Below are 215089 nucleotides of genomic sequence, written 5' to 3'. Positions count from 1 at the left end.
GGAAGGGAGGGATAGAGTGGCTTGGTGGGCACCTGGCATCCAGCCAAGGTCAAACCATCATTTTGTCCATGTTTCCATATCATGAAAACAAACTGTGTGAAACTGAATTTCTTCTATCTACCCTCTAATTGCAAATAACAAGAAATCAGGCCAGGAGCTCTGACTTTCCCCAGCAGGTGGCTCCCCGGGGCGGCAGGCAGCAGTTGCTGAGCCCTGATGCCCAAAACACGGTCCCTCCCACGGGGGAGTCCACGGAAGGCAACCTGGCAGGGTGAAACACTCCTAAGAGCAGAAATGAAGGTGTCAGGTGTCCTGACTGTTGCTGGTGCGAGCAATGCGATTAATAATATTGATCTGCATAATGGTTTTAAGATCATAAAAACAAAGAATATTTGGTAATTGTTCTTTTCATCTTCCAGACTAAAGTGAGCAGCAGCTTTCAGTGCCATTTACTGTGATGGCACCTCTTTATTATGTGCATGTAACTGGTGTAAGACCTTGCTCGTGCGTAGTTTGACCTCACGTTTTAGTGCCTGGGTCAGTATCAAGCTGCATCTTCCACTGACTGATCTGCTTTGACATTCCTCCTCCTCTCTCGACTCACCCTAACTGTGTGCCATGGCAGCCCTTGCTACTCCCAGTTCAGGAAACCATGGGGGAAGGTGTACTTCAGGCAGCTGCCACTCTTGTCCCATTTTCAAAAAGAAACGTAATCACAGAAGGTGAGATGGACGGTGCTGACAAGCAGTACCGCTGCCCGCGGCTTCCCGGTAGGTGGGAGTGTAGAATTGGGTTGCAGGCGCAGCCATCCCTTTGCTGAGGGAGAGAATCCTCCGGTTTCGGGGAATGGACATCGTGGAGACTCCTTGACACTTTGCTTTAGCCTCTTACTTAGTCCAGGAGAGTGTGTTGTAACTTGAAATGAACGATTCTCTGTCGTAATCCTTTGCAACTCTCTTTTAAGTGTTAGTCCAGGTGAGAAAGCGGGAGAGAGTGCAAATTTAAGAAAAGAAGGAAAAAGGTCATAGATAAGGAAACGGAGGTTTACTCTGAAAAGTGACAAGGGAGGAGAGAGGGACTGGTGGCAGAAGCCCATCAGAGGAGGGGCGGGGGGCAGTACGAGCAGGTGGGGAGGGAGAAGGCTCCGGCTGCCTCCGCTGAGAGCCCCCGCCTGCACCTGGCAGGGCAGGCCAACAGCGAATCCAAATTTTGTAGCGGGAGTTCCTTAGCCCCGTGGCAGCGCGGTACCGCGGCTGCTCCACAGGGCGGGGGGCGGCTGCGGACGCTCCGTAGCGCTCCCCTGACTCCGGGGCTTCCCCTGAGTCTCACGCCGGTACCTCACGCTCTGGCAAACGACTACATTTCCCAGCACTTCTCTCTTCCGAGCGGGCTCTGCGGGGAGCCTCCCTGACTCTCGCCATCTCCTTCCCTCGCAGGGGGCTCGGCGCGGCGGCGGCGGGGCGGAGCTCGGCAGCCCCGGCCCCGCGGCAGCCGCGGCCCCGCAGCCCCCCCGTGCAGGCGCGGAGCCGGCGGCGCACGGCGGCGGAAGACGGGGCGGCACACGGTGGCGAGCGGGGCGGCGGGCAGCGCCATGCGGGCTGCCGCCTGCCTCCTCTCCCTGGCGCTCTGCGCCCTGCCCGCTGCCCCAGGTGAGTTGCGGCCGCGGGGCAGCGCCGCCGCGCTCGGGGCAGGGGCGGCGGTGGGGACGCGGGAGGGATGTTCCGCCGAAGGCCGCTGCGGAGCCCCGTGGAAACGGAGCCCCCGCTCCAGCTTGCGCGTCGGGGGCGAGGGCGCAGTCGGGTGACGGGTGCCTCTCCCCTGCCCAGGACCGGCGACAGCGACAGCGGGGCGGCGGGGCGAGAGCCGCTTCGCGGAGCGGGAGAGCATCAGGCCCCTGCGGCTGGTCTCCGGCGGCGGCGAGGGCGGCGGCGGGGCGCGGCGGCCGGCGCTGAGCACGCGGGTGCGGAGCGGCGCGGAGCGGACACAGGTAGGCGGCGGGCGGGGGGAGCCGCGGGCAGCCCGGCACCTGCCGCCGCGGCCTGGCAGGCCCGGAGGCCAGGGGGACGCGGGGTCCCCTGCCCAAACGCAGCGGAGCCGGCGGTGCGGTGTCTCACCCGCACCCCTCCCCCAAGCGTGTTTTTACTGCTAACGGATAACGTTTCTTTAAAGCGTTGCTCGGTGAGAGGCGCGGCTGGTTTTCCCATTGGTAATGCCAGTCCTCCTGCAGCAGCGTCCAAATTAGTTAAAATGGTCCCCGCTCCTGTGAATTCCCTCCCCCGGCCGTCGGCGGGGGCTCGGGGCAGGCAGAGCCGCTGCCTGCGGCTGCCGGGGGCTCGGAGAGCCACAAAATGAAAGTTGCGGTGCCTTTGCGACAGCTGGAGTTGAAGCGCTGCAGCTTAATTTCGGTTTCTGGCTGAGTGTGGGCAGGGTGGGTTTGTGTTCTGGGGATTCGAAAATTAGAAATCAGAAGGGAATTGCTTGAAATGTAACGTGAACTTAACGTTGCAATTTAACTTACATATTATTACTCAAACTGGGATATGTTTTCAGATTCCTGTTATATGAAGACCAATCCCTATGACTTTTAACAAATACCTACCCCAATTTATATTAAAATACAGTGATTTTAATTTTGATGACTAAGCATCGCATTTGAAGTGGTACATGACTGTTACATCTAAAGGGAAAAAAACATTGAGTCTATGCAATTATAGACGAAGGACATAAAAAATTTGTACATTTCAGGTAACTGCTGATGTCCAAGATGAGTTGCAGGCCTCTGTTTCCTCCTTTTCCGGTTGACTACTGTCTTTTTAACAAAATAGAAAACAAAAAAAGTCTCAGATTTCTTTATAATCTATAAAGTGTAAGCACTGACAACTTGCATTTTTTTGTGTGTAGTTAAATAATAAACAGTCTCTTCATAGTGTATGTATTTACCTCTGAATGTAACTTATTCTATGTAAATATTTTTGAGATGTGAAGGCCGTATTTACAATACAATGAAACAGGATTATAAAGCTTCCAAAATGTGTGCTTTGCTTAAAAATGAAAAACAAATCATCTCAGGATTTTATGGTTGTTTGAAGACCCTTGGCCACTCACAAGTTCAAACGTTTTGTGACATATCTGTTTAAAAAGTAGTAATGGTTGCATTTGGATCTTGTATTAATGATTCAAGTAGTGGTCTTACAGAACAGACCATTAATTAATGAGTTTTGTTTTTCTGAATGTCTGAACTTTTATTCACCAAATCTTATGCTCATAAAATTTTCAAGTCATCCTCATTTAGTTAAGTTGTTAGTATTTCCAGACAGAAAGGAAGTAACACTAGTGGGATAAAAGGGTTAAATGCCTTTCTTTCACAATAGTCTCCATGCTAAACTGAGCTTACATGTGTAGAGCTTTGCGTGCAAGAACTTTTCCTCCTGATCAAGAAGTTTCCCTCTGCTGCTTAAAATACCCACAGCCTCTTCTATAGTGTCTGATGGTTGTTACCCCCTGAAGGATGCAGTAGCTGGCAGTGATTTGGAGGAAGAAAATAATGGAGTGAAAGCAGGCCAAATCGAGTGGAGCAGTACCAATTTTTTGTGCTTCTTGCACAGGGCATGGTTACATCCTAAATGCAAGATACTGTGTCCCTCCTCTGGAGGTCTGAGTCAGCTCAGTAGCAAGGGGCCAGCAACACCAGTGCCTTTGCTTAGCTGAAGTTTTGTAGAGGCTGCATTTAGGAAGTTATATTTGCAGTAATAGCGTTAACTGTTGCAGTCAAGTAATTTAATATCCTGACTCTTAAAGTCTAGCATCCCATAACAAAAATGGCACCCTTATCTCTGCCAGAATGCTTATCAAAGTTACGGACTGAGTTAACTTTTATGGTTGCTTTTGGGTGGCTGGTAAAAGTCACATGATATAAAGCTACTGAGTGCTGGATTCTGCTCACACATGAAGACACCCATACCTGCCCTGAAGAGTTAAGAGTCTAAGATCAGTGGCATAGAAAGGGTGGGAGAACACAGGTGCATTCTCCATCAATAATATTTTCATATGATGTATTAGTTTGTTTCCATGCCCTATTCTATCAATTGCTAGTAGTCTTTGGACAGCTATGATCCAGAGTTAGAAAAACTAGTCTTGAGATTTCAAACCAAAGCTAATGGCCGTGTGGATTAGTTAAGGAGGATGCTTCTTGGATGAGGTTGAAGCATTCAAGAAAAATTTCTGATGGCTGAAGGACAAGTAGCCGTGTCCAGAAAAGCAAAGAAACCTGAATGGGATGGTGCAGTCAGAGGACTAGGCAACGAGGCTGTGGCTGTTGAATTAATGTCAAACAATATAATTGTGTTTTGAATTGGATAAAGATAAAAGGAGAGAGAGAGAGATAAACTGGAGAGAAGGAAGTCACATTAAATTGGATCAGATTCCTTTAATTCCTGGATGAAAGCTTTAGCTGTAGAAAGGGCAGAAGTCATACAAGAGGGCTGCAAGCCTGAGTTTGGCATTGCACAAAGGGAAATGAAGATGATCTTTCAGGGGGAAGCAGAAGCAAAGCATGGCCTTTGCAGATCAGGAATTTCAGAACAGTCTTATGATGGATTTGAGCCAGCGGAGTGTAGTATGAGAAGAGGAGGTGAATGAGGGAAATTGAAGGCAGAAGTGACTGGGAAGTGATGGTTGGTAGATTTCTAAAAATCTTTTTTTTTTTTTTTTTTAACATGTGTTGAGGTTTTTTCTCTAGCAACATCCTTTGATTTGTTTAGTTGGTTTTGTGTTTTTGGGTCCTTGCCATTGCCATAACTATTGAGTGACTTCTCTACATGCATACTTTACTATTAAGTAGTAAAGGATATAGTCTGTGTACTCATTCTAGAAACCCAGAATTTAAATGCTTAAGAAATCCTTGTGTTCACAGTTGTAGTTGTCCAATATTGCTGGACTCCAGAGCACAGCACGAAGGAAATACTGTAGGCTATTATGTATGTTCATGTTGTTAATGTTCTAATGTACAGTATGTAGTGGACATTGTAGAACTCACATGACTTTGAGTTTCTGCTTTTAATTCCACCACAGAATAGAGTCACTACCAGTATCTATGACATTCCTGTATTTCAATTTCTCTGTTCCCCGAAGGAGGCCTATTAGCAGCTGCATAGCAGTTAACCTAAAGAGTAATCATGATAAGATGTATCTGAGAACATACTAATATTAAAATTATCATTAATGCAATCCAGGATCTTAGCAATGGGCACTTAATTTACTGTTGCATAAATAAACCTATTAGAAGTTGAATGTCGTCTATGGCAGGCGCATTCAGTGAAGGCTAAGCTAATGTTTTTTGTGTTTAAAAAAGAAGTTAGTTCCTACTGTGGACGTTTATAAGGAACCTTTTAACTCCATGGCTTGAGCCATATTTTGACATTGTAAGAAAAACATGGGAAATCACAAGTTTCTTAATATTTTCCTTTAGTCAATACTGTGCAGGCCTGTTCTTCATTTAAATATGGGAATGTGTAAGAGTTCCTCCCCACTGTCTGTGTTTGTTTTTCAACCTGAGAAGGAGAGCAAAACGAAACACGAACTGGAGTTTGTACTCTATGTCAGTACCTCATCTGGAGGACCTTTTTCTTAGCAATTTTCAGTGGATCAGATGTTCTGGTTGTGAAGATGAGATTCGTTTCCCAGCTGGAGATCACAGTACTAGACCTTTACATGCCTTCTCCCAACGGATGCCTCCCCTCAACCCTGAGAGTAACTTAGCAGTGATCTTGCTCTCAGCTGGAGACTGCCACTCAGTGCCAGCAGAGGAGTCCAATTCTCCTTGAGGCCAGCACTTTTTGTCTGAGGGACAACTTTGTTCCTTTTGTTGCTTTTATTGCATTTTCCATTTTCGATATATCTGGGTGTTGATATGGAAATTTGGGTGATTTGCTATAATTTTCAGTGGAAACAAGGTCCTGAGTCAATGACCTGCTATGGGCATGGATTCACTCATCTCTGCTGGTTGTACAAGATATTCATAGCATAGCAACTTCTGTTTCTCAATGTGTTTTTCGTTTGCTTGTTGCCAATTGCCATGAAGGTATGCTGAATTCCTTCCGAGTGAGTAAAAGGGCTGATCTGGGTGTAGGGAACCTGGCCTGAAGGGCTCCAGGACTGAACTGTGTCTGGAGATAGAAGTGCATGTTGTTTGTAGTCCAGAATGACTCAGTAGTTTTCAGCAAAGTATTTATTTGTCTTCCGCAGTCTGCATTTCTGAATTGTTTGTGACCAAATGGTACAATTCCCCACATAGATTTGGAAGGATAGCTTACAGATTCCTTAGATAGCTTCTTATTGCTAATAGTCAATTGCAGAGAAGCTCTGCTCTGTCATGCTGAACTCACGTACCTCTGCTTGTACCTGGAGTGAAATCTTCATTATTTATTCAGGTGTTGCCTAGTCTTTGCTATTGGATTCTCTGACTTCTTGGCCCGTTGCTCTGGTCTTCGAACAGAATATTCCTATCCCTTGGAGATGCTTGTGAAACTGCTGACTTTGTCTAAAACAGTCTCACTTTCTGTTCTGATACTGTCATCTTCTGTTGGTATTATAAGTTCCTGTGTTGGGTAGCTCAAACAATTAGTAATTTTCTTGGTTAAAAAATAAGTTCTGACTGTTGAGGGGATTATAAAACAGCTCTAGAGTTTGTGACTGATGGATGATTGTTGAAAAGAGAGCTTTCATGAGAAATTGTCCAATTTAAAAAGTTCTTTTCTGCCCACTTAATCAAATGAGTGCTATCTCTTGGAAAAACTTAGGCACAATTTTTGATCAGCTATCACAAAACCAAAGGGGGAGGAGGCTAAACTGGGACTGAAGCTGTAGTGAGTACTACATGCATTTGGTTTACTGCCAGATTTTATATTTTCCTGCCTTGTTGCCTCTTCTCCCTCTTTCCTTAAGGTTTATAAGGTGTTAGGCAAAATGTGTGTGATCCTTTACTGGGTGTTCAATGTGTACAGGATAAGATACTTCATGAACCTAGCAATATTTTATGAATATGTGAATGACAGTTAAAATATCAATACTCTTGGTGCAAGCCCTGCCTTCTTGAAGAGGAAAAAAAGTGGTGAAAGCCAAACTTTGCTGTAGATTGCCTCATGATGCAAGGGCATTGAGAGTGCCCCTTGATCTCTGATGTAGTAGGGACTTTCAGATACACCTTTTTATAAAATATGTATATTCAGTGTGTGTTTTTGTATTTTACAGTCAAAGAATATTTCTAATTTATCCTTCTTTGGAAGCCCATTTCAGGGAAAGCCTTTCCCTACTTGATAATGAGATTTATTATGATAATAAATGGATATGTCCAAAAAATCATCCAGCAAAAAACCTCTGGTAGCTGCTGCTTCAAAGTTCATGTTGCAGAAATATTGTATCAGGACTCAGATTTTGAGGGGTGGTTGAAGACATAGGTATCTTTGAAAATCTTAGTTCCGGGTAACAGGGCTGCACAGGAGATCTTTATATTGTGATATCATCTCTTGCTTAGAGCATAGCAGAGCTGAAAAGAAAGATATTCCAGAAGCTATGGCTTAATCTCATAAAACATGCTTTTATACAGTCATGAAGGATCTTAAAGGCTCAGATGTAAGAGTCCTTATAGAAAGTATTTTTTCCAACATTCGCCTGTTGTCATGAGCAGTGTAGTGACTACAAAGTCTGACGAAGAAGTCCTTTCTAGCTCCGATAATCAATATATCTGTATTCACTCCTGATCTGTGTTGGTGCTGCTGAGTGTAGGACCAAACTGAACATTCTTTCTGCCTCTGTTTCACTGAAGATACCTGTTTTGGGACCCTTGTTATGGCTAATGATCTACTGTAACACATTCATCATACAGCAGCGTGTTGCATTCCAAGTAGTGTCATGATATATTTCACTGAGATTTACCCAAATTGTGCAGGAACTACATATGAAGTTAACATTCACTTTAAAATGTTTGCCACAAGACCATTATGGATGTATAGGTTACCCTGTCGTGGCAGATCTGGTATTATATTATTTTTCTGGTACTGCAGGTCCCTTTTGTAATCTTCTCAATAATCATACCAGTCTTTAAGTGACTCAAGTCTAACAACTTTTCTTAGGGCTCTTCAATTATCCTGTCAAACACTGCTTAAAGGTCAGTTGAACTGCTTAAAACCTTCAAAAGCCTGATAAGGTTCAGCTCTCTACATTGTGGGTGCTTCTGGCTAGTGCTATCTCAGCATTTTTCCCTCTCAGATCAGCTGTGTTTGTGTCCTTCCACTTACTGTGGCCACCTCATGCCAGGTTTCTCTCTCTTGCGAGGATGGGGATCCTTGTTTTTGGCTCACGTGGGTTTGAGCAAAAGCTACTTCTTCTCCTGAGTAGGTGGCCCTTCTGCTTCAGAGGAAGTAGCTCACTGGGCTGTTGTCAGATGATTTGGTTGCCAACCTAGGCCCATGTCTATTCTCTGAGTCTGGATAACTATGGATATGAAGGATAAGTCCAGTACTCTCAGAGGATCGAGCCCACCACTCTTGGACACAGGATTGTGGTGTCTTCTTATGCCGAATCTCTTTCTCATTCGTTTACTGATATGGTTCAGTTTTCTGATTCCTAAATAATCTTTTTTTTAAAGTATTGTATTTTCCACAAACAGTGTAATTACATGTTAACCAAAACCGCTCTATTTAACATCTCCAGAAATCACTGTGACTCCCATCTTGTCTCTCTTCTCTGTAGTTTTCACTTATTTAGTTTATTTAAAAATACATCAAATTTGCTATGATTGTCTGTAGAAACCTTTTAGACAAGAAAGCCTTCTGAGGTCTTCTAGTCATCTTCTTCCCTTTGGCTTGCGAGTGGCCTCCTGGGTAAAGTATGGATATGCTGTTCTGAGGAGATGCCTTTTGGAGTGTGTAAAGGATCGCAGAAACTTGTCAGATGAAGTTTGGCTTTTCATAGCCACAGGTGTTCCCTGATAGTACTCCTTGCAAGCTATTGCAATATTTGCATTAATTTAAGGAGGAGAAGTCATTGCTGCGGGGATGAACCGTGCAGCCGCAGCTGTGCTGAGCCACAGCTAAGCACGGAACAACATGTCTCTACTCAGATGGAGGCATGTTCAGTGCAGAGAAGAACTTTGTGCACAGAAAATTACACCTGTGCAAACTTTTTAATACTTTGGTGGGATGACTGTGTGAGTGAAGGCTCGTATTTTTTCTCAGAAACTTAATTGTTTGAATGTTGAGCAGCAAAGATGGCTGAGGAGCCGCATGGCAGTGCTGAGCGTGTGGACAGGCTGTGACGTGCACTTGCACAGTGGGGGTTAGCTGATTGGGTATGTTCAAGTGGAAAGCCAATGTCACCTGAAGTTAAAGACATGATTATGTAGAAATCAAAGAAAATGACAAATGATGTAGAGTTGTTTAACTGTTGAGTCAGTAGGAGTCCAACTTGAAAATTTGATTCAGATAAAGAAAGAAGCTCGGCATTGGGCATTGCTGCTGGCATTTGCCATCAGACAGTGAAATGTGGTGATTCCTCTGGCAATTTGATGAGCTCTGATTTGTCTACCTGCACCAAATTCACTCTACAATCTCTTTTATTTTTTAAATTTTTCTCTAAATGAAGTAAATGTTACCAGATCAGAAAACTGTAGCAAGTGACCATGCTTTAGAAAAAGCATACCCCAGAATGTAATATTAGGTCAAGGTTTAGAAAAAGTTGTGTGGGTAAATGCCTTTCAATGGTGCCTTGATTCTGAAAGTGTGATGTATGTGAGTGTGGAGGCTACAGCCCAAACTTAGAGCTCAAAAATTGCTCAGAAGAATAGCAGTATGTGGGAACATGATCTGTTCCAGAAATGTCTCCTTAGAGTATTTCAGCCCCTGAAATTTTGTGGGAATGAAAAGAAATCCTTCAGCTGTTTCAGAAAATATATACTGTGAAAATGTTGATTCATTTTGATGTCCTAGGCTGTATCAAGAGGAAAAGGAGTTTTGAGCTTTGCTTTTCTCACACTTTTAAACTTTAAATAGGACTTTGATACTTGAATGCAGAGGGCAAGTCATATTTATAAATTATTATCTGTGGAGTTGATTGAGCAATGTATTGGCATGCCTAAGGCTGCAGGTTTTGTCAAGCTCTTTCTAGCCCATGTGACTGACAAAATGTTAGTAAACTTCCTGCTGTTGCCTGAGAACCGTTTATGGGAAAAATTATGCATGTTGTTTGACTCTAGGTGTCAAAGAATGCTTGTTACTTTTAGTGGGAAGAGCTAGTATTTTGGTAAGCTGTCTTCTGTATACAAACTAAATGTAAGACCAGTTGAAAGTGTTTGGAATATGTCACTGTGTTGCTAAAAAATGTTTTGGTCATTGATGCTTGTATAAAGGAGCAAATTTAGCGTACACTCTTTTTATTATGTTTGAATACTTTATTTGTAATGTAAAGGCAGTGTTAATGGAGAGTTTTTGCGGATTCCTCTGGTAGTGAAACTCTGTTCTTTTGTTTCTGAAGCCTACAAGAGATGCTGAAAAAGGGACCCTTCTCTAAATGTTATTGATTCCCTTCAGAGCTTGGAAAACACACAGCTAAAAATGACATCAAGGCGCCATCTGCTTCAGTGAGGCAAATGCCTTCACTCCTCTTAACTGTTAGATCTGTTGAGCTTTCCTTCCTGCCTAAGTGGTGTCCTTGAGACAATAGTGCTTTCTACAGCTGAGTGACACAGTGATCCAGATGGGTTCATCCTCGAGTGCTGCCCTTGTTGGGTGTTCTCTGTCCCTGCAGACACATTGTGCCTTGGTTGTTTGCCTCATGCTGCAGCTGCACAAGAGTGACATCTCCTTTGGGTTCTGCCCCCTTGAAATCAGCAGTGGTTCTTTCCTTGGAGAGAGATTATCCTTGTTGGAGTCCTTTCCCTCTCACCTCATGCTTCTTCACAAGGAAGAAGGTTCACCGGCTGGTTGCACGATCAAGCCCTGTATTATCTAGTGGGGCAGATGGAACGCATTGCCCTACACCTGTTGTATAGAATCTAGTGTTGCTCTTTGTGTTATATCTGACCTTTTGAAATCTACAGTTGCTGTTGGGGGGCAATGGAAACTGCTGTGTCCCTGTGTCGCAGGGGGGTCTGTACTCCCTGTCTTGGTTTTAGAAGTGTGGTCTTCAACAGTCATCAAAGCTTTTTGTATGAATTATGGCAGGAAAACATTTTGAAGTTTACAAGTTTTCATTCTTGACTTTCCTTTGTTTCCTATTTGTAACCCAGTGCTTTATTAATTACCCTTAAAATAACGTATTTTATCATACTTTTCCTAGCCATTAGTCTCTGACAAAGAATCTCATCAAATGCATTTTAAAAACACAGGACTGAGCTGTCGCCAAGTTTTCTGGTTTTGTCCCAGTAGTGATATTTTTAAGACCTCTCGCATATTAGTTAAATGTGACCTTTTACACATGAGTCTTTGCTGCTTCCCTTTCAGAAGAAGTTCGTCCTTTCACTGGGATATGAAGACTTTCACAACAACAGCAGTTGCAGTAATTAGTCTCATAGGAAACCAAGTTATAAATGAAATTTTCTTTAAGTCAAATGAGTGTTATCCTCTATACATAAAAACACGACGAGTATAAGATCTGATACCATGGGGGTTTTCTGGTGCTGAAAACAAGTGTTTGATTGCCTCTTGGGAAGCAACATCTTGCCCATTCAGTTACTTAAATTTGTCCTCTTAGATCTGTAAGATCAAATGGTCGTTCATGCTAAATTTGCTAGCAGTGACAGCCCAATAGTTTTCCCGTCTTTGTTGCTCCATTTAACCTTGAGTGAATTTTTTGAGAAAGATGAAGTGGAGGTGAGAAATGTGAGCAAGAAGAGAAGTTTTCAGGGGAAAATAAGAATTATTTTTTCTTAGTCAGTTTGCTGCAACTGTTCAAAAGATACTCATGATTTTGGAGTGCTGAGTGCAAGTCTAGGATGAGATGTGTGAGCAGATACAGCCAAGTCCATCAGAGCTCAGCATCACACCCCTGTGGGATGTCAGGAGGATCCCTGCTGCTACCCAGGGGCTGCATGTGCAGCAGTGGCGACTGCGTAATATATTGCATCGTTTTGTGCTCAGGACTGCTTTGTCCTGGTGCTGTTCCCCACATCCATATTTCTGGGGATCTCTTTTACTTTACCATATTGAGTAAATTCAAACAGTTGCTGATTTCAAACCCACACAATAAAAGGTTTGTTTTTGTTTTTGTTTGTTTTTTTTTTTAATTTACTATTGAGAGGAATGATAACTGCCATTTTAGGGGTACAAGTTGTCCTTGCTTCTGGCTCTGATTTCATTGATACTATGATGTTTATGCGGAGAAAAGCTATTTCAGGTCATGTTTATGACTTTGTCAAGACCTACATCTGCTGAGAGCTGGCAAAACCCCACCAAAGTGAACTGGGCCATTGCACTGCACTCCGGCGGATGGTGTTTGACTCTCCCTCTGCCTCAGCCTCATTTGGCATGGAGAACAGAAATGTGATCCAGGATTCAAAAATGAACATGGACCTCTTAAAAATCTTTTCTTATTTCTATATTTTCCTCAGAATAAATGACTTGTGTACTAAATGTACCCCAAAGAGGCAGCTGTAAAAGCCTTTTCATCAAACCATGATTCTGTTCTGCAGTTTTTTCATGAAGTATCCTTTTCTTTTTTTTTTTTTTTTGGTTTTCCAGAAAAAGCCCCATAGATACTTAGATTTGTACAATGGATAAAAAGAGAAAGCTTGCATAAAGAACGACAAATAATGATGATTAATATAGTAAATGAGTGCCCATGGATATTTTGAGAATGCTAGAGAAAGTAAAAAACAGACTTTGCAGTTCTTTAATGTTCTGTGAGATGTGAATCCAGTTCAGTGTCACTGAACTTTCGATTAAAGTTAGATATTTGCAAATGGCAATAGAGAGGGCCTGAGGAAATCATGTTGCATTTATATTTTATTGTGTTTTTTAAAAAGAAGGTTTTTTGGCTTGGAGATATTTGTTTTATTATTAGACCTAAGCTTATTCCTGAATTTTGTCCCTGAGGAAATTTTTTTTTTCCCAATACAACTAGAAAAGTAAGTTTTCAAACAGATTTCTTATTTTACGTACAGCGACAATATACTGGATTTACTATTAATACAATTTACTCAGGATTTTTCACAACATAACTGAGGCTGAAACCTCTCCTATTATAATGTGTACATCTGCTAGTTAGCACTGTATTCCTATAGTGTAGCATAAATTTATGTGTAATGATGATTTTAAAAACGATAGTTAAAATTATTTTTAGGTAAATCTACATAAAATGTTTAGTATATTTTTCATTTAATTTCACTGATGTATGTATTTTGATTTCCCATGGACTTACCTTTGTCCTTAATGAACTTAAGAAACAATCATTTCGTACACACTTAAAGGATTGTTAACAAGCTGAAGGTTCTATTCTACTATTAAATAGAGAGGGGAGGAAAATTAAATTAATATCTAAAGGATCTACTCTTCTATAAACTTGACTGACTCCCAGAATGTCTGCTATAAAATGTCATTGTTCTTAAAAAGCTCTGAAGCACAGCTTTTAACTTCTCTTGCTATAACATTCTGTATTGTTTTCTCTCTTCATTCTCTTGATGCTTTTTTCAAGTCTACAAATTTGATCAAAATCTTTTCATTAGAAAGCACAATGTTGTATGTAGTAGTAAATATAAAATTATTTACATCACAGATCGAGCTTATGAATAGGATTTTATCATTTTTTAAGACATTCTTCTCTTTTGAAAGAAATTGTTATCTCTTCCAGCAAAAGTTACTACAAAGCATCTAAGTGCTTTATGAAGGGTAGTTCAGAAGTAAGAAACATATTATGAGGAATTGCATGTTATATCATACTATATTTTTAATTATCTATTTATCTGTTATTAATACTACTATATTTTTAATATATTTTTTCTTATTTTTATTAGTCATCATGTTACTATGCTGCTTTCAGCCCACTATGCTGCTTTCAACACCCACCATACACAATGTGAGGAAAATGTCTAAAATATTTCCTTTCAAAATTCTTGCTAGTTTGATTATTCAAGAAAGTGTATAACTTGTAAATGTTTTACTGGTAGTTAAAATATTTGACCTATTGGAAATGAAAATCTTCCAAACATTACCTGCAGGCCAGTGGAATGAGGCTCAGCATTGATGTGCAGTGATACACGTTGGTTGCAGTTTATGTGCATTTCCTTTGCAGGTGCTCATTCTTCAGGGCCAGTTTCTGGAGAAAACCAATCCCCAGCAGGGGTACTGAAGGGACTGTATCAGAAATCATAATTATTCTGTTGTGTTTCTTTGCAATAATGAAAAGTCATGCTTGGTACTGATTGCCCATTTCCTCTGTTACTGCAGTTATCCCCACGGCATGGAGCAGGTGAATTAAAATAATTGGAATCACATCCCTCTTGGTTTGGCAGGAAGGTTTGCCTACCGCTTTTGTTTTTTATAGGATTCAAGCTTTCAATATTTGTTTTAGATACAATATCTTTATACTTAGTGATTTGAAGTAATCCTTTTCACTTCATTTATTTTTGATTCCTTCCAGACATTCACTGAGATGCCTAAACTTTACAGTCTTGAACAGAAATTCTCTCTCAAGTAATTGAATTAGATGCATGTAATGCTTAGTATTTTCTATAGGGGGGCTTGCAGGGTAGTACACTTCATGTGCCACTAGAAATTGCATCTGAAAGTACTGCAACTAATTTCAGAGTTGTTACTGGTATTTTCCCTCTTCAGTTGCATGACATTAATATTTCAGAACATTTTGTGTCGGAGGTACAGCACTGCGCTCTTCCATTAAGTTGTTAGATTCTCCTTTCCTGGGTCTTGCTCATACTCTGCATTGAGTGCATCTCTCCTGGTCTCCAAGAACTCCCCATTTATGACTCAGTTGTCATCTCTCAATGTGTCATGCTTATGCCTGTTAAAAAAGCGTCAAATTTTCTGAGAAAGTTACTGAATGGCATAATTGATTGTCTTGCTTCAGTGGTTTAGAGGAGCCTTTGCAGGTGTCTTTCTTGTTACTTCTGCTTGAATGAGGTGGTATAGATGGAATAAAAGTTCTTATTTCCTTTCTTTGGGTTCTTTTATTGACGTATATCTATGAGTGTAAGCCTCCTTTGCAGCTGACCGTTTTACCTATTCACTGAGCAGGCAGGTAGATGTGCTCAACATAATGTAGCGCCAAGACTTTCTGAAATCCCTTTCTTTATTTTGTGGTTCTTGACTAGATATTCAGAAGAATTATTATCCTAAAAATGTACTGGCTGGCAGTCTTAAGGTACAGTTTTTTGTTACGCTGAATGAGATCTGTTAGCTGTCATTGAAAGAGAAATCTGTCTTCCTCTTCATTCTCTCATGTATGTCCCCTCCAGCTTCTTTCCATCGCATCTACTAATGGTGTGACTATATAGTTTATTTGGATCAGCCTATCTGTCTGACAGAAAACGGATCCACTCCAAGTAATGATTAATTTTCCGATGCTGGTCTGACTTTCTGGGTAGTCACACGAGCCGACAAGGGAGAGCAGATGGAAACATGTGGCCAGGATGGAGCAGAACTGTCCATTTTTGGCAGCAGCCCACAGCACACAGTGTTGCAGTGTTTTACAACCACATATCAGGGTTAAAGGAAGGGCTGCAATTTCTGGAAAGGGCTGAGTTTGTCTGGCTATCCAAAACATGCATCCTGATATCTCAGATGTGCTTGATTGCACTTGAGCTTAAACTTAATGGTGAGCTTCCTGGGTTTGCACCACTTGTCTTGGGGGTGGTTACTCCGTGTAATGTTTTTCATCTTCATTTGTTAATAGGCATTTTCTCCCTTAAATCCACATTAGCAGCTTCTGTCAGGGAATAACTGTGATCCAGGGTCACCTCAGAAATACATTAGCCTTGTAATTGTTTGTCTTAGAGACATGTTCAAGGGAGGAAATTTCCCAGACCAAATCAATATGATGCAATATACCTAGCAGTTAAAAAGAAAACCAAGCCAAAAAACCCTGGTCATTTTTGCTCTTACAGTGAATGAGGTGAATACATTTTGATATACATGTCAGTATATGTACATTTAGAAATGTAACTTAGGCTTTTTATATTCATCCTTAGTGATGAATTCTCTTTTGGTACCAGCATATGGTCATATAGGAGGCTTAGTTATAATGCGTACAGAGCTAAATGATGACATGTATAGCTATGTTGTTAGCAAACAGAAATAATGAAGTGCTGTACAGTGTTCTTTACGTTTAATAATGTAATGATGAAAAGCAAACAGAGGGGCTGCCGTTACTCCTTTGATCAGAAAGTGGTGGTAGTGGTGCAGGTAGGTAAATGAAGGTTAGTTAAGGTTAACAAATGTGCTGCAGTGGGAATGGCAAAATGAGCATGGCCCCTAGTACCTTCTCGGTTCTTGACTGTCACATCCTCTTTATGAGAAGCAGCCTAAAAATTCACATCTAGCAAGAGAAGAGAGATTTTAAAAATCATTCAAAGCAAACTCTGCTGCCTGAGGGTTGGAAGAGAAATGCAAATGCTACCATGATAATTTGTTGATGCTTGGTTTTGCTCTGTTTAGGATGTGATAGCTGCTGCAAGCCAGAAACAGCTAAATGGTGGTCCTAGGTGTGGGTGGCTATACATGCTACGGGTGTCTGTACATGCTGTGGGTGTCCACTGTTGCTTTGCAGGTACCAGCTGGCTGTGTCATGGGTTATTTGGGGCAAGCTTGAATCCCTTAATTTCAAAAGGGATCAAAATGGGTGATGTGAGGAAATTACTGCCTTTTTTTTTTTTTTTTTTCCCCTAAGCTTTGTTGGATAGAAAGTAGGATTTTAATATTGATGGTAATTTGTCATGGAAATCATTTACCCAGATAAGGCAAAATACATGTTATATTCAGTTAGTTGGTCAAAGATTATATGTTTGTTCAACAGAGATGCTCTTTAATCATCCAGGAATTACAAGAACCACTTAGTGAAGACCTGTGACCTGTTTTACAGAGCAGGTTATATGTAATGGTGATAGCTGAAAGGATATCTGACTCTGAACTGAATCTATTGAGGGGTCTTCTAATAAGCTTTCCAGTTAATACTGGATCCCTCTAAAGAGTAATTTAAATATCTGAAATTTCTCATCACGCAATTTTGCGTGCACAGTCACTGCAGTGGCACAGCTGGGCATTTTTACAGAGAGCTCTCAGCCTGACCATCCTCTAATAAGAGAAGCTGTCTTGACTTTTTTTTTTTAAAGGAATCAACTGTTTGTAAATATTTGTTAATGGTTAGGGTTTATTTATTAGTAGTAATGCTTATATGTATAGACAAAAAAAGAGAGAAACCATTCCATTTGAAGGGCAACTCAGAAAAGCAATAAACAAACAAGTTGTGATTCCTTTAACTTCCCGTTTCTTTGATCCTGTTCTTTTCCAGGGAAACTGGTGCTCTCATCTCTTCTGGATTTAATGCCTATTGAAAGCCTGCCAGTAGTTTTAGAGAGAGTGAATTTGATGATTCACATTATCCCATCCTCTCCTGATTTTCCCAGAGTTTTCAATAAATCATTTGTTACAGCTGTACTGTCCTGTATTGGATTTATTTAGAATAGTGTAGTTTAGAGTTGTAAGTGGTTCTTCGTTGTTTCTTCTTAGATTCCTCTGTCTACATGCTTCAAATCTTAATGTGCAGATTTCAATGGAAAGAAAATAAGAACAAAGTTGAAACTGCTCCAAAATGTCTGAAAGTAGCTTTTCTTATTAATTAGCTAAATGACATGGCTGTTCCCTTTCTTGGGAGTTTTCAGGTCTAGAAACAACTGTTGCTTTTCCATGGGATAGCTGAATACTTTCTTCCCCTATGGCTAGAATAAATGTTCTTTTTCTGGCACGTAATGAGTTACAAAGTATTTCCATATTTATTCTCTATAGGACTGAATGAAAGCAATTAATTCAGGGAAGATATATGGCAAAGAGAAAGAGATGTTACTCTGGCACCCATTTTTTTTTTGGTTGAAGTTTTGGGAGCCTTTTGGAAGAGATGGGTTACAGAGTGGAGTGTCAGAGATTTACAGAAAATGCAACTAATTAGATTTTACTCATTGCTATCACCTCATTGCATGGACTTAAATAAGAGTCTGTCTGTCTGAACAGTTTATTTCAGGTAACGTCAGTGAGATTTGTGAGTGTATCCTGATCTGACCAAACCAGTAACATCTCAGCTGTTCTTCACCAGCCTATATCCAGAGTCAGACTATGGAACAAGGAACAAAGTGGTGAGGGGAAGGCTTCCCCTTTCCTCTGCTCAGGGTTTTGCCCAGGATGGAAGTTCAAAGAGAACAGCCAGTGGATGGGTTAAGATGAGGGTTACTAAGGCAGAACCTCCCAGTCACAGGTCGTGTTCTTGGGAATTCTTGAATAAGCCCCACAGATTCAGAGAATAGGTATCTTTTATTCATTATCATAGACTGCTTTGTCTGTTTCAATGAAATTTTGTTTGGTTAATGACATATTGTTACTTACTAAATATGTTTACTTTCTGCATTCAGAAAGCTGTATGATAGTCTTTGTTGTGGCTGAATACTAATTCCAGTCTTTTCAATGTTGCAGTCTACCCACATTGCTCGAGCCAGCTTCCAGGTTGATGCTTTTGGATCATCTTTCATCCTAGATGTCACGCTAAACCAGTAAGTAATGGCTGGATCTCACTTTATATTTGTTCAAGACCCAGTGCCAATGAAACGTCATTTTTCAATGGAGATTTTAGAGGCTGTATTACAGCACAAGTGCTATTGCTAGGTAGTGAGTTCATCTGTAGTAGTATATTTTAAGTTCTTTTGTTATTTTCCCAAGTACCATTGTAGGCTTTGATATTCTTATTGTTACTACATAGTAGCTATTGCAGTGTAACTAACATTTTAGTGTTATAATTTCATTTGCCGTCTTTCAGTTTACCATAAAGGCAAATTACTCTACTCATGCAGAGCCTCTCTGGATATTAAAAGATGGAGTTGCTGAAAACTAGTAGCTGTTAGCATTTTAATAGCTGAATGTGAAGTACTGGAGATACAGCAATTGCACTACATTTAATCCTCAAAAAAGAATGAGATGGATAGTTGGGAATGAAGTTTCTCTGGATGTGTTGACAGTCTTTTGGGAACATTATAAGGTAGTAGCACACTGTGAACTTCAGCTGATGAGGGAAGATTTAACAATAGTTCAACTTAAAGTGAAATCTGGTAATGAGTTTTTGAAGTAGCCTTTTTTGCACAGCTGTTTTTAAATAGTTTTTTGCTTTTCTTCTGTGAATTGAAAAGAGAATAAATAATATAGTAAATAGAAATGCTTTGTTAAGTAATTCAGCTCCTATTAATTGAACATGATGTTGCTTGGTTCAGGGTAAGAGCTTGTGCTCAATTGCTACATGTTTTTCTGCTATAAAGATGAACCACTCAGGCGGCAGTGGGAGCCACTCAAATTTCATTTTTTTTCACTTGTAAACACATTTTAAACAGTGGCAATTTCTACATATGCAGTGACATGAGTTAAAAACCACATGTGAATCCTGCTGGTTACAGATGGCAGAGACACTGTTGGAAGGAGAGCAAAAGAGGCTGGTTTAGAACTATGATTTTATAACAAATGCATTTTAAAAGAATTCTACAGGACACGGCATTGACGTGTTTGTTGGAAATAGTTTTGTATACATATTTGTACCTTACTGAGAGTAGGCTGCTGAAACTTGTTTTTGTTTTGGTGGGTGGATTAATGGTGTAGTCACAGTTTCTGAAAGGTCAAGATTTACCTGGCAGTATGAATTTCAGGTCATCTTAATAAAAATAAATTCATTTACTAATGGTATATGAAAATACAAGTTAAGGATGCGATATTACGAACGGCAACAGTTCTCTGTAGGTGGACTTTTTGTGCATATGTATATATGCACATAAACACACACAAACACATAGATTTAAAATTTGATTTGAGCTGGATCCTATTTTTACGTCATTGTTTTGTTGTCTTTAATTATATTACACCAGTATTTGTATGGGTTACACTGTCAAAATGTGTTCTTATTACTCCTATGAGTGTCAGAATCCAACTTAAATATGAACTTTTCCTAAGGACCTATGCTCTCTAGAATGTGATAAAAGTCCTGTCACAAATTGTGCAAAAACAAGGAGGCTGCAAGGAAATTAAGATGTTTGGCTTCTATCATGATATTTAAATCAACATTTCAACTTCTTCTGAAATAGCATTTACAGATCACCAAATAAAAAAAGGGCTCAAGTACATTTAAAATGTATTCTTACTTGCTATTCCTGTGAACAAATACATTCTGTTCATAAGGCTCTCTATATTTTTCTTCTCTTGCCATTCTTACTCTCTATAGTATATTCTATAAGTATTTTCTGAGGGTCCTGAGAGAAAAGCACTAATTTTTTAAGGAGCGGGTTGCAAATGTGACCCATAGTAGCTGCAAGTAACTGAAAAGTAGTTGAATACTTGAAAGGAGCAAGATTCAAGATTTTAGTTTTTCACTGGAAAAAGTATCAGCTCACTATTTATAACTGAACTTCTGCTAATATCAAAAGCATGCTGAAGCAGGCCTCTGTGGTAAAATTATCTTTTATGAATAATATACATTTGAGGAATGTTAAAGGAAGTATGGGGGGCAGAGAGGGGAAAAAACATTTAAAATACATAGGTTGTCAGAAAGGAATCTCCCTGCCTTTGTCAGTTTTTTTCTTACAGTATGCCTATTTAAAGGTTGATGTGTATGACTCGTATATCTCAGCGTCACCTTTAGTTACAATACCAGTGATGGACATCCACAGTGAAAGTTTTCATTCTTCTTTATGGTTCCCCAATTTATGGAGAAAAAAAAAATATAGTAGCAAACAGGGTGCTTTAAAAAATTAGAAACTAAAATACACCCCTACTCTCTAATTTCTGTCTGCAAAGAGATTTTCATCATTGGCTGCTTTCTTTGTAGACATTATTTTCTGTCTTCTTCAAACCCATCTTTTTATCTGACAATCAGTTTCTCAGTTTCCTCTGCTGCATTTGCCTGTGCTTTGTTATACATCCCTCTGTTAGGTACCCTTTCGTATTTTGTATCCAGTTATGTTTGTATATTTTCCATCTCTGTTCTTAGTCACTTCTCTGAAGAAGACATGTTTCTTTCTCTTCATTTTCCACCAGGAATGATTGTCGCTTCTGCCCTTGTCTGAGATGCCACACAACTTTCTTGTTTTTCTTGCAGCCTTTTTCTTGACAACTTTTTGAACACTGACAGTTGAGGCTGGCAGACATGTTTATAGTCTCCTGTGTGTGTCTCTTCTGTTGCCTGATACCCTCTGTTTTATCTCTTCACCAAGGGAGATGCTACTAGTGAATCTGGGTGTTAGCTGAAGCAACTTTCCTTTCCTGGTCCCTTCATCTGCCACCTCTTACAACAGTGGCCTGTCCCCAGAGGCTCATCTGCAGTGAAACAAGCTGGGAAGATACAGGAGGTGGACAGGGAAATTAAAAAACAGAGGTTATGCTGACATTTCAGACATGAGGAGAACTGAGACCCAGGGTGGGATGTTCTGCCAGTTCTGGATGCAAGTGAGAGCAAGGAAAAATAATTTTCTAGCTGGCATTTCCGTGTGGCAGTTTAATTTAACATTGAAATCTGCTTGCTTGCTTCTTGCTCATTTTGGATCTCAACCAGTTTTGAATGTGGTCTTCACATTAAATGCAGATGTGAGGTACACAGAAATATTGCCTTGAATGGTAATTAGAAAAAAAAAAAGCTAATATACTTACAATGTATATTTTCCAGTGGTAGTATTTTTTTCCCCCTGAGTTGCCACAGTGTCTCTACAATAAGCTTTTTTTTTTTAAAGATACAATGTTTCTTATTTATGTATTCTTTTGGTTATTTTTAACAAGTTCAAAAGGCTGAAGTATTTACAAAGGAGCTTTCAGATCGAATCAGCTATATTTTTAAAAGGTTCAGCCCCTTAGGCAAAGGTTAGGGATACAGTAGCTGCATTGGTGTGTTTATGAATCGCTTCCTTCAGTGTCCTGATGTGTTCAGAACTGTATCCAATGGGAGCTCTTTTCTGTGGCCATTTTCATTAATGCCACCTTTGGCATTAGCAAAGCTGTGGCCCGGCTGCTGCCCTGCGCGAGCAGGTGCTGCTCACAACCTCCCCTCCTTCAGCCAGTGCCCAGCTCTGGCCACCAGCCCACAGCTGTGCAAGTTGCATAGCAGTCAAGTGTGCTTATTTGTGTTTTTTTTAATTTCCTTCCCCTTGAAGTTTTTAATACTGTGGTGGCATCTGTGGCTCAGCAAATGGCTGTTTCTTTTTCCATGCAGAATATTTCTTCTTACATGTAGCCACACAACCATTTACACTCTCACGTTGTGTTGTGATTACACGATTAAACAGCAGAGCTCACCAGAAAATGGGGCATGTTTCCAAAGGCCTCTTTGAGGCTCTTTTGGTTTTGTGGACCGTGTGGATCTATCTGAGGAGACCTGGGCCAGGGCATATCCCACCTGCTTGTAAAGTAAAAGAGGTATAATGGTAGAATGGGCCATAGCAAACTGTGATCATAAGGTTGGACTGGGAAAGAGCACACTGCAAGTTTGTTACAGAAAAACTGCAGTATTTGTGCTTGTCTGGAGTGGCACAGGGTGACCACCCCACTTTCCCTTTGTAGCAACTATGATGGGCAAGAAAGATAATCATGGTTCTTCCTTGCTGCATCATACAAGGGGTCTGGTGTCTACTGTCATGCAGAAGAGCAGAGGGTGTTCCTAGAGCCCGAGTCTGAGTTGTGGTCACTTATGAGGTACACTGTGCACACCAGTTGCTCTGCCAAGGGGACTCATGGCCTTCAGAAGGGTCCCTGGATCATCTGACCACCTGAAAGACATGTCCAGAAACCCTGTCCTCTTTAGGAAGCCCACACATCTGTTCCCATCGAGCGCATGACTGTGTCCCAGAGGAATACCAGCAGTGTAGAAATCAGTGGTTATGATGATCAACGACGTTCAGAATACTGGGAGATCTCAAATAAGAAAATTTTATAAACTCTGTAGTCACTCTATTTTTTATGTGGAAAATGAAAGCCCTTTTCTCTTAGTTTATCAAAAGGTAGGCAAAACCAGAAGCTTCTTTGGAAAATATTGATAGGTATTTTGTATATTTCAGTCTTAATTGAAATCGTTTCTGGTTAGTGATACTGGAAGATTCCTGGCACTCCAGGACTTAATTATTTTATTTTGCCACTGAGTGGTTTTTGCAGCTGCTGCTGAGAAGGATACAGACATTCCTCATGCCTTGTGGGGAATGCTTATTAGGAATGTCTTTTAACTAGAGTTTTGTAAACTGTTCAGAATCAGATCATAAACTTCATCAAGAAATCCTGAAAACAGAAGCAAAATAAAAGGCAGCTTGACAGACAAGTGCCAGCTTTTTCATGAGACAAACTGCTGAAACCTTGCCTGTAATTTCTCTTGGCAAATCGTCTCCAACACTAATATCGATGTGTCATGTAAGCTGTAAATGAAAAACATATTCCTAAATTTGCTCTAAATCATAAACATTTGACTGTGTGGAATTCAAAAGGATTAGCTTCCTGACATCATTTAAAAAATGCAGTTACACCGTTCCTGACTATTATAGTGTCTGGCTGGTCTTTCTCCTGCGTTGCCTCCGTGAGTTTTGCGCTGCTCCTGGTCACCCGTGGGCCAGGTGTGCGGTTGAGGACCTGCATGCGACGTGACGTGATGTGACCCGCTGGGTTGTGCTGACAGGTGCGAGAGGACCTGTCTGCCGTTCGTGCTGCAAAAGTACTCTGTGCTTTATTATCTCCATTACTCATGTAATGACTCCCGGTAACTGTTTGGATAACTGGATGGGGTAAGTGATGGTCAGATCAAGCCTAAGGAGGAGCAGCTCTTCCTTTAAGCAGTTTTGGACCTCCTGAAAGTCCAACTCAATCCCTTATTAGTTATTTTAATGAATGCCTTGGCTGCACACAGTCCCAATTGTTCTCATTAGCAGCTGGAATTTATTCGGATCGAGGGAATTCAAGGCCCGTTCACTTTTCTTACTCATGCCCTGTGCACGCAGGCCGAAGAGCCCCACTTGGGTACAATCACGTTTTTGTAATTGATTCTTACTTAATGCCTTTCTTCTTGTACCCTATGAGAGTGCTCTGAAAATTTAATTGTAATATTTAGTACCGATTTACAGGTAGAATGATATAGACTGTGTTCAGATCTCCTGAATGAGGTACTGAATTATGTTCTGCACTATTTCAAAATTATTTTTTAAGTGATGCTTATCATGTGTTCTGTCATCAGAACCCCAGCTGACCCAATAGAACCCCATTTTGCAAAGTTATTCTTTCCAGCTCCCAGTCTGTGATGGAAAAATTACTATGGTCATAATTGCAAACCAGACTTAATAAACACTGTTTCTCTAATATTGATTGCTGCTTAATTTCAGAGGTTGGTTTTGTTCTCTGGGAGGCACCTCTGTGTTAGCATGCTTTGCTAACACCTATTTTGTCTGTATGGCTTGTAGGTTTTTTTATCTTTAATGAAAAATGTCAGTTCTACGGAGATCTCTGCCAACTAATTCTTTTAAGTCCTTTAATAACTTCTGTGCCTTTTCACCAGCCTCCTCAGTTTAGCAGTATACTTACTAAATTGTAGACTTGGTACTGCCTTTTGTCAGTGTGACATATAAATGTACCACAACTTAACCATTTCTAGTTGAGATACTTCTTTATGTAGTTTCCAAGATTTTCCCAAGTTTTTTTTTCTTTAATTTTTCATTTATTTAAAAAAAATTCCTTCTTCCAAACTCAGAACTGACTGTTTAGTAAAGGTAAACTCTGTCTTTTTAATCTTATTACATCATCCCTATTACTATTATTGAATTTTTAATCCTGTACAAGAAAAATATCAGGTTACTTTGACAAGAAAAATTTTCCGTAAACCTATGTTAGTTATAAGTAAGTTTATTATGTTCCTTTAAATTTATTGTATAATCTTCTGTTATACTTAAGACTTCTTTTGGAAAGGGCAAATTGCTTTTGATAACTCCATGACATTTTATTATTAATATTATAATTTAGTTTTAGATTAACATATTTCTGTTATTATTAGTCCTCTATCATTGTCAATTAATTTTTTTGTTGATTTAGTACCAGCTACTGGCAAAGACTGTTGAAATCAACAGAAGTTTGCTACTGAATTTGATTGGATGGGGATGTGAAAAGTTTAAGTGATGTCTGTGAAGCACTTGCAAGTGCTTACTTGGCATTCTGGTTAAAATGAGTACAAAAATGTGTAATTTATTTCATTCGTGTAATATTTCCAAGTGTGTCACTGTAAGGTAGTTTCAGTCACCTGTGAGAGAATTCCCCTGATGTTTCTGAAACACTACTTGAAGCTCGATGCTTTGTGATTTCTAGGAAAAATAGCATTTGAAAACATATGTGTATACAAAATCTGTGCATACCCTTTTCAGATAATTTCCTAGCCTATTAAAAAGGGTTTCTGAAAAGTTCAGTCCTTTGTTTTCCTCTCAAGGGGTGTGATAAAGAGTATTTTACTGCTTTTAGGTAATTGCTTTCACTGGAACAAATATTTGTTGGTTTATAGTACAGTAATTAAAACATATGGGATTATCAGTACTGAGTAAATTGCCTTTCCGTGATCTGAATTTTTCTGACACAAAAATAATTATAGAAAATTTATTACTGTGTGTTTGTGAGTGTGTGTGTAGGAAGAAAATGATTAATTATTCTGGAGAGATATTATCATTCTATTACTATAATGTTTTTCTTTCTTGATGATATTCCTTAGATTACCAAATCACTTAAGAGCTATATATCTTATGCAGACATATACAGAGTTGTCTCATATGTACAGATCAATCATGTGCTATATTTAGCATCCTCTTTAAAGTAAAATGGCTTAAACTATGGAAAGAATCAAATTGCTTAGCATGTTTCAGTGCCTATGAATTTATCTTTGAAGTTCTTAGTGTCTCCAAGTGGCAGTAACTTTAACAATCCATCAAGAATGACTTTAAAAGAAAAAATAATTGTATTTTTGATTTAGCCTTTACAAAGTGACTGTGCTACTCAAAGTGCAGTTTCTGGATTTACTGTTGGAATGGAATTATATCCTCATATGCTAACATTTGTTTGGGCACCAGAGTTTTTACTTCAATGTCTGGATCGTATATACGTTGCTGCCACTTCTGTAAATAGCATAAAACAAACCGCTGACCTTTCCAACTATTTTTATATTTGGTTATTGTTTAACAGCTAGAACAGGATTTGTTTTTACAAAAGCAAGCAACAACCATACAAGTTGGTCAAATGAAAGCTATTATCTTTTACTTTCTGTCACTTAGATTCTCAGACCACTGTGGTTACAACACTACTACTGTCCTATGAATTGTTACATATAAATACTAGTCAGAGTAAGACATATGAAGAAGGTAGTAAACAAGAAGATGCATGAAGTGGAATGTAAAGAGCAGGTGTTTTCTGTGCTGTCATTTACAGTGCATCTCCTCCAGGAGCCAGCAGCCTTACTGCTGATACAGTTCCCCTCATACGCTCTCCCTGTGTTGTACAGCTGCTCTGCCCTGTTTTTTACTTTATCCTTGAGAACTCCTTCGGCATTATGACCTTCTGTATGCGTGCATTAAAAATAGCACTTGGAGAAACAAAGGAAGTGCTGCGGGCCTTTTAGCTTGGGGCTCAAATCCTTTCCTCAGTTAAGCAGTGAAATTAATTGGAATCCCCTTTTCCAGACAAGGAGCTGAGTAATGCATGAAGCTAGAATGAAGATATGGAGAATGAAAATAGTAGAAATTATTAGGCTTTCCATGGGGAACTGGAGGACCTAGTGGATGTCTGAATAACCATCAGCATACAAACTCACAGTCTTTCAAAATTACACAAGATCTTTACATGAGGAATAGGATATTCAACCCTCTTCTACTCAGGATAGTAGTTCTACATCAGAAATCTTTTCAGTCCAGAGACTGAATCAACAGGCAGTATTAAAACAATATGTTGTTAACATATGGAACATCTTACCTGACAAATAACAGTGTTAGGCCTGGGCACACAAACTGTTGCATCCAAGCAATGGACTTGTTTGCTTTCTTTGCAGAGACAAGGTGCTACCTATGAAACCTACAGCCGTTTGTTTCTGTGGTTGTTTGAGATGTATGTAGCATTTTTTAAATGAGTTTTGCTAGTAAGATTCAAGACGGGTGTGCTCACATTCCCTTAGTCAGTGTCTGAAAAGTGGCTTCTTTCAACAGACTTTCTGTACACTGTGTAGCCTTTAATGTAATAGTTATCATTTGTTTGGGGCCTGCTGATGGGTAAAACTCTATTTAGAGACAGTGTGTCAGTTAGTGGAGAGAGTTTGTTTCCTTGAGGAAAACCACACACAAAACAAATTCTGCACTTTTGTTTGAAATGCTTCACACATGTTGCTCTGATTCTCTTCCTGGTCTTATCAGCATAATAATTGCACCCAGTGTAATGACCCCCACTCTGTGGGGAGTCTTCTTTCCTCTTCCAAAACGTACAGAAATCAAGTTGCCAAATCCTGAAACATCAATTAGCAAATTAAAATCTGGTAGGAAACTACTGATCCTGCCCGTGATCCACTTTCCCTTTTGTCAGGGGTGTTGTGACCAAAGTCAGAGGTGCTGCCTACCTGCTGGGGTTTGTGTCCTGTCCTGCTGGTACCACAGCACCCCCCAGCACCCTGGGCTAAGTTGGGCTCATTGCCTTTTGTCAGAGGTGTCCCCCAGGGAGGATCCTTCTGAATTGTAGACAGGCATGTTGAAATATTTTTGACAGACAAGTATCCTACTGGTAAACCTTCCACTTCTTGCATATAACCCAAAGATACCCTTACCCTATTGACGTACTGCAGGTCAGGGTTGGCTTTGGCTGTAGCCTGATCCTGTCTGACCCAGTTCAGATGGCTGGGATCTTTTTGATACTTTTCAGGTCTTTGAACTTTGCAGTCTGTGATTCAGTGTTACTGTGATGCTTCTGTAATGCCTCACCTCATTTCCTGTTGGTGTGGGGTTTTTTTTTTTTTCAATTAGATGACAATCAGGTTTTCCTTTTAAATGATCTTCTGATTTGAACAGAACTCAATATGTCTTTAAAATTCTTCAAATACCTAATTGCTTCGTATTTAGTTTTAGTTCTTCATTGTCCAAGTTCCGTTATGAAACAGTAGTAGATGAATCAAGCAATGAAAGATACCTTATTTATACTGTTCATCAAACAGGGCATTAAAATCTGTGTTTTATGGAAATACGGAATGATTTACATTGCGTGAATATATTAAGAAGTTGTTTAATGAAATGTACCATCAGATAACCCTAACAAAATCATTGAGACATGTTTTATTGTACGTTATTGAGAATAACTCTCTTTTGTTTTTAAAAAAAAACCACATTTCTGTTTCAAGTGTTTTAACCAAGAAGTAAGAATCTGTTTGCATTAACATAAAACACAGATGAATTCATGTAGGCCAGAAAATATCCTTTTACCAATTAACTGTAGGATTGGTTGTATGATAATAGTTTTCTTCTTTAAAAAAGTAAATGACAAAACTATGTTAGAGAGTATTTATCAAGTGTCCTCATTCTGTTCCATTTACTTTATTTTTCCCATCCCAAAGGAAATAAAATGCTGTCATTTGGTGTGATACACAGTGAGATGAAGGAGAAGAATCATCTTGTACTTTTATTAAAGATGACCTACAAAGAGATGTTTTGTCTAAATCGGGCTTCTACCCTTTTTGAGATGTAAAAGGTCAATTAAAAAAAATTGTTGTTCTTGGTCTTTCATTCCTCCTTTCCCCAAAGAAATAAAACCACTTTAAATCCAGCTTTTTAATAATCAAATTTATTTTTATTTACCCTTGTTTACCTCATATCCGATCTCCTTGTTCTTCCTGAAGAATCTATTGGGATGGTTATAAGTGTACAGGAAGAGTTACAAATGCACAGGATGTACTCATCCCCTAAAGTAAAACCCCTCCTGACAGCATATTGAAGATTGGCCTAAGTATGAACCATGCGAGATTTGCTTCAGAAGAACAAAATGAAAGCATTCATGTCCAAAGGGTATGACAGCTTTTAAGCCTCTGGTTACATTATCAAGTATACCATAGTGACAGTTCTGAGATTCTAAATCATTGTAGTATGTATTGTACTTAATATATCATTTTAAAAGAAAAAGAAAATCACCCTGTCCTTTTGGAGATTGACAATTTTTGGTATCTTTTGGCTCTGCCTATGCTGGCCAGCTGAAAAAAGCAATTCTTAAAGATTTTCCCTCTGCAGAGCAGTTCAGTTAGAGCTAAACTGTGCCTTTTCTCACTGTAAATGTGGTACTCTTTGTGGCACGCATTTAACCTTCCTTTCACAGAGACAGCCTTGGTGGTGACAGTGAAATTATGATTGTCTCTTTGCTTATTATTGCTCTTATAATGAATAACACTTTCCATCTGGTTTGTCAAATTTTGATAAGAGTCAATAAAGTTATGCTGAGAGAAAAGGAGAAAATGTGAGCTTGACATGATGTTTCTGTAATGGAGTTACACAAGTTTTCAGAGCAAAGAAGCAAGGAAATTCAGATGTACCTCCACTTCCTTAAGCGACAGCTATTTCTAAGTATCAATGAAGAGACAAAAAGCCTTTTATTATGTGTTTTAGCATCACCTCTGTTTTTACTTAATTATAAGAAGTAAAGGAGTTCTCCAAGTGACTTTAGAGACAACGATCCATCCAAAGGTGCTGGATTATCAGTGCATTTCTGCCTATGTCAAGTGGCCAATTTGATTACAGAGGAAACTTCCTAGAAATTAGCCAAGGAATTAATTTGGTTTATTGTACTTTACTCCAGTAAGTTGCTCATCAGTAAGTGGAAATCACAAAATGTGAAGCTGTAAAGAAACAGCAAGATCAAGCTGCATATGATACTGTAAAGAAGCTGCCAAGTCTAGTTAAGAGATTAATACAAATGCATTTTCAATGTTAATGAAAAATGATGGCTGGAGCTTTTAATTTATGTATGTCCAGCCTTTGCTTTGGTACAAAGTTAGAGGGTTTCTTTTGTCTTTCTCTTTTTGCAAGAATTATTAAATCTTATGTTACAATGCATTTTCTGGGTGACCTTACTGATCTTTAGCCTATACTTATCCCTAATAATTCTTTGGTCTTAATTTCTTTTTTGCTATAAGAGGATGTATTTCTCTTTAGTGGTTTGCCAGAACATCACTGCTAATGGATTTCTGGTGTGCTAGAAATTTTACAGTAGGAACAGATAAAATAATGTTCTGAAGCCCTGCAAATATGTGATGTGTTGCCACTTGAATTAGGCAGCTATGCTGTACTCATACTTTGCTCTTCCGTTTGCCTGTCTCCTTAGGTAGACTGTGGGAATTAAAAAAATGCAGATCATCGCTTCTTATTGAATATGTTTATTTTCTGTATTTGGTGGTGTGACTGGAATAATTTTGCAACTGGGAATCTGAAAGAGTAGGAGCTGATACTAAGGAATTTCTGCCATTCCCTCTATGACTAGGTTCTGCATATGTTTTTGCAGATTTTGAGCTGTGCAAGTCATTTGAGTCCACCTTCATTTTAGTCCTGTTCTGTCTGGACAGCAGAAATGAGGCACTTTAGGCCCAAACATACAGGTTTGCTGGCTGATGCCGTTTCTTCCCTTCCCATCAAAGTCTGATTTAGGTTAGCCTGGAAGGGTCTTAACCACATTAGAATATAGACCTTCAGATAGTGAGTGTGGGATTTCTCATGGTTAGTTGCTTCTTGTCACTAATAATTCCTGCTTCATTTATCTCACACATTCACAGTTCGTAGGTCTCCATTGAAGACTTCAAGTAATTCTTGGATGGCTCCTCTTCCTAACAGCAGTGCAGAAAAAACTGCTATTTACAATAGAATTGTCTAGACATTGTCTGGATGTGCAGACAATAGAGCAATGTAAGTAATGCAGATTCTGGGCTTGGCCTCTCATGTGAGAGATGTACTTGAACACCTTCTTAGCCTCTAGCAGGATTCTTTAAAATTTTCTGCTTTCTTTTTCTGTCCCATCCTCCACCCCAAATGAACAGATTGAACAAGAGGCACTTTGACATGTCAGAGGAGTGAAATCTTTACTACTTCTATTTCTTTTGCAGATAGATTCTAAAGGGTGGTTGCTTTACTTGGAACCAAATACTCCGCTTTTATTTTTGTTTCAGTTCTTGCACCTAGATAATCATGCAGATAATTCCCTAGAGCAACTAACATTTCTCACAAAATGAACATAAGAAAAACAAGGCAATTGCTGCTTGGTCCTTGCATAATAAAGGATGTGGCTTTAACTAAATTGGTTTAGGACACTATGACTGAGATTTTTTTTTTTTTTGTATTCTCTCTCCATCTCTTTCTGTCATGGAGAAATTAAAGCAGCAACATGCTGACACTTTACTGTGCCAGCAAGAGTAAGAAAAGTGTTCAAGCTGCCCTTCAATGAGAAAAAAACTCAGACATTTTCCATGTTTTCAGTATATTGAAAGCAGCCTTAAAGTGTTTTCAGAATCATCTGCAGGTCACTGTATATCACTGTGGACATAATTCCTTCACCCCGTGTTTCTGATAACTGAGTTCCTTCCTGCTCACACCGAGAGAAGGGAGACCACCATGGTGTTAACTAATTAACAATAAAGGACTCAGGGGAATGGCTGGGGAATGAGCAAGTAATGAGTTGTTCTCTATACTGTTGGCCCACTAGTCCTTCAGTATTTCTAGGCAGAAACCTGCCTGTGAATTCAGACAGCTTAAAGACGTATTAATACTCTTGTGCTGTGTCAGCCCCGTCATCTCAGCAGAAAAAGGAGAAGATGCTAATGGAACTGCACACAGACTATGGCAAACTAAATTATGCTCCTTCACTTGGACAACTGCTGCCTTTCAGTTCGGCTTTATCCAAACCTAATAGCCAGTTTTCAGTTATGCATTTCATACTTACCCTATTTAGATTTGTGTATAGCATGAAATAAATGTTATATGTCAAATTTTGCCCTTGGATGAACATAAGTAGTTCTGGTTGACTTCAACAGGAGCTGCAGGCAAATATCCTAAAAAAAGAACTTGGCCTTGGATCTAAAATCCCTTTTGCTGCATCCTGTATTCCAGGAATATCTATCTCCCTGTTTTCAAAGTACAGCAGTTACCAGCACCGTTAGCAGTTCTCTTTCAGTTGCCCTTGGAAGGCCAAGCAGAAGGAGCTAAATCCTATATGGGAGTAAGAGACCAAGGTTTGAGCGAGCACCTTAGAGATCCTAGACCCTGACATCAGCTGCCATCTAACCAAAGCATTTAGGATTTTCTAAGTGTGCATGGACAATTAACACCCTAACCAGAGCAGAATGATCTTGAATCTTATTCAACACCAGACATCTGTAGAAACTGCTATAGATATGCTTACTGGGATAGTATAAGTGTTTTGGATAATTTTTAAACTGCATTTTTATGCCTTGCTAATATATTGTAACTATGTAGTCATATTTTCCCTGGGGTTTGTGACTGTTGCTAAAAACCTCAGCTATGGGTTACTGTTGTTACTTAAGGGAAGATGCAGAATACTGAGATGGGGGAGACACGTCTCAGCTGTCAGCAGTGGAGTTGTTAGGGGAGCTTATCAGAAATCAAGAATCCTTTCCCCTTCTCTTAGACCATATGGCAACCAAAATCTTCCATTTCACTACAAAGGAGCCATGAGACAAAGGAATTTAAATTGCCAGTCAAAAGGTACGCCAGAGGAAGGAATAATCAATACACAGAGAAACCACCTGGAGAAGCTAAAAGGCTGAAGGTACTGATAATAATTTCATGCTGTTGTAAATGGGTAAAGCAGGATTGCCTCCTTCCTGATAAACTGGATATACTGTGGTCAGTAAACTGAAGCTGGAGTAAGAAATGTTTCTGTGCCTTTACAAGTTTCCCAATTTAACAGGAAGGAGAATTCCCAGTACCTGATGTAGGAGTTGGAACAAATTTACTGTCTTAGTTGGGGGCCCAGAGGAGTTGGCTACAGAATTTGCCTTTCAGGCATGATGGCCGTTTAGTATGTATAGCAGATCAAAAGCTTTCCAAAAGTTCTGTGTGTAGAGCATGGTTATGGGATGTGAGAAACCTGATTTGAGGTTTCTTCTGCAGTCAGCCTAAGAAGGGATTATTAAAACAGGTCTGCTAGCCTTGTTTCCTTAGGCATCTGTTCTTGTGTGAGGGTTGATACTGGGTGGATGCTGAACTGAGACAGAAATGCTTCTGTAATCTGTGGCAGCTGTTTGGGGATAAGGCTGGCGTCAGTGTCAGTCTAAAGACCAACAAGGATTTGCTGGTATAGTAACTAATAAAGGAGGGCGTGAACAGGTAAACTCCTGTTTATGAATTACTGTATTTTTCTTTCTTTGATTTTCCTTAGAGATGCTTCGGATATGTTGAAATAACTGTTATTATTCAAACTGTGATCCTGTTCAGTAAGTTGTAGATACGTGGTCATATTGCCGGTTTGTGTAATCAATGAGGTTATTTTAATATAATACCAAGGTTAATTTTAGTGATGTGCATGAATGCAACAGTTTGTACTTTTATTTACGCCTGGTATAATTATCAAGGAGGTGTTAACGATTGTCTCAGAACAATTTGTCTGTTAACAAGTGTTTCCAAATACAGTTTGTTGTTCTATTAAGGGTCCATAGAAGCCCCTTCTCTTTAAGGCACGACTGAGTGGTCCTGTTTGGTCCCCTTTGCATGAAGGTAGTTTTCTCCCTTAGTACAAATTTAACATCTTCAGAGTTTTGGTTTTTTTTTTTTTTTAACTGCAAAATTTTTTTTTTACAAGCTTAAAAAAGCTTTTTTTAAAGATAAAAGTTATTTTAAACACAAAATTTAGATATTAAAAAAACAGCATTAAAATAATGCTGACACCCCAAAGCATCAGGCTAGCCATACAGTAAGAAACCAGGAAAGTTATAACCACTTTTGAAAAATGTAATTTTTTTTTCAGCCAGTGCCCACTTCTGAATGAACAGGATAATTTTCGGCTGACTCTTCCCTTGTCCTTTAAAGGAAGTTTGGTTGCCAAAATATCACACAACTTTTGATTTCCTTCAGCATCAGTGCACTTGTGCTACAGAGGAGGCAGCTGATGCTGCTGTGTTGATATTGTCCTCTTCCTTCTCACACTGGTGTTGCTAGATCTCACAAAGCTTAAAAAAATGTTTGCTTGCTTTTTTTCTGTCCTGCTGTAGGTTGGTGCAAGCACTTAACCTGTCGCCATTGTTGCTTCTTCCGTTGCATTCATTGTATCTGGCATGTCTGGTGGGCAATTGCAGTTGGAGGAAGAGCAAACATGATCCAGTAGCTCAAACACCCCTGGGTCTGGGAAGTCCCTTGCTCTGCCATGTGTTTCACTGACAGTCTTGGGCAAATCACTTTGTCCCACTGTAACTCAGCTCCTGTCTCTCAAGCAAGATAATAGACAATCTGTAACTTGAAAGGGTATTGTGGGCTTTAACATATTGGAGAGTGTAAGGTGTGCACATAAGAGGTGAACTAGATCATGGGTGTTGAATGCAGAACTTCCAAACCCAAAGGCTGTAACTATATATATCCCAGGACCTATAGTGGTAGTAATTTGATGTCTGAGTGAAGCACGGAGTCTGGTAATGTGCACCCTGAGGAATGAGCTAGCCTCGGATACTTTGATGGTGAAGTTGGGTGGGCATATGTCAAAGACAGCTACTAAATTGAAATGAAAACGGGAGAAGGCTGTGATGTCTTGCATGCTGAAACAATCTGTGAGAAGCGCTGTGGCTTTCAGCTCACTGCTTTTCCCATTTTCCCTTGGCGGGTTAGAGCTATTTTTAAACTCAGTATCTTTTAAATAATGCATAAGTTAACAATAGAGACTTATAGTACTGGAAGACACGAATGAGCTTAAAAAAACCCGGAAAATCCTACCCAGACTGCTTCCAAGGGGAACAGAGCACATTTGTCTGTTCAGTTTCCAGACGTCTTTTGCAAAATTCCTTTTTTTAGAACAAATCTCCCGTCTTTGAGCTGAGATTTTTCATTTACAAAGTGCCTTCCCAATCAAAACAACTGAATAAACACTGTGCAGAAACGTACATCACCTTGCGGGCTGTATGTTTTGACATAGCACAGCCCAGTCCGGCTGTGCGACTACCTTAGCACCTTTGCATGTCAGGAGGAGTGTCAGCAAAACCCTTCCCCTTGGGTAACAGCATGCATGAATAGTTCAGCTGAGCTGTGCAACTGCAGCTGATCTTGTTTTTCCAAGCAGTTCCAGACCTGTGCTCCATGGCTGTCCTGTGCACATGCAGCCAAGCCACCGCAGCTCGTGTGTGTGCGTGAACATGTAAGACCTGACGCACTAACTGGCTGCCCCAGGAAAGATGGTTAGTGGGAGTGGTTGTGTCCAAATGGCTTTTGCAGCTTGTTTTCAGTGGCCACACTTTGCCTCTGTAGCTGGCACATGTCCATGGAGACGGATCAAGGGAAAGTGGTGGCTGGGAATGTTGTCACCACCAGACCAATTTATCTGGCTCTGACTGCTCTGAGAAAAAAACAGGGTACAGGGACTGAACCGCTGGGCAGATTGATAATCCTGGCAGCTTGGAGATTTGTAACCTTTGCGGTCATGAGGACAGTGTGAGCCTCAGAAGTCTGCACTTACATGTTAAGTGCCAGCAGGCAGAAACTGCAGAGCTGATTTTGGTTCTTCTTACCTGTTAACCTCCAAGTGTTGCAGGGCCTGAGCTGGGGGACAGTAGCCACTCTGCTCCCCTCAGCAGTGGCACAGACAGCAGATAAAGAGATGGAGCAGGACTGTGAAATTAAGAATGTACTCGGGGATTTGGGTCTGCTGCATTTTTTATGTCATCTATATCTGCTTTTGCTAATGGGTCCTCTAGCTGAGGGAAAGGAAAGATGTCTGTTTTCAGTAATCTCTGTTTGCCTTTACTTCCTAAAAGGTGAACTCTAATGATCTTAAGGGGAAGAGACAGAGGAGCACAGAGTATTTATGGATCCAGTATCAATCATGTAATTTTATTCCCTTTCACCTGTGTCAAATGCTTTTATGCCATCCTGTAGACAGTAATAAATATTCATGTGGGTGGAAAGGTAGCATTTTGTGGTGTGTGTGCGTTTGTTGTTTTTTTTTTTTGTTTTTTTTTTTTTTTTATTCCACAAGTATGTTTGGAAATAATTTGCACTCTAGTTGTTTGAAAAATTAGAGTTCTGTGCTGTTTTTCAGACACATTATCTTAATACTTTGTGAGATGTTTTGGGTGAAAAGGTTAGCTAATTAGAACTCTTTAATTGTAAGAAACCTGTTTTCTCTCTTTCTTTACATTTCTAAGAATTTGTAATATAGAAGATGCTTACTGTTGATTTGCTTTGGAAGAGAAAGCTTATTAATGAATGGCTGTTATTGAGACATTAATGTGTTACAGTGTTTAAAGAAACAAAAACTGTACCAGCATGGTAGCTATAGTCCAATAACTGACACAAGAGATAAAAATAATCATCAACCTGATATCAACACAAGAAATGCTTTTAAGAATACTTTTTGTAATGCATTTTTTTTGACACTGCATTGAAATTTTAACTGGATTTTTGTGTTGTTGATTGGCAGCAGTGAAAATTTGTGATATCTGCTTAATTTACAAAAGTTGAAGTGATGTGTGTAGTACCTGTAGTTTTTCAGGATTATTGCTCATGGTTTAGTGTCAAAGGAAGAACTGTGAGAGTTTAAGGATGGGTCCAGGTGGAGAGTCAGAGAACGTATTCTTTGGTTTACATATTAAAAATGAGGAACAAGGGGTCTAGTTAAAAATCAGTGTATCGATAACTGTACACTTCGCAAAGCTTGTGAAGAAGGGATTGATTTGACTTCATCTTGCAAAATATGTAGTACTCTGCTTTTGTAGTATTGCACATATATGGCTCCTATGAGTATTTACCCATAAATACTACTCTGTGTGTTATGGTGCACTTCAGACAGTCAGTGTAGATGGGTTTTGCCTTTTACAGTCTCAGAGGGTGCATGTGTGTCTTGCCTTTCCTCATGTTGCAGGCCTAAGGACATAAAAGGTGATGCATGCTTCCCACTGTGCCTCTCATCCAGCTTTGGCAGAGGACCACATTTTAGGATGCCCATATGGTCTGCAGCTGTTACTAGAACCTCCATGTTTCCTCCCCCTCCCCTGCTTCTTTTCTTGGTTGTTGGAATCTCTCAGAGTTGCCCTGTCCCTTTCTCCATCTTCAAGCTTGTTGCTACAGGTGAGGTGATACACAATGGTCTTCTGGCCTCTGCCGTACGGCCTGTACACAGAAGTGACTCTCCAATTTGGCTTTTCCAGGTTGCCTGGCTTCAAGTGGAACACTAAAGGTTGTTTAGGTGAACCACATCTCCAGGTCTTATGTTATTAGTAAGATTTTATTCATTTTGTGTTCTAGAAAGGTGCTTTATACCAAACTCACATATTTGGTCTGAGGAGAAATCCTTGCCCTCAGTCTCTAGTTCCAGAGTGAAGGATTGTGTACGAAAACTAGAAGAGCGTGGATCCCTTCATGTTTGGAGAGGTCTTTGTGGAGATGTTCCCAAAGAACAAAAACTGTCCCCAGGTTCTTTGGGAAAGCAGCAGTGTCCATTTTCAGGAAGCTTCACCCTCAGGGCATGGTATATGGAACAAAACTGTGTATCTGAGCAGACACCACTGTGGATAATATGTCCGTGCTCGAGCCTATGCCACAGCCTTTCCTATTCTGCTGGGAGAGACTTAATGTGGGACCTCACACCTACTGCTTCTGGCTTCTTCAGTGGTGCTGCCCTATAATGACTTCAGAAGCTGCGGGGATTTCTTTTACACTCCCTTTCTGTATATATAAAGACTATCTCATGTAACCATTCCTTTTGTATTAATGACATGTGGTTAAGAAAGTTAGTTAATAAAAAATAAAATCTGCTGTTGGTTTATTTATTTTCTAATTTGAAAGCATTCTGGTCCTTGAAGATCTCAGAATTGCAGATCCACTTTAGAGTCCTGGCCAGCTCTGGTCAGGTCATGGTAGAAATCTCCCGTCTGTAAGACAAATGTTTAAAAGTCTCAGCAATTTCCGTTGAAATTCTATCTAATAGGTTTTTGGAGTTCTGTGATTTTCTAAAGTAGGCTTGCCAGAGATAGCCTGTGTTCTCATTAAAACCAAAATAAATAATTGCTGTAAAGATAAGATGGTTTTCTATTAGAAAAATAATGTGTATGTTTGCCAAAATCTTATTTATCAGCTTTTCTGACAAAACAGCAAAAAAGAAATCTGGGAATTTTTTTGGCAGTAGGTTTTTGTTTCTTCTTGATGGATGAGAAACAGTAACAGAGGGAGGAAAGGAAAACAAAAACATTCTTTCAAAATATTACAAAAGCTTTTGAGGGCTTGGCTTAAAAAAACATGTAGTTTAGAGCATTTCAGACATTTTTATCAAATTTTGATTTAACAAACAGGTGTACATTTGTGCTTCTTATTCTTTTGGTTGTATTCTTTTCCTGCAAGCTTTCCTCTTTCTACCTGGATGAAATATTGCACTCTGTGTTTGATACGTTCTCTGTTGTGTTGCTATTATATTATCCAGTCACTGACTTTTCTTCAGTTATAGTGTAGGGTTCTTTGCTTCACAGCTCTGAAAAACTTGAATTTGAGACAAGAGTGTTATTGTGCTTTTGCAAATTATATTTTGCAAGTCTGGGCTTATAACTCTTGTTTTTTTCCATGTCCTTTTATAAACCCATGTCAATAGTACTGCTAAAATACGTATTTGTATCCTGGGTAAATTGCTGGGGCTCAAGTGGCCAAGTAGGAACAAATAGTTGCTTATTTTGAATTGTTTTCTGATGCTTTACAAGTTGCTCATTCAGAAAAGATGAATAAGATTCTATTTTGATGTGTTTCTCTTATTTAAGTATCTTTGAAGATTGAAAAAGGAATTGCTTGGAGGAGAAAACCTATTTTGGAAAAAAATATTAATACACTCTTTCTCATTAGACCAAGGGGTCTGGTGTCTGTGTGTGGAATTACTATTAGTGAATGGAAACTGTCCTGATGAAAGTGTAAAGCATGTGTGCTATTTATCATCCTTCATGGCATGACAAAGATGGTAAAAAGTAGAACTTTCTGAGCTTTCACTGTATCATATTTTCTGTGTTTTAAAATACGTTGGGAAATGAAAGGATTTCAGGGTTACAACAAAATTATGATGCTTAGAAATACAGCCTAAACAGAAATGTAGCAACATACTGTGGGCCAGAGCCTTTAAACACTTGAACTGTGTTTAGCTGGGTGGAGGGAGAATGCTGGTCAGATAGCCCAGGGGGCTTCCTTCGGCTTCAGGCCATGCCTGGGTCAGGGTGGTGGTTGGACGAGCTCGGAATGGAGTGACTTCTGGGACACTGAACAGGTTTGCCCTCTGTTCCTCTCTTTTGCAATTTTAATCTGTGATTTTACACCTCTTGTCACCTTTCTAAGGTAATGATCTGGTAGTATAAATAACGCATAGTTCTTTCATTGTCATTTCTGTTGAGTGTGAGGCTGGGGCTCTGCCTTGCTGCTGAAGGAGCAATTCCCGTGCTCTGCTGCACACCAGTGCTTTTGAGTAGCAAATCTAAGTCTACATTTTCTGAATAAATGTCACCTTCCATTTCATTTTCTGTGAATGAATCTAAAGCACATACATGAATTCAGGCATGCATACCCTTCTATGCTTATAGAACCATTCTTATTATGAAATTAAGCTGGCAAGAGTGGTGTCTCTTCTCAGAGGCCTTAGTTCCTTCAGGGGCTGAACGTTCTTGACTCCCACTCATTTAAGTGGGAACTGGGCACCTTCACTGTGTGCGTGCTCACATTGTGATGACCAAAGTATGAACTTGATGTCTCAGAATAGTGTCATCGTCCCATATATAAAGACAATTTCTCTAGCAGCTCACTATATCTGAAATAGCACTTCTTCAGTTCCTGCTTTTTGGTTACCTCATTCTAAGTTGAAAACGTTTCCTCTCTTCACCTTGTCCTTAATGTGTGCCTCCTGCTGATATTATATATTAATTCTGCAAATGCATTATTTAACTCTGAAGAGCATTATAGGCTGCAAGCTGTTAAAAAGTGAAATAGCCTATGAAAGGATGGTTGAGCTAATGGAGAACAGATCTACTCTATTTTTAATATATCTAAATAAATGTTAATTTATCTAAATAAATGTTAATTTAGTACTATTTGTATATATGGATTAAGACTTTGTAGAGAATGTATAATTGCATTTCAGGAGTTTGATAGTGTTTCTGATGTTAAATTGAGTTCTTTTTAAGGAGATTTTTAAACTCAAATATTTTGATACAAAACACAAAAAGTATATTTGCATAGTTTCTGCGTTATTTTTCATGCCTTCCACAATGAAAAGCTGCAGGGTATATTGTACCAAAATGAAATGAGCTTTGCAAATGCTGGAATTCTCAGTTAGAAATTTGCCTGTATCCCAGAGATTGTGCACCTTAATGGAGAGAAAACCAGTTGTACATAGAAAAGCGTTCTGCTCTGTTAAATTTAGTTTCCCTTTGCAATATTTCATAAGAAAATATAAGATAGATCAGTAGATTTTAACGATGGCAGACACTTCTTGGAATGCAGAAGTGGTAGCAAAAGCATGAACTCTGTGTAAGGTGATGATACAGATGTTGGAAGAGTAGGATCCACCCATTCTGCAGTGCATCACCCGTCCACCATTTGGGTTTAGCCATGTTTTCCCACTAAGTTTCTGTGAAACTTGAGCATCTCTCTAGAATTCCCTTCAACGTACTTATTCTCTTGTTCTGAATATTTTAATGCTTACGTATTTTTGGCCAAATATATCAATCTCAAATGCTTGATCCGTATTCTATTGCTTAAATAAAAATGGACTGGTTTTCAAAAGTGTAGCCTATTAATACCCTCTGCTTTGTTAATGGATGTAATGAATGCTCAGCAGCTCAAAATATCTCATGTATAGGTTCTTGAGAGAAAATGTTCATTTGGAAACAAAGAGGGAAGAGAACTCACAGTAGGTCCAGGAGATTTAAAGCAAAGCCTGTTATATCTCAGATTTACAGGCATTTTCCAGTTAGTGTTGTCTCTGATTTCTTTGATCCAGTGGCTCCCTTGTGTGGCACAAAGTGGGAACGATGCCAGCGGTCTGAAGAGCAATGATTACGGTATGCATCATGTTATAGATACTCCAGTTACGCTGCTTGATCTGAATCAAGCAAATCAGGGCTCTGAATGTGAGGATGCAGGGTTGTGCAGGTCTTTGGCTACATGGAGATGTGTTTTGGAAAAAAAATATGTGTTTAAACTGTTACCGTTTTTCGGAAAATTTGGAGGATTTCTTTTTTGGTGAAAAGGCATTTGTTAGAAATTCCTGACCAGCACTAGGTACAAACATGTTTTCAGGACATCTGAGGTGTCTCAGATTTAGGCTCTAATTTGCTAACTACTATGGAATATAATCTGTAAACAAAACAAATGTAAATGGAAAATGCATTTATTCCTGTTAAGGCATTCCTTAAACTTAGGCACTTTATTCTTAGATTATCTTTTCTGTAAGTGTATATTTATTTCTGATGATGGCAATCAGTGTTGGAGATGACATCACTTCTCCCCAAACACTGATAGCTATATGCAGAATCAATTAGCTTGTAAGAGAATATAAAACTATGTCTATGTCTTTGTCATTTCAGAAACAGCTATATTTATTTTTGTAACTTTCAGTTTAATGCTCATCTCCAAATATTGACTGCTGCAGATATCAGTCATACTGGCAGTGTTTAGCAGATGTGCTGAAACTTGCTGTGAAAAAAAATTACAGGATTGATTAAGTGGTAGTATAATTCTAAATACATCTGTCTCTGGGAAAAAAATGTGGGTTATATATATATATATATATATGTACTAAAAAAACCCAAACATATATGTATCTGTATCTACATAGCCCCGTAAGTCTTCTAACTTAAAACCCATTAGCATCCTTGGAGGTTGGTTAGCTTTAATGTATAGTTTAGCTCAACATTAAATTCTATGATATCGTGTGGAGCTTTTGGAAGGCTTTTGCTTGTTCTGCAAGCCACGTCAGCCTCCCTGATGGTTGCTCGTCAGTGCATTGCACTGTAGAACTGAGGTCTGAAATGCATTTTTTATTATAAGTAACACATGACATGTGAGAAGGGTTATTTTTAGAAACATAAATAATTTAAAGATTCTAGAAATATGTAGTAATAAGGATATCCTTATAAGTTTTTGTGCCGAAGAGGAGAATAGAATCTTCAATGTGTGCTTGTCACTATGTGCTGTAGTTATAAACAGTGTTATAAACAGTATATTAATGTTTACAGAGCTACACATGATATTCCTTAAGAACTGATGAGCACTGTTGTGAGAGGCTCTCAAACCCTCCATGGAGGTGCTGGTTTTCATTCCTGGGGGTGTTTCCCCTGCCTGATTTTCAGGCATGAGGAACAGAGGCACCTAAATGAGGAGGGTGATCTCCCAGGGTCTGTGTTGCCAGCAGGGAGAGGGTGGTCAGGCAGGAGGCTGGCGGGAGGGTGATGTCTTGCCTGCTGGAACAACTGCTTGCCCTCCACTGACTGTGCAGAGGGGGCTCCCATGGGGACCAGCCTCTCGGCAGGGTGTACCATTTCCCCATGGCTCAGCAGAGTGAAGGAGGAGGGTGGTTTGCTTGTCTCTTTAACATGTCCTTCTATATCTTTGCTCAGCTGCAGAGGTTCCTCCAGGACACCAGGTTTGCTCAGGGTGAGGACAAGTGAGGAGCTGGATCAATTCTCTTGTTAAAAGAGTGTTAGCGTATCAAAGGTGACAGGAGATTTGAAAGTGGGTTTCTTGTCAAATTCAAATACATCATTTACTGAATGGAAGTTTTAATTAGAGGCAACTCCACACTCAGATGCAGATCCCAGATAGAGTCATCTGCATGTGACCATGTCCCTGGCTGATGGGATGGCTTTACAGGCACTGGGTGAGCTCCCAGCCTCAGACTCTGTCAGCTTGCTAGGTTTCACATCTCAGATCTCGATGTGCAAGTGTGCCCTTGGGTGGGCAAAAGGACAGGAGTGCAAGAGGGATGGTGGCACTTAAAAACGACACTGAGCTCTCTATTCCCTGTCCCTTTGTCTAGCAACAGCGGCACTTTTGGCTATTTGGAGGCCTTATGATGAAGTGCTGTGTGGAAGGAGCCATTCAGGATAACCGAGTCAAAGGCTCTGAGAGGGACTGTGTTATACTGTGTGCTCTTTAAGGCATTTCTTTTGTTCTGTTGAGGCTTTCTGTCACACTGCTGTATAGAATTTTAAAGGATCTGCAGCTTTAGACATTATTTTTTTTATGAACAAACATCTGGCTATGCAATTGCTTTGTGGAAGTGAACTCTGAACAGACTTATCTTTTTGTATCAGTTACATTCAGCTATTCAGAGAGACAATGACTTGGAGCCCTTTGGAGGAAAAACAAGGCATATGCCAGAATGGCAGAATATGTTCCTGCTCACTTCTGTATCTGCTGGAGTTACTTTCGTACTTGAATATTTTAGCTCCTCCTGCAAGATGCACTTTGCACTGTCACTCTAATGCTTTGCTTTGCCACGTTCAAAACGTAACTGTTTGATGCCAGATAGTTGCAAAGAATACCATTCTTTGAGTCCTACAGAGCTGAGATGGCAGGTGCTCAGCATGATCTACAGAAATTATGACAGTCCTGGAAAAAACAAACAAACAAACAAACCTGAAACTGATAAGTAACATCTGAATGAAGAGGTTAGTCCTTTGAAAAATGATAGCTGGAGCTGGGGCACTCCAGTATGAAGATCCCTTGTCATTCCGAAGATAATACTTCAGGATAAAAATAGATAAGATTAATAGATAATGATAAATAAGATACTTCTTAGAAATCTGTTCTGATTTCATAAATGGGTATGTAATGTTTCTATCTATAGGCATATCATGGATGAAAAATTAGAGGCTACAGAAAAAGACAAAATAGTCATAAAGATTTGCATTATGACAAAGAGAAAATTTTGAGTCTTTGCTGGCACCGCAAGCCCACTTCAGAGAAATCAGTGTGACAAGCATTCTGGAGATGTAAAGAGATGGTGATTAAGATTTAAGACCCTATGGAAAGAATGTAATATACTTGGGTCTGATTTGACTCCACCAGTTTTTCCATTCTGAGATTACGTATCTTCTCAAATTTAAACCATTACTCAGGTGGCATCATGAGAAGTTGCAGGTGGTTTGTTTTGAGCAGAGCTGCATAAACTATGTACAATTCTGAAAATGTCTCTTAGCACATTAGACACATCAGTAGGCATGCAAGATAAATCATTTTGGTTTGTATTCTGAGTGAAGAGAGAGAACATATAGTCTGCTATTTTCTGATGATAAGAATTTTGAGCTAGAATTCTTCAAACAGACCATTCTGCAAATAAGGCAGTGGATTGGCTCTGATTTAAGGGAGGATGGACATGAAAGATGAGAATAAATGGATAGAAAATGGTGTCATGAAGGAGCAAGAGAAGATAAATGAGCAAATTGTATATGTGATGCATAGTGTATTGCTGACAGATGCCTCCCAGGGATGTAAAATATATCCTATATAAATGTATATATAGCATATAGGAGATTTGTGTGTATAGATGGTATATGTGTACTAAGAAATGGATAGTAGCAGCAGAGCATCAGTCAGATGAGAACTTCTACCAATGCTACATGAGTGAACCAACTACAAAGCTCAAGATTTTGTTTATAACTTTTTTTACTAATCACTGCAACAAATTAGATGGATAGAAGAATGCCACGGATTTCATCCTGTGCCCTTTTTTACTGCTTAAAAACCAGCCATAGTTATGTCACTTAGAGATGAAAGTGGTCTTGACACAGAGTTCGTTTGTCTTTGAGAAGGAGTGTGAAGATGAGAAGTTTTGTATATAGAGGAGTGAAGTTAAGTGTTTGGGTAGGAGAGATGTGATGCCTATGATAAGAAAAGGAGGAAATTTTTGAACTCTGCAAGTGTTTTCCTGTAGTATTGTCAGTATGAGTTGAATCAGAGTCTTGTCCATGCAGCAGGAGATGGAAAGCGGTCAAAGCTGTGTTTTCAGAAATGGTTCTGCAGTTACAGCTGCAAAGCAGCCTCTGCAATGGGTGCAGCTAGCAGGATGCTGCTCACTGCTGTTGCTCAGTACAGCTATTGTAGCTTATATTATGTGGATGTGAACCATGTATTTAAAATTAGTCCTGTGCTGACATGTGGAAAATAATTTGCATCCTGGAAGCACAAATATATTTTCTCTCAGAGGTTCAAGAAATGATTTTGGATAGGGAGGTAATTTTAAAATATGGAAGAACTGTATTCATTTTATTCTAGGGAGCAGTGACAGCGATTAAATACAAAATAAATGAAACTGTGTCATACCGGTGGTCCATCTGTCCTGGGATTGACAATGGGAGATGCTGTGTAAGAACACGTGGGCTGGGCCACTGTCAGGGTCCATTTCACGTAGTCCCTGCAATATTCATGGCTGTTTGATTATAGGTACCTTGTGTATGCCTTTAAGTATCTGTTCATGAAGCCATTGTTCATGACTTTAATCCCTGTCTGGGTTGCCTTCTGATACTGTCTGCCTGCACAGCTTTCTGTGGCAACATGTTGCAGAGAGTCACAACTTGTTGTGTGACATAGTGCTTGCTTTGATGTGTTTTACATTGCTCTTCTAATTTTTTCAAATACTTCCTTATTTTAGTAATGTGGAATTACGTGAAAACAGCTTTGCATTAATTCTGCCTATGGCCCTGCATGATATTGTAAACCGCTGTCATATTCCCCCACCCTCACCCTATCTTTTCTTCTCCAAATTGAAAAGCCTTTTGAGTTTAGAGAGGATGATTTACTGGTAGGTAACACCAAGGCGAAGTAACCTGCTGGGTCATCAGCAATGCCAGAGCCGCCTGGTAAGCCAGACAAATAAGGCTTGGAACAGCATTAGGAAGTGGATTTTTTTTGTCTCTCTCCCAAGCTAGCTGTTCTCTTGCAGTTGTGTATGCTAAATGAAGATTGATGATTGTAAGTTTGGGGAGCTGTGATAATTCCTTGGACTGCAGTTAAGTGATTAGTGTTGTCTCAGAATCTGGCTCCTGAGGATTCGGTGGTTAAGGGACTCTTGTCTTCCCACTCTTAATTCATTTTTAAGATGATCCATGGATTTTAATTCCCAAAGCTTTGTGTCATTTGTCATATGTGGATGTTCTGTGAGATGTTCCCAGTAATGCAGACTGCTTCTTCAAGAGACTTTGTTCCTTGTCTCCCTTAACTATACATTTGGATTTCTTTTTGTGGGTTTCAGACTAAAAGCCTGGCTCATGCACAAATGCAGTGTGAGACCTTTGACTCCCGATCCACACAATGTTCTATACTATTAAAAGGAGTGTGCTTTGTAAGATGAGAGAGATTACAGTGCTGCAGCAGGTGCTTGTAATTTCAGTTTCTTGCTCTTTAATTTGTCTGGCATTGTAGATATTTTTCATGTAATGACTCATTTTTCATTAGCCTCTCTACCAGTGTCTTTTGTCAATGTCTTTGTAGTTTCAAGACCATTTCTATCTTGAAATTCTAGCAGATTGTCCCTTCAGAATAGTTTCTAGAAACAAGTTAGTTCCTACATTTAAGTTTTGTTATCTTTTGAATTAAAGCTATTTTCAGGTACACCCTTTTCTAAAGTTTGCATGTTTCATGAACAAAAGTAAAAGTAGTGGTAACCATTTTTTCTCATCTCATTGCTGAAACATCTCAGGTACTTGGAGAGTTAGTGCATTCATTAAATTAACAATAAAAACAAGCTTCTCCATAATTTTCTATCCATATATGCTTATACTCTTTAATTATGGAAAAATGCACTCTGTTTAGCAGAAATTATTCTTCTGCGTGGTTACTACATAAAAATTCTTGGCACATGAGCAACACTTCAAATTTCAATACAAAATGCAAGTTCTAACAGCAAGTAACCATCAGTGTAAGGGGGTGATTGTCCTAAATGCATATAAAAGAAATGACAGCACAGCAGGGAAAAGCTTTGCTGTCATTAAGGATGCACATTTTAGGATGGATGTTAGTGCCAAACTGTAAATGTAACCCTGAAGAGATACTGACTCCTTTGCTGCTCTTTCTTGGCATCATGCAGAAGCAGGAAGCAGTGGCATGGAAATGCAGGTTGGTAAGGAAGGGTGATGGGCTGGGAAGTAGAGAAGGAATAGGAATGTAGCCAGGGAAGGGGACCTGAGGACAGGGGAAGTGGGTACGGCAATGGAGTGTTTGGAAGGAGATGATAAACTAGGTAGGAGCTGGGGCAGAGCATAATTTACATCCTTTGTATTCCTATTTTATGGAGCTTTTTTTTAAAAAAAAAAAAAAAAAAAGTATAATCAGATGCTATTTGTTGCCAAAGTTGTCTGGGAGTGAAACAAAGCTATGCTGGCAGTGAGGCAGTTTGCTGGGCAGTCCCAGTTTACCCGTTACCAGGTTGGGAAATGGGTATGTGCAAAGCAAGTGGAGATGCCTGGTTCCGCTGACAGGGATTTCCTGCATGGCTCTGGACAAGCATCTCCCGACGTGGTGCCTTCACCATTTGCTTCAGTGACTGTTGTTCTTTAGGCATCCATGACCAGAACACTTGGAATCAACTCTGAAGAGCTCCAAATGCTCCTGAGTTGTCCTGACTGCAACACGGGGCAGGACACATCTGAAATGTGTTATGATGTAAAAGATGTTGTATTTCTAAAATAGATGGCTTTGTGACATTTGAAAATGGGCATCCAAAACAAAAAAGATACTTCACAGCTTTCAAGTATTGAGAAAAATGCCAACACCTGTTCTCCAGAGAGGGCAGTATGTAGAGGACTCAGTATTTGTGTTTTGCAAATACTTTTGAGAGAGCATCATGGACATGCCCGTGAGTAAAGGAATAATTTGTATATTTGGTCCAGAGCAAAATTATGTATACAGTAGCTAAAATTTAGAAGGCAAATCTTGAAAGAAGCTACCAAATAATAATATTTATTCATTAAATGATACAGGTGTCCTGTACAAATTGTGTGTGTATGTATTAAATTGTATAAAGCCATGTTGGGGCCACATTGAGGTGGCTGATATAAAATTTCATGACACTTAAGTATTTAATTTTGCAGTTTTTCCCTTTTAATGTAGTGTTTGTGGGCAATACACAAATGTGAATTAAGAGTTGAAATGTGCTTGAAATCACAAGTGGGTTTACTTGGGAAGTGATTTTCCATATAGTATAAGCCAGCTTGACTGTATGAAGAGGCATATTAAACCTAGGATTAGACCACATCTAGTAGATTTGTGCAGGAAAACGTGTAGCCTGTGCCTCTTGTGGGCATGCCTCTTCCCTTTATTATTAATTTACTATCTTCTCAAATACTAGAATTAGCTATGTTTATCCTGACTTTAAAGTAACAAGCATACAAACACAATGGCATTGAGGAAACTCCTCTGTAGTAGTGGTATGAACAAGGATTTTAATAGGATTACTTCTGAAAGGAAGTAGGAAAAAAAAAAAATGTAATTGCCTTTAGATATGCTGGTGTAAATTATTCATTAGCCTAAGTGGACAGAAGTTCTTTTGACACTTGTATTTCCACTGATACTGTAAGGAAAACTAGATAAGGAGCAGAGTAAGTGAACTTTGCTCAGCCTGCTTTCACCTCTGGCTGTGAAAACAGAAGTTTAGAGCTAGAAAAATTCGATTTTATCTTTCTGCCTGACAGGAGTCTTGCAAACAGCTGCTGTCTACTTTTCATGCTTGTGAAAATCTCTAGTTTAGCATTGTGGCATCTTGAGTAGCAGTATCTCCACTTGGAGACTGGGAAGAATCTCTTTGTGTCAGGGTGCAGCTTCCTTGTTAGGGCAGTAGATTAGATATCCTTGTCTGAAAGAGAAGACTGTAATCACCTTCCCTCCATCACCAGCAGGATGAATTAACTGCTGCATTGAATTTGTGCCTTTTGCAGTGTTTGTACCACAAAATGTTTTAAAACGCTTAATTGAAAAAAATCATTATATATCAGATGTTATTTATCAATTTCAATATTTAGATCAAGAAATGTTAATATTGAGGAAAGAAATATTAACAATAATTTGACTATATTTAAGTTGCAATAAAAAATAGAATCTGAAATTGTTATTTCAGAGCTACTTTAGTTTTGTCTTAGTTTGTGGAGTAGGGAGCCATATTCAGATTTCATTAAAACATACTGAGAAGAGTAGTGATAGGAGTCAGTAAATGATTAGTTTGTGTCTCTCTTTCTAGCTGGAGAACTTTTATATAAACTTTTTTTTTTCCCCTGGAAAACGCAAGCACTATCTGTTCATCATTACGTGCCACGTTTATAGTAATTTCTCATAGATTTGCCTATATGTGGGCCATTTAGGTAGAGAAGATCAGACTAAATTGCAAAAGTCGATGGCTAGTAACTGTAGGTGGACAGTGACACCAGAGGATGCTGCTGGCAGCAGGAGCTGGATGTACTTCAGGTGCAGCTCACGTGCACGAGGCACGTCCAGCATCAGGATATGGCCACACCAGCCTCAGCATTGAAACTACTGCTGCTGCTTTACAGGTTTTCCTTACAGCTTTTATTGTGGGCTCTCTCCATTTTTATGCGAGTAATAGGAACCATGTGCGTAATAGAAGTTTAGTGAAACTACGTCAGAATGTTTTCAACTTGCTTAAACCTTTTCCCATCAAGAAATGAAGCCAATCCAGTAAATCAAACACATGCTCTTTGTAAGCCAGACCTGTAAGACTTTATCAGGTGGAGGCCTGGCCCAGGGCGGCAGACTTGCGCTGGGGTTTGATGTCTGCATCAGGGTGCAGGGCAGTAACCATTGCGTCCCACAGGCAAATCAACTATTAAGGGATAAAGGGACTAACTGCATTTTCAAATCAGATAGTATTAGGGATCTAAGAGGGAAGTTCTGGAGAAGAAAAAAATGTAACATATGTTACTATTTGGAAGAAAATCCATTAGAGATTCAAGTTGTGTATCATTGTCTGTTACTGAAATGTGAAAGGACTGGGATTGTGTACAACTCAGCATTTGTGTATAATCTCTTGAGGACTCAACCCAGTTGTAAATCCCTAATTTCTTTTTTGGAGAAAGTGTTAAAGAGTAGGAGTAGAAACATTAAGACGTTACTTTCTCCTTTCTCCTGTTCATATTAGCAGCAGAGTAAGAATATTTTTAAAAAGGGAGAAACTTAAATTTGTGCAGACAAGAACCAGTATTGTTTTTCTCAGTTGTTTTTTCCTTCCTCCCTCTCACAGGTGCTGTGAAAAAAGGCTGCCGTGTCTAGGAGAAGCTACCTAATTTTGATTGATTAGTCCATTTGGCTAACTTAACAGATGCAGTAATTAAATTAACTATCCACATAAAAAGAAATTCAGCAAATCTTCTGAGGGGAAGGAGGGGATGAAAGTTTAAGAGCTGTGGCTTCGTGGAGTATGGAGATAACTAATCCCGCCAGAAGTGCAAGGAAAGATCATGTGTGAGCAGGGAGGTGTTTGAGGATAAAAGAGATAGGGATAGGCATGAGGATAAAGGAGAATTAAAGTGTCCTAGCTAGTCAGATACAGAAATCTACCAGCAAAGTGTCTCTTTTTTTTTTTTTTTGAGTTTATCTTGCTGTATTTTTCATTTAGCTCATGGCTGATACTGAGAATGTTTTAAGACCATAGTGTAATGCAAGGTAATGCTAGTTGTCCCTTGTACTCTTACTGACTGAGAGATAGAAACATCCTTTCTGTTCCCTCTTATCTAGTTTTCACTTTCTTGGTCATTGTTTCATAATAACAATCAACTTGCCTTCTCTTCCCTGGTGTACAAGGTGGGCTGTTCTGAAAAGTTACCTCCCCTAGTCACTCCTTCCATATCTATTAGTCCTGTTAATAAAAGGGTTCTTTTGGCGCTTTTCTCAAAGCAACATGCTGGTAGTTTCCCATCTTCTACAATAATCTCCTATATTAATCTGATTCCCTCCCTTTTCTGTTCTCGTGAGAAGGGTAACTTCCCTTATATAATTGAGTTATAATTCTGACCTTTCTGGGTTATTTGGTAGGGGATGTATACCATTGGGGGAAAATCTTTCACTTGATGGGAAGTTTTGTCATCCTCATGTGCTTGGTGCCCAAACAGTGCCCATTCCTTTTACCGCAGCCAGCTCAAGTGGATGTTGCAGGAAGCTCTCTTCTCATATCTTGCTTCTGCAACGTGAATTAGCATGAATTGTGCAGTTGATACGGCATCTTTCTCTTATCACTGTTTTCATCATTTCCCTGAACCTGTTGTTTTCTCTTGAATGTCTCCATATGTCTGTTGACAATTTCCTACTGGCATTCGACCCATCCAGGCCTTTCTGCTGATTTCAGCTAAAACTTTGTCTTCCTTTCAGTGGTGCATCCCAGCTCAGATCTCTCATTTGATGTCCTTGTCTGCTACCATATTTGATCTGAATTTTCAGGTATACCTAATGGAGAGTTGTGGAGACACAAATAGGGGTGAACAGACAGAGAAATTATGGAGAATTCCCACATTGTCCAAGGAGACAAAGCAATGATATCAGGTATCATGAAGCAAGTCATTTATCTCATTTATAACACTGATTGCCAACAAAGATGCATTTTAGTACTATGATTATGAACTCCCTTTATTTTTACATTTCTTAAGTTTTTATTTCTTCCTATGGCCTCTAAAAGAAGTCCCTATTGTTTCTGCTCTTTTTCTTCCATAACTTTTAGGCATCCTGTCTTGACAGTCTCTTAAAGCCAGTGTTAGTTTTTGTTCAGAAGCTGGTGATGGGCATTTCTTTTCTTGAAAATGCAAGTTTCCATTTCATTTCCAGGGATAATTCCTGGTTTGTTATCCATTTCATATTCAAATGTAAACCTGTTCCTTTCTCAAAAATCTCTAATGGCTTTTTTTTTCTTTCAAGTGAAAATCATTTATAATCTTCTGTTTTTTTCTTTCTGTTTCTTTCAACGCTTGGCCTGTTCTGTTCTCTTTTCTCTTACCACCTCATTTTTCCCCCTCCTGTGTTTTTTTTTTTTTTTTTATTTCCTGGAACAGTCTCTTTCTGTTGGGGAACCTGTCTATTTCCGAAGCTCATCTGTTTTTCTGGGTTCCCAATCCCAGCTCCAGTTTGGTAAACTGCAAATGCTACAGTTAATTAAGGTAGAATTTAAGTGCGTATACATGCATGATCTTGGATAAGGATAATTTTCTTAGTTGGGGCCCTCTTCTGTAAGAAAATGTGCTCAGCCACCTCCTACTCTGTACTATTGTTTTGACTGTTTGGGAGAGTTGGAAGAGCAGAGAGGAGCTTGCTCATTTTTTTGTTCTGGCACTTATGCTGTCGGATCCGTATGGGATGAGCTCATATGGTTTTGACTTAAGATAATGCTCCAAAAAATGATGCTGCTGTAAACAAAACTACACTACTTGATTTGTGTACATTTTTAAAATGACAGGCCTCTGAAAACAGAATTACTATTATTAACCTAACTGGTTTTGCCTTGGAAAAGCCACAGATCACATGTGCTTCTTTCCTGTGAAATATTTTATTTTTAGGTCTTAACATATACAGGTTTTTGCCATGCCTTTTCAAACAATTTTGAAAATGCCTCAGTGAGTGTTTCTAAAAATCTTGTTCTGCGGTATTGTCTTCTACAGTGTAGATGTATTTTTTTCACTGTAATTTTCTACATCCCTCATGTTTTTAAGATTTTTTTTCCACAATCTGTGCTTTTTCTTTTTCCCCATATGCAGATTTTCTTTATAATTAATACCAAAACTGCTACTTAAACTGACAAAGATGGCTTTTAGGCTAGATTGGCAGGCAAGGTAAATTATTCCTATTTCATCTCTACCATAGGAAACAGTTGTATGATTTATGTTGAAATGTATATTTTTTTAATGCTTATTGCTCAGTGTCTTATATTGCTTAAATAATTTTCATTGTGTTTCACAAGTGTTTCACTATAGCTTTTTGTTTGATTTAAAATAATGACTTTTAACAAAATTACGCATTTATGTACCTCACTGTTACTGAAGACAAAACATTACTCCACCTATGAGGTGATTTCATGAGAAAAATATAGCTTTTGGCATAAGTTTCTAAGACTGTGTCTGACTGTTAGGTTGTAGCTTAATTTGTGTGTAGCACTGATTGCATTACTGGATCTGCAAGAGTGTTGTGTTTTTTTATGACATTTTCTGTGCAGTGAGTCATAATAACAACAAAGCGTAACATGGCATCTTTTGTGGCTTTTTCTGCTTGATAAAATATTCCTGGACATATCCTGCTTGCCATATTGCTTAGGCTAGGCTTTAAAAACGTCTTTAAATTTCAGACTTGTCATCTGTTTGTAAGCTCTGGGCTTTGTCCCCAGGAGGGACTGGTGACCCCATGGCATCTCCCTTCCAGCCAGTCTCATTTTGGGAACTGAGGCACTGCGACAGACCTTGAGAGCTGGTGGAATGCCAGCAGCTCCCCAGCTGTTTCCAGCCTTTTTGTCCTGAAAACAGGGACTGAGCAGGAGTGTGATATGGATGGACATGCTTAAGAATTGTTCTCCTGGCCTACTTTGAGAGTAAACACAACTTGGACAACCTAGGTATGCCAGTCAGAGGGGTTGCAGGGGGACAAGAGCAACTGTCTGACCACTAGCAACCCCACCAGCTGGATGCTGGGGGACCCTACGTAACCCCCAGGAGAAAGGGGATCCTGCCATGGTGCAGGCAGAGCAGCCCAGGTCAGGTCAGAGGGGCACTTGGTCAACTGTCCTGTCCCAGTGGCCCGAGGGAGAAGCAGAAGAGCAGAGCGACCATGTATGTGGCTTACCCAGAGTCCTTTTGCAAGACTGCAAGATTTCTTAGTCAAGTATGATTTCTGTATGTTTGGTAGCCCTTAGTTAGGCCCATTAACTTGTCCATTCCCAGCTTGAATTAGTACAGACCTTGAGTACCCATGTTTTCCTGTGGCAAGAAGTTCCACATTGTAACCACCAGCCGTGCCAGAAAAGGTCTCTTTTTCTTAGTTTTGAGCTTATTGGCCTCTTCTGTTACCTCCTCCATTTCTTGCATTGTACAAGGCAGAGAATGATCAATCTCTTTGTTTTCTCATGCCAGATACAATTTCCAGATCTTTGAGGACATAACATATGATCTTCCAGAACATGAAAACATTAACAGCAATAATTTTGTCAGACCCACATGAGAAGACCCCGTGCTTCTCCTTGTCATCCCTCCAAATACAACTGTAAACTCTCTCTGAGTTGGGTCATTCTGTTCACTCTCTGTCTTTTATACTATATGCTTACTTTAATTTCTAGCTTTTTATGATCTTTTTCATCTTCCTTGGCACAAAACCCTCAGGTAAGGAGGACAACCTCACTTTAACTAAGTCTTCCAGAAACAGCTAAGAGTAAAAGCCCTGAGCTGTAGAGGCAGCTTTAGTAAATCCATGGAAGCATAGACTGTGCCTGAAAGAAAGTGCAATGAATGCTGAGAAACTATGTATCTAACTTCATCAGGCTAAACTAAGTACATTTGAAGGGAGCATATGTCTACATTTTTAAGTCTGGAAAAGGCATACAAACCTTACACAAATCTTTGAGCTTCCCCAAGGTGGATGAATATCATAAATATTTAATATTTAGTTCTAAAAGGATTTAGAGGATTGTAATCAGTGACTCAAACTACAGCATCTCTTTTAGGCGTTCCTCAATAATAGGTCACTCACAGGCTGCTATGTAAAGCATTAATATGAGCCTAATCAGAATTAAGGGCATTCTAGAAGGGGAATCTAGGGGCAGCTGATCACATTGGCTCTGCAGTGGCTGAAGGAGTTGTTCACTCTTTCTTCCTCCCCTACTGACAGCTGCTCAGTTACTTTCCCTCCCTGCATCAGCTCTGGACCATATCGTACCTCTTCACAAGGGACTTCAGTTACCTAATGCAGCAACAACATGGGGTTGTTGAACCCTTCCAAGTATACATTGACAAGTGCCAGTACTGACACCACGAGTAGTTTGATGAGCGTTAGTTCTGACACCAAGAATATTTTGATGAGTGCTTGTGCTGACAGAAGTTAGGTTCAACACTTCTGCTGAGGAAGCACCGAGACCTCCTGCTTTCAGCAGCAGCCATCTGTGAACTCACTGTGACTGAAGGGACCTCACCTCCATGGATAGTTGTCCCATGTTTGCTCTCATTCAGAAATTTATTAGCATCCCTCTTTTTTTGTTGCCTCTGTTGCTTGCACTTAGATACGAAGTTTGTTTTTTTTTTTTTTTTAACATCAGTTTCCATTGACTCATTGACAGTCTGTGTACATTTGAGGTTCTGCTAGAATCTTCTATAGCTTAATTAGCTACTTTTACATTTTGGTGTATAAACACTAGTGCATTCAGATCCCTTCACAACTCTTTTTTTTTGCTAGACTTCAAGAGCTTTCAATTCCCTGGTTATCTCAGAAGCCTCTCTGTGCTTCCAGGTAATTGAACTCTCATAGCAAAGCTGTCCAGTACCTGTCCACAGTATTTGAAAAGAGGTCTCCTTTGGACAGTGGTATTAACCTTACCTTAGTTTGACTGGAAATACATCTTCTTTGATGACAGTTGTGTTTTTCAGGAAGACACCTTATTGATCTGGCAAATCATTTTGCCAGAAACAAGTGCAGTCGTGTCTCCCTTATAAGCCAGGCCCTCCAAAACAGCATAATAGAAATTCCCTCCAGCCCTTAAGTGCATAGATTTGCTGTTTGTACAACTGAATTGGATCCTATTTCTAATATCCAGTCCTGAAGGCCATCCAGCTCTTTCCTCTGGGAGGTTTTTCAGTCTTCTTTATTCCCCATGCTTTCCAATTTAGCGTTATCAGCATATTTAATTAGAATGCTCCTGGTTTTTGTGCCTGGGTTATTAAAGCAAATACCAAGCTAGCAGTTTGTAGGGCTAATATGAAAGGACCCATACTACCAACTATGTCCTGCTTGATGCTTGCTCTGGGCTCTCACCAATGCCTACGGGAGCCCTGCTGCCTGTTTAGCCAGGGCGAAGCTCTGGAAAGTCAAGTGGCCGCTGCCCTGGGTGCCGCTCTGCTGTCCTTGCCCTCCCACAGCAGGTCAGGTCGCTTGTACCCTGGGTGTTTTGCTGTTTGAAGGAGAAACATTCAATTTTACCTCTTCTACCATGAAGGTCTGTGCTTATTGCCTCCTGTCCCATCAATCAGTGTGACCATTGTCACGTGTTTTTTTTTTTTTGTTACTGATTCTTCATCATTTGCAGTTTAATTGCCTCTTCAGTGGGGCAGTATCAAATCAGTATACAGATTTAATCTCATTAAAATTTTGCAATCTGAAAATGTTTAGTGGAATTTCTCATGTAGATGATTTGCTTGCCTAGAAGATCATTTATGACAGAGAGGATTTAGCTGGTTTAGCATTGAAGTGTCTTAGTATAATAAATACAGTGTGCATTTAACTTCTCTGTGTTCGCCTCAGGTCTAATTGTTTTTCTCCTCCGTGTTTGTTCCAGAGCCTTGTGTACTTTCGAGGCTGAGTTTGCTGCTGCCCAGAGCATTTTCCTCTGACGTTGCTGAAGCCACAGGGCTCCCATGGAGAGCAAGTGCGAGGAACGGGCCCGTTGGCAGCTGCCCGGGGCAGCATGGCGCCCGCTGCCACCTCAGTGCCCGGGCCCACTGGAGCTGGCTGTCAGCCGGCCGTGTGGGGTGGCTCCTGTGGCTAGTGGCTTTGCCTACCCAGGCAGCGTGAAGTGTGATCCTGGGCTCACCATATTGGCATTACAAGGTCTTTTAATCATTGTGTCCCTAGGAGTCTGCGGGAGGCCGCTGCCTTATTCCCTAAGATACTGCTTGCTTCAGGAGTGACTCCAACTGGTTTCTCATCCTTCTGCTTTTGTCTTTTTTTTCCTTTCTTTTTTTTTTTTTTTTTTTAAGTTCATCTAACTTCTTTATTGTTCACTCTTAGCAGGAAATAGAAAAGTCTCTTGAATTAAAATCATTATCAGTGGCTGTTTTGAACCTTCTGTGAGAAAACCCCCCATGGTTTTCCTTGTCCTGCCTTCTGGTATTAAAAATCGATGTATCCCATATACTGTGTAACTTCGTTGCAGGTGGTTGTTTCAGTGATTTTTATGAACATTTTAGGAAAAGTACCCTGCAGATTTTGCACTTTTCAAATGTAAATATTTAATCAGTGCTTGCTGAGAAGGAGTGCAAGAACCCGTGCGCTGCAAGTCTTATGGTTCTTTTTTTCTTCTTCTTGCAGTGACCTGCTGTCTTCTGAATATCTGGAGAGGCATATTGAGCAAGGCGGGAAGACAGTGGAAGTTAAAGTAAGAATTTCATTTTTATGCTTTGCTTTTTTAATTACCTTGCTTTCAACGTAAATACAAACTCTTTTCTTGATGAGAGAGGTCTGATTCTTTAGGTGTTTTGTTTTGCTCTTCTGGGGCAAGCATGTTTCGTGTCCTCTAACTTTTCAGCTTTTTAAATAAGACAAATAAACTTTATTGGCAAATGTAGTACGTTAATGTTCCTATGGAAGTTGTATCCATGAAAGATGTATGCATGGTAGTTCTTTTTACTAGTAAATGTAATTTACTTTTGATGCCTATTGAAGAAAATCTTTCTGGTTTGGTAGCTAGCATTTCCTCATTGTACTAAACCCCAAGATTGTTGCCTTTAATGAGCTGCTTTGTAAGTTTGAGAATAACTAGATTTATTGTATAATATTTCCAAATATCTAATCACTGTCTCACACTGTGGGTTGCTTTCTCTGATGGCTACAAGTTCCTGTTTGTTGCAGTTGTCTTCTGCGAAATGTCCCACTGCATTTGCAGGAGTGTTTTGTTATTTGCATGCAACATGGGCAAATTTTTTTGAGGACCTTCTGTTTGTTAGGACAATATTTTGTAGTCATCGGGTATAAAATTGCTGTAAATACATAAGATGCGCATGCATGTAATATATGCTGTGCATAATGGAAACTCTTTAAATTTGTCTATCAGGTCAAATTTTGTTCAAAGTTTACATTTTATAAAAAAAGCTCCAAAGCTCTTTTTACTAAATCTGAGATCACCTAAATACCTTGAAACAAATGCATTAACCTCTCCAATGTGAAAGTAGAAGTGGAAATGGACAAAACAGTCCTTTAGCCACTGAGAAGCTGAATCCTTTGGCCACTGAAGATATACTGAAGATATGTGTTTCCTTTGCTTTATCCCTTTCTAGCATTTGCAAAATTGAAATCTGCTATATTTTTACTCTCTGATAATAGTCTGCGTACATTATCAGACATCATACGTGTTCCATTAAATTGTAAAGACTAATTTCTCAGTCAGCTGTCCTCTGCAGTCAGGAAGTCTTGTCTCAGATTCAGAATATGAGTCAAAGCAGAAATAAAGATAATAGCTAACATTAATAAGAACAAAACAATCCATTTTTCTGTGTCAAGGTATATATGCAAGCTAGCTAAATTAATCTATCTGAGTCCCATCACTGAATTAGGACAAATCTGGTTCTGATGAGTAAGCCTTAATCAAGCAAGGAAATGTTTGAAATCAGTGACTCTTCTGCTCTAAGTACTGTTTAATCACATGGGGAAGAAATAGGAGGATCGCGTCTTCCACAGAAAGGGCTGTAAAGTGTTTTCTGGGCAAAACATCTCCCAGTCTCCAGCTCTCCAGTGATTATTTCCCCTTCAGTTAGCTGCCGTGCGAGTTGTGGTATGCCTTCAGGGATGGCTATCACTGCCTCACTTAGTGCTCTCAAATCTGCTTTAAGTAGAGAACCAGCATTGCTATGTTGACCTTGATGCTCGAGATGAACCAAATTGGGAGTGAAACGGTCAGGAGGTTGCACTGCGAGGAAGGGAGTTGTTGCTTGGGGGCTGTGTTTCCCTCCCCACGCTGCCTTGCACCTCGCGCACCTGCTCCGGGAGTTCAGATGGCAGCATTCTTGTGGGAGTATGCCACAAGGAGGATGTATATTTTTTGCTTGTTCTGCTGCATCTGGGTGCCTGGGATCAGAGGAGAGGGAAGCAGCTGCTGTGACAAAATGTCCAGGAGAACCCATTGGGCGGTCATGGGCACGTTATCAGAAAAGTTCAGATATCAAAGAATTTTTGGAACAGTGCAGGCAGCCGAGTGCATTTTGATGCCAGATGCTGAATTAGGTTAATTTCAGTACCCAGTAGCTTTTTAAAAATAAAACTGGTTCCCTCTGACCAGCCAGTATTTTTTGGAGAATCTGTAAGTGCCCTGGAGAGCCCTGTTCATTTGTCAAACAATTTCTGAGAAACCTGCAGTGATGGTTTTTATTTGAGAAACTGAACTCTGGTTTTACATCAAATATTTTGAAAATTTTACTGCAACTACAAGGATTTTTCATTATGGTAATTTAGTACCTTCAATTTCTGTGGAAACTATTTACCATAACGGGTAAAAACACTTTTAAATTAGAACTTACAGTATGCACCAGGCAAAACATAAATATTATACTAGATTTTTGGGATTGTGCAGATTTCTTAGATAATGATTTTAAAATAGCTAGTAAAAGGGTGCAACTTCTAAATAAATCACAAAATATGAACTCTGCTACACAGCATATTCTTAAGCAGAAGCAGAAGAGGTATTTCAGAAAGGAGCCAGGTTTCTATCAGTTGCTTCAATGCGCTGCTCTTCACCCACCTCTGCGCTGTTTGTCTTTGGCTGTAGGCAGAAAATGGAGGTGGCCTGGCAATATCTCTCTTGCTGCTTTGGTGATAGAAACAGTGACAGAAAGAAAATGCCCATCTGCCATCCACTGCCACCTGCAGGCTTTGAGCAGGCCTGTTTATACAGCAAAAGAGCCTTCTCTGCGCTTGGCCCTCTTAGTGACATAAGGAGAGGTGTATTTTAAAATACGTATGTATTTCCCCCTTGCATTTCTCAGCATGGGAATACTGTACAAACACATCGTCAGTGGTGTTGTGGTGCCATCAGCAATATGGGAGAAGAAGGGAGCTTTGAATCTCTGTGGGAAGGCAGCGGTATGAGCACTCAGCAGTTTGGGAATGTTACAGGCATGAATGTGTCTGGGTAGTATGTGCCTGCCTTGGCTCATACACAATGTGGAGTTGATAAGTACTTTTTCCACTCCTCCCCCTCTCCCACAGTAAGACTTCCTGTGCAGTAAAATACATATGGATCTTCTGCCAGCACTTAGGATGCTTCAGAGAGAAGAGGGGAACAGAGAGAGGGAGAAACATTCAGAAGTTTAAAAATGGCACTTTGAAGGAGCAAATTTTTTATAGGGAGGAGTGTCCTAGGATTAAGACACCTTTTTATTATAGGAGAAAGTTGAATTACATTTGTTTACTGCATAATTCATTAATACGTTGGACCATTGTCAAGGTGGAACATATTACACATGTTTTTTTGCAGGGTGCCAGCGTATAGCAGCTGCAGACTAGAGGCTTCTCTGTGAAATGTTCTTGTTGATTTGGCACATTTAGGCAGCACCTAAGACGTTCTTATTAAACCAGCAGCAATATGCAGTGCTTAAGTAAAACAAAAGGAGGCAGATCTTTGAATTATTTCAGTTTTTCCCCTTACACCCTCTTTTACTTTAGATCATGTCTCTAACTGCTGGGAAAGCAGCAGTATCGACCTAAATTTCCTCTGGTAGCAAAGAGAATAATCAATTAATAAGAGAAAAACCCTTCATGCGTTGCCTTTTCCTGATTGCGTCAGTCCAGATCATCCTATGCTCGTAGCACATAAATGCTTGACTTGTGTATGCTTAATGTTGCTGCAGTATATCTCTGTGTCCTTTTATCTCTCTTTCTCTCTCTGTTTTGAGTTATCATTTTGTCACTGATGCTGTCAGTGAGATGAAAGGCAAAAACCAGCTACAGTGCTGTGTAATTCACATTGCTGGATTTTCTCCCTGAGAAGTAACAACTGATATCTATTCAGTGACATTTTCCCATATGAAATGTTTTGGTTTTCTCTCTGTGGAGGGTGTAGAAATAAATATTTCTGCCTGTATTCCCCCCAAACACTGAACAATTCTATGAAATCTTAGGAAGCAGTTTTCTGAAAAAAAAATAAGCAACAAAAATAATTCAGATCCCAATTAGAGAACCTGCACAGGTAGAGCTGTGGTGGATAAGTGCCGTGAATTTTTAATGGCATGTTTAAATATAACTAGAAGGAACTATATTTCATAGGCAATCCTAATATTTGTAAATGTGGTGGTATAAACACTGTATGTGTATTATGGGCACAGAATTTCAGGAAGAGTGCTTACAGCATACATATACTTCACAGCATGTTCATAATCATGATAGTGTTGAACAGCATGAATGGAGTAATCTTAAATGCTATGGGTTTTTAAAAATGTTTCTCTCCATTGTAGTGTTGACCCAGCCTCAGCCTGCGCAGCGCCCGCTGCCTTCCTGCCAACCACCGGCTCCAGCCAAGCTGCCCCAGCACGGCCTTACGCCCTGCGGTGGCTCTAGCAGAGGTGTTGTCATTGCAGGTCGGGGAATGAGAGTCATGAGGCAAATGCAGCACAGCAAAGCAGAGCCCTTAGTCTGCAAAAATAGCCATTATTTCTTGTTGTTATGTGTGGTGTTTGGCTATTGGTGTGCACAAAATGCCTGTTACTGTAGATTACAGCTATTTTAATGCCTGTTTACAAGAGAGGAAGATTATTGTTCTTCGTTGCCTTGCTATGATTAAAGTCTCGTCTTGTGTGCCATGACATGTATTTGAAGGGCACTTTACATGTGGTTTTTAGGAAAGTAATATAGAAGAGAGAAAAATATCACAATCTTGAAAGGCCAGAGAGGGCTGGACACCTTTGACATGATGGGTATTGTTTTTTCTGTTAAACTTCCTTCTTCAAATGGGATAAGAGGAAATGGCTTCAAGTTGCTACAGGACAGGTTTAGATTGGATATCAGGAAAAATTTCTTCACTGAGAGGATTGTCAAGCACTGGAACAGGCTGCCCAGGGAAGTGGTGAAGTCACCATCCATGGAAGTGTTCAAGAGACGTGTGGTGCTTAGGGACATGATTTGGTGGTGGACTTGACAGTGTTAAAGGTTGGACTTGATGATCTTGAAGACCTTTTGCAACCTAAATGATTCTATGACTCATGTCTGGTCTGCTCAAGGAGTTGTTGAGGACCCTTTAATGAGGGTAGTGTATTTGTCTGTCAGGTCTTATTGCCTGTGTTTGAGACCTTATCCTAGGTAGCATTCCAACATTTTGCTGTAGGTACAAATGATCATAAGGCTACAGTAATTTGTGGTGCAGCCAGAACAAACACACAGTCCGTGAGCAGGTAATTTTTGTAATTGACTGGTATGTCTCCAGCCTTATAGCAAGGTGCTTCCACCAGCGTCTTCCAGTTCTAAGGGCATTCACTGTCTGAGCTCCATACAACAATCTCTTAATTTTTCTTTAGCTTTTGATAACTCACAGTTTTGTAACCAAAGAGGAGGGCATTTCAACTTGCCAGAGAAGCATGTATGCTGAACAGGCTTTTCTGTGAGGTGTTACATTTTCTTCCTCAAAACCAGAGTGCCAATTTGGCTGTCGGGAGGGCATGAGAGGGGAGCACGGGGAGGCTCTGCCCCAGGAGGCTGGAGCCTGAGACTGATGGGGAGCTGTGCGTGCATGTACCCAAAGCTTACACAACCAGGTGATGAGCTCCTGGGGGAGAAAAGAAACTGAAAAGGAACAAATCATAAATAATGCAGGAGTTATATATGCCTGTTTCTGGCAGGGCTTTTTCAGCTGTGTCTGGAGACTAGAGAAGCTGTTAATACCAGAAAAATCACTCTCTGGCTTGTTTGAGAGAAGATTTTGAATAAGAGTTCCTGTAATGTCATCAGAGCTCCTCTCTCCTACTACCTCGATAGAGCTCTGCTTACCTCATGGCAAATTAGTAATAAATCTAGGCCGTAGTCTACTTTGTAGTGATAGCAATAAATTAGCCAAAGAAGAGCTGACAGTCTGTAAGTCTGACACAGTTTAGAAGGGGATTCCTGCAAGGTTGATCTTCAGACTGCTCTCGTGAAATATTTTCATTAGTGACTTAGGTAAGAAAGAAAAGTGTGTATATTAATGAAATTTGCTAGCAGTAGAAAATGGGGAAGCATTACAGTCCACAGAAGGATAAGGTGGAGAACTGGCTGTCTTTGACCAATGAAATACAATGGAAGTTCATAGACTGAAAGTGCCACAAGAAGAAGATCAGAGTGTAGTAGAGCAGGGAATGTCTGTACGGTTCATACCTTACAGGATGCTGCCATCACAAAGGGAACTGTGGTGTCAGAGTATACTGGTCAAATTACTTCCTGTAGATTTTGGCTAGAATGAATGTTAATATATGTGTCCTGATGAGGAGTTGACAAAATTTTAAAATTTCTGCATGTTTTCAGCTACTCTGGACATTTTTTTTTTTTCCAGCAGTGTCATTCTGCCATGCTGAGTCAATAAGCATTGATTGTTTTTGCATTGTTTGAATTATGAAGGAAATTCCTTTGGGTTTTAGTAAAATGTGTCGTACCAGGGCAAGAAAAACAGCTATCATATATAATGCATATGCCTGACCTGATGGTCCAGCAGGCTGACACTTTTAATGTACGTTTACATTAACATTTTTTTAATATATGTTTATCTCCCTGCTATTACTAGCTTGCTTTCTACATACACCCTGCTACTGAGAAGGAGGAAATTGAAAGTGGCAGCTTTCAGTATTAGGAGTCCTTCCCAGACCATGTTTTTCAATATACTACACTAGAATGAATCTCAGATTGTGACTCATGTAGGATCTTGCAGGTTTAATTATCTTGTCTTCCTTTTCTTTACGACATTAAAAAAAAACCAAAACAGTGTTTTTAGCTATTCCTTGAAAGAAAAAAAAAATGTCAGAAAGTGGAAGCCATCAAGGGCTTAAAGAGTACATCCTGTTGCAGACGTGGGCCTCGGTGATGAAGTCCTAATTCTGCTGGAGTGAGAAGTTGGGTGACTTTGTGACTGTTAGGAGTCACACCTTGAGTGCTCTTGGCTGCCATTTACACATGCCCCAGAGGGAAGGCAGCAGTCCAGTGCTTGAATTTGCAGAAAAGTCCTACCAGAAAAAAAAACAAACTCATGAGTTGTTTTCTATGTGCTACAACATGCAGCATACATAGGGAGAAAGTGGCATCAACCAAGTGCTCTGTAAACTCAAACTCTGCAGAGACTGAGTACAGCTAAGAGAAATTATCTACTGTTGTAACATTAAAGAACATTAAATCTCTTTGTAGATGCTTTTATTAAAAAATAAAAATATCTTTTTGGGTTTAATTTAATCCCTCTGAGGGGGTATTAAGATAAGCAAACTGAAGCTGCTGTACTGTTGAAAGACTGTTTCCGTGCAAGACTTTAGTGTGCTTTAGCTTGACATCTTTACTTACTCGATCTTGACTTCTGTAAATAGCTTTGCCTAGACACTTCTCTGTTTCCTTTTGGATACCAAACTGGCACTGTATTATATACAGTAGGTTAATGTTTCTAAGACACAGTCTCAAGCTCTGTGAATTTCCACTTAAAAAGAAGTTTCTGTAATTCAGAAATAATGAGCCAATAAGGAAATCTAATTAGTATTTTTCTCCATTTTACTCAGAATTTTATCTTCTTCTGACTGGTTGGTATCCACGTAGGTGTGTGCCAACATCTCATTTTCTTTGTTGTGTTTATAGTAATCTTGTACATCACATGCTTGTAACTTGGCTTCAGACTCGAGTAGGCTGATGAACTGATGTGACAGATTAGTATGGGTAGGTTATAAAGAATTTTCATATAGTCCTTTTAAATGTTTGCTCCCTTATCCCTTACGTATAGGCATGCAGGAACACATCAAAATGACTGTCATTAAAATGACTTGAATGCCATGACTCAGAGACACTAGGCACTGCTGCAAGATTTGACTTAAAGACAGTGGAGTAGGCAGGAAAAGGTAACCAACTCCTCTGCCTCATCTTTATCCGGCAGCTGATAATTAAAATAATTTTCTGTAACACCAAGGTAAGACAAGGCAAGTCAAGAGGCTGTTTCCCAAGCAGATGCCAAGGCAGCTCCCAGGCCAGATGGCGTTGTGCTGGCATGAGCTCTCTATCCACACCCTGCAGCTACATTCATGGAGCATCTTCTCTCATAGCTACTGGGCAGTAAACACAAACCTCATTTGGCCTCCGAGCCGGGAATCTGGGCTGATAGCACACACCATCTGCTGAAAGCGCCTACCATGAGTCACCAATGGCAGTCAAAGTGAGTTGCCTGTGTTCAGGATCCTGTCACATACACGTGTGTCTATGTTTTTTAAGAGTGCTGCCAACAATCTTTAAACCTAGGTATTTTGTGGAGAAGCCTTAGAAGTGGTGATGCTGTATCCTAACTTTGCAATCCGTATTTCTGATTTCAGAATCTGAAGTAGCGTTATAAGCTAATGTCACTACAGCATGTCAACTCTGAGTTGCATGAGTACATGTGATAGCTGTCTTCCTAAGAAGGGAGGGAACGTTCACATTTTTAAAACAGTTGGCTTTCAGGGGTCTACAGTACAGCGTAGTGTAAGTCCGGAGACCTGCTCTGCAAAGAAGTGATGCCGGGGTCTCTGGAGCTGTGTAAGGGCTGAACCCAGGGCTCTGCTGCCAGACAGCACAGCCCCACTGGCCAGGCCCCCACCTTTGCTGAAGCCAGTGTCAATTACAAGAGATTTGTTTTCTCAATGCATTTACACAGGTCAAAGTGGCATTTTGACTTTTCTATTTACAAGCAGAAATCCATCTATAACAAGTCATTTTCTGCTGTAGGTGTCAGCAAGAGGGTGTGCAATTTCTTCTCCTGCTGCTCTTTCTCATGCAGTCTTAGTTATCACTGGGTCAAAACTTGTGCAAGCATCAATAATTTTTAAATAGATCTAAGTGATTACTAAGGAAGCAATTTTAAAGCTAGTGACCCCACAATGGGTAGCTCTTTAAAAAGCTAATAGTTGTCTGGCATTTCACAGAATGGTGGCCTGGTTGTTAGCTGGCCTTTTGGGAGCTTTCTGCTGCAAGAAAGGAGAGAGCTGTGTTACTAGGATCTGAACTAGACCAGCAATCTACTTACCTTTGGATTAATGAGTGTTAAAATAGGAATATGTTGCTGCTGGAAGAAGGAAGTTATTAATTTTAGGGTCAGTGCCTGAGTATAGCATGAGCTTTAATGGCCAGAACCTGTCCGCATTGCAGAAAATTGCTTACTTGAAGATCTGATGTAGAGTGTTATTTGAAAGCAGATGAATGTGCATCGTTAATTTTCCTCCCTGGGGAAGGTCATAGTGTCTTTGAGGTGAATAACTAACCCTACCAGTGTATGGTCAGCAGATGTGTTCTTCACTCTGAGACTGCAGAGTGAACCGCCACCATCACTGACTGTCTTGGCTGTGCTTTTGCTTTACTTATTTTCTCACTTCATTATGAATGTTGGTTAATGTGTTTTTTGTCTCTTTCGTGTTTACTTAGCAGCTGGTGCCTCTCTGGACAGGACGAACTATCTTAAAGGATACAAATGGGGACAGATTTTACTTGCATTGCTAACATCTCTGCTTTCCCATTTTTTAGTATCTTTGCCACACTCCCTACCCAGACAGGCTGCAGGGAAACTCTGACTGACTCTGGTCAACAAGGAGCTTTAGCGGCTGTAATTATCTAACTTAAGCATCAAGATTAAGTCATGAACTGACCACTATCATAATGATTTATTTGTTTTAATTGACCCTGGTGTGATTCTGACTTAGTTGTTTGGGTTTTTTTTTTTTTTTTTTTTTTTTTAGGGGATGTTATGCATTTTTAGCTCCCCAAATCAATAGACTTCTTATTAAATATCTATATATTCTGTCTTGCTCTTGGAAGTCACTGGTAACGCAGAGATTTTTCATGAAGGAGTGGGAATTTACTGAACCGAGGAAACAGACAACCCTGTGCCACGGGCATAGGCAGAAAATTTGCCTTGTGCCATGCTGACCACAGCGTGAATGGTGGCTGTGTGCCTTGTGGAGGCAAAAATGTTGACCTGTCTGCTCTAGCATTTGATTGCCTTTGGACACGGTGTGTGTGCATATGTATTGCAGGCCTGTCACAGGCATTGTCACTGGGCTGACCTTGTCTCATGGGAGATGATATTAAGCCGAATTTTTTCCCAGATTTTACACTGGCCAGGTTCATTTTTAGAGCTAAAAGGGGTAAATGTGTTGTTCACACTGATGGGTGGCATATGTTAGAAGACCAGTCTTATTTCCTCTTCATCTTAATGATAAACCATTCCCCAGCAACTGGAAAAGGCCAGTGCGGAGGTTTGATTTGCTGAGATGGGTGATTATTGTCCACTTTTGAGAGACCCGAGAGGGCATCTGGTAGCTACAGGAGGCCAATAGCTCTTCACAAAATACGCTTGATGCTCTGGAATTAACTGGTTTTGGTAATGGTGCTAATTTCAGCTTTTGGGGGAAGACTTAGTTTTCATATGGGGCCAGAATAGGTTTTAGGAAAAAACAAAGATTTTTTTCCAGCTCCTGTCTCACTGAGAGACAACCCCAGTCCTTCAGTGAGTGTTTCCAAGAGCAGAGTAAAAGAAGATAGATGTGATGGTTATGTTTAGTCTTTTGGTGGTCTTAGATCTCCCATATATTGTGATGCTTCCTGTAGTACAGTGTGTTTCATTACAGCACCTGCTATAAAGAAGCTTTAAGTGCTTCTCTCTTCACAGGTTTTATGAACTGTTGAAATCGAGTCTCCCAAAAGTACAATGTACAATATACAATTTGCACCCTCCAAACCATGTGCCACATGTTACTGGTATGTTTTATCCACTTAAGACAATGTTAAGGAGTGCTAAGCAATCACTCTTCCCAGAGCTATCCAGTGCTAGTGCCATCTGCTTTCACTGCATCACCTCTTATTTCCTTGCTGAGATTATAACAATCCTCCGATCTTCATTTAGGAGTATCCCGACAGCAGGATTTCTTACACTGAAGAATTCTCTTCTAAAAAACCACACATACCACTAGTGCATCAAGTATTTGAAAAAAAGCTATCTTCATTTAAACCGTTTAAATTTTATTAACTGCTTTGGGGTGATTTAGATTATGTTTATAGGAACATAAGTCCATGTGTAAAAAATATCCCCCAGTTGTTAGCATACGTAAAGAAATGTTTCATAGTGGTAAGAATTGATCCCCAAGACTTAGAAGATCAGTGTTATATTTCTGTCTCCACCAGAGTTACTGTGAACTTCCGTAGATTAATGAGTTTGACTCATTTGGTTAGATAGAACACAATTTGTCTGTCTGAGCTGTGTTTTTCCAAGGCAAGAATTTAGACCTGTTTTTCTTATATTTTTCTTTTCTAGATCTGTATACATAAAAATTTTCTTATGGATTTATGATGGAATAAATTAATTTGGAGGTACTATCATGGGGCATTTATTTGATTCTCATTAAGAAGATCAAAACACACTTTTAAGCCACAGACTTGGATTCTTAGCATAGAAAAGGATGTTCCTCCTGGCTACAAAGACATGGTTTTGCAAACTAATGGAGCCTGAGATTCCACTTCTGGTACATATTAACTACATTTTCTGAGAAGAAACCGATTTGTCTAATTACTCCAAATTCCTTCCACGGCTAGAACTTTGTATAACTCCCTACTAATATTCCTTTCAGTATTATTCCCATATTCATGTACTTACGCCAGTTATGTCTTTTACAGGAATAGTACTGCAAGAGTTCTGTTTAGAGAATATTTTATTACTTGTAAAGTTTTAGCTCATCCATGTAGTTTGATTGTTAGTTTTGTGTTTAGCTTACTGGAGTCTCTCGTTGTTTACTTTTTATTCATATATTCTGAAAAGACCTGAAAGCCTTAAGCAGTCCTGTGATACTGCAGTGGGGGACAGTGCTGATCCTGCAGACTGAAAGAAAGATCCCAAATGAGAAAGCTTAAAGTGCCTAAAGATATAGGAAGTATGTAGAATATGGAGAATAAAGTAGACAAAATGAGCCAGGGTTTCAGGAAAAACAAAGTAAGATGTAGTCTGTCTAAAATCTCGTGTAGCTTAAAAGCGTGTGAGTGCAAAGCAGAAGCTCAGCCCATCTCCTTTTCACTTGTACTGTGGGTCCCAAATGCGTGATGGTCCTGAGAAGTGCAGGTCCAAGGGTGATGCATCATGCATCTTCCGGCAGACACCCCGCTGCAGCTTGGTGTGCAGGGTCAGCCACAGAGCTTCTCATGGACATGAGCCAGATAAACATCAGCATGGCATCTGCATGGCACCAGGAGTGTTTGCCCACGGACATCTTAGTAGAGAGGTGTCCATGGTGGGTTGTGTGGTGGTGACTCTGCAGGTCAGTTTGGTGGAGGTGTTCTATATCTGTACCAGATATGCAAAGAAGAATATGCTGAGGTGGATAGGCAGTGGAGATGGCTGCTGTCACTGCAGCAAGTGGAAGGAAGAAGTGGTATGTAGAAGAGAGGAAATAACGAGATTGAAAGAAATTGGGGGAAAAAAAAAAAAGCATAGCACAGTTAACAGAAGTATGCCACGGGGATTCTCCTCGCTGAGTGAAGCAACAAGCCTGCCAAATAGTGTCAGACTCATAGTCTGTAGGATCAGGTGTTGCATTCTCTGTATCCCTGCTCTTGCTGGTGATGGCAACTGAGAGCTGCCCAAGGCGTCCTGCACTGAGTGCTTTGGGGTCATACAGCAGCACAGGGTGCATGGATGCTCCAGAGAAGATTTTGAGGACTAACTAATGATTTCCAGTGACCAGGTTGAGATCAGGTCTCTTTCCCTGCAAGCAGCCATGCTCTGACAAACCGGCTCTTACACTCTTTTAAGGAGACCACCTCAAACCAGAGGTACCCTTACTTTGTAGTTGCTTTCAAAAATAGTTTGCATGCCTTGTAGAAAACAGAACATCATTTCCTGATCAGAACACAAACTCACATATATATTGTATGTGTTTTCTTGCCTTTTGCCTGATTGTGATTTTTTTTTTTTTCATATTAGAAAAATAAAATCCAAGAGTATTTAATGTCAAATGTCTAAAATCTCTGTGCTATACATCATGCAAGAGACTACTGGCTTCTGAAAAAGCAGTCATTGTAATACCTTTCCTTCCCTGCAGTAAATAGATGTAAATATTCACATGGCTGGGTACATTAGGCTCAGTAGATTATTCATAACATTTTCTGGTACGTAATAGAAATAGTAAAGTGTTGCTATTTAAAAACAACCAGCAAACCAAAACACAACATGAAAATCTTCTTCATACTCCTCTAACCAACAGTAGTGCAGTAATATAATGTAGATGAATTTGGCAAGGCACTAATAGCTAAGTTCCTCTGCAGGGTAGAGTTGCGGTGAGAATTTAAGGGGCATTTGAATTATTTTTCTAATTTTGCCTACAAATATTGATGTTGTGTAATGCTGAATACATTTGATGCATATGCAGTAGGGCTTACTTCTCTATCAGTGTGACTTCTGTGATACTAAGAGTGTGATTTTTTGAGTAATATCTGCTGGATTTGATTTGAAAGGTGTAGGTGTATATTTTATCCGCAGAGGAGACAAATACTTATTTCCCTTGTATTCCTTTACTGCTTGGTTATACTTAAAATTTCGATTATTTTTGAAGCACTATTGAGCACTTTTTATTTGTTCTCTTTTTTTGGTCAGGTATTATTATTTTATAAGCATACCTTTCTTCTCAGAAGTAGGAAACTGTCTTACCGTCAGAGCAGAGTTCATCTTGTCCCATGCAGCCATGTGCAGACCAGGTGTTGAGTCTAAGCCCTCTATCTCCAGCTCTTTTTGTAGTCAGTGAAGAAAGATGGGCACTTCTGGAGTCATTTGTCTCTGGAATGTCTTGGGATGTGAGAGGTTTCACACTGAAAATATCTCCATTCGGTGTGGAGTTTCAAAATGATTATGTTTGTCTACATACCAAACTGTGGCTAAAAGGAGATGAGATGAACATCCTTGTGAGTGACAGTCAATTCTTGGTACCATGTCAATGGGTTGGCAACGTGCTTATGAAAAGGCAGTGTTTGACAGGATGAAGTGTGATACTGTGTGACATTCCGTCGATTTACGGTCTCAATTTCCAATTTCAGGGAGGAGAACATTGCTATTATCAGGGAGAAATTCGAGGAAATCCTGTATCATTTGTTGCCTTGTCAACATGCCATGGATTACAGTAAGTCTGCTGTTCTGTTTTACTGTCCGTGCTTATTAGTCTTTAAGCGAAACAAAGCTGTTTATAGTAAAATAAGTGCTACTTATTTTTTTACTAGTTTGTCACTAACATTATGTACTCGACGGTCTTTAGAAAAAATAGGTTTAATTAAAAAAAATCACTGACAAATCATGCAAGTTCCTTTTCTTCTTTTTTTTTAAACTGAAGATGTGTGACAGTGGCCAGGTATTGTTTTAAGAGAATTTATTATAGAAATAGAAAAGTAAAAATAGCTGAAAACATCCTATTCTACAAGAATAAAAAACACTGCCAGTGTTGACATGAACAATTTGGAAATTGTGTTCTTTTCTTGTTGCTACAATGATGTATTTAGTCTTTATTTTCTACTCTCTTTACAAAGGAAAGTGTTAGTTTAGAGGTTTTTTTTTCCTATCCATTTTCTTCACAGAGTTGCTGGCCTTAAGCTGTGTGTATGGGATGATACCTTTGATATAGTAAAATCTTGGAAAATCTGGAAGAATGGATATAAAATCATGCAATAATATTTTTTTTATTAAATTACATCATTTTAAGGATAATATAATTAAAGTGTCTGTCATCTAAAGGTTACATGGAGCTGTGTGTGGATTTTAAAGTTTGGACCTGTCTACTTTTGTCACTATTGAAAGATCCCAGTCAGGTTTTCAGAGCAACCAAGTAACTTCAGTGTCTGTTGAATATGGGAGTTAGAGGATCTGAGCACTTCTGATACTGAGTTAGCTTGAAAAGTCATGGCAGCAAGTCAGCCTGTGTGGAGATTACCTGAGCTTTGCCTTTTTCTGTGGATGCAGGGCTTAGCTGATGGAAATCTTCAGCTTATTTTCTATCTCCAACTATTCTGTAGTTTTAATTTCGGCCATATAAGTACAGATATTTAAGTAGTGTCTTTTATATTTGTATATTCCTTGTTAGGAAGGGGGAAGAATGCATGCAGAAGGCTTATCATCCTTACGCTTGTCTGATTTACAGCTGTGTTTCTCTCTTTTATGATCAAGGTTGAGCAGCTCAGGAAACCTGAGCCCAGTTTCAATATGGACAGTGAACCTAAAAATAGTAGCATCCTAATGCATCCTGAGCCACTGCATGGCTTCCATTAGCAGCGATCCATTAGGTCTTGGCCCCTGCTAACTCCTAGGATAAAAAGCAGAAAGGAAGGAGAGTCTGGAAATGTCCTTTCCTGCCCTCCTTTTGTGGGTTAGTTCTTAAGACTGACCCTCCTCCTACTCTGCGTTATTAAATTGCCTGATATTCAAGACTGGTTCCTTCTAATACTGTTCCATAATGAAAGATGCATTTTTCCCCTGTATAATTTAGTTCTTCCTTGACAGGCTTGTTGTTGTTTTATTATTTTTTATTTCTCCTTTTCCTGATACAATGAAGTTTCAATAGAGTTATCCTTCACACAAGATGCAATATGAAGCTTCCTGTGGTAGGCTGGTAATTCTGGCATCTAGTATGAGAAAGTAATGTTTTCCTGAGCTGTATTAAACTAATATTTTCTGATGCTGCATTTCCATCATTACAACTAGCTCCTCCACAGTCAATTTGAAAGGCTAAATAATTACTAGAAACTCACACGAGCAATCAGAACTCCTAAGCTCCAGCCACAGTTTGAAGCACCTCACTGAAATAAGTGAAGCTGGGGAGAGTTATCTTCTAATAAGGTCTGCAGGACAGGAGCTTTGCTTTCATGAAGTTTAGGAAGCCCATAAGACAGAACAGATGCCTTTGATAGGATAACAAGCTTCATATTCCCAAAATTCATGGTAACCTCCTCTCTCAGCAATTAGTACCCCAAGATCTTGGCCTATAACAGCATAATTTTTCATACACATGAGAAAATGTTTTTTTAATAATAAATTATGAGTTCTTCTGTTGGCAGTGTTTGTATTGTAGTCTTCCTTTTATTAGTTAAATTAATCAGATGACTAGCTGCAGAATAGTTAAAAATATTTATTTCTTATCTTCTTAATGCTAGTGAATTATATCTGTTCAACTTAAACTCCGAGCGAGCCATTTTGTTTGGATTTTTAATTTGTTTTCTGTGGAGTATGCAGTAACCACAGTTTCCTATGAGTTAACACAAACAACTCTGAATGCAAAACATGCTGGTTGCTGGGATATAAATAAGCTATAGTCAGGCACGGCTTGCAGTCCCGTGTTTGAAGTCAGGTTGCACAGACACCAGGTTGGTCTATGATTTTGCTGCCCACTGGTGGTGGATGTAAAAGCTGCTGTTATTACTGCCAATTAGACTTTCATGACTACAAATCTATTTGTTTGAAGAATATACCTAATCAAAATTCAAGGTTTTGAAATGGCCTGTGTTTTGCTATTGCTTTCTCTCTAACACACCCGTGAGCATGTTGATATGGTGCTGGGCTATTGAAATCAGTTGGAAAAGAGCCCTGAACACTTTGGGTGGGCAAGTCAGATCTGTGGGTCAGCTGTGACTGTTGCTGTTGTCACTGTTGAGTCACTTCATCCGAGGTCAGTGCTGCTGGGTGCAACATTTGCATGAGAAGCTGTTTCCTGATAGCGCTTCATCTTGTAGACTGTGCTTAAGTAAAATTGCAATTAAAGGGAAAGGTTTTCCTGATGAAAAGCTTCAGCATGTTCCCAGATCTCACCTTACTCCCAGGCAAAGAAGCTTCAGCACATGCTGGAATATTTATCTTGAGTGGCGTAGAGAGTATTTATTTCTAAAAAATAGGCACAGGTATTTTGAAAGGTGAAACAGCTTTAAATTGTAGATACGATCACACTTGATGTATGTTGTACAATCCAGCTACTTCTATGAATGCTACATGTTAAGATTGTGAGTGATATTAACAGAAGAACGTTCATCAATAGCTGCAATGGTTTACAAGCTTAACATTTATATTTCTTAATAGTTTATATTTCTTAATAGTCAGGAGAATGACAGTATTTTCCTGACTGCATCTGGTCCTGTGCAGAACCAAAACCAGTTTTGCTGATTAAAGAAACAAAGCAGCATAAAAAAAAAAAAAAAAAAAAGGTAAAGTATCTGGTTTATAATTCTGGTGGGGCTTTTTGATGCCTAAACTTCTGCTAAAGAGCAATCTAAATAAATAAATAATCTTGCTTTCATGCTGCTGTTGTGTACTCTGTGCCAAGTTTGAACTTGCAGCTCATATTTATGGCCAAGCTTAAAGTCTTTAGCAGTGGCACTTTGAAAGGGACATGCTGATACAGCCTTATCCCAACCATGCATGTATGGCACTGCAGTAAAGGCAAAATTATTTTAAAAAATGCTGATTTGGTTGAAGATCTGAATGGTAGCAGTATAAGAAATTCCCTTTGGTTTTGTGCTCTTACAGAGTAATGTTTGTATCAACACTTTCTTTTAAGGTGTGGTTCAACCACACTTATGCATCCTGCATTACGTTAAATACTAAACCTTAGTACACTCTTTACCTAAGTAAATATCTCTTAATAGAATATCTCTTGCAGGAATGGAACTTACCTTTGCTGTACATTTGAGTGGTAATGCAAAAGCATCTGGTGTTCCTGTCACCAATTATCTTTAGCCATTTAGAGAGCCTTAACACATCAGTTTGTTTTCTGTTTAGAATGGAACTGTGTGTTGGAATTTAATACGGAAAACTGGTGAATATGTGTGGGGAAGCCAAGTGACGGATTGTCTGAGATACATAGCAGTGTGCTTGTCATGAATGACCATCAGATTTCCGTGGCTGGAAGATTTTATGCCATTAAGAAAGAAACCATGACTACTTTGCCAGAACCATGGGTATGGCAGAAGGCTTGGTGCTTTATTTCTTTTCACCAATACCCATTGAGAGCCTCTCTGATGGTGTTTCCTATCTCCTGATCATGAAAATCATATGATGTCCATAGTGATATGATAATCCATATAGTCATTAATGTTTCCTAGAAATATAAACTTTAACTCAATTTAAAAAACAAAAAAAGTCTGTTATAATTATTATTGCTGAAATGTCCAAAAGAGCTCTCTAGAATAGCCCATTATGCCCTTTGTACTTGGTATTGTATGAAATTACTGAGGAAAAAGTTAATAAAAACCATTAAAACCTAAAGATCAATTTAATTTATCTATTGCAGGTAGATCTCTCTTGCATGGCAGTGAGCTGGATATTCAGTTGGCTAAATGAGCCAATTTTTATGGTGTTTGTATTAATATGTGTTGTAGAGAAGCTTTGGGGAAGAAAGAAGAGCCTATGTCACCAGGGAGAGAATATCTTTCCTTCTGAAACAAAAAAAACAAAAGGTGGACTCAGAATTATGCTCAGTTTCTGAAACCATTTTTAACTGCTTCCTTTTCTAAATATTTAAGTTTTAAAAATATATGAACTTCTTAAAGTTACTTCTATGTTGCGTTATTTTTTTATTAAATCAGTATTTACATTTCTTGCTCTTGACAGTGGGATGTTCTATGATGGAAATCATACTTACCTTATTGAACCAGATGAAAACTACACTTCAGATGTAAGTAGAACTTACAGTAGTCCTGCTGTATTGTTTTTTGAATACAGACATACATTTGTACAGGGTAGGCATAAGGCCCTGGGACTGAAGGGTCGTCCCCTCATTCCCAACTCATTTACTTTGTATGTGAGTCACCATATTCACAGACGAAAGTAGACCCCCAAAAATGAGGTGGTGTTATGTGTGTATCTCTGTACTCTGTAACACTTGGACGTAGAGCAGTGCAGCACCAGTGGGTGAGCAGAGTGCCTTGGAAGCAGCAGGAGAAGCCTGTGAGTGCCCTGTCCCCTTCTCTGGCACCTCCTGCTCTGGATTTGTTACCTCCCTGGTTCAGCCATGACTCCAGTTCAGCAGCTCCTGAGACTCCCCTTGATGTTCCCTGGGCAGCTCTCCTAAGACTAGCTCTAACCATGCTCAGCTGCTCCATTTTATGTACTCAGATGTTTTAAATAAAAAGATTATTAACTGTGGCATTAGGATCACATCACAGTTTGGAAAAGGAGAAGAGTATAGAGTAATGGTGCCTTGCAACTTGCATGTTCACCAGTGTAGGTGTTGGGTAACAAGGACCTTCGGAACTGTTTATTTAATGCTCATGAGACTGATTAGTTCATTCAGGTTTAATACATGCAGTTATTTACTATTTCAGGATGACTTCCAGTTCCACTCTGTTTACAAATCCAAGTTGTTTGAGTTCCCTTCGGATGACCTGCCATCTGGTATGATTTTTTTAATATTCATGACTTATTGACTTGTTTTAGTCTAAGGCCAAATTTGTTAATCATATTTGGCAGATAATCTTCTGTTAATATATTGCTTATTTGTATATATCTTCTTTTTCCTGATTAAATAAAAAACACTAAAAAAAAGAGTCTGAAACGTTGAAAGCACTGGAAAAGAACCTGAAGCACCGAAAAAACCCTGAATCCAATGAATCACACCTCTCCTAGACCTTCATGTTGTGATGTATGTTTCTTTTGAAAAGTCGTGCAGTTTATGGACTGTGTTATATGCTAGGAGTTGTAGAAAGGAAAGGACTAAGGTAGCCTATAGATTATGAAAATAATCTCCAAATTGCCAGTGCTTCATGGATTTTTCCTGCTCTGAGATACCGAGTGAGTACCATGGTGTGAGCCTGGGAGACAAGAACTTGCCAAATACTGTTGCTGTTCAGGACTCTTCATCTTTGTCCATTCTACATGTTTCACAGTACTGGCTGTAGTGTGAATCGTATATTTGAGTACAAATGAATTTGGAGACAGAAAAGGTTTCAAGTGCTTGTAATGGTGAATCCCCACAGTTTATATTGTGTGGAGGGAGAAGAAGTTTTATAAAAAAATGAATTTTCATCTGAGAAGTTGGTGTGTTAATTGAAGTAAAAATTACGGTATTTATGGCATATCTCCATTCTGTCAAGGATTTGCCAGTTTTACAGATGCATTTTCCTATTCTACAAAATACATCCCAGATTAATAAAAATTGCCCTTCATAGACACTGTCATTTAAGTAGAAACCACTTCTAGACTAATCCAGATCTGCTTGTACAGTTTTGATTTTACTGTAGGCAACAATTAAACAGTTGCTGACTTTGCTGTACAAAGCCCCGGCATGTGACATAATGGAAGATGTTGCCATTAGATTGAATTAGAATCACAAGATTGTAGAAAAGATTTAAAAGGAGATTTAACTGTGGAGTGCTAGTGGTCTTAATTGTACAAATATTTGTAATGTGGGTAAGAGGTATGAGGTGCTGATCTTCTATCGCTGTATGTTTAGGATTGCATATATGGAGAAATAAACTCAGAGTCTGCTCTCCTACATGTCCATAATAGTTTTTGTAACACTGTTTGGAAAGATGTTTCTGAGGTTTGAAGTGAAAGTTTCAGCAGGTGTTCTCATTAGGAATCCCACCATTTTTCTTTTGTCTGTGATTATTCGATGTATCTCTGTCTTTCAATCATCCTCCATGCACAGCCACAGCTCCTAGGATGAGAGCAGCCGCACCACCTTCTGCTTCCCTCACACTTTTCCCTGTGCCCATGGGAGCTCTGTTGTTCATCCCCATCCGCTGCACACCTGCCACACCTTCTCCTGCCCTCCTTCCACCTGCTGCCCTACCAGTGTCTCTGCTTGGCACTGGCTCTTCCCTGCCAGCCTGGAGAGGGCTCACTGTTCACTTGACTTTTATTTATTCTGTTTTCTTTAAACTGTATTTGCAATTAAGTGCTAATAGTATTGTTGTGATTTATTTTTTTTAACTGCTACAGCAGAATCATTATTATTAGTAGCAAGCCCTGTGCTAGGTTATGTCATGAGTATTTCTTATATTCTTTATTACTCTCATAATTTATTCATTTGCCCAGCGTAAGGAGATCCTCCTTGATGTCAAGATTTTCTTCTTATCTTTAAAAGAGTCTTTGTGTAAGCTAAGATTTCCGCTCAGAGTTGCATTGGGAATGGATTAGATGTATCATCGGCTTATATATTGATGTTAGAAGGGAAAAAAAAAAATCAAGTAATAGGTATTACTAAATATCAGTGGTAGTAAAAACACACACTATGATACCACAGTAAAGTAGCAACAAATTCTGACTTTCTTTTTCTCCTGGTGGGGGGGTGGGGGGGAAAAAAACCAAAACAAAACAGTTACTGCGTAAATAATCTATTGTACTGTACTTTTCAATGGTCTGAGGAGGTAATGATGTCTTCAAATAAGGAAAACTTGGGTGGATGACTTGGCATACTCAGAGCATTTGACTTTGTAATTTGGTAGACTATATTTTTTCTCACAGTCTGTATTAAGACATATAGTGCGCTGGCGTAGTTTTACACAACACTGTTATTGAAGCAGTTGTTTTTCAATAATGCGTGACAGTTTTCCTTTTCTTTGGAGGTTGCTTGAAAGGCATGTAGATGTAGCACTTAGGGACATGGTTTAGTTTTCGTTGGACCGATGATCCTAAAGGTCTTTTCCAACCTAAATGATTCTCTGATTCTATGCTTCTATGAATCCTCGTGAAACTTTTTCAAGGTAATATGTTCCCATCAAAATTTCTGCTGGGCTTTCTCAGCAGTCTGCGTTTCCTGTGATTTTGCTGCTTATGTGCTTTTGCCTGATGGTCCCTAGCTGGAAATATACCCTGCGTGAATTCCTCTGGCTTGTGAATTATAGCGCAGTGTTAATGTGTGTTAATGTGTTAACATTAATGGCTGCATCATTCCCCTCTAGAGATGACTGACTTCCGACAGTGGGTAAAACGATCGCATTTGCTGGTAAAGTTATCTGAGACCCTATATACGTATTGTAAATTATTATTTTATTGATTGAAAAGTTGTATTTTTACCAGTTTCATTAATTATTATATAAAACCTAAAATGACAGGTCAGGAGCCAGTTCTGTGGCACTAGAACACAGACTAAATTAATCAACATATGTAAAGCATAGTGAACAAATTTGTGAAAAAAAATTCAAGAGTAAGTTACTCATCCATGTGAGTTCTGAGGACTTTTTGTAAAGAAAATCCTCAAGTGCAGTGGTGTAACCATGAAAACATTTTTAAGCAAAGGGCCTATGATTGTCAAGGCCCCTCCATAGAAAGATATCTGCAAACGCACCAAAATGACAGTATGATCTCCAAGATTTAATCAAGACAATACCAGTTAGTCATGCTTTGCTTTCCTGGTTTGTTTTATCAGTAACTAGCCACTCCTGGTTAAGGTCAGCACTTAGCCTGGTAACATTTTGTCAGATGGACAATTTAGCCTCATGGCTTAAGGTTTTGTTGATATGGCAGCCCTGTCAAATTCCAGTCAGCATTGGTTTTAATCCTGTTATTTGAACCTCATGCAGAAACTGCACAGTTAATGTACAGTGCAGGGGGAGGTGAAGCTGTGAGGAACTTTCCTGTGCCACCAGCGAAACTGAACTGTTTGGGATTTTGTAACACCACCAAAAGTTGTGTGCAAGGCTATGTGAAGTGGAAGTCCCTTAATTTACACAGCTCCTATAGTACTGCCTGCTTCTCTGCAGGATTGGTAAAATCACTGTGGAATAGTGAAAGCAGTTTTCAGTCCCTGGTGACTGGAAGCTGGAGAAAGTACAAAGGAAGGGATAAAGGAAAAAGATATATTGCAAAATAAGCAACTGCAAACATTTAATTTATGTGTCTCAAATTAAGGTCTTCTTGGGGTTATGTGAATACAAAATATGTTTATACAAGATAAGGAAAGGAATTTTTATTGTATAGAGAAAAGTGAGGCAAGGGCTATGAATCTTAAAGATTGAAAAATACATCTTGGACATTTAAAAGGGTGAGAGCAAGTATTGTCTTCTGCTTAGTATATAATGCATGCCTTTCCATGAGCAGCTAGTAATAAATTTGGTGAAAGGGATTTGGCAAAAGAATAAACTACTTGGTGCTTATGATTAGAGGTTTAAGAAATTAAAGACACAGTGGGATTAGCAGGCAGGAATATTGTATTGATACTGAGCATTGCCAAAATCTCATAAGGTTTCTACCAACTCTAACATATTTTACTTTGTGAATATAATCTTCTTAAAGCATTAATTCTGCCTTCGATGCTCTTCTTATTAATTTAGGTAGCTATTGTGAGAGCTCTATGAATGTCTGCTGAATTCCCGAAAATGCAGTTCACTCCATGGAAGCACTGTACTAATAATATTACATGCCCAGTGTTGGTGAAGTTTTGGCATAGAACATCTGCTGTGCTTTCTGAAGCTTGACACCCACAGATCATCTGTTTCAGCAGACCCAGATTATCACTAGTAGAATTTTTAATACGAACCCTATTACTGAGAAGCATCTCGCATTGCCTCCTTTCTAGCTGGAAAGTTGAAAAAAAAGGAGTTGTTACTGCCTCTGACATGCGGAAGAATACCATACTACTGTCATGTAGCATCAGGGTCGCTAATTGTTGTGATATATTCTTGTAAACATTCAATGTATTTGCCTGTGTTTTCTGCTTAGAGTTCTGGCAAATGAACACTACATCGCAGAAGTTTGTTGTAAAGCCAAGACACAAAAGAAGTGAAAGGCAGGTATGTGCCACTATGCTTGTCTATAAGTAATATGCCATCAAGTTTGTTTTGTGTCTGCTGAATTAATTTGTCCAGATGGGTTCCTGCTGCTGCTGGTTTGGGATGAGGTCTTTGTATCAACACAGCTATTAGAAAAACACTGACAAAAGGTTGTTCGGTTCTCTTGAACATTGCCTACCTGTAGAGTTAGAAAATTGTTAAACACTGTTGAATTACAAATAAAAAAGTAGCCAAAGTATTTTTTCATTTTGATTATAGAGTTTTATCAGAAACTCCCAATTAATGAAACATTTACAAGTATTTTTTATGTTGCAATGGTGACAAGTAGCTACTTTATCTCATTTGACCTAGATTTAATATAGTTTAAACTGAGGTTCATTACCTGTTTATTAAAGTGGGGAAGCTGATAAGTGCAGATGTTTGCATTTTAGGAATGGAGTTCAAATAATGGTACAGCTCAAAACAGAGATGGGTCGAGGGAACTGAACAGTGCAGGCAAAAACGAGACACTGAGAGCGGTGGGAGAGGAAGATGACTTTAACATCTCTAACTAATGCAAGCCCCTCAGAGGCGAAAGAAAAGTGAGAAATACATTGGAGAAATTCCAGAAGACATTCTTGAGGGTCTTACTTTATGTCAGCTGGTTTACTACCTTTCTATAAACTAGCTATTATTCTGCGTTTTTAAATCATAATGATGAAATAACTCAGCTGGAGAACCAAGGAAACAAGGACAGCATGAAGAAGCACAGTCATAAATGTTTCTAAATGCAAAGTAAGCATAACACAGAGGTGAGTACTGCACTCACTGTGTGAATTGACCAGTGTGCAAATAGAATTGTTAGAGATTTTCCATGAAGAATGCAGGATGGATCCCTTTCTCTGTGGAAAACAAAACAAAACAAAACAAAACAACAAACATTCATACCTGATGCAAACCATTTTTAGAGATACAGGCCCCACTGAGGATTTTCTTTAAAGAAACGTAAACTTTGAATTAGGTTAAAAGGCTTGATTTCATTGTTTAAGGTCATCTAAATGTCCTGGCAGACGTGAATTTTTTAAAATGATGCAACTAGGCACCAGAAGTTTCGTTGATATCTAAAGGCAGAATTAAGACAATAGAAGAAATGTATGTGTAAGAAGTTTTGTTTCTGAAGCCATTTCTAGTTACTAGCTACCCTCTCTGTACCCTCTTAGATCTCTTACAGTTCTACTGTCTCCGTAGGTTCGTCAGATTCCACGTAAAGTTGAAGAGGAAACAAAATACATTGAGTTAATGATTGTAAATGATCATCTAATGGTAAGACTGACACATTTCAACATCTTACAGTTATTAACATCAAATTGTCTTAATTGATCCATAAAAGATAACAATAAAGTACAATATATAGCCAGAATAAATTCAGTATGCCCTGAAGAGAAGAGGTGATGGTCTCATTAACCATTGATGAAGTTGCTTCTGAAGTATGGCAAGGTAATTTCCACCAAGAATGCAACCAGGCCTAAGTAGCAGAAGGAAGGGTAATAAATCAAAGCCTTATGTCATATAGTAACTAATGTCAGTGTGATGGTTTTCTTTCTAGCTTTCTTGACCACTTATCTTAGTTATAGCCACTCGGCAATCAATAATGTAATTATTGCAATTATGCAGCAGCTGTTGACAATAGGGATGTTAATAGTATCTGGGTTTTTTTGATATGTCGAAATCAATATAGAGAAAATCATTTTGTTAATCTTGTATACTTTCTCTGGGAGAACATAAATAAGCTTTTTAATGTAGTGGAAAGAGACATAATAAAGATTAGTGTATTAAAGAAAAAACAAGCTCATTCAAGTGGGAAAAGGCACAGATTTATGTCAATGAAGATTATTAATAATTAATGAAAAGAATATAAGAGGAAATGGTGAATTCTTCACCACTTGCCGTCTTCAAATCCAGACAGTGTATTTCTGGAAGGTGTGGTGGTGTTAAACGCAGACAATAAAATTCGGTCTTGAAGTAACTGGATAAAGTTCAGAGACTGGTGGTGCCCCTCTGATTGGTGACATTAGTTGATTTTATGGTCCTTTATGGCTTTAAAATCAAAATGTATCTATACATTTTACCTACCCTTTCTGTAATGTACAGCTTCTCTCAAGCATTAGGCAAACTGGCAAAAATACACATCGGAGTGTAGAAGGAATGTTCCACTGTCTTTGTACAATGTACTTCTCCATCAGCTCAGTTTGGTGAGCATAGCAATAAATTACTGGATTAAAGTGGACAATACTGGATGCAGAATTCCCTACACTGGTGTCATTGTGTTTGATCCTGAAGACCTGAAGCCACAATTTCCCTTTGGGACCTTATCTGTCTGGGCTCACTCCCCCCAGGGACAATGTTTCCTAATTTTATTTAGTTACAGCTACTGTGAGAGTCAGTCCATTTCAGAGTTTATTCTCAGAAGCAAATACCAGTGAACATCCGTGATCGAAGAAGCCAAATAATTTCCTCCCAGGAGAAGGAAGTGTTGTGTATTCTGAGGTCCTCCCTTTCCCCTCACTCTGGGCTAGCTCGTCTCTGTATTTGGATTACTCTGGATGGGCACAGTAGATTCGACACTCTAGGGGTGACACCCTGCAGAGTCAGAGCTGTTTTCACCGTTTGCTCTCCGCAGGCACTCCCCCATGGAGCGATGAAGCTCCCGCTTCTTCCTCTGGTCCACGGAGCCGCATCCTGCCAGCCCCTGGGCCGCTCGCTGCTGCCAGGCTGCGGTGTCCTCCTGTCTCTCCCTTGACTGGTCATCCAACCATTGCTTCCATTCCAGGAATAAAGCTTTTAAAACTCAGATGTGGAAATAGGCTTATAAATTACTATACTGAAAACATTTCCGTATGATGCTTAGAGAAGCTGAAGGCCTAAATTTTGAGGTTTTATTTGAAAATAGACACTTGAGTAGTATACTTATTTCCCTTAATTCCCGTGCTTCATTTTCCATTTATTTTGTAGCTTTTTCATTTATTCTTGCTAGCATTTTTACTTTCACAGTCCTGTCCTTCTGTGTTGGTGGTGTTTTGTTTTGTTTTTTGTAAGTGTAACTTCCTCAAATTTGGTGGTTTTCCCTCCCATTCCTGTTTGAAAGCATGCCTTTCCTACCTCCTAGCTGCTGGGCACTTCTTGCCCATCCTAACATCCTAACTTCCAGAAAAATATGAAAACTTTCATTTCCAAATCAAGCGTCATGGGGCACAAGATGGATAAACATTTCTGAAAATCTTGTACCTTTTGTCTTAAGTTCCCCTAAGATACTTGTGACTTTCATACCCACGATGCTCATTTATATGTGTTTTTTCTCCAGACAGGAGTACATAGAGTAGCTATCTTCAGTATCATCTTCATAGCACTGTATTACAGATTACAATAAAGGTGCTATTGTGGTCTGATTGCTAAAGTGATTCGAACCAGTTACTGTGGCATTATGGAGTGTGAAATTGTACATGAAGAAATCCAGAAGACAGCTTAAGAGAGAGAACTGGAAAAAAAATGAAGTCTGATAGATTAAAAAACATGGATGCAGGCACTCTTGGGGTAACACCCCTGAAAAAGTCTCAACTACAGAAATTGTGTTGCTAATTTCTATATTGGCATTTGGAATTAACTTCAAAATTGCCAATAATAAAGATAATGAAGAGAGTAACAATATGTTCCTGTTCCTATAGCATTTTTCAGTTAAGATCTTAAAGTACTTTGCAAAGAGAAATGAATAAATCCTCACCACAGCTGTTGTAAAGTATATCAGTAATGTGCTTTTCTGAGTAATTTTCTACTGTCACTTATTAGCATTACATTTCAGAATAGGAGACCAAACCTTGCACAGGGATTTTGCTGTTGATGTAATTACTTTTTACTTCATAATTTTTGGAAATAGAGCTTATTTTTCTGAAGTGTGTCTGTGTAACTTGTCTGTGTTTGTTTCACAGTGTAAAAAGCACCGCTTGTCAGTTGGCCATACAAACAGCTATGCTAAATCCGTTGTGAACATGGCAGATTTAGTAAGTATCACTCAACTAAACGTTCTTTTGCGTGTGAGATGAGTCACATGATTCTCCTACTGATAGATGCAGTTGTCAGTTCATGGTATACCTTAAAATAACATATCTGAAAATCACAAATTTTCACCTAGAACCAGAGTCAGCCACCTTTGTCTCACATAAAGCATTAGAGATCTTTTGTGACTTCAGACATTTAAGTATCCTGCTTTATCAATCCCTTGAGCCTGAGTTTTAAAGAGCATTTTAGATATGACAGTTTTTAACACAGGGTCCCTGTGTTGGCAGTCTGAAACACAGAAGACAATCTGAGATTAGAATGCACTAAAATTACTTTAGAAAAAGCGCATTTAGGTAAATGAGTTACAATAGGGACATACAGGTGAACCATGTGGATTATATTTCTGGTGCTAAAATCAGATGAGCTGCTGACTCTTGCACCTGACCTCAGAAGAGTATTACTAGTAAAAGAAAAATGTGGTTCCCATTCTTGAAAGTATTTGATGTGGAGTATTAACCCCCAGCATTGAAAGGATGGCCATTTTCATGATTCAGCCAACATAAGGTTAAATACTCCCGTAGATCTGTATAATGGTGAAAACTGGTTTTATAGACCACTGTTTGGTGTAAGAGACTCCTTGTATGTCACTGAGGTGAGCTGGACTTTATAAAAGACCCATTAATTCCAAATCTTTGAACTATTTGGAATAGTTCTGTAGTAACTTTTCAAAAATCCAATCTCCCTTCTATGTACCTCTGCCTGTGTAGGACCCGCAAAGGATCTTTTTGCAGGCTCAGAGTGCCAATTGAAGAATTAGGCCTAATATTTATTTGGTTTCATGTATGTTTGTTGGTTTTAAGGGAGATAAAATCACCTGGGAGAATCTAAAGTGTGCTGCAACAAGCTATTTAGTTATGTAAAAATGCAAACTATTACAAAAAAGGGGTAAAGCTCACCTTTATTCTATTTGACGTAATATATTTGTTCATTCTGTTAATGTACTAGATATATAAAGAACAACTTAACACCAGGATAGTATTGGTTGCCATGGAAACCTGGGCTACTGATAACAAGTTCACCATATCTGAAAACCCCTTGGTGACCCTACGTGAGTTTATGAAATATAGGAGGGATTTTATCAGAGAGAAAAGTGACGCAGTTCACCTTTTTTCGTACGTAACCTCGTGTGATGTTTTATTACTGGGTTTTTAATTTCCTTGGGGGTTGCTTATCACAAGTGGCTGATGCATCTCCTTTCTGTTGTGTGTGTAATCTACAATAATTCAGAAAATAATGTTTCTGATGGGGAGGTGGGAAAAGGTTAATGCACAAACTGACTGCCAGTGCAACTAGAGGTTTGACTCTCAGTTTTAACATACTAAGCCTGAGCTGCATGTGTTGTAATCCTTAATTATTCTATGCAATTACCTACTGTGCAAGCGCAGCTGCTTGGAAGGTGATGCATGGTTCCACCTCAGAGGTTGGCTTCTTCGGCAGTAAAGCATGGACAGCCCTGCTGTATTATTTAAAAGCAGAACATTGGTTTTGAAACCAGTGCAGTTTCCTGCTTAAAAAGCACTATGGCCTGCTTTACTTCATTCAGTGACCTGCATGCTGCAGGGTTACTGAAGTGTTTCAGTTCCTTGTTCTCCAGAGAGATATGTGCTATAAGAAGAATAAGCTGGGAGGAATGTTATTTTCTCTAAACCTCTTAATTGTTTTGAAAATAAGATTGATATAACAAAATATATCTACAAAAATAGAGGAGAGATTAATGGCTGAGATTTTTGATCAATATGGCACAGGCCAGATGAATTGCCCTTATCCCTCCCTGCTAACTGTTGTAGGAGCCTATATGAATAAACCTAACCTAAACACCTCACTTTCACATGACTTTGGTAGGGTGCCAGGATACCCAACACCAGCAGCCACCCTCTCAGAATTTTTGCACATGCTTAATTCTTGTCATTGATTTCTGCCTTGAAGAGAGCTAGTAAGATCTGCAAGCGGTCCTTGCAGATTTTTTGTTCTCTGTGTCTCAGTGCTTCATCTGTAAAATGGGAATCAGGTTTTCTCACATCCTTCATGTATCTTCTTTGGTGATATTATAAGGTCTTTGAGGGAAGTCTTGTTCTTCTGAATGCTTGTGGATTGGCTAGGACAAAGAGGACACTGTCTACCCTGACTGGGACAATGTGTACCACCACTGTGATGCAAATTCCAGTGCTGTCTGTAACACTGCCACTGAAATGGGAGGTCTTGCATTCATAGACTGCTTAGAAATATCAGTTTCTGAAATTGTGTCTGTGAGTGAGACACGGCCAAGTTGGGAGGTGAGGTTGACTGGTGTGATGGTACACTGGTTACAAATGAATTTCCACCTTCAGCACAGTTAGCCCATTGTATTGTTCCTTGTTGCTTTTCAGTTTGACTTTGAAAAAACAATTTGGTGGAGCTCAGGTGGGTCAGTACTCTGAAGTGGAACATATTATATTTTGTCTCCAGTAACTGGCAGTCACTTGTGCTGACATGGTCAGCACCGAAGAGGTGATTAGATTTAGCCTTAGAGTGCATCTGTCCCCTGGACGAGATCAGCTGCAGTTCCAGGGAGTTTTCACCTACCTGTGCCTCAGGGAGCCACTGACGCATCTCCATTTGAGTTTTCCACAGCAGCATTGCCCAACCAGACACGTGTCTTTTTACTAGTCCCTTACGCACTGCCAGCGTGCTGACTTCTCCTGTGCTGTCTGGAGCATGTGCCAGCGGAGGTCACTTACTGCAGCAGTGTGTCAACGAACAAAAGGCTGGTAAAAAATGGCAAAATAGTCCCCATCTTCTTATGCTTTCTTATATTAGGTAGTCTGAGAAGGAGGAGGGAAGATGGTATAACTTTTCTGGAGACGGTTTGTCATGTGAGGTTTGTGAGTGGTTATCTGTTTTCCCCATTTTGTTTTTGCATAGTTTGCAGTGTAGAGGTGGCAACCAGGATTTGCAAATGACAGTTTCTCATTTGGAAATCAGAAGGGTGAATACTGGGGTTAATAGGTACAAAACTCATGGGCTGAGCAGGGTAAACTTTATTTTCCTTTTTTTTTCTTCCTGTCAAAGGGGGAGTCGATTTCAGAGCAGTCGGAGTGGTGTAGCCCACACTGGTGGAATCTGCTCCTTGCTTAAAGGCGGAGGTGTGAATGAGGTAGGTGGGATATGAGCAAAAAGCAGTGGAAATTTATCTGCACAGAATTTATCAGCACAGACACGTTCCTCAAATATCTTGCTGCTGCTTTGCTGATCCAGGGTTTTAGTGCAGCTCTACAGAAGGGATGTCTCAATGGAGAGTGATGAGTGAATAAAGTCAGATATGGATTCAAATACACTTTTCAGCAGATTCTGCAATACTCCGTCATTCATACTTGCAACAACAATGGCAAGAAAGAAACAGGCTTTCTCTTACTTAACTTATCCATAAGCCAGTGTTTAGTTTTCCTTCTTGATTTTGCCTTTTATTGCTTTGAAATGAGAAAAGCTTCACTTGTATCTGAGGTACCTGTACACAACTGATTACTCTTTCTACCTTGCTTGTTTCTTTCAGTTTGGAAAGCCAGACCTAATGGCAGTTACCCTGGCACAGACCTTGGCCCAAAACATTGGCATTTTCTCAGACAGAAGAAAACTTCTCAGTGGTAAGGTTGTTTGTTTTTCACTCTCTCTCAAGAGAAAATCTTAAATGGTGGCGGATCTTATCAGTGTCTCTCTGATAGGTATTTTTTGCCCATGTTTCTAACAATGTTGGAATATTTTAATTTTCCACTTCCGTATTATATGAAATCCCAGGACATGGAGAACAATAGGTGATTAAAATAATAATATAGTTTTGAAGTTTGCTGATGACACCAAGCTAGGAGGAATGGCTGACACACCAGAAGGCTGTGCTGCCATCCAGCGAGACCTGGACAGGCTGGAGAGCTGGGCAGTGAAAAATTTAATGAAATATAACAAGGGAAAGTGTAGAGTCTTGCATCTGTGCAGGAACAACCCCAGGTTCCTGTATAAGTTGGGAATGACCTATTAGAGGGCAGCATAGGGGAAAGGGACCAGGGGGTCCTGGTGGACATCAGAATGACCATGAGCCAGCACTGTGCCCTTGTGGCCAGGAAGGCCAATGGCATCCTGGGGTGTATTAGAAGGGGGGTGGTTAGTAGGTCAAGAGAGGTTCTCCTTCCCCTCTACTCTGCCCTGGTGAGACCACACCTGGAATATTGTGTCCAGTTCTGGGCCCCTCAGTTCAAGAAGGACAGGGAACTGCTGAAGAGGGTCCAGCGCAGGGCAACGAAGATGATTAAGGGAGTGGAGCATCTCCCTTTTGAGGAAAGGCTGAGGGAGCTGGGTCTCTTTAGCTTGGACAAGAGGAGACTGAGGGGTGACCTTATTAATGTTTACAAATAAATAAAGGGTGAGTGTCACAAGAATGGAGCCAGGCTCTTCTCAGTAACAACCAACAAGGGGTAATGGGTTCAAACTGGAACACAAGAGGTTCCACTTAAATTTGAGAAGAAACTTCTTCTCAGTGAGGGTGACAGAGCGCTGGAACAGGCTGCCCAGGGAGGTTGTGGAGTCTCCTACTCTGGAGACATTCAAAACCTGCCTGGACACATTCCTGTGTAGCCTCATCTAGGTATTCCTGCTCTGGCAGGGGGATTGGATTAGATGATCTTTTGAGATCCCTTCCAATCCCTAATATTCTGTGATTCTGTAAACAAGTCAGTATTGAAGTGCTTAGTTATTGGGTCATGCATACTTGTGTGGCTTACATTCTATAAAAAAAAAAAAAAAAAAAATTAGTATATTGAGTAATCAAACACTGCTTAGGTGAACATTGTTTTCAGGCATTGTAAAGACAGTATAAATTGCAGGACATGGTTTTGGTGGGGAGGGGTGAGAATGCAACTGTTGGACAGAGCCTCGTTTCCTTTTTAATTGTACTTTAAAATGGAAGCAATCAGCTGATGTACATATATTACATTAGGACAAATTGGATTAAGATAAAGGTATATATACAGAAGCGGACACCAGTCACCGTTTAGAAAGCGGAGGGCTGAGAGCAGAGCCAAGCGATGCCCGGCAGCCTGGCAGGGCAGCAGGAGAGCTGCGCGGGGAGGGGAGGGAGAGCCGAGGGATCGGTACAGCTGGATCCTGCTGTACTGCCGTGTGCTTACAGACCGTATTATGCATTTTTGTATGCTGTTTTTTTCTCAAGTGAAGATTTCTGTAGTCACATTAGTGTAGCAGTAGAAGAGAACTAAAAAAATAGAAGAAGGGTTGAAATTATTCTTTTTTTTCCTCTGAAAATCTGGGAACCAAATATCATGACATAGGAGAAGGCAGGAGAGCTGACTCATGACTGGCAAGTGCTGGCGGCTGATACTTCAGTTACCCTTAACTTCACTTTAAGAAAAGGAAAGAAAAAAAAGACATATCTTCAGAGTTCAGGATTGCATAAAATCATAGTTTTTGAAATAAAGGTTTCAGCAGGCACTGATACACTGAAACTACAGTGTGCAATAAACCAGCAAATTATTATTTTCAACTTGTATTTAAATATGAAATGGAATTGACTACAGTGTACTTTTTGTAATAAGAAATGTATTATTTGAATTTGCACAAACTGAGATATATTTTTTTTTCTTGTTGTCAGGTGAGTGTAAGTGTGAGGACACGTGGTCTGGATGTATAATGGGAGACACAGGGTAAGGCATTTTGCTAGAGAAAAGTCATGTCCTTCATGCAATGACATAAAGGAAAAATGTGAAAATGTTTGCCTTTTGTGGTTAGCAGAATATTTTCTGTGAATGATTTTTCAGAAAGTAAGGTGTTAGCTGTCCAACACATGCAGAAAAGACACTCTCAGAGAAATGTGAGAATAAGTGAGTTAATGAGAGGACATGTGAGGATTTTTGGTGACCGCTGGTTTAACTCACAAAGCACAGGGCTCAGCAGCCAGGCCAGGTTGCTGCAAGGAACCAGAAGCATGTTTAGCTTAATTTCTCTTGCAAGTGTGCTGTTGATTTGTGGGAACAGACAATGACACATTTTAATTCTTGAAATCCTATTATCAAATTTCTTACGTATGTCTCCTTTTCAGTGTTTCTGTTGGAATCTTTCACCTATATCTATCATTTGTTATCCCCTAGTTTGTAAGATAAAGTTAGAAAAGCTGCTCCTGTTGGAGGTTGAATATGCTTATATCCACATGTAATGTGACTGGAGAGATTTTATCTAAGGACTAGTGAATCAACACATTTTTGCTGCTAGATGAAATTTGAAGCTTTTTAACAAGCGCATCGAGACCTTAATTCTTCATCTTACAGGCTTGTCTTTTGTCATGTGTATGAATTAAATGGTAGTCTAGTTTTAGATACAGACAGTACTTTAAATGTTTAAATTAGTTTCAAACTGACCTGCAAATTTTCACAATGACTTTGTTCAAAACAATTTTGAACAAAAAATTATATTTAATTCAAAGCTCTTTGGAAGTGTGAATGTGTGCCTTTTTCACTTTGTCTACCTAAAAACATAATAGGTATGATTTTTCTGATTTTTAGTATGTTAAAAAGCCCATCTGAGAAAAATTCTTGATTCTTGAAAAAGTGATTCCTTATCTAATGGTCTTTAAATTCTTTATCTGAAGTCTAAACCTTTCAAATAATTAGGTATACAAAAAAGCTTGTATTTATCTAGCTTATTGATGAAGATTGATGAATAGCACATTCTCTGCTAATATTTTTTATCCAGTGATGAGCTAATACAGGTAAACCCTTGAGACTTGAAGCATAAGTACTTTTATGGCTAAGGACCTAAATATAAAGATCACTTAAGTTACTTTGGGAAAAAATATTTCCCTGTGGAAAGGATCTGTGGAAGGTTTCTCTGCATCCCTTTGTTTTTGGGTGGTGTGCTGTGCCTCAGGTGGGCACTCTGTACTCAAATGAAATTCATTCAGGGGGACACATGAGAGAAGGAAGCTGAAATATTAACTGATGTTTGTTAGAAGCACGTTTTAAAATGGCATAATTCTATGATATAAAATTTCTGTGAGCCAGGAGAGTGATTTCATGTACGAGGGAAATGAACAATGAGAAATCTTTATCTCCCGTTGTGTGTGCAGGAAGAAATAAAAGTATTTCTGAGATCAGGCCCATTAAAGGAACAGGGAATGTTTGTGAGAACTACACACTGTGTAATAAGATTTATGGTATTTTGCATGAAATAACTTAAAGAAATGTTATAGACCACTCGCATTCCATGAGCTCTGTGTAATTGTTGAAATTCTTTGTTATTTACTGAAATTATTTACAAATTGGTGTTACAAGCAGATAGTCACTCTGATTCCGAGCAGTGTGTTTTTGTACTTTTCCTGAAATATAACATTATATTTCACCTCTTATTTAAAAAAGAAGTAAATATAGTATAAAAAGCACTATAGAAAGTAATCCTGCTATCTGTTTTCTGTGCAGGTATTATCTTCCAAGCAAGTTCTCCAAGTGTGATATTGAAGAGTATCATGAATTTTTAAACAATGGAGGCGGAGCCTGCCTTTTCAATAAACCAACCAAAGTAAGCATTACCTTATTATTGAGTGTTATTTCTATTCTTTTTCTAATTTAGATAAAACCAAGAAAAATGAAAATTATAATGTTGGGGGAAAAAACCCCACACCTATAACTTTGTTATTTCTGGTTCTCTGTAAGTTTTCTGGTCACATGTATGTCAATGTAGCTGATTTTAGTTCATAGGAAATTATATTTAAATAGATTTGTAATGTATGGTTTCATGTCCTACAGAGTTCCAATAGACTTTGATCTAGAACCATCCCTCATGCAATTTGTTCTGAATATTCTAAATATAGTATGTTGCTGAATTTATTTGCTGAGGTTTCAAGTGTCTTGGTGAACTTTTGCACAGCTTGAATTCCAGTTTGTTTTGAACTGATGTCTGTTGGTACAAATCTCTGGAAGTTGTTCCTTTTATTTCACATCTGTCCCAAAATGAAGACACAGCTCCCAGAGCCTCTGCAGGCGATGCACGGCCATGCAGCCCTTTGGCTTTGCAGGTACCAGCGGTTACCTGGGGTTGTGGAATTCTCCCTGGTGGAGAAAGCAGAGTTTTTACAGTGACTTTCAGAACAGAGTTTGAAAACTGGAACTAGTTTTTCTAATGCTGGAAGAGACAGATCAAGGGCGAAAGGCCCAAGGAGTAGGGGACAGTCACTGGGAGATCCCATTGCTGCTGGGTGCCCATCACGCTCCTCATTGCCCAGGTGCTGCCCACAAGGTCTCCATCACGATCACCAGGGTCTGTCATCTCCTGAACTGCGTGTCCTAGGGGAGAAATGTCTGGTGAGAAGTGCTCAGATCATGTTAGCCCTGTGTCAGCTCCTTCCAGGCCAGCACATGAGGCTGGGCACAGCCCTGCCTTCTGTTGGGTAGTCCCCCATTTGGGGAAGGTTGGTGAATTTCTGCTGGCCCCGGTCCTCTGTGCCCCTGTACCTCATCTCATTAGCAGAGTCCCCTGAAGGCTTCGGGGCGGGAGAGCTGCAAAGGTATTGGGACCCACTTGAATTACTGGCCCATACACTCCAAATTTTCCTCTAAAGAACAAAATGAGGACAAGTGGGAATATGTCTTGAGATAGTATTCCTTTTTTCTTTGCTTGTCTTGTCTCAGTTTTGGCCTGCTAAACAGGTATATTCACATGCAGGAAGATTAAGAGATGCAAATAAAGATTTGAAGATATGAAATGATGTACTGAGAAATTTGAGGGAAATAAATACAAAACTGGACTAAAGAAACTCCAGCCAAGATGCAGGTGCTTCTATAATGGAGGATTTGCAGCAGGGTTTCAGAATATTCCTGCTCCACTTATTGAAGCATGTTTTAAAGTGTAAAGTAATCAGTACAATGATCTTGACTCGTTTCTATCTGTAATTAATGTTCTACTCTATTTAGTGTCTGTCTTTCAACAAGCAGAGGAAAGAGGCTAAGGCAGAAAGACAGTCAGTCTAATGTGGAAAAAAGAGTTGATCGCTGAGATGGTCACAGATGTAAAAGGAAAAAATCAATCCTGTAGTGATGCACATTCCTCCTGGAGTGGCTGAGAAGAAGTGCATCTTCTGACAGCCACAGAATTTCAATTAATATTAGAGAGAGGTAGACAAGGCAGCAAATCTGGATAAGCTGTCTGCTTATCTCTCAAAGGTCTCCTTTCATGAAAGAACGTATCACTAATTTCCCATCCTTTAAAATGCACTTGCGTTTTAGAAGTCTGCTTTTTCTCCATCTCATTAAAGGTGGAGAGAAACATTGGTGGTTTTATTTCTTTGCTGAGTGGATTCTTTCTGTAGTGTAATGTGTCTTACTTGGGTTTGTTTTAGCAATTAAGTTCATTTACATATCTGTCACTTGGAAAAAAAAAAACAACCAAACAACAGTTACTCTCATCCCAGTTTAGATTTGCAGCATGTACAATTTTTTCTAATGGCATATGGAAATGTGAAAGTCAGATGTGGAAGCCAAGGTTACTTATACTGTGGTATGTATTGTTGTTTGGGTTGGTTTAAAGTTATTGTCAGTGGATGTCTGCCTAATTCACAAGGCTGTCAAAGACCTGTTTCCTAGCAAGGGTGATGAAACACAAACTTGATTTTGCTTTTCAAGAAGTATGAGATAAAGGAAAACTGATGTGACCAGGTGCAGTGTTCAACAGCACTCCACTGTAAGATCAGCTGTGATCTGGAAAATTAAATCAGTGATTGGTGGAGTAAATTGGGCACACGCCCTTTTCAAATTAATGGATGAATTATATCACTTTTTGGGAAAAGTTATCCAATTTGCTTTTCATGTTTTTTCTTCCATTTCATGCTGTCCCTATGTACTGCAGCAGATTGGCCAGTTGTTTCAGGGCAGGACACACTGTTATTTCCATCTACTTGTCTGTATTGAGCAGCACACCTAGAGATACTGAAGAAGTTAAGATGTCTGTAAAAATACATAGGAAACAAGCAGTTTTAACAACTCTTTAATCATTCTAAAAGATAATTGCTTGCTTACATTTAATGTAACATTCTACATATGCATTTAATGCTGCAGTCAAATTTCCATGTCAATAGGAGTATCTAATAATAGCACATCAGTCTTGTGCCACAAGCCTGGGGCTGGTTTGTGGCACAGTGAAGTATGCTGGGTGATGCTCCATCCTGTGGCATACTGACAGAAAGGCAGCAGCCAGACTGAGACACATTCTACACCACGAGAAATGTATTTGTGCAGATGGCTCATAAGCAGAGTGGTTTCTGGAATGATCCCAGTTTAACTGGAGAACTCGGAGGACAATCTGCAAGATTTTATTCTTGGTGACACACTTAAATGCCTTCTCATTTATGTAATAAAAGCTACCATTATGTTTTCTTATGCCCAAAGGAAAAAAAAAAAAAGAATTACCTTTAGAAATTTTATGAAACAGGAAACAATGAAACTGCAAAGAACAGAGTATGTCGCTAAAAGAGAGCATAGCATGGGGTCCTATGTAAAAAATGGTGACCGAATCTTGCCCCTAGGAAAGAATTCTGTGAAATATACAGATGTAGACATTTTAAGTTACAGTTTAGTGTGGGGGCTGAAGGGAAAGGCAGGAAGCCTCACCAGCTATACTTTCTCATCTGCCTGTGACACATGCTTATGGAAAACGTTGGCAGTTCCCAACTGTGGTAGAGAAAAAAGAAAAAGCGTTTGACTACAACGAAAACTGACAAAGAAACCCAGCCTCTCCCCTCTCCCTGCATTTCTGAGCCACATGCTCACAAAGGACAAAATTTTTAATGGCTATTCCTTCTGAAGGTATAGTGCAGGCCTCAACCTGTGACACAGTTTTCATCCCCTGAATCTAGAAAAGCAGCAATTGCAACTCCTGTGACAATAATGAAACTTTTTTCATTTATTGTCACACCTTTTGCTTTTGATTGTGGATTCTGCTCAAACTGAGTCTGCTGCAAAAGTGGCACTCACGCACAGAAGACACTATGTGACTTGGCAATATTTCTGAATTAGTTCACAGTATTATCAGTTCTCTCTGCATTTATTTGTGTTTCTAGTCTGCTTCTTCCTGAGTTGTAGGTACTGGCTTTTGGTTAATGTCTTTGCACTGCTAGCTAAAAAAAAAGTTGTACAGAGTAAATATGACAATGATTACATGAGGAGAGACATGCCCTTTGATTTCTGATTTTGTCCTGCAGCTTCTGGATCCTCCAGAATGTGGCAATGGCTTTGTGGAAGATGGAGAAGAGTGTGACTGTGGGACGATAGCAGTAAGTGCAATGTACTTTAAGATAGCAGCTAAATTCTCTAGGACATGGTGCTGCCCATCACTGCTGTTAACAAGAAGTGGAGGAAGACAGGCGATGTTAACGTCCTTTGGCAAAGGATTAATAATTTCTTATTTTTTTCCATCATGTTTTCTCAATATCAGCCAGCTTTTTTATCACCACATAGATTTGGAAGAATAATAGTAATAGCTATCCATTCAGAATCAGACCTTAAAAGATGTAAAAGAAAGTATCTTCCTAGATGGGAACATGTCTCTGGTCAGTGTTAAAATGTCACTATTTAATGATTGGCACTGTAAAGTTAGAAAAATTATTTTCTGCTGCAAACAGCAGCTTCATGCCCCACAGTGCATGCCTTTTTCTGCCTTCAGGTGCCTAAAAGCTGGTTAAAAATCTGTTCAGATAACCTGCTAACATGAGAAGTAATAAGAGAGCTTGGAGCTCATCTGCTTTTCCCATGTATTCTGTTATAAGTGTGTGTGTTCCTCAGGAGTGTGCCAGCGAAGGAGGAGAGTGCTGCAACACCTGCACGCTGACGGCAGGATCCCAGTGCAGCAACGGGCTGTGCTGTCGCAAGTGCCGGGTAAGGGTGGTGACCTTTACTGCAGCACCCTGGTGCTAACGCATCCAGGTGCTACAGGCAGACCTTGTGATTCCTTTTCTAATAGCTTACCTTTAAAAACTGGCTGAAAACTGGTTTGTCTGGGTGGATTCTGTCTTTTAGGCTTGGCGTCTTGGGGCAGGGACTGTGATCAAATGCAGAGGTGAATTAAAGCCTTCCAGTTTCAGATAAGTTTTAATAAGGTTGGAGTTCCACGAGGTTTCATTAGACGTCCTACTTTAAACACACACATCCTTACCTGTGCACCCTTCCCAATGCCTTATGTGTTGCTCTGGATTTGCCCCATGAGACGGAATGGGAACATCATACCACAGAGCACCTGAGAGGAGGATATAGTAAAAAAAAAAACAAATAGATTGTTCAGAAGTGTTTATTTAAGACACCTGACTTCCTGACTTCAGTTTCCGTTAGATCTGCTTGTGTCTCCTTATGTTTGAACTGACTGAAATCCCACTGAGTAGAGGGAATCAATCGAGCCCTATGTAAACTATAAGGTGTTCTTCATAATACATCAGTAAACAGTAAAAGGAGGTTTAGCCAGATCTTGACTGTAAGAGAGACCAGCTAAATATGACTTCAAATAGTTGTTTATGCTCATTTAGTAATGATAGTGATAATTATTATTAATGTTATTAAAACTGTGGTGTACTATCTGTGATATTTTTATCTTTGTCTGTGGGCATTTGAAGGTTTAATTTCCTTGGAAGGAACATCACTAATAACTGTGAACAATATTCTTGACTTTGTGCTCATCTTAATGTTAAAAAAAGAAAAAGCACAGACTATGCTGGAACAGATCACATTTCCATAAGCACAGTATTTTTTTTAATGTAATATAAAAAAACCCAGCACATTGCCAATGTGGGTGAATTTTGTTCAAGTTTCCAAGTCACATAGGCATCATACTAAAGACTCAGAAAAAAAAATAAGCTTCTTTGTATCTACGTTATTTTTGCAAATGAGAAAAGAATTTACATACAGAGTGATGAGGGTGAGCCAGTGAAGAGAAAGGGAAAATTTTGCAAAACATTTGTCCCTAGCAGGTGTTAATTAGAACAACAGAAATTTGGGGTTACCTTCCCCTGTAATATCCTTCCTGAAAGCAGGAGTGAAGGAGGGATTTCTAGGAAGACATGGTGCCTGGACATCCCAGCACCCTGTAGTGTCTCTGACAACACCACTCTCCACATTTTTCCAGAGACTGGTAGGAAAAAGATGAGCTGAAGGCTGAGAAGTACCAGAGTCTTGCTCTTCCACCAGTGTATGGCTGTTCATATCAGAGTTAGCAGGTGTGCCCAAAAAAGTATGTGAGCATGCAGATCCAGAAAGAAAGTCACAGAGCTGCAGAGTGAGCTGGTTATTGCAGGCTTAAGAAAGCTTTCAGGGAAAATCAGGAGTCTGTATGATGTCCATGGCCAGACACACTAATAATTGCCACTGATGGAATGTCTTCCTGCTTTTACAGGTCTTGAGACTTGGCATAGAAATCTTTAACTAAAATACCTATGTCAGGTCACTGGTACATTTTTCATTGTTAAATATCTGGTTACTTAGAAGATGGCATCAAACTGTACAGAATTCAGTACATTTTTTAATACTTTCTGTTCTACAACAGTGATGGGGCATTATAATAACCATAGTGTTTATACCTAGAGTTTTGCAGCATTCTTCATTTCTACAGAGAACAACAGGATCCCTCTCCCTGTTTTATAAAGAGTAAAATAGTCACAAGAAGGCACAATGACCTGGTCAAGATAATGCTGCAAGCCACTGCAGTTTTGGTTTGATAAACCCCAGGGGTCCTGTGTCCTGGGGGAGCACTTATCTTGCTGAGCCCTGCACTCGGTGCACCTGGCAGGGGGTGCTGGAGAGAGCGGCACTACTTGCACCGGTAAATGGCCGGTGGCTGCAGTGGTGCAACATCTGCACCAGGTAGAGTCTTCCTGCTTCTTTCAGCATACGAGTATTTCCCATTTTTTATTTTAGTTCAAACTCTAAGGAATCATTGCATTTAAGGTGAGATAGTGAGAAACCAAGACACTAATTTTCTGTCCTTTTTTTTTTTTGTTTGTTTGTTTTTCCAGTTTGAACCTAAAGGAGTTTTGTGCCGAGAAGCAGTGAATGATTGTGATATCGCAGAGAACTGCACAGGAAATTCCAGTCAGGTGATTTTTATATCTTCAAGAGATGAAAAAGCTCCACCTGTAGTCTAAGCCCCACCTGTAGTCTCTCCATCACTATGAATGTTACTGTTTTGTACAGTAAGGTGTATAAAAATTATACTGAACCTGCTGATACTGAAAAAAAAAGTATGATACTGAAATAATTTTCCATATGACATTTGTTGTATGCTTTGCTTTCATGCTTATCTGATCTATGATGTATTAGTTATTTTCTCTTTCTATAGTGTTCTCCCAATATTCATAAAATGGATGGATATTCGTGTGATAACAAGCAGGTAATTAGTACTTCAATTTGTTTTACGTTCTTTCTGCTTTTATAGATTGCTTTTTATAGATTTTGATTAAAGGTCTTTGGAAGTCAACTGAGACCATTCTGCTAACATTCCTGAGTTTTGGGTCTCAGTTATATTTTGGAGATGAGCATTTAAATGAACAGGAAGTAGAATGACATATTAGTTGCCTCAATAAAACTCATGTGATAAATCTGTATATTAAACAAATACATATTTTGGAAAATCAAGTTATTTGAAACTTTTTCTGTATCTTTTCTTTCTTTCCAGGGTATTTGTTTTGGAGGAAGATGTAAAACCAGGGACCGACAGTGTAAATATATCTGGGGTGAAAGTGAGTGATTGTTTTTGTTTCTAAGTTGATTGTCATTCATGTGGCTTTAAAGATTATCCTAGCTGAGAAAAATTATGGAAGAGACATACTTCAAACCATTAAAACCAGCTAGGTCTGTATGTCCCTCCCCCTCTTCCCTCCTCATTTTGTCTTTCCGTCCTTTTCCAACTCTTTTTCTAGTGTTGGTTAACTTACTGGTGATGATTCTGAAGTCTTAGGTTTACCTTCTCATTAATAAGACTGTAGGAAGCCTATACTCGTACTTATTCATTTATTTCAGTGGCTTCTGGACATTTTGGACTAATAAACCTTGTCCAGTCTGGATGGAATCATAAAACAGTCCTGTGGTGCCAACATAAATCTTTCAATTGAGAAAACTCTGCGGAGTTTCACAGACCATTGGTACTGCATTTCAAAGATTGGGGAGCTCTGCTTGCTTTGAGTGTGCACCTTCATTTCCAAGGACCTGGCTTTTTGTAGTCTTCATCAACTTAGAAGAGATTTGTTTCTGTTTTTAGAAGTGACAGCTGCTGACAGGTACTGCTATGAGAAGCTGAATATTGAAGGGACTGAGAAGGGAAACTGTGGAAGAGACAAGGACTCTTGGATACAGTGCAATAAGCAGTAAGTTGATCTATTTAGAAAACAACTGGTGTGACATTTTTATCCTTGATCTAGTTCTTTAGCTGGCATGAAGAGGCTCAAAAAGCCTCTGTACAGAACACACTTCAGGCCTTCTTCTGTGGACCTTAGTGCAGGAAATTCTGGAGGGAGATGATCTCTGACAAGAGAGCACCATCTGAGCTTTGGGAGCACTTGGACCAAAAGTAGTCCACGGACTCTTGGTGAGGCTTAGCAGTGCAGAGGAGAGCAGCCTGGGGTTTTTCGTCTCAGTGTGGCATTCACCCTTTAAGCTGTGCCATTGCATTGCTAAGTTGGGTTCAGTTTTCATCATATTGTAGCCCTCCACATATTTTCCTGCAAGTTGCTGCCTAAACCATTGTTTCACATTCTGTATTTATGCAGTTGATTATTTCTCTCTATTTCTGAACCTTTCTCAAACCACACTCTGGTTTTTCAGATGAATTCTCCATTCTGTCAATGCCATTTGAATTCTTGTCCTGCCTACAAGCGAACTAATGTCCTTTCCTACTTTTTTGTGCAGATTTGATAACCTTACTTTTGTTCCATTACAAACTCAGGAGTAAAAAATATTCAGTAATATGGGAGTGGCCAGACAGTGCACGAGTTTCCACACACAAGTTGTAAAGTCCCTTCAACAGCTGAATTAAACTAGGAGTCTCTAGTTCTCTTACATATATGTCATATGAGAGTTTGCTTAAAGCCGGTAAATACTGCTTCTGCTGTAGGGCCAGTTACTGTATCTTAATAGGATATTAAATCAATTTGATGTGGTTTGTTCTTGACAGCTCCCTGCTTGCTATTACTCAGAACATTTTGATAATACATCTTAAAAAAAGCCACTTTTCCCAGTCTAAGCTCCAAGGAGAATAATTTTCTTGGGAAACAGGACATTATTTATGGGAGTTACTGTCCGTGGGAGAAAAGCAAAGAATAACAAACGTGTTACAAAGCAAGTGAGGAGAACTGCTTTTTTTTTCCATTGGCCATTTTGCTTGATTTTTTGTTTTTTTTTCCAGTGAGTATCTGTTTATTCTCTCAATGCAGGGATGTGCTTTGTGGATACCTTCTGTGCTCCAATATATCCAGTGTGCCAAGACTTGGAGAACTTGATGGTGAAATCACATCATCAATCTTGCAGTTTGGAAAGGTCTACAATTGCAGGTAACTGGAAATCTTTAAAACAAAACAGAGATGATCAGTATCCATCTTGCATGGAAAAGCAGCTTTCTCATTCCTAAGCGGAGAATGACTGTTACCATTACAATTTTCTTCTTATTAACACATAACAGTTATTCTAGCTCAACTTTCATTAAGCTTCAGGAACTTGGCTGCATGTGGAGATTACAGCTGTTTTGCAGTCCCCTGCGTGTAGTAGTTACCTTTGCCTGTAGAGACATAATGCTTTTCTCTGGCCTTGTGATTTTACATATTTTGATGTTTGTGAAGTACTTAATGTACTCAAAATACTTGGACATATGCCTGCACTGCCAAGGCTAATTAGCAGCTTAATACATTACCATACGTGATCTGAATCCCAGTTATAGACCTGTTGTGTTCTCATAGCCTCACACAACTGGCAGATAAAACAAAGTCCTACAGAAGTAAACTCAATGTTTTATCCAAGCTAGCTCTTACCCAGGACAAATGGTATTTGTTTTCGCCATTACATTTGTTTGGCGTACATATACTGTGTTCTGTTTTATTTCACGTTAGGGCCAGTGACATAAATAAGCCAATGCTCGATCTGGGCGTCATATAACGCAGACAGAAATGAAGGCAGCAGCCCAGAGCCCAGTTTCTCAAGCAGTCCCATCTAATCGTAACACATGTCTCCAGGGTCCTCTTGGTTGTCTTGCAGTGGTGGCCACGTGAAGCTCGATGAGGAGACTGACCTGGGCTATGTGGAGAACGGGACACCATGTGGGCCGAACATGGTGTGTCTTGAGCATCGCTGCCTCCCCATCGAGGCCTTCAACTTCAGCACCTGCCCAGGCACCACAGGCAGCCAGATTTGTTCAGGACACGGTGTATGTTCTTTTTCTGTTTAATCCTTTTTTGCTGAGTATCTGGCATTGTGTAGTGTACTAGCTAGACCTTTCAGGAAGCCAGCAGCATGACTCTAGAAGTCTTTATACTGGAGAAGTATTTGAAAAGGAATGGGGTAGGAGGCATATAAATAAACATAAGGCATCTTAAACAATGAGTCACAGTAAGTATGCATTAGTTTGCAAAAATTTTATCAATCAATTCTTCTGCTGTCACTTCTGCTAACTTGATTGATGTTTCCTCAGGCAATGTACTGGAAAATATAAAGGTTTAAGAACTGAGAAACTTGAGTTTCTGTGCTTCTAAATGCTCTTTTAAATTCCGTCTGTATTATGTCATGAGCCAAGAATGTTCATAAAGGTTTTGGATTTTGTTGGCTGTTAGTTACTTTGCTCAGGAGGACAATCAGCTGGCTCTTGGGTAGTGGCAGCATCTCTGCTTGGTTCACAGCCTGTGGCTTTTATGTGGCACTGGCGAGTCCCTTTGTCCCCCACACAGTTTGAAACAGTATCCAGGTCCCTACAGCTGAAGTGAGATCAAAGGAGTTGTTCTCTCATAATGTCTTTTGTCTTCTACACTGCATTAAGGCTCCCTTCTTTATCTGTAATTAACCACTTAATCATGTTAAAAAAAAAAAAAGAAATCATTGCGGTTCAGTCTCCCAAAACATTTATAAATGGCTCTATCAAATATACATTACATTAAATATATTAATGTACTTAATATATATTTATATATACATATATATTTACATATATTTTTATATAAGGTATAATAATACATTTAATACATCTATATCTAATACATAAATTAACATTGGGGTATATTAAAAATGTTTTGCAAAATTTTGCAGGCAGACAAAATCAGTCCTATATGACTGTACCTATACTGTCAGTATTAACTATGGGAACAGATTAATTTTATTACTTTATTCTGCGCTACACTTTTGGTTGCAGGTTTGTAGCAATGAAATAAAGTGTGTCTGTGACCGATTCTGGGGAGGAGACGATTGCAGTTCTCGCATCAAAGATGACGTGTTTTTTGATAAAGATGCCATCAATAAAGGTATGTTGTTATAATTTTTACCAATAACTGGAAAAGCTCAGATTTGAGGAAGGCTCATTAAGCAAAAGTAGATCTCCTACTCTTTCAGTGAGCATTCAACATGATGCAGCATTAGGAGCCTCATTTTCTTCTCTTCCTCCCACAGCAGAAGCACTTAGTGTCTGTGAACAAGGTCACAGACCTGGGGCTGGATGTGAGCAGTGCCACTCACAAGCATTTAGTGCACCTCTCAAGACTGATACCAGTGTGTCCAGTTGTACCTTGCTTGCCCCAGTCATCTGGGTGGCCTTATTAAATATATTGATAGATTAGGACAAGCAAGAAGTTACTGGGACTTTTCACATCTAGATGGAATAGTGTTACTTACATGGCTGGTTTTTATTTGTAGAGTTGACTTTTTATTACATGGCACAGAAATTTTAGGCTTTTACATTTTTTGAGTGAAAGTTTTCATTCATCTTTAGGCTTGTGTAAAAGAGAAAGATACTGTGGAAAAATGAGGGTGTGAATGTTTTTCATTGTAGGTCCTTGTGGAGGGACAGTTTTACCATATTCAGAATGTCTCTTTGGTTAGTTTCTTCAGCTGTGGCAGGGATTTGAGCAAAAACAAACAAAAAAGTCACTTTTATTCCAGTGTAAGCATATATTTGCCAGCCGTGTTAAAAGGGTGTAAGCTACAGTAGTTTAATAGGAATAGCATTATTTTGGCAAACCTGGCACAACTTTCCCATGTAGCAAGAGTTCAGTTAATGGAAACAGACATGGAGGTCAAAGCTTGATTTACAAATGATCTTGTTATGTCCATGCTATACTTCAAGATTATATCACTGGTTATGATTAATCAGCCTAGGGAAAGTTGTTCAGGCAGGTTTTTGAAAGACAGTACATTTACTGGTTTTTTGATATTTTTCTCCTAAAACCCTGTATATTTTTCCCCTTTCTTTTGTTTCCAGGTGTTGTTAGCACAAATATAATAATAGGGGCTATTGCTGGCACCATTTTAGTGTTGGCTCTCGTTTTAGGAATAACTGGTTGGGGTTACAAGTAAGTAAATTGTGTTCTTCTTAATACCGTTAAGATATGTTTATTTCATCTGATAGCTGATTATGTTATGACAAGAACAATTAAAACGTAATGTTAAAAAATCTCAGTTGGGTTACATTTATACATTTTTATAGTATTGGCATTTTTCAAATAGTTCTTACATGTGTGTGTGGTTTAGGAGAGCTTGATCCAGGTTTGAAATCTATTTCTTAGTTATTTCTTTTCTCTTTTTGTAGACTATCAGATTATTATTTTACTATATCTGACAAAGGCAATACAATAATAGAGTATGATTCAATTATATCCTAATGATGAAGTAAATTTAGCAAGATTAATAAAGTGTTTAACCATAGGCTTCCTTAAACAGATATTTATATTCAGTGACCTTAACCTGTTATTAAATCAGGCATGTTTTTTGGTAAGAGAAGTCAATCTGTAATTTGCAAATAAGGTGCAAATTCTATCCTGGTGTAGAGCTGTTAGTGTTCCTCTCACTAAGAGGCAAAATAGATTATTTTAACCTTTTTTTCTCTTTTTGTGAATTTCTTCTAAAAAACAGAGGGGTTGAGTTTTTTTGCATGTATTAAAAAAGATTCAAGGTACTTACTTTGTCACTTGTGTTTGGCTGAGGCTGGCTCTTGAAGTCCTTCCTCCACAGGGCCTGGGTGTGCTTGGAGGGCAGGACAGGTTCAGACGTGGGCAGTGCTATAGCTGGGACACAGGTTTGGCATAACAAACACGCACATCCCCTGCTCGTTTGTCAGACTGAGGGCAGCTCAAAAATACATAAGGAAATAAGCACTTGGAAAAAAAAAATGAAGATTAGGACAATAAAAACGTGGCTTATGCTGTCATGGTATATCACTCTCAGCTTCTGGCAGTTATTTGAAAATCTAGACTTCTATTTTGAGTATAACTCCAAGAGTTAAGGGCTCATTTTGAGATTACATCCAGCCAGTGGGATGAGTTTTTGGAGGTGGAGGGCAAAAGTGCAGCTTTCACTGGCAGGCTTCACAGTGAATAGACTTAAACTGATCATGAACTGCACCTGAACTCAGCACTGACTTTAGCTGTCAACATTAATGTATTTTCCTTGTTTATTCTGATTTAGTATATTTATGTTTATTTCAGAAGCATTTTCTATGGAAATATTTTGAGCAAAATTTTCATTCTGCATACACTACGTTTCTCTTATTGACCATATATGCCTGCATACTGATAACTCATTCTTCTTTCTTTCTCTTCTCTTTGTATGGAAAGGAACTACAGAAGACAGAGGTATGTGATAAAAGTAATAGAATATATATTATAAAGTCCTGGAAATAGTTTTTCTTCTCTCTTGCTCATTTACATGCTATAAAGAAAATAAAGTGATGAATGATGATATTTTAAAGAATATTTCCTTGAATAGATGAATTTGATATTTTTTTCTATAAAGGCATCGCTTGAAATCTTGATTTCACTGGACTCAGTAGCAAATATAGTGTTTACTTCAGAGACAGACTATTCAGGAAAACAGGAGAATATTTCCAATAAGACAGACTGAAAATATACTATTGGAGATGAAAGTGTTCTTGGGAGGCTGAGAACTGAATAATTAATATTAACATGATGTTCAGGAACCTTTTGAGACAAATTCATTTCTGGAGCTTCTTTGCAGTTAAAAATACAATGCATTTAAATTGCTGTGCAAATGAAGAGCTCATTTCTTCCCTCCACCCTGTTCGATTGATCTGTAGCTAGAGCACAATCCTGTCTTCAGCACAGGGCTGAGCTTTCACCCCTTCATTATTATGGCCAAAATCTGAACAGTTCCTTGCGACTCAGGTGTGGCTCCTGGAAGACCACCTCCCTGCATCAGTCCCTGGCAGACCAGTCTTCTGGAAAGGAGTTGACTCCTTCATCTCCCAGTTCCCTCCAGATATGAGAGTTTCTCAGATTCTCCTGTTTTCTGACTGTATCACCACCTCCTGGTCCAAGCTGCTGCTTTGTTTGTTGCTGGTACCTATTGTGCCTGTCCTCCGCTTCCCCTGACTGTGTAAGTGCTTTCTCTGCCAGGCTTAGAATACTGGTAAAAAGCAGGAAAGCTCCGCCAAGTGCTGTTTGGGTAGTACAAGGTCAGATAGGTGGCAGGAATGGTAACATGGAAAATGCAAAGCTATTGAAGTTGAGCCTTATGGAGAGGGTAGAAAATGTCACCCAACGCAATCAAGGCAGAGTTTGAGGGTTTGGAGCTGCTCAGTGGCATGTGATGTATCAAGAAGCACTGACTAATAGGCCATTGAGTCACTCTACTATGGATGTTTCAGTGTTGGGTGAGGACAGAGCAGCCAGAACTTCAAAATACAGAAGGAGACCGCCCCATACATGTTTTTGTTAGAATATTAATCAATCCAATGTTATCAAATCTCCAGAAACTGGTATATGGACAGAGAGCTGTGAATATGCGGTCAGTCTTCGGCTGTGTCTGTGGGCATGGACAGAGTGGAAACCAGCATAAGCTGAGGCTTTTGAAGGTGACAGAGATACTTAGTAACTATTAATATATCTCCTTCATGCAGAAAATGAAATTATGTACATTGACTTCTAAATAGAATAATTTTGGTTATGTACAAGGAGCGTTCCATAAGTCGAAAAAACAGACATCCACCAGAGTTTCCAGTGTATTTTTTTTTTTTTTAAATTCTTTACAATTAGTCCTTGAATAATGATGAAAACAAGCCATTGAGGTATTTTGAGCATTACATAAGGAATGATATTTGGTAGTACTAAGCAACTGAAGTGAGTAGATTGAAAATAATCAAAAAAGCAAATTAGCAAGGATTCTGCCAGCTGGGATAGTGTGGCTTAAAGGGCACAGTTACATGGGGGGAGTAATTTCTGATGGGGTGGTGAGAGCACAGTTTGCTGGAGGAACTCTGAGGAGCAGAGCTGCCCATACTGAGTCAACTCTGAACACACTGATGAACCCGCCCAGGAATGGGACAAGAACCAAGACTCAAAAGGTGTTAGAAGAAATAATGTGGAAGTACTACATTGCACTAATGATTTATGCGCCATATAATTCTATATTTTAAATACTTCAGGAGCATTAGTAATTCAGATCTGAAATGAAGAGAGTCCAGCTGAGGTCTGTAGTTGGACACAATTTGAATGTGAATCAGCCTTCTGATAGATGTGCATCTTAATGAGGCAGACTAAAGCAAAAAGGCCTTGGAAAGTGGAAGGCTGAATAGATAACCAAGCTGCTGGTATTACGATATAGGCAACTTTCAGAGTAAGTACTTGTACTAGAGAGGATTTTGCAACTTGGAACTGTGACTGGAATATTTGCACAGCAGTTTTTCTGCTGGCAATGAACTCACCATCTGTAAAAAAGGTGCATAATTTGATTAGGACTTTCTACTGCATAGATAGTGTCATGCACCAAACCTGAGCTTACAGTGATGGAAAAGGATGTGTGTGTCATTCTTTTTATGTGTCTTGGCAGACTGAGTCTGTTGTGGTAATTGTGAGAAGCTGAGAACCTCTGACGCTGGTGTGAGGTCCCCTGCACAAGAGAACAGTAAATATACTGGAGGGTATTTTCATCCTGAGGTCTAAACAACTCAACAGGTTGCTATTCTTGGATTCAGTAATGATCACAGAAATTAAGTGGAAAGCATCTATCTCAGAAGGAAAAAAACATTCACTTTCCTGAACCCCTTTTTGATGCAGGTGGCATTCAGCTCAGGCTGCGGTATTTGTACTGCACCTGGGGATGCTTTTCACAACCAGAGTGATGAACCATTTGAAACATCTGAACTTGGTTTCCAATGTCTCAAGAACCACAGACTATTCACTTTGAAAACTATGATCAGAGTTTATCAGCAAAATGTTTCTTGTTTTCCCATACCAAAACCACATAATCCACTTTTCTGCATATACCAGAAGTACATGGGAGTTTTCTCTCAGATGGTTGAATTATGTATTAATAGGTTTATTGTGTGTGGTTAACAGTTTCCTCATGGATCGGTAGCCTCACCTCTTTCTTTTAAACTAATTTTTGTGCATGTTTGTGTGCATGCTGGTGCCTGTCATGTTTTCTGACTCTACGATGTTTATTATACTTTAGACAAATACCCCAGGGAGATTATGTAAAAAAGCCTGGAGAGGCCGACTCTTTTTATAGCGACATGCCTCCTGGAGTCAGCACAAACTCTGCATCTAGTTCTAAGAAGAGGTCTGCTTTTCTGTCGCATTTTCAGATTTCTACCTGTTCCATCACCCATTATTCCATTAGTCAGAACATTTCATTGTTTTGCAGCAGGTTTGATTCTTTCTTCTTTCTTTGTGGAATGTTTGAAATAGCATCCTTTATCCTTTGATTACTGATTGAAATATCACATGCTATGAGCTGCTAATTATTACAAGTCGGCTGGAATAAACAAGTTTTCCATTGTAAACTGATTTTCAGTTAATCAAATTTTCATCATCTCCTGCTTGAGAATTGTTTTCAAGTAGACAGTAATAATGAAATTGTTGGCTCAAAAAAACCCCAAACAAACACCAAAAAAAGCCCCACAACACAAAACAAACCAAACCAAAAAAAAACCCACAGTTTTTTAGATCATGGTCATGTAATCAAAGAAAAGGAAAACTGTCTTGCTTCAATAATGTTTATAAAGTGTTCAATATAGATGCTATTTTATATCTCTGTTTGTCAGTGTCGTTAATTCACTGAGTTGACCTAAACTTCTGGATAATATTCTTGCTGTCTCACGTTAAAGATGATGGTGCTTGCATTTTTTTCCGCTTACTAGGCTAATACTAAATGCTCATTAAGTGTTATCTTAGAAAATGAACTACGAAAACTTTCTGTAGTTTTGTGCTTACTATTATGAGTAACGGAGGAGAGCATTAGATTTTGCCCTTGATCAGATTTCATGAATTCCATTATTATTCTAGTTACTTAAGAAAAAACAAGAACATTTTTAAATGGAATATTAATTGAAAAACATCGAGAGTCATTTGTTAATTGCTTAGGTCATTAGGTTGTGATGCTCACCATCCCTCTGCAGTTTGAGATCCTGTAATTATGAAAATCTCCAGCTAGCACATTAAAACAATTTACAAGCACCGTGTCATAGGAAGGATAGACAATCCTGAACTGCTTCATAAGAAAACTGCAATTCTCAATTCTTGTCTTGCTGAGAAGTCTATAATAACTGTGCAGTTGATGAAGCCATTTTCTTTGTTATTATTTCAAAGAAAGTAAAGAGAAATGTATGGAAGGGGATACATTTGCAGTGACATTTGCTGTTTGGGTGTAGCAGCTTGATCCTAAAGGCAACTTCCTTCAGTCTGTTCTAATGAATATCTTATTAGGAAAACTGTAATAGTGATTGATTAAGGATTTAGAATTTTTAAAATCAGCTTTTTAATGTGTGAGTGGATACATTATTTTTTTCAGGGAGCAAGCATTAATCTTAAATGATGCACTGTTTGTGTTGGAGAATCTTTTCTCATTTGGATAAAATTTTGAAAAATAGTGGGAAAGCAAGTTTTTGTAGCTTTGTGTAAGCAGTTTCAAATACCAGTTAAGAAAAAAATTATTTTTAAATGAATGTAATTTAACGTGTTTCTTCTTTCATTCAGTATCTGTGTTTATTTTCATACTTCATTTCTTTCACATCTCTGTTAATTGTTTGTTCCAAAAAGCTAATGGTTTCTAAGGTCTGTCTGTACTAGAGAGTTTTGTTGTTCCCCACCACCAGTTCAGGTATGTTGTGCCTCTTTCAAGTCTGGAGAAGTCTGACAAAAATTCCGTGAACATTGTGCTGACATAGTCCTTCTGTTTGAATGCCCAGAGTGCTATTTCCTACCTTCCAAGCTGGTTTTGATTTGCTCTGTGTGCAGATAGGGATGGCATCTCTTGGGACATGTCAGGGTGACTGGACCATTAGCTGCCTGGGCTTCTCTGTGCTGAAAAACACCATGAAGTGTTAGTTTTTATTCAGAGGATGTTCAAGGAGTAAGATGTGACTTTATGATAACTCTCGCTATTAAAAAATAGCAAACACCAAAACCAATATATAGCAAGACATTTCTGAACCTGAAAATAGACCTTTAGGAGGAGAAAATGATTAAAAAAATCTGTCAGTGGATCTGTTGGTTCTCAGACCTTTCATGCTGTAATTAAGTTTGAATTAATGAAACTGTGGACTTACTTCAGCATGGCTGTCATTAGCTTGGTCTTCTGGAAACTGAAGAGCATCTCTCAGATGACTGCCCTCCAAGGAAAGCCGAGACTGAAAAATGCAATATCCAGACATAGCAACTACACAAATAGTTCCTCTAAGTAAAACTTTTTTCTAATAAATAAGGCATCTAGTCTGACCAGTTTTCGACTTCCTCTTGTTTTCTTCTCTTTTGGAAATAATTGGAGATCTCATGGCAAACAGCTGAGCAGCAGCTCTAGTTCAACAGGAGGGAGCCTGTTGCAAAACCCCATGTGTTGGACATCACCATGCATAGTCTGGTTCTTAGGGGGAGTACAAGAGGAAATAAAAACTTGAGTTTGCACCAGGCATCTAGATATAAAGACTGTTTCGGCTTTGAGTTTAGCATTAGAAATATATACTGCAGTGACTGGCTGACAAAATAAAAAAAAAATTAAAAATTGGCAAAAGTGAGGCAGAGTTACCCCTCCACTGCAGCTACCAGCTGTGGGTGGGAGGATGCTTGTCACAGGCCCCGGGCCCTTGAGGCTGGTGGCAGTGGGGTGAGGGAAGCAGCCCTGGCTTCCCTGCAGCAGCATGAGGAGGGAGTGGGCAGCCTGCAGGCGGGGTGTGCTTGACTGTGAGATTAAAAAACCTCAAGATGAGCACAGTTGGAAGAGCATCTTGCAGCTAAGAACTGGGGCAGAGTTGCAAATTCAGAGAAAATCTGGTGTGCACTGGTGTTTGTGTTTTCCACAGCAGACATGTGAGAAAGCAGTACTGGAGCCTGGCTCTTGAACGTGGGCACACCAGACCGCTGCAGGGACAGCTCTGAGGTGTAACTGGGGTTTAACCCCAAATCCTGGATGCTCTGCTAGTGCAGACAGACCTTAGGTGGTGTTATGTCACTGGCCTCGGGAATGTGACTCTCTGAACCACTGAGCTAATGCTGACGTGAGACAATACCCTTAACAATAACCACATCTGAGTCCTCCTATTCCAGGTCAAATGGATTATCTCATTCCTGGAGTGAAAGGATCCCAGACACAAAACATATTTCAGACATTTGTGAAAATGGGAGGCCTAGAAGTAATTCTTGGCAAGGTAAGTGGGAACCTCTGTGCTGGCCACAGTGGAAACCAACCTCTGGGCCATTGCTGTGCTGCTGAAAGTTTAGCCTATCATAGGACAGCAGAGTGGCTACTTAAAATAGTGTTAATTGTCATTAACCTGGAAGGGGTATTTAGCAGCACCTACGCAAGTACCTTTTTTTGCACAATGCTTTGTCACATAGAAATGGCATTTAATTTCTCCCATTCCTGCAGTGTGAGCTAACATGAAAAATAAGTCTGTTCACTCATGCCAGCTTCTGTTGTTTTATAATATAAGGCAGTGTTTAGTGTTTTTCTTGAAATGTAGCAATTTTCTCAAATGAAAGCTGAAATGAAGGAGTTTCTGCTCTGCACAGTTGCAGCAAAAAGTAGAGCAAGATCACCAAAATGTCAAGTTTAGCTGATCTGGTGTAAATCAAGAGGGACCGACCTGTGACTTTTAAATGGTTAGAGCTAATGAGGCAACGACTCTTTTGCTAGGATGCAAAATGAATATACAGTTTGGCATGGGACACAGGTGAGTTTCAAGTTGTTTTACCTTCTGTCTTTATCCTTTGATTTCTTTCAGGTAATATAGGAGGAAACAGAAAGAAAGTCAGAGGCAAAAGATTTAGGCCACGGTCTAATTCAACTGAGTAAGTCTGAACTTATAAAAGCAAAGCCAAAAAGAAAAATGTTCATAATTGTGTTTTGTAGATGGAGATTAAGAATACTGAAAAGTAGATAGCTGCATTTTTGCTCTGTGGCTCATTCTGATTGCTGACTGATAATCTGGTAAATGGTTTGGCTGATGTATTTCAACCTTTTTTATGTATTCTTTAAAATTAACTATCAATTCTCTTTTTTATGTAGGCTTCCTCACAGTCGTTTCCATAGCAATTCCCAATGATGGTGGCAGCCTGCACCATCACTGCAGGCTTTTGTCTACAGTAAACTGCCATTGCTGAGTGTATCCTGGTTCAATACTGAATTTCTGATAACCCAGTTCCTACCCTTCTCTTTGCCTTGGGTTGGGCCATTGCAGAGTTAGAGATTTGTTATCTCTGCATACCTGCATGGAGGTTTTAGGAAGGGTTTGAGAGTACCCTGAAGTTTATTGTTGTAAGCCTGAAACAACCATTTTTGAGTAAGCCCTGCAATAAATGGGTAATGAGAGTCCTTAACAAGCAACTGATCCCCAGACCTTTCCAGTATGGCTTAGAGTTGTTTTTTTTATTGATGTATTGGCTACAGTTACTGAAGAGCTCATATGCAGTGCTCCCCATAGGGGAAGAGCCTTCTTACGTTCTTAAGCCTGCTAGTTCAGACTCCTTTTGTGAATGGTGAATGGCTGGAAACATAATCTCTGACCTGTCAAGCACTGGCCTGCTCTTACATCACTTAGGGCACATGGGAATGGCCCCTTCTTTGACCATGGTGACAATGACAGTGCCTTTCCCCCATATCATTAGTACTAACTTTGCACCTCTATGGGCAAATGGGCTTGATACCAACCCTGCTGGAAACTAATAATGCTAACTCCTCTCTGGGCCCTGCTTTCTTCGGTTTGGGGATTTTGAGTTTGTTCTGAAAGTTTTCTTCCACCTGCAGTGCACTGTCTTGAGGTGAGTAGGCTCAGAAAGGTTCATAAAGAAGACCTTTTGTTACAAGTTGCAGAAATAATAGCTTGATGCACATTGCAATTATTGCACGGTCAAAATGGCAACACGGAATCAGAAAGCCCTACATCCCTTGGAGGAGTTAATCTGTCAAGTGCCCCTGTACTCTTGGTATTTATGCTGATAAACACTGAAATGTTATTTTACTCATTTTCTTTTGTCCTTGCATGAGACAGTTTGATAAAAGCAAAATTAGTCTGACCAGTCTTCCAAGAATACAAATGAGATTGCACATTCGTCTTTAGAAACTTGTCCTGTGCTTACTTTCATTTTCCAATTATATTTCTTGAACAGAATTTGTTAAAAAAAAAAGATTAAATTAATTATACCATTATTCTATCATTCAGCAAAGGTGTACACTGGGCCTGAATTGGTCCATAAAGAACGAAACCAGATCAGCTGTCTTTAGCGTAGAGTGAATGTAACTGGATGGGAAGAGTGTTATTTTCAGTAAAAAGAACCCCAAACAACACAACAATGGGCATATTTTTTCCTCTGTGCCACTCAGCTGATTTATTATGCATTTGCTCTGAGAACTTTGGAGCACTAAATAAGTGGGTAGACAGTGTGAGCTGGAAATATTTTTTCTCTTTTAAAGGTGCCCCTGAATTTCCACCTAATTCTCTGCTTCCCTTCTTGCTGCTTGTGATGGTCTCTCTTGCCAGCAGCAGCTGTAGTGCTGGAGGGAACGCTTGCACTTCCCCAGGGCTGTGCAGCACCTGGTGGGGATGAAGCACAGCGTGTGTGTTCCTGGGAGAGGCCTGCCCAGCAGGAAAATGCTCCGTCTCCTGATGGGATCTATCCTGGACTGCACAGGACCGCATGGCTTGTCCGAGTCTCCTTGGCAAGCCTGTCACCCCTTGGAGAGACAGCTCCCACTGAATGACCCACGTGCTGTGCCAATTTGGTGGGGAATGGAGAGAATTGCTGAGGACAGACAGTGGCTCTGGTTAGAGATAACTGCCTTTGTGAGCAGAGAAAATGGACTGAAAATGGTCTACCTGTGGCCAGCATTTACTCATTTAGGAAAGCAAAAAACAATGCCAGATGATTTGAGCATGCCTCAGAATGCACAGAGGCTTTTCCCAGACAAACTTACCTTCTTACCTTCTCTGGGAAATACAGAATATTAAAATCTGTTCTGAAACCTGTGTGGCCCCGGGGATTCCAATGAAGGGTCTTTATTGAGATTGAAAAAAAGGGGTAACACTGTTGGTCTCTGGTTAGTAGTAGAGACAGTGCAGTTAATCACTAGAAAAGTGGGTTCATTTGTGCCATACCTTGTGCATTTTTTTTTTAAGCAGGTGTGCACTAATACAGTTGTCTACAAAAGTATTTGACCTATGTATGAGTCTACAGTATCTGCACGTACTATGCACAAGTTCTTTTTGTAAACAGCAATGGACCAGATAGAGACTTGTGCTGTTAATCATTTAAGCAAAATTTCTTAAGCACTGAGCATGGTTTGAGCTCTGCAGCCCTCACGAGCAGCACTGACAGGAGGGTTGTAAGCACATTGGGCAGTTCCTGAAAAACATACTGCTCATGCCTTTGTGCTACCCCTTGTACCTAACAGATACATGAACAAGGCTTCTGCTGAGGATGTAGCTCTGTGGAGACTGCTAAAGCTCTTTTGAGATCTCTTTCATTGTTTCTAGATGTTTTAAGACAAAATTTATGTTCTTTACTGAAGGCAGATGGTTCAGTTCACACAGAAGGAATGCCAACAGGCCAAATGTTTCTGCAGCTTTTTCAGAAACAGACTTGATGAAATGGCCTGATAAAACAAGTTTTCTATTAAAATCAATTGCAGTTATCCAGGAATGTTAATGAGACTTTTCTGAATAAGCCGATAGTTTAATTGGGAGCTTGTGTTAAAACAAGTCCCAGGAAACATGTGTTTTGCCAAATAACCATTCTGACCTTTGTTAATTTGCACTGCTTTTCCTGTAAGTGTTTGTCTTCCTCGTTGTTATAACTGATACGAACATCTTTGGCTTAGACTTTCTATTATATATTGTCTTTTTGCAGCAGGGTAACCCATGCATCTGAGCCTGGGCTTTCTCTCGCCCAGGAAGTCCCGGCCCAAGGCATAAGCCCAGGGGGTTCTGACCACCCCCAAACAGGGAGTCGGGATAACAGGTCAGTCTCACCTGCCCCTGCATTCTGGGCTGCCATTTTATCCCGTGAAAAGTCCCTTCCCTCAGTATACAATAGTTTCACTGTGGCAAAGCACTGTGACTGCTTGGAGGTGCTCCTGCTGATGCAGTGCTAGCTAACCTTCCTCCTCGCCACACCGAGGAGTCTGAGTACTCTTGAGCCCAGGTCTTTTGCCTTGTTGCATGCTGCGCTACAAGCCAAATCGAGCTGTTGGTCTCGCTGTAGGCTTACGTGTAAGGACACCTGTGTTTTAAAGAGGAATTTCTCACTCAAAGAAAATGCGGATTCTGGCCGTTGCTATTGAACATGTGGCCAGGAAGATCAGCCTGACAGCTTTCTAATGGTAACACATAGGGGTCTGCAGTAACTCAAGTTCAGCCTTTCTGTAGCAGATGAATTGAGGTGATGAACAACAGTCTGTAATACAACCAGACCCAGGAAACGCTGCAACACGGTTGTACGACAACTGCATGCCTGATACCACATAACACTTTGTTTTCTAATACAGGAAGCCAGATTGGGAGTGTTTCATGGTTACCAGAAGACCATTTCAAATGAAAAAAAGCAAGTCAAAAATACTACAGTGAGTACAAGAAAATGTGTACTCGCACTGCAATTAAATCTGAAGCAGAAGTTTGTTGGTTCCTGGTGGTGCAGGTGTCAGCCTGTTGCTTCACTTGCAGTTGATCTCTTGCTGCACTACCACTTTTGATATTTTCTTTCTTTAAGAACCCAAGCTGGAAAGCATAAAGCACTCCTAATTCCTGATAAATAAGCGAGCTGAAGAAGCTACTTAGAAGCACCTGTGGCTGAGGGCGAGTATTTTCTGAGAGCTGTGGCTGTGCTTGCGCGGGGTGGGGAGGAGAAGTTCCAGAGCAAAAAAGGAGCAAAAGAAGTTGAAAACGTGTTGCTGCTTTTGTCATCAACAGGGTTTGAAATGTGGTGGGGGTTCAACAACATGATCCGGCCCAATCTCTACTCATGAGCAATCCCTTGCAAGGCCTGTTCCCATGTGTGAGGTGGTTGGAGTCACTTATTTATAAGGGTGATGAGAACTGGCCCAGAAATATCGAAAATAACTGAAAGAAGAATTTCCTTTTCCTTTTTTCCGTGGTTATGATTTGTTTCCTATTTCAGAATGTGCTAGTCTCTGTTATATAAAGGTGGTGATCACAAGTAATTGCTAATCTGTTGCCATTGTATAACAAGAACAGACTTTAAATTGGACCAGACTCCTGTTTCTACATTGCCCTTAAAAAAAAAAAGACAGAAGGGGGAAATGTGCTAATCTTGTTATTTGGGGCTAAGAGAAACCAGTTACAAAAAAAAAAAAATTCTTCCCTGATAATATTACTGTCAGATAATTAAATGCCATGTGTATTGCATAGTTTTCATCTAATTAATGTAAGTATGCAGCTCAGACTTTTTCCTGAAAGGTGTGGTTTTGGTATCAAGATTGCTCTGTAAAATGCAAGATAACTCTGCAGCCTACCTTCATTAAACCTTCTTGTGATCCTACCAAATTAAATGATCATTGAAAAAATCAGAGAGCTATTGCACATAAGTGTAAAAATTGCCACTGTAGTGGCAAAGAGTTCAAGCCCTGAGGCTGAAATTCATTCCTGGAGAAAGGGCCAAGCCCAAGATTCTGTGCTTATTTAGCTATTATCTTACAATTTATTCTAGATGGGTGCAAATGTGTGTCTTCAACAGGTAAACTGCAGAACAAAAGTAAAAATGTCCCTTCATCTTTATTCCGAGATTACGAGAGGAGTTGAAACCATGAGCTTAATGCTGGCCTTCTGCTTAGGAGTGAATTTTACCCTTAAAACAGTAAATGAATGATGTATCCCAAAGAGTTTCCAGATTAATCAAACATGAGTCTTGTTGCAAGTCAGATTTTCTCATGCAGTTGTACACATTGCCTAGTCCTCACCCAACATCCATACTGATTTATTTGCCATATTCACTTGCATTTTGGGGATGAAGACATCCTTGCTAAGCTTGTGCTGTGTGTTCTCAGATTTCTATTCTTGTTCTTCTGCTTTCTCTGTTCCTTCCATTGCTTTCTGCAGGTATTTAAACCCATGGTTCAAAAGAGAATATAATGTAGCTAAGTGGGTAGAAGATGTGAATAAAAACACTGAAGGACCATACTTTAGGTATTTTGTAAATTAATTCTGTATAATTTTTAAGAGCTGTTCCAGCATATACAAATATCTTGGGACTCCTACCTTGTATAAAACAATACAAGTTACTGTAGGTGCAGAGGGCCCCTCTTCTTTTGCTGCATTTTGATGTCTGTTTTTGGCTTCATGTGCAATTTACAATTATTTTTCTGAATGTTTTAATGAAGCCATTGAAAAGGGTGTGTGTAGTGCATGCGTTCCCACCATCATCTATAGCTTGTAGTAGCTTTCTCATCATTTTATGCCAAGTAGTGTTTTATGGGCATGAGACATATTTATCACTAATAAAATAATATTAACTTAAATAGAATGTAATTTGCCGAAGCAAGTGGTTTCATAACACATTGACTCTACCCACTGTCTTATATAGTGCATACTAAAATTTAAATGAAAAAAGAATAAAAAGTAAAAAGTAGTGGTATTTTACTCTAAGCCTACAATGAAATAATTTATACATTTTAATTGAAAAACTGAATGTGTGAGAATATACTCTCTGCTCTATTTATCAAACTACTAATGTATCTGTTACAAGTGAGTGTAGCCTGCAACCAAAAATATCACTTGTATTTGAAAGGGGAAAGTATGTATTATTTGATACATTCCAAGTTGAAGAGAAGCAGCATGCATGAGGGTGGCCTCCCTGTTGTGTCTGAATCAAGAGACTGAGAACATTTGAGTAGATTCCCAAAAGACACAGTCCCACAGCTGAGACAGATGTTTGCATCAGCTGGAAAAATCAGCCAGCATAGGAAAAAAGGAAAGACGATTTATCACAAATAATATACAACATGAAAGAAATCCATGAAGCTGTAAGTCATCATCAAAAATGAAACTGAAACAAGAATTATAGAAACACAAAGAAAAAGAATACAAAGCAAAATCTTTAGCCAAAACAGTGAAGGATGATAAGAATGAGTAAATAGAATCCTAACAATAATTTTGCTACACAGGTAGACTTAATAGTAGTGCAAAATGGCAGAAACATTCACTAAATGTGTCCAGTGTGCATTTGGAAAAACAAGAAGATGGAGCTGTATCACGAGATGCTAATGGAAAATTTCTATTCCAGTAGTAACACTGGCAGATATTAAATAGCATAGTGGGAATTCAGTCATTTTTAGAACTAAAGATGCCCCAAAGTCTGAAAAGACCATAAAATTGTCACTTTTTAAAGTTATTGGTGTTTGTTTTCAGAAACTCTTAAATCACATAGTAAGTTGCAGAAAGCCTTTCTAATGGGCAAATAGGACAAATGAGGTAAATTTAAACCTGTCAGTCCTGATCTTGGTCCTGAACAAGGAGTGAAAATCCATGACATGAGAATCCAAGGCTTGTGGGAGGATGCTGTGATTTTGGCAGCCGGTATCAGCCAGGTCTCAGTGTTGGTACTTGGACATTCAGACTGGGTGACTTGTGAATCCGGTAATTTTGCCATTGCTGGTTATAGCATTGGGATACAGGTTCCAGTTCTGGTGTCCACAGTTCCACAAGCATGTTCAAGAACTAAGGAGATTTAAGCCCTCAGAAACCTTAGAAGGGACTGCAGAGCCTCAAGCTGTTCAGTTTAATGGAGCAGCAAAGTCCTTAACCATAAAATCCAGAGCTGCCTATGGAGCAGAATCTTTGTGGGAAGCCCTTGAGCCGAGCAAACTGGGACTGATAATGACCAAAAGTCACTGGAAGGTGAAATTAGGTGAACTTGGACTAGAAATGAGGTGTGTTTTTATTAGCAAACCTTTTCCTAAAAGTACCCTCTGGACCTTTGTTGTTCAGGCAAGACCATCGGTCACTCACCATAACCCAACCCCATAGGTGCCTTTCATGCTGTTTGTGTCAGAAGTCCTGTGGTTGTGATAAACAAAGACATTGATGGAATGCAAAGGTAGCACTAGTTTAAAATATGTTATTTTAAATGGTTTAGTTAAACAGGTTTAAATTCCTGTGTGGATACTTTTAATTTGGTTTTCTTCTTTTAAAATTGATATATCTTGCTGTAATAACTAGATTAAATTGATGGGAACGTACCCTGCCCCTGGGGACTTTCAACTATTGCACTGAATGAGTCACATTTCTAATTGTATTTGAGATAAACCAAGCATTTTTTGCATGTAACTGAGGATTAAACTGACCCATGTGAGTTTTAAGGGCTGTATATCAGCAGAGATGAAACATAAATTAAAAATTTTACACCATAGAAGCATACTAATGACTGCCTGCAGCGGTAGCTTTACAAATGAGAGTCTAGAATAAATTTAGAAACTTGTATGTCCTAATTAATTGAGATAACCATAGGGAAGTATTCTACAGGCACGTTATAGAAGACATAGGATCAAATCTGCTAATGGGATGAGTTCCTATGGGCTTTAAGAGATTGAACTGAACAGTTTTTCCCCAAAACTCAGATGCAATTTTAGTTAATCTGGCACAGACTGGAAAACATTGTTCCTAAGAACTTTGTGTCTGAACGTCATATGGTTGGGTGTTGAGCCTCTGAAGTGATTGATGAACTAAAGAAAACAAATCTTGTTTGGTAAACCAGAAAGTCAAGCTGAAGTTAGACTGTCCAGCTGATGCTACATTTTAGGAATCATAGCCTAGGATAAGACATTTACACCAGATAATTAGCTGAATAGTATTTTTTGTTGCAAATCATCTTTGATTTCTCTTTTCTTTTAAAGATGTCCTGAAAGTAACACTGCTGTTTTGCTTGTCTCCCTGTAGTTTTAGGAATAATGTGTTGATGGCTGTTGCTGTTACAGGTAGAGTTGAAGTAAAATCAGGAAAAAAGACAAAAATGCTTCCTACAATTATTAGGAACACTGCAGATTTTCAGAAAATAGCGATATTAGTCACCACAAAGACTTGATCCATCAGCTTAAAAAACCCGTGTATAAATAAAAAATTGTCTCCCTGGCACTTGATATCCTAGTTATTATTTTTTTTTCCTAGTCTACAAGTCCAGTGGGTATTTCTATATAATTACTTTTTATTAACGATGATGATAACAATAATAGTAGCTGGTGTCTCTGGTGCCAGGAAGCTCCCAGCTGTGGGATTCCCTTCTGTAAGAAAATAAGATTTTTAAAGGAAAAACTGCTCAAAGTCTAGGCTAGATTTTAATTTTACGTGCCAGGCCATAGCTGCATAACCCCAGCAACAAATCCAGGCAGGAAACCTTTCCCTGATTTTGGCTTTGCTGCAAGGCACACTGTTTTACCAGTGTAATACTGCTACTTAGTTTTGTTACTGCCAATTACATTGACTACTGCACAGACTGACCTCACGAAATATGGTTAAGGATTACTCAAAATTCTCACTGAATCTTGAAAAACTCAGGAACCATGATGGTATCAGAAAATATGCTGTTAGTATTCCAAAATGTGGCATTTCTGTAGATAATTATAGACAAAAAAAGACTAGAAGGCACCTTCTGAAGCACTGAGCTGCCTACGTATGATTTAATGCAAATATTTACAGTAACTTAGATTCTATAGGAGTTGTCTTAAGTATAAAAATAGTTTCAAAAGAAGACAGTTTTTTTAGATGGAGACCCAGGATGCATTCCCAGAGGGAAAATGGCTATCCCATATCAGAAAGGCATTGGCAAGGAGCATGGAGAGCATGTTTTTTTCTGTGCTTGGGTGTTCTGCTTTCTTCCTCAGTTCCTACTCAGCTCCTCCTCAGCTGATCATCAGCCAGAGTCGACTCTCCTGCTCTGTGGGGTCCATCTCTCTCCTTCGTGAGCATCCAGCTGAGGCCAGAGCTAGCTCCCTGCTCTCGCTGAGGCAGCCTTAGACTGTGCCTAAAGAAGTTTTCTCCATTGCAACCAAAGTAAAATATTGTCCTTGTTGGCAGCCAATGAAAAAAAATACCTGTTTACATCAGTAAGATCAGGTTTTCACGTCAAGAGTTAGTGAAAACGCGTGTGAGTGCCTGCTTCTGGGCATTGCTGTGCGGTGATTAACTGGGATGGCTTAAGCCACAGCCTTCACCTTTTCTGCAGCCCGCCATGAGCTGAGCCTCCCCTCTGCTGCTGTACTCTCTGAGGAAACTTGCACACATCTGTTGTTTTTAAAATAAACCACATTGAAAATGTTAAAATGTTTAGCCACATCAGTGTTTTTAGAAGATCCCGACTTCCTAATGTAGGATAATTTAGGCTGATGACGTCCTTTAAAGAGCTGAACCTACAGCAGCAAAGGTCAGGTTAGGCTGATGGTACCTCTATTTGGGCTTAAAATGCTTTTGCCATGTGTTAGTTTAATGAAATTATTTCAGTCTACAAAACAGAACCAAGCACAGCTTATGAACAATTCAGCCTTGAGTTCAGCTGAAATGACACCTGAAATTGCAAGACGCTTAGTTGTGTGAACCAGGTGACACATTTCACAGTGTCTTTTGTGGGCCAACACTGTCCCTGTTTAGGTGTCAAGAAGACAGAGCAGGCAGGGGCCTGGCTGCAGGAGAGCGCATGTGGATGTCTTCCCACCGCCACAGCGTTCTCTCCTGAATCCCAGCATGGTTTCCCTACACTCTTAGTTTCAGCTTCCAGGACAGAAAGACAGATATGAAGCAGCCACTATATTTTGCTTTGTGGTCAGAAATGAGAATTCTTGCAGTATGTTGAGGTGCATGGCTTTATTTGGGATTGGTGGTAAAACTCTGAAACAGTCACGGCGTGTACAGAGCAGAATGCAGTCCGCAACCCAGTCTGCTTTCCTAGTTTTTTGTATAAGTCTCAGCTGCAAACAAGATTTGGCATGAAAGCTAATGGATGTGACAGCAGGAGAACTGAAACCCCAGTGAAAGCTAAATGAATGTCACCCGAGACCAAACTGCGAAGTTTTGCCTACGTTTTACCCCAGCATTACCCGCAAGTGTCCCTGAATGCTGTCTTTCTTCCATTCATAAATGAGAAAGGTCATTGTCTGGCTCTTTCTCATTTAAAGTATGTGTAAATCTGGGATACACAGCACATAGACAATTGCAGGGTAGAACCTGAAAAGTAATCAAAATCACCTCAAACAACTATACTTCTCACACAAGACTCATCCTAAGATTTATGAGCATACGGTTAGTAGTGATATGTTTTTACAGTCTCAGTAGATGGCACTAAAGATCACAAAAAGTGGCACAGAGCTTGTGTAGCAGAAATAAGGGGCTAGGGCCTGTGAGGGGAGGGTGAGGTCATTTAAGTGTGCAACTGCATTCTCAGTGTGTTTGGCTGTAGCTTTGCACGTGCAGGTGAGCAGCAACGTGCACATCAGGCGTGCAAGCCATAGGTGAGCTGGCAACGCTGAAGGTCTGGGCTTCAAAATCTTTTGAAAAGGCAGCATTGTGTTTGAGTTATGGTGCAAAGCTACCTGGCTACAGGCTTAGCTAGGGATCCCGCTCCGAGGACCTGTTGTGCAGGGAAAATGGTCAGGATGCCCCATCCTTGTGCGGGGGGCACGTGTTATTGCTTCTAGGATCACCTGCTCAGGCTGATAGACAGATACATTGGCCATGGCTTTCCCCTCTCACCATGGTCTTCTCTTGTGGTGCCTAAAATAACCTATGGGAAGAGCCTGTGGTGTGCAGAAGGCGATGCTATGCCTGGTTGTGCAAGGGATGAGAGATGCCTTAATTCTGTGTGCCACCTCCTGGTTGTGGTACTTGTATAAACAGCTTTCTGGTAGGGATTGCCAAGTCAGATCTAACACGCCCCAGTTCATTGCTTCTAATTTCCAGGTGCATCATTATAAATTTAAACATGAAGTTTTTAAATCCTCCTGCAGCTGTGGGCCAGGAATTGTGAATAATTGGATTGCTAATAATATGTAAAATCTGCTTTCTTTATCTTCCCCCCTTGCTCCTGTCCTTTTGTTTTGTTTTAATTCTGGATCCACTAATAGTTTATTAGTGTTCTTTACCAGCCCAGGTGTGGGCACAGATGAGAGGACTCATACAGGTCGTGAACATGACATTCTGTCATTCTGTCAATGGCAGGACACTGATCAAAACGTTTCCCTGGATTTAAAAAAGAAAAAACAAAAAACCACCTCTTTTGTTGCACGTGTGGTTTGGTGCCCAGATCTGTGATGCTGGACATGTGAACGCTTTGTTTTATACTGTAGTAGCTGTTTAAAATTTTCTTCCTGAAAATGTTCATGTATGTCCAGTTCATCTTAAAGGGTGATCCAAGTGCAGGTGCTGAAGGTATATCCTTCAGTGTTTGGACAGTTGTACCAACCTAAATCTTCTAAGGGCTGTTGAACTTAGAGGGTATAACATGAGGCATTAGATCATCGTGAACCAGATTGGAGAGCTGCCACCGTGTAATTTCTATTGACACCTTGTTGCTCGTGGCTACCATCAGTCATTGTATGGGAGACAAGAGACTGTGCTGTTGTAGAGAGCTGAAGACACGACAAAATGATGCAATAGTCCAAACCAAAAGATTATCTAAAGGTAAATGAATTTCACTTAGAGATACAAAACAATGCCGTACACATAAGACCACCTTGTCTGTAATCCTCTCTAGATGAAAGGACGTGATTGTGCAAATCCCAGAGCCAGGGATGTGGGACCAGGGGCAGTTCCTGTGGCTCTTTGGTATCAGTGATGGGGTTCATCAGTGTGTCTGCACAACACGCAGCCCCTGCTGTGCATGAGGGGCTTGGAGGACCTGTCTGTAGAAACAGGGTGACCTTCTGTCTTCAGGGACACCTTACGTTCAGAAGACAGTAGGCAGCAGTGCTCAGGGAGGGTCTGGCTGATGTGCCTTCAGAAATGGGAGGCCTCCTTTGAAAAATGCCCTCCGTCTGCAAAACAGAACAAGAAAGCCAGGGTAGCTCAATTTTTCTACTTTGAGGCTTTTTTCCCCCTTTTTATTCTGCCCAGGTTTAGAGCGTGATAGGAAACCTCTCAAGTGGGAAAAGTACAGAATCTAAAACCAGAAGCATAAGAGAGTTTTTCTTGGGTATAAAATTTCAGTCAATAATGTGCTGTTGCCTTATTGACGTGAAAATAATGCCTTTCATGTGATACAAACATTTACTTGCTCCTGCTTACTCTACTCACCTTGTACAGAAATGCTGATTGCCATTGACTAATCAGTCCATTTTTGTATATTCTCATCAGACTCTTTCTTTGGCTGGAACAATATGCACTGTATGATGCTTGCATGTCTAATAATTTGTTATTAGCACTTTGTATATGCCTTTGTTACTTCACAACTAACAGTTTGGCCTCCAAGTGCATGCATTTGTGTAAATTAATGTGTTATAAAATAGTAGATTTATTTGTTATGTTTGTATCAATATAGGAGGTGTGCAAGATACACATAAAGACACTGATAATTGCCATTTAGTCACTGGCAGCTTGTATTTATACAATCACTGTTTCTATGTAGGCTTCATAATGCCACATCTATCTTATAGTTCTGTATTTATTCAACTGCACATTTGGTTTGTTAATTTGATAATTATTAATTACAGTACCATATAAAACAGTTTAAGAAATAATTTCTGTTATGCAATACAATTCTAATAAGAAGTAGGATTTTTTTTTCTTCCAGTGTTCCTGAAAGCTATAAATACTTTTATTCATATCATGAAATTATTAGACTACTGATCAAACAACTTTATCCCTGAAACGTTGAGCTAATAATAAGCTGTATACTTGGTTCTGAACCAAGCTTCAGAGTAATGGCAGTTGCTGTTGCAGTGTTGGGACCTGAAGACATCACATTTATTTTGTGTGTTTCAACATCTCAGGACACTCTCTCCTGCAAAGTCTCCATCTTCATCCACTGGATCTATTGCTTCCAGCAGAAAATACCCTTACCCGATGCCACCACTTCCGGACGAGGAGAAAAAAGCCAACAGGCAAAGTGCCAGGGTACGTGTTCCTCTTCTGCGTTTTGTCAGTGACTTGATTTACTGGTAGTTTTTCAAAAGGACAACATGGCCGATCAGCATCTTTGACCAACAGTGTGAGCAGCAGCGGCGTTTGCTTCGTACCCTGAACTCCAGAAGCTGCTGAAGGCTGCACCTCTGGCAGCACTTAGGGGAATCTTGGTTGCTGTGTTTACAGATATCTGTTCAGGTTGCTCTTAAACCTGCCCTGGAGCCCGGATTTCACTACTTATTTTATTCCAAGCTGGGAGCATGCCTGGGGCAGCCCTGGAGCAGGCGATGCTTCTGTCTCTCCTCCCTCACCCCTTCCCTGGGGCTGAGGCAGCCAGCAGCTCTCATGTGGGCTGAGGCTTAGCTGCTCTCCAGCCTCATGGAGAGGTAACTACATTGCAGTTAAGGAAGATGTGGAAGGCTTGTATCAAGCCCTTGCAGACCTGCAGGGACTTTGCTGCCTAGTGCCTTGAGGCCCCCTGGCCCCCCAGCATGAGCAGGAGCTGCTGGAACATGCTGTGGATGGTGATGCTGCACTGCAGGAGAGATTTCCAGGTGCTGCCGAAAGGCAGCATTAGCCCATTGCTTCCTTTGTGTCAATTCAGACATAGCAGGTGTTTGAAAAAGCAAAAAAACTCTGAATTTTACATTAGGAGTTTTACTAGTGATAGCTTTAGTTCATGTCTCTGGTGCAGATGTGATTCCCATTTCTGCCTTCTGTCCTTTTTTTCCAAGAAAAAGAGGAGTGAAGTGCTGCTGGGGGGACCCCCACGTCCTGCTTGGGCCAGAATGTTGTGTGGGGGACAGCACAGGGTCTCCCAGGGACACGTGGAGCAGAGCAGCTTGGAGGACGGGCTGCACTGACGTTTCTCAGCTCTGGAAATGCTTTGGCACAGGCTCAAGCCCACAGTAGAAATTTGTGCTGTGCTAGGCAGAGTTAGGCAGAAAAGATTTGGAAATTACACAAATATTAGTTAGCATAACTGTAAGGTAAAAGCTGACTAATAGCAAGTTGATGCTACATTGACATTTTTCTTTCAAATTCTCCACACTCCCAACCCTGGATGTTTACTGTGCCGACTGTAAGTCATGCTGACATGCTTGAGGCTGCTGACTTTGTGGTCTGAACCCACCAGACTAAGAGAGTGGCCTTGGTGACCCAAGTGATGTAGATGCAGTTCCCTGAACAAGCTCCTCACACTGTTTGAGTAACAGCCTGTTTTATCTTGGTGTTCAGTGTCTGTTTGTTTTCCTTTTTCTCTTCTCCAGCTATGGGAGACATCCATTTAGCTGCACTGTTTTCCTGGGGTGACATCAGAACTGTTTACTTTGGATTTTATAGGAACTCAGCATCACTGAGTCATTGCACATTCATCTTCTCTTCAGAGAATTCAAAAGATCAACAGAGATGCCCGTGGTCACAGGGAGAACGGCCTCCTATCTGGAAGGGAAAAAGCAGCCTTTTTTAAATTTTTTTTTTTGTTGACTAGTGTTTTATGGATTTGATGAACAACCAAATGGTCACAATTAACAGCGGATAATTAGCCCGGACGTGACAAGGCTATTCCGCGTGACGACAGATACACTTATCCCCCTGTGGTCTGTTTGCCAGTCTCGCGTAAGAGAGGTTTTTCTCTGATTTAATACAGTGCTGAGTCGCACCAGAGTGGAACTGGGAACGTGCCCCCTGGAGAGCCCAGCCCATGTAAACTCGTATGCCGTATGCATGAACCTTGTGTTCTTTACTTTCCACATGTAAGGGATAAACAACATACTGTAGTAGAAATTAGCATGCAGGAATAAGACATATAGGATTTTTGTGACAGGATTTCAAGCTTTGAAAGGCAGCAATTTGACACAGATGTCAAACAAACAAGGATTATATCTTTTTTTTTTTTTTTACCTTATGTGTTTATAATCTCAGTATACAGATTGTATATATGTAAACATTTGATAATGTCAAAAGTAGCTGTTATACATAAGTGTATTTTGCCAAATGCCTAAAGAAACAGTCATGACTAACATCATCGCACTTCAAATTTTCTAATATTGAGCAGACAACTTTGGAAGTACAGAACGTACAGTACTGTAAAGCTGTGTCACTCAGAAACTGGTGTTTGACCAAAATCTAGACTATCTTTTCAGTATCTTATACTGTCTTGACAATCTCCGTTATATGGTAGACTGCAGAAACCAGTACAGCAGCACTTTGTCTCAAATCATCGTAAGAAGAACCAGCCAAAATACGTTGTTCAGTGAGATGACCAGTGTATCCTCTCACAGGAGTAATCGGGAATTAATTCAGGCAGACAACAGCGTCTTTAAGTAATGTGCAGTCCAAACTCACTGGACATTTGGGAATACTTTCGAGTAGTCAATTCGGGATGTGGTGATGTGAAGTTCATCTGGTGAGAGCTGCTGCGTATTTTTGATAGAGCATTTCAGACACTGTTTTATGGCAAGGTGTAGCTTTTAAGAAGCGTAACAATTTCACTGCACTAGATAACAGTGCTGGGCAAGTGGCCAGTTTCATTGCTGTCTTTTAATTTGTATTTGTTACTGGAATCACCTTTACATGTGCTTGAATGCTATGCTTGCTGCCCTTGAAGCCCCCTTGACAATGTTTTTGGGGCATTGAGCTGAGTACAAGTGAGTTTAGCCTCAAAAACTGGGGTGGGTGAAAACAAACCCTTTACCGTGGAGATGTTAATCTTGTGTATAAGTGGATGGTTAGATTTCTAACACCTGAGACTTCTAAAGGTTGTTCTAAAACAAATGTCTTTTGATTGAGAATGTTCAGTCAGTAAGAAACAGGACTATATTCAATCAGTTTATAAGTCTCCAGCTTTCAAAAATTGACTAATCATTAGCTACAGGTAGTACCATTGCAGAATAAAACACCAGATCCTCCGTGGTGCAGTTGAATACCTTGCCCAATAGCCGTGTAATCAATTAGATATTATTGTGATGGGAACATCTATGGTGTTTCTGAATCTTCTACCTCTTTCATGTATTTCCTTTAATAAGTGAACCCAACACTTGCAGCCTTTTAATATATTTTTTTAAGTCTCTCGATAAAGTCAAATATGTGTAAGATTAAATTAAGAAATGTTTTAAGGTGTCAGCAACTGTAAAGTATGTAAGATATTAGAAACACTATATTTTATGATTAGGCTGTGTGTTGGATTATGAAAAAATATTGGCCTTGGAGTTCAAATGATTTTCCTTCGCAGTTGACAGGTTCTGGTAAGTATTTTGGAGAAAGACAAATATGAGTGAGTCCAAGTGGATGCAGACAGACCATCTGGAAGGAGCCAGTCACTTGTAATTCCTTTAGGAAAAGATTCAGCACTTTTGTGAAGAGTAAATATCTGTCAGCACTGAAGAATATTTTTTGCAAAGATTTACTTTGAGTGTAAGTAACTGGATTAAAGATAGTTGGTAACATATAGCTCATGAAATTAGGGCCTGAGGCATAATCACTTAAAATCAATAAATCTTTTATTGATTTCACTGGACTTTGAGCAGGACCCTCAAGGAGTTCACCCAGATTAGAACAGTTTGCTAACCCGATAGCCACTGTGTTACTCTGTCCCCTGGAAGCTGTTTTTCACTCACATATTAGTATCTTGTCTTTAGTAACTGGACTGCTCATCATGTGCCTTTTACGGTATTTTGTCTGGATACAAACTGGCATGTAATTTTGAATAATCCTGTTAGATTTCTGTGTGTAATTTATGTTTGCCACTGTTGGCTCCTCCCTTTCCATTTTGCCTTATCAAGAAGCAGCAAGAATTGGCAGACTGCACTGGAAGTAACATACTAGCTCTGTGTGTAATGTTCATAGCTTCTTGTTTTGCAAATAAATGGCTCTCCTGACTGTATTTTCAATGTAGTATGTACTTGCAGCTTCTATCTTATTTTGGAATAATTCATTTGTAGCATATGATGATAGAGTTTTGTGTGTAGTGTCACTCTAACAGTCACTTCCATGTTTGGAGATATGTAGTGACTGGAAGTCTAGTTATGAGCACTAAGTTAAATAAATACTGACTTTCATTTTGGTGGTCTTAGAATGAGAACATCACAGGACTTGGGTTTTTGCAAAATTCTTCTGCAGAGAATTTTGCATCAGGTTGGTAACTGGGAGACCTTGTCATTGCACAAAACCTGACCTGTAGGGCTGTGTGAGCCTCCAAAGCCAGGGGAGGTCAAAGAGAAGTTGTTTGCTTACATTCTGTGGTTTCCCTCCTAAAATCTAGTCTGTTGCAGAGCTGCCAGAATAAGAACTTTGAAGATAGCAAATGTTTTCATCCACTGTAGTTAGTTATCCTGGCAACAGCAATATAAATTGCCACATAATACCTCATCCAGTCTAAACCAGAGTACTGTCAATAAGGTAGCTCAGTCATTTTGACTCACTGAGACTCATGCTTTTATTTTGTTTTTATTTTAATAAATGAACTAGTTATTGCCAGCCATGCTGTAGATGCCTTTTGAAGTGGGGATGTTATCAGTTCTTCTCAAATAGAAGTAATTGTCCCTATGAGGAGAGGACCCACAGGATGAGCTATACCTAAGTTGATGTTACGTATTTCAATGTGGGAGAAGAATCTTGTATAATTTAAAATAAAATTAACATGACTGATGGAGACTGGAAAATAGACATCATATCTAAAAATAGTTATGCTACGCCAGGCACAGTTTAAGAAGTAAAAATTTACCTGCTAATTCTGGATTTGTTGACATAAGTACTTCAGTAATCCATACCATACACTTTTGGTGAATATCCTCAGGCAATATGCCAGAAATGGTTGTGATTGATAATTTACATATAGTTTTGTTATGTTTAAATAAGTAGTTCTGAGGGTGTTAATTTTATACAGCATATCTTTGCTGAGGTTGTGAACTTAAGTCACTACCTGCCAGTTATCTGATTGGAAGTGTGACTTGACTTTGAAGACAGCTACTTCCAAATGATTTAAGAGTTTCTGATTTATGAGATGTTGAACCTGCTAAGCTGACATACTTGCTGGATAATTTTGATTGTGCTAATGAGCAAACAGACCTTTGAGCTACAGCCTAAATTAAAATCAGAAAGAAATCGTGTCAATAGTCAGTGTACTGAAGTGCTCTTACCTGAATCCCTGTTGCTGGTTTTAAATGAACTGAGTGGTCTTGTCAACACCAATGTGACAACTGTTTTCAAAACCAGAGCTAAGAATAGGTACATAGACTATTACAGGCATGCATATACTGCAAATTCTGAGGAAATTTGCAATAATTTTGTTAATCAATTCATTAATGAATATGATAGGATATAATGTGAAAGAATGATGAGACTTCATAATCCTATAGGATAACAAGTTAGCTCTAAGGACTTCCTCCGTCATTGAATCCCACAGCCAGCTGTTCCAAGCAAAACTGTCACTCTCCAGTGTAAAACTCAGCAAGCTCTTGTTCTCTTCCATTCCCTTTCTGTTCCTACTGAAAAGCATTTCCATGAATGATAATTACATCTACTAACAACAGCCTCTTGTGTTAGCTGGTTAACATCAAAAAGCTACTAGGTTAGTCACCTTTCCACATAATGGCCTGGACAAGGTCTTCCCAGTGCTGTTAAAGATCATCCATTTATTTCTCTAAGTGATTTGAGTATTTGTATCATTAGCGGACTCTTTGGGCCACTGTTTTCAACTGTGAAGTTATGAAAGTTTTAAAATACCTTGAGCACTCTGGTCTCCTCTGAAGCCAGCTTTTTGTCCAGAACGGATTATCCATCAGACTGCTGAGCTGATGACCTGATATTTCCATGGCTTCCAAACCATACAAGACATCAGCAATACGGGATATGACTTTAATGAGATTTCCTGAAGACAAGTATGAGTAAACTGCACACGTATGTACAGCTTGTCAGCGCATGGCTGCGTGGTGGGGTAACGTTCCTGTGTGCACATTATTCGAATAGAACAGGAAAAAGGGAAACTGTGTGTAGACATAGCTGCAATGCAGGTAGGACTCTTCAGTGTGATTTCAACATGACCCGTGTATTTTCCATGTTAGCTACAAAAACCACACCTGGTGCCTCAACTATGGATGCTGATGTGAACTAAAGCTTTGGAAAGAGTCACTCATACACCCAGCAGGGTGCAACTATTTAGAACGGCACTAAACCAGTCGACATTAGTCTGTTGTCTGGGCCAAGTAACCAAAACAAACAGCAAAAATAAGTTCAGAACACAAAATGTGGTGGTTTGCTCACACTTGAGAAACTTTGTACCTGATTTCAAAACTGGCTCACCTAACCAGGTCCGGTGGGTTTAGTTCTCTAAAATCCAATCTACAGCAGTTTCCAAAATCACTTTAGCTAAGCCAGCTTTAAATTGTTTAAAAACTTCAGCTACGTAGACAGGCCATAACTGCAATGTAACACAGAACAAGATGAGAGACTAAGTGCACAGAAGTTAAAAAGAAATACATTCTTTAAGGGATAAGTATAGATGTCTTAGACTATTTTTAATTACTAAAGCATAAAATGTCAAAGCAACAAGCTGATTTTTTTTCTGTTTCTGTATTCCTCTGAATAAAAAATAGAAGTTTTGTTAAAAAAAAAAATAACATGAGGCCTTAAGACCTTGTATGTTCTAACTTTAGCATGGAGAGTCTATTTTTACAACCATGTTAGAAATTCTGTATATAGGCCTGACTGACCTTGTAAGTATAGCGGTGCTAGCCGCTAATCGTGCAATATTGTAAGGCTCTGTATAACAGTAAATGCTGATTTATTTTGATTATTGGTACAAGAACTCCTGCTCACTGCCTGTGTAGAGACTCTGCATATATTATGCTTGAAAAGACAGTCCAGAACATATTAAAACCGTGAATATATAACCTGATTTTTCTTTTATTAAAGGTAAATATATATTACAATAGGTAGTGTTTTATATAGAATACAATACTTATTTTTATTGCTGCATAAATGCAAAGTATATTTTTCAGAATAGCAAAGCATTACATAATTTTCAATCCACTGGAGAAAACACTATTTACAGTATGACCAGTTCTTTCAGCAAAGCTTTTGGGATGGTATAGATGGTATATACCAATTGGCTCTGCCAGCTTCATTGTGTGCTAATGTTTATCTTGGCTATTGCAGTTAGTTAAACAAAAAAACAAAACAAAACAATGCTATCTATTTTTTCACTCCTACTAGCCCTTATTGGTAAACATTCAGAGAGGCAAGGAGATTCATGTTGCACCACTGGGGCTGGGCTAGTATTAGCAAAAACAACAAAATCTACTCCATAGTCTTATCTTTGCTAGTTAAAAACCCTTTAAAGATCACACCCGATGTAACAGAAACATAAGATTTTGACAAACATGAAAACAAAGCCTTGTGATTTACAACTTCTAGCTTTGAGTGTGGTATTTTTTTTGTCATAACCATTACAGGCATTGGGCTGTTGAAGTGAATGAACCTGGCTTTCATGTAGCTAAACAAAATGTTGCTTTTTATAAAATCAAATAAGTGTAATTTGGGGTTCTAAATTCCTGCTCACTTTTAATAACAGCATCACAGTATCCACTTCTATGAGATTATTTAATACAAATGCCTGTGGTTTTCAGTGTTACTGACATATTGTAACATCAGTAAAGTGACTTTCAATGACAAAGACTGTTGTATTTTATTCTCACAAGCCCTTATATTTAGCACTTCCTGTTTTATAGGTCTGTGTTAAAAAAAAAAAGATGCTGCATGAATGAGAAAAAAAGAGGCTAATGGCTAATAAATAATAGAATACAGATGCTATTTTTAATATGATACAGATGTTGTTTTGCAAATTCCAGGGTTCCTGTGAGCTTCCCAATCTTTGCCTTAGGGTTCTGCTGTTCTCAAGGCAAAGCTAAAATTACACTTCCTTAGGTTTGCATGTCTGAAAGAAACCTAGAAAAAAATTACCTGCATTCTAAACTTTGCGCAAAGGTAAAAAGCAACCACCTCACTTAGGATCGTATGAGCATCCTTCCCAGTATGTGTTTTGGGTAAAAGAAACACTTAATTCTGAATTCTAGATAACTGATTCTCTAAAGCAGGTAACTTACATAGTCACATTGCTGCTAATGGGGAAGTAATTTTCACATAGGTTTCAGGTGGCTTTTTTAAAGCTAGACAACAGCACATTCTGTAGTGACTCTTTAACAACGATATTTCGTATCTTAGTTTATCTCTGAACATGAAAGATGATTTATCCTATCAGTCTCATTGAATACCATGGATTTTTGAAATGCTCATGGAAAAGAAAAAACAATTCTCTCTTGGGTAAGCTAGAATGTGTTCCCAGTTTTGGAGCAATTTGTTTTACAGTTTTCTCTGTTTTCTGTATAGAAGAAGATCCCTGAAGAAAACACTATTGGTTCACACTTGTTCTCACACCATTTTACTTCCCAGGAGTTGGTTGGTGCTAAAAATTCAGTCTGGGGAAATAAATTGAGACAGACTTAAAGGCTGTGTTATTTGGCTTCTTCATTCATTGCTCCAGACAACTGTTCTGCCTTTCACTGAAAAAAAAATAAAAGGTTAAAAAACCCCCCCCGAACGACAAATATGCAAGGCAAGCTAAACACATTTTTCAAGACAAGCTTTTATTTGTAGGCACAATTTTACTCCCGCATATTATTTCATCAATAATTCTCATTACTTACTGCATAACTTAATACCTGAATAGGAATGTGGAATTTCTGGGGGGGGGTTGTCTCAGATAATTTAGTAAGATACACTTATTTAATCTATCTACAGGAATGTTATATTATTTGTTGCCTGGTATTTTCTTTCATTAGTAGTTTCTGGCCTGTGGTGGGTGGAGAATTGGAAGAGCAAAAGGGAAAGAAAAATGCACATCGAGGTAAAACAGCTTAATGAGGGAAAGAAAAAACGGGGGTGTGTGAAAGTGATGCAAAGGCTATCACTCACCCCCTCCCACCAGCAAAACAAGCCAGTCCTCAGGCAACAGCTGCTTTGGAGAGACTGACCCACTCCTGCCCCAGGTCCTGAGCAGGACCTTTCATGGTGTGAAATGTCCCTTTGGTGCCTCCACCATGTTCCCCTCCAGCCCACTCTCAGCCTTCTTGCCACAAAGTGAGCAGCAGGGAAGAGGCTGCTGCTGTGCAAGCACCGCTCAGCGACAGCTACAGCACCGGTCTTACCAGCACTGCTTTACTTGCACAGCTAATGCACAGCACCCTATGGGCTGCTATAAAGGTAATTCTATCCCAGCCAATCCCAGAAACACAAACAAAAGTGTGAGAGAAATGTTGTCTGTGTAATACGCATTTTGGTTAAGATGCCTCATCCTTTTTAGGGTGAATTTAACAGTGTAAGGATGGATGAATATTGTATTTATACAAAATTGTCTAATCAAAACCCTACACGGAGGATCGCCTTTGCTTCGTACTCTTACTAACTTCATCAGCTGTCAAAGTTTCGAACTACAGCACTGGCTGCTTCAGTCCGAGAAACCGTTATGGACTTGGGTCATTTTGTTAGAAATGCTTTCTGTAGCATTCAATGTGTTTCCCAACTTGACATGCAACAGGACAGTGTACAATTATTCTAATATGGAAGTATAATCATGTCTACACCAACTCACTCCCTTCTGAAATGAAACCAGAAGCAATATCTAAAGGAATCTGAATTCAAGTAAAGTACTAGTTGCTTGTTTAAGTGAGACCAGCCAGCTTTGAGTTTATAGCCCAGAAATGAGAGACCTGGATTTTACAGTATTCTTAGAAAGCTAGAGTATCATCTTCAACCAAGACTTCTGCTCCAAGGATTATTTATGTTGTTTGTGTAGTGATGTATACACATATAGTTTTGTTTTCATTCCTTAGTGCAAAGTGTCCTCCCCCAAAGTGCTCTAGACCACTAATATAAGAAATATACTCCTTTTAATATTCTTCTGGCATTCTTCGCACTTAAAAGGCCAGCAAAAGAACATCTATTACTCCTTCATGGTAGGTAGAAGCGACTAACAACAGTTTCATTAACTTATTTTGTTGGAAAAAAGTTTGAACTACCTCCATATAGTTGTGCTGCTCCCTCTTCCCACACAATCTTCTCCTCCAAAAAAACCACCAGCTCAACCAAAACCCCTTGCCAAATCAAAAAGCCTGTTTTTATCTCCATTACAAATTAGACCTTGTTTTTTGTTTTTTGTTTTTTTTTTTTTTCTTAAAAAGTCTTGCCTTTTTGTATATTTTTTTAAGTGAATTCTAGAGCATTGGTAATTACTGCTGTAATTACTGCTGAAACAGTAATCTGGCAAGAATTTTTTGAAGTGAGGCTTGGCCCTTGTAGGTTGGTTGGCAGATAGAGTTTCAAGTGCTGGAGACAAAACCATTAATTTACACGCAGCTGATGCCTGGCAGCTTAGAAGTTCATTGTTACAGAGAAAGTTAATGTAAAAACTGACACAGCAGAGTTTTCACGTTTAAAATTTAGTGTTTTATATAGTGACATAGACAGAGTAAGAATCTTACTGGAATAAAATCCCCCTACACAAGAGCACCCTGCTAGAAGAGTTCTCTGCTATGTTTTGTTGTATCCCTGCTTACGAGAAGTTCCAACAGGTCGTCCGACACTCACTGTGTGGCATCACAGATTCCTCTTGGAAACAGCTGGCTGCTAAAATCAGCAACTTAACCTGACCAATGTTCTAACAGACCAGCGGCAAATGACCACTCCAAAAGCTCTTTCAGTTTGTACATGTGTCTTATACTGTCAAAGACAATATATATCATCTTACATCATGCACATGATGCTGTTTAAGACAGAAAAATGTAAGCTGCACTCCAGGAATTGCTTTTAGTGAATCATGGGAAAAAAGAAGATATTACAGAAAAATTTGTGATCTGCATAATTTGAGTTATAGTGAATTGCAAGATTTTGAAAATAAAAACATCTTTAATAGTCACAGGTTGGAAGTTAAAATCGACAGTATAAGATTAGTTTATATTCATTGTCAAAACTAAAAAAATGCAAGTATGTTCATAAAATATGCAAGTTCCAATCACTGGAAGATTTGGCAAAGCAAAACACAAACTGGAATGTTAATCGTGATCATCCACAGCTTCCTTCCTTTTGATTTAGACGCTCATAACACATTGTATGAACTGAAACAAAAAAAAAAATAATAACCACTTATTAGATGTATGGTAAAGAACAAGTTTTCACTATTTCTCCTAAAATACCAATTGTCACTACCCTTTTCTATAAACAAATTCAGTCCACAAACAACAAAGCTTTGAAGCTAAATATGAAAACTGGCTAATGGATAATTAAAACAAAGCATCTGCTTAATAATAATAAGAAAAAAACCTCAGAAATACTTGAATCTAGTGTTCTCCTTTTCCTGCACAGATGTGGTCAGGAAGCCAGAACCTATAAGCCTGATGGAGTGCTATTTGTGTCTGTCCACACTGCACCTCCCCAGCCTTTCCTAAGAAAAAATGCCTAACAAGCCTTTAAACAAAAAAACAACCAAACAAAAAACAAAACAAACAAACAAAAAATCACAAACCAACCAACCCCCTTCCCTCCACCCCCCGTCACAAACAAACAAAAGTCACAGAAAGTGATGTTAGCAAGCTACGCAGCTTGATCTTCTTGAACCATGCTGGTAAGAATTACAGACAAAAATGCACAACATTTTACACAACTCTACAAAATACATGAAAACTTTTTGAGACAACACTCAAAAAAAGCCAGAAACTTTGTGCTCTCAGGTAACACCATAAGCGTAAGGAACACAGGTACAAACTCAAATCATTACTGTTTGTCTTCAGTTTTAAGTTTTTCTTTATTTTTACCCTGTAACTTTAATTGATTCCTTAAAGTTCACTTACATCATCATACTGGAAGTTCACAAAACCTTGCTGAGATGCATCCCTTCTTCTAAAACATTCTGCAAAAATGCATTAAGAAAGCAAAACAGAAACCAGGTAAGAAGAATTAATCAATTATTTTAAAATGCACTGCACTTTCATTAAATTCCCCAAGTCACATGAATGAGAACTCATAAAGAACACTGCAATTCATTCCAAGACTTATTCTTCTTCTTTATTTTCACAGAATCATAGAATGGTTTTCATTGCAAAGGACTTTAAATATTATCTACTTCCAACCCCCCTGCCATGGGCAGGGACACCTTCCACTAGACCAGGTTGCTCAAAGCCCCATCCAGCCTGGCCAGGTGTGGGGCTTCCACAGCTTCTCAGGGCAGCCTGTTCCAGGGTCTCACCATCCTCGTGAAGAATTTCTTCCTCATCTCTAACCTCTATCTACCCTCTTGGTGTTTAAAGCTGTTACCCCTTGTCCTACCACTACATGCCATTGTAAAAAGCCCCTCTCCAGCTTTCTTGTAGGCCCCCTTTAGGTACTGAAAGGCGTTACTTTACACTTACGTGTTACTGGAGCCTTCTCTTCTCCAGGCTGAACAACCCCAACTCTCTCAGCCTGTCCTCACAGGAGAGGTGCTCGAGCCCTCTGATCATTCTTGTGGCCTCCTCTGGACCCTCTCCAATGGGTCCATGTCCTTCTTATGTAGGGGACCCCAGAGGTGGACACAGGACTCCAGGTGGGGCCTCACCAGAGTGGACAGGGACACCTCCCTTGACCTGCTGGTCACACTGATTTTGATGTATCCTTTTGATGTTGTATACTTATCATATACAACCCTTTATGTTCTGTTGATAAATACAATTTCCCCATTTTGATAACATAACTCTTCTAGTCACTGGAATAAACATTGCATTAGTTTTATTGACATTTTTCAATGGGGATTTAAAAATATCATAATCTGTAATTTTTCCAGTTCTGCCTTTAAACTTTACTGAAAGAAACCTATTTTGTGTTATGCAGAAGTTAAAGTCAAACTTGAGATAGCTGAGTAATCAGATTTCATTAAACAGAAAAGAATTATGGGGATGATAGTAACAAGGCTATAATCCAGCATACCAGTGAGAGCTCTGAGTTTCACACAGCAGGCGATGTAATCATCAAATGTAATCTTCCCACGAGTGCTGTATCGCCTTGTCATTGCAGTCACTGCCTGCGGGCTCAGCCTAAATCCTATTTGAAAATAAAAAGTCTACACTGAAAAGACAGGTAAGCTAACAGAATCCAACACATTTTTAATCGTTATTATCATGTGTCAGTTACTGCAGGAGGGTAACTGATAATGGGAATGATGCTGTAAGTCAGCATCAGAAGCAAGGACATTTCACAACTTACCCATGTTCATCAAGGCTTTCTCCAGCTCCTGACGATCCACGGTACCGCTTCTATCATTGTCAAAACTTATGAAGTGTTGCTTCCAGCCATTGACCACAGCCCAGAGTTCTTTAAATTCATTAAATCCCAGGGTGCCAGACATATCCCTCTAATTCTAAAGCTAAGAAAAATGTTCCTTAACTTGAAAAGAATGTAAAAAGCCCTCTCTTCAATGGAATTTTTTATTTTTATCATCTGTAGTTACAAAAACTTCTTGAAGGTCAATATTTTACTACTATTAATATTTCTGGTAGAAAACTAACTAGAGCATCCTACAGCACATTGGACATAACGCTACCAGCCAAAGGTCAGAGAACTTGCTCTCCTTACTTCTCAGTGAAACCTGATAAAAACTATTTGCCATTTGTGCATTTAACTTAGTTCACACACTTCTCTTTTACCTGCTGTGGTGTAACTGTTACCATTAAAATACATTTCCGAAATAAAAATAGATGCCAAATGAAAAACTACTTTAATTTAGAATATCAGTTCTCTCACATTCTAAGCACTTTGTTCAAGGTGTGCTAACAGACCTTCCAGTTCCGTTTCTGCTTTTTTCTTTCTAAACAGCAAAACATTTGAACATGTCAGTTAAAGTTTTGACTAAAAAGCTCCACAGATTCCAACCTTGCTCAGTATACCTAAGTCTTCCATAGGTCCTACTGCTGAAGGCCATATACCAACCAATTAGATATTCAAACCTGATCTTTTCAAGCAACAGGATTTATGTGGACTTAGACTGCATTCAGGCTCTGTTGTACAAATCCTTAATTCATTAGGAAGGACTAGAATGTTGTCAACTTGAAAAGCAAAACGAGTGATTTGCAAAGAAGTTGATTCTGGGCTGCCAGACCTGACTCTTCACACATTCCATGCAGAAGCAATCCACCAGGCTCAGAGGGATACCACTTGGTCTAAAAAGATCAGTCATCGAGAGCCTCATTTATTAGAATTATCATTTTATCCTGTTAAAGGAATAAGAATGGAATTTTGCAGTTCCTCAATCAAAATACTTGTCATGTAAGTGCTGAAAGGGAAACACAAAGCATCTCCCAAATTTTCGGCACCCTCTCATCTTTGCTTACATAATGCAGAAATGTTTACATTTCACAGTAAAGGATACATCCAGCATTGAGATCATGAGTCTGCAAGTCTCTAAGTTGAAAGCTGTTTAAATTAGAAAAAAGGAAAACTAAGTTATATTAAAATAATGATTTTCAGTTTCATCTAAACATAAAATTTTAAATAGCTTTTTATTATATACTGAGAATATATTATAATGTATGAAATATTATATAGTTGCTCCCACTGTATACAGCCATACCATATTTTGATCCAAATAAGAGTTTTTAATCATTATTTGTTAGAAAAAGTGACAGCAGATAATCTGGAGGCAATTCAAGTTATATTTAGAATTAATTTGCTCTTATCTCAATCCATAAAGGTTTGGGGTTTCAGTCAAAGTGGTCATTTATATTTCACCATAGACAGCACTTGAGCAAACCAGTTTTACTCACAGAAGCTCAATTTTGTAAAATTGAACACTAGGTATACTGACAGAGGGGTCCTGCCACAGAATATTTGGGTCAATATCAAAGCTCAATTTAAAAGCAAAGCACAAGACCTTTTTAGAACCGGCTGTTGATTACAAAACAAAGCACTTCTCCAACTCCACAGCTCAGGAGTGGGGAACTAAGGAGGCTGAGAAGGGAAGTCCTACACGCACAGAACTGCATACATTTACATTTCCAAGTAGTCCATATGGAAAGTCCATTTACCATGCAAATAAAAAAACTCTGCAGAAGGCATGTTCTAGTAGATGGCTGACGAATTAGTATGCTTTAGCATTGGATTTTTTTTTTGTTGGTTTATTTAAATCATTAACTTACGTTTATATGCTCCTGCAATCCCTGACTGGGTGAGACATCTCTGTAGCTCATCAGCATCTATTTGTCCATCCTTTCGATAACAGAAGATGTATCAGCTATTGTTTTAATTCCCCCTCCCAGGCTGGTTATTCCCAGTACCCACTCCCTTTTCAGTGGCATTATATTAGTTACCCTTTCAAAAAACAACTGATTACGTGTCTGCTACATAAAAGAAACTGCCTTTTACAACCCATCCCTTTATTGATGTTTCTTTAGTTGATAAATTTGCAATATGCATTGGCCTTCTCACCTAGTGATGTCCTAAAAAATGAAAAAGATTGGCAGGTTTGCTCTAAACTTAAAAAAAACCAAACCAACAATCTCATCAAATATTGGTAGCATATACTTCAGAGCCAGCTGCACAGAAACCAAGGCACACAATTCTGAACAGAAAGACAGCTTTCCTAAAAGTACTCATTTTAACTTAGTGTGTATTGTAGTAACTTTAGATTATAAGTTTATGATCTCACTGCTACAGTAGGAAACCTAGAATCCACATCATACATACACTCTTCTCAAGACAGCCTTAGGACTTAGAAATCAAAAAAAATATCTGGGTTTTTTTGGGAATAGTAAGTTGTTAGCAAAACAACAACAACGACAAACAGAAAGCAAAGAACTTTTAAAAAAAACCAAAACAAACCCAGAAAAGATACCTATCTGTGTGGTTTGGAAAATGACTTGCTTTCAACACGTTGTGCTCAGGGCCAAATAGAGAAATCAATGGCCAATTCATGGAAAAATGGAAAACAATGAGCTGTCAAAAGTGTAGCTGGAATTCTACGTCATGTTCCTCACACACCCAACACGAAGTTCAATTCACAGAGTTCAAGTGTAATTTAACCTCATTCAAGGATGGAACATTTTATCTGTAGATACAAAAAATGTGACTTTCGTAAAGCAATTAATAGAGAATGAGATTTGGTTTATATTTGAACAAATTTATTTGCTGCAGCATTTTCCTACTGTTTTTAAATCCAGTAAGCATATGCTACTAAATGGCATGATTGGAATGGCAGAGCCAGGTAACTTTCAAAAATGAAGTACCATTATTTGTAGGACAAACAGCAGCTAATATGTTAAATTGGCTAATATGTTATTACTTCCTAAAAAGACAGACTCAATTAATTGAATAAAGACTTGAAACAATACTTTTGACTTTCTGTTGTAAATAATGGAAACTAATTCCTCAAATCTAAGACAAGATCTCTGTTGTAAACTACTTCAAAGCAAGCACAGGGACAACATTATATACTATACAGGCATAAAACCAACACAGAGAGCAGCAAGCCATAACCAAAAACTTTACTAGTTCTACAATAAGTACTTACGGAAAACTGTGAGATGTGGCTTTTTACAGACTTGCATGGATGGGTGTAAAAGCAATTGATAATTTATCTGTTTCATTTCACTGTCTCCTCATAGGGTTTTTACTTCTACACAGCTACTGGTCTCTGAAACTGACTCTTCCAATTCCAAAGATAACATTTCAAAAGCTCCCCAGTTTATTTACACAAGGAATGATTTCTACAAATAGAAAGCATTTAAGAGTACTAACTTAAGTACTCTTAAGCGCTAACTTGATCATACCCACTAGCTCACTGGTCCTCCAGCTTTCTGTAACCACACCTCACTGGAGTGGTGTGGGGACGGTCTACACTTTGCTGAGGTCCAGCTCCTGCCACCTCTTCTCCACAGCGCTGCATCAGCTTTGCTGTTACTTCCCTTTCTCTTTACACTGTGAACTTCCTCATTTCTCCAGTATCAGCTACTAGCTCCACTGCTGGTTCCTGGCACATCCAGGTGGCTCCTGGATGCAGAGGCATCTCAGCTGACAGGCACATTGTCACCACCTTCAGCAGAATTTAGCTTGGGCTCCACCTTACAAGAGGCCTGCCTCACTCAATATAGGTTATTCCACTCTTCTCCTTTTCTACAACAACACATGGCCTACATATTTTCATAAGCAATGTTCAAGAAGTAATATATAGACTGTAAGATGTATTATTAATTCAAAAGAATAACATACAGAACAAAAATAACTCAAATTACAGTCTTAAAATAGGAATTTTAACATCTGCTAAATTCAAACCTTAATGTTGTGGTTATGTCTACCCTTGGATAACGGATCCAGGAACAGAGTTTTAGATTTGCACACACCTTAGAAGTGTGCAATAAATAGCTACACATATAGCCAAGAAAGACAGAACTTCAGCTCAATAAACCTACTTATCTGCTCTTAAACTTTGTAATATAGTTGAAGAACTACTTATTTCCAGTAACATCCACAATCCTACAAAACCAATATATGTCACAGAATTACAGCAAATAAATTAAAAATGCAGTGCAGAATAACAGGTCTAAATCAAAGTTGTGGATGCCTCTGAAAGAATAATCACTCTCTCCTACCAGGAAACCTAGATACTGGCAAAACTCAAGTCTGCTTTCCCATTTATGAGCTTGTTCATATCACGTAATGATCTCTTATCAGCATTTCCTGCTTTTAGCCAGGCCATCTCCACAGCCCACGCTTTCCATTGTTTCCCGAAGCTGACAGCATCCCCCAAAGCAAGAGTGCAGCCACAATTCAGTTACAACACGTCATGTAACTATATAGTCCCTGTATATACTTATATAGCAAATATACCGTGTACATGCATACACCTGTGTGTATATACGTATGCATTTACACACATACATACTATAAAGAAACTAACAGCATTATTTAAACTATAGTTACTGTGTGTATATAGCTATATGGTATAGTTATACAGCTTCATATAGCAGATAGACTAAGTAAAACCATTCTGGTTCTTGTTTGTTTTTAAAAAAGAAACTTCAAATAACAGTTTTCCTCACTGCAAGTATTAGGCATTCCTCTTTCCAAAAACTAATGTGGAAATTATTCCCCAGGAAAAAAATAAATCCAAGAAATAAACAACACTTTATAAGTTTACCTGCCCTGCTACTGCAGCAAAATAACCATATAAGGGATCCTGAGCTTGTCCAGGGAATGCTGGTCCTCCTGGAGCTCCTCCATACTTTAGAAATCAAGAAGAAAATTAATTTTAAATAAATGATTCCGTTAAGAAAATGCAATGTTTGTACTTAAGAATCAACTTGTGTTTTTATACACACAACATGCAAAAAGGTCAAACCAACCAAAAAAAGAAATTACTTAAAAAAAACCCAAACACCAAAACAAAAACAAGAAGAGAGACAACCTTTATTAGAATTTAAGCAGAGCAGTGTGAAACCTGGCACAGGAGCAATCCACTGATCTAGATGCAGGATGGTTTATCTCATCAAGGTTGAATTTTAGTCTACTACTAGCAGATAATGAGGTACTGAAGATAAGACTACTAAGGCACTGCAGATTTTTCTTTCCACTTGAAAAGAGTTGAGCAAGACAGTTCTCTAGGGAAAATACTTATAAGAACATGCATTAAGCACAGGATTTTTTCAAGAAAACATATTCTTAAGGGAAAATCATGGAACGATATAAGTGAAATCTGTTTGACTGAGGTGAACCAATAATCTGTGTAACGGAGTCTATACCTGTCTTTCGCCACGGGAAGAATATCACTTTTTCAGACACGGGCAGAAGTTGCCCTTGCCCTTCGAAACCGCTTAGCTCGTTACCCGCCCCAAAAACGGAAGACAGCTTCACACAAGGTGTGAGTCACAGGACCTCGCTCCGGGGACCGGCTCGGGGAGCGACAGCCGCAGCACTGACCCCCGCCCACCGCAGCACCCGCCGGCAGCTGCCGCCTCCCCGCTCCCCTCTCCCGCGGGCGGAGCCCCCAGCCGCCGCGGCCCGGCCCCAGCAGCAGCTCCCGCGGTGGGTAGTGCCGGGCGGCGCCCTGCCTGACGCGGTTCCCGTCCCTTCCCTCGGGGGCCGGAATGCCGCCGCCCACACGCACAGCCTTGCGAAGCGTCCCCCGCTTCAGGGACCCCGCGAAGCCACCCGTCTGCGCCGACAGGCGAGGGCCGCGCCCCCAGCTCCGCCGGACGCCCCGCGGCCGGACAGGGCCACAGCCGACCGGCAGAGGGCCCAGGCCGGAGCCCCTCACCGCGGGCGGGGCGACCCAGAGAGCGCCTCAGGTCCCCGGCAGTGAGCGGGGAGGTGGGGAAGGGGCTGCCGCGTCCCAGGCGTCATCGCCCCCCCTCAGCCAGGCTGCCCCGCTGTCGTGGCAGCTGCGAGCCCAGGCTCAGCGCGGCCGCGCCCCGCCAGCCCCCGCCGCCAGGGCTCAGCGCCGCCAGCCCCCGCTCACCCCTCCCTGGTAGAAACCGCCGCCGGGTACCGGCTGCCCTGGAAACGCCATCTTCCCCTGGCACCTGCCCCTGCCGGTCCTGCCGCTCCCGGGCGCAACCACTCGGACAGGAAGGGGGGACTGGGACGGGCCGCGGGCTCCGGAAAGGGCCGGGGCTGGAATCGGTGCCACGCATGCGAGGCAAGCGGCTGCTTCCAGCTACTGGGACGGCCGGGCAGGGCAAAACGGTGCCGTCGGGAGCGGAGGGACCATGGCTTTCAAACCCTCCCCAATCTCTCCCCCCCCCCCCCCCCGAATCAGGATGGTACAGGCCGACAGCGCGGAGGCAGCTTTTGCTCCCCGCAGTAACTGGGCGGCGGTGCCAAAGGGCCCGCCCGTACCGGTTTGTGTCTGTGGATCACGTGTGTCACTGAATGCATCGCTATGTTAAACGTGTCCTCCTCCGTTTTTGGTGCTGCAGCTTTCTCTTGTGGAAGTTCCCAGTACCTGTTGTCTGTCTCAAAGACGGAGAAAATAGATAAGCCGTGCAATTTTCTCTTGGGTTTGTAGGTCCAAATTCTTGTGGACTAGGAACGAGGGGGAAATACTAGTGTCTTGGAGCTATGAAAGCTCTTTGAGGCCGGGTCCCAGCAGCAGTGCTCAACCTGGGGCCGCTCCGGTTTTGGAGATAAACTGGAGCAGTCTCGGCTTTGATTCAAGAGGCTGGAGGAACCCAGGAGTACAACCTGCCACTGGCAGTCCCACTGGCTTTTAGAAGAGAATCATAGAATCGTCTAGGTTGGAAAATACCTTTAATATAATCAAGTCCAGCGGTTAACCTGTCACTGCCAACTAGCACTTCATTTGCTTCAGTAGCCCGGGAAGCAATGACGGCTGTAGTGGCCACAGCTTGGTCTGAGCTAGACTGTTACTTGCAAAGTATTAAACTTCCTCATGTTGAGAGGTATTTAATTAAGTTGCAAGAGTATGAGAAATTATTTGTGAGAGGCTGTATGACTGAAACAAATCTACTGATGGACACCTTTCAGAGTAAATGGTCTACTGTCAGGAATTTAAAGCATAACATTTTATTTTCTGTTTGTTAGCATAACTTCTGCAGAACTTTATGCGTAGGACCTTACTAATTTAGCACACTGATTTGTAGTAAACTTTCCATTAAGAGTACGTCACCCTTCTCAACTTCTAAGACATCCGGTAAGCAGGGCTTTTGCATAATGGCTTTATAGTCTATATTTTTATTATTTCAGCACCAGTTACACTCATGTTGTTAGCAGTTGCCAGTAACATGAACAAAAGTACTGTGGTGTTCTGTGAAATTTAATGAAATTAATTTAATGAAAGAAACAATTATTTAATACCTTCATCACACAGGACAGTGTATATGAAGTCCATCTTTTCAGGGCAGCTGAGAAACAAAGTAGTGCATCTGGCTAGATTTTCAGCTCCAGAAGTACCCATCTCAGAAGAGCATTTGAACAAACATCTGTTGATACCAAACTGTGCAGTGATCAAATAGTTTTATTTACCAGACTCAATCACATGCAGTGTAGATGGTTGGAGGCACTGTGGTGAACCTTGTTAGAGTACATATATTAACATCTGGGCAAGAAGCCTTCCTAACTAAAATAAGTTATAGGTACAGTGATAAAAATATTAAAGGCTGGAAAGATTGAAATTAAGTTGCAAAGAATATAACTGATAAGGTATGAAAATTTTGCAAGATAAACAAAATGTCAAATAGTAGATATGGCCAATAACTTCAAGATAATAGGAAGGAATTTCTTAACTGCATTAGTGAGAAAAAAACCTGATAAGATTCAAACCAGTTGGTAGATGAAGATAAACTGTATAACTGTAGCTGTGTAGAAAAGGTAGATGTATTTCATAAGGTTGGGGTTTTTCTGTATGTGAGCTCAGCATAAATACCTACCCTATTTCCCCAAATATAAGACAGCGTCTTATATTAATTTTTGCTCCAAAACTTCTTGCTTTTTTACATGTATAGCTGCCTGGAAACCATTGAAATTGACTTTTAAAATGAACTGTAACTAGGACTTATTTTTGGACTAGGGCTTATATTTCAAGCATCCTGAAAAAATCTGAAAAATCATGCTAGGGCTTATTTTTGGGGTAGGTCTTATTTTGGGGAAAACAGGGTAGTCATCCTCCATTTGCAGTGCTTCTACTGAGACTACTGGTAATGAAGACTGTACTTAGTAGTTAATATTTGCAAGATTATTTAAATTCAGCCACAAATAAGCAAAAGAGCTAGGAGACAGATGTAACAAAATAATGTATTTTATATGGTTTGCTGGGTAGGTGTTTTGATTGCACTGGTGCATTTGTTTTTTATCCAGTGTTTATCTGAGGAAAAGGAAGGCTGCAAAGGAAGGCTGTTTAAGGAAATTAACAAGTATGCATCTGCCTTCTGAAGGGCTACTGAGCTGTGATAAGCTTTAAGTTACAATACGATGATAGCATTAGAAATACACCAGTAGGAAACCTGTGTAGAATAAATGACTGCTAATTTTGCAGATCTCAAAGATGTAATCCCTCTAGTGGGAAGACTGAAGTCAAGCAGCACAGAATGCCAGTCCTATTGCCTGTATTTGAGATAATTCAGTATATTTTATCCAACTCTGACATGACTTGCACACGATGTGGGAATGCAGCCACCCTGAGCTGTTCCCAGCTGGTGCAGCGGCTGGGAGCTTGGTGACAACGTGCTGAGCTGTCACACTGTCCTGGCAAGCCAGGTGTGGACTTTGTCCTTTCCGTAACTGCAATAAGGAAGCTAGGGAGGTGACAGGGAATTAAAATGTAAAGTTCAAATTTCCTGGAGTGTTTGCTTAGCACATCTGAGGGAACAAAAACTTTAGAACAAGTATAAGGAGGGATGAAAAATAATCTCCTTACACTTTTAATTGCCATAAATTCAAACAGTGAAAGGTAAATATAATACAGACCAGAAGTCCTTAATGCAATGCCTCACTCAGTGCCCAGGATAAATAGCACTCCACTGTTCTGTTGCATTTTCCTCTCTTTGACACCACCCTCTTGTTTCGTATTTACTGCACATTATTTACAATCAGCTCTGCCAGCCAATTATTTTGTACAAGAATTTTTTGTAATAGCAAAGTTTTATGTTGGAATAATCAAATAATGTTCTTGCAAAGACAGGAGAGAGGGAAAAGGCATTTCTGTGACTTTAGAGAGAGTATGGAGGTTAAAAGTTTCTATAAATTTTGATTTTCTAGTTTGAGCTACTTGAATTTTCTCCAACCCGGTATGACTTCCAGACTCGTTTTTTCATCCCAACTCCAACCTCTTTAAAAGATGTTTCAGTGGTCACCAACTTCCTTACTCCGTGCTCGTTCCCTTCTTTGTTTCCTCTGTGTTCAGCATTGTGGGATTTTTTCAGCGCTCACTGGACGTCAGCAAGAGTATCACTGAACACCTAAGACAAGATAATCTCAATTGTGGATGGTGAAACAGTGAGGTTATTATTGAGATATTTGAGGCTAACAATCAGCTTTTTTATTCAATACAGTGCAGTCACAACTTGCCACATTTATTTCATTATAAATATAGTAATTATATATGTATATATATACACATGTATCAGCTTGTGCTATGTATATTCCCCAGGCATAAGATCTTTACAGAATTAAAGATAAAATATAGATTTTCAGTAACTACATTAATTTCTAAGATCTCGCAGCTTGCAGTCAAATGGTTCCCAGATCATCTGTAACTAAAGTTGTCATTACATTATGAAGGTATCTGAAGATAACAGTGATACATACCTGCGACTTGGAAAAGGCATTTACAGTTCTACTTGCTTTGCATATCACTTTACAACTGATCTTTATTCCTTTACCATGTACCTTATTTCAAAACCTTCAGTACTGAAAACTTGGATAATATAAAACAGATTGTTGACAACAGGAGCAAGTCACGCAAACTCCTTTAATCCTTTGGTTGGATATGAGGTCAGGATCCAGGTTTGCACTTTTTTTGCCACACAGAAGGCAGAGTATGAAAATGGGCTGCATATACATGATTGCAACACAGAATAAGTTCGGCAATAAGGCATCTGTTTCCCTCCGTACATCACTTCTAAAAATGGTATTTGTCAACATATATGTTCTGATCTGGTCATATGTGGTCAGAATATATATGATGCTAGTTTATCTTTGGGTAGGGTGGGAGTCAGCTGAACTGTCTGGAAGATAAGCATTAGCTTGTGGAACTCACAGTTGCAGATGGGTAGAAAATGCTGCGAAGCTTGATTCTTCTGAAGCAGGGTTGTGGGTATCCATCTACAAGAGGATATTCCTGGTTCTACCTGCTGTTTTCTGAGTGATTTCTTAAATCCTGTCCCTGTCTAATGATTAATGGACAAATAGTCTAGGAGGCCAAGCCTGAAATGCAGAATCTGTGGGCTAAAGAAAAAGTTCCCACTTGTTTGTTCTCTCAATTAAGTTTTTAGTCACAGTTGCTTTGTTTTAAAACATGAACGGAAGGATGTTCTTTACGAAGTTCCCCATAGCTAGGAATTTACAGCACTAACTTGGGTAGCCTAAAACTAGTATTTGCCATTTTATAGGTGAAACCTCTAAGCATTAGGGGTTAGACATGCATTAATTACACAAGGTATTGGCACTGTGCTGTCTCCCCACCATGTTTCGCCCTGAGCTCAGTTTTGGCAAGTGATCCTGTTGGAAGATTTAGGAATTACGCTCTTCTTGAGTACCAAGACAGTGGTAGGTGGGAAATAAACTCATAGCTGGTTGGTCAGCCATGGGGCAGTACTTGTGGGCAGGAAACCAGCATGTAGAACACAGAAATGGCATTTCAGGTGTCTGCATTCTGTGATTGTCACCCATTAGGTGCCCAGTGTCCATTAGGGCTCTCAATCTTACCTCCTAGGTTTCTAGAGAGTATAGGCAGATAGCATTTATTCTCTCCATGTCTCATGCTTGAACTGCATCGATACCACTGCAGCACTACCAGAATTCATCTTTGTTTGCTGATCTGTAATTTCCATAATTGATGAGACTGGCAGAATTACCGGGGAGATGTCTTGGGCTAGTTTGTATGTGACTCACCCGGTAGCATGCAAATAATTGACTCGAGGAAAATGACGTTTTTTTTCTGTTTAAGCACCCCACTACCACAAATGATGCAACGGAGTTTCTAGCATTCGGGGAAATCACAAGTTTCACATGCCTGGAGTGAAAGAGATGTGCAACACCCTGTGGAGAAAAATCACTTCCCTGATGATGATGTCTCCTCTTGGTGCCTGTTTTGGTTGCTGTTTATGTTACTGTGTGGGCTGTGTGTTGAAAACTCCTCAAATGTTGCAACTCACATCCCCGTGTGGCCATCATGAGATGCATTTGCAGTTCCTGTCACAAAATTTTGTCATACTTGAGTACACTCTTAAAGCAATACCAGTGAACACAAAATTTCTTCTTCTGGCTGAGGCTTTTGTAAATATTTTTTGTCACATGTATAGGCCATGCTGGTTCCCTTGTTTCTCATAGTAGTTTTTTCACTCCTTTGTTTTGTTTCTTACAATCTTTCTGTGTTGCTAAAGATTGAAGGAATCAGCCTATTGCTGTCCCAAAATGTGCCCACCAGATGTCACACTGGTACTTCTGAGAAGGGCACATCAGCCCTTGCTTGATGGTTTTCTAACCTATACCAGGTTTTTGCCATATAAAAGTATAAGCTCTGCCAAAGGTAGAAATACAACCCACCTAGACAAGCATCAGGTACCTGCTGCAGGAGCAGCTCATTGGGTCTCAGTGTAATTTCTAAAATTAGCTGGAAGTCTGCCACTTAAAGTCTTCTGTTTTGTCATATTTTATATGAACTAGCTGACAGGGAACATTTCTCTTCCTTATTTTGGGGTAACATTATGTGATATGGGAAGAATCTTTTTGTCCACTTGGAAAGAGTGAGCACTATTTGCACATGAGGTCACGATTGGTCAAATGAAGTTGGTAATCATTAGCCAGCTATATATAATTATGTATCAAGACATATTCATATTTGATGCATTGAGCTTCAGGACATGGTACCATGGCTATCAGGATAGCTGATGCTATACAGATTGTTCTTATTTCGGGTGTGTCAAATGCTTCTTTCTTGTCCAGTTCTTTTATAGCTGAATACTTTCATGCTTTTTAATATGTACATTATAGGTCATTCTTTATTCTTTTAGTAAAATGTTTAGAATTTTCAGGAAAATAAAATAAAATAAGGGTTCTACATCACTTCTTAGTAAAAACATCCACATGTGTAGTTTGAAACTATGCATAGGGCTCATGAGAGAGCGAAGGGGTAAAGAGACCAGACGGGCTGTCAGTTGCTGTACTCTGTGCTTCAAAAAGTTTAGGGCTTTCTACTTTAAAAAAGCTACAAAACTTTATCTTTTTTGCTGTTCTGCTAACTGTGTATTGTCATTAACAACAATACATATTTTTACATAATCTACCTGCTCTGGGAATCTTTACAGATGCTAATAGTCACTTGCTGTTTTGCATTTCTGTTGTGCATGTTTGACATGTTACATCCAGGAATGAATTGGCCTCGAGCTAAGAGCACTCTTCAAGTTTACACTTAAATCTTTCTGATTCCCTTTGAAATTTACCTAAGCAGACTTAGAGCAATCGGTTGGTGGCAGCAAACACTTGAAAAAAAGGCTCTTTGAAGTTGGAGCTGCTCTCAGGTGTGAGAGCCCAGTCTTGGCAGTGTATGCCCACGGGGGGGCTCCCATGGTTGGCTAAAGCCCTTGTGAAGCCAACAAAGCTGTGGGTAAGCACAGCCATCTACACACTCTCCTGGATTAGGGTGTTTGTGTAACTCTCTGAGGATGTTCCCATCCTTTTCCCTTTCTACTTTCATCCACGCATTTGGTGTCTTCATTTCTGGTGTTTTTCATCACTTTATTAGCTAATATCATGGATGGTTTTCTGAGGGTTTAGCTTAAGCAGAGTATGTCCAAATCTAATACAACAAAGCACTGTCAGCCTATCACATGCATATTTCACATACATACTTCACAAAATTGATCAAAACTATTGTCCTCATCATGTTCTAGAGTGGAGGCTGATGAAAATGTTACAGACTGGGGAAAAACCGCTAAAAAGAAAACCCCAAATATATTCAGGGCAGAACCAACTCCATAGTAGTTGTGACATGTAAGATGGTCATATGATAGCTCCTGTCCATCATTATCTTGGATTTAAGGATCCCCAGTTCTTCACTGGTAATGGACACAGTGAGTGATATCTCCATAGTCCTATTTTGCACAGGAACTTGCGATGATACGAAGACTGAATCAGTGAACAGTCTTGTGAAACTCTGCTGAAAACCTGCTTGGGAGAGGAGGTCACAGATATGTATCTTCATGCTTGTAGAAGTGGCTGGCATTTCCTACCTAAGAAGTAAATAAGTCTGCTCTCTCTGGAGGTTTGTTTTCCTTAAGAAGGGAGTGGGGGAAGAGGGAGTTAGAGAATGAGTATAGATTAAGTGGTTTATTTTGTTTCCCTCATGAACTCTGTCAATAAAACTAGTCAGAAAGCAATTCTCTGCAAATACTGCCCTCTTCCTCTGTGGAATATAAAATGGAGGCCTGTTAAGGGATATCATTGTCCTGCTTGAAAGATCTGATTTTAAATGTTGTTTTCAATGTAGATATACATTAGGTGTGAGTACTTTGTACCCAAAGAGATGGACTGGATTTTCTTCTGATGCAGGAGTTAGAGTCAAGGTGTCAACAGTGATCAGATGCCTCTGATTCTGTCTACCTTTGAACACTTCTCTACCTTTTCACCTCCTTGTAAATGGGATTTTTATTTTATCTTATTTTTATTATATTTTTTCCCTTTTTATTTTTATTATATTTTTTTCCCTTTGGATCTTTCCACTTACTTAATTTGTAAAATATTTAGGTAAAACTTCCATAACTCAAATAATTACAGCATGAATATTCAGAAAAAGTAATCTCATTTAAACATTTATTACATCCAAGGCTGGGATTTAAGGCATGTTCACAGAGTTCGTTAGTACTGCACCCAGTTCTTGCATTGTGTTGCCTTTTTAGCTTGCTTCTTCTGCCATAGATAACAGATTGAATTTAATTAGTTTATTTTATTATTAGGTATTTTCCAAAAACTAAACAACCCTACTTAGGAAGCTGTTGTTACTGTATTTTCCAGTAAATTTATTTTTACTGTTTTTCCTGGCACATCTCTGGCAGAAACAGTGTTTGGACTGATCACTGAAACTTCTCTCCAGATAGCTAAGGGGAAAATCCATGGCTCTTTATTTACACACACTCTGTGCTTGTGCTAGAGTGACCTACTTAAGAAACTCTTCACTTTTTTTCTCTTTTAACCGTGTGGGGAAAGAAGCAGGTGATGAAACAGCATGATTGTTTTGTCATTTGTCTGTTTTCAGGAACTCTCAGAAGAATACACAGAAGGTATGCATGTTCACACACTTATTCCCACATTTTAAAGAATAAACATGCATTTTGTGATGCAGTGTAACCTTCTGCATTACACAGGCAGTTAACATTTCCTGTGATGCTGGTGTCCCTATGCTAAACTCAGTGACTTGACTAAAACATCCACACCAGCATCCACATTTGATCTAATGTTTTGCAAGAGACAGTGAGTCCACTCATGGTAAAGAATACTCGCCTGATAACACAAAGATAATTATTGTCGCTGGTTTTGTCTTCAAGGCACAACCAGGTTTGTAATCTAAACTTGTGTGGCTTTAACTCCCAACAATTTTTGTTGTATCTTTCTCATGCTGGGATAACGACTTGTGATACTGTTGCTTGTCTCTCTAACAGTTCTAATATTTCTCCTAACCCAAGCATTTAAAGCTCATTAGTCTTCATGTTCTTTTCTTTGGAAAGAGAAGTTGTAATAGAGCCATATATTTCCTTATGTTCATTCTTTGAAAGTAAGTGCAACAGCAGCAAGTGTCAAATACCGAAACCTGGGAAGAATTGAACAAGTTTTATTTGCTCTCAGCCTCTGGGTAGAGTGCTTTACGTAGAGTTGCAGCTTTAAACCAAGTCAAAGCTGCCTAAGTACACTTGTGGTTTTATCTGAAGCATATGTGATACTCCTTGTGTATTTCTCTCACACCTACTGCTGTTAAACAATCCCACAGTTGCATGTTTGTATACCTTGTATTTTGTTCTGCTGTTTTATAAAAGAGCTGCTTTTTACCACTTTGCCACCTACTGAAATTTCCTTACTTATGCCACTTACTTATGAAATTTCATCATGAGGATAATGACCTGGGTATATTTTATTGCATTCACCTCTTCCCCACCCCCCCCCCCCCGAATGAAATAATTAAATTCCTGTAGTCTGTAAATGTAAGGAATATTTCCATATTCTTACACCAGTTTTGGTGTAATGGACTTTCTTCCACAGTCTTCGTTGTCCTTTTCATGACGTGAAACAGTACAGAGCTGCTGCTCTCTGCAGCAGTTGTGCAACTTCCTTTCCCTGTACCTCTGAAAATCACAAGACCATGTTAGATCTTTCTTCCATCCTCCCTTTCCTATTCCCCGAGCATATTTGAACATGGTTCACAACCCTTTCTAGTAGGTCCCCTGTGAATGGCTTTCAGCTGGTGCTTTTCAGGCTACAGCTCCTTGGGCTGGAACTTTGGCATGAAGCCTTTGTTCATCTCCCATGACCTTCTGCAGGGCCAGATTCAATGGTGCTATGGCTGAAACTGGACCATTCATTGAACACCTTCCATGTGTTTCTGTCCTCGTTGCTCATAAGGATTTCCTGGGTAATGTGGCTATAAAACTGTAATCCTGCAGGTAATGTACTAGCTGTTTTCATAGTGTTCTTAACAAGTTTTTATTAGCATTTGGGGTTTTTTGTGTGAAATTATGCGCAAGTTTGAGATTATTCACAGTGACTTTTTTTTTTTTTACTTTATTTAGGTTTTTTAATTTTAAAATTTAAAAAGTTGTAGTTGGAAATACCTTGAATCTTTCAGTGTCATAATCAAGAGACTTCAGTGTGTGGTTGTTTTTCCACATATGCAGTAGGACCAATATGATTTATATATCTACATAAACATATATATGTGTATATATATATATAAAACACTTTTTCTTCTTTCACCTGAGCTTCTTCCCTGGGGTAAAATACGTGTTCCATATATAGCCCCTATTCTCAACACTTCAGATAAGTCATGGAAAACTATGTTTGCTAAATACTACAGTTAAAAAACTCAGGGTATTTATATGTATTATTATATATATTGAAGTGTGGGTAATCAGCTGTCAAAATCATTTGCCAGAAATTGTGGTGAGTTTTCCAGTGTTTAGATCCAGTTCAGCAGTTCTTTCAGAATATCTTTAATTCAGGAGTTTTCAGACCATTTTAATGGATTACCTGCCAGCAATAACAAATGGTAACTAGGATAAACTGCATGTTGTCAGGAAGCTTAAACTTTACAGAAATCTGCATTACTGTTGGAAAATTTGTAGAGGTCTGTGAACCGAAAAATATGACAACTCCTGATAAATCAGAAAGGAATTAATTCAGGCAGTGTCTACAGCCTGTGTTCTGCAGGAAGAGAGAATAGCTAATCACAAGGTTGCCTTCTGGCTCTCTAATCTGTGAAGCTCCTTGTAATTAGAGAACTATCCTCAGCTTCAGGAAATCTGTGTCCAATTCCTCTCCTTCCTCTCACTTCCTACATGATATTGCATGAGTCACTGACACAGAGATCATTAAAGAAACTTGGGATATGTCTGTGATGACAGTTAAGTGTGAATCTAAGTGTCAGCTTCTTTGTAAAAGACAGGGAAGACTTGGCTTTGCCAGGAAACATGGGTGTGTGTTTGTTTGAAGAATTGATGCTAGAAGGTATTCAGTGATGCTTGACTATTTGGTATTGTCCCCAAAGTCAGCATGTGCCTGCACAAGCCTCTTTACCTTTCTCAGACCTCTGTAACTGGACAGGAGATATCCCTCAGGCCATGACAAGACTGACAGTCTTGTTGGATTTATTTATCTCAACAATGCTAGGCAGACTTGATAGTAAAACAAGAATGGAGTTTCTGCAGTGTGACTGGAGGTTTGGCCTTTAGACCAATCCAATTAAAAATGGGATTTGGTTTCCAGTCTTATGGAATTGGAAAACAGAAGGCACAAGCAAAACAAACTATAATTCTGTATGTATTGAACATAATTCTCTGTGAATACTTCTGCACCCATCCCCTCTGATTGCCTGGGATGGTTCTGAGAGAGGGGGATGCCACGGCTGTCCTGTCCCAGGGCTCCCACATCTCTGGTTCATCACTAGCCAAATGGGGAGGAGGAAGCTGCCCCCTCCCTGCTTTCCTCCCACGGACTACCCCTCCAGCCACCTCCTTGGGTTCTGCTCACCCTGGTGACTTCTCACTTGTCTTCTTCGTTAAGTATTGTAGGGCTTGCTTTGGTTGAAATTTTCAAGCCACATTAATGGTTTACCTTCTTTTTCAGTAGATCCTGTGTTTGATTTTGATTCAGTTCTTTAACTTAAAAATGAAGATGATGGTGTCTCGCATTTAAACAGTCCATTGCACAGTCTCTGTCCTGTATCTGGCCAGTTGGACACTGTAATCTCCTGATTTTTTTCTCCCAGGGAAGTGTTTTTTTCCAGCTATATCCACTACCGAGCCATGTAAGTCCTGTGCCTGATGCACAGATGGGTTTGCTGCTCCTTGACAGTGAGTGGTCTGGTGTGGAGTGGTAGCTACCTTTGGAAAGGTTGTTGTAAATGAAGAGAAAAATTGGCTGATTTGTACCCATTTGGACTGGGAAAAGAAGGCTATGGTGGGATCCTAAAACCTTGGTTGGATTCCAGAGCTGCCAAAATCAAACTCTTCATTTAATTATTTGTAAGGTACTGAAATACTTGGTACAATGCAACCAAAAAGGTGTGACATTTTCTGTCATGGAGCCAGGAGGAAAGAAGAAAAACATGTTTGTCTTTTTCCTTCTTTCCTTTTCTCTCTCTCATTCTAATAATTTTTATACTTTTGTTCCATATACTTTTCTCTAGAATGATTCTTTGAAAATACCTGTCTCCTGCTATGTCAGCACTCAGTCACAGGCAATATGTCCCATACATGCCTGTTTGGCACATTCTGTTTTGGTCTGGAGGTGTGCAACCACTTTTGTCCTGCAATGATAAGCGTATTACAATAACTTACATGTTTTCATTTATCTGTTTTCTGAAGTGTCTAAGGAGAGATTTATAGAGACTACACTTTCTCATCTTCCATAAAACTGGGAAAAAAATTAATGTGTAATAAACTAGGAAAGACCTCTGCACTGATACTTAATAGCTTGAGTCCCCTGATTGCAGTGAAGTTTTTCCTAGATGAAATCTGAAAAGAAGCAAGCACAGTGAAGGGGCTGTTTGTGAATTATTCTCAAATTATAAGCAATTATGGATGTGGAAGCAAGAAACCGAGACAAGAATAAAGGATGTATATCAAGCCATATAACAAAAAAAATTACCACTTCTGGTTTGTGGCACTTGGAGACTTTGGCTAAGTTTCATGCAGTTCTCTGAGGTCTGTGCATGTCTTCTCAAGGGTCTGCAGTGTATTGTTTGTAGCACTGAGGTTCCTTATGAGAAAAAAATGTATCAAGGTTCTAGTCTTGTCAGAGCTAATATTTATGTCAGTTCTGGATTCCCAGATTCAGGAATGTTAAATTAAGGCAATGTGCGACAGTAAGAAATGTACGTTTTTTCTTATTGCAGGGATATATATGTAAAATATCTTGAGAAATGTCAGCTTCCTCCAGGGAGAAAATAATTTATGTTAACATCAGGAATTAGACATACAAATGGAGATCCACAACAGAAGCATATATAATGCAGAGGACAAAAAAAAGTCTCTGTAGGAAAGAAAAGCTTCCATAGCATGTGGAAGAGAGGACATATTTAGGCTGTTATGGGAACACCAAAGATTTATTAAATATGTTAATCATGGTATGGAAGAGCAGCAGAACATAAGTTACATAGTCCCTGTGAGTGTTCATACTACTTACCAGTTTATTCTTTGGACTAGTGAGTCAGAAAGGCCCACCAGTGTTTGAGACAAGAGATGCTCTTCTAAAATCTTTTGTCTGACAAGTAACAAGAGTCAAGCTGCAAAAAACCTGACATGGTGGAAAAAAGGGGCTTTCCAAACTGGAATGTGAACAGTCAGGTCTTGGAGCAAGGGGTAACTGTTAGATAAGGCAGCAAAGGCTGACATGAGGTCATTCTGTGGAGCAAAAATAAGTTGCAGACCTCAGAATGTGCAGTGTGGTGTGGTGGAACTGAAGGAAGTTGCTGAGATTTCCATGGTTCAAGATCCAGCAGGATCTGTGGGGTCAGCTGCATCCCATGGGGCCAGTGCATATCTGCTATCCCATTACTGTCTCAAGACCTAAGTAAATTTAATTAATGAAAATATTTTCTTTTCACTAATAAGTGCATATGTTTAGGTTGAAATGGTTATTCCATATATATAACAAAAAGCAAAAGGAAGTTAAATTAGCCACATTATGCAGGATGTAGAGGTCTAAAATTGCACTGTGCCAGAGCACTCTCCATCAAAATAAATCTTTCCTATACAATGAAATCCAAGTTTAGTTGTTATCGTGACAATGTCCATGTGACCATCTATTTAAAAAGATGTAATTTATATTTTTGAAGTGTTGACTCTGATTAGGAGTAGAGTTGAGAGTCAGTGCTTTATTCCTGTGGGAATTCTTAGAATGGCATTATGGACATATGCACATAAAGCCTCTTCTTGGCTTCTGGGAACCATATGGAAAACACCCTTTCCCAAATTCATTTCATGAGCCTTTTGATGTCCTTTCTCACCAGTACATTAAAAAGAAATATTAAATGTGAAAAGCTCAGCCATGAGAAATGTACACAAGCTACCAATGCTTTTAATTCAACTATCACGTAAGATCACTGAATAAATCTGTTTTCTCTACCATGTTCAAGAAATAAATATGTGAATTTGTGAAGCAAATACTCCCCAGCTGCCCAAGAATAACAGGATATGAAATCCCTCGCTTAGACTGGCAAAATGAGTGCTGCTGGAGATCTGACCTATTATCATCTACTGAAGGCAACAAAGAGCCTGCTGCTCGCTTCAGATCCGAGGGCTTTGGACCAGCTCCTGAGAGCTGCCACATGCGCCCCAGGCAAACTAGCAGCTTTGTCTCCTCAGTTTGTACACAGCAGATACCGGCACTTTTTTCTTGGAGTAAACAGCAAATTGCAAATCATACCTGGCTGCTTGGTGTTTTCAGTAAGTCTTGGTCCGTGTTGTAGCGTAACAAAGCAATGTGATATAGGCCCCTGAAGAAGTTCTTTTGACTTTCCTGCAGGAGCTGCAGTCCTGCACACATTTGAGACTATGGTTTAGTAGTAAGTGAATATACAGGCAGTATTCAGTCAGACTGCAGTTACTTTGCACTAATTCCCAGTGAGGGTAAAGAAAACCTGGTTTAGCGTGTCCTTCACACTCAGAAGCACATGGAGCCTCTTTAGTGAGAGGAAAGGAGGCAGAGCACTTGCAATGTTTGTATTTCAGATAGCATGGCTATCAAAGGGGTGTTACTTGCCATGGCAATTGCAGTTGAAACTCCAACCCACAGGTTCGTCTGTGAGAGAGAGGAAAGGGCAGGTTGTAGATCTGTATCAAGATAGGCAGAAACCCTGAAAATAAATCCTTTAAAAAGTAATTAAAAAAACCCAGTCTGTATCAGTGTCTTGGAATTGTTACTATTTGTAATAGCATAAATCTGGAGTAACTGTCTCACTGATAGCAGAATTTGGACCCAAAATGGCAAATCTAGAAGATATTCACTCAGGCTGCTGCTACTTGTTTTCTGCTCTGTCTGTTCCTTTCTCTTCTGCCTGCGTACACACCCAAACACAGACACACTCCTGTCTTGTTCTCCTCTCTTGCTGCTGCATTTGCCTCTTTAGGGAGCTATAAAGACATGTTATAGGCATCCTCACAACAGTGTTGTCACTTGGGCCCTTTGAGCCTGTACCCAATCCCTTCTGTGGTAAATGAATCTGTAAGATTAAAATGGAAGATCTTTGGAGGAAGCGTACTACTCCATCATGGGACAGGTCAAGGAAAACTTCTGTATAGACCTACATCAGCATATGTTTATGACATGCCAAGTATGATATATGCACCCGTGCTGGTTAGTAAGAGTACTCGGTGACAGAATTATTGCCAAGAAATCTGGCTCCATCAGTTGCTGATGTCCCAGACTCCTTTACCATTCTTTTGGGTATTAAGAACAGGTTCTTTCTGGGCCACAGGATGACGTGGAGAGGGGATGTCTGTTTAGAACTGAAAAAGACTGTTGTTGAGAAATGTTTTGAGAAGTATTGTTCAGATAGGTTTGGATTTTTTTTTCAAATGTTCTTGATTGTACTTGTTTGAAAGTACAATTAGCTATGTTATCTAGCATGCTCATACTTTCATATTTGTGAGTATTTATGCTCTGCATGAACAGGGAAGAGAACAACAGAAAAGAGATAGTAAGTGATTCTCTTACTATAAAAACAAACACATTTTGCCTCTTATTTGTTCTCCAATGCAAAGGAGGCTGTCAGATCCTCTGTTTCCAGTCTAACAGGAGGTCCATCCCAGGTGGATCCTGTTTTTCCACAACATCCTCAGCCCACTTTGATGACTAAGCAAAGATCTCCTCATGTGAGCATCCAAGGAGCAAACAAAGATGGGGGAAGGTGAGCCCAGGCAGCTGTCCGAAGGCAGGATCCCATTTTATTCTTTGCTCCAAGGCCTTCCAACAACATGTTGCAAACTGAGCATACCAGTGTCTGCATTGTGTCAAAAGGTGTTCCAGAAATAACAGAGCTCAAGACTAAAAAAAAAAAAATCTTTATTGTGATTAAAATATGTATATTTTCATAGAGTATCTGTAATATTGCATCCACAGTTTTATTTTTTGAAAAATCAACAATATTATCTTCATGAGATATAACCATGACATATAATACAACACCCTGATAGAAAAGGATTTTCCTTCAGTTTCTTTCTTTACAACCCAATCCTCACACAAAAAATCACTGACCACTTTTTGCTTATATGTGAAAAGTTTAGGCTTGTGAGCATATCTCACATCTTCCTGCTGTTTTGGTCTCTCCGCCATCCCCTTGCCACCTGACTTTCTGCTACAGCAGTACAAGCAAGGATTCAGTAATCCTTCGCCACTACACTTTGAACATTAGAGTTCCTGTACATAAACCAAACACATCTTACTCAACTATCTCTAAGGTATGAACACAGGCCTCTTTTGGATCAGATATTGATGAAGGATAAGCTGATGCTGGGAGGAGGAGAGCTGTTCTTCAGCCAGATCCATCCTGCACCCATTCTGTGGGTGCTGGTGGCTTCTGGGGGTGTAAGCAGGGAGTGCGTTCATGCACATGTGCGTGTGGACCTGTGTGGATGTGTGTAGGTGCATGTAGACCTGAGTCCCAATGGGCAGGATAGGGAAGAGAAGCAGCTGCCATCTTTGCTGTGGTTCTGCCCAGCCCTGAGGGTGCTTGAAATGACAGAGGAGGGACATGGAGCACCACTTACTTCTCTCATACACTTCTTAGGAATGGAGGGTGAATAGGCAAGGGGGGATATACTGAATAAAAGAGATGGCCTGCACCTGTGTGAAGGCATGTCTGGGATGCAGGCACTCAATGGACTCATTTGATTTGTATTTTTAGCTTGTGATTGTGGTGGCTTTATTTTACTCAGGGTCTGGCCACGTTTTTCACTTTGTCTCCCTGCAGATGAGGGAGGGCCAGGACTTCATTTTGATATGCCTTCTTTTTTTTTTTTCCTTCTGTTTTTATAATACAATTTAGTCTAATTATACAGCAGACTTGTTGATAATGTAATTTGACCTATCTGAATATTGGGGATTCCTTTCCCAGCCCTGCCTAATTCGTGTGAGAGGTTTGTCTAGACAAGGAAATATCAGCACAAATTTGACAACCAGTACAATGCATGGAACAATGAGGGAGAGCATATAGGCGTTTGGAAGATACCATCTGTACGATGAAGGGCTCAGGAACCGGTTTCCACCGTAAACCAGTGTGTGTGCAGTGCATAAAATCAGTGTCAGATATCCCAGTTTGGACTAGGGGAGAACAAAGGAAAGAAAGAAACAAGTGGACATTAAAACAATAATTAAACCAGGACAAATGCAATTTACAGGACACAGTAAGCTTTGTGTAATGTGCCAACTTTGGAGCTAATTGGGCACTGCTGAAATCAAACTGTTTTATATAATTTAAAGGCTCTTATTGTTTTGGTTTTTTTTTCTTCAGAAAGATTTATTCAAATGGATCTAGGTGAAACACATTTCGTTGTTGTGTGTGTGTGTGTGTGTGTTTTTTTTTTTTCTCTGTCAACAACCCTGACAATTTTGGCTAGCTCACACATACTGCCTAGTGGTTGTCATGTTTGCGAAAATGCAAAGAAAATGCTGAAATTCAGGGGAGAGATCCAAGCTTTTATATGCTCCAGTGCTAATCCATCCAGAACCGCCATACTGTGCAAGGTTTTTGCCTTGATAAAACATTCATTGATAGTAATTTCCCCTTCCCTTGCCTCCCCTCCCCTGCCAGCCCAGCTCCTGCAGAGACACAGCAGCTTGTACTGAGCTTCCTCCGAATGGGGGGCTGGGATTATTGTGTTACCAAGGGCAGCCTGTTTATAGGCACAGCACTTTTTAGAGTCTGCAGAAACTGCAGATTCTCTTTAGATGCTTGGCACTGAGACGATCTGAGTTATAGAGTAGTTTTTCAGACCTTTATGACTGAATTATCTTGTGAACCAGCAAAATTAGCCCAGTAGATGGCTAGAATGTTTTGTGACTTAGTATAACTGTGGAATTTGATAATCCCAAAATGTTTTCTGTTTGTTGTTTAGGACCTCAGGTCTTCCTAATTTTCTCTTGTTAGTGCAGTAATCCCTGTTGTACCATAGGCAACCATCAGAGCAGTTGTGTTTTACAGGTGAGTTGTATAACTATGTAGATTTTTATTTTCACTATGTGATGATGGGTGGTGCACACATCACATTTGGAGATACTAAAGGAGGAGGGGATAGGGAATTTTCCAGAAGAGAGGGAAGAAGGCTTTTTAGAATGAGTCTTTTTCTTACCTGTACAAATCTAAATTCTCGCCAGTTGACATTGTTGCTGACTGAAGGCAAGGAAGTGATTCCAAGAAGAAAAAATAAAGAAAATCCTAAAATCCCCAAAGCCAAATAAGAGTCACTAAGCCAGGCATTAGTCATGTTGAGTGGTTCTGTTTCATTTTTCAGTGCCTGAAGAAAAGAAGGCCAGTTATATCTTAGTGATAACAGTTTTAGGATCAGTGTGCAGAAATAAATGCTTTAAGTTAACTTTGGGATAGATGTTATACATTAAGTCTCTGAAAAGGATTGGAGATTTACTTTGAATGCCTACTCCAAGAGCAGGCATTATATTACGTATAGGTTCCATATACCTATAATTGTGGTGCATGTTTTATACTGCTGTAGACCTAAGGTTGAGGACAGATATGTGATCCTTTGTTGTTAAATGAGGTCAGAAAATCAAAATATATGCCATTTTAAAAGTCAAAATGTGTGCCATTCTCAAAGGTATATGGAGAAATAGGGAAATAAGTTTCTTTAGCTTACTCTCAGTGTTTACATTTCTCCTGCTTATTTTGTTAGTATATCAGCTATCTAGGAGTAAGACAGGGCAGGAATCCCCTAACTCAACATAATATCAGCAAACTTCAGATGTACCAATGATTAAAAGGATCAGAAACAAGGAAAATAACTCTATTGTAAAGTATGTTAGACTGCCCACATGAATTTCTGAAGCTTGGTATAGAAGGTAGTATTTGTAACAGGGCCAAAATAAAGGAAGACATAGAGCAGGGAACAAAACTTACCAGAGAGAGAATTTGATTACTGGTTCTCCATCTCATGAAGGAACGAATTGGGATAACTAGAGTGTACAAAACATGCAAAAAAGCAAATGCCAAGGCTACTAGTCCAAGTTGTTTTCTACACAGCATCCATTTGTCCAGCCAGTCTGGGAAACGGCTGTATTTGGTACCTCTGTATAACTGAATAATTGCAGCAAGTACACCAGGAAGATAAACCAAGGCAAGAAGAATGAGTGCCACTATAGGGCAGATCTGATTTGGAATGGATATTGCAATAAAAAATGAAAAGTCTTCGCTTTCATAAACATAAGGGTAAATTACATCACGAATCAAACTGTAGAAGAAGAAGAATGCGACTAGGCCAAGGGACAAGAGAATGGGAAATTTCCACAGTGGAAAGAGCTGCAGAGGGTAATTTTCTATTTCCTGAGCAGCCAAGAGGGATCCCTGATCTAATGGAGTGAGACCCAGTGCACGAACAATATCCATCACCATTTGTTTAGCTTCCATGTCATCTCCACAGACAAACACCTGCAGCCAAAAACATACAGAAATTTTATTTAGACAGTCTTTTGTGACGTTCTCTACTGCTGTCCTGCCTGGATATGGATAATGAGCACAAGCTTCCTAGGCTACTTGCTGACTTCCCTGCTGGCCTTAATTTATATAGGCAAAAAGTAGCTTATAGGTACTTTCTTGACCAACAGGTACAAGAAATAAGAATATGAATCTCTTTTTGGGGAAGAAGATTGTTTCAAGAGGCAAAATTTTGTATCTGAAAAGAACAATGTATAACACAGTTAGTACAAGTCTTTGCCTAGAGGACTTAAAATTCTCTTCTGAAGACCTGTGAGCAGTTTGTAAGCACAGAATTTTCTAGGAGTAAAGAGGAGTGAAATTTTCAATGGGATTAAATAGGAGCAAAATTTTCAATTGCTGCTATGCTGGTCAATAAGGACTCCAGGAGATCAGGGACAGAGATCTTTAAAACATGTTTGCTCTATCACAAAAGTAAGTATTATTTCTTTTGAAGTCTAGTAAAATAGTGAAGAAACTGTCTTTTCTGTGAGTGTGCAAGACAATACTGCTTTTAGAACCAGGAGAAAGGGGGCAATTTCAGCTCTCATTGGTATGATGAAGGCTTGTAGAGCCTAGATTTGTAAGTCTTTGGGTCCTTTGTTTAGACAAAACCATTTATCTGGCAGTAGAAAACAAAACTAGCAGTGGTTTGAGTAGCTGGATGGAACCAGCTTGTATTGTACAAGAGCATTATCACTCAGAGTGACAGAAAACAGGGTAATAATAAATGTCTTCAGGTAAGTTGCTGTGTTGCTTCCTATGACCAGCTCTGTGCTTGCTGGCCTGTGGTTAAGGAGCTGTTTAAAATGGCTTTCACACACCATTGTTGTGTTAAACTTCTGTGATGATAAGTTCTGATTCAAAAAAATTTATTAGTTTATTCACCTTCCAACTCACTTCATTTGCCCATACTCATTCTATTGCCCCATCATATTGCTTATCTCCCTTTTTTTTTCTCTCTTCATTTTATTCTTACTGTGATATCTTCCTCCTATCTGTTTAACTTTACCATTCCTGTGAACAACTAATACAGCCCTCATTTCCTCCTGATTTGCTCTCTCTCTGTTCCTTTCTAGCTCTGCTGTCTATCTTTCCTTGCATCTCTAATGTCTCCAAACACCTTACCGAGTTTGGATACATGCTGTGGATATTCCTTGTTGTACTATATTACAAGCCAAAAGTAAATTTTAGCTCACACTTAATTTGAAATTGGTGATTAAAGTGAAAATACCATCCCAACCCTGTCTGATCTGTACCTTCCGTGTGTGTTTTGTCTGACTGTTAAGAAGCCATACAATATATAACTATGATGTAGGAAACCCCATTGTTTAGCCTTACCTGCCGGCTGGCATCCAGCGTGCCCGACTGCAGGGCCCAGGCCGACACGGTATTAAAGGCTTTCACAACCTTTGCGCCGGGCACCAGCTGAGCGAGGTACTCTGCGTTGGATTCAGGATACTGGTTTATTTTTAAGTTGTTGCTTACATCCACCAAGACTTTTCCATGGAGAATTTCTGCTAGTGATGTAAGGAAGCTGTAATGTTGCCTCTGGATTGCTATAATGATGATGGCTGCCTTCTGTGCGGCTTCTGTGTGGCTCAGCACCTCTGCATCCTTGGGAATCAGGCTGGATGTCTGTGTGTTCCGGCTTCCAAACACAACGGGGTAGCCGGACTGAATCAGTTTATGCCCCAGAGCTCTTCCAAAATCTCCAGTTCCAAATATGCACACTGTCTCTCTTTTGTTAGAAGTGTTAGGGGCCAAAGCCATTATGTTGTAAGAATTCTTATTCATCTATTAGGAAAAAAAAAAAAAAAAAGGAACAAACTAAGCTAAACATTCATCTCTTGAAAATGAAAAGATAGCATCCACTCTGGCTATACAAAATAAATACTTGAGAGTTCTCTTGCCTCTTAATATTCTTCCTACACGCTTTTCTGAATACACACTCCCAGAAGTTTTCTGTGCAGTTTTAAAAACCAGTTCTGGATATTAATCTCTCAGTCGACACCCTCTTTTCCATCCATTTTATGGATTTTAACATTCAGCTGAACTGTTGCAAGTTTTCCTCTCTCTAAGGTAAAGCAGGAGGAAAAGAAACAGGAGCAGAGAGTAAGGGTTGCACACATTTCAGAATGATTTCTGCTTACTTATTTGATAGAAAGACATTGAAGAGGAGTGCATTTCTAATCAGATTAGAATCTGGAAGGTCTTTTGTAAAATACATGAAGATATTATAAAAGGTAGCTACAAACCTATCTGTTGTCCTCAATATTTCCTTAATATGCCTAGTCAGTGCGAGTTTGGTTTATTATTGTTCTTCAATTTCCTGAGGAATGTCCTGTGAAGCATTTGGACAGTGGAATTGGAATATTTCATGTTGAACATTTATTTCTGGTATTTATATATTAGTCATAATGAAATTCTCTTTGAGGTTTTTAATCTATCCTCCTTTATCACTGTACCTGGAAGCTTCAAAGTCTTTAATGTATTATCCATGCCAGAGCAGTATGTACACTCTGTACTTGCAGAGTGAGATCCATGATACAAATACAGCATCAAAAGGCTCTGCTCCAAAGGTCTTGCAGTAGGTCCACATCCAGTTGCCCTCACTTTACGAAGGGTGAACTCAGACCAGAAAACCTAAGGCCCAAAGGAAGACCTCCAGCCAGAGATCTTGAGAGACCCTTCACTTGGGCTGGCCAGCAATTTAGTGCTTAGAGCAGCCATTTAATTTGCAGGAGCCCTGATTCAAGTCTGTCACTACATCACAGGTAGCTGTCTTAATTGAAGCTGTGTGAATAACCGATTTTCCAATTTGCAGGAAAGAAGTGCCTGAAATGGTTAGCTAGACCCAAACCAATTACTTTGCTACTGCTCTTCATTAACCCTTTGCTTACTTTCTTCTGTGAAACACTGTTCAGATTGAAACTCTGCCATTTAAAAATACTGAGATGATACTCTTCAATTTCTTTTACATTTTTTCTCTAGTGAGTACAGTTTTTGCCTGTTAAAAATCTGGCATGATTTTAAATTGTTTGACACAAAACTTTGGTGAATAAAAAAATCAGTGTGAACTTCCCCCTGCCCCGCTGTGACCTAGCATTAAGGGCCTGAGTCGGGGATGCACACTTGTTTTGGGCCTGTGCTGTAGCGTGTGAGCTTCATTAGCAAGATAGGCAGAGAAATGCTTATTCTGAGAATCACATGTGAAGATTTTGTCTTGAACTAGCTATGTGTGTAGGTAGGTAGCCCTTCGCTGGCATCAGTGCTTGTTTAGCACCATCACTGCAATGAGCTGTGGAAGCCCTGAGGTTTAGAGAGCTGCCAAGGGAGTTTGGCTCTGGTCGTTAGGGGCAGGTGTTGATTCAGGCATAGGAGGACCTGAGGATCCTTGTGCTCGTGGTCTGTGTGGCTCGTGCAGGTCCCATGGCAGGCTTGGCAGCACAGAGGGGTCAACCCCAGCTCTCCTGGAGCTGCAGTCCCAGCTGGACTCTCTGTACTTTGTCAAGTAACACACTGAGCATGAAAACAGATCCTCAAAGGGACGCATCTGAATGTCTCCTGCGTGTTTGTGCGCTCTGACACATGCATACAGATGCAAAGTCCTTTCACACAGTTAAAAATCATTCTCTGATTAATGTCCCATGAGGCTCCAATGCGACTAAAGCTATAAAATTCTTTTGGGGGTATAGACTGTATTTCAAAAAGAACAGAAGAGTTTTGTACATATTAATAAATGGTCTGATTCAGTACATAATAAGACTCAAATTTCCTTTCTCAATTTTTCCTTTTAAAGAAGTAGGCTCCTATCTAAAATAAAAAGTAAAACTTATTTGTAACACATGATCATCCAGTTGAAAACTTATGTATTTGTCCTCAAGAAACCATGAAGTTATTGCTGAGTGAACTATGCAAATCATTGTCCTCTCCAAAGTAAGACTGGAAAAAAACAAAACTCAAATGGATATTATCAGGTAATATACTTGATAGATCAGTTAAAGTTATGTTTTGTTTGAGCTTATAAAACTATTTAATATAAAAATGGATCCACCAGCAAGAATTAAATCTATGAAGTACTTCTGTCGTTCACTAATACTGAACATCTCCTTTGCCAGTGAACACTGAACCCATCTTGCTGGAAATGAGAAAAAGAGGGAGATGAAAAGAAAAATTAATGTAGAAGAACATTATTTTTTTTCAAATTACAGTTTCTTGGAGTGCTACCTAAGATGTAAAGGGACTTGTAAAAGGCAGTGAATATTATTCCATAGAAAGCTGAAGAGAGGTAAAGTTACCTTTAATACCAGTGGTCTAATTTAGCTTAATACCATTTTTAACAATAGAGACAATTTTCTTGAATAAAATAAGCTGTTAGGGTGATACACATTATATATTAGAAATAAACTGGTCACCAATGAATTTTTTAACAACTTAAGTATATTGTAGAACTGTTATTAATTTAATGCTGCATCTGCTACTTCTGAAAATCATGTGTAAGACAAGGCAAGTTTTATTTTAAATCCCATGCTTTCTGGACCATACCTCCTCCAAACAAAGACAGAAATTAAATTAATTTTCTCCATTGAATCCTTTTTTTCCTTCCTTCCAACATGCCTTTGTGCCATCTGGCTGTTATTGGACTGAAAGAAGTTTGTGAGCTTTTCAGTGAACTTCTGGAGATGAATTTGGGCAGTAGTTTAGGAGCACATAGAGAGCGCATAGATAAATTTTGGCTTTTCTGTGTGTATTTGAAGAAAATGATGGCAACTGGGTAGGTGTATAGTCAAAACAAGGAGGCTGACCTCCCAGAGCCCATGACAGCGATAGCTGCAATGTGAAAAAATATTCATTTGGTATAGGACAAGGTGTTTTATTGTCATGCATCAGTGTGAAGGATGTGAAGTAGAAGTATATCACGAGGAATACAGGGCCAGTCTGGGGTCTGGGAGCTGAGCCCAAGGGCTGACCCTGGTGTCTCAGTGAGCAGCTTCCAGCAGTGGGGTCTGCTCAGTGCCCATGGGTTACACTGAACACTCTCAGAGCGCCAGGGGAAAACAGAAATACCAGCAAACATGTAATAATCAGTATCTGCTCTGTTATGTATGTACTTGTATATTATCTGAGAAAAGGCATAGAGATTTGTACTGATACATAATATTTTTGCTTGTATCCATCCCTCTAACATTAGAGCACTAGTGATGCCTTTTGTTATTTGGAAGATAATCCCTGTAATCTTCTGTAATGATTAACTGTGTCCTTTCTTTTCTGCATTATTGCTGTATGCTTATACAAGGAATTAAGCTATTTTGAGGAAAATGATGGTAATCTCTGAGCTGATGACCACTTGGTCAGTAATGATAAAAGGAGGCACTGAAAGAAAAAAAGAAGCTAACTGTGCAAAACTGTCATTTCTACCCACTACCTAAACACTAGGGGAACTGAATCAAGGCACAAGATTCAGTTCAGCAATTGTATGTAAATACTTTGGTTATGTAGAAATTTGAATGAAGAGAGGCACATTACCTTGCACATGGGAAAAAAAGAGGGATTTCCTAGCAGAAGCGGTGCCACAGATGAACTATGGTGCCAAAAGTGGAAAGGCAGAGATGGGACTGAGACATAGACTGGGATGGATAATGGGAAGATCAGAAAGATGCAACATGAAATGTCAGATGGGAGATCAGTGGAACGACTCAAAAGGTAGAAAGACAAGATGAAAGGAGCGCAGAAGAGTAATTTTACTATTTACATTCTAAAAAAGAAGCAAACCCAATAACTCTGGTAGTGATCTCTAGATACTATCTAGTCCATCTCCCTCCCAAAGTCAGGATGAACTATTAATGTGTTGAAACCAAGTTTAGCAGATGCTTTTCTAACCTGTTTGTAAAACCTTCCAGTGTTGTGTATCCTGAAGTCTTCCTCTCTTACTGCTTTCTCAGCTGTACTATTAGGCAGATTTTCTTATGTCTAATCTATATTGCCTCCTCCACAGCAGACACAGGTGTCAATTTATACCCCTTTTCTTTGCAGCAGCCTTTGTCGAACATTAAAGCTGTTACTGTTCGACCCTTTTCTTCTCTAGGAAAAACAACCCCAGATCTTTCCCTGCAACTTGTGCTTCTGAAAGTGGTGATCTTTCTCATGGTTTTCTTTGGATCTTTCTAGGCTAAACTGCTCCAACTGTTAATTAAAAGCATGGTGCTAAAACTGAATGCAGTACTTTTGATGAGATTTTACCAGATAGAAAGGGATTGCTTCACTTGCCTCACGGACAACACATTGTCCCACTGTCACATTTGTCTTATTCACAGCACAGTTATTTCACAGTCAGCTTATGATGCATTAAGGTTATTTGTACTTTAGCAAGTAGTGTGTGGCAACAGAAACTAAGATGTGGAGTGAAACCGCTGATGCCAAACACATGATGTTCACACTATCCATGTTTCAGAGATTTCCACCTTGGTCTGGTACAGCAGCCTGAGCACCCATTAGCAGCTGCAGTGCATTTGGGTGCATCTAAAGCATGTCTTCTCGTTCAGCTTCATGGAAAGGAATCCAGTTTCATATGCTCCTAGAGCTCTCTGTCATGTAAGCAAAGCTTGATAACTGGTCATCTGCTTCTACATCTCAACACAACTGAAATACTAATGAAATGCACTGTATTATACCCAGTCCTTTGACTGGACTGCTTCCATGCCACTTGCTCTATTCTTGGTTTCTGTAGTTTTTTCTGACTCAGAGCTGTATCATGCACTTGTCTCTGTTGAATAGCACCACATTTTTTCAAACTGTAGCTTCAATTTGTCAAGATCGTTTTGATTTCTAAGCCTGTCCTCTAACGTGTTTGCAAGCCCTTTTCAACTTTGTCAGATTGTCAGCTTTAATAAGCATAGTGTTTGTTCTGGCACCCACGCCATTTAATGAAATTCTGAAACAAGAACTTTTGACAGGACAGTACCCCTGCATGTCTGAGAGACTGAAAATGCTTCTTTTGCTAGTTCTGCAGAACCTTACCTTCTATTAGTTTAATCTAGGCTGCATGTTCCTAGTACGCTTTTGAAAATCTTCTCTAAGATATACCACAGTAAAAACTTCACTCATGTCAACTTCTATAACCTCTGCGATTCACAAGGCCAGTTATCCTGTTATGAGAGGAAATGAGATTGGTTTGGAATGATTTGTTCTTGATTAATCCATATGCCTATAACCTGTTTCTCATCCTGTATTTGCTTCCTCTGTTTGAGAATTGTACTTAAATGGATTGTGCCATAATTCTGCACCTCTTCTTTCTTGTTACTTTTAAAGATAGCTGTTATTCTTGCCTTTCCAGTCTTTCAAAACTTTACCTCTTCCACGCAATTCTTAAAGATAGTTATTAATGGCTGTGGAAATGCTGCAGTTATCCCCTAAACAATGTGAGGTGAATTCCATCAGCCCTGCTGATCTCAGGTCATTTAACTCACCTGAGCACAGCCTAAGCTTTTTCTTCTCCAATTTAGCTGGAATTTTCTGCTCTTTGCTACTGATGTAAACCCTTTTACCACAGTTGACCCTTCTAGTGAAGAAAGAGCAAAATAGACATTGCAGAGTTGGCTTTCTTGGAGTCACTAGTCAATAGCTTTCTCTCAGTTGAGTGGTGGATCAATTGTCTCCTCAATTTTCCTTTAACAGTTTATGTTTTTACAGAAAACTTCTTGTTATTTTAGATGAACCTTACTAACTACATTTCTTTTCATGCTGTTGCTTTTCAAATCTTATCAATGTAGTAGTACTATTGTTCTGTGCTTTTCCGTAGATTTTGATACAAGTATCATATTTGAGTTTAAAGTTTCTGAAAAAACTCACAGCTCCAGCCACATGGTTGTCTTACTGCAGTCCCTGCTCTGCGTTGCAATCTTTATGTCTCTGCTTTCAGTGTAGTTTCTTTAAGAAGCTGCCAAGTCTTCTGACCTCATTTTCCTCTCAAATTATGCTTCTCATGGAACATCATCTTCCCATCTTCGTAATCTAGTGTGCTCTGCGTATTATTCTACTAGATGGATAAATCCATTTTTGAGTACCTGATCTTGTCTGGTGGCCTGTAGTGGCTCTCAGCCATGACAGAACCTCTGTATTTCCCCCCCTGTCATTTTCCAAGATCTTCTCCTGGGTCTGCATTCTTTTATCTTTTGATTCAGGTCAAAAATTTGGAAGGTAAAGCAGGATATACAGACTATGAGAAGATAAATGGTCAAGGCTTTGCCAGGAGTTTGATCCAGTCATGTAGAAGGAAGGGTTATAAGTAGAAGGAGAAGAGAGTTAATGGCCAGCACAGCTGTGATCCAGGTAGGTTATGGTGTTGTCCACTGTAGGAACTAGTCTCAAGATTTATAACACTGATGCATTTATCATACTATTTTTTCTTTTTTCTTTTTTTTCTTTTTAGGCTCATTGTAAAATCATAATCCTGAAGGTGTTCAGAAAGATTATAGGCAGAACAAATATTATGGGAGTGTAAGCTTAAAAAGTGAAGTATCAAAGGCCTCCTTTCTCTGTAAACTAAATATTTTGTCTGCTATTTCCTTGCAAATAACAGCAGGGACTCTGTTACACCATGCAAATAATAAACAGTACCAGGCATGTGAATGGCCTATCTGGAGCAGCTTACCCTTGTTCTAGTAGAATATTCAGGAGGCAAATAAAGGTCCTGACAAAGAACATCTGACCAGTTATATAGCATGCTGGAGGTAGATTCATCTGTGTGAATTCATACACAGTTATATATGAGTCATTACAATGTTATTGACTGCATATTCCTGTGATTCATGTACTAGAATATCACTATGAACAGTCTGGTTTCTAGGTTCACCTTGCCAGAAGAAGCTTCTTTCTCCAGATTTCAAAATGTTTATTTTTGTATAATGATGGGGAGACACTTGGGTTGACACTTTGGAGCTTATTATTTGGTGTTTAACTCTGCTTGTACAGTGGTGAAACCAGGACATCTGGGTTAAGTGGTTTGGGTTCACGCTATGCCCTCCTGTAGACCTCATTTTAAGCTGCTGACATGACTTCTTACATCTCTCCTTAACTCTACTGCTCTTTTAACACAGAGTTTTTGTCTGTTTCTGTTTTTTTTTTTTTTTTTTCCAAATCTCATTACAGCAAGGATAAGCTGAACTTTCTCGTGCAGCATCCACATACATAAATCCTCAAGCCTCTGCTAGTCTTTTTCAGCTAAAGCTCTGTGCCTCCCTGGTCAGGAAGCACCTGCAAACATTCAGTTCCTTACATGGATTCAATAATTTGTTTACATAACTTGAATCACACACGCAGGGCTGAGCACATTGCAGCTCATTTCAGCAACAGAAATTCAGAGCATGTCTCTTGCAAAACACTTGGAAGCCAGATTCTCACCACCCCTATGGAGAGAAAGCCCAGAATGCCATCAGGCTTGATGTAATAACACATCTTAATCCTGCTGGGCAACTGTGACCTGATCTTGGGTTGGCCTTTATGACTGACCTGGTGAAAGGCCTGCAGCTGGTGGTGTTCCCCAAGGATCAGTTCTGTGTCCAGTCTTGTTCACCCTCTTAATCAGTGATGTAGATGAAGGGACTGAGTGTACCCTCAGCAAGTTTGCTGATGAGAGGAGTGGCTGATGCAGCAGAAGGCTGTGCTGCCATTCAGTGAGACCTGGACAGGCTGGAGAGTTGGATGGAGAGGAATGTCATAAAGTTCCACAAACAAAAGTGTAGGGTCCTGCACCTGGGGAGCAATAGCCCCAGTAGAGTTTAGGAGTTGACCTGCTAGAACGCAGTTTTTTGGAGAAGTACCTGGGAGTCCTGGTGGACAATAGGTTAACGATGAGCCAGCAATGTGCTGTTGTGGCCAAGAAGGCAAATGGTGTCCTGGGGTGCATTAGAAAAAGTGTGACCAGCAGGTCAGATGAGGTTATCCTTCCCCTCTACCCTGGTGAGGCCCTATCTGGAGTACTGCATCCAGTTTTGTGCTCCCCCATTCAAGAAAGACAAGGAGGGATTCCAGAGGACTACAAAGATGATCAGGGATCTGGAGCATCTTTCTTAGAAGGAAAGGCTGAGAGAGCTGGATCTGTTTAGTGTGGAGAAGAGAAGATCGAGAGGGGATCCTATCAATGCTTATAAATATCTTAAGGATGGGTGTCAAAAGGATGGGGCCAGACTCTTTTCAGTCATGCCCAATGACAGGATAAGGAGAAACAGGCACAAACTGAAACATTGGAATTTCCATCTGAATATGAGGAGAAACTTCTTTGTTTAGAGGGTGACAGAGCACTGGAACAGGCTGCCCAGAGAGGTTGTGGAGTCTCCCTCTCTGCAAACATTCAAAACCTGCCTGGATGCATTTCTGTGCGATCTGCTCTGGGTGAACCTGCTTTGGCAGGTGGGATGGACAAGATGATCTCCAGAGGTCCCTTCCAACCACAACCGTTGTATGATTCTGTGGGAAAATGAACCCTTTGGAGGTGTCCCATGTCCTACATGTCTTCCTCATGCCTCTTTGAACAGACTAAACAGGTTCAATCAGGTTTGCTTCCCCAATGCCTCTGTTTACACTTGATCACTACCTGATGAACATACATTCTTCTCAAACATTGATGGGCTGCACTCATGGTAACCATGGTGCTTTGACACCATCCTAATGACATAAACTCATGCTGGTGGCAGTGAAGAACAGTGCCTACAACCAACAGTGTCAAAGCAGTAGAAGTGGCCGTTTTTTTTTTTTAATTATTATTTATCAAGTCTTTTTAAATTTTTCCCTTCAAATCCTTTTGTAACTGTGAGTTGGCATAGTGAACTTCAACCAAATAAGTTAATGAGTACGTATTTTGGTTTGATATATATTCTGGTTGGTAATTTTTAGTTTCCTGTGCTTTCAAGTTCTCTAAAGTTAAAAAATTTCTTTCAGGAATACAGTTAATTCTCATTTTTGTTTTAGGTGTTTATTGCATGTACCGACATGTAGAAGTGATCTCCAAATGTTCTTTTATCTTTTTTTTTTTGTAAATGAAAAATCCCACTTTGTCTTGTCATCTATGATCAAAAGGTGTATGTTAGAAGAAAAAGTGCCTTAATACATTAAAATTACATATAGTAACCCATTAAATATAGTAGAAAAAAGAGAGTGATTAGTACTTCATTCCTAACATACGTATGCACTGCAGCTTTGAAAGTATCTTTGTGAAGTATTTCACACGTATAATATTTAGTAATCCTAGTGTAGCTTGGAAAACAGGTGAAATGTGATTTTTAAAGTCTCCTCAGAAAGACATGTACACTACTTTGAGGCAATCTCATTTACTTTAAATTTCATTTTACCATTCCCACAGAAAGAACGCACTCTATAACAAATACTGTTTCTTATAAGCTGACAGTTTTAGAACCAAATCTGCCCTAAATTATAAAGTGTACTTTCTGTTGCTTGATATACCTAAAACTGAAAGGCATGCGGCTAAACTACTCTCCCATGATTAATCTAGTACTTAAACACATAATGAAAATAGCAGAATAGCTCCTAACAAACATAACAAATTATTCATGAATTTTCTTTCAAGCAAATGGATATCTGTTGTTCTTCTCAGCAGAAAATCCTGGGCTCCAAGTTTTGACAGAGCTGATAAAAAATAATTGTTTGAGAAAATAAATCTTCCTACAGAGGACATTGCATTTCCCACATCTTCACTTTTTTATCAGGAGAACACTAAAGCTGCCTGGAGACTCTTCAAACAGATGAAGTATAGGCCTAAATAGATGTGCTTAATGTTGTCTAAATCATAGCAAAGTACTGAGAGAACTGGAAATCTCACCACCTCCAACTGGTCCCATAAACACGTACAACCCAGCTATAACCTGAGTAATTTCCTCAGTCTTTTCAGGGCTGTTGTACTGTTCTGAGGTGTGCAGGTGTTAATCCAGCCCAGTTAAATGCAAGGAGAATGAAAATATTTCATAAAACACTGAAGGTGAGCCAGCAAGGGTGAGGAGGAGAGATAGACCTGCCTGCAGCACTAGGGGCACTGGATTTATCCCATTTGGGGCAGGAGATGCCCTGAGATGTTGAAAGACATGTTTTCAGATCTACCGCACATGGAGGAGCACCTCCTGGACTCCTGCTGAGTCCTCGCCTCACTGTGAAGCTGTTCTTCTGAACATCTTTTATCTGCCGTTTACAGACATTAACAATTAGCTCTGTCTCACGCTAGAAATAATGAAGCCTGGTTTCCTAGGGCTTTTTGTTTCTTGACTGATTAAAAGCACTGATTGAAGCTGTTTTCAATCACAGAAGATGACTCCTGTAACATTCATTCTCACATGGAATGTTGTATCTTTTTAATGTGTATAGTCTCAGTATAGTCTTTCATTTTTCAGGACTCTTCTGTGGAGTCTTCAGCTGCCTTTTTTATGCAACACAAGGAAAACAGAGCCCTCTCTCCTCCTGGTATATTTGAAATCATCACTAAAAAAAATGATTGAGGAACATGCATAAACATACATATACTCACATACCTCTTCATGATCAGAGAAATCTCACTTTCTACGGAAATCGGGCTAAAATAATGAACACCCTAAAAAAATCATTTTGCGTGGACCCCCACATGCATGTCTATACCACCAAAAGAGAAGGAAACAACTGAGAAATGGCTCTTCAGTTGTGACCCTACGTTGTTGTTGTCTGTCAAAGGCAGGGGATGTTATTTGGCATGCTTTTACTGACAGCCCACCAGCAGGATACACCAAGGCTGGAATTAGCCAGCATTACACCAGCAATCAACCAAAACTTCAGAGCACTAAAAGTCTGAGTTTAAGTCACATGTTTATTGTGAACTCTAGGATTGTGGGATAAGCCTGGTTCTTCCCATTTATACCAATAGAATTGCTGATTTACAGTTAAGTTGCTTTTGGACCAGGTTGGCACAAGCAGGAAAAAACAAAGCCCAGTTGTTTCATAACACCTGCAATAAAATCAAAGGCGAGGTAGCTGCTGTGGCTTAGTGATGATGTTCTTTGCTGTCTTACGCTGTTAGAAATCTGAGGAGTGGGAGGGAGAGTATGGCGAAAGACTTAAGAAAAAGGGGCATGAATATGAAGTTTCCTTGCCAAAACAAATATATATTGGATGTGCAATATGTCTGGAATGGGACCAAGCAGATTTTACAGAAATTTCATTAATTTGTGTTCTTGCTTACACAAGCCTGTATGCTAAAATGCTGTTATAAATACTTGTTTAAAGACATGCTATTTAACAGCGGATCAGTTTATCAGCACACTTGTTCACTTAATATGAAGTACATTAAATATATTTCTCCTTTTTGTTTTCTTTCTTTCTTTTACATGGATTCGAACATTTTCCTCTCCTACTTGACTCCAGTCCAGTGGAATCTGCAGAGACATGTGTACCTTCCAGACAAAATGAACACTGATATTTTCAGAAATATATAAATAATATTCTGCACAAATTAAAAAAAAAAAGAAAAAAGAAGACATTTAAATGCTGTTACATTTCTCAGCAAGGAAAAATTTTTATCAACTTTTTGAAGACTGCGTCTTTTTCAAGATGGAAGAAGTTCCCCTTCTTACTTAGCCAATGATTTCAGCAGTCTTTGAGTAAAAAACTTAGGCTACAGGCTTTGCAAATTAACTGCTGAGAAACCTGAATTTAAAATCATGCTTTAACACTTGAAAAAACAGAGGTGAGATTTGTCAAAAAGTTGCAGAACTTTTGAGAGCAGCATCCTATACTGAGAAATGGAAAGACTTAATTTGTTATTTTTTTTCAACCAAAGCTCCCTTTGAGTTCAGCTCAGGTTTTGTAGATGCCCGAGCTGATGCTGGTAATTCCCTGACCTGGCAAGTGGTGGGTCATTACCTTGTCTCTCAGCCCAGGTGTTGGTACGAATGAAACTTCCCTGCCAGGGCACTCCCTGTGAGCTGCGGCTGGTGGAGCCCGGCATTGCCACTGTATCAGGACAGCCAGTGTCACCCTGTGCCATGGTCCACTGCACAGGGACATGGGAAACCTTACACAGTGTCTCTTAGAAATCTCTGCTGCCTGAGCCTTGTTATGCAAAGGTTGCCACCTTCAGAGAGGAGGGACCCTGGTTTCTGTCCCCTGCTTGCTCCTGGGTCTCAGCCAAGGTCACTGGGTATCTCTTGTTCGAACGTTCAAGTTACACTCTTGGTTCTGTGTGTCAAGACCATGCAATATGCAAGAAAGGAGCACACCAGGTCTTATCTCTGCAATTATAGTGATGGAAAAGGTGGATATTTGGGACATGATACAGAGCAGAGACAAATGAAAAGCTTATGTGTTCTTACTAAACTTAGCTGAAGAGGAAAGAAGCAGGAACCAAAAGGTCACTTATGGGTACAAAGAGTCCTTCAATTTGCAAACAGATAATGAGGAAAACCAAGGACCAGGCTGAAGGAAATACTAGTTTTTTGTGCTGATAGGGACTTTGGCTCAAAATCCCTCAATCTTTAATTTTAAATGACGTATTTAAAGAAATAATTCCTTAAATAAATACTTTCCTCAGTGTGCATCACCATTCAAAATAACAACTGTTCATTTTTCCTAAAAATCCCCCGCTACCATTTTGGCAGTGGTCTAGGTGGGTAATCCAGAAGATTTAATTCAATTTCCAATCCATATTTTTAAGAAAAAAAAAAATCTTCTTTTAGATTGACATAAGAAAGTACTGAACTTCTCTGCGTGTGCAGATCTTCCACTAAGTTAACAAGCAAAAGTTTTTAGATCTGCTGGGTGCTTTTCAGGATGGTTTTTTTTCCCTGCATGTAAGTGCAGCCAGTTCTGAGATTGGCTAAAAAAACCCTGACGCTAACACTGGCAATGCTGCTTAGTCCTGGAAGTCACTGAGGTCTACTCTGTATAATTTGGGGTGAAAGTGAGCGGAATGTGTGCCAGGAGGTACGACACAAAGTGTCATGCTGCTTTTGTAATTGCCTAATTGGATAAAATAATTCCCTCCTGCAGGGTGACCCTCTCTTGCGGCTTCAGCAAGGAAATGCAATACAAAATGAGGAACCAGGTTTTCCAAATAAACCCATCGTCTTTATTGCATCACCATTTTATGCTATTATGATTATTGCATAATCGCACACTTGCTGTGAATACTCATGTCTTTTTACATATTTCCTGATCACACAGTCCTTGTAGCATGGGACCACCCCAGAAAAACCCTTTGTCAAGCATTCCTCCGCTCTAGTGATGCCAGAAGGTGTTTTGGTCTTTGGCAATCAGCCTCTCCACTAAATTTCTTAACACTTAAGGCTTGTTTATCTAGAGGCCTACAGAAACTTGCTCACATAGTTGATATCACTAATGGATTGGTGACAGGTGACAGTATAAGACTTTGATCTCAGTCCTCAGGTGCTGTAACTTGTCTGAGATGGATGGCTGAGCCGCTTCCACCACTGATCAAGTAGTTTGTAGCAGATTATTATAATTAAGCACCTTTGAAGTGACAAGTTATATGAAGCTCTAGTGTGGTTCAGGTTGTAGAATTCGAACAAGATTTATTAATATTCTCATTTTATAGGATATCATGCTGTTTATGGAAATGGTTTTTCTGCACTTTCAGATTTGTCCTGGTGAGACTGCTCCACTTGGGAAAAGTACTTGGAGGGAAATCATCCAGAGCCGAGAACTTGTCCTCAATCCTGATTTAATCTTAACCTTGTGTTTTCTGAAGCAAGCCATGGGCTCTTCATCTCCCAGTGGAGGTTTAGACCTAGCCTTGTAGCTGGGCCAGTGTGATCTGCAGCACTTTGCCAGTGTGACACGCAAAGCAGCTCAGCCAAGCACGAGAAGAGCCGTCCTGAGCCAGGCAGCCCAACCCTGCACCTCCAACACATCATCACCACCAACGTCAGAGCCTTCCTCTGGTAATCCAACCAGGAAAGGGTCATCTCAACAGTTTAGTAAAGTAAAAAAAAAAAAATAGCTTGAAACCACCTTTACAATTGTGTCCCCAGGGCTGTACTCAGCAGTCACTGTGAGCCTGGGAGGCAGTTTTGTCAGTCCTCTAATTAATGCTTTTACTGGCAGCTATTCCCACTCCTCCTCCATTTCCAAGAAGCACCAGACATACCCAGTGCTTATCCCAGCTGCCACCCACCACAGCCCTGCTGAAACACTCTGCCCAAACTGGCAGCAGTCAGGAGAGAGCAGCAGCAGCCGCTGGAAAAAACACTCCAATTTTATGTTTCAGAGCATGCAGGGACAAGCCCCCCCCCTACCCCCAAGCTGAACTGCAATAAACATCTGCAAAGGTGAGATTCAGATACCTGTCCCTACTTTTTCTTTCCCAAAACCAACTTTCAAACCCCAAAGTCAATATGCATTAAAATTTAAGTAGAATCAAAATGAAGTGATAATGCCAACATCTATAAAATGTCCCACAGAAAATAAAATGTTGCCATTCCACTGTGCTAGCAGTGTAAAAAGAACAGAATGGGAGAAATAGTTGGCTCAAATCTTGAAGTTACCAAATAAAGAGGTTTTGGGGAAGTAGTGAGGGAGTCCTTTAAAAATGCAGATGTTTAACTACACTCCCGACAGCCACAGTTGCTGTTTGTATTTTTTGAGGGACTGTGCTTGTAGGGAGGAAAAGGTGGTTCTGAGTACTCAACAGCCATGCTAGGCACATTGCCAGGGTTTTTGCTTTGGACTAGCTCTGGTCTGGTCCTGTGTGCTTAGTTGCCATTAACAGTGGGATGGTTTTGCATCACCCAAGAACATCTGAGACTGCATGTCCCCAGTCTGCTCTGTGCTGTGAAACACAAGGTGATACGCGACTGAAGGCAGCAGAGTCAGTGCCCAAGCGAGCTACCGCTCTGAAATAAAACACTAACTTAGGCAACACACTTTGTTAATAATTTCTCAACATGCGGTAAACCCCTTACCAGGTTATAATTTTTGCCTGCAACTATGAGAAGTAATTTAAAAACATGACATCTGCTTAAAATGATACAAATATGAAAAGTGCTTAATGTGTTTGTATAAGAAAATTCCAATACGGAGGAAAAAGTACAAGGATGCTTGATTTCTCAATGAGTATTGGAACATTTTGATATCTAGTTACAGTACTACTTCATGCTAGTCTAAATCACTGCTATTAACAAATATAGAAGCATCATTTTATAAAGTCTCAACAGTCTTGAAAAAATTTACCGAAAGTCTGAGTGACAGTTTGTGTTTGCAGATTTAGAGAGGATATGAAATGTTCCTGTATCAAAGCTGCAGAACAGTTCTGACAGCTGCAAATGTTCTCTGAATTAATAATGTGGAGCTAGTATAAGACAATACTGAAGAAAAATCCATTTCTTTCTGTAGCATTGAAGCCCCTTGCTTATAAAATATTAAACAGGATTAAAATTGGTATGCTGCTTGAATGGGAAGAGAAAACATGAAATCCACATATGAATCCAGAAGTGCAAAGAGTCATTAGTTCCAACTGTTATTAGTGATAACTTATGATTTGGGGTAAATCAAACACCCTTGGAGTACTTGCACTTGCTACTGAAATTTAAACCAGAATTTTGGCTCTGACTTAGGAAAGAAAATCTGCTTTCGAGCTTCAGCATTTAAAACCCAATGAACAACTCTTATTTGCAGAAGCTTTCTCCTCTTCTTTACAGTAAACACCTCTGGAAGATTAAATAAACTTGTTAATCTGCTATATAAGCTCTCTGGAAACCAGTTGACTAATCCGGAGTTCTGGTTTGTCCTAACTTTACAGATACAAATCTTTCCCTTTGTCTCAGGGCCTCCTTACATCAACTCCATCAGCTCTTAGTGACAAAAAGGTTATATGATGTCAATATAATGTCAATACAAAACCAGGAGACATTATGCTATTATGCTCTTTTTTTTTTTTTTTGTCTAGCAAGGAGAGAAGCTGCAGTAAAATTTTATTAGGAGACTTAAAAACTAAGTTCAAGCCCACCTGAACTTCTCATGTTGATAGTTTAGCCATTCTGTTCCCTTTTCCCACCTGCAGAAGTGAAAGAAACCTGTGGCTTATCTATATAAAACTCACCTGTGCACTCAACCTTCTGTAGTCCCCCCAAGCAAGACAGTGCTTTCCCAGCCAATGAGATGCTGTTTGTGATGGAGCAAGAGGGACCTCAGGAGCTGCAGCGGGGTTCTTGTTGCTCGAAGCAGAGCACACAAACCCTGGCAGCCCCGCTGGCATTTATGTAGTGGGAGCCAGGGCGAGCGCACAGGGGAGGGCAATCGAGGGGATGTTGCAAGTCTTGTCTGTCTGCATGGGGTGAGAGAACTTCCCGTCAAAGTCTCAGGGAAAGTCCCAGCCTTGTATTTACAGCTGAGGTAAAGCTGTGGTTGCTTTTGTCATGCTGGCACTGACTTGCCCCTTGGCTATCAGCCAGAGCTAAGGTTTGGCTGCGTTCCTCCACTCTTGGAAGACTAACCTGAGAATTGCAGAAGCCAAGAATGTTGTCGAAGCAGAGCAGCAGCTATTTACCTGGAAGGAGAGCTTCTTTCTTTTTGTGTTAAAGCTCTCCTGTAGCATTCCAGCTGTGGGTAGGGACAGTGAGAATGTCACATTGGGGTGAAAGGAATTTGACATAGGGATGGTTGAAAGTAGCTGATCTCTGAGATTCTATAGATATTCTTGGTAGCTACAACAATTCTGTGGAGCCAGAACCTGTGATAGATGTATGTTGAGAAATGGGTCTTTAAGGGATAAACCTCTGGGAGGATGCAAAAGTCTTGATGTTACACATCTGTCTGTAATGGGACATAATTCAAAACAGATGCCTTGACCATCAAGAAATCACTGGACTGAATCATTGTCCAGATAGGAGGAAGTGGCTGAGTCCCACGAGCGCTGAGATTTTATAAGAAGTTTGAAAATGAATTGAAGAGGATTTAAATAGTATTGCACTCTAGATTTGCTAGCAAGGTCTGCCCGTAAAGAGGAAGAAAATAAAAGAAAAATATTTTTTTACTTCAGCTTGCTTTTGGAAGACTTACTGGAAACTAACTAGAAAAACACACTGAGAAGGAAAAGGCATAGAGAACACAGAACATAGAGGTAATCTTGGAATTTCTTACAGGAGCAAAGGCCACCAAGGCACTGGATATATCTGGGATTAAACACTGTAGTCTTCTTTTTCAGCTGATCAACTAATATGCTCCCAAAAATACTGTTATTGCATTTAAAAGAAAATCTACAGGGAATGGAAAGAAAGGCTCACAGAGCTTAAAATCACAAGGCTAACCCCACAGAAGATACATGAGAAATAAATGTACAAATTCATAATAGATGAAAAAAAGGACAAGTGCTATGCCTTTCAGAGTGTCAAGATGATCTAAACATTTAGATTCTATGTAAGAATATGAGTAAAAATAGCTGAGAAGTAATTCAAAACCCTTTCCCAATGGATCAATACTTCATCAATATTAAATAATGTAGGAAAGGGTTGAATTGTCCAACAATTCTCACACATATGTGAGCCCTTCATATTGTAAGGCCATGTTTAAAGAAGGCTGGATACTCTCATTACTCTGGAATGACTGGAGGAAAAGACAGAGTAGTTCTTGTAGTTATAGAAAAGATGGATGAAATCCCTTGATTGTCCATAGATAGACCTGGAGAAACAAAACAGGTCTGTTACACTGCCAAGGGAGATATGGTCAGTGACAAACACCTTTCTGTCCTTAGTACATCACAAGGTTCCTGGCGGGTGTTGGTATTAGGAAAAAGAAAAGAGCAGGTTTTTTGAACTCCCGTGGAACCTTTGTGAGCTGCACTGTTTTCTCAGATGTCTATTTAGGATGTATTTGGCACCTGAGGAAAAATGTGATAAATTTTTCATGCCTTTCAGGTTAGTAAGATTTATACAGATGACATTTAGATCTGATGAAAAACACTGGCTTGGAGCAGCCGTGGAAAGAAATTGTGCTTCTGGGCTGAAGCTGGACAAACAACACTGTAAATGCCATGTAACACAAATAATAAGATACTTGAAGAAAAGTTAGCACAAAACCCCAACTAAATCACCAGAAAATATTCAGTAATTTGTGTTCTCCAACAATACATAGGTGCTGAAGTGTACAGAGTAGTATGTACCTAGTGTGGCTTCCTGAGAATGCTGTCACGATGATCTCACATCAAATTATTGAAAAAACTGAGAAATAAAAGGAATTAATTAGACATGTCAGACCCAAGAGTAAAGTATTTGTGGAGGATTTCAGGGCACATATTGATGCGGTCCTTTTAAACAGTGTGGATAAAACAAATAATCACAGTAGTTTATGAGTTAACAAAACTTAGGTATACTCAGAGGAAAGAAAAAAAAAAGATTTAATCTTAGTCATGGAAATAAACAAAACCATACATTTTTATTTACTGAAGGCCAGTGCTGTGTGGAACTGATTATAAATCATAAGGAATTACCAAACAGAGCCTGGCCAATGGTTATTTTTCATTATTTTTCAGTTATGGAATGTGACTTGCAGCTTCAATATAACCTTGAAATTGCAAGCAGGGTTTCCAGAGCATTTGACAATGGAAGCAAATCCAGAGAGATATTTGCACAGCACTCTTATTGCAATAATAGTTACTGAGACTGAGATGCTTCAGAAGACAATTTGTATTATTTGTATCATGAATGCAAGATCAAATTTAGCCTGGAAACATGAGACTGGTGAACTTGACGATACTACTGAGAAAGATCTTCCAAAGCATCCGTGCAGATAATTTCAGGATTCAAATGTATAAAGAAAAGGCCAGGAATATCTTGTACGTGAGCTTCAACTGAGCCATTATGTTTAGAAAGTAAAGAAAACATATTCTATGTAGTGTGACCATGGTGAAGGCTGTATCTAGTAAAAGAATTTACGGAAAAACCTGAACCAGGAGAGGATGTTCTTATTTGCGCTTCCTGTATGTTTGTGTTCCAAACCATTATTCTCCTTTTCCTGAGATAGCCTTACTATCTATTACTACTTGCCCCAACAAGAAGCCTCCAGAAGACCGTAATGTGTGTCAAATTTATTTTTGTTGACCTGGTACACCTGACAATAGATCACCATTCCACCAACACAGGCATAAGCAGGGAATTACACTTTTACAGAGTCTTTTTCCAGTCCATCTTGCTCAGTCAATAAAGCAATGTAAAGAGGAATAAAAATATCGTGCAGAAATAGGGACAGGTGAATTGCACCTGTGCAGATGTCCTCTGCGGCCCTGGGAGCTGATGGTTCTTCATGGGCCGTGAGATGCTGAGGCAGGAAAACCGGCCCCAGCATGGAATGAGCCCTGGGCCAGGGTGTCAGAGCAGTCACAGGGGCAGGCAGGGCTGGTCTGTCCTTGCCCTTCAGGGAAGGGTGCTGGTAGCCAGCCTGTCAGTCCTGTCCCTGCCATGGTCCTGCTGCAGCAGCCTGCACCCTGTCATGACCATGGCCAGGCTCGGAAGAGAAGCATGGGGCTGCTTCTGGTCGGGTTGCACAGGTCCAGGGTTGACGTTCAGTTCCTGGCCCTGGAGGAGGATGGGCAGGGCTGCACACACAGCTGGGTCCAAACCTCCCTCCCCAGGCCCTGCAGGCACTCCCTCGGGTGCAGGCAGTCTGCTGTGGGGAGTGCCAGCATGCTCTCTCTCCTCCATGATCAACAAGGGTTTTCCTGTGACTGGAACCCTTTGCTGTCACCTGCAGTACCTTTGGGAGACTTCTCTGGGCTGCTGGTCTTCTCCCAGCATTGCTGTCAGATCTGGGATGGGAAGGAACCAAGACCCCTGCTGCTACTGAGAGGTAGGAACTCCATGCCACCCCTCCTGACAGCCTCCACTTCCATGTGCAGGTGGCAGGTCCCTGTGGTCCCTCTGGCTCCCCCAGTACTTCCACAGCTTTTGGCTCTGCTCCTGCCCTCACCTCTGCAGTTTCACTTTGCCCATCCAAAGCCCCAGTAAATGACAGGACCTGCTGGCTGACATCCTTCTTTCTGGCTCTGGCCACTCCATCCATCTCTGCCACCAGAAGAATGGAGCACAAGAGAGGAGGTGCTGTGACTGAAGGGGCTTGTCTCCACTCAAATGGCCAAGCAGAGCGGTGGGAGTGGTGTGCTCTGCTCTGTGCCCCTTTCTGAGGCCCTCGTAAAACTCGTGAGGTGTTTTTAAGCTCTCAGCCCTCACACTCCACCAGTTTTTCCCATTTGGTGTCTTTTATCATCACTTGCCTGTGCTGCTTTTTTTAGGGAAAAAAAAAAAAAAAAGAGCAATGGTGTTACAAAGCTGCATGTCGTTTGTAGGAGGTTGTTTCCCCAGGCTCAGATATATTGTGGAAGAAAAGATGACAACCTTCTGAAAAAAAACCCAGAAGGGAAAGAAAAGAGGCACAGAGCCTGTCACTTTATGCTGCAAAATCACCATCAGACAGCAAATGCACACTGAGATCAGCGACTCCCAGGACACGCAACTAGGATCACTGCCCCTGGGAGAAGCAGCCCTGGTAAGCCCAGGGGAGCCAGCATGCCCACAGGGAGACCCTGGGCACCTCAAAGGCTGATGGAAATTTACTGATAAATGCAATCTCAAGGTTGGTGATAAACATTTGAAACTCTCTGTTATATCACTGTTTGAAATATACTTGTTTTTCTGTTTTCCTTGGCAGGGAAGGTATAGTCTTGGGATTGTGCCTTAAAGTCTTAGCATCTGAAACAACAGTTCTGGCTATAGCATTGTAAAGCCTTTCTTTGTTATGTGCAGCTTTCACAGACTGGAGAACATAACAAACCAGATCTTGTGCTAGGTGCTTATTCTGAAGTCCAAAATTGCAAAGGTATTCAGAATGGAAGTCAGCACATCTTCACAGATTTACACATTAGAAATCACAAAACACCATCAAGCACACTAGTTATTAACCCAAGTCTCAGTGATGCCAGACAAATTACTATCTGAAAACAGGGCGCACAGTAACACGATTTAAAACCAAGCTTTGTCCTGTATATTCTGGCCTCCATCATGGCATTTCTGCACAAAGCATAATTTGTTGGGAGTGAAGAACTTGGTTCGTAGTGTTTAGGGATAGCTGGATTGACATCTGCCCTCCCAGAAGCAGTAAACATATGATTCTTGTGCGCTTCACTGTGGGATTTCTTTACAGTGGCATCCTCACTTGCTGGAAACGATTTAGGGTAACTTCATGCTCCCTTGCCCTGAAGCTATTCCATGAAATTTGATTGAAAAAAACCAAAAAACAAAACAAAAAAGAATAAAAGATGTTTAGGAAGCAAAATAGATCATATTTCCCTTTAATAAACTCAAACTTTCTTGTGCTTTGCTTGACATGATTTGAAGTGATGTTTCACTTTCTTCCTGTGCTCAGGCTGAAGCTGCTGACTGTAAACGTTTGCTATACATTTCTATAGAGTGGGAATATCTAAACCATTGCTGAGCGTAAGCTCTGGAAGTTTCGACAGCTTTAGTTTTCTTTCTTGCACAGTGATCTATCTGTAAGACTGTAAGGGAAATGTTGGGTATGCAAGCAGGTGAGCAGCACAGGTCGCTTGAAGTTGCAGACCAAGATAAACAGCATTTCATAAGGTGCTCAGCAAGTGAAAACATAAGCCAAAAATACACATTCAGTTATGAGCCCCAGTGCAATCAGTTGTTCAAAGCTAGGTAACAGGTGAGTTTTTGGGGGAGATTATAGCCACTTCTAGCTTCTGTTTACCTATATAAATCCACCCTGTCCACACAACTAAAACATGCTTCTTTTTGATCATCTTCTAAGAAAGTGTTTGAGAAGTGAAGAGAGTGGCAAGAAGGGGAATAATTTTTCTTGTCAGAAGTGCAACTGACACATGGAAGGCTTAAAGTTGGTAATGAATGAAGCATTTTTCCATTTGCAGTTTCCAGCTTTGCCCAAGCTCTCTTGGATTCCTGCCTATAATGTTAATATCTGCAAAGGAACTACAGTGACATGTGTATGTGTGAGATGTCTCAGGTTTTCATTGTGTCTCATTAGTCTTCAGTGCACATGAGAAGATCAGTAAAGATGATCCTAGGGGGACTTCTTACTTATAATAGTGTCAGTAGGAGATGGGAAAATGTGACCATGTGAACTGTTCTGTTTTTAGTGTTATTTTCTATTTTTGGCTACCTGCCATTTTGGCTTTTAAGTGGGATTTAAAGGCATTGAAGACACATGCAGCTAAAGTATGTTTTATGTGCTAAATAAAGGTAATTTTGTTCAGGTGGTGTTTGTTGTCTATTCACAGAATGACACTTCCATTTCTGAGATGATAACAGCATTCGACATCAGCCTTCCTTGCTGTTTCAGCAGATAAAGTTAACCTGTGACCACAGATAGCTCTTCTGCATGCATTTGTGAAGGCTGCTCTGGGTTCCTGCTGCATTCAAGCTTGTAGCTTTGTTTCTAATTAGTCTTCCCCTAAATTATAACAAACATGGCACTATCACTCAATTTCTGGGAACATATTCTGCTGATGACAGTGCCTACCAGGCGTCCAAACCAGCCTCTGACATCTTAGATATAGTTATTGTCTGATGTCGAACAGTATGCAGGATTTTAACTTCCTAGCATTTCACAGATAAGCTGTCCTGTGATTTTTCATGAGGTGGAAAGCAAAATACTTGCAACTGAAGTATTCTGGGAAGAATATGGTGGTACAGTGAAAAAAAATAGACTTAAAATCACGTTGAAATGTTTCAGTCGATGGTCCAAAGCAAAGCTTAGATTCTGAGCTTCTGACTGATCCTTTCTGGAGTCATAAAGGTGCATTTTTCCATGGGATGTGGCAAGGTATGAGCGTTGCACAAATATTATTGTATCATACTGGTAGCGCTTTATTTATGCAGACTGTCCTCAACAACATACATACAGTTACGAGCTGCGGTGCTTCACAGGTAACTTCACAGGCATGGGTGCCGTATTTTAGGTTGTGTGTTCATGTCCAATATCATTTCAAAATGGGTCTAGCAAAAGAAAGGCTAATTTAAGAAATATTTGTTTACAGACCGTAATGCCTTTGAGATGAAATCTGCCTAAGTTACTTTGAACAGATCTTCATGGTCTACAAGCCATGTGTATTCAAATAAGTCATTCCAGTACATCTAGTGCTTTCTCTTAAAAGTTTATTTACAAACATCCATGAGTCAGGGATGATGATTTTCCCCCTGCTTAGTACTGAACTTCCTTCCATTCCATGAAGCTGAACTGTCATCTTTAGGGTAGGTTAACAAGAGGGGTTTGATGTATTCTGGAAAGCTGAATGTTTCAGCTTCCAGGTGTTTATATAACTGCAAAGTGTTATAGATCTTTCCACTAAAACTATTTTTTTTTTAAATTTCACTTTCTAAAAGAAAAACAAAAGTCTTTTCCCCACATTTGTGATGCAACCGTATTTTGAAATTTAGAATTACTTGTGAGAGAGAAAATAAACTTTTGAACTGAGTCTGCCCATAGCCATAGCAGACTATTGTATCTTATTTATGTAGTGTCTTTACAGTTATCACCTAGCTAATTAAAAAAATGAGCTGCAAGGAGAAATATTAACCCTATTATTAACAGCATAGAAAATGTAGAGAGATTAACAAGTCAATATACTCGACTCAGAAAGAATACAAAAACCCCAAATGCATTTTGAACACCTCACTCCAGAAGCTGTGTAATCATACCACTGGAGAGCCAGACATATGACCAAGTCACAGCAGCTGAAGAAATTACTACATATCAGTTGAGCCATACTATCTCTTGTCCATACTTTTCACTTATTCCAGTGAATACTACCACATTAGTTTAAATCTCTTCCTCTGAGCTCTGCACAGCCTAAGTCTCCCATCAAGCTAGCTCTGACTGCATGGTGCATGGTATTTGTGCCCTGCTTTAATCCTTCCTGACAACTTGTAAAAATAAATTTCCCAGACACAGACTTCTTAATAGACATTTCTCAGTATCATCCAGCACAGGAAGAGCTTGAAAAGCATTGTTTTTCTTCTAGGTTGGTTAGACCTAGAGAATATATTTTTGTTTCCCACATTATGTTTCCCTTTTGAAAACAGGAACTTCATTATCAAGTGAGCGATAGCCAGCAGACACAGAAATAAAAGTTAACATTTAGCCTAGGAGAAATTATTTTGAAATCTTTGTAGCTATACTACCTTAAGAAGGGTAAAACTCCTTGTCCAGTGGCACATTTATATTACAATTAATCAGAGAAAAAGAATTTATACTACATTATGACAGAGAGCAATAAGAAGTAGACATGAAGATGAATAGGTTACTTAAGTGAGTAAATGACTTCTGGTGCCAGCCAGAAAATGACAGATAGGACTTGAATGTCGGTATTGTTATCAGGTCTCTGAGACTCCTCAGTAGTTTTATCAAGTGCTTATGATATCACTGGCCATCATTGCTATGCCTGGCCACCAAGCAGAAGACAAGAGGAAGTAATTGGAACAATGCAAGGTGCTGGTTTCACTGGGTAAGATAGTTGTGTGGGTGACTATTTTAATTTACTTAGCAGGACTTCAGCAGCGTGGCTCAGATTAATGAAAGGAAGGTCTTAAATCAGTTCCTTAAAGAAACCAGGTTGCACTTGCCCGTGCTATGTGAGGAGTGGGTTGTGTACACAGCAGCTTTAGCCAGTGCTAATGCTGTCACCTGGAGAGCAAGTGAAAAGCTGGGATTGATCCAAAGATGAGCAGACCCATATAAGTATCCTACCATCTCTCTCCTCTCCCAAAGCCCAGAGCCGGCTGAAAGACTGGTTCTTGGCTGTCTTCATCTGGACTGAGAACATTAAGCCCTCTGAAATGTCTTTAGTTTTTTATAGAGAGAATAATGACACCAAACACACTGTAAAAGATGAGTTTGAGTTCTTCAGAAATGATTGTGAGCTGTTATTAAATCACATAGTTCTTCCAAAAGGTCTTGCTTTTGATCTTTGCAGAACAACAGATGTTCTAGCCTCAAAGTCTTTTCCCTTCATGTTTTCCTCTTATTGACCTCACAGCACTGACCATGTTCTCTCTGCAGCTCTGCTCTTTCTTCAAGCTTCTCTGTTTTTCTTTCAACTTTTTTAAAAGTACACTTATTACTAGCAGTGAGCTTTTATCTGGTTTCTTTCTCAGACTGTATCCCAGCCACATTAAGATTATTTTTTGTTAAGTTAGTGTTTACAGCTAACTCAATGAAGAGGGAATGAGAGGTCTCCCAAAGAGAGTAAAGATGCAGACTTTCAGGTTTCACAAGTAGGGCTTCCTGGGCAGAGGTGCACTGAAAAAACGCTGACAGCAGCCCTAAGAGACTGTATGTGAAAAAGAGGACAATTACTACCCAGTTTTATTGACCCTCCTGTCCTCCACCCCACTTGTCCACTTTGTTATTTAGAAGAATCAAAAAGCAAATGGGCAGAACGTTCAGGTAGCCTGTATGTGGTGCTAGTAATTGAACTGGAAACACTGGCATGTATTACAGTAAAGCTATTGTCATCTTGACCATTCTCATCTACATCCTGTTATGTTTGTGAGAAGCTGGTTAAATGTATTCATATACCTCAGGGGAGTACACTGTTTTGCATTTTTGTTAAGAACGTCAGGAAGTTAAAATAAATATCTCCATGAAATTTGCTTAATAAGAATTTTCAGAAGCATTTGTCATATTTCTGCTAGCAAAGTCAACTCAGACTGATTTTAGTGATATGAAAAGCTGCTTCTATTGTGACAAAAATTATGGCCTAGGGGACAGAGCCACCCCCTCCAGAAATTAGTACTTATAAAACCACATTTCTGTCAAGAATCTGATAGCAATGCCATGGGAAGCTACTAATGGGAAAACAGAGCTGTCAGAATAAAAAGTGTTCATCTTCTCTAAACCAAGGAGCCTTTATTTATTCTTCCAAGCAATAGGCACAACTGAACTGTCTCTCTGAAATCCCTGTCTGCTGTAGATAATATGCTTGGTTTAGTTCTAACTCATACTTCAACTTCTGTCCCATGCACTTGGTATTTTTTGTCATCATGTAGACCATATGCTCTTGGGAATAACAACTTTAATGTGTTTTTGTGTTGCATCCACAATTATGACTAAGTTTCATGGGTACAAAATACACCAAACAAAACATACCACACAATTCATGTGGGCTAAAAACCCAGACCTTACATATCAATCCAATAATTAATTAAGGCATTAGGAATCTAATCAAAGAGTTATTATTATTAGTCCCATTTTGATAAAACCAACACTCCAAATTCTCCAATTGTTATAGCTCGCTCCCAGTCATGATGCAATTAAAACTTGTACACACCAATTTTCTTGTGTCTACCCCTTTCTCCAGTGTTATACTTACCCTTCTGTCAGTCCTCAAGAGCAGGGGAGAAGGTTATGGTGAGTTACTAGTGCCCTGAGTTCTTCACTGGATGAAGTGTGTTGTTGCTGAGGACTTCTTCCACCTTACTCCAGAATCTGCTTCAAGCTATTTTTATATGTTTCTTAGCACGTACTGCACGTTGCTCTTTCTTCATTGGTCCACAATTCCACTTTTATCTCTAAAGCCAGTTTTACTGGCCTCCCAAGAGCTTAATGACCAGAAATTGATCATTAGTGATTTGTTTATAGCCCAGGAGCCTCTGGTTACGTCCTGTCTCTACGCTTAAAAAACCTTGACTCTAATCTGTTATTTGTGTAATCCTCTACAGTAGTTTTATTATAGATCATAGCTGCCTCTACACAAAATAACTACTGATCCTCTACTATCTGTTATATACAGAAGTCTCATAATTTTTATAACAATAGGCATTATAATAAACAACCCTAGGAAGCTAAGCTAAAACTTAGGTTTTATAAGGTAATACTCACCTGGTGGGTAAATAATTGCTGTTACAACTGAGCTAGCTAAAATAAAGTACCAGACAGGCCAAGACAACCGAAACAAAGTCATCCTGACATGTCCTGTCTTCAAAGCTTTGCAGACCTAATAGAGAAGGTTGTGGGATCTTACCAGCAATGGCAATGCCATGCTTACTGGTCTGTAGGGCTCTGCCCCATGGAACATCATTCTTAAGCTACTGCATCTAGGCAGCAAAGAAGACTTGGCCAAGGGTCTCATCAGTCTTATGAGGTGAGACCCAAAGGAGAGGACTCCTGGTGTTCCCAGTCAGATGAGAAGAGGAGTTCCTATGTTCTGGATTAGCTTGTATTGTCTAAGAACTGATAGCTCTGGTTCCTCAGTTGTACAGCACACTGCAGTCAACTAAGCCATGTTCTGACAAGATGGCAATATAAAATCTTGTAGATGGAAAGGAAATGTTAAAAAGAACTTGCATAATAGTATCTTTATTTTCATGCTTAAGTCCTAGTGAGATCCATGACTTATCTCTTCTGAGGAGCCTGATCTAACTGAGGCATAATAAGAGTGAATATAGATGTCATAGAAATGAGGACACAAGGAGTTTTTCTAACCACCTGCTTTATGGCAGAGCATTCTTTCCAGGCTGGAGCTTGGTGTCCCAGTTTGGCCTCATGCTGGTTCAGTGTGTATCCTGTGGGGGAGAAGGTCAAATTTCAAATGGGGAAGAGGAACATGCTGTGGTGGACCACAAACCATTTTCCTGTCTCAACAATGAGAGAGGCTCATAAGCTCCTGTCCTGAAGTGTTGAGTTAAGTACAAAAGAAACCAAAGTTAAGTACAGGACTGCTTTTTTAATTGTTTCCAAAAGTTCATGTTCCTTCCCAGAGTTTGTTTTGTCTTAAATGCAGCTTCCTTCTCAGAGTGAGAGCAGGGGCAGAGTGGCATGAGCAGGAGTGCTGCCTGGTCACAGGGTAGGTTTGTGCATCCCCTGCTTGTCTAGATGTGTGCTGGTTGTGGGCAGCAGAAACAGACGCCAGACTTTCCACATGGCAGTGAAAACCCTGCTCTTTTCTGTGGTGCTGTAAGATAAGAGCACTGTCAGGGAATCCTCTTCCTTCCAAGTGAGTATTGTGGCCTTTTCTGCGACATGCAATAGCACTACGCGGTAAATCTCTGCTGTAATAAATGACATGATTCATAAAACATCTGCCAGTAAGGAAAGTAACTGTCCCAGATTAATGTTGCAAGCATAGTGGAAACTCCTGCTGGTTTATTATAGCCAGTTTATTGGATTTATTTCTCTTTCCTCTGATGCTACAAAAAAAAAGTCTCAAAACATCTCTAAAACAGAAGAAAACCATTAAACATTAAATTGCTTCTATCATGATCATTAATGTAAGCTTCTCACATGAAGAAGAGGTTGGATTTAATCAGTTTCTTAAATTCAATCTCAGATAATCAGAACTGCATATGATGAATACTTTTGTTGGACTAAATAGAAGAATATGCAGTTCCTATGTAGATTTTTATGTCCTGTTTCTCATATATAATGAGCTTTGTTTGTAAGATCAGAGACCACAAAATTATCAGGGAAAAGTGAATAAAATTATTAAGACAATACACACCCTTCATTAGAAAAGACAAAGGACTTGGTAGTCCAATCTTTTACATGCCATGTGGTCACTTTGTAACTTCCCAATAGCCACAAAATATACTGGTTTGCTCTTGTGGAATGTAATTTCTATCTTGCATTGATGAATCTGGTTGTTTGAAATTAAATCCATAATATTTTTTAAAATAGTCTATTATGTTTTAGTCCTATATTAAGTCATACACTTAACTTATGCCCACTACATCGTGTTGATATGAAATTGTATTATGTAGGCTTGTTTCATAAATGCCACTAGGAAATAATGTTGAAAGATCTTTTTCCCTAAAGGATTTTTTCCTGCCTATTTTAGCAGTAATTGGGAAAAACAAAAGTGGAAAGTTAAATAATCTAATCATAAATTATCTAGTTACAATGGCAAAAGTTCAGTAGGGAGGTGATTGTTGAATGTGTGACCTTCACAAAAAGTTGTTAGCATTCATCATCACAAAAAATATTAATTTGAAGTGTGCTCAGATATAAAACACAGAAGAGACGTACCTTTAAGTGACAGTGATTGAATTGGAGATTAAAAAAACCCATTGTATTAGATATTATTAAATAATTTTCCAATGATCCATTATTAACTCAGAAATATGTGAATAAGTGCAAATAGATGCACAAAAGAGATAGTAATGGTATGTTGGTCACTTTATTATAACTGTAGCATATGAAGCCTATTTTATGAGATATATTTAGATATATCTAGCCAGCCTTGACAAATAAAAATCTCGATCATCTACCCAAAAAAATCTTGCAAATTGATCATTAAAACATACTTAACTAGACTCGGACTTTACCTCCTACAAAATATGTTGGAAACTGGAAGAACACGTGCCAGATTGAGTGGGTTTCCCACTCTCTCCAGAATTATTATTCTATTGTAAATATGCAAAAAGCAAATGTAGCAATATAGGCCAGCAATAGAACTGCAGCTGTGTGAGATAGTAGTGCCACTGAAGTAAAAGCAATAGCATCTTCAAAAGAAAGAACACTGTAAACATAAATGCAAATATAAATACAAAGGAGGCAATGTAGACACTCCATGAAACTAATGTACGTTCCTGGAAACCAACTGAAAACCAGTATGAAATACATCTTGAGAAAATTTGTATAGGTTTCAGTATCACTATGTCAGACTTATAGTAGGAAAACCAAGAACTGTAAGAAGAGATATTTTCTGTAAAGACAGAAAAAAACACACTGTACAGCAGAATTTTCTACAGTCATGGAGGTTTTGTGCTGCTAATATATCATTTAATGTAGACAACTCTGCTATCAAACACTTTCTGGAAAAATCTTTGGAAGGAAGTCATCAGTGAAATAGGATGAAGTACTTCGAAAATCATGTAAATAAACTGAAGAAATGGTTGAAAGATTACCTTGGTCTTAGCCTTCTTTAGCTGAAAAGCAACGTGGAAGTCTGCTGTGGTCTAAGAAATGTAGGACACTATTGTAGGAACTTATTCTTTTTCCCAGAACCAAGGCAGACCACATCAGAGTAGCGGGGGTATCTAAATCAACAGCCATAGTGCTTTTAATGCCTTGTGTCAGGGTTCTTTGGGTGTGACAAATACTTAAATCCAACCAAGCCAACTAGTTAAACCTCTTATTGATAAATGTTTTTGATACCTCTTTCATAGTTGAAGCAATGTGTTGGTAATAGCCACATTTTCTTTGCATCATCTATGCAATTTTGTATTGAAATTGTTTAAGTACTGGTATTTTGGCATGACTTAGCAAAATACTTTCAGTCTGGTGTTGTATTGCTCTGGGAGCCTAATGGAACTCACTGGCATGGCAGGTGGGAGGACCTCATAATCTTCTCTGAAAGAGGTCTTGTGAGAGATCAGGTGTGCAATCCAACACAATATAGGTTTTGGGATCAAGAACCACACTAAATGAAAACATAATTTGCCTTTTCTGTGACAAATAGAAAGATACAATTTTTGGCCCTTAGTGTTTTAATTGTACCTGTTAACTCTGATAACATATAGTGTCGTTAGTACTTAATGCTTTGGCATACATTGATATAATTGAAATTACATGAATCAGTAACCTGTCAGGTAAAATTGCTTCTCCCCTTCATCTGTGCCTTGTCATATTCTAAAAATTACTGTGTGAGAGTTGACTTTAATTTTAATTACATGGATAATGTATATGTTAATATTGTACTAGTGGACTACTCGTCTTTCAATTTTGGCCAAGGATGCAAATTGCCTAGAGGCCTATTTATGCTCCCATGAAAGTTCCCATCAACTTTGGGTCTCTAAATTTGTAAACACTAATTCATGTATTCCCTCACCACACCGGCTGGATTTTTTTTCTGAGTTAGTCAGTGCTTCCTGAGATTTTTTAATGCACTCACAGGTGTAAGTAGGGCTGCAAGATCTAGCTCTAGGTAATTGTATTATCCCAGCTTTAGACTGGCAGGTTAATATTACTCAGGAGACAGTTTCACACAAACAGGTAAAACCCTACAGGATTTTACTGGGTGTCTGTTAGCAACCCAAATAAGGATAAAGGATATATTCTTAAGTCATACAGCTCTGTGAACAATTGAAATCGATTGGAGCTGTTGTTGAGCTCACTTGGATCCCTAGTCACACAGATATTTTTGGAAACGATTACACAGCTAAAGTAGCAAAGAAAGCATTAAGAAGGATTATGCTGATATTCTGCTTTCACTGTCTTGGGGTGAAACCACATCTCTTATCTACTCAAGAGCAATAAAAACTGCTCTTTTAGAGGAAAAAAACGTGATCAATATAGAAAAGATTTCCTTGTATAATATGTTTAGGTATGAAAAAATTCAATAGAAAGCCTCATGACTAATTCATTAGAAAAATAAGACTAGATATTTATTTTAGGAGGTTGGTCAATTGTTCACTGGTATTTAAAACGTAGATGATTTCCTATTTTCTTATGTTATTATGAAACTGTTTGCTTGAAGGCTGCTGTTTGCTCTCCTGCTTGCCCATTCCTGCAGCCGGCTATGCTCAATGCTGCATTGAAGCCTCTGTTTACTGCTGAGGGCGGTAGTGCTGCTCCTGTTGATTGGAAGGAGGTTTGGCAGCGCTTTTGCAAGGAGGGCAAAGATTTGAAAATACCCCGTGTTGGAAGATAAAGCTCACATCACATAAACACTATTTCAAATTTCAGTAATCTGCTTGAAATGCCACTCTGATGGCTTAAGAGAGTCTTATTTTCTACAGCTTAATTGACCCAATATGAAAACATTTGATTATCGTTTATGGCACTGTTATAGCTGGATATTACTCAGGCTGTCATTATTGATTATCAGCACTGATGTTACTTAATAAAGCTATTTGCAGAGAACACGCAGCTGCTCTGGGGAGCAGTTTGCGGCCAGTGGGGCTGCCCAGGGAGTGGGCAGGTGGTGGCCCTGCTGCCAGCTCTGCTGCTGCTGTTGTGACCGTGCATGGGGACACAGGGTGGTGGCTGGGTGTGCGCATAGACACAGCGGCACTGGGGCTGCTCTGGAGGCACCAGATACCTTTGATTCTGCCCGGTCTGCATGCAGAGTGGCACGTCCACAACTGTCAGCCTTTCTCCACGCAGGAGCACCCTACTGGTAAGATACAATTCTGCAGATAAAGGCAGCAGCAATGTGCTATTTCAACAGAGTATTTAGCAATGCATATAAAAATTATATTGTTAGAGGAGGTCTCCTGCATCTCCGAGTTCTGCTGTGTGCTGCTGCAGTCAGCAGTACTTTACTGTAAACTTTTCAATCTCCATTTCCACCTGGCTTTGGATTTCTGTCTGCAATTGTCCGTTTAAGGAACCTGCTACAGTACCTTATTTTCTGATTTCTGGGAAATTTGGCTCTGATTTCTGGCCTAGACAGGTCAGAGTGGTTTCTAATACTTAATACTAGCAGTTCTCAAGGCATAAAAGTGGCAGTTCCTGTACATGAGGAAGAGCGTCAGAACAGAATAATAAAGGACATGTGTGTACCTGTTTTCTTTTGAGAAGAAAAATGCGGATAGCTCTGCTGTGATTGATAACAATACATAATACACAAATATTTGTTGTTCCAAAAGCTGTTACTAGCCATGACAACCTTGCCTGGACTGATGAATGTTCAATTTCTGTAGAGATATAATAACATATTAGATATAATAACATATTAGAAACATCCTTTAAAATAATAATGTCTGACTTTATTTGAATGATCTGAAAGCCTTAAAGAGGGAACAAATGTGTACTGAAAACACTACAGTGCTTCTATGCTTGGCAGTTATAAATATTTTTTAAAAGTATCAACTAGTTGCATGGGTGACAATTTAATTATTCAACCTTGTACTGGTGAACATCATAACAAAATTTGGCTCTGTAGTGACACTGCAGTAAATCTCAAATGAAAGATGTCTTTGGAATGAACAAATAATCTACTTCTTAATTTTATTTATGTGATATCAAGGGAAAAAAACAGCCGACTCACCTACTTGTGTGATATCTATTGTTTAGCAGTCTAGCACACAAAAAAGTAGGAATTTCATCCTTCCATGTTAAGAACTGCCTCTTTTCTGGCTGCACAGTAGTTCTTTGCATAAGGTTTATACGGATAAATGTTGGGAAATTAACCCTTAAAAATCAGGAGCCCCAAGGAAGACCTGCATGAAGCTGCTGAAGACAGAGATATTCCTGTGGTGCTGTGGGGCCCAGAGCTGGTGCCTGCCCAGACCAACCAGGAGCCGCGTGGCTGTGGCAGTGTGGATGTTGTCAGTCAAATGTCAATCCTGCCTGGGCTTCCCTCTACAGACAAATCCCCATGCCTTCTCTACATGCAGGACAGTGAGTCACTGACAGAACATCAGTGGGAGATGATCCAGGTGCCCTAATCAGATTTTATTTTACAGCAAGCTCTGAGCAGTTGACCCTGAGGATGTGACAGACATAGGAGCCCAGCCTAGAGGAGAGCTGGGGTATGGGCAGCCTTGGGTTGGTGTTCACAGGTGTCTGCAAAGCAGGCAGTACAGGACTGATAGAAGGTGGAAATTCTTCTGACCACACTTAGCTGGTAAACACAAGCCTGCAAAAGGCACATACATCAGATCGTGTGTTTATGAAGTCCTGTACATCATGATACAGCTCCCAGGACCTTTACAGTTAAGCCCTGCTACCAATTGCAAAAGTACCAGAAATGACACTGAGTCCTAGACCTTGAAAGACCTTCCAGGTGGCTGAGACCCATTTCTGTCAGAAAAATATGCAGCCACCAGTTTGGGGCCCCCAGTAGTTTAAAAGTGGCTACAGTTTTTCTAGCAGGAAATAGTGCAAATCTGTTACTGATGGCCATCCCCTGATCTGATACTTGGTAGTCCACCTCTAGTCTTCCATGTTCCTGGGGGGAAAACAAATTGATAAATTAATTTTGAAATGCTTGCCCTATTGTGCTTTTGACTGTAAGGCTGAGAGGAACATCTGCACAGACCACGGTGCAGAATTACAATTGAAATATGCTAAATTCTTAAAAGATTCGAATTCTGGCCTTAAGCACACAGATATTCTTGTACTTCCATCTAGGTGGGGAAAAAAAAAAAAAAGAAAGACAAAGGTAAAAATTGCTACTGTATAGACAAAAGACTTTCAAGGGAAAGTCTATAAACCATTGTTGAGAAAATAAACACCTTAGATGTTACTGTACTGTTGTTCAGACTGATGTCCAAAGACTAAAAGGGAAAGAAGTCACATCAGCAGATGAAAGGAAAAGCCAGAAGAGAGCAACACGTTGCAGTTAGGTGGCTAGCTGGTGACTACAAGGGATGCAGGACACATCTGAAGGTAGGTGCCCTCTGTGTGCTGCCAGTGGAAGAGCTTGTTTGACAAGAGGCAGCACTCTGCATTTCCCAGGGCCATAGGTATGGTCAGCTTTGCAAGGCAGGATACTCAACATGAAAGGGTCTTTGGAAAACTCACCCAAATGTATGGATAAAGGGGACCTGTCCAGAAAGTTCTGTCTTTTGACTTCATATGCAACTACTCAGACCTCACATTTAAAGCATAAAGTTGTTCTTTCTTTCTGGCTCTCACTCATGGGTTGAGGTTGCAGAAAGTGATATACTTGACACATCACAAGGGTTACAATTCATGAGTTTAGCAGCTACTGACATGGAAATATGGCAACGTTTCTTGAGCTCTTTCATTACTTTGTATTGTCTGGCGTTACTGTTTCACGTATGCCACTCTCTACAAAAAAAGGTGTTGTTATTTTTGTGGATATAACTCTTATAGAAAGCATTGTGCTGACAAAGATTAAAGGATTATAATGTAGATAAGACAGGAGAAAGAAGTAAGAGGTGTGTTTCTAGAAAAATGCAATGGTTAAGTGCAACACATTTTCAGGGACTTCTCATACTGATAATTTTTATTTCCTGTATGAATAGCAACAGACAATACAAATGTAAGTTTTGAATAGCACTCTCAAGGAATAAAAGTTGGACTTTAATATTCTACCATATCAGCAATAAATGGGGAAGCCAAACACTGTATTTATATTGATTCCTTTCTGAGAGCTGGTGAGAGAGCTCCCAGCTATTAACTTTACATGTGCTATCGACTCTCCCTTTGCCAGCAGAGCTGGAGGATAGAGTTCATGATAAAGGCTGAAAGGGAGGATGGCAGCATGTAGGAAATCAGGAATGAGTCAAAGAAAATGCTCATGTCTTGACAGATTATGTTTAGACGAGCACGTAAATCTCAGTTCACCTTTGTAAGTGTGAGTGAACTTTATGAGTGTGGTAAGCTGAGGTGAGGTGAGGTGAAGGCAGCCGGACTGGGACTGAACACTACTGGATGCTATTTCGGTCCTGCCCATTGCAGGGGGGTTGCACTAGATGACCTTTGAAGGTCCCTTCCAACCCAAACTATTCTATGATTCTATGATCTGGGTCATTTTCAGGCCCAGCAGCAGTGTCATGGGTTGCCAGTGGTACAGGGTAAGGACTCACTGTTGTCACTTCAGCAAAATTATGTGGGCACTGACGGCCTTGTTATTGCCTTTTTTGGGCCTTATTAGGAATAGAAGAGCCTGCCTTTAATCAGTACTGTACAATAGTGCCCTCCTGTGCAGGATGGGAGGTCAGGTCTGGACAAGCCGAAGAGAGTAGGGGTCACAGACCTGGGAGTGTCTGTGTGGTGTTTCTGTCAGACCTCTTGCTTACAGGTCTCCTTGAGTGATGGTTAATGTGAATGACATGCATGGGGAGATGAATTACAAAGAATAATATATTAGTATGCTGTCTGGAAAGATAGTTTGGTGGTGCATGTGGAAACACTCCAGGTTTCTCACTAGCTTCCTTGCTCCATGAATGCAAATCATTCTTTATAAATCCTTTGCTGCACCATGTAAGGGCTAGTGCGATTGTTTTTTTTTCCTTCAACTGATTGCTCATCATTATAGCAAAATAGCAGGGGATTGCTTAGGAGGAAAGCCAGTCCCATTAATTCTTTCCTTGATAGTAGTAGTATGTTCTTTATTTAGGCTTTTGTCAGAAACACAGTTTTATTATTGCAAATATTACTACAACCTTTCACTAATCCTGTTTTATTGACCTATATGACATTATCTTTGTTTTGATGGTAGTTGTCATTATGTTTCAATTCAAACAGGTCTTTAAGGAATATCATGCTCAGGTTGTTTTCTCTCATCACAGTGGGCAGCTGCTTTTCTTTTCTATTTTCTGTTAAGGTGCCATTTCTTTCAGTCACATGGGTGTGCTTTTGCTGCTGTAGATAATGAGTGCAAGATTGACTCACAAGGCAGACACTTGCTGGGAAGCTTAGCATTAGCTCATGAAATAGGAAACCCAACACTGCAACTCCCTGTCCTGTAAGAACTGAAATCAAATGAGCTTCCATTATTGTGAACCAAAAGGACCATGAATTGTCTTGAGAAGTATGCATTCACATTCTAATAAATATATCATTTATCTAATAAATATATCATAATCATATGAATTGCATCTCTCTATCATTTTCTTAGAGATGTATATCTGTCTCAAAAGAAATATGTCAGAACCCTCTCAAATGTTACTGAAAATTTTGAGGTCTCAGCACTTGTGACTTCCCGGTGTTCCTCAAAGGAAGCACCTGATTTTCAGGAAACAAAACAAACTCAGCAGCCTTGTGTTTAGTTTTACCGAAAATTTTACCTCCAGACTGGGAGCCGAGCGTCTGATACTCTTGAAAGAGAGGAAATTGATAATTCTGAAATAAGTATTTACAGATTAAAGCCTGAACAGATAGCCTAAACCTACAACATTTTACAACAGATTTCCAAGGTTTTTAGAAACATTTATGAATGAGAATAGTATATTTAGTTATATGAATAGAGATAAAATTATTATTGGTGTTATTTGTCTAAAGCATTTGGTTTTGCATTTTTAGGAAGCTGGAAATTTCAGAGGTTGGAAGAAGACAGACGTGTTCTGGCATCAGATGTGGTGCTGGTTTTGTCTGATTCTTCTCCTAAAGAGAAAGAAAAAGGCAAAAGTAGTTTTTAAATTTTCCTCACTAGCCAAAACTAACAGGGTTCTAGTTCAGAGACACAAGTGCATGTGTCCATAGAAGAAAACCAAAATAAGTAATGGATGGTAAGGCAAAGTCTACCATGCCTCAATGAGAGTGTGATAAACGCGGAATGAGGAAGGGCCGTTAAGGCCAAGGTTGCTCTGCCCTGCTGACAGATATCCTCCCACTGCCACAGGAACAACTGATCTCCATGTTCCAGGTAAATCCAAATGAGAGTCCATCTACCTCTACTATGCCAGGCTGCAAACTATGATGCCGCAATCATTGACTCCCATTAATACACTTGTCTGTTGGGAGAAACCAATGTATCTCAAAGAGGTTGATCCACAGCTGCAGATAGTATCTTCAGCTGCCACAGCATGTCTGCCATTGTTGTATGCAACAGCATGGGCAGAGAGCCTCCTCAGTGGGGCCCATGGCAGCTGTGCAGCCACTCTGGTTCCCACCGTAATGGAGGTGAGTGCTTAGTGCTCCAAGAACACCAAATGCAGCACAAAGCACAGTGGAAATGACTTTCTGTCAAGAGACATGGCTGGCAGTGGAGTAACTCCTGCTTCCAAAACAGCTTATAAATTTTACATTGGAGGAATTGTTGGATAGCGTACACAGATGGTGTTGGGAGCTTGGTGAAAACATCAGCATCCCATGTAGTGCTGTCCAAGTGAAAGCAGATGTAGTTAGTACAATATTTTTCTGAGTTTTGGTTGGCTCTTCCAATCTCATGTATTTGTAAGTGTCAACTGAAGTCATGCTGACCTGTTTTCTTGGGGCTTAAATGCTTATATAAGCCAGATGCCAAGCCTGTAGGGTAATTGCAGTACTAATTACTACTTTTGACATATATTTATAGTGATGAGGGTTGTTTCCATAATGCCTTTGATGCTATTTGCAAGGGCACTGAGCTGAGGCTTACATTTCCATACTATTTTTTCAATGCTAACATTTGCTTGTCCTGTACTTTTAGATGAAGGAACATAACAGTAGATAGTAAAGCAAATTCAGTCATAGGTTTTATATGTAATAGGAGCCACAAAGTAAAGCAAACAATAGATTTTTTTTGCTATGAGGAAAAGATATTTCTGTTTTTCTCAGTAGTTTTGCTTTGCAATACTCTTATTTAATTTATTGTTCTTGTATCCTTAAAAACAGGACAAGAATCACTGAAGGTAAAAGAAGTTGTGAATGATAACTAAACAGAATGATGGCTCTCTTGCCAGTTTCCAGCAGCAGCTTTCTTGTTGGTAGTCTTTTCTTTTCTTCCTTATTTTTGCTCTCCTTATTAAGGAGAAGAGAGTTTGCACATGTGTATGTAACACATATCTCCTGTTATTCAGTTAAGCAGAAGTCATATGATAATAAAAGTACTGTAAAAAATGCTAACGAATGTAGTTAATTTATAACAAATGAGTTTGCTAATGAGCTAAACTCATTACACAACATCTTGATTACTGCAGCTAGTTTTTGGGCCCCAGTATAAGACATCAATGAATAGGAACACGTTCAGCAGAGGCCTGCAAAGTGGTCAGGGCTGGAGCACTTGTCCTGTGAGGAGAGGCTGAGGGACTGGTGTTTGTTCAGCCTGGAGACAAGATGACTTCAGGAGGGACTGAAGTCCCACGCTATCAACAAGGAGGTTATAAAAACACAGAGCCAGCCATGTCACAGATGTGCGTGGTAGGAGGGCAAGAGACAAAGAATGTAAGTTGAACAATAGGGATCCAGACTGGGTACAAGGAGAAATTTGTTCCCCATGGGGACAGTTGAGCTGTGGAACGGTTTGACCATGGAGGTTGTGCTGTCTTTGTCCTTCCAGGTTCTCAAGAGCTGACTAATCGATGTCCTGAGAAAGCTGTTGTTATCTCACACTTATTTTTCCTTGAGTAGGAGGTCGGACCAGAGACCTCCTGGGGCACCTTCCAACCTGAATTATCTGGTGGTCCTTTAATTCTGTGAGAAATGTTTGATTCCTGTTCAGGAATCTGTTACTTCAGGGAAGTAGGAAAAGTATTGAGAAATCAAGGGGCCAAGGCAGATGGGGACCATGTGGCGAATGCAAAGCTGGCTGTGTCTTTTAATGTTTCCTTTTTGAAATGGACCTGACTCATCTTCCTGCTTCGAGCAGCATTGATCGTTACAGTGTTTGTTTTTCTATAGGACTTCATAGGTAGGTGAATAAGGAGTGCCAGATGCAGCACAGTTTCTAGTGGAGCTGGGCAGAAAAGGAACAGATTGTCCAGGCCTTACTTTTATTTTGTGAATGAGAGAGGAGTTTTTTAATGCCAAACTTATTTCCTAATGAGTCTCATGCAATAGCATTTCCTGTCCTTTACTAATAGTGCTGGAACTCATGGCCTAATTGCAACCAAATCTGATAGAGCAGCCTCAAATATTAGGTTTCCATGAGTTTAATGAGAGAAAGAAGGTAAGTAATGGAGAAGGACCCTGTTAATGCCTCTGCCATCAACTTAGGCAATGACTGGGATGAAGGTCTGTTCAGGGGAGATCAAAAGTACAGGGAGATATGAGGCCACCAAGTGAGCTCAGGCAGAACTCACTTCATGCATCTCTTGGTAACAGTTACAAAACTACAGTGAATGGGCCTGCAGAACTTCTGCAGCTTGTGAGGTCGACTACTTGGATGTAGAAGGTCCGTGCTCCATGTCCCAGATGGGCAGTTCCTTGAAAACTGCATATTTGATGTTGCTGAGCTTTCCATCCTTTCTGGTCTCTCTCTGTAATTGGGGCTGTAACTGAAGAGGTGTGAGTTAGTTCACTGAAGTTAGGGATTTTCTTAATAATTGCAAGCACATTTGCCATTTTTTGTCATGTATCTTGGCACTGAGGCTCCCAGAACAGGCTTCCCTTTCCTCCCTTTGACCCTATATGAGGGCTATACACAGCTCAGGGCAGCTCAGGGCTCACTGCTGGGTCTCCGTTGTGCTCAACCAGATATACCTGGGCAGCCTGACTTCTGATCAGCTGAGTGGCTTCATATGGGATACGAAGAGTGAGAAAGAAGTCAGTATTACTGGGTTGGGACAAAAAGTTATGCAGGAGCAGAACCCCTGAAGGTTCACCTTCTAGGAGAGTTACTTCCCATTACTACACCCATATGGGACCTGAATCACTAGATACAGTCCCCAGCACAGGCCTCATGCTATATGGCACTATCTCAATCCTAGTGAAAGGCTATTCTTAAAGATCTTCATCTCTCTATACCTCTGTGTTGCTTTGGTCTGACATGAAGATAAGTGGGAGCCTCAATGATATCCTGCCTCTAGATGGCATGATGATACTACAAAATGTTCAAGATATTTTTTTTTATATATATTAAGCAATCATTAAACCCTTGTCATGGTAACAATATGCTCCAAAGACCAACAACCAGGACCCTTATTGGATGATACTGATTCTTAGCATGCCTGCAGTGATCATGATGCTAATACTGGAATATCGATTTAAGAAGACAAAGTAAAATTACTGGACATGTACAGTAACCACGTTTTCAAATATCACTAACTTATTTATTCATTTTTCAAATACTAAAAGGGCATAGCTCACAATTTATGAAAGCATCAACCCATGATTCAGTTTTTGTTCCAGTCATGTTTGGGTTGCAAGAATGCAAAATAAAGCTGCTGTTGCTGAACTTCTGTCACCATTTTCGTTCTCTAAATCTACTTGCATTTGAGGGGAAATAAAATATGATAATGTCTGCACATACTGGTCATATAGATTCTAGCACATCTGCAAATAAAACATTCAGAGGCTCACAGAAAATTATTTGCCCTTCACTAAGCATATGAAACTCTTAGTGACCTCAATGGGAGCTGTGCACATGTGTTTGACTGCATTCCTAAATTTTGCTTGTGGATATGGAAGAAATCCAAATGATAATTTTTGAGTGAAAAGAATCCCTGTCTTCCCCCCCTTTTTTTGTATTGAATTGTTTTCTGGTTGGTGCCTTCTCTGAGCTCTTCAGTTTGCAGATGTCAAAGAATGCCCCAAATGCCAAATCCCAAGTAGTCTTCACTTTTCAACCATCGATGAAATGAGTTCCATAATGAAATAAGCACTTACACTAGCTCAAGAGATCCCCTGCTGTTCTTTGCTCTGAAAAACAACAAAAAATGGTACCTAGATAGGTAGACAAAGTATATATTATTTGACAGATCAAACCCCGTGCTAGTGAAAAATTGTTTATGAAAGCAGTTAAAGAAATGAAAAGTACTTATTTGATGCACAAGAAGGAATATCTCCTAAAATAGCTTTCTGCTCTGCAGTCTCCTGTGACACTAGACAGCCTCTCTGGGTCCTGTCATGTTTTGCAGCAGCCACTCTATGTTTGCTCCAACATTAGATTGGCACTTTTTAAACCAGACCTGCCAGGCTGGAGATGAGATGCCTGGTTTTGCAGACCACTCACTTCCTGTGTCTCAGAAGTGACTGCTCCTCGCACCCTATGATATTTCCCAACGATGCCTAAAACCGTGGTGTGCTGACTGTGAAAATGAGACTGTAGCTTCACCCTTAAATATCCAAGGCTACTTTGGTAAGAGGGGTGATAAAATGACCCCAGTGGCCTGTGCACCATGGTTTGCATAATTCCCTTATTCCATTACCCAGTAAGGGAATACTAAAGTGGAAATCAAATTTGGGAAAGGTAGGTGTCCTGGTTTTGTTAAAAACAAGTTTATCTTTTAGTGAATTTGCCTGTCAGCTAAAGCCTTCTTATTAAATGCACTCTCCTGAAAAGCCAGATACGTGTTTTGGTAGACATAGCAATGGAATGCGAGGTAATTGATAAGAATGGATGCACATCTCACGAGAGGGGCAACGAGAAACAGGTGACCAAAAACTGACCAAGTGAGTATACCAGCCCATTCACGTGATACTTCATATAAAAGTGGGAGATCATGAGGATCTTGTCCCCCTTTCCTTATGGCTGACATTAGGAGAGGACCTTGTGAGTCATCCCTGTGAATTGAGGCCTAGTGACAGACTGAATCCAGTTCTAATTGGCTGCAGAGTCCAGTCCAGGATTTCAGGTGCTTGCCCTTGATCTGCCTGAGTAGTTGCTGGGACTTTCAAGATTGGTTTTGTATATTTTGTATTATTTTCTCTATTTTTATTAGTAGCATTAGTAAAACATATTTTATTTTTCCAACTCTCTTCCCTCTGTCCTCCTTTCCCTCTCAGTCACCTATCCTTAGTGGGAAGGGGGGAGATGGAGGGCCTGAATGGGGAAGCGGGGGGAGAGGATGTTAACAATACATCTACCATGGTTTTATTGTCACCCCACAATCAAAACCTCAACACTGGGCTAGATTGAAGGCTTTCTTTGAAAAATATATTCAGTGGCTTTAGATTTGTGCAGCATGTTACTGCCTTGAACTACATGTTCCTTTCTCCCATGGTAGACCTTGTTCATTCCATGTACAGATAACTACTACATATTTCTTTTTTGCTTTCTTTCCAATAGTGTTAGGTTTTTAATGTCTAACCAACTAAAGTAATTAAAGCAAAGAACCCCGCCAACCTCAAAACACAGAAACTCAATCATACGACACTATCTGGACTTATTCCTAAGGTCTGCCAATGTAAATGCATCCTCATTTGCCCCCTAGCCATTGTAAAATCCATTAATATTCTGAGTGCCTCGGTGACAACAGATCCTCACACGGCAAAACTGTACAAGGCAGATCCCAGTCACTCACTCAGCTCACTCTTACGTGACAGATTTCAGATGACTGGCCCTCAGGATAGGCCCATCTGGTGTGGTAGGACAGACTTTCTGTTTTTCCAGTTTGGCTGAGAAAAAACAGTACAGAAGAGGAATGTAGGAATTCAGAACAGCTGTCTCTGGTTCACGCTCTTGGAAGTGTGTCCTGTGCCTGTGTTCTCAGCCTTTCCCTGATCTCTGCTCCTACCATCACGTCCTACTCTGCCCCTTCCTCCCATGACTCTGTGTGCTCCTGCCCTGGCCCCATCACCACTTTGCCTCAACCCAGTCCCTGCTGTCCCACCTGGCTTCCAGTCCCCTAGATCTAGACCTTCTCTATTTTGTTTGCTCTATGTCAAAAACCAGCCAGCACTTTCACTCTGCTAATAAATTACCTTTTTAATTTTTTTTTTCCCTCCCAGCTACTATCTTTGTTCTTCCCTATTCCAATACAGATTTTACCATCTTCTACAGTCTTGGTTTCCTCTTTGAAATGCACAGAAAGTGTCTCAGGGACCACAAGAAGCAGCTTGCAACTCAGCACCTTGAGTCCTTGATGCTTCCTTCCCCAGATGGATCCCTTCTCAGATTGTCTCTATCCTTTACCCAGGGCGTTTTGTGGCAAATAGGGTTTACCCTGAAGTTTTGTGGTTTTGGTTAGCTTTGATTTCTCATGGGAACATTGTTATTTCTAACACCTCAGTGGCCCTCCTCATGCTAATTTTCGAACACTTCATTCAGCGCTTAGGGGTATTAACATGCTACAACAAAACAGATGAGAATAATGTATGGACCAAGCATTAAATTTTTTCCTTATGCTTATGGCACTGGTGGAAATACTCTTGTGCTCAGATCTATGAAGCTGAAGGTTTTATTGCTTTATCATGCCTGTGTGAGCCTTCCCCAGTGGCAGCTGATAGTGTGAGAGCTGTTTGGCTGCTGTGGTGGTAACCAAAACCTGTTGGAGTGGTGACTTCTCAAACCACCTGAAGTTAATTGCACTCACTCCACCAGCAATGCCCTTGTTCAGGGAACAGTGGAAAAGAATTGAGCTGAAACTTTGAGATAGGCAACTGGGACAGAAAACCTCCAATTCAATAGCTAAATTAAAATTGTAAGCAAGTTAAACTGGAACTCAACAAAAGAAACTGTCAAATAAACCTAGATGCAGGCATTGCTAACAGTTTATCTTATAATATCTTACTTTATATTTCACATCCTAAATCCCCCTGCACCTTCACTGGATATATTCTTCAGTTTTTGGTGTTTATAACTACCCTGTAGTGCTGCTGCAAGCTGTGAAAAGCTTCTCCACTGAGCTGCAATGGCTGTAGAGATTTCTACAGTGGTCTGGATGAAGGTGAGTGTGGGTGCAAATAAAGAGTTTGTTGTAATTTGAAAGCACTTTAGGTTCCTGCGTCTGGACAGGTATGATTGTTAGACATTATTAGAATCTGTTGCATGTCTCTGTTACATTATTAACAGTTATTTTAAAAAATTGCATATAGAGCATTGTAAATTTCAAAAATACTAATGTGTTTCCTTATTTTTTTTTACAAGAAAATCTATGAAGCTCTAAAAACATGACAAATAATAACAAAACTCTCCAGTAAATGATGTCAAAATTCAGGTTTTGTAATAACACCTCAGAAACGGTGAATCATTCATACTGCCTAACTAATACATCCTGTTGTGCTGCTGCTGGGAATGTAAAAAATTACAAAAGCAGTCAAAGCAATAACAATACAGTGTTTCTCACTATGAATAACGTAGTTTGAAGTAGTGATTTTCTTGTTCAGGAAGTCAAACCTTAATATGTAGTCAATAGTAATACATTGCTTTGTGTAGTATTCTGAGCAGATTCAGTTCTAATATTAGGGAGAGCAGAAGAGTGAGTGGAGGGAGAATGTAATGGTTGTTTCCTCCCCCTTCATTTAAGTGGGTATATAATGGGATTTGCTTTATATACCTGAGAATGTGAATATTGGTTTATCTTTCTAGAATAACTGCAAACTGATACTTTAACAACATTGCTGTACGTATTTTTCTCTGATTTATATGAAAAAAAAATTGCTTTTTTTTTTTTTTTTTAAGAAGTCTCAAATGTTTTGACATACTTAATACTTAAAAAGAAGGGTTTGCAACTACTACTGCCTTCTGAATGCGTGGAGTCATACACCTTCCAGTGGAGAGCCTTCAGGTATCAGAAATAGTGCTGAGCTGGTGATGGCTGAACAGCTGCTCATCATAGTCCAGACTAGAAGTTGGGAACTTATTTTCTTACAGACGTTTCTTCATTATCCAGTTTCTCAAAGAATTATAAGGTCCCAGTCTTGTGATATCTAATTCCATTATACCACATTTTCTTCAGGCATGGGGAAAAATTATAGGGTCTGGAATGGATTCTAACTCCCATTCAGAATAATTAGGTAAAATAAATTCTTGGCTTCGATATGGATTTCCACTAGTATAAATTAGATCTGATTCTGGCTATATTTCTTTTGAGCAGAGGTTACTAGAGTCTGAAAATAATTTTATCTCTCTGTGCTGAGGCTATATTTCTGTGATGATCTCCCTTTAATTTTCTTTAGTTTAGGGACATCTGTTGTCTTCCCAGTGCATTAGTGATTCTTGCAGCAATGGTTAAATCAAGGAGAGTTTGAGTTGAGAATATTACTTTGCATCCACAACCTTCTTAACTCCTTAAAAAAATCCTGTATCCTCATCTGTATTTACTACTAAGGTCTTTAATATGGCAAACATAAACCTCTTTTATTCTTCAAATTTTCATTTCACATAATTACAAATTTTCATTAAAAAGAGGAACAAAAGGGGCACATGACATTTTCTTCACTATTTTCCTCACTAAATCCCTAAGGCAGCTATTTCATCCCATTTAGACAACAGCACTCTGTCCTGATCTTTCAAACAAGCCTGCTCCAAAATCATAACATTAGTGCTCTCTCCTCCTCTCCTTCAACTAGAAATGGCTGAACAGACCACCACTCTTCCTATCTATTATTTGTGCTTAATTAAAAAATGATCTGATATACTCAGTAATAACTTGAGAGCTCTGTGTTCTGTGTTGTTTTGGTTTTTTTTTTTTTTTTTTTTTTTTTTTTTATTATGAATGATAAGAAAAGTGTTAAAAGCTGAAATTAAGAAAAAGTTGAAAAATGTACAGCTTCAGATCCAGCTTTTGATTTTGTTTCTGTGGTAATAAAACTGCACGACTTTTGCCCCTGTAGTGTTGATTGTTGTCTAGGACTTTAAATTTCTGCCATTAAGAAAATGCAGGAGGCAACATACTTGTGCATTTATGAGAAATATAAAAAGAAGGGCTCCAACTGTGAGTGCATCTCCCACTGAGTCAAAATTTACTGTGTTCTTCTTTCTTTTCAAATTGGTCTTTTTGCAACATCAAGGAAAAGTGGCAAAGGAAATGAAAGTAGCTATATTTAATACAGTCTTCATTGAAATCCAAAGAACAAAAACTGTTCTCGCTCAAATTAATGCAGGACAGATAAATAATGCCAACAGAGCAATTAACACAAACAAAACAGCTTGCAATTTATCTCCTGTGTAGCATACTCAGTGTCAGTGTTAATTAGTTGGGACAAAACTGCACCTTTATCATAGGATAGTAGACCTTAAACTTTTCATATTTTTAGAATTCTGCCCTTGCCTGTTAATTGCAGGCTCACGGATGGCAGGATAGTGAAGGACTTCAAATAATGTACTGAAGATTTCAAAGCTGCAAAATATAGAAAATCACTTGTATGGAAAGCTATAAGAGCAAATGCAAGTGAAAAGAAACGTGAGGCTCTCATGAATATTGGATTGGAGAAAAAGTTCTGTGCTAAGACATGAGACATTTTGCAGGATCTAGCTGGACTTTTGGTTCTCAGAGATGCTGGAATTTCCTGCAGTACGTACATGCACACTGTGAAGTCATTCATTTTACGTGTATTGAAAAGCCTCGCCATCAGGAATTAACATATTTTGCACTGTTTGGAGAGGAGAAGTAAGAGGTTACAAGGTTCTTTCTTAAAAGACAACTGACCTGGGGACTAACAACAGTTCAGGAGGGGCAATTATTAAAAAATATGGAGAGTTATCACAATGTGAGTTCTTATTGCTTGATTAAAATGATTGAAGAAATTACTTGTGATTGAAGTAATCCCTTGGGCTTTTACATAATATATTTCTGCAATTCTTCCTGTGCTACTACCTTCCTCCTTCGCCCCTTAAAATTACAAGGCTTTCCTTGTACTTAAGAAGAAAAGTCAAACATGAGTTTTGAGATGAGAGTCAGATACAAAGGAATCTGAAACGGGGAGAAAATGTAGGATCAGCGATGGGTTCAACTAATCATTACATTTTCAGTGGGTGGTTTGAGTAAGACAATTTAACTCAACTATCCTGCGGCCCAAAATGCTGCTTATCCTTAACTGGCCACAAAATAAGTAACCACACATTTAAGCAATTTGGCAGTTGCATACAGTTGCGTGTTAAAAAATAGGTAATGCAAAACAATTAGAGGTAGAAAGTTGATGCAGCATGAAAAGAGTTTCAGCTGGTGGATATCATGCAAACAATGTACTCATTAACTCACCGTAACAAATATACTGATTGCCAAGTCCTTTCTAAACTATATCAAAGTTAAAACTTGTTGTTATGTGAAGCACTGGGAATAGCAAAGAAGAGGAGGAAACTGATGTGCCATTGTAAAAGTTTAAAAGAACTTAGCTTCAGATCTTGCTTAACATACTGAACATGTACTCCAGTTTTGCAAAAGATTTACAGCATAGTCCTGTAATATCTGATGTAACATTTGATTCCTTGCAAAGACGGAATCACAAGCTTGTGATAAATCCTGAAGTAACTAATTATTGTGTGTCACTTCACCATTGTAGATCACAAGAAAGAAAATGGTTTGGTCATATCTGGTACCTATTGCCAAGAAATATTGTACAGTCATCTT

At 39.7% G+C, this 215089-nt stretch overlaps 3 protein-coding genes across 17 annotated transcripts; 1 reads left to right on the top strand and 2 right to left on the bottom strand.

The window, feature by feature from the left end:
* Nucleotides 1-1496: 1496 nt before the first annotated feature.
* ADAM22 (ADAM metallopeptidase domain 22) lies at nucleotides 1497-130024 on the top strand. Of its 11 annotated transcripts, none has more exons than XM_065831145.2 (33): nucleotides 1497-1649; nucleotides 1827-1987; nucleotides 18684-18760; nucleotides 57689-57755; nucleotides 71618-71700; nucleotides 76164-76227; nucleotides 76877-76946; nucleotides 81216-81286; nucleotides 82514-82588; nucleotides 85249-85320; nucleotides 86324-86490; nucleotides 88427-88511; nucleotides 88908-88998; nucleotides 91011-91062; nucleotides 92830-92929; nucleotides 96603-96674; nucleotides 97183-97275; nucleotides 99399-99479; nucleotides 99722-99772; nucleotides 100058-100121; nucleotides 100640-100745; nucleotides 101811-101927; nucleotides 102625-102793; nucleotides 103769-103877; nucleotides 104831-104921; nucleotides 106182-106199; nucleotides 109036-109143; nucleotides 112125-112225; nucleotides 112802-112868; nucleotides 115923-116033; nucleotides 118127-118213; nucleotides 125998-126121; nucleotides 127399-130024. In XM_065831145.2, exons 1-33 carry the CDS (start codon nucleotides 1592-1594, stop codon nucleotides 127417-127419), a joined length of 2883 nt encoding a protein of 960 aa, XP_065687217.1. In that variant the 5' UTR covers nucleotides 1497-1591; the 3' UTR covers nucleotides 127420-130024. The 11 variants fall into 11 exon arrangements, with proteins under 11 accessions (XP_065687217.1, XP_071661256.1, XP_071661260.1 ...); XM_071805155.1 differs by having other exon boundaries at nucleotides 109036-109230; XM_071805159.1 differs by lacking the exon at nucleotides 109036-109143.
* A 7086-nt stretch (nucleotides 130025-137110) lies between these two features.
* SRI (sorcin) lies at nucleotides 137111-145812 on the bottom strand. 5 transcript variants are annotated; one of them, XM_065831146.2, is made up of 8 exons: nucleotides 145659-145812; nucleotides 144342-144425; nucleotides 141346-141415; nucleotides 140580-140623; nucleotides 139418-139565; nucleotides 139142-139255; nucleotides 138031-138089; nucleotides 137111-137298 (listed from the first exon to the last, which is right to left on the bottom strand). In XM_065831146.2, exons 1-8 carry the CDS (start codon nucleotides 145707-145709, stop codon nucleotides 137272-137274), a joined length of 597 nt encoding a protein of 198 aa, XP_065687218.1. In that variant the 5' UTR covers nucleotides 145710-145812; the 3' UTR covers nucleotides 137111-137271. The 5 variants fall into 5 exon arrangements, with proteins under 5 accessions (XP_065687218.1, XP_065687219.1, XP_071661265.1 ...); XM_065831147.2 differs by having other exon boundaries at nucleotides 145689-145804; XM_071805164.1 differs by lacking the exon at nucleotides 145659-145812 and adding an exon at nucleotides 144943-145101.
* Nucleotides 145813-161689: 15877 nt separating this feature from the next.
* On the bottom strand, nucleotides 161690-183587 carry STEAP4 (STEAP4 metalloreductase). The gene is made up of 5 exons (XM_065831738.2): nucleotides 183376-183587; nucleotides 166629-167084; nucleotides 164715-165242; nucleotides 163933-164097; nucleotides 161690-162904 (listed from the first exon to the last, which is right to left on the bottom strand). Exons 1-5 carry the CDS (start codon nucleotides 183529-183531, stop codon nucleotides 162635-162637), a joined length of 1575 nt encoding a protein of 524 aa, XP_065687810.2. The 5' UTR covers nucleotides 183532-183587; the 3' UTR covers nucleotides 161690-162634.
* Nucleotides 183588-215089: the final 31502 nt, after the last annotated feature.

Source organism: Patagioenas fasciata, chromosome 2, assembly GCF_037038585.1.
Source record: "Patagioenas fasciata isolate bPatFas1 chromosome 2, bPatFas1.hap1, whole genome shotgun sequence".
Classification (NCBI taxonomy): Eukaryota; Metazoa; Chordata; class Aves; order Columbiformes; family Columbidae; genus Patagioenas; species Patagioenas fasciata.
The sequence above is the reverse complement of the archived record's forward strand: the minus strand, read 5'-3'. Positions and strand labels throughout refer to the sequence as shown.

Excerpts from the sequence above, each read along its gene's own strand:
- ADAM22 (XM_071805155.1), top strand. The coding sequence starts at position 1,592 with ATGCGGGCTGCCGCCTGCCTCCTCTCCCTGGCGCTCTGCGCCCTGCCC. Across the intron at positions 18,761-57,688 it reads CTAGATGTCACGCTAAACCA|TGACCTGCTGTCTTCTGAAT; the intron begins GTAAGTAATGGC and ends TTCTTCTTGCAG. Across the intron at positions 91,063-92,829 it reads TGTATAATGGGAGACACAGG|GTATTATCTTCCAAGCAAGT; the intron begins GTAAGGCATTTT and ends TTTTCTGTGCAG.
- SRI (XM_065831146.2), bottom strand. The coding sequence starts at position 145,709 with ATGGCGTTTCCAGGGCAGCCGGTACCCGGCGGCGGTTTCTACCAGGGA. Across the intron at positions 141,416-144,341 it reads TTGCTGCAGTAGCAGGGCAG|GATGGACAAATAGATGCTGA; the intron begins GTAAACTTATAA and ends TGTTATCGAAAG. Across the intron at positions 140,624-141,345 it reads GATTGCAGGAGCATATAAAC|CTTTCAACTTAGAGACTTGC; the intron begins GTAAGTTAATGA and ends TAATTTAAACAG.
- STEAP4 (XM_065831738.2), bottom strand. The coding sequence starts at position 183,531 with ATGCCAGCGGGGCTGCCAGGGTTTGTGTGCTCTGCTTCGAGCAACAAG. Across the intron at positions 165,243-166,628 it reads CGCTGGATGCCAGCCGGCAG|GTGTTTGTCTGTGGAGATGA; the intron begins GTAAGGCTAAAC and ends TTTTGGCTGCAG. Across the intron at positions 164,098-164,714 it reads GTAATCAAATTCTCTCTCTG|GCACTGAAAAATGAAACAGA; the intron begins GTAAGTTTTGTT and ends TCTTTTCTTCAG.